Here is a 243,793-nt window from a genome sequence, read left to right on the forward strand (position 1 = left end):
GGCACGGTTCACTTACGAACATAGTCCTCGCAATACTAACTTAATAGACTTTTTCTTATGGCATTAGGAGCCCGGTGGAGTGAAAGACAGTGCTTCATTTGCATTTTTCAGACGGTCGTCTCACACGTTCGACAATAAACATGCATTTCATTTTTTGTTTTAATATTTGCTGCTTGCTCGGTGCCTCCTGTGGAGTCATATTATGATGTTTTGTAAGAATGTAGTAAATGTTTCATTTGTGACCCACTGTTGAGTCCCTGAGAGGGTGTCCAGTGGATAAACCTCGGGATGCACTCACTGCTGTTTTGTACTGTAAGATAAGATGAGAAATGCTTCATATATCGGCGCTTTAGTAGTCTTCATGTGAAAACACACTGCCTGAACTTGCCCATCTGTCCATCAACCAACCAGTCATCCATCGCTTATCTAGCAAATTGCATAACTGTATGAAAAGTTAAGCCAATGCATAAAATCTGATGGCCAGAAAGGGGATGGGGACTTCTAGCTGCACAAAGATGTCAAGTTGCATAGAAGTTAATGAGAAAACTACCATACTGCTCACTTGCTCTGTGACCTTAATAAACACTTTCCTGATCTGCTTATGTTCTCAGTCACTATTTGCATGTCTTATTTAATACAATATGATATTAATTTTGTACATTATAGTCCTGATAGACTCTTGCAAAGTACGGTAAACTTTATCATATAGCTTATACCTTATAAATGTGCAGTGGCTCTTAATTTCCTAGTTCCATCCAACCTTCACTCATCACATCAAGTTTCAAAACAAACATGATGGAGATGTTCAATACGATCAGTTTGATGTTTAAAAGGAGTTTGTCTAAACCTTAGCAGAGGTGTGTTTTCACACTCACAGACTTCATTTTCCTCATCCAAAATCTCCTTTTTTTACAGTCTGGTGAGTGAGGGTTTGAATCCCTGATCTCTACCATGGCAGGGGATCACTACAGCCCCCCATCCCCACTGGGGGATTCCCTCCTGGGAAGTCCACTTTGTGGAGACCTGATGGAGGATCTTCGTGATATCTCCCAGTCTATAGGAGATGACGCACTAGGGTTTGATTTTCCAGAGTACCAGAGCACTGGTTCGGGGTCCAACAGCTCTGTCGCACTGGGTGAGTATGAGGGGTAGCTTCATCACCAGTTGAGATTGGTTTCCAAGAACATATGCTTCAGAGAATTAAAAAGCTATCTAACACCTTCTGTAGGGCTCTGGTCTACCTTGCTGTTTTGGTCAAGATTTGGAGCCTAATATGGCTTTAAATGACAATATTAGAAGCTCATTATTAGATTTGGCTTGACCCAAAGACCCCAATTTTAAAAACATATATTTATTCGCATAAGTGCTACCCCAACTTCAACCCATCGGTGCCACTGGTGTACAGAGAGACAGGTAAGAAACTTGGTGGAAAGAATCAGGGGCGGGATCCTTAATCATGCCAAATGTTAAAACTTGTAACCTCTTGTCTTTTTCATCTTTTCTGCTGTAGAGACCTTGACCCCAGCCTCGAGTCCATCATCAGGAGTGTGCGGAGCAGCGGCTGGCCAAGATGAGAGCGGCAGCACCCTCAACCTCGAGTGCCGGGTGTGCTCTGACAAAGCTTCGGGCTTCCACTACGGGGTGCACGCATGCGAAGGCTGCAAGGTAAGAAACTTGGGACTTAAACGGGGATCGTGTAGCCAGCTGGAGCACATCGACTGCATCACATCGACTGCATCACATCGACTGCATCGTGCAGGCGTACTTTGTCGCGAGAAAGGCGATTAAAGGAGCGCAAAGATGTTAACGTAATGAAAACACAGTTCGACGCATGGTTCTTTTGAATGGCACAGCTAAAAGTTTTAAAAGAAGATCACGTGCATGCCTGAACGCACGCAGCACCAAAACACATACAGAAGCCTCGCAGCGCAGAGGCGCCTGACCTGGAGACCAGTGGAAACTTTCTGAGACACGCAGCCGAGTCATGTGGAGTAGAGGACATGACGGCTAGGCCTGTCACCTCTGTCCTGGTTGGCACAGAGCCAAAGTCGATGACATTAATACACACACGCACATTTATAAACACACAGAGCAGCTACTGACACAGTGGACTGCTCTACTTTGCTAAATATTCCCTTTTGGGATTTGATGATTAGTAAAATGTAGTTTTTGCTGCTTTCATTTTTCCTTTATCTATTTGAACATTCTTCACAATTTAGGGATTAAAAGTTTATTTTAAAACACCGACACTGAGAATATTGGGTAAGTGAGACCGCTGGCCTCAGTAACCAGCGCGCGTGTTAAAAACCATAGAGGACGGTCGCTGCGTTGTTTGTGCAGTCACATGAGATCATTGCACCATCACAGCTGACCGCAGGTTGTTGCTGCTAATCTGAGATTTATTTGCTACTTTTTTGCATGAGTTTTTAAACTCTGACGCTTTCTCCCTGTTGACGTCTCATGCCTTGCTTCTCTTTAATGAAGATCTTTCGCTTTTCCACGACATTGCCGCTGATTGGAAATGCGATAAAGATGTCTCTACGTACTTCTGCATTTGCACATAGGTCGGGGGGTTTTCTGATAAAAAACAATGACGGTTGATCACTGTGCTGGCTCTAATGCTAAAAAAGTGCATCTGGTGGATAATCTATTGCTGTCTAACTCTGTAGCTGCCCACGGGGGCTCTGTTTTACGACACGCGTCTCATTCATCACCACAGTCTTGCTGTCAGAGCGGCTGCCGGCGTTGGCACGACACCTATCACCGTGTCACACAGCAGCTGTTCTGAAGCAGGGACGTGATGACCTTGAACTGTTGGACACTGCATATGTGACGGGGCGTGCTCTGACGGCACTGCTTCCAAACTCTCTGACTGCAGTAATCTTGCTTCTGATATGTCACAGTCACAGTTCGCGGTTACCATGCTGGACGGGCTCTGTGGAGTATTTTCAGCACCTCGCTTCAAAGAGAGGCGCACCGAGCAGTGGGACTGAACGCGCTGTGATGTTGCCCTACCAGGGTTTAAGTCTGTGGTGATAATGGGCCTGAAACATTAGAGCAAAGGAGATATTATTAGAGTCAGGAAAAGCCTTTAGTGATAGAAAATTTTAAAAATGAGAGACTTTTGCTCCTAAGAGTTGCACAATCGTTCTCTTTGTTTATGTTGTCAGCCTTGCTGCTCGCCTCCCGGCTAAGATATCGCATCACAGTACTGGCCTCTGGTTGTGTCTGTTCTCCCAAACACAAACATGCAGGGACATGTATGGCATAAACACACACATCTGTTTTTCCTCCTTCTGCAGCTCTGTAATGTTATGTAATGCATTTCTGATGACTGTAATATGGCCTTCAGTGCTTTCTATTGGCTGATTCCACCCACACAAGAGAGATTCTTTTGCTTAAAATTGACACAAAAGTGGCGTATGACGCTTAATAAAACTAATAAAATTATAAAATAGCTGCTATTCAGCATAAATTCAGCCAGGTGTAAGATGATGTCTTTGGCCTGTTAGAAATTTTACTGATGTAAGTGGAGTATGCATTAGAATATCACGCGCCTTGCCTTATCTGAGGGCTATAACGTCTCCTCCAAAAAGAGATGTTCTTCAAAAAAATCTACTGCACATCTTTAGAGATCCTTTCCTTTAAGAACAGGTGTAATTTCCCTCAAATGCAATCCAAAGATATTAACATTGAACTTGCCAGAGCTTAAAAGGTGCACATTTAATGCAAAAATGCATAAAATATGCAAACTGTTAACTGTTTTGTTCATGGCTCTGAGCAGGGTGCTAATGCAAAGGCGTATTTGCACATGCAATACTATGCAAGTCTTGAGCCATATTTCTTTAAATCTTTCTTGGAAAGTGGGAAACAGGCTGCTTCAGTTTAATGAAACGTGTGCAAGCATACATGGAAATAGAGTATATAAGACAAAAACAGAGTTTGTACAATTTTAACAAGCTTGAAAGTCAATATTTGTTATGACCACCTTTCTTTTTCAACACAGCCTGTACTCTCTTAGACAAGCTTACTTGTCATTTCTTTAAGTGGCGTTCATGGATAGTTCTCAAGGCTTTAACAGCCAGCCAACAGAGGTTCGTATGTTGTGAGGTGGTGCAAAATATGTTTGCAGAGTATAAATGAAATCTGGTAAGAAAATATGGATATATGTTAGTTTTGTGCATTTTTTTGCTTATGCAGTGTGGTTGAACGACGACCACTGAGAAAGCTAAGTGATAACGTCTTTTTGTTTGTCTGTCAAATCAGGGTTTCTTTAGGAGGACCATCAGGCTGAAGCTGGAGTATGATAAGTGTGAGCGGAACTGCAAAATCCAAAAGAAGAACCGAAACAAGTGCCAGTACTGCAGATTCCACAAGTGCCTCTCTGTGGGCATGTCCCACAACGGTAATGGAAAAAGTTGAAAGTTTGCAAAATATCAGCCAGTGTAGTCACAGTTACAGGATTAGAGTAAACAGTAAAACATATAATCTGAGAACAAGCTCAAGCAACCAGTGATAAACTTAAAGGTCAGGCTAAGTTTGCGAGCATTAGCTACCATAAGCTAGCTATTATAAGCTAACCAAAAGGGTAAAATTGTGATTCTACCTGTCCGACGTGTTTTATGTACCAGCCATCCGGTTTGGTCGTATGCCCCAGGCAGAAAAACTGAAACTGAAGGAGGAAAGCAAGATGGTTGAGAAATAGGTGGAAAGTCCCTTAATGTCTGACCACAAGTTTCTGGTCAGGCAGATCCATGATGCCTACATGAAGAACTTCAACATGAACAAGCCAGTGTAGTCACAATTACAGGATTAGAGTAAACAGTAAAACATATAATCAGAGAACAAGCTCAAGCAACCAGTGATAAACTTAAAGGTCAGGCTAAGTTTGCGAGCATTAGCTACCATAAGCTAGCTATTATAAGCTAACCAAAAGGGTAAAATTGTGATTCGACCTGTCCGACATCTGTTGATATGGAAAAACTGGTATCATACATCTTTTCCTCATATGTGGAACTAAGGTTGCATGTATGTAACAATTTAGTCTGATCAAAGCACTGCTGAAACATCGCAGTGAAAGAACTTGAGGGTGATTAGCCTGATGCACTGTGAACTGCCAATAAGAGTGTGAACATCCTCAGTCTCAACATGTGCTCTTTAAAACATCAGCAGGTTGTCGTTCCTCGGTAATTTAGCTCTACTTCAGTCAGTATGCTTTTGCTGTGACATCTGGCCCGTCGTCTGCAGTGAATGCTGGAGGGTCACTGAGTTTGTTGTGATGACCTCCCACTAGCAGCATCAGAAACATGAGAGGAACATGGCATGCCTCAGAAGAATAGAAATAGAACAGGATGTACCAGATCTGTTGTACGTGATTTTCTTTCTTTCTTTTTTTTTTTTTAGGGTACTAGTGCATATTTGAATCCTTGAATATTTTCTGAGGCAGCATAAGCCTTATGGCTCCATATGTCAATTTATTGTGCAATGTGAGGGAGGGGAAAAAAAAGAAAGTCCTGTGGCAATTTCTAATGACCAGTGTTTTATGTACCAGCCATCCGGTTTGGTCGTATGCCCCAGGCAGAAAAACTGAAGCTGAAGGAGGAAAGCAAGATGGTTGAGAAAGAGGTGGAAAGTCCCTTAATGTCTGACCACAAGTTTCTGGTCAGGCAGATCCATGATGCCTACATGAAGAACTTCAACATGAACAAGGCAAAAGCACGGCTCATACTCACTGGAAAAACTAGCAAGCCGGTAAAGTGGAAAATAAAGTTTGAGAATATTCTCTGCTCTATATCTCTGCCCTCTACCTCACCGACAGATTCTGTATGTCCCAGCAGCCTCTCATCATCCACGACATGGAGACGTTCCAGCTGGCGGAGAGAACGTTAGCGGTCCATATGATAAACAACGACTATCCGGAGTCTGACAGCGTCCTCGGACAAGTGAGTCCGGCTGTGTCGTGTGGGGAGCTTCAGCAGAGGGAGGCCGAAACCAGGCTCTTCAACTGCTGCCAGAGCACCTCAGTGGAGACTGTCACAGAGCTAACGGAGTTTGCCAAGGCTATGCCGGGTTTCCAGAGTCTGGATTTGAATGATCAGGTGGGTTTCAGGTTGCCTTCTATGGTGAGAAGTGGAAGGAAGAGCAGATGAGTGTTCTCATGCTGTTGCTTTTCTATTTACCTTTTAGGTGACTCTCTTGAAGTACGGTGTTTACGAAGCCCTCTTCACCCTCTTGGCCTCGTGCATGAACAAGGACGGCCTCCTGGTGGCCCGTGGTGGAGGCTTTATCACCCGTGAGTTCCTCAAGAGTCTCCGCCGACCATTCAGTGACATGATGGAGCCCAAATTCCAGTTCGCCACACGCTTCAACTCTCTGGAGCTGGACGACAGCGACCTAGCTCTTTTTGTGGCTGCTATTATCTGCTGTGGAGGTAAAAGGCCGATAATAGGTGGTAGAATAATAATTTAAAAGAGAAAAAGACATATTTGAATTTTCCTTCTTCATTATCTTGTCCTCCCCCACTGCTCCCAAAGATCGTCCAGGCCTGGTAGACGTACCTGTAGTAGAGCAGTTGCAGGAAAACATTGTTCAGGCGCTGCGGCTCCACCTGCTGGCCAATCACCCAGATGACACCTTCCTTTTCCCCAGGCTGCTGCAGAAGTTGGCTGACCTCCGGGAGCTGGTCACTGAGCATGCTCAGCTGGTGCAAGAAATTAAGACGACGGAGGAAACTTCCCTGCACCCGCTGCTGCAAGAAATATACAGGGACATGTACTGAGTATATGAACTGAGAAATGCATATGAATGTACAGGAAGGAACAGCAATGCAGCTTCTGAGGCTGCTGCACAAACCGGAGCAAAACAAAAATCTTTTTTTAAGGAGGTGGGAGGCAGCTTTTGTTGGGAAAGTGACTGCTTCCAGTTCATTAAGAGGTCGCACAGTGGAAAGGGAGCGTTTTTTTAAACCATAGATGTGCAGAGGAATCATTAAAGGGTTAATTTTGTTGACCAGCAGCACCAGAATGTCTTGGAGCTGAGTGCCTTGGATGCCAGCTTTTACACATGTGAAGAAAAGTGAATCTGAAGCAGGCTGTGCATATTAGCATATTGTGCAAAGATATTTATGTACACATATCAAAAAAATACCTGGGTATGATGCTGACCTCATGCGTGCGTACACTGAGGATAACTATGCCTGTGAACATAACAGATTAGGGCCCTCTGGATGTGGTTTATGTCATTTTCTTGTTCTGTTACTGCGTACTTGTGGCACGTTTGCTTTGACTACCTTGACAACTCGCAGAGAACTGATCAAGTGTCATCGTTACTTGCTGCACGAGTTCAGATTTCTCCTGTTTTGGGCACAGCTTCTGCCTCCAACACATAACAGATAATTAGCCTTACTCCTCCCGCAGGCAATAATCTGCTATTTGATGTGTCATTTTTTATTCATCCTCTGCCCTGCTGTTAAAAGCCAACACAGCGTGATAGCTCACTTTTTTTTCCTTTTAATTCAGATTTTCTGTGTTACAGAGTACATGTTTATGTACAAATCCTGCCATTATGTAAAACTAAATCTCAAGGAGAAAAATGTGCTAACAGCCAGTACTTTATATTTCCAATATAAACAAAATAATCTTTTAATTAGGTTGTGTTGTGTTTTGGAAATATAACAAGACTGCCTTAACCTCGGTGTAAGGGACGTGTGTATTTGCAGGCCTCAAAAAGAGGAGCTGATCACCTTATTTTTCTGTACTTGGACTCTGAACCGCGATGTAGCATTGCGAAGTTGTTGTAGGTCATAATGAAACATTTTATCTTTTATATATGTGTAAACATGCTGTTGATGTTAAATGTGTTGTAGTCTGAAATAAACTAATCTATTTAACATCACTTTCTAAATGAAGCCATCAGCTCTTCAGAACATACACCAAACTCTTTATGGTGGAAGCTTGTTTCTGTGACTTATTTCATTTTTTTCTTCATTGTTGGTAAATCAAATTCTGAGGTATTATCTATAAATTTTGACTTTTAATTCAATTCAATTTTATTTATACAGCGCCAAATCACAACAAGGTGCTTTATATTGTAAGGTAGACCCTACAATAATACATACAGAGAAAAACCCAACAATCATATGAACAAGTACTTTGGCAACAGTGGGAAGGAAAAACTCCCTTTTAACAGGAAGAAACCTCCAGCACCACCATCTCAACGAGGATGACCCAGATCGGCGCACAGAATTTGAAAAATGGGCAAAACAAAAATTGGAACGGGACCCTCAGTTCACGCAGAAGATTTTGTTCAGTGATGAGGCTTCACTTTTATGTGAATGGTGAAGTTAACAAACAAAGCCACCGCTATTGGTCTGACACTAACCCACATTGGATGGATCCCTCCAAGACTGTCGGAACAACAAAAGTGATGGTTTGGTGTGGTATATGGGGTACAACGATAGTGGGTCCATTCTTCATCAATAGAAACCTCAAGGCCACTGGATGTTTGAAATTGCTACATGATGATGTGTTTCCCTCTTTATGCACTGAAGCTGGCACGTTCCCTGAGTTTTTCTAGCAAGATGGTGCACCACCACATTATGGGTGCCAGGTCCGAGCATTCCTAGATGAACAGTTTTCTGGAAAGTGGATTGGTCGTCGTGGGCCAGTTGAATGGCCTTCCAAGGTCTCCCGATCTGACCCCCTTAGACTTTTATCTTTGGGGTCATCTGAAGGCAATTGTCTATGGTGTGAAGATACGAGATGTGCAGCACCTGAAACTACGGATACTGGATGCCTGTGCTGGCATTTCTCCTGCGGTGTTGCTATCAGTGTGTGAAGAGTGGGAGAAGAGGGTTGCATTGACAATCCAACACAATTGGCAGCACATTGAACACATTTTATAAGTGGTCAGAAACTTGTAAATAACTCATGAAAGAATAAAGTTACGTTGAAACCAAGCACACCATTGTTTTTCTTGTGACATTACCAATAAGTTTGATGTGTCACATGGCCCTCTTCCTACTGAAAAAACAAAAGTTGTATCCAAGATGGCCGACTTCTAAATGGCCACCATGGTCACCACCCATCTTGAGGAGTTTGTCCCCTCACATATACTAATGTGCCACAAACAGGACTTTAATATCACCAACCATTCCCATTTTATTACGGTGTATCCATATAAATGGCCCACCCTGTACTTACTCAGAAGTTTAAGTCAACAAGTCAAAAATCTGAGATATTAACTTGATATGTTGACTTAGCTCTTCCTGCCATTTTTCCCCATTCAGTGGTGAAAACAAGTTTTCACATTTCATTTGTCTGAAATAAATTATGATTAAATTATTATTTCATTGGCTAGAAATAAAAATAAAAAAGAAATACATAAATAAAATAAAAACTTTTACCTACTGGACTTACATTTTGACTGTAGGAAAAGTACTTTTTGCTATTCATGCTATCAATTAGTCATTCAAATTTTTATTTTTTTTTTAAATTAAACTGCTTAACAGTACAGTATTCAAAGTCACATATTTTACAGCTCTCTCTATGTCATTTTTAAAATACAAGTGAAGCTGTTATAATCGTTGTAACCACATAATTACAACGCCATCATATTGTAATACATTTGGTTGTCTTACCGCTCCAGTCCAGTCGGTGGCGGTAAAGCTTCACGAAACAGCACTGACGGACTGGGAGAGAAAACCAGGAACTGACTTTCTGCTGAGCGATGGAGGAAAAGGCTGCTAGTGATAACCCTCAAAAAACATTTACGTGCCAGTTGTGCAGTTTAACTAGCCCCTTTACTTACTACGGACAGAAACCGCCTAACACCAGAGCTATCGTGTAAGTGAAAATGAAGCAAAAAAACAAACAAAAAACAACCCGTGCCATTTTTTTAAAGCTCTGGTGTTAGCAAGGCTAACGCTAATGTTGTTAGCCGCTATGTAACTAACTGCATGCTACGTTGGACACGGAGAGAAATAAAGTGCCCAGCAGTGACTAGACTGCACTTGGAGCAGAATAAGGCTTGAACTATGTACATGTGCCCTTCATGAATTAAAGATGGGCCAGAGTTAAGCATGTGTGTTGTTGTCTGTCGTTCGTCAGGCTGCTTGAGGAATGTTTTATCACCAAGGACCCCTTCAGTCCGGACAGGGAGAAGTTTCTAGTTTTGGGGTCCATTTGCAGCCTTTGTGGCACTTGTGTCTGTGTTGGATCGGTAAGATGTCTCATCATATCGTCAGAATATTTTCCTATCATTTAATCTCACCCATATTAAACCGTGTTGCTAAGCTGCAGACAAACTCAACCAGGAGGACTGTCCTCAGCTGTGGGCCGAATGTCCTTTTTGGATTTTAAACCCTGTGCTTTTGTCATAATTTTCCACTTGCAGATGCATGTCTGTGGTTTTGATATTTTGCTCAGATGACTCTCCGATCATGTGACTAAAATGCTGAGTGGGCTTCATGGTTCTAAATCTCTTGCAATCAATATTCAGTCTTATAAGTGGATGGTGAAAATAAGTAAAGTCCAAAGGGTAGTGGGTGCCACTACCCTTTGGACTTTACTTATGCAAACATGGAGAGCCAAATGCTGAACTTTTGTCATTTCTGTTTTCTTCTCTTTGTTAGGACTGCAGCCTTTTCTACACCAAGAGGTTCTGCGTGCCGTGTGTGAACAAGCACTTGGACCAGTTTCCCCATCAAATTCAGGTCGAGCTAGCTAAGAAGAAGCAGAGTGCAAAGGCTGCAGTGTCATGAGATCGGGAAAGGAGTCCACAACACGTGTGTGTAAAGGTGACCACGCTGGACCAACCAGGAAAACAGTGGTTTACACTGTGAATCAGACTGATCGACTTTCCTGCTGGATATTATTTATTTATCTTAAAAGAGATCGATAAGGATGGGCCTTCCCAGCCAGTTGCTTGTGGAGGCCAGTTTGGCAACTATTCCGGGAAAGAATGTGAACTATATGCACTGTGCGATTCCACAAACAAGTATAGCTACCGTGTAACTGTTTTAGTGGCAGAATGTGGCACAGTTGCATCATCCCCTATTAGTTACATTTAGCTGTTGCGTTAAGCATTTACTCCCATTTTATTTTATTTTTTTACTTGAAGCATACACAGCATTGAATCCGCATCTCTGCTTCCATCTGCATAAACTTGAGCAGTGTCTGTGAAGCACCATTAAAATAAAAACATCGCCTTTTGCATCGGCTGTCTGACTTTTTCACTTATTATTCCAGTTTACCTTTCCTGAGTCCAGCGTTCACTTCAAGGATCGTTCCCTACAGCACCACGCACCGTTTACAGCAGCATAAACACATTATGGATTAAACAGCGATAACATCGATATAACGCACACGCTCGCTGTGTTTATCCCTACATGTTCAGAGGCTTCTCGAGGGCTAATTGAAGCAGCATGGCCTTGCAGGCAGGCCCCGGAGGTTTTTTTTCTTTTACTGGCATATGCTTGCAGAGGAATGCAGATGACACTGAGCTTAAGTTTCCCGTTGATTATTACAGGATTCCTACAAAGCCCACAGAATGCCAATAAAGTTGATGATCACTAGTTAAATAATGACTGAACTCTTAGGGGGGTATTTGCTGTGAAACTGAAAGTGATTTTTTTTAAAGCGGTTTCTATTTTCTGTTTAAATTCTGAGCACGCACGCGAGCAATTACAGCCAGTGAAGCACACAAACCAGCCCTGTGGCACCAGTGGCGAAGTCTGACAGCGATAGGCACCGAGCCAACGATGACGAAGCCCTTCGCTGATGTCACTGGAGGGTGAGTGGGTGCCTCGTTTCTTTTTTTCGCCCCCCCTTTTTCTTGCACTGTTCTCGCATTGGAGCCCCCAGGTGTCCTTCAGTGACCTTGGAGCTGTAACTGAACAGAGCTACAGTGATCGCATTAAGCGTGTCCAATCTGCTTACGCGACGCCAAATCAAATCATGCAGCAGTATCTGTCAGCACTCGCACAATCGTTTGGTGACCGATTGCCGCCGCGGTCCCGTACTCGGAGCGCTCTCTCTGCCCGGTAATCCCTGTGTCAGGTGTTAACACGTGAGGTCCCCCGCGAGGTATGATTTTCACCCCGCTGCGCGCTCTCTCTCTTTTATTTTTAGCGATCGTGCTAATGAGAGAGATAAAACAACACCTTAAATTTGTAACTACACCCTTCCTTCCTTCCCTGTCTCCTGACTCCCGTGTGTAACGAAACGCAGTAATTAGGCCATATTCATGTGCACAGTTATTCCAGCTCAGCTCTGTGTAAGAGTTTCTGGGCGGTTCTTGGTTCAGACCAATGAATCGCCTTCTCTGTTTAAATAGTCCTTGATGTCAACTTTTCTTCTACACTCGGAGCTGCCTCTAACGCCATGTTGGCTCTTATGACTTGATGTGTTTTCATCTGCCTTACTACGGAGTTGACAGGAGTGGCTGTGTTAAATCCCCCTCCTCTTCCTCCACACACCCACCCAGCCAGCCTCCCGTGCGCCTTCGGAGACGCTTTTTCCCCCCACCTCTGTATTTTTTTTATTTTTTATTTTTGGATGATACGCGCGGAGCATGCATGCATCATTCCCGTGACTGTCCGTTTGAAAGGAATACTATTTCGGAAGCAGCGATTTGAAGCACGCGTGTGTTGTTTTTCGTCGTCGTATGTGCAACAAAATGTCAGATGTTCGCCTTTCTAACGCGAGCCCGGTGGAGAGGGTGGATGCTCGGCAGCAGGACAACGTCAGACCTTCGGTTCGCAGAAATCTTTTCGGTAGACCGAACCCAGAGGAGATCCGCAGGGATGCGGAGAATTCGGAGCGAGAGGAGGTGCAGCGTTTCAGGGAGACTTACGATTTCGATCTGGTGGAAGGCAGGCCGCTCGCTCCGCGCAGTTACGACTGGGCGCAAGACGACGACGCACCGGAATTTTATAGCAGGCAGCCTCACAGCAGACCGAGAGGCTCTCCCGGAGACAGCAACCGGCTGGATAACGACGGCGGTGACAGGCCGTCGGGTCCCCAACCAGGCAAAAACGGTTCGAGGAAAAGGAGTGCAGAAGATGCAGGTGAGAGCTGTCATCTTTTTAGTTTTGATTGGTTTTATTTGGGCGTCTCGGAGGTGCAGCAGTTGTGTGTGTGTGTGTGGTTCAACCACAGGCTGCCATCGGTCGATGACCGTCTTATTTTGAGTTGTTACTGAAGGTGAAACTGTGCTGGAAGTTTTCTGAGAGCCAAAAACACGCCACATTACTGATGCACACCGTTTCCTTCTCGGGCAGCTGATCGCACAAATGCGTCTGGTGGCTTTTAAAAATGTACTCCACGCGACAACATCCTGATAACTTTTTCTGCGTGTGCTCCCCCCCTCCTCCTCCACTTCACTACAGACTCTTGCTCCACCGAGTGTATGACTAAAAGGTCGCGTAGTAGCGATGGTGGCGACGACGACGACAACGATGACAAGTCGGACGGTGCAGGAAGTCAGACGATAACAGCCGCGGAGGAGAGACCCGAGGGCTGAGCGGCGCTTCAGCGGGCAAACAGCGCCAGGTTAGGAGTCAGTGTCTGCACAAATAACCCAGCATGCTATTTATGCGTCATGTCATGTAAACACAGTGTTTCTGAGTATGACTGGTCAACCCTTTATTGTGTGTGCGCGTGAATAAATGCCTTTTTCCGTTGTACCATTCAACAGCCTCGTTTCCTCTTTATGTCCCACAGAGCAGAGAGGAGAGACCTGTTGCTGATGGAATACTGTAGCTTTTTTCTCATCATCTGACAGAGGGGAGAGATTTTTTTTTTAAATTATTATTTTTATTTTATTTTTTTAAAGCAACCTTTTCCTGCAGAAGAGAGGAGGGAGAGGCTGCACAAGCACTGAACATGTACACTATCAAGTTTTGGCACTCATATTAATTAATTTGCCTCAGAAGCAGCAGACAATGTAGCATTGTGCAAATTGATTTTTGCTCATTTGTTTTGTATCTACTACCTATGTTTCAGATGTAGCACATAAAAAAGCATATTATGCTTTTCATACTTTTTTTGTTAATTGTGTTTTAAGTGTAAGTGTGTGAATTTGACATGGGAAGTTGCAGTGCAATTTCCAACAGAGAAATATTATTTTTGTTATAGTGGTCATTTTAAAAAAAAAAATCATTATTCAGGTAATTGATATAAGTAAAAAAAGAAAAATAAATAAATGCAGATTTTTTTATTTTTTTTTTTAAAAGTCAGGGTTATGTGGAAACAAAATGTCTTCACTTTTTCTATGGCTTTATTCTCCCAGTGTTAAATATCTTTATTTTGAAGGTCCAGATGGCCACACTGTAAGTTGAAGGTCCATCTAACTGGGAATAGCCATGACAGATAAAGTTTACACATAGATCATGTCTCCCTGTTTCCCAGTTTTATGTCATTATTTTATTATAATATTTTTTTTAAGGATGGGGGAGGCCCAAAGTTTGTGCCTTTAAAAAAAAAGAAGAAATTCTCTGGGTGAGGGGTGGGAGGGGCGGATGGCTAAACTGCTGAGCAATATCCAACCAAATTTTTTTAAACAGTATTTGCTAATAATCCTAAGATTTAGCTTTTATTTTGAAATTAGGTAAGTTCATATTCTATTTACTTTTAGGCCACATATCCTTCCCCTTAGTAAGTAATGCATGTTGTCCAGGTCAACATAGATAAACTATGTTTAAAAAAAAAAAATCACTGGGCCTTTTTCTTTTATGCAAATATGTGAATCAAAGATTTGTCTTTGTGGTGTGGAATTCATGTGGAACATGCAATTGCACTATTCATTTCTCATTTTAAGTGAGGGCAGAAAAACAAAGTGACACCACCTCACTCGGTGTAAAACTTTGAAGTGTACCTGTGTGCCTCATTTTGTTTCCTGTCTTTCTTTCTTTCTTTCTTTCTTTTTTTTGAAAAACACTGAAAAATTATACTAACTTATTTATGTTGAGCTTTTTTTTTTTCTTTTTCTATCTTTTTTTTCGTGGATGTATGTATAGCTTCCCAAAGCATAATTTTTTGCATTTTTTGTAAATATATATTTTCATTATTGTTTTTAAGATAAATAAATAAAATAGCAAAACTGAGCCTAATAATTGATTTTATACCCTGTGCTTGTGTTTTTTTCTCCCCTATTTTCTTTAAAATGCAGCTTGATTAATTAAAAGAGCATCGCTTGTATACTAGAAACAAAAGCCGCTCCACCCTTCACAAACGCCCTAAGTTTAGTGATCCGCCCATGTAAACTACAAGACTGATCATAGTAATTATCAAGTCTTAGGCAAAGACCTGGGGTATTACCACATTGGAGAATAATTGTTCCTTTCAGCATGTGGAATGACAAAGCAGCTCCAGCTACACAATAACAAACAGTCAAATCACTCAGTGAAGAAGTATTTGTCACACTTTTTTAAGACACTTTACTATTAAATAATGTGCAAAATGAACTCTGCTTCCTATGAAGCTACTGCTCAGTAATCTTATATATCTTGTATGCTGCAGGACTAAATCCCTAATGCCGCAGCAGAGTGCAGACTGCGACTGTGCTCGAGCTTTTTCAGCTAAGCTCTGCCTCTAAAGTTGAAAACAACAAGGGTATGTCCTGAGGAAAAGAGAGGGAGAGAGAGAGAAAAAAAGTTTTTTCTCTTTTTTTTTTTTTTAGTTATTGCCCTTCCCTGTCTCCAATCACAGCAGAGAGAAGAAAAGCAGACCACTTAGGAGCCAGCCAGTCAGATAGCTGTGGGAGGGAGCTTTGGACAGAACAGGCTATTCCTTTCATAAGACACAAACCACCCAATTAGTTTCATTGGCTGACTCTTTCCCGTTGATACCAGTGTCTAGGAGTCAAACAGAGTGAGCGAGCGAGACAGCTTTCCCTATGATATACTGGCTGTGAGTGTCTGCAGTCATTTTGAGCTAGCTCATGCCCCTTCTGTTAACTTTTACAGAATTATAAAAAAAAAAAATGCACATGCTTTTAACCATAAGTGTCAATTTGCACTACAATAATAAATTGCATCAGCATTAATCTGACATTTATCCACACAGGGGAAGTTTTAGATTGTGTTTCCTCTTGTTCGGTGTACTTTGTGGATATTAACTATTTATTTATAACTGTTTAATAAGCTCTTAACACTTCTGCCATAATCGCTCACTTTAAAGAACAGCCTTTTCCGTTTCCTGAAAGTAGGTTTTGTGCTGCTTACGAACTTATTTTTCACCCGTTTAAACCCAAACTACAGTCATGTTAAAAAAGGGAAGTTTTCACAGGATTGTGTGAAACATTAAATAAGGCCCCTGATTCAGCAGCTTGTAGAACCAACTTTAGCCACAATAACTTTAAGTCATTGCTTTCTGCACGACTTTATCAGTCTTTATCAGCGGAGGATTTCTGTCCCGCTTTGCTTCAGTTCACTGAGGTTTGTGGGTATTCATTTATGCACATCTTTCTTAAGATCCTGCCACAGTATTTGAATCAGGTTTGAGGTCTTGGCTTTGACTGGGACACGTTGATTTTTCTTTCTTTTTCAGCCATTCTGTAGTAGAATTCCTGCTGTGCTTAGAATTATTGTCCTGTTGCATGATGCAGTTTCAGCCAAGATTTAGGTGTTAGACATATGGCCTCACATTTGACTTTAGAATACTCACACTGGTAATACAGTGGAGTTCATGGTCAGTTCAGTGACTGCAAGGTTATCGTGTCCTGTGGCTGCAAAATAAGCCAAAATCCCCACCGTGCTTGACAGTTGGTATGAAGTGTTTGTGCTGACAAGCTGTGTTTGTGTTTTTCACAAAGTGATGCTGTGCATGATGGCCAAACATCTCCACTTTGGTCTCCTCTGTCCAAAGGACATTGTTCCAGAAGACTCGTGGTTTGCTCAGATGCAACTGTGCAAACCTGCCATGTTCTTTTTAGAGAGAAGTAGAGAGAGAAGTCTTTTTTCTAATAGTGCTGTCACGACCTTTAACATTTAACATGCTTACTAAGGTGTGCAGAGTCTGTGATCTCGCTCTTTGCTGTTTAGGAATTTGTCTGAGCATGGTCTGACCCGAGGGTATATTTGCTGGGAAGACTGTGGCATTGTATTAACACACACCTGAATGCTCCAAACCACCACAAAGCTAAAACCTCTGCTTTTTAGAAAGGTGGTGACACTTGCTGATGATATATTAGTATCAATCAAAGTCTGACTGAGTGCTCATGGCTGCTAGTTATCCTCTTAATCACTACGGAAACACTAAGGGTGTACTTAATTTTTCACAGGACTGCAAAGACTACTATAAGACTTTTTTCCCCATATGACTGTAACGTCACTCGTGGAAACATGCAGACCGTGCAAACCAAAGACTAAAACCAAAGCCTTTCCGGTCAGTATTTATACAAAGATTATCACATATAGTGCACAAAAAATGAACAAATCATTACCCTCTTTTATCCAGCTAAGTCTAGCTAAGCTAAATTCTGTTCAATGAGACACTGACCAATGAAGGAGACAGAGGTTCAAAAAACCAAAGACAAGCAAAGGCTAAGCGTGACCTCTACTATAGTTAGCTACCATAGAGGGGTAACGTCACGACCTCTGCTGTGTTTTCATTGGTGTTATTATCACAAACATAATGTGTTTGCAGTAAGTGATATTTCTAAATAGAGCACAGCACCTATTGCGACCATAAAAGACCAGCTTCTCAGATTCACATATGGCTGTCTGAACCCTAATGAGAACCAGAACCTATAAATGGTTAATGTTATATTTGCATGCGGTCAACTTCCTGGCCAGCAGTGGCAGCAAATGTCAAGCATTTAGTCATATCAACAGAGTCAGAGCTCTGTAGATGTTACTGAAGACAGACGTGTGGAAGTCACATTAAGATGTTAAGACTGAAGGACAAACAATTAAATGGAAATGGATCTTTCAACAGGATGATCACCCTAAGAGCACAAGTTGCTATATGGATCCACAAGAAGAAATATTTCAATAAACCTTGTGGTGCCAGGGGATCGACTTACTTTTTCCACATGCTCTTTGTTTTTCACATGACTTTATCTCTAAAATTTACTTTTGCAAGATTAGATCTCTTGAAAATCAGATGTTCCTCACTCGGCTATTACTTTTGTTGCAGTGGAAGATTAAGAGGCGTAGGATCTAACATCAAATCTGCCATCTGCATCTTTACTTGCATCAACCCTGATTGGATAGACAAACCATGTTTCCTTTTTATAAGCTCTTCCAAACACAAAGGAGCTCGTTTCCTTTTCTTGCTTCCAGTCACAACATTTCCCAACATTATTCCAAGTCCCTGAACACAACTTTTGATCTCCTTCTCGTGTAGTGATTTATATCCGTCTACAATGTGCGTTTAGAGGGGTGATGGTGGTACCTTTCATGCCAAAGACCTAAGTTTGAGTCAAACAAGTTGCATGCTCACCCAGCATTTGTACCTTTTATAAATACATTATTAGGTTTAGGCATTGAAAACAACTGGGTTAGCCGTGAGGCTCAGCTTTCAGTTAACGTTTTGAATAGGCTGGGTCTCAGGAGAATAAATTCACAACTAGTCGCCAGCCAGTCATGGAGTGCATATATTTCCCTAGTGGTTTCCAAGGGTCTAGGCCTACATGACTGGGGCTTCAATAATGTTCAATTTTATTTAAATAGTGCCAAATCACAACAACAGTCACCTCAAGATGTGGTAGATAAAGACCCTACAATAACACAGAGAACCCCAACAATCACACAACACTCTTAGCAAGCACTTGGCAACAGGGGAAAGGAAAAACTCCCTTTTAACAGGAGGAAACCTCTGGCAGAACTAGGGTCAGGGAAGGGCAGCCATCTATCGCAACCAGTTAGGGGTGAGTGCAGGGAGATAGGACAAAAAAAATACACTGTGGAAGAGAGCCAGAGATTAATAACAACAAATGATTAGAAGCAAGGTGGCGTATAAACAGTGATGAAAAAAGGTGAGTGAAGAAGAAAACACTCCTCTCTCCCAGAAGCCTAGACCTATTAGAGCATAACTAAGCGAGGGTTAAGGGTCACCTGATCCAGCCCTAACTATATGCATTGCCAAAATGAAGAGTTTTAAACCGAATCTTAAAAGTACAGAGTGTCAGTCTCCCGAATCCACCCTGAGAGCTGGTTCCACAGAAGAAAGGCTTCTTTATATTTGCAGGGTTTTTACCTTACAATATGAAGCTAGTTTTAACAGAGAGCCAGTGAAGAAAAGCCAGTACAGGACAAATGTGCTCTCTTTGTATTCCCTGTCAATAGTCTTGCTGCAATCGATTTCACAGCAACCTCATGCAAATACTTAGCAAACATTCAGGAAATCCACATCCACAGGCAGTCACCGATTGCTCCAAAGCCTTTAAAGTGCAGTATGCTGCTCTATTTAGCACTGTTAGTCCCGCTGTAAGCCTCCTTTAACCCTCTGATTTGTAAATAAACATTTTTTCATGGGTTTCAATTTCAAGCTCACAGTTTAACAAATAAAACATCAACCACTGTGAAGCATTGTACAGAGCTGTACTCGGCATGACCTCAAAACCACACTGGAGGGTAAGCTTGTCTGTGAGTCTCTGTGTTAACCCACACTGACCTTTTATAATCAATACACTCCAGCCGGGGTGGTGAAAAAGATACCCACATGCACACAAAGTCAAAGCCTTGACTTTTAACAGTCTCTTATACCCTTCAAGATGTATGAAGAGTTTAATGAGTCCCAGTACATATCGGGTTCACCGTGAGCAGTCCTGCATTTGCTTCTAAGTCAGGAAAATACTACCATACTCCCAATGTTAAATTTTAGCAGGCCCCTTATTATTGCTGCAGATAACGAGAGGAGAAATGGGTCATAAAAGTCTGACATCTTTGGAGCTGACGCTATTAGGAGATATTCAGCAGAGGCCCTACAAAAGTATGAGCTCATAGCTTGGCAAACTCCACTGGGGAATGGAGGTGTGTGTGTTTTGAACAGTCTTGTCTTGTTTTAATCTAGAAATACAACTTTCCCCATCTGTTTCAAATTATTAATTTGTCAATTTTTTAAAACCTCTGGGTTTTATTTTTTGTTTTTTTTACAAGGGCAGAGCTGAGTCACTTCCCCGTTGTGTTATGGTCCATGCTATTGGCAGCGGTGAGATCTGGAGAGATAAAGTAGAGATAGACGGGAAGAAAGAAGAGAAGGTAGAAAGAAAAAAAAGGGAAAATGAGGGAAAGAATGGGTAGTTAGAGAGGGAAGCAAAAATGGGGTCTTTGGCTGTGTCTTGCTACATCCTGGCCAAATCACGTCCAGTGCAGGATGTAAACAAACTAATCTGCCAATGCGAAGTCTTTACACATTTGGGATTTTTTCTGGGCTCTGTGACTCATGCAGCCTGACTGCCCTGCCTTCTACAGTCCTGGAGTGTTTAGTTTGCCTTGCAGCAGGGGTCACCAAGACTATGCAGGCCTGCTGTGTTCCTTAAATATGCGTACAAATAGTCTTCAATGAAGTGGATAGAAAAAAAGTTATGGATTTCCAAAACTAAAGCTCCTGGTTTCTATGCAAAGACAGGCAAGCTTTTAAATGTATTGTATTGTCCTCGAGATTTCAGTCATGTCCTGTTACCATAGCAAAGACTGTTTGCACTGTAGACAATGTGCAGCAAATACACTAATTTTGATATAAACACAGATACAAACTCACCTTTCTGTAAAATTTGCTGTTTTGAGATCGGATTATGTCACCTATGAGACATTCATTCCATCTGTATTCTGCAAAGACCTTCTCCTCTGCTTCTGACTGGCTCTCGCCATAACATTCACATCACATTCCTTCACTGTCACCATATGGTGGATTTTTGTAAAATTCTTGTGGGGTAAAAATCGGATTCAGAAAATTGGTATTTTAGCTCTATATGTAGGTGATTTAGCTGGGTAGGTCGTTTTATAAGAGGGAAAAGGATAACAGAAAAAAAGTATGAAAGATGGCTGTAGCCACCAGGATGCCACCCTTTGGTTTGTAAAGTCTGGTGTGATGCCTTGATGCTCATCAGGTATAGACGTTTTAATCACAAGTCATTAGCCGATGAGACTACCCTGGAAATTTTTCTAAAATCCAAAAAAGTAAAACTTGATCTTTTTGAAATATGTTGGCTGCAGTCCAGTGACACAGATTTTATTTTAAAAATGAGCCTTCTCCATTTTCAGTTTGCGTTGCAAGTTGTAGTACCACTCAGCTAGTAGTTAGCAAGTATTTGCATTCAAAAGTGAATACTACAGGCAGCTGTGGCGTTCTCCTAGCAACCACAGCTAACGAATGAAATGAAAAAACAGACACATTTTCCAAGCAAACGTGATCATATCACATCCAATATGGACAGCAACTCCAGCAATGTGTGATATCATGTGAGATACCTCAATAGGACTAGGAGTCTTCTTGGAGCCACAACTATTACCATCTGATGGCCTTTAGACAGATTGCAAGAGTAAGGTACGCATTTTGTACCTTGTGTGGGTGGTGAAGCAAGCAAACACATGCCCACACAATGAAAACAGAGAACAGAGGAGAGAAACTAGCAGAGCTAGTGAATATACACTTACTACCAATGTACTTCATACTTGTTCTTTCTGCTTTTGTCACGCTTTTCCTATGTATACACTTTTTTTGTTTTAGCACTTGCCGCTGGATTGACTGTGTATCACTCTAGAAGGTAGCATGGTAAAGTGCAGATGTTAGCTTGAGGAAATTCCATCCTCCAAGATTCATTATAATTATAAACACAAAAACAATGAGCCAAGCATGCACACAGTGAGCAAGATAACATCCCTTCCAAAGAGGGCAAACTGAGTGTGTGTGATTTGACCTTGGATAAAAGGGCCTAAACTTACTAACAAATCACCCAATCCAGCGGGGGAAAAACACAAATACTGACACTGTAACAAAGGACAACTTGAAAAAAAGGAGCCAACATGGAGGTGCCAAAAACTTTCCTCTGAGGTATGTGTTGCACACTTGGAAAAAAGACACTTCCAGGCGTGCATGCGTTCAGAATCATTCTCTTTACTCGCTCATTTAAACTGCAAAACACAAGCACTTCAGTTTAGCGTAGCTGAACTCTGCAGGCCGCCTGTGCAGTAAAACACACAGAATAACTTTTCAACTACTGAACATATGCTAACAAAGTACTCATTTTCCTACCAATGTTCATATTACAATATTCTGCACACCCGCATGCTCATTCAACTAGTAATGTAGCAACTGGAGACTACTCTCTCGATCCTCTTATTAAACATTTGCGACATGATATCCAGTTTCACACAAGTTCAGGTACATCGCGTAAATCACAAACTCCGACATTAGCATTGTGTTACATTAATGACAGTAGCTTACTCTAATACATTTCTTACGTCAACATCATTCTGTTTATACATCATCACATCACTTGTCCTCACCTGCAAATACAAAACACAAGCACTTCAGTTTAGCGTAACTGCATTCTGCAGGCTGTCTGTGCAGTAAAGCACAGAGGACCCCAAAGCTGCCCGATTCAGTGCCTGCATGAGCGTAACCCATGGGAATCATCATTGACCAAAATATTTTAGCTGGATTGCCAGTGAGAACAGTATGTGTCAGAAATACAGTAATAAATAACTGAATGCATAACGTAACAATGATAAGTACACCAAACACATAAAATTATGGAGGGGGGGGGGGGGTTCAGTTATCTATTACAATACATTCATCTGTGTCCACCCATGAAATGAGTCCCACATATGTTCCACTGGGTCAGCCCCCAAAGATGCAAAAGTTGCAATGGGTTTTTCACCTTTATTAGTAAAGTTAAGTGCAGACAGGGAAGCAGGAAAAAAGACACACAGCAAAGGGCCTTGGGTTGACAACAAACTCAGGCTGCTGCATGTGGTCTCCTGCTCAACCCGTGAGCTTAACTGATGCCTCCCACTCCCACAAACTGTATCTAGTTACGCGTTGGGAATGATAAAGCTCTGGTTAAACAAACACTCACTGAATATGCACTGCAAGGTTCTCATATTTCCTTATGTTCTCCCAATGATTGTTGTTGTTTTATTTGTCCGAGTAGTAGATGATTTATTTTTTATTTTAAAGGTAATAGTAGTAGGAAATGCAACTCCTTCATATCATCCTAAATTAAAAGAATAATGATTGGATATAACATTAATCTGCTATTTTATGCATTTTGCCATATTTGAGTGTGGCATTAAAACATTATTGTTATTACATTATTGCATTATTATTTTAATTTAGCATGGCAAAGTAATAAAACTGAAAATATATGGCTTTGGGTTTACATTAATTTAATTTAAAATTAAAACCTTTTAAATGGATAAAAATAATAAAAATCATTAATGATAGTCACGCACACTCACGTTGACACAGACACACCCTATCAAGGCCTCATCAACGCTTCAGCTTTGATCTCTTCCCTCTGACCCTGAGGGTTCAGTGACATGACACATCTCTGAGAGAAAGAACAAGAGAGCAGTGGGTTAGTTGAAATAAGGCAAGCATCATATGCAGAGATAACTCGTGTTCGGACGGATCAGGCGATGGCATGCAAAGCTCATTATGTGTGTGAGTTTCCAAATATACAAGCATAGTAATATCAATCTGCTAAGGATTTGTCCTAAAAGTCATAGCAGTTCAGCAGCAGTCACTTTTGTTCAATCACTGAAGGTTTATGCATGTGTGTTTTCACAATGTTTCGTGCAACTCTATAGATTGATTAATGTGAGTGTCTGTGACACGTGCACTGACTGCCTGCTGCTTAAGTTTTGACTTGTGTAGTGATGCATTACAAGAGCTTTTCTGTGCTGCTGGGGTAAATCTGTGGATGATTCTGTCAGCATTACACCTAAACAACAGAGTGTTTGCAACTAGAAAACAAATGTTAAAAGAAAACTGAACTGATAAGGTTTTTAGCAGTGAGTAATGTTTGACCTTGACGTATCAGCACTTACAGGTCAAACTGAGTTCACATCAAACTCCTCTAATTTGTCTGATTGGTGCTGTGATTGGGTGAGTTTGAGTCATAACCCACTTAGAGGGCAAATATTAAATTCTTTTTTTAGATCTTTCCTATTACATCTGTTGCAGTTGCTGCTGCTGGTGAGTTCAAGGACATTCCATCCTCCAAGATTCATTATAATTATAAACAAGCATTCACACAGTGAGCAAGATAACATCCCTTCCAAAGAGGACAAACTGAGTCTGATTTGACTGGATAAAAGGGCCTAAACTTACTAACAAATCACCCAATCCAGCCGAGTGGGGGGAACACAAATACTGACACTGTAACAAAGGACAACTTGAAAAAAAGGAGCCAACATGGAGTTGGAAAAAAATTCCTATGAGGTATGTTCATGGTGTAGCTTCCAGCTCTAAAAAGTGAAGTGAAGCCAATGTACAGTACCTTAAAACTGCAATCTTTTATAAACCACCAGAGAACAATTCCTAGGTCCCGCAAAATACATGACGACTAACTGTGTGAATAAGACCCTGGTCACACAGGCCTAGAGACTGGTGTGGCAACCACCTTTCATAGGAGAACAATGTGAGTATTTCCTGAGGGGCTGCAATGCTCTACGCTAATAGCAGTTGCTGGTAAAATTGCAGTTGAAGTCCCAGTCAAACACATCTACAGACTGCTCAGTGACCCCCTAGCTACCATGTATAGCAGGGGTAGGCAACTCCAGGCCTCGAGTGCCGATGTCCTGCAGGTTTTAGATGTGCCCTTGATCCAACACAGCTGATTCAAATTGCTAAATGACCTCTTCAACATGTCTTGAAGTTCTCCAGAGGCCTGGTAATGAACTGTCATTTGATTCAGGTGTGTTGACCCAGGATGAGATCCAAAACCTGCAGGGCACTGGCACTCGAGGCCTGGAGTTGCCTACCCCTGATGTATAGGTAGTGAAACATGCATTTACTAGTCAGTTGGGAAACGCCCTTATGATTGCAGACTGACATGAAAAAGTGAATGCAGCCATGGCATCTTATAACTATGAAAGCAATCACTGGGAGGTTTTTGGTGCAGCACCTTCTCTGCAATCAATTTAACCTGGCAACAGCCTGGTCCTCTTTGCTGTGTTTCTGTCGTTAGCTGTTACCTTTAGGTACATTTGTAATAGATTCTTTAACAAATATTAAGGGCGTGTCTGTGAGTTGCACCCATATGCATCTTATTAGCCAAGCTAGTTAGCATTAGTTGATAACTTAGCATCCAGCCTTTCAACAAAATATTGTGACTTAGATGACTTGAAATGTTCTCATAAAAATTAACTTAAACTGAATCTTCCAGCCCCCCCCCCCCCGCCCCGACAACAACAATGAGTGCTAAATAAAGTAAACGTAAAAGAAAAATATGAAAGTAGCTGCTTTTACATCAGTACTTTGGTCATAAACCAAAGTACAAATGGAAATTTTTACCTGATAGTAATGGTATATTAAAATGCCTCCACCTCACTCTAACATCCTCTTCTGTCACAGCAACCCTTAGTATCTCTGGCATCTCCAGCACTGCCTTCTGTCTTTTTGTCAGTGCCATTATCTCCCAAACATACACCATAGCAGGTCTTAACATGTAGTCCAGGGGTGGGCAACTCCAGGCCTCAAGGGTCGGTTTCCTGCAGGTTTTAGATGTATCCTTGATCCAACACAGCTGATTTAAATACCTAAATTACCTCCTCAACATGTCCTGAAGTTCTCCAGAGTTCTCCAGAGGCCATTAGTTCATTATTCAGGTGTGTTGAGTCAAGGTGATCTCTAAAACCTGCAGGAAACTGGCCTTCAAGGCCTGGAGTTCGACACCCCTGTTGTAGTGCTAGAATAGAATAAAATTTAGTGCAACTGTATTTATCAGAATTTTGAGACACGAATTGGCTAAAGTCCCTGACCTTCCCTTTATATAATTAGGACATTTTAATTTGAAAGGCCAGCTGTAAAACACTAGAACAACTTCCTTTTACTGCGTTTTTGTGGCCACAAAAATCTAGTTTTTGAAATATTTTGCTTTAATAAAAGTGGTGAACTGACAGACATTGCGCTAGAGTCCTTCTCCTTTTGTGAAAGTGTCTGCTGTTCACCAAATAAAAATATATTTTCATGAGCACAACATTTCAGGGACACTGATCCCTGACATGTCAAATAAGATTTTTGAAAATCAAAGCCACAGGGCTAACATATTAAGCATCTGAAAAACTCGTACTATTGTAACTTATCTGCGAATATTTGAACGTGATGTTACACAATTTATGACAGCAGAGTGGATTTATCTTTGAACAATGTATGTGGCATTAATTCACTGATCCACACCACCAGGATATACAGGAATGAGATTGGAATGTCGTTCGGGCTGGAGAAGTGTAGTCTGATGATAACAAAGAGAGGAAAGGTTAGTCAGAACTGAGGGGACAGTTACAAGTACCTGGGGATTCTACAGGCAAATGGAAACCATGAAGAGGCCGCTAGGAAAGCTGCAACCACCAAGTATCTACAGAGGGTCAAGTCCTGAGGAGTCAGCTGAAGAGTAAGAACAAGATCCAGGCTATCAGCACCTACACCCTGCCCGTGATCAGGTACCCTGCTGGGATAATAAGCCAAAGGTGAAGATAGAAGCCACTGACATCAAGACCAGGAAGTTCCTGACCATGCATGGAGGGTTTCACCCCAAGTCCAGCACCGTGAGGCTGTATGCTAAGTGGAAGAAGGAGGCCGGGGACTGGTGAGTGTCAGCACCACGGTCTAGGATGACATAACGAACATCCACGAATGCGTCAGGAAGATGGCCTCAATGGGCCACGTGCTCAGTGAATACCTCAGGCAGGAGAAACCCAAGAAAGAGGAGGAACCATCATGGAAGGACAGGCCCCTGCATGGTATGCGCCACCAGCAGATAGAGGAGGTAGCTGACATCCAGAAACCCTACCAGTGGCTGGACAAAGCTGGACTGAAAGACAGCACAGAGGCACTAATGTCTAATGAGGCACTGCACCAAGGGTGGTGGAGAATGACCGAGCTAAGACCCTGTGGGACTTCCAGATACAGACGGACAAAATGGTGGTGGCTAACCAACCGGACATAGTGGTGGTAGACAAACAGAAGAAGACGGCCGTAGTGATAGATGTAGAGGTTCCGAATGACAGCAACATCAGGAAGAAGGAACACGAGAAGCTGCGCAGGACCCGCAAGCTTCCAGGACCCGAGCTTGAATGAAAGACCGCAGGGGCAAGAGGGGATTTTAAATTTTTTTAAATATATAACACATCTGCTGCTGTTGATTTGTGTCAGCATCTTACAGAGAGAAAAAAAAATGAACATTCGTCACTGTGACTGTTTAGTTGAAAGTATGCACTGGGGGCTGTTCTATTGATGTGTTACTAACCACAGCAGAAGGTGAGATCTAGGCTTCAGAAGTGTTTTTTTTTTATTTTTTTAAATGCATTTACTAATATATATATATATATATATATATATATATATATATATATATATATATATATATATATATATAATTTGTTGGGCCTATTTTAGTCTACCTAATCTACCTGTTGACTGTATGCTGCATGACAAGAGATGGACAGGCAGGCAATGCTTTTCTCATGAATGTTGGATTTGGTTTTTGGGGGTGTGAGAGAAAAATCTAGAGAAACAACAAAGGCACACACCTGCAGGCTTTATTTTGTTTCTGAATTTCAATGGTATCAGGGTCACCGATAGCCCACACATTTGCCAGACGCATGCACTTCCCCTCATGCACTCACACATGCACACAGCCCGAAGCTACCGCTGCCCACACACTTTCACTCTTGAAGCAGCTTCTTTTTATCTGGTTTGTAGATAAAGGCTAACATTTGGAACCAAGCAACACATGCAGAGAGACATCAGACGACTTTTGGCATCGATCACATCAAACAAGGGCAAATCCTGCACCCACGCCATGGTGAACCACTTCTATGTGTGAGTGTGAAAGAGAAGAGGAAACAGTGAGCTCTAACAGACAACAACAAGTCTGTCTGTTGCCTAAACCACAAGCCAAATGTCACATCCAGTGCAGAGGCCTCTTTTTTCACAAATAAACAAATACTGCAGATTTCGCAAATTTAAATTAATAAAAAAAGTACATTTTCCCATTAAATGTCAGCTTTTTTTAAAACTATGTCAGCATTACTAGTCAGGAAAACAAATAGACATAGTCAGCACCAGCTACCTATCTCTATCTTAGACATGATAAATGTCCACTCACAAGGAAATCAATAAAAGACACCTGTGAGTACTTGGGCCCAATCCAAAAAACATGCTGCCCTTTTATGACTGACGACGATGATGATACATTTAGCTTGCGATAAGCTGCACTGGTTGATTATTAACTGTAATTAAGGTCAACAATCATCACGAAAGCCAAATGTTCGAGTGCACTGGGACAAAGGGCAGTGTACACGAGTAATTGATAAAGGGATAAAAAAAATCCATCTTTGTGCTGGTTTTGATAAGGTGAAGAGGTCAAAGTTCAGCTGTTTGTCACTACAACGTCTCCTGTGTTTTCAATTTTTAATAATAAGTAACAGAATATTCCACCAAACATTCAAGGAAATTTTTTAAGCAATTGTAGGATCATTTTTAAATAAATTTCCTCAACGTTCTTGAACTATTGATTCAGTTTGCATCACACATTTGTGCAATGTTGACTTATTCTGCAATTTATTACACATCTGCTTATCTTTCTGTTTTCAGCAGCCAAGGTATGCATAGCCTCTGCAGAAGCAAGCTTCTGTATTTACCAGCAGCCACCTTTAATCGAACTAAATGAAATTTTGTGTATATTTAAAACAAAAACTACATCATTCCAAGCACTTTGTTGGTCTGAACTAGCAATAATTTTACTACAATATGAGCGATAAGTGCTGTTTGTAATGAATGCAAAGTTCATTTTTGATATTTCTGCTTTTAAAAAAAGAATCAGGAAATGCCATGTGTTGAGTATGTGTTTTGCTTAAAAAGTCTCAGCCACATTATGTAGATTAGTTTGCATTAATTTGTTGATCAACTGTGATAGCTGATACCCAAGTAGAAGAAAACACCAATAGCTGTGCTTTCCATTACAGTGACTTTGTGTGTGTGTGTGTGTGCGTGCATGTGTGTGTGTGTGTGTGTGTGCATGTGAATGCAAACTTGCATGTTTGCAATGATATCTGAGCAAACATAAAAGTTTACATGTTTACAGATTGTGGTTTTATAGGCCTTTAAATTATATTTGTTCTCCTCACTGTGTCAAAGGCCTGTTCCAAATGCAGATTATACTGAATGTAGCTCAACAGAATAAAATACTGCACTAGCTCTGGGATACTTTCACTTAAAGATCTGATTAGTAAGAATATTCACAGAAGTGTGACTGTTTGTGACACCAACTGAAAGAATAAACATTAAGGTACATGACAGCTAGCAACAAAAGCTGATCAATTTATTTATTTTTTCTTGCATCCAGATCTACTGCATCATTTATACAAATGTTAACCCACCATTCTCTAAACTATCATTTTAAATATTTTAGGTTTATATATCAAATGAAATCTAAGGAGCTTGGAGTTCTTTAAGTTGTCCAGTCACTTTTGTTTCCAAGCTCCTTAGATTACCACGACCCAGATGACTGAGAACCTACATAGATACACCAGATGAAAAAGTAAAAGGAATGTGGGACACAGGGGTAAAGCTAGGTGGCCACAGGTTCCCTTGGCCCTGTACCCGATGGCCATGTCCAGCACCCTTTACACACTTTAATACACACCTTCACACTGTATTGTGAAAAGCATTCACTCACTGCTGAGGTCCATAGTGTGCAGAAGTTACCAAATTTCTGTAGAGTCAAAGTAACTCTTAATGCTTCGGCATACCAAGACATCAGCTTTGTGAGAAAAGTTTGGGGATGGCCCCTTCATGTTTCAACATGACTGCACAGCAGTGCACAAAGCAATGTCCACATGAGCAATTTTGGTGTGGAAAAACTTGACTGGCCTGATCTCAACCAGACAGAATCCTTTTGGGATGAATTAGAGCAAAAACTGTGAGCCAGGTTTTCTTGTCTTAAGACCAACATTTACAGGATACACCAGGTATAACAACTAGCCTGCTGCTAAGTTAAAGTTAGCTTAAAATAAGGAAGCTAGTCACCTACACAGCCAATGCTAACTATGGTTCAGGTGTATTGTAAATACAGACCATGGAGCCATCCAGTTTCTCAACTAATTATCCAATTAAAGGTTGAAAGTGCCCATTCCAGCTGTCACAGGGTGAGTGGGAGGGTACATCTTGAAGAGGTAACCGTTCTACTGCATGTCTAAAGACTTATTTACAGTTGCCACACTGGTTGTATTGTATGTAAACAGTGATGTTACCACAGCCGTGCCAACATTTATTACTGGCATGGTGGGTGTGTCAGATTCCTGAATGAGAAGTGTTGCCGCTCAGATAAAACCTCTGCACCAGCGCTGCTATAGAATTGGAAGAAACTGAAAACATAAACAAAGAAATTGCTTAATTTATTTTTAAAAAAATTCTCAAGAAAGCCTAGTTCATTCAAGCCATTGCAGCATCTTTCTATGTATAATCTGGAAATCTCTGAGCTCCTGTACTGATATTTGATTAAACTGGCAGTAAAAACTTACAGCAATGTTCACAATCTGGCCACGGTGCAAACATGAGGTCATTGAAGTATGCATGAGAAGTCAAATTCATACAAAGTGTGACTCACGCGAGCAGTCATGACCCACGGCGCCATCTACGAGGTTGACGGCAGCAGGTAACACTGACACACCTGTAATACAGTCACTCTAGAATCACCAGTTAACCGACCAAGCTTGTTTTTGGACTGCTGGAAGCTGAATTGCTCACGGAGGCCAGCTGTCAGATTCAGACCTCAGATCTTACGCTAACCACTGCACCAGATAGTAGTTCATTTAGAAACAGAGACATTTAAAGGTGTTTAGCAAAATGTAGCGAAAATTCCCTCTCCGTGAATCGCTACCTTATCGTGGTGGAGGGGTTTGTGTGTCCCAGGGATCCCAGGGGCTATGTTGTCTGGGGGCTTTTGCCCCCTGGTAGGGTCTCCCATGGCAAATTGGTCCTGGGTGAGGGACCAGACAAAGAGCGATTCAGAAGACCCTTATGAGGAAAACATCGAGGGAACAGTTTACCGGGGCGCCTGAGGGCGAGCGTCTGGTGGCCAGGCCTTAGTCCATGGGGCCCAGCCGGGCACAGCCTGATAAGGGGACATGGGCCCATTGTCCCTCAGGCCCACCACCCGCAGGGGCGCCATAAGGGTAGGGTGCATTATGTGCCGGGCGGCGGCCAGAAGCGGAGGCCCTGGCGGACTGATCCCCAGCTTCCAAGACTGCCAATTGGGACATGGAATGTCACCTCTCTGGTGGGGAAGGAGCCTGAGTTAGTGCGTGAGGTTGAGAGGTACCGGCTAGATATAGTCGAGCTCACCTCTACGCATGGCTTGGGCTCTGGAACCAGTCTCCTGGAGAGGGACTGGACTCTGTCTCAGTCTGGAGTTGCCCCTGGTGAGAGGCGGCAGAGTGTAAAAGCGAAGCTCTCAATTTACCGGTCGATCTACGTCCCTACCCTCACGTATGGCCACGAGCTGTGGGTAGTGACCGAAAGAACGAGATCGCGGATACAAGCAGCGGAAAAGAGCTTCCTCCAAAGGGTGGCTGGCCTTTCCCTTAGAGATAGGGTGAGAAGTTCACCCATCTGGGAGCGGCTCAGAGTAGAGCTGCTGTTCCTCCACATCGAAAGGAGCCAGCTGAGGTGGTTTGGGCATCTGACAAGGATGCCTCCTGGGTGCCTCCTGGGTGAGATGTTCTGGGCATGTCCCACTGGGAGGAGGCCCCGGGGCAGACCCAGGACACACTGGAGAGATTATATCTCTCGGCTGGCCTGGGAACGTCTTGGTGTTCCCCTGGATAAGCTGGAGGAGGTGGCTGGGGAGAGGGAGGTCTGGGCTTCTCTGCTTAGGCTGCTGCCCCCGCGACCCGGCCCCAGATAAAGCGGAAGAAGATGGATGGTAGCAAAAATTCTCTCTGTTATTAATGTCAGTGTGCTTAAGTTAGTAATACATTCATCAGATTAATAGGTATTGCTGAATTTAACCTTGACTTAGCCTCTCTCAACCTTTCTGTAAATATTGCAAAATCAAATGTTTGAACCTCTGACATGATCACTGTCACACTGTGGAGGCTCTTCATCATGCAGTAAGGTTAGTGGTCAACATCGAGTTAACAACGTGTTTGAGGGCATTAACATCATCAGTTTTTTCCAGGATATAAGAAACATTTAATCTATACAGGCCACTAAAAGTTGTACCACCTATTCCACTGTTCTACCAGCTAACCACACAGCACTCAATCTGGCCACTCACTGATACAGTAGGAATATGATAAAGAGACTGACAGACAAACTTGCAAGCCACAGCACACATGTAAGCAAAATATGATGAGCAGCTGTTGTTAATTTCCCAACCTGTCTATCACCCAGACCATTTTTGCAACTGAGGGCATTCTGAACTTTTTCTACGGCTCCAAAGAGGCCAATAAAATGAGCCATAATTGTTATGTAGATGAGGAGTGAGGTTATGTCCCCGGGTATATAAAGATATATCTTTATATGGGAGCATGGTAGGTAATGAGCAGTCATTATGATAGGAGCTGTCTTAGATTGCACACTGAGTCACATCCCAAGGGCTCCACGCTGCAATATAAACACAAATATACGCTCATGCACGCACACACAGACAATGCTGGGAGTTTTCTCTCTGGGCTGCAATCAGAAGGAGGGCGAAGAGAACAGCTAGCTGAAACCGAAACTTTTCAAAGGTCTCGAAGAGAAAGAGATTCATAGAGAGAAGGAGTTACATACAGAAAAGACTGAAAGAGAATAATCCCGCCACACAAATGTAGGAATGTCTTGGCTTTTACACACATCTACCATCAGTTTAAAAAAAAATCTGGAAAGTTTGGTGTGTTTAGCAGCAACACCCTCTAAATTAAACACAACCATGAATGTGATTTTATCGGCGTCACTCCTCCTATCTTTTGTTCCACTACAGGAGTTTCTATACGTCGTGCATTTAAATACTATTGTGGAGGCAGATAAAAGCAAAAGGGCAGTATTATCATTTTCACCACAAGAGAACCCACATTCACAGCTTTAGCAGCAGCCGCACTTCTCTTCAATAAACTATCAGCTGCGCTGGCACACTTTGAAGTCTCAACCACATTCATGCAGGAATTAAAACCAAAATTAGCACAAATAGGATGAGGTGTTAATCATGCTGTTTTTGGGCTTAATTAAAACCTCTGTGTCTTTAAGAATTTGACTTTTGCACTTTTAGGATAAAATAAAATTGGTGTCAAGTGAACATTATTGCTTGTTACAATGAAGTAACCAAAAAGTTACAATAGGACTCCTTCTTCAGCCTGGTGGCTCCCTTCACCTCTGGTGACCACCATTTGGTTCGGGGGTTACCACCATCACACATGAGCATTGAAGTCTCCCAGTAGGACAACAGAGTCTCCAGGCAGAGCACCCTCCAGCACCCCACCCAGGGACTCCAAGAAGGCTGGGTACTTTGAGCTGCGCAGATGACAGTCAGGACCCGTTCCCCGACCCAAAGGTGCAGGGAACAGACTCTTTTATTCTCTGGGGAGAACCCCAATTTACCGGCAGCAAGCGAAGGAGATACTAGAATACCCACCCCAGCCTGCTGTCTCTCACCGGGGGCAATTCCAGACTAACAGAGTCCAGCCCCTCTCCAGGAGACTGGTTCCAGAGCCTAAGTCATGCGTTGAGGTGTGGCTGACTATATTTAGCCAGTACCTCTCAACCTCACGCACTAACTCAGGCTCCTTCCCCCCCAGAGAGGTGACATTCCATGTCCCAATTGCCAGTCTTGGAAGCCGGGGATCAGTCCGTCAGGGCCTCCGTTCCTGACCACTGCCCGACACACAATGCACCCGACTCCTGCAGGTGGTGGGCCTGTGGAACGATGGGCCCATGTCCCCTTTTTGGGCTGTGCCCGGCCGGGCCCCATGGACTAATGCCACCAGATGCTCGCCCTCGGGCATCCTCCCCAGGCCTGGTTCCAGGACGGGGCCCCGGTAACCCCATCCCGGGCAGGGTGAACTGTTCCCTTAATGGTTTTCTCATAAGGGTCTTCTGAACCGCTCTTTGTCTGGTCCTGCACCCAGGACTAATTTGCCATGGGAGACCCTACCGGGGAGCAGAACCGCCCTGGTCAACATAGTCCCTCCACCACAATTAGGTAGTGATTCGCAGAGGGGCTCTGCACATATTTTATGCTTTAAAAGCATTTTTCAGACCTGCTTTTTCTTAATGTAGCTGTTCACACCGAATGCGTAATTTTGCTGGACAGATTTGCTTCCTTTATTTTATCGAACCAAGATTGATTTTTCCAATTTCGCGCATGCAAATAAACAGATCTGACCAATGAAATCACTGCATTTGGCAACATTGCGCTTGTAACTCAAAATATGCACCGTTAATGACTATATAATGATCCATAAATAGTATAATAATACTATTTTATCCCAGACACACAGCTAGATGCTGTTTTCCAGGGAACTGATTTGCCGGTGAGTTTTACCCGCTGATCTGTAATTTGGAGCAGCTGAAGAGCAGGTCTGCAGGTCAGGTTACAATGGCAGTGTAGCCTGGTAAGAAGCGAACTGCCTGTGCAATACCGAAATCCCAGGGTTAACCTTAAAGTTACCTGGTTAAGACCAAATCCTGCTTCGTAGTACAGGGATCGGGAATCAGAGTGGGTAGTGACACTTTATATTTTTAGCTTCCTTCATTACACATTTTTTCTGTCTTCCCCTGTCTCTGTTGGATTTCATCTTGCAGTGTCCTCATGTATCTTACAGTTTTGGATTCCTGTTTTTGTTTCACTCTTAGACTTTGTGTATTCTGGATTTCAGCAGCTAAATTACAAGCTCACTTGTTTATTTTTTCAACATGCCTTCTCATCCTGCATATGTAACCTCTGTTCTTTTAGTTTAACATGGCACATGCGTCACATTGTTCAGGGGTGAAAGGCTTTGACCTTTTGATCCACCATGACCCAGACCCTGCCCATACATAGATATTTTCACTCTTTATTACTTTTCATCCCCACTTAAGTGGTTTTCCCAGCTTCAGTGATAATACAACAGAGAGACTAGTCAGCGGCACCATTGGTCTTACAGTGCAACTGCTGCATGTCATGTAGTGAGAAAAAAAACTTCAAATAAAAGTTCATTTTCTGCATCTGATGGATTTATAAGCAGGTAATTATTAACTAAGACATTAGAAATATCTTTAAGGTAATATAGTGTCTTCTTTTTTCATGCAGCTTACTCTGCTCCTGAATAGGGAAAAAGATCAGTTAATATTTGTGTAACGAATTACTGTTAGCATTATAAGGCATATGTTTTGGTAAGCTGGTGTCAAATGTGTTTGTCTCATAAGCCAGTTTGCACAGGTCTTTGGGTACGCAGAAAAAAGGATTATGAGGTCTCAACCAGTGCAACGCAGATGTTCTGCACAGTTTAAATCCCTTTCAATAAACTGTCTTGAACAACAAAGAGATCCACAGCTCAGTACAAACAGAAAGAAGTGCCAACAAAAAGTACAAGATCAAAATGGCGTGGATTAGAAATGCAAACGAAACATGGAGCATTTTAATTGTTTTTAAATGCCATGGACAGATCAACATGTAGACATAATTCGCTGTGATATTCTGACACCTACATAGGCATACGCGCTGGCAACTGTAGAGGGGGTTGAGCACAAAATGTGGTAATGCACACAACGCCATCAAGGAAAGGTGATGTAAGGACATCTAGTCAGGTGCAACCAAGGAAGGCCTGGGTGTCAACTACACAAGTCAGGGTAAATAATTAACTGGCAGTTGTCCACAGACTGGTGATGCCCATTTCACAACACTACCCTGCTTGAAGAACAGAAATGAAAGGCTAAAGGCTAGGATTAAAAGGCAGCTAGCTAATAAACATACACACAGTTGAAGGAAATCTAGTTACTAACTGAAAGGTGAAAGTAAATAGAAATAGGTAGAAATATCAACATGGGGAGTTTGCTGAATAACATGATCAGTCATTTGTAGTGTTTTTTGTAACACTGACTTTTCATCATGTTATTAAACCTAAGGGTCATTTTGTCCTCTAAGAAAATCTCTGAAAGGAAGCAGAGGGCACTTTCTAATATCCACTGTCATTGACTGGATTGCTGGTCAACTTCAAAGCTATTAGAGTAGGACAAGGTCAGTGGTTGTAAAACAGCTTGTTTTCTGGGGGTAGAGTCAATGGACCGAGGAGAAGGTAGAGGAAGAGGTAAGTGGAGATCTTATCTAGGCTGCGCACGCTCTGTTAAAAAGGAAACTCCTTTTCAACTGCCTGTCAAGAAGTTGATTATCTGCATAACAGTGACAAACACTTGAAGCAGATCTGTACGGGCAACTTAATGAAAGGGTGGGGGTAGGGTTAAGTAAAGTCAGTAATATGACTAATGTTTTTACGCGGTCTTGAGCAAAAAAAAAGGTATTTCAAATACCAAATAACAAAGTTCAAGAGCCTTTTTGTACCAGCAAGGTGATTCCAAAGAGCTATTAGCGTTAAAACCTGGACCTGAACCGTAGTTTTATTAATCCAGAAACAACACTGACTTGATGATATCTGATTGAACAGCCCCAAAAGCCTCCTGTTAGTTGCAGTGCATACACACATTAAAAGGGAGTTTTTCCTTCACCACTGTCGCCAAGTGCTTACTAATAGGGGGTTGTTTGATTGTTGGGCTTTTCTCTGTATTATTGTAGGCTCTTTATTTTATATCTAAAGCACCTTGAGTTGACTGTTGCTGTGATTTGGAGCTATATAAATAATCCTGAACTGAACTGAAAGCTGTGCAGACCTTAGGAGAACTGAATGTATTGACCCTGACCCTACTTGTAACCTCTTACAGTTAGTCCATAAATGTAATTTTACGTACTTAGTAGGTCCAGGGTTGTTTTGCAACATCTCTTAGGTGATTCTGCAAAGGTAAGCGGGGTAGGCAAGGTAAACAAGTGGGATGAGATGCAGTTCATCATGAGCTGACAATAATATTTATTCAAGGTCAAACAAGGGGAAAAAAACAATAACAGATGGAACCTCCTGTGTACTACATGAGCAAAGAGTGAATAAACATGGATACACTTTGTTTCCTCTTTTTAGAACTCCAAACTAGAACTCGTTTTTCATCGGTTTGCCATTCTTTATTTTCAAAAACGTCTTTCACACATCTTTCGAAATTATAGTTTGAAGACACAGAAACTACTTTACCACATGCCGATGAGTGGTGGATGAAATGAATACGCTGCTGATTGGAAAGTCAAAAATCTTAGCTGACTGATGGAGTTTCAGATCATGTTTCAACCTCAAATCTGACAGCCTAAAAATTTTTTTGGAAGCGAACATATGCTCCAACCACCGACACAGAAGTTATGCTCTGGTAGGAAATCATGGAGAACACTGAGGCTCAAATTCATTCCTTGTCAAAACAGGACATACTACAGTGGCCATTAAATTAAAAGGAATGTAGTGAGCGCGTCTCATAATTTCTCTCTCTTGGCCTCGGCCTTTTGGAAAAGCAAAATGAAAGACAGGCTCTTGTTTGCATGCTCAGGGCAGATGCATGTGTGTGTGTGTGTGGGTAAATGAAGGATTATTAGATGATGATGAGGGGTATAGGAAGGATAAGGAACACATTTCCCAGATGACCAGATCAAAGAGTGACAGCTTAGTGGATCCCTTTGTCTCACTTTGTTTGTCATCTCTCTCTACCTGGCTCCTCTCTGTTTTTGGACAACCAATAAAAGTCCACTAATCTAATTAAGGTTTGCTTAAAGAGACAAAGTGGAGCCTCATCTGGACTGAGTTCGAGAAAAAAAAGGCTTTTTTGTGAACTGTGGTTTGGAAAATCTCCAGTTTTGAGGGAGGAGCAGGGATTTTGCTTATCATCACTGCTTCACGTCTCATCTCTTTGCTGCTTTCAGGTTTGCTCCTTTAAGGACAAGAGCTTATCTCTGGCAACCAAAAAGTGCTGCATTCAAGTCAATCGCATACGTGTATAAGACAGACGCTCAGGTTGACTCTAGGGACACGGAACAAGTGAAAGATAAGAAGCAAGTCTAGATTAAAGCGGGGATTAAAATGAAATGAATTATTAATGCTGGTAGATTAATTGCTTGGTTTCAATCTAATATTTAAACCCCAGAGTAGATCCATACTGAGCAGCCACATACAGCTGATTAATAATGGAGATGGAGCTGGCAGCCCACATGTAAACAATGTGTTTAACATCCACTCCACTCTGACAAAAACATTACACTGTGATATATCCAAAACATGCCAAGTCATCATGATGTTAGCTATTATATTACCATTGAACTCAAAGTCTGAAATGACAGTAAATATGCATTAAGATGGGAAAGCAGATAATGTCGCACACGTCGTCATGTTGACACTGTAGTTTTGAACCAGCGGTTGGGTTTTGTTTGGCTTGCGGCGTAATGGTGAGTGTGATTTTACTACAACAAGGGTGTGGCTGCTCTCAACTTTACCACACACACACACACACACACACACAAACTGTCTTTCAGCATTAAAGAGCCAGTGTAGTCATAAATCTGAGAATCCTCACTCCTGTTCCTCTTTGTCTATGTGTAGCAGCCGGCAATAAGGGGTGAAATTCACAGTAAGGTGGAGATCATTATTTAAACTTATTTCTCTGTCTAGATTTATTTAAGTATTCTGATCTAAACATTCAGAAATAAGCGTTTGTTGGCATGCAGAAAAGCTTGAATCCATCCTACCTTGTAACAGTGGTTCAGGCTGAAGGTGGTGGTGTAGTAATGTAATAATGTGGGGGACATTTTCTTGGCACACTTAGTAACAACTGAGCATCATTTAAGAACACCGCAGACTACCTGAGCATCGCTTTATGATCACAGTGCTTCCAGCAAGATAATGCTTTCTTGAAGGTTGTTTAAAGAATTGTGTCATGAATGCGCAATGGACAAATTTGTGATGCCATCATGTCAATATGGATCAAAATCTCTGAGGAATGTGTCCAGCAACATGTTGAATCTATGCCATTCTGAAGGAAAGGTGTTAATAGAGTGACCAGTAAGTGTACATTCTATCTTTTAGTGCAGAATTTTCCTGTGTATACTCAGGCATCACAACCTAGTAGAACTGCTTTTACTACTAGCAGTGTTAACCAAACCGGTCAGACAAGCCAGCCTCCTTTAAAACTGTTGGGTGGAGACATGTGCATGGGTAACGGCACGTTGACCTTGCTGCTCTGCAGGCATTTCCAAACAGATAGAGGTAGTTTTCCACCTGTAAAGCACCACAGGAATCAGTGCCAGTATTTTCCCTCATGTTTTTAGTACACAGCATACGGTATAGAGAATGTAAAGGTATGACACAGACGCGGAAATACAATACTAGTTTTAGTTTCGAAGAGTTCGAAGTGGGCTCTCCAGGAATTGTGTGTGCAGTACATGTGTTGGTAAACACGTGCACTTGTCTACCTTTGCACTCAGGTCTGTGCTTATAATTGTTAGAGCACTATGACCTTGTAGGTGCAGCTCAGTATGTACTCTTGTGTGCGTGCAGACCCGGGTAAAACATTTACAGTCACGGCCATAAATCATGTGACGCAGGTGGCGATTAAATTTGCATTACAGGCCATAAAACTCCGGGTGTGTGCTGTATATTATCAGCAGGTACTCGAGTGTTTATATATGTAATAAAATTATTGTTCCACGATAAATCTGCTGTGATAATTCCACCCTGATGCCAGCAGATAACAACTGAGGAATATGCACAGATTACTTCACCTTTGTTTTGTTTTTTTACCTTGGTGTTAATAAGCATGACTTCCCTCTTGATGAGCATTTAAATGTAGATTCACTTCCTTTTATTGTGGCTTACAGTAACTGGTTCCGTATGTTTTATTACAGTTTGTCGCGGCTACGGTGCTCAAGGTATTCACGAACACTGTGCACTACATATGTAACCAACCAAAACGTATAACTCATTCACTCAGTCGTTAATTTCATGTCAACCACCCTGACCCACAAACCACTCTGGATCACTTGCCTCTGGCTCCTCACTTCCCCTCTCAGCTCAACCTATATCTATCCCTCTTCACTACACAGATTAAAGGCAGCATAACATTAGTCTTTATTAATAAACAGTTTGAACGACTGCAGTCCTGTCCTGGTCTGTGTTCTGCATCTGGGTTTAGCAGTAAAGTCCACTGGATTTAAAGTATACAGACTTAAGAGGTTCTTAAGGTTAATGTGTACACAACAAAAAAAAGCCAATCCTGAATTTTAATTACATCAGAAATAATAATAATAATAATAATGGATTGGATTTATATAGCGCTTTTCAAGGCACCCAAAGCGCTTTACAATGCCACTATTCATTCACTCTCACATTCACACACTGGTGGAGGCAGGTATAGTTGTAGCCACAGCTGCCCTGGGGCAGACTGACAGAAGCGAGGCTGCCATATCGCGCCATCTGCCCCTCTGGCTAACACCAGTGGGTGGTAGGTGAAGCGTCTTGCCCAAGGACACAACGACCAGGACAGAGAGCCCGGGGATCGAACCGGCGACCTACAGATACGCTTCCCAAACCCCTGAGCCACGGTCGCCCCAATCATTATTAAATTATTAAATCAATTAATTAGAGTCACATACATAAATGAGCACAACTCTTTAATAACTTCTGATTAATAACTTATGCCTCTTTTCCACCAACTCGGTTCAACTCGACTCTACTCAGTTTTGAGCATTTTCCATTACAGTCGAGTACCACCGCTATGTGCTTGGGGTCCTTACAGCAATGTGGCCGAAGGTCCCGTGACATCATTTGTATGTGACACAACTGTCATGGTCTGCAGTGGGTGGCTAGAATTTCCATAAGGCTCCTGAACCTACCTGGGATCCGCCCCTGGGCAGGGCCAACTCCTCCAGCTCCTGCACACCTGGAGCCTATTGCAGGCAATCAAGCCAGAGGGATTTAAGCCACACGTTGATGTTCATTCACTGCCAGTTTGTCATCAACAGATGTTGGTAACAGGCCTTATACTTCAAGTTCTTGCTGTGCTTTATCTTGTTAACCAGACTCTCTTGTGCTGCAGTTGCTGTATTCACCTTGGCTCACGCTCCACCTCCAGACTCAGGATACCAAGCAATCATTTCGAAAATCTCTCTGTGCCTCACCTGCCTGCCCTCCTGCCATCACACTCCATCTGAAGCCCCAGATCTCAGGTCAGCCTTTCCACGCCACTCAGCCCCCCCTGGATTCTCTCACCCCCCTCTCAACACTCCATGTCCCCTACTGCAAGTAAGAATTGCTACCCTTACAACTTGCCTCTTCAGAGCTGCCTCCACTACCTCCCTAACTCCACTATCTTCTCTCTTCAGTGTGACTGTTCCCTGCTCAGCTCCACTCTGCATCTCAGGCCTCATTCCCTCGCCCTAGCCACGTTTCCCAGGCCACGCCTCGTCAAACTCCACGTCTTATTGTTTTTTGTCTTTGCTACGTTTTTTGCACTTACGGCTAATAAATTGTTACATCATCTGCTGTCTCTGCTCTGGGTTCCTGCACCTGAGTCCTGTTCAGTACAGGCCACTAGGCCCCGTGACAACAATGGAGGAAATGGAGGTGATGGTATACCTGCTGCAAAACCAATGGTAAGCATCTCCACCTCGTCACCGGACCGTGGTGTTGGTTTCTGCGGGGTTCAGTTCTCTTGTTGTCAGGTTTCAAAAATGGCAGCTTTGATTTTTGCGAAGGAGTTGCTCTTATGATTCATCGAGTGACACCACTGACTGACCAATCAGTGGCACGCAGTCTACTGATGTCACATTTTCGACTTGATTCACTTGGAACCACGGTGAAGTAGGTACTAAAAAAGTACCAGTTACTACTAGAGAGTGCGAGAATGAAAGTTTGTGTCACACACCAGAAGTGTGATTTTGCAACCTGCTCACAATCAGAAAGTGTGCACTCTGAGAAACCGTTAATATTGCTTCGTGTCTTCGTCCACACATTTGGTATATTAGGCATGATAGTTTTTTATCATGATAGTTGGAGATATTTTAATGTCCTTTTACATCTTGTTCTGGTTGTTGTAATTTATATATAACACCTACATATAGTCACCTGATAGATGGCAAGGTCAGAGTTCACCCAAAGCTGCTGGAGGTTTGGGCCTGACAGGTGAAATATAGCTGAATGTACTAAGTACTAAATAAATATCTCTTCACTTATTCATTATACAGTAAAGGCTTTAGCTTGACTATTACCTCATCTGTAACTGTCTCAGTGTGCCGTAACTCTCCCTACACGCACACAATCATACACACTGCATGTGAATGAACCACCAAATACTCCAGTACTCCCTGCCTGCCTTGTCTTATCTTGAGCTTTAGCTTGTGCCTGAGCACTTCATTAGTTACACTGTCCTAGTATTAGGTTGGACCAAGAAAAATATCCCCCACGCATTACTCCACCAGCAGCAGCCTGAACTGTTGATACAAAGCAAGATAAATCCATATTTTCATGTTGTTTATGCCAAATGCTGAGACTTTGACACTCATCAAACCAGGCAACATTTGGTGAGTGAATTGTAGCCTCAGTTTCTTGTTGTTAGCAGACAATAGTGGTCTTCTGCCGCTGTTGCCCATCTGTTTCAAGGTTTGGAGATGCTCTTCTGCACACGTTGGCTGTAATGAGAGGTTATTTTGTGAATTGGTGTGATGAGAACTTCCTTTCACTTAATGTGTCTAAAACTAAAGACATGATTATTGATTTTAGGAAGTCCTCTTATAGCTCATCACCTACTATCATTAAAACTGCCGATATTGGGATAGTTGAGAGTTATAAATATCTAGGTGTGGTACTTGACCATAAACTGTGTTTTGAATCTCATGCTGATGCCACTACTAAAAAAAGTTCAAAAAAAGTTCAACAAAGACTGTTCTTTTTAAGGAAAATGAGATCTTTTAATGTCTCATCTGAGATGTTGTCCTTGTTTTATAGAAGTTTTATCGAATCTGTGATGTCTTTTTGTATCGCTGCGTGGTTTGGTAACCTGACGGTGAAGAATAAGAATCGGTTGGGACTTCTGGTAAGAACTGCTAGCAAAATTTCAGGGCGCTGGCAAGATGGACTCTTGGCCATTTACAATAGAAATGTGCTTAGAAAGGCTCATTCTATTATTAATTGTGTGAACCATGCACTTCACAGTGAGTTTGAGTTGTTGCCTTCCGGTCGCCGTTTTAGAGTACCTCTGAGGAGGACTAAAAGACTCCAGGTCTCTTTTATCCCTACTGCGTCTTGTCTCCTTAATGGCAAATAATTGTCCTTGAACTTTCTATCATTATTATTGTTATTATTATTTTATAGTATTGTTCTGTTTATTTTTATCCTGCTGCTAAACTAATTTCCCCTTGTGGGACAATAAAGAAATTGAATTGAATTGAATTGAATTGAATTTGAATTAAAGATGTCTTCCTATCAGCTCAAAGCAGTTTTGGCCATTGTTCTCTGACGTCTGACATCAACAATTTCCTCTTTTTTAGGCCATTCTCTGTAAACCCTAGAGATGTTTGTGTGGAAAACCCCAGCAGGTCAGCAATTTCTAAAATACTCAGAGCAACCCATCTGGCAGCAAGAACCATGCCACGTTCAGTTGCTTAAGTCAAACTCTCCACCATTCTCATGCTCAGTTTGAAGTTTTTTTTTTTGATGATCTCTACATGCCTAAATACACCGATATTTGATAAGCGGATGAACAAATGTACCTAATAAATTAGCCTGAGAGTGTATTTCTTTATCTCTTTCTCTTGGTTCTGCACACCTCTTTTCTCTTTGCTTCAGAGCGTGATTCAAACACCGTAATGCATCATCATGAGCCCACCATCCCTGTGTAAGGCACTGGCTGAAACAGCAAAGAGATCCTGGGTAAAATGATGTCATGTTTAACCTAATTTGATTGTCAAAAGAGATTTAAAGGTGTGCTAAGAACTGTGTCAGCACAATGAAGCATTAAAAGAACATGACATGTTTATCACTGTTTCTAATAGACTCAAAAGAAGAAAGAGTAACTTATGCAACTCTTAACAGATAATCAATGTGTGTATTTATAGTATATTCAAGATCTAAGAGTTTGCAGCAGAATCTACAACAAATGTGTGAAATTAACAAATAAGAGCCTTACTGTGGTTACTGATTTGACCTCCCCTGGTCTTATGAGAGGCTTTTGAGCATCACGAGGAATCACTGTGTTTGAAAACTTCTAAATTAAGACAGAGTAATAAGGGAAGAGTGTTTGTTGACCATCTGTCAGGGTGCCATGGAAACCTTGGGTGTTGCTGCTTGTAGCCACACATGTCTAGAGGAAATTGTTTGGCGAACACACATGACACAGCTTCCCTATCTCGTCTTATCCAACCTCAAACCAGGTGCTCGCACAACTGTTCAACAACAATAATCCCAAACAGGAAATGTTGACAGGAAGATGTCATTGTCTCTTTTGGTCTGTGAAAATGTTTTGGTTTTGTTAGCCAATAAATCAGTGAATGGGAAGGTGAAAAAAATGGAGGCAAAAGTAGGTCTGTAAATGCCAAAACAAATTCCAAATCTGAAATCTGCTTGTCTTCTCATGATCCAGATTTTATGTAAAAAGACAGACCTTTACATTTACTTGCTCTAACTCAGTAAAAGGTCAAAGCAAAGTGCTCCAAATCACTGGAAAAAGCTTTTTATACAAAAATTAATTACAATAAATATATATGCCACATTTAAGGAGAACCACCAACTAAAGGCATACATGGACTTAAATAGCTCATTACATACCACATTTTAGTTCATTTAAGAGGTGTTGTTGCCACAAATCGATCAGGACGATCATGGCTCAAGAGTTGTGATCGGAAGGTTGCTGGTTCGAGCCCCGGCTCGGACAGTCTTGGTCGTTGTGTCCTTGGGCAAGACACTTCACCCACTACTGGTGTTGGCCAGAGGGGCGCGATATGGCAGCCTCGCTTCTGTCAGTCGGCCCCAGGGCAGCTGTGGCTGCAACTGTAGCTTGCCTCCACCAGTGTGTGAATATGAGAGTGAATGAATAGTGGAATTGTAAAGCGGTTGAGGGTCTCGAAAAACGCTATATAAATGCAATCCATTATTAAATCATTTTATGGAACATTCCAATTTTTTCTGATGTTGCTTAGTTACATTTCTGCTGGACAGAGATCTGATGACTGTGGAGGCTGTTTGTACAGGATATCAGATGATTGGATCCTTGTGACCACAGTGTGGTCTTCTGCTGCTGTAGCCCATCTGTTTCAAAGTTCAAGATGTTGTGTTCTCAGAGATGCACTTCTGCATACCTTGGTTGTAATGAATGGTTATTTGAGCTACTGTTGGCTTCGTATCAATTTGAAGCTGTGTGGCCAGTCTCCTCTCCTCTCATCTGTCTAGAAGCCTAAATAAATTGCTACAATTGGATTGGTTGCTTAGAAAGTTATGTTAACGGGTAGTTTAGACTATGGTGGCCAGTGAGTGTAAATTAATGAGATGCATTTTGTGTTGTTTTCTAATCTAAATGGTCTTAAACAGGCAGCTGTGGATTCATCTAGGAAGGTTTTAGGCAAAAATCTTGTTGAAATTCAGTCAACACTGTACATGAAAGAGGGTTGCACACTGCAGGACTCCAAACTGTAATCCTCTAAACATAGGTGACATCATTCTAAGTTATTATCAGCTAGCTAATGCACAATGCAGTGCTTTGTTATGAAGAACAGGTTTGCTTGAAATGTTAGGTAAAAGTTAAATACTCTATAATCTGTATCAATATAAATATATTAAATGAGATAACATAAAAATATACTTAGTGAAAAGCAAACACTGATTCCTCTAAATGTTTTTTATTACAACATGCCCAATCTGGAGAAAAATTAAGGCTCAGGAAATCTTCTTTCTCATCCTTTCTTGCCAGAGTGGCGGAGAATCTCCATGGATACCATTATTGAAATATGGGTCAGTCTTTTCACCTGCTGGACAACTGGCGAACAAATTTAGCCAATATGGGGATGTACCTGAATATTTTTTTTAATGTAAGTCTAAAATTTCCTCAAAAGACACATGCTGTTTATGACCAGAAAGAAAATAGGGTCACAATAGCGTTGGCAAGGGCAGAGCAGCTGTCTGAAATGACATTTACTCCAAACAAACCGAGAAAAAGAGTTTATGACTGTGCATCACAACCAGATGTGATGGTGTCCTCGATGGGGTAATCCCATTAGCTTAAATCAACAGCAGCCTGGACGCTGGGAAAGCAAAGTGAAACATATTGCTTGCACTGGGAGAAGGTCAGATGTAATTTGAAGAGTAGGTTACTTAAGTCAGTCAGCTAAAGCATGCAGTCAGCGCGGTTATTAAAGCACGAGCGCTGAAATTGAAAAAAGATTTTGCTAGTTTACCTTTACACAGTATGATGTGTTCTGCTCTGCAGGAGAAGCTGACTTTATGAGAATAAATCAGCGGGGCACCATCCATTCCTCAGACAGAACTGATGCCTCAGTTTTGCCAAAACATCTAAAAACAAAAAGAAAAAAAAAAGAAGTGGGCAAATTCCAGAATAATTTTAAGTGCTCCTGACTCCACTGCAAGTCAGCCGACAAATTTATCCCTCATTAATGATAATAATACCCTTTTAAGGCTATTTTCAGCCAGCGGTGGTTGCCATCAGATACATTTTTAGCCTGTTTAAATGCTCTGTGCTTTTTCCAACTCAGTTTCAGAGGGAAAATAGATGCTGGTTAGAGAGACCTCAGACCGCAGCATGGAACTACGTCAGGCCCATTAAAACACCAGAAGTTCACTAAGTATAGGGAGCGATCCTCAGGTCGCATGCCGTTCCCCTCTCTCCTTTTCGCTCTTAATGTGTGATTATGAGTGTGTGGTGGTTATGAAGTCCAGGTTCATTTGTCAAGTTAGCAGGAAGCCTAAAATTTAGTGGAGCGATCTAAAATACAGGGCTGTAGTACTCAGGTTGTGCTTAGCTGAACCCCCAGGATATTACATTTCTTAATTATCTTACAGATTAAAATCCAGTGTCAAAGCAAAGGTAAACACCTTCAGCCAGAGCCGAGGAAAAAGTTGGCAGTTTTCCCCACACTAGGGAGCGGGATGTCCTGACACAGCTATGGTGCACTGCACACTTTAAAGCACCAGTCTTACCACCAGTTTTTATTTCAGTGTTACATGTTTAAAATCAGAGCTTAGCCACAAACACCAGCCTATCTGAGCATGAAATCTACACTTTTATTTACTATGAAAGTCACGGTGATATTTACACTGTCAGGGTTACGGGATGTTAAAGGCCAATTTTGGTAACGCTCACTTCACAAGACTTGTTTTCAAAATGTCAACACTGGTATTGAGATCGTAACGGTTAATGATGATGCGTGCTGATCTGGAGCTGGTCTTTTCTGTTCTGCGTAGTGACTGCAGCAGAGCCAAATGAGACATTGTTGTCATTTTTAATAAAGTGGTGTTGAGTAATAGTTCTTCGAGCTTTCTCAAGATCTTTCTTTAAAAACGTCACATTTTCAGTCCAGTCCTTGTATCAGAGTAATGCACTTTGTTTTTTTGAGCAAATTCAAGCATTAAAAAAGGACCGAGATGTGTCAGATCCAAGAAATTATCTACAGGAGCTGTCAAGAAGCCTTTCTTAAAGAAAGAAAACAGGAAGAAAAGGCTCAGTTATGCAAAATTAAACAAAAACGGGACTGAAAACCAGTGAGGGAGAATCTAAATTTGAAACTTTTAGTTCAAATTGTACAGAGGATGACACAGGAGTAAGGTAACAGTAACAGTGAGAGTCTACAACCATCTGTGAAACACGGTGGAGGCTCTGTCATGGTTTGGGAATCTTTTCAAAACTGATGGAATTGTGAACACAGAAATTTCAGCTTCATTTTTCAGCACGACAGTGATCCCAGACACACTGCTAATGCAGTAAAAGCATACCTGGAAAGAAAAACACTCAGTGGAATATCAGTCATGGTACTTGTCTTGGCATTGTTTGGGTCAGATTCTCACAGAGTCCCTCCATGACTCTCTCAACAGTAGTGCGATACATAGTCAATGTCAGCAGCAGCCCTTGGTGGAAGAGCTGATCCAGAAGCAAGGACTGCGATGGTCTGGCCATGTCTGCACCATGAGCAACCATCGCCCGCCATACCGCCTTCTGCTGAAGGAGCGGCCTGCCCACTGGAGAATCAAGTGTGATGCACCCAAGAAGACTTGGATCGAGCTTCGTTGACCGCCAGCTAGGGACAGAAGAAAAGATCAGTTATGAATTAGCCTCCCCGGAGCCTGGACCTCAACATTTTTGAAGGAGTGTGGGATCATCTTGACCGAGAGCAGAACAAAAGGCAGCCAACATCCAAAGAAGAGGTTTGAATGTGCTTCAAGAAACTTTGAGAACTATTCCTGAAGATACTGAAGATACTGAAGATTTCCTAAGAGAGTTCAGGCTGTGTTGAAGAATAAACGTTGTCAAACCAAATATTGACTTTCCAGCTTGTTATTTTAATTTTATGTATTGGACCTTTGCACACTAGTCAAACAGTTACTGGACTGTTTGCACATTAGTCAAACAGTCCAGACATTAGTCAGGCGATCGTGGCTCAAAGAGTTGGCAGTTCGTCTTGCCAGTTCGAGCCCCGGCTCGGACAGTCTCTGTCGTTGTGTTGGGCAAGACACTTCACTACCGCCTACTGGTGGTGGCCAGAGGGGCAGATGGCGTGATATGGCAGCCTCGCTTCTGTCAGTCTGCCCCAGGGCACCTGTGGCTACAACTGTAGCTCGCCTCCACCAGTGTGTGAATGCGAGAGTGAATGAATAGTGGAATTGTAAAGCGATTTGAGGGCACCGAAAAGCGCTGTATAAATGCAATCCATTATCATTATTATTATTATTATTAAACCACTGCAAATATTTCCAATTTTTCTTGTGAAGTACAGAAAGAAAAGAGGGCTGGCTCGAGACACCTCCACCCTTACAGCTCATAGTCTGCTCACTCACTGATCTAGTCATTTACTTCTTAGCAAAACACCTGAATAGTGCCTCTTGCCCTGGCCTGTCTTGTCTTCATTTTTCTTCCTTCAGTTTCACTTGCTCTGCCTCCAGCATAGTCTCAAGCTCATGCTCACCACTGCACCCTGCCCTCTTGACTCAGCCACCAGCCCGGCCACCTGCTATCGCTTCCGTTGCCAGTTGGTAACCACTGGCCCTCTCCCTTCAACTGTTATTCATAGTAAAAAGAGTTTAACCAGTTCCTTTGTCCCTCTGTCTGTGCCTGTACCTGGGCTCACCTGAGAACAGAACACGTGCGTTTGCATTCATGCCCTTTTATTTCACAGAGAAAAATCCTGTATGATTGATGGCAGCGCATCGTGAAATACTTCCGCACACAATAACTGCTAAATGTAGTTTAAAGAAAAAAGCGTATATATAGAGTATGACTGTTACAATAAAGCTGCATCTTCTATCCAATAATCTTCTGTTATTTCTTGTTGCATAGCAGATTTCATCATTTTAAATGACTGGCAGGTTTACTGGGAAATGACTGAAACCAAAGGAAGTGAAAGGAAAACTTACAAGAAACGAATTTCTGACTTATTTTCTGTGCCAATATATTATCACACCCTCTGACGCTCCCCTCGAAAGCAGTTTGAACCAGTATCACTGGACTATCTCACCCTACCAGTTTTTATTTTTCTATAAGGAAATGGATGCAGATCTTTTCAACTGTTCATACTAGCCTTTACTACTACCTGATTGCTGAACAACTCTGACAACGTGAAAAGCTGACCTGGTTACACAATATCGGCAGTATGTACTTGTAAACACACGCATGATGAGACAATGAGGAAAACTCGTCACAACCATCTATAGATAAGAGCTGAGTGAACTTTGCTCACATTTTCCCCTGGCTCCAGCGATTTGCCGGGTTAGTCTGGAACAGGCACACCAAGTCTGATCAAAAAGTTCTTTGAGTTGGCCCCCCCAAAAAAATATAGGGGGGTGGTTTTCCCTTCAAGGTCATATCCCTGAACACATCTAAGAACATGACACTGAACTTCCACTTTGATATTCTGACACATGCATGACTCACAGCCTTGTGAACTGTTGCACTTCTTTTTGAGCATATGATATGTATTTCACAATTCAAATGCTGCTGCCAAGGGACTTTCCTGCTCAAAGGTACAAGGAACATTCTCTTAAATTGTGGCATGGATGCTTTAGTGTGTGAGTGTTCCATCTTTTTGGAAAGATACTTGGTAGTTTTATTATGAAACTGAGTTTAAAAATATATATATAACTGGGTTGGTCTCGATGAGCATTCCTCCACGGCAACAGATGACACATCATTTATTTAGTATTTGTTAAAGATCAACAGTAGAGGAGTAAGCGATATTTTTCAGGGCTGTTCCCGGGGAATTTCCTACATGATTGTGTCATCTCGTACGAAAAAAAAAAAAGAAGAAGAAGAAAGAAAGAAAACGAGACAGACTAGAATCGACTGCATGCCGAGCATAATCTTCCTTTTCTTTTTCTTTTTTTTCTCCATAAGCTTTGTCCCTTGATGAACAACACGTGATGTCACACCCTCTTTGGTCCACACCTCTGGGAGCTGTTAAAGGTTTCATTTATAAAGTATGACTTTGTTGTGTGAGGCAAGAGTGGACAAACTCGATATTTGTGATTTTTCACCATGGAAACTTTCCTTATGATCAACATGATGTCAGCAAGTGCTTTGAAGCTCAATTCATATTCAAAATATACAGTGTTGGGAAGGTTACTTTTAAAATGTATTCCATTACAGATTACAGAATACATGCCCCAAAATGTATTCTGTAACGTATTCCGTTACGTTACTCAATGAGAGTAACGTATTCTGAATACTTTGGATTACTTAATATATTATCATGCTGTTTACAACTACATGAATGTACTATTGCTGTGATTTATTACTGTTACTGAAGGTCCGCGGCTCCGAACCGTAGTAAAGGGACCTCTGGCTAATACGGTGGGTTCTGTGTCGGGCTCGTAGCCGAAAACTAGCTTTACTTTGTTGTCTGGGTCAACTTTGCTAGCGAGAGACAGAGAGAGGCGTTGAAAGGCTGCTCCAACAGAACTTATTGTTTTTGGAGGAAAACACGAACACGGTGTACAGTCGAGTCTTAATAGCTTACTTACAACTGGGCTCGTCAGGCACTCTTCTTGGCTGCAGTGGTTATTATTATATTTACATGCTTCCAGCTCCCGTTTTTGCTCGATGACAGCTCGTACTTTCCCTTTTTCTCCCTCCCTCGCTCACAGACACATAACGGGTATGGCAGTCCATTCTCCCTGCAGCACGGACTACACTGCCTATGATGCTACATTCTTTAGAGCTATACCGGTAGCATTCTGCCTATTAGCTTAGCACAACAACAACAAAAAGGCCTCTCTCACCCAGGAAACACGCAGAGAGAGAGCGTCACCCTGTAACCATGGCAACCGCAACGCTGCCGCCTGGAACACCAGAACATAGCTGTCAAACAAAACCCAAACAGGCCTGACCCGCCACAATATGAAACAGGGAAGTACCGCCGTGTAATCCATTTATTTCAACAAAGTAACTGTATTCTAAATACCATCTTTTTAAACGGTAACTGTAACGGAATACAGTTACTCATATTTTGTATTTTAAATACGTAACGGCGGTACATGTATTCCGTTACTCCCCAACACTGAAAATATATAAATGATACTGTAAATTGGGACTTCATACAAGCATACCAAAGCAACATTACGTTACAGCATGGAGTGCTGCTAAAACGAATATATTAAACTAATACATACCTTCATACCGTGTACATACCCATAATAGACCCATATTTTGTACCCTCATACCTATAACACACCTACTTCTGTAATATTTCTATATATCTATATTATTGCTAATATATATTTTGTAATATATAACTATATAAACTATAATATGGCTAAAGCACTTTCTGGATGGATGCAAACTGCATTTCGTTGCCTTGTACTTGTGACATGTTCAATGACAATAAAGTTGAATTTTATTCTATTCTATTCTATTCTATTAAAGTAAGAGAGGTGAATGCACTTCCAGCTTGGCTAATGTCCAGTTCAGAGTTGATTACTGAACTTTAATCTTCACGAACTCTGGTCAGTTACTACCCAGTCTGGGCAGTGGAAATGGGTTTGAATTGCAACACAAAACTTCTCAGCACACACCAGGTGGGGCAGAAATTTCACTCTGCCTGTATTTAAAATTCTGAATCATTGTTTGAAAGCACAAAACCTCATGTTGTACCCATTGGTAAACCATTTTACGATAGCAATACCACAGTAACAAAAGCACAAGCTGCAACAGTTCCTTTTTTAAAAAGTGTTTACTAAGCAAAATGTTAGTCTCTGATCTATCCTATCACTGACGGGGGGAATGTCTCTTGAATCACAAGCAAATTGCTTCCAAAGTTTTAGTCATTTTACTAAGAAAGGTGTATTAAATATAATTGTGAACCTGTTATTTGAAGTCATGTTCATATCTGTGGAATGGATTAATATTCAGGCTAGTTGGTTCCATTTTCACGCCCGCATACTCTGCAAGGATGCACTGAGTCTTAAATGAACACAAACTTTAAAGTTAGCTGTTGTGATGCTGAAACAATGAGTTGAAAGCTACTTTTTTATTTTCGGTAACTGTTCTCATGAATATAAGAAACAGAGTTTGTGTCTACATTGATCTTAACTGATCTCATCAATTGTTCTTTCTTTCAGTATGACTAGTGATAGAGTGATAGAACTATGTCGAATATATTGGTGGAAAAGAACGTTTCACCTTTTGCCAGGTATTTGCTAGCCAACGTGATAATGTCCTAATATCTGATATAGGTAAGAACCTCAAGCAGCCTAAAATGTACCAGTGTGCCAAGTTTGGTTGCTCAAGTTCTGGTCACATTCATGTCACAATTGGCGTGATATGTATTTCATAATTCAAATGCTGCTGCCAAGGGACTTTCCTGCTCAAAGGTAAAAGGAAAATTCTCTAAATTGTGGCATGGATGCTTTAGTGTGTGAGTGTTCCATCTTTTTGGAAAGATACTGGTAGTTTTATTATGAAACTGAGTTTAAAAAATATACATAACTGGGTTGGTCTTGATGAGCATTCCTCCACGGCAACAGATGACACATCATTTATTTAGTATTTGTACATTAAATTCAAGTTAGTTTGTATTTTTAGAAAAATGCAATTTTCCAGCTTGTCTTTGTTTGATTTTCAGAGTTTGCGTTCTTTTTTCAACAGAACAGACAAAAAAGTAAAACTGCTGTAAACGATACGGGTGTGCTTTTAGATATCTAGTCATCAACTGTGCTTGTGTGGTTTGTGACATTACTCAGAACAGTACAGTTTTACTGTAAAGAGATGCAGGATTATCCGGATGTGCTAGATTGGGCGGTAAGAAGCAATGCAGTTTGAAAAAAACTGGGTGAGGTTCTCGAACTATTTCAATAAGAACTTTTTGCTTATAACTCAGGAGAGATCCTGACCAGATGGCTTTTAACAGTGATAACATTGTGAGACTGAGACGTTGATTAATTTCATCCCATTTGTCTCACTAGGCTTTGCTACCATGGAGATATGAACAATAATGCACTTTATTCTGCTTGTTTATGACAAATGTGACCTCAAACCCAAGTCATGGCACACAGTGAGACATTAACCTTTATTTAGCTACGACGGTCTGCTGATATTGCTTCTGTGATCAGAGGTCACATTTGCTCCTGTACAAAGATTTTCCTTGCGTTTGACTGACAAACTTAATAACAATGGCATATCCTGAGGCAAGAAGCAACTTAGTTGCCACCATCTACACTTATTTTGCCCTCAGCTAAAAATAAAAGAATTGGGGAGCAAAACATCATACATATGCCTTATAAGGTCTGGGCTATTGGGGCCCTTTATGGTTTCCTATAAAAATAAACAAGCGTGCTGTCATCACAGAGGCTGTTATATTCTAAAGCCAGGCAATTAAAAATGTGCTGATAGTAGCAGGGTAGCAGCCGAGAGCTGAGTCCGTGCCAGGGCTCCATATGTGCGAGGGTGGAATGAACTCACAGCTAAGGTCACAGGAAAGAACAGAACATTTGGTGGATGGCATTGTGGAGTTTGTATGCAAAGGATCTGCACGTGTGTGAGTGTATTTACGTTATGTGCTGGTATGTAAATGCTTTAAACTGTTTGCTTACTTTGTGTGCGTGGGCCAGAGTGTTAGCAATGCACCTGCAAAAAAAGAAAACAAAGAATAAAAAGGGTCTACGATTATAATACACATTATAAGTTAAGACCAATGGTTGCACCGTGACAGCTTAATAGGGTGTGAGCAGGACTACATTGTTTGCTGTCTACCAGAATTACTCAGTTAAGATGAATGGCGTCTTACACACGCACTCACTCTTGCATGTGGGGTTGTTTGGGATGTGGCGTGCGAACAGGATTATGCACTCAATCACTCATCAGCGTTTATGACAGGTTGCACACATGCACGCTTGCGCACACACAGACACACACACACACACATTCAACCTCACACAGACTCCAGGAATATCCCCCTGTCTTTCCTTGGAGGAGTGGGATCACGCTTTACACTCTTTCAGGGTGGCCCATACTGCTGCGTGCCAAATTCTGGCATGTAGGGAAACAAAAAGAGGAAATTCTATAAAATCCTATACGGGCTTTACCTTTTTACTGCTCTGCTCCCTTTTGTTTGGAACACTAAAAATAGTTTGGCAAATGCAGCATATGAATTTTCTTACCAACTTATTTGCAACACAGGTCTTTAGAAGAGCTGGCTCGTGTTGCGAGATACGCGTAATTGGTGTAATTTGTGTTTACACTGCAATCAAAGCCGAGCTACGAAAGTTGAGAGAAGTGCAATACATTACATTTCGAACCACAGTGTTGCTTTTATCACATTACCCCAGGGAAGCCTGATGATAAGCACTGATACTTATCCACACATACATTTCAAAACTAATCTTTTGGGGTTTATTTTCATGTAGGCATGCAGTTTAGAGCATGCAGCCGTTTTCTGCACTGTGTATTTTTTTGCTCACCTCTGCCTCTTTGGTAGTGCGGTGAGTCAATAAGCACTAGAGTGTGAGGATAACTGTGTTGGCTTGTTATGGCTTGTTATTAGAAAATATTAGAGGCTTGTGAACAGTATAATTACAGGAATGAGTCTTAAAGGGATTATTTACTTTAAATATGTGCTAGTATTTAATGATGTATTTACTTTTGGACCAGTTAAGTAGGAGATCAAATCTCCTGCTTAATCACCGATCAGCGATTATACACCAATCTAAGCATATAAACTTTTTAAAAAGATTTTTGCTTTTGCTGTGTTCAAAGGCTACAAATTCCACCTATTAGTCCAATTGACACAATAAGTGTAAGTTTTTCCTAGAGCAATTGTGTGCTACTTTAGGCTTCACTTATACAGGCATAGAGAATGGTTGGCAACCAAATGGCAACTACTGGTTGCTAGGAGAATATGAGCATCCCTCCGTCAAACACTCAGTACTTGCTAGCGTGAAACTGTTTGCAAATAGAAATACAATGCTGCACCAAAAACCTCTGTTCAGTTGCTCAAGCTGATTTCACTCAGCTGCATGCCGCTAATCTTCAAGTGGCAACTACTGCGTTAAAAAATAATGCCAACGGTGGAACATCAAAACTACATTTTATGCAAACTGCAACATGAGGCTGGTTGCAAAAATGAATCATTCCCAATAGACTTCCATGTTTGCGCGACGCAGCTTGTGAGTAAACCTTGCTCACCAAGTTAGCTAGGGATAGCAGAACATCTTGTACTCCACCCTCTCAGCCAACTGTGATTGGCTCCAAAAAAAAAATACAAACAAACAAAGCAAAAACAAACCTCATGTTTTTAACACTCTGGTTTAAAATGACATTTCACAGACAACTAGATATTGTTATACTAGCTATCACCATCTTTGATATACAGTCTATGGATTATTGGATTCTTAATACACCTGTTGATAGAACTGTATGATCATAATGTAGCCCAGAGGTGTATAAATCACATTGTCTCACAGAGTCTCTCAAACATCTTGTTGTCTGCAGAATTCAGCTCACAACTGGGAATCTATTATCTAGCATGGATGAAAAAAGAAAGCAAACATATGACCTACTGTGTCTGACTCCTGGAGTCTGAGCAAGCAGGACTCTTGTTTGACAAATGATGTCACCGAAACTTGGAAAGGGCAAAAACTTGGAAGCAAACACCGATGTGCAGAGTCATAGGCGCACACACACACACACACACACACACACACACACACACACACACACATTGTAAACCACAGGCTCTCGGGTCAAAAGAGGGGTTTGTCTGTCACGAAACAAGGATGCAGTGGGTAGTTAGCCCAATCAGTTATAGCCATAAAAGTCAAATATACAATAGAGCCACACAGAAACCTTGTGCAATCAATATGCAATTAAAAATAACTGCACATTTTTGCTTCCAGTAAGTGTGCAGTAGGAAAACTCTGTTGGAAATTTTGAATTAAATCTTTTGGTCATTTCGGTTTCTGTCCACACAAATTCCCTGTTATGTACACTGGTAATACACAAAAAGAGCCTCAGTACCATTTGTTTATTGGATAAAAATGTAAACTGAAATTAAAATGTCACTTCTAATGAATTCAATCTCAAATTCATTACATACACAGATAAATCTAATGATAATCTGTACTCTTGACTAATTTGAAGAGAAACACGTGGCCTACTTTCTGCACAACCACAGCCCACTAAAGCTTATTTCTCTGTGTCATAGAGCTCGATTGTTGCCCAAAACAAATCCGAATACCTCAAGCCACACTGCTGATCATTTTAACATGGTCAGTTTTTTCTTGCAACAAACATGGGGCCTCTAGTTTATTTTGATTCATTTCCACAGCTATTGTTCTGCTGTCATAAATACTAAGGCACCAAATGAGTATTAACTAGCAGCTGAAAAATTGTCCTGGTATTGCTGGAGTCACCATTGTTGAGAATTACTACCAGCTGTTTTTGAAAACTAGTTTGCCCTTTTTAAGGAAAGAATGGACATTTTTTTCAGGAACAACTGGCCTTGGAGTGGTAAAGGAAAGTTTAAGTAGTCTGCACTTTCTAAGGGATGGGTTAATGCATTGTTAGTTTTGGACTTTTGTGGTTTCTGACATTAAGAAAACCTGCCTTTTAAAGTTCTCCAGAGCCCTGGAAATGAGCTAATCATTTGATTCACATGTGCTGATCCAGGGTGATCTCCTGCAGGACAGTGGCCCTTGAGGCCTGGAGTGCCCCCCTGATCTAAAGAGTGGCCAAGATCATAGATCAGGCTGTCCAATAATCATACATTTCTTTTTAATCTTCATGCAACACTCTAATTTTTGCTAGGTGGTGGCATTAGTGCCTTTGGTGGCCATATGTGGTAGATGCAGGATTCTAGTTGACAAATGGTAGTTTGAAGTGGGGGTAGAGATTTAGGGTTTTCCTTTATTTTGCTGAAAAAGTATTTTCAGTTTCCATGGCGAAGTCCAGCTGGCAGCAAAACCTGTGTTGAAATGGGCTGACTTGGCTTATGATGAAAAAGCAAAAACAGAAAAACGTTCTTTCAGTTGTAATCTGAGCGCTAATTTACTGTAAGAAAGATAAAAACAAAAGTGTGAACGAACTGGTTGGGCTCGTCTTGATTATCAGACCAGCTGCGTTAGCCATCTTCTCACCATTTCCTCTTGTCTCTAAATCCACCAAGACTGGGACGTTGTTCGGACATTCTGGGCTGTGAATTCACCTTTTTACTTAATCTAGATAATGCATGGTGCACAAGAGAATTACAATAAAAGAGATGACATTTGTCCTATTACATTTCAGTCTACTCCTATCTAATATCATAAAGATATTATGTAATTATCATATAATAGAATATCATCCATCCATTGATTTTCTGCTTCTTATCCAGGTCTGGGTTTTGGGGGCAGCAGTCTAAGCAAAGGGACTTTCTCTGAAGTCTTCCCAAGCCAGCTGGGAGATCTAATTTCGCTTTTGTAGCTCTGGCCTGTAGTCTCCTCCCGAGATGAGGTGTTTCAGGTATGTAGGGCATACCTGAAACACCTCATTTACGAGGCATCCCAGGGATGTCCTAGTCAGATGCCCGAAGCATGTCATCTGGCTCCATTCAATACAGTCGTGTAGCGGCTCAACTCTGAGCCCCTCCCAAATGTTCCGTCTCTTTTCATTGCTTGTATATGTGAGTTCATTCTTTCAGTAATTACCCAAAACTCGGGGCCATAGATGAGAGCAGGAATGTAGATCAGCTGGTAAACTGAGCCCTTTGCTTTCACACCCAACTTTGTCTTTACCACAACAAACTGGTACAGCATCCGCATCACCACCCGTGTCGCACCAATCCATCTGTCAGTTGTCCATTCCCTCCTTCCCTCACTCATAATCAAGACCCTGAGATAATTAAACTCATCTATATGGGACAGCAAGTCCTCACGAACTCAGAGAGGATACCCCATCCTTTAACGACTGAAGCGTGGCCTCAGACTTGGAGGAACTAAGTCTCATCCCAGAGACTTAAAACTCAACCTGCAACCTTGCCCCAAGCGATCTTAAGCTTGGCCCAGTATAACCTAGAAACCATCAGCCGACAAAGCTATGAGAACCACATCATCCACAGAAAGCAAATCAGAAACTCTGCTGCCTGGCTGCACCTGGAGGTCCAGAAATTTTACAAACAGATAAAGAGACAAAGAATAGCCCGAGTGGAGTCAAACTCCCTACAGGAACAGGTTTGACTCACTGCCAGCAAGCTCCTTAACAACAATCCAGATGTACCTATACTCATGAGCACTCCCCACATGACCTGCATGACATCCTGCAGCACAGTCGAATGCCCTCTCCAAGTCCAAAGACTCATGTTGACTGATTGGGCAAACTCCCACACGCCTTGAATATCCTCAAGAGGATTAAGTCATATATGATGCTTTAATACTAAATATGAATGTGCTTACAAGTCTACATATTTCCACATCAAGATGTGTTATTAACGAATCAATTTCTTGGCTCTTTAAGGACCTACAAGGACAGAGAATAAGGTAAAGTAATGGATATTTGCAGAATGCATTTACCTGATGTCATCTCTTTCCAAATGAGCTGTGTAACTGATCCTGCCAGCCAGCTGGTCTTCACCGTCTGTGGTTTGGGTATAATGAAAGAAGGAAGGGAGGAAACAGAGAGTGAAAAGTATAAATGATATATTGAGGTGGTTACGTTTACTGCAGCAGTAATTTTGAGCTCTTAGATCTGAGTCACTGCCTCATCAGTCCTCATCTGTCGTTTTCTAGCTCTTATTACCTGTTTCTGCTCTAATTACATGTTGCACTAACATTTTTAGGGTTTTTTCTATGATGGTTTTGACGAACAGGAGAAAGGGAAGGACAGGGATATTGGATTTGATTCACATTAACGCTGATACTGTGCTTAAGTGTTTTACCAAGCTCACTTCTCAGCTAAACGTGTGTGAATAAGGTCCAGTCTGGTAAACAATTTTATTCAGCGCGCAGCTTCATCCTTCACGTCACCTTTCATCATCTGTGCTTTCTCTGTACGCCTGCTTTTACCTCAACCCTCTCCCTTAAACACTCAATCCTCCCAAGCGCGCTCTCTCTCGTGCCAAGACACTCTCTGTTTTATGCACCCGAGAAGGGAGGGGGGGTCCCCCTCTCTCTATTTCTTTACCATGTCTGCACCACAGGCAGCACACGCGACTTCCACTTGTCCATTAATGCTGCTGGATCAGGAACAGGTGGTTAATATAGTTCAGTTTGAAGGCTTTTCCAATGCTGGCTGCACGCTCTGTTTTGCCAAGCAGAAAGATTGCGTGAGTAAGTGTCCTTAGTATTTATACAAGGCCATTATGGGATTAAAGCTATAGAAGCTGTTTGCTCCTCTGATTTTTGCAGTTTTAGCAAACGCACGCCTGGTGACAGGAAGACATGGGCGTGTTTGTGCACGCACGGAGGGAATGTCACACTAGCATGACAGCCTGTCCTTGTTAAGCAAGTACAACAGAGTCTTGTTTGACAAGATAACAACTTGCTGTGGGATTACTGTCATCTCTCGTGCAATACATAATTCAGAGCCATGGATGAAGACACAGTGAAGGGCTTATGTGTGCTTTTTGTCATTCAGAGGTCGCGCTCTTCCAGTATTTCATGTGGTACCTGTAGATGGGGCTTGTTTGTTTATGCTTTCGTCATGGTGGCAAGCTGACACTGCAGGCTTAATGCCAGCTCAGGTGTCTGCACAAGCCTTGGTGTTTTGGCACTGCCACTGTTATGATAAATAAGGTAACATAATAGGACTGTTTTATCATAAGTTCAAGGTCGCAGAGTTTATGAGTATCTATATTTCCTCTTTCTTTGAGCACACACAGTATTCAACACAGATATACCAAGGTGTCAAGTAACAGTTTAGCAGCACATTGATGAATGAATTTAAAGTGGGCCGTTTATGCTTGTGTTTGATTCACCAATTTTATAGATTAGCCAGTGGCAGCGCACTTTAATGACATGGCACATGATGTAGCATCTTTGCAATTGTTTTTGACACTGAACATGTTCCAGCACCTCCAAGAGAGACTTATCATTAAAAATCATAATTCTATTCAGTCTATTATTGCAGACTGAATGATGAACTTGTACTCAGTGTAATGTTGCAGTTTCTTCATGACCTTTTTTGAGGGGGTGGAGGGTATTTGACTTTATATTTGTGATCATTTGTGGATCTAAGTGATATTTTTGGAATATATAAGGGATATGGATGGTCCTGTTTTTGGATCAGGTGGTGATGTTGGTGGTGTGTTAAACGTTGTATGAATGCTAGATGACAAAACCACAGAAAGCAACTTAAAAAAAGAACACAATATAAAATTATGCACATGCATTCTTATATTTAAGTAAGTAATGTGCAGAAGAAGTAGAAAGAAATTAGAAAAACAAGAACCCGTAACTTGTCTAGTAGATACTGGTAAGGAGTTCAGTGCTGACAAAAGAAAAGGAAATACTTCCTTTTTGTTGATTTAATTCAAGCTTAAGATTGAGACAAGCTATCTTTTGCATCGGCCGTTTGTCGGGTCCCAGAACATAGGTGGGTGGGAGTAGTTAGCAAAAAAAACTTCAAAACTGCACCTTTAGATATGTTACCTGAGATCCTGGAGCTGCTTAAACAAAGCTGCAAACTTTCTACGTGTGTTCTGGTCCTTTATGTGGTTTAACATAAGATGACAGACTAACTGCACTTTTTCCTGTGATTGCAGTAAAAAGGCAAAAAGTTTCTTTCGTTCAAAAGAAAATAAGAATGAACGAAAACAATGGAAAGATTAGATACGTTAGTGGTAAGTAAGTGTTAAAGACTGAACACTACATTACACTCCAAAAGCACTCAAAATAATGTCACGGCAAGGCTTTAGCTAGAAGATTAAATCAGTGAAAAACAGTGGAAACAACTGTTCCAAGCTCTTGATGTCTGGATTTCTACAGAAGCAATAATGAGCTGTATGTGATCTTTACATTACAGGCTAAACATGGAAAAACCATCAGATCTGGGTCACCTATGGGTGAAGAAAAGCTGTCTTTTTTCCCCTTTCCTGTGCGATTCTATGTTGGCTTATGAAAGCCTACAAAATGAGTGATGTCATACCAATTACAGCACAATAAATCTGGTGCAATAAACCCAAAGAGTTTGACTGCTTTATTAAAAGCAACAGCGACCGCATATTCTCTTTCCCGCTCACATTATTTACATGATTTTCCTTAATTTCTTCCCCCATTTTTGGACTTTAACCTCAGCTTGCCTTTTTGAACAGGACAGAGAGAAATGAGGGTCAGGTCAGATCTGAATGGTGAAGCGATAGTGAAAAATAAAAGGAACCAGCAAGAAGAAGGCCTGTGCTTTTGTTGGAGGCTGGCCAAGACACGGAGCAAAGGAAACAAGCGCAGGGGAGCTGCTGCAAAGACAGTTGGGATATTACCCACTCAGGACATGCACACTCCAGCTGATTTATAACAGCAACGTGCAGTTTATCAAGCTTCATTTCTCAACAAAAATGTGTATTCTACCCCAGACTTGTGCATATGGATTGCGCTAAGCTTTTTCTGGGTGTGAGTCTTTACGCACAGTTCTTTTTTACTTTTCTTTTTTCTTGTGATGTCTCTTTCCATTCTGCAGGAAATGAAAACAATAGATTATGCTCTGCTCTGCTCTTCTGGTGGAGCACAACATATAACATGTGTTATCTGAATTATCTGTATGTGGTAATATCATGCATCATAGAGTACCGTCATGTGCCAGTCCACTCGCCAGATTGAAGATTTTTTACTCATACTATAAAGGTTATATGTTTATGTTTGTTATATGTTTGCTTTGTTCATGCCTTTATCCTAATCTCAACATTTTGACTCTTCGATTAGTCCTACCTGTTCCTAATTGCCTGTAATGGTGTACTAATGGTGTCTCCTTTTTTCTAATTTACTTCTAACTGTAGATAAAGTGGGTTTAAGATCACTGTAGCCTCTTAAACCCACTTTATTTCAACTGGCCACCAGGGGGCGACTACCCCAGTTGTAAAGACAGGTCAGATGTTATGTAAGTCTATAAGATAATGATCCTACTTCCTGCTTGATTTATGGACTCTTAACCACTTCCCTAAGGCTCCAGTTACACAAATCCAGAAACTTGGCAACTGCCTGACAACCAGCAGTTGCTGGGGAAAATTAGCATTAGCACCAGCCCGGGCTGGTTGAGTTGTTGCCGTTAGTACCTACAAAACTGAGTGCTAAAAAGATTGTATTTAAAAAGATTTAAATATATACTTTGTTCTCAATTTACAGCTTATATGACTATTTTTCACATTTGACTGCCTCAAACGTTTGCAGACAAGTCTGTGTCTTCCCCACAAACTACAAGCAACCACAGAATCTGCTTGCAAGTAGGTTTTTGATGCAATAGCCTTTGTGACTGATGTCACCCAGCAACAATCAGTAACTTTGAACAACCACTTACAACCGGTCTGGGAATACACATTTTTCCCTAGCAACCAGACTGGTTGCTGTGGGGTTGCTATGACTGAGGACTATTATATTCATGCACTGAAGCTCTAGTTTAAAGTCTTCTCAACACAAAATGATCTTCATTCTGTAAATTATAGTCTTGTTGGGGTAAAATAAACCCTAAAGAAAGTCGTGCCTACCTCACGGCTTCTCAGTCAAATTCACTCTGCTTGTGACTCCTAGTTTCGAAAGGAAGAGTGAGACGGAAATCCACTAACTAATGAACAATGTCAGGGTGGCTTTTGTTGCATTCTACCTGCCAGGCGTTTGCATTTGAGCCTCTTACCTTGAACTGAGCTTTATGTTACAAACTAAAGAAGAAAATGACGTACACTGGAATCTGTATAGGGGAGGCCGGGGATAGTTGTAACGTGGGTCAGTTGTAACACTTCCAATTTCTCCAATCAGGGCTAAGTTTCAAATGATGTGACTCATCCTGTGCATGCCCAATTCAGTTCTGCTATCACATGTGAAAAATCAGCACATTTTTTCAAACACAGACAATTTAACACGAAAAAAAGTAATTTGTATGCCAAAAAGTAAGTTTTTCTACTTTATTTCAATTTCTAATAGCATTATCTGCTTTGCAGTTAAACTCATCAAACTTAAATTATGTTATTTGTATGTCTATGGGGATATATTCTGTGTAGGTCTTTAGTGCTAATGTTTTAGCCATTGGCTGTAATGTTAGCTAGTTCATGGCTATAGGAGTCTGGGTCAGTTGTAACAGCAACAGTCTGGGTTAGTTGTAACAATAATGCAGATGTTACAACTTACCACACTATTACTTTAACTTATATTAAACAAGTTGGGGCAACGACATGAGCAGAGAGGTTCACTGGTTACCTTTGTATATGTGGTTAATGCCACTGGCAACACAATTCCTCCACTGTTTGTGTTCCCACGCATACATTATGCAGACCACTGTGTCAGAGATGGACCAGTAGGAAGTATTGGTAGTGGAAATAAGTCAGGATGGGTGCAAGAAACAGACTTCCCCATCTTTCTGAAGCACTTTGCAAACCACACCAAGGTAAGCCATGATAAAAAGTAATGGAATTGCGATGCTGGTGAAAAACTACATTTTTTCAGCTTCATTGTTATGTTCAAAATTGGTGCAAGAGTTGTAGGTTATAATGCCCACTGAGCCAACGAGGCCAAACTCAAGGAAGACCAACCAAAATTAATGAAATATTCAGTTGCAGAAAATTCCATAATTTGTCTTTTTTGGGGGGTTGACATATGTTCAAAAGCTAGATTTTTGCATTCTGTCACACACATAGTTACATAAATGGCTCTAAGTGCATTCATGTGTTGAATAAACAAAGATTACATGTTAATGTTTTGTTAGTACCCTTATTTCATTGTGTTACATTTCACCCCAGGATATGTTACAACTAACCCAGACTATGGGGTTAATTGTAACATTTCACTCTTTGTGTTTGAGACCATACCATGCAATGGGTAATTGTGCTGCAGAGAAAATAGCTGCACTATTTAATAGCCGAGACATGTAAATACTTTGCATTACATTTTGAATCCACTACCTTAAAAGAGCTCCAATTTACAGACAGAAATGTCACAAATGTTACAACTATCCCCGGTCTCCCCTACAGGAATCCTAAAATCCCTTTGAATCACTCAAAATAGACACCATCGCATTCATTTCTGCTGGGTGTCACTCTGGATTATATCTCTGTATCCCTCTGCTCCCCCGAAAGGTGCAACAACTGCTTTACTTTGGAAAACTCACTAATGCTTCTGTAGCCCTAGATTTTCCTTAAAAGTGAAGCAGGCCGACCATTATAATCAAATTAAGCCTCTGTCTGTGTAAAGTATGTGTGCAGTTTATGAGCCAAAGCAATGACTATTAGCTGATGAGTGGAAATATCTATAGCATAAATCTAGGGTCCAGTCAGTACTGTGTGCTGCCTCCCTCCTCCTCCCTTTGCTCTCCTCTGCCCTCCTCCTCGCCTGCTTTCCCGCCAACTGAAACACTCTTCCTCTCTCGCTCCCTCTCTCTGTTTGTCTGTTGCTCTCTTTCTCTCTCTCTCATCTTGTTTTCTTTCTCTTTTTTCCACGTTCTTTATCTCTTCTCTGACTACTAAACAGGTCTCACGTGAGCTCTTTTTTTCCATCCGCTCAGAAAGGACACCGCCCTGTCTGGCCTCTGTGGCGGCCTGAGCCACACTGTGATTGGCTGGAGGTCGAGCACTGCAGGCATAGCGTGTCTAAGACAAAAACACAGGGCATCCTGCCAGTTGTTGTCCCTGAGGGGTGAGAACTGTGAGTTGGAGAACACTGAGTGAGTGCCTGCTTGGCTGGAGGACAGTTTCACTGCAACACACTGTACATCTGTTTTGCAACCACTTTATCCCCACATATTGAACACTTCCAAGTGAAGAAGACTATATCCTTTTACAGTGAAGATAAGTGAAGATAAAGTTTGATCCCTCATAAACAACATAAATATCACATAAAATCATTCACTAGGAACTTGTGCAGTTTTTAAATGGATATCAGATTTTGAAATGAGACCCTTCCCTTGTGTACTGGCGGCGTGATGAAATAATACAATGCTTCAGCATATGACAGAAGCTTGAAACACCTCATGGAAAAAAACAACAAATCTTTTTTGTCTGTTTTAAAAGAGTTCTCAAAGCTCTCAAAGCAACATGAGAAAGCAGAGCTCTATTTTCTGCCTGACAACTTAAGCCTGCAAAATAATTTCATGGGGCAGAGTGAAGTTCCTGGAGTGGCTGCTTGAGGCTGTAAGGTGGAAACTGACTCAATTTTGAAGTCATCTCTGACTCGAGAGCAATGGAAAGTGTAAACAGCCTGGTCCTACAAAAGAAAAAAGAACGGTTCGATCAAGGTCACCGCCACCAACATAGCTGCGAACTTACCCTAGACTGTTTATAAATGATGGACATAGCACCTGTTCTCATCTATCTGATGGTATAAAGGGCTTTTGTACCATATGACTCTTTCCTGATGGTTTCAATAAATACACACAATTCACTAGTCCATGAACATGCAGTGTCCCTCAGCGAATCGTACACATTTGGCCCCCAGTCGTAATGTTTGGTTTCAAAATACCAAGATGGCAACAGTAAGATGAGTCATAAAGATAAGTATCTGAAAACCGACTGTGGCTGTTATTCTTCACCAGATTGTTGCTTCCACCATGGTGGTCAATTAGCTCACCAGGTTTAGTTGCTATCCTCATTCTCCTTGACTTTATTCTTTAATCCTCTTTCCTCATTTGTTCCCCATTGGTCTGCCTGGAGTTGACTGTTTGTTTCTCAGGAAACAAGGGCTCCTTCGCCATCCCTAGATTCCAGCCCACCTGCCCACCTTGGGTTGAACTTGGCGGGAAGTCCACTCTTGGGAAAACCCTTAAAACCTTTAACCCTTCACAGACTGACAAGCAGCAACATTTTCAACTCTAACATCTCTGATGTCTTTTCTCCTTGCCATTGTGTTTGCAAATGGCTCAGTATTCCAGATCAGCAACCTGCCAATACTGGCAGCTTGGTGCTTACCCACCACTTACCCTCATAGGTCCTGGTGGAAGCTGTAAAGCAATAAAGATGTACTTAGTTTTTGACACACTGCTACCTGCATTTTGGCTTAGTTTTTGTTAAATACATAGAGACATGGTGTAGCATATCATGTTATGTTATTCATCTGTGGTTGAATTAGAATATTTTGAAAACCTACACAAACCTTTATTGTGTTGTGACACATTTTATTATGTCCTGATGTGTAAAGCCTTAAAATTGAAAGAAGGTATACTTTCTTTTTCCATGACTGTATGCACATTTCAGTGTTGGTAGTTTGGCCAATTATTTTCTATTCTTTTTTTTTATTATCTGCAACAGCCATCATCCTTGACCAGTTACTGTATAGTAGTGAGACTGAAGAGAATTGGCTTTCATGTTTCCACACTGTGACAGCTGTTGGCTTATATTTTATATTTTCTTGTGAAGGTATTATCTCAGAAACACTTTGGCACAAAAGTTCAAGCAGACTCACAAATGTACTAATTTGATTTTGGTAGTCAAAGGTCATGTTGGTCTAATTCTTGTGAATGCTATAGCTCAGTCATGCATGGAGGGATTTTTATCTTGTCTGGGACAAATTTCTGAAAAAATCTCAAGGATTAATTTTTAGAATACACTTAAAAGCCTTTAATTTTCTCAAAATTTGACAGTGCGCCTTACAATCCACTTTATGTATGAATTCTGGTTGTGCTTACTGACCTCAAACCATTTTTTATCTAAAATCTGTCAAAAAATGTTTTAGTACGCTACGAAGTAACTATGAAGCCGCACCGCTTGATGGATTGTCGAAGCATTACGCCTACCATAGTCAGGAGCCTCACGGAGTAATCTGGGTCCAAAACTCCATCTGCTTCAGGTCCCAAAGTCACATGAACATTGCGGCATCACCGATAATTACAAATTGTCTAAATTCTTTCATCTTTAATAAAATGATCAGTGTTGCTGCTTTACCAGGTTTAACAAGTAAGTTTAACATCCAGACATCCATGAAAAGAGAACTTATTAAATTTAACAGAGTTATAAGTTAGCAGGAAGTTAGTTCGCTTTCCACCTAAACATGAGATACCATGTTCTGACAGATTTCTGAAAAAATTCAAACGTACAGCTCTGCTATCAGTTCCAACATAAATGAAGACAGAAAACTAAGCAGCAGTGGCGTTTGCAGGATTACTGAAGTTGGACTAGCTGGTATATAATGATGTGCTACGTTATCGCTAGCGACACAGCTAGGTTAGTATAAAAACAGTGAAGCTGGAGAATGAATGCTAACTTTTTTCCACTCACATAAAAGTTAATGTGAGGGTTCCCGATGGTTAGGGACAAATGCAATCGCATGGAAAGATGCTGTAAATGGACAAAACTTCAGTCAGGAGAACAACTGAGATAATTCATCCACAATATGAGGTTGGTTATTAATATACTGCAACAACGTGGGAATAGAGCAGCTGCAAAAGAATTCAACATTTATGACTTAATGATACGCAAGTGGAGAAAGCAAGAAGAATGAGTTGAGTAAAGTTTGAGTTATCTTATTGTTTTGGTTCCCTTAATGCGCCTTATAATCCGGTGCGCTTTATGTATGAAAACAGACCCGTTCATCGACAGTGTGCCTTATAATCCGGTGTGCCAAAAAATACAGCATAAATTGATGACAATTCAAAAATTTTAAGTACTGTTTAAGAGTCACTGCAGCTTTGCTAATCGTAGAGCTGGCAGTTTGATTCCTGGCCTCCTGAGTCTGCAGGAAGGAGTTCAGTATCTTTACCCAGGGACACACATTTCTCCCAACACTTAAAAAAAATAGTATTTATAAAATTTATTAAAATATTGCGTCATGTTTATGAGGGAAGCTAATCTTTTTTGTTTGTTTGTTTTTGTTTTTAGTAAATGGATCAATTGGGGTGTGATTGCGTGTGACAGAAAGCTTAAAAGACAGAATAATAACAATAACAGAATTGTATGTATAGCTTACAATAAAAAGTGCTCTGAGTGCTCAGGTAGAGCAGTAGAGCTTGATATAATTGCCACCCTATTTACTTTGTACAGAAGAATAAATGGATGTAAACTGCAACTTGATGAGCTTGCGTAGCCATCCAGTCACGAGATGGCAATATCAAAGGTTTTGTTGTTGTTACTGTTTAAAATGACATCTCTGGGGTTTGGCAGCCACACCTAGAAAGTACAGGTGTTGCCGCCAATGCAAACCTTGTATACGAACCAATGCAACCTTGTACACGATGAGTTAGGTTAGTCCACCAAATGAATATCTTAGATGTAGAAAGAGGGGGGATATAAAAGCCAGACAGCTGATGAGCAGAGACAGGATAAAACAAAAGAGGCACTGAAAAGAGAGACAGGATTTCACAGACATCCCTGTGTGTCACTGTCTCACTACCACACCCTAAACCTCTTTCCCCCCCTTTGATAAAAAGCATTTGGCTGTATATGTCTGAACCTGCCATAACTGAGTAGCTCAACTTCTTAGAAAAATGTCCGCATGTGTCATACAAACATAGATTACCTCACAATCTACACCAGACATTTTACTTGGTTACACCGAAGCCAAGACAGTCCTTCAACATGCTCATCCCTAGTTCAAGTCCTAAGTTGGTAATTTCTGGAAATGGACAGTCGCCTTGGAGTAGAACACTTTTGGATAACAGAAAATTAGATGCACATGAGCAATATTTGTTTGTGTATTATAATAATGTTCTGTAATGTCCTTTACTTGGATTTCAGAAGAAACTATCATCAAAGTGCTGACTGAGCTTCTCACAGTCTCGTATTCTAGAGCATTACAGCATTATCAAACCATATCAGTGGTTGAAGTGTGTAAGCCATTGAATTAAGGGGGATTTAGGAATGAGATGATATTTCAACGAGTCAAAGTGTGTGTGGAATGTCATGTTATGTCATACTGTCGCATTGTCTTGTATCACCTAAATGCAAAATCTTGAAACACAATACGGCAATTTTAGTGGAAAATCCTTAAAAGCCTCATTAGTGTCTTAACAACACAACATTTGTGGTTGTTAGAAGCCATAATTTGCTAGTGAAAGTTTGTTCACGTTCTAGAGTTTCAAGCTGACTCATTTTGAAATGTTGTCAGGGTTTGAAATATGCACTAGATAATAGCTTGCATCTCACTAAAACACATGAACATCCCACCGAGAAACAAAAAGACCACTGAAACTGGGTTGACTTGTGACTGTATTACAAATATGATAAGGAAAATATAAGGCAGTGTGCATGTTTCACTTAGTTTTAGAAATATCAGATTGTTTGGCAAATGTAATGCTATCATAACGCATGCATCTGTAACATATTACTGTTTTAAATTCAGTAATGACTGGACTCACTCAAACAATTTTGTCACTAATATTATACAACTTCAATCATCTGCAAAACTGAAGGATAGAAACAAACACTGACAAACATCCCTTTCCATGCACGCTTGTGCCACCATCTACAGTATCTAAGAAATGGATAATTCCACATTACTTTGACCTTATTTGCATGGAAGCATAAGAATGTGAATGTAATGTGAAGTGTGGCCAGGACGGGAACAGCTATCCACTGCTGCAAACACAACATCACATCTCCCCAAGCTCCTCCAAATGAAGCATGTCAAACACAAAGCTAGCTAGAAAGACCAGACTCAGAGTGGTGTTCAAACCATCACATAGAGTAAAGAGAAATGTTGCCATTATCACCATTATTTGGTAGAATCAGTAGCCACATTTTTCTATAAAGTGCTCTTTGGGCTGGCTTCTAGCAGCTGTGTGGGAATACTTCAATACTACAAGAGCAGATCTTGCGTAGGATCTCATTTTAACTACAGGGTCTGTATGGGTGATATGTGGTTATATAAAGTTTAAGTTGATATAACTCAGCTGGCTTGGGTGTCCCCCACAGATGAGCTGGAGGAGGCGGCCCAAGAGAGGGAGGTCTGGGCGCTTCTGCTTAGACTGGTGCACCCGAGACACAAACATGGATAAACAGCAGAAATAGATGGATGGATAATTCACCTCATGTGTACAAAAATGTAGTAGCAATTACCTTTTGTGCATTGAATTACTTTCTACAACAAGTGTGGATATGTTAGTAAACTAAAACCGAAGTGCTATATACTTTACACAAGGAATGTCAAACTCATTTTACATCATGGGCCACATACAGTCCACTTTGATCTTAAGCGGACATGACCAGTCAAAACTCCCCTTTCTGTCAAGTTTAATTACACAGTGAATCCTTGAAATATATTAATGTAAGAAAAATGAGTGAAATTTCAACAATGCATCTTAATTATGCATGATAAAGAAATTTTAATGTGGTAATTAGAAGACATTTGTTAGCAGAAATAAATGTGTAAAAGTTCTGGTAGCTCATTACCTAAACTGTCCTATAATTAGTCACCTAATTAGCCTTAAGAGGTGTCATGAAGAAATGACACACAGGTACGCATTAAGATAGTTGCCCATGCCCTGACTGAGAGACTCACTTCCAGGTAGAAAAGGGGTCATGTCATTGTTTTTTTTTTCTCTTGGTTCTGCATGACATCAGAGAGAGGGCATAGTATTTATATGATCATCTCAGACACACAGCTCGACTGCAAGCACAGAACAGTACAGAACCCCCACCCACAACTGTTTAAAATGTTCTGTTTACAAGAAGTAGCCAATAAGAAAAAGGTTGTCTTTAAAGGCGTGTCCCTCAAAGAGGGAAGAGTTAGAATGGCTTGTTTCAGAAAGATGATCAACTGAGGGGTTGCACCAAGGCTAGGTATTGGAGAAACAAGGTTTATTTGGTTTATTTCAAACTGTAAATCATGCAAAGCAACCATAGTCTATTGGTGAGTTATGGTACTGGAAATCAGCATAAAAGGTCCCCTTTAAAGTCAAGCTAAAGTAGTTTCAGATAAGAGTCCAGAGAAAACATTACAACCTCTGTAAAAAAGAAAAAAAAAGAAAAAAGAAAACACTATCACACTGACCTTTGCCCAGAAGCTTCCTGCTTTTTTTGGACTTCAAAAGAACCCAAAGCATGGCCATCACCCTGAGAGCTGTTTGTCACCAGGATGCGATGCGTGATGGCGACCCATGCGTCCCACTAAACAATAAAAAGCAGGACTTTCCTGCTGCTGGAATGTAACTTCTTAGAAATTCATGTCTCACTCATCGCCTCTTTCGGAAGGCTGGCAGGGTCAAAAGGGTGCTCGGGTCAGTGGGAATGAACATGGCAAACAGCAGTTACAGACAATAGGAGGACCTATAGGAATGAAAGCTTTATCTCCTACGTGTGGCTTCGTGAAGGCGGATGAAAGTGAGAGTTCCTGGTACAGGTCAAGTATCAGCTCAGCAATCGGGGTTCACATTGCACATGTGTTTCGTGCAGCCTTTGTTTTGACTATGTAAAAAGTCAAGGCAGAGAGGCTACCTGAAACTTATGTGATTCATTTGTTAATGTAGGAAAACGTAGCAGGAAAATAATTGTTAAACTTGGCTGTTTATTTATTTGGCACTTCTTGGAAATGCAGTACGCAGAAATGCTTCTGATTTCAACAGTAAAAAGAAGAGAGACAGAATGACACGCTTCCTTAATGGTTTACATGACTCACTGGCAAATACGAGCCTCGCTGGTGTCCTCTCCCCCCGTTGTTCTTCTCTTTGTTCTAATTTTAAAAGCCTGACATTGACAATAAATAACCTCCCCTTGGAGTTTCAAATGAGTCAGCAAAGCTTTTTCACGGCACACCAAAGTGTCAGCGGGTTCAGACGTCTGTAACTCGATATGAGCTCAGAGAGAGCCCAACTTTGCCCTTTGACCCCTGGACCGGTTCTGCATCCTCTCATCTCTCGTGAGACGTGATGCAAAGCTACAGAGCTTAAACACTGCCAGGCCCCCCAGACATCCAGACATATGAGCGCTGTGACTTCTGTCCTCAGCAGGCACGCTATGAGGACAACAGACACAAGTCACAAATGATGTCCCTGATTGATGTTGCTGTTTCTTGCCTCCCCCCCCCACCCCCACCCCCATACATTTCTTCCTGTCATGCTAAAAAGAACAAGTTTCTGATTAAGCATTGACCGCAGACACCTCCTACTGCTTTCATTCCCTTTCACCATAATCCCCCTAAATCTCCACCCTCAGCACTACATTTTTCTCTCTTTATCTTATCACTGTTGCATGTGTTGTCATGCTGCAAGACTACAGTAAGACTGTGCGACTTTTATCAGCACACAGTCCTTGTACTGGTTTATCTTGACATTTCTGTAAAGCTGGGATGTTGCAGCCACAGAACGTGACGTGACTTGAGTGATGCAGTTTCACATCGAGTCCTATAATGCAATTCAGTTGCATGGACTTCTTTTATATCTCGTTCCTAGTAAAAATAGACCCTAGTTGCCAAGGGAGATACATAAAGTCATGTGATGATTACTTTTCCAAACTTCTAAAAATTTCCTTTCTGAGTCACGTTGGTCGTGTTGTTCAGTACCTCTTTTGACAAGTGAATTATTTGTACTTTGCATGATTAACGGTTTAAAATGATCCTTATGAATATTAGATTAGGCCTTAGCGCAGCCCCCTCAAGCTCCTGTCATATTACACTAACTGTCTTCTTACCAACTGACAGAAAGTGGGTGTGGCTTCACAACTGTGTGCCTGAGGTGACCATTTTAGGAATATCCTCTCTCTTTGACATCATGCAGATATGGCAGTAGAAGTAATTGTCTGAAACAACACATTTAGAGCAGGCAAAACTCTGAGCTTCTGGGTCAAATGAAGCTTGTAAATAATAATAATAATAAATCTCATTATTCATTATTGTAACAACAATTATATGATTAAAAAAAAAAACAGAATTTGTGATGCTTGTGACCATGAAAGTAGTGCTAGGGAGCACTTTTGCCTCCATGTGAGTGAGACAACATAAAATACTGGAATAAATGTTAAATAATTCAAAAATAAAAGACAGCTGTGGTAGGACAACTCCAGAAAGAGCCTGTTTGGCAAAACATTTTGGTTTTAGTCGCAGCTTAGTAAGAATCTGAATAAAAGCCTACAGTCAAAAGGTTAGACCTGCCCGCGGGCGAGTGACAAAATAAGTACACCCCCTGATTCCGTAGCTTGTAGAACCGCCTCTAGCTGCAATAACCTGAAGTCATTATATTCTGTATGACTTTATCAGTCTGTCACATCATTGTGGAGGAAATTTGGACCACTTTTCTTTAAAACATTGCTTCAGTTTGTTTAGGTTTGCAGGCAATCATTGCACATCTTTCCTAAGGTCGCACCATGAATCTTTGCTTTTAAATCCACTCTGTTGCAGATTTGCTGCTGTGCTTGGGATTATTATCCTATGCCAAACTTTAGCTGCTTCACATTTGACTCTAGAATACTTTGGTATACAGATGAATTCATGAATTCAATAACTGTAAGATACCCACATCCTGTGGCTGCCAAACAAGCCCAAATCATCACCCCACCACCACCGTGCTTGACAGTTGGTATCAGATGTTTGTGCTGATATGCTCTGTTTGGTATATTTACCAAATGTGCATCTCCACTTTGGTCTCATTTGCCCAAAGGACACTGGTCTGGAAGTTTTGCGTTTGCTGTCATGTTCTTTTTAGAGAGCAGAGGCTTCCTTCTGGCAACTCTTCCAAGCAAGTCATAGTGTTCAGTTGGTTTTTTTCCAGCTGTACTATCATGAACTTTAACATTTAACTTGCTAACTGAGATATAGCTTCAGGGTTTTTGGCAAATACACACTTGGAGACAGCAAAAATGTCTCCAATAAGACCTTGGAGACGTTTTTGCTGGGACATCAACTTTGGAGACTATGCTCCAGACCTGTAAACTGTGAAAAAACGTCTGCTTTTATAGAGGTGCTCACACTTGCTGATGATAAGCTCATGAAGAGCATTGGATTAGCAGCAACATAGCTGCTACTTACCTTCTTAATACTCATAAAAGCAGCGTTAATGGACTATTTATAACAGAACTGCATAGAGTTCTGTGGAAACTTTATTTTTCAAATGACCGTATAATGCATATACATGCAAATACATGAATACACAAACATTTTCTGCACACATGCACACACAGAGTTGCACTCCAAGAAGGAAAGAGACACGGAGCTGTGACAGATTTATGCCTCTTAAAACCACGTCAGTCAAAAGACTAATAACCCGCCAATCTTGGCACTGAATTTTGCTTTTCTTAACCTGCTGTAGAGCGCTGATTAATTTAGTTGGCAGAGCAAATATTTAACACAAAACATCTGTTTGCCCAGGATAACTCCATGTAAAAAATGTTAACATTCGCTGACATGTTAACACTTGTTTGTATTCTCATGAGTGGGTTTGTGTTTGAACAACAGAGGGGGTGGTGTGTGATAGAGCTAGAGATAGTCTGTTGATAACTGCTGTCTGGTGTAGCAAACCGCACAAGGCTGTGAAACCACTGCTGAGGTCTGAATAATGAGGAACTCTAACTGTCAAGCTCAGACCCCCAGCACAGAAACACACACACACACACACACACATTTAACACCTTAAAACCTTTACCAGTATAGAATATGAAGCCTTGCATCGGTTTTAGGTGGAATCCCCTGCAGCAACATGTAAATGTATTAAATTAGCGTGATGTGAAAGCGCTCCACAGCTGCTTTATAAAGTTTAATGACTGACTTAGAGAAATGATCTGAAATGTTGGACAAGTGTGCAGCATGATTGCATCATCCAACTCATCCACCCCTTTCTACATCAACCACAGACACCTGATTAATGCTATAGACACACACACATACACAATTCTTGCACACATACACACTGCGTGCCTGCATGCCAGCACACTGAAGCACATGACTCACATGCTCCAGCCTATTATTAAAACTGAATACGTGATGGACGTGTGGTGAAAGAGCGGGCAAAAGAGCGCCAGGGAAGAGGAGAAGAAGAAGGAGGATGTGGAGGTCATTGGGTTCCTCGGCTGCACTTACTGGTCACACCGCAGAATCACGTCTAGCTTCTCCTCTCTTCTCCTCCTCTCTCCATCTCTTCCCAACAGGCATGTAGCCTTACCACACACTAACGGTCTGAGTCAGAGACGGGCTGCTTATGAAATCCAGGTTTGCCACAGTGCGGTCCCTGACTCGGTTAGATAAAAGACACCATAAGTCAGCTCTGAATTTTTGGTGCTCACAAAACCAGCTCACTAGTGGTGCGAAAGGTAATGCGCAAGATCTGGTGCATCTGTGCTTGTGTGCATGCCTCCATGTTTGCGGCCTTCTTGTTGATACATGGACCATTTCATTTTGATGGTTGAGCATGGTGACAACAAGTCAGTTGAACATGAAAGTGCTCAGCAGATGTTCAAAAGTCGTACAGACTGACGTATATCACAAACAGACATGTGGCAGCACATACCGTATCACCCGACTCACACTTTGAGCCAGGATTTGAGGGCTTTGAGGGGAAAAAAGGGCAGCCTTGTGTTTTAAATATCTTGCGCAGAGACGTGCAAGTAGCAGGGAGATATCAAAGAACATAATCCAAAGCTTGGAGGGAACTTGGTGCTGCTTTTTACAAATAAAATAAACCAACCGCACAATTAGAGTGAAGCTTTCGGGGGTTTACTTTCAGTTAAATAAACACAGAAGAGCAACAGAGCAGTGCAGCGGGAATAATGACACACAATTAGTTTCTTCAGAGTTTACATGTTGGTGCAGTAAAAAGTTTCCCATCGCTTTTGAACATTTTCACATTTTCCACTAGAGAATAAAACTCAAATCCTGAAACTGACAGTTGGCATTGTTTGCAAATGGAACAGAGCACAAAAAATAAAAAATAAGGAAAAAAAAATCTCAGTCATATTTTAAAAATAATACCATAAAAGCTGTAGCGCCCACACACACAGTTTCGTCACTTATGAAGTGCACAGGGCCACATGTTGGATCAAGTTCGTTCAAGTTTAACCAACACGTCTTGTATAGGTAACAGCGTCTACTGAGAAATGACAAACAAACACACCACACTGCATTATACATATAATGTTCCAGTGTTACTAAACTGTACTTTCATGCTCTAGAGCAAAGGTTCTTGCACTTTGTGTGGCCAGAGATGGCTCACATGTGTCTTCGCATGTCAGCATGCCGCCTATTTTGGCTTAGCCCAGGATACCGTTGCAAAACCAGAGTTCCTGTTAGCTCAAACACGTTTTAAGTCAGCAGATTTAGCCTTTGCAGAGAGGGCATCTTCTGGTAGCCAGCAGAAGTCCCTGTTCTATTCAGCACTCTATTTCTTTTTTTGACAAAGATAAAGATACAGATTAAAAGAAAAGACATAAAAAAACGAAACCCTACTCAAGTAATAGCAACGGTTGTAATATTTGTCTTTATATCTTAGCTCAGCGATAACACGGGCTGGGACATTTTGTTTGTGTGAATGATTTCCATGTGTCATTAAGCAGTCTTATATATTAGAGTAAAATTCTAAGATTTAAAGCAAATCATTTTCTGGACCTCTTGTCCCTTGGGGTCCCCCGAGTCCGCTTTGAGAACCCCATCTCTAAGGGATAAGAGCAATATTTGAAGTAGTTGTGAAATTAGACAAAATTTTCTGCATGAATTTACTGTCCTAAGGGGAAGCAACTCTGCAGTCACTTCCAGATTACTGACTGAAATGATTCCACAGAACTCAAGACAGGAAAAGTTACTGATGTGAGGTCGCCTCGGGCTAATGAACAGAAATACAGCTCAGGGTGCTGCAATTAAGCAAGAACTGCAGTATAGTAACAGTAGCAACTCTAAGCGTATAACTGCTAGCATCTCTTAATGAAAGGTCATCAGTCAAAAGCAAAGAAAGAAAAATTATTATTTGACATCATGGAGTACACAGACAGCCGGCCGCAACAAAAAAACAGTCAGAGATTAAAATAAGCAATCGGGGGTATGATAAACCTGCTAAACATGTCGTGTATGTAGGCTGCTGGCAACTGCTGCTTATAGGCATGCAGCACTGTTTATAAAAGGGATTTAGACCCTTAACATTCTGTATTTGCAACATCTCCTTCCCTTGCTGTTTATGTAATGTAGCCATAAAGGCAAATACATGGATAGAAATATGGAAAACCATGATCAAAGCAATATGAAGAAGCACTGTGTTAGCATAGGCTATGACGTTGCACTCAGCTGCTATCCTCACAGATCAGCTGGCCTTTGTATATGGAACACCATCTGCAAGCTGCTTCGCAACCCACCACACATAGATACACAACTACTTTTTAATTGAATTAATTAATAACTTGGCCTTCATCTACTGGCACCAATGCCGTCTCTCTTCTGCCCTGTTTTTACAATTTCTTTTCCACCTCCAGAAGAGAGATGGCATTGGTTTTTTTCACTGCATGCACACAGAAGTGCAGAAAGGTCCCGAACAGAGCCATCCCACCAAATATAAATTACTGCACATCAAAATAACACTTTCACTCTGGCTAGCAGCGGTCCTGACTGAATTGTTATACAATTTTGAGGTCTCAGAGTTCATGAACATATTCCATAATAAAATTAGCAAAGCCTCTCTTTTCACAACAAACCACTTCCTCGTTGGAAAAAAAAAATTACGTTTCCAACATCATTTTGTCGTTGAGATGCAGCCACAATTGGCAGAAACAGCCCGATGTGCTTCTTGTAGCCTGACAGTTTTACCGACCGAAGGATACTTTGGATAACAAGGACTGACTACCACCACCAAGCCACATTTAAACTACATCCAGCCCAACTGAATACACGCACATACATGCTTCTTTTTTTTTCCATATAAGAAAGTAAGAAAACAAGGATTCTCTATTGCTGTCTTGCGGCCAGTAACTTTCCTTCAGGGCGCCCATGGGAGCCATACATTTTCACTTATGGCACGCTGACTCTGGATTTTATGAGATGAATTGTTTTGGGATTCTGTGAGAAGAGAAAGAGTAAAACTTTAACCATCTGCGGCAAGACAGAGCACGGAGTAAGAGAGAGAAAGATGTTTTCACCCACAAAAAAAAGTCCTGGGTCTTTTCTTCTTAATATAAATAAAGATGTAAAACTGCTATTTTAAAAAAAGAAAGAAAGCTCTACACTTTGATGCGAGTTTCCTGCTTTTGCAGCACATTTCCAAAAAGGGGATTGGTGGCCTCTTTAAATGCAGCGTCTGCTCGCAGAGACAAAACAATCTTAATCTTCACAGTTTGATGCAATCTTTGCACAATGATCCCAGCTGAGATAAAGGAAAAATAAAAAATAGGCCAGGATCTTCCTTGAAGTGTGTCAACAAATAGAATTTTACTGTGTCAGTCCTGGGATGCATGGTTAAAAATAAAACAAACTGGCAGAGCTCCTCTTTGCAGTGTGTTTGTTCGCATTTCTGAGAGTTTTTAGAGGAGATGCTGCATCGCCTTGTTTTCCAGCAGTGAGCTGAGGCCTTCTAAGTTGACCTCAGTGACTGTACATCAAGCAGACAATGGATGCACCGCCCCCTGCTGGAAGATGGAGCATGAGAGGATCTGTGTGTGTGCTAATTAAAGAAAAGAAGAACATTTTTCCTGGAAGATTATTTCATCTCTGGAGTAACTGCAAAACAAATAATGAAATCACACGGGCATAAACAAGGAGAGATGGTAAATGATAAATGGCCTGTATTTTTATAGCGCTTTACTTAGTCCCTGATCCTGATCCTCTAGAATTTCTGAATTGCTGTATTTGAAGGTCAAAAAAGGCTTAAAATCTGTGCTCTATGAGAGTCAAACATCTCTCCTCTGGTGGGCTGGCAGAGGCTTTCAAACTCATAAGTTATCTTTAAAATGCATGGTGTCTTTGCTCAGACTGTGTGATGAAGATGAAGACCTGGTGAACGGTGATCTCCCCTGGTGTTCTCCCTGAGGTGGAATAAAAGCATCACTTGTTGTGCAGTGACCAGCTTTGCATGAAATTCATTTCACTTCATCAACTTCCCTGAAAAGTTTAAACATCATATCAGCTTCTTTGGCTGAAATTATCTTTGGCTCTAGAGTAGACTTGGGTCATTTGACCACCTTAGCAGTATATGTGGGATTTGTATGGTGGCCTTGAGAGGCCAAAAAGTGATTTTTTTTTAATTATTTGATTGTGTTGTTTATGCTTTTTTAAGCTTTTGCAGCATTTTTACATTTGCTGTTATTTTCTAAAGTTGCAGTGAATTTGACCTCTCAGGGCCACCATAGCTTTGTATCTCTTTACTCCTGTAAGTGCAAACTAGAGACACACATTTGAAAGGCTTGAAATACAAACAAAGTGTATAGTTCCATTTAAAAACACAAGCTAAAATGCATCGTGAAAGCTACAAATACAGTGCGGTCACTGGTAATGCTCATTAACCCTGTCCACACCTTGCAGGCGATGCTGTGATCATTTGTTCTATGGAGCTGTCCATTTTCAAAGCTCAGGTTGCATTAACTGAGTCATTTTCCTCCATTAAAACCACAGCATCATCTCTGATGGTACCATTCCCCAGTTCGCGCTTGCCTTCCTACTTCCTAAAACATGACTGTATTATTTGTGTGCAGCGCATTTGATTTATTACCCGATCTTCCTGACAAAGGAGTTTTGCTAATCTCAAATGGATGCCGTTAAAAAAAAAAGGTTGAATGAAATAAAGCTCTGCTCCTTCTTTACCTCCCTCCACCCTAAACAACCTGTAAACCTCTGATTTATTGTTATTACAGCTGAGCTGAATGAAAGAGTGGCACAGACAGGAAGGACAGCAAAGAGGGAGGGACCTGACGCAGCCGGAGGCTACAGTCTGCAGACAGTACGTGGACTTTTAAATGGAGGGGGCTGATATGGCATTTAAACATGTCTGTCGCAGCAAACTCCATTTCCTCATGTGGGCAGGTTGTCGTCTGGAAGGAAATCAAACTCATTTATGAAAGGCAAACATGGTATGTACTGTGACAAGGATCACTGCATTGGTTTGCTTATGAAGAAATATATGTGCTAAGGAAGATGGGCTTAAGAAAAAGATAAATAATTTTCTATATTATTCACCAAACGTCTGGCACATTCCCACCCATGTTTTAACAAAAGTCCTTTTTTCTTTTTACCTTTTCTTTTAACAACTACTGCAACACTGCCTTCTCCACTTATATTTCTGTCTAAAATAGAGAGCCCAAATTATTACTAATGGACTTTGTCAGAAAGTCACAACCAGTGAAGGCGAGAACAGGGCACCCTCCACTAATCGCATATTCTTGAGCACTGTATACAACATAATCATGTTTTTCAGTTGTTATTTGAACAGTACCCTCAGACGAGTATCATAAATCAGATGGCACGGAGCGCTCGGTCTCAAAGTCACATGATTGCCGTTCAAAAGCAGAGAGAGCAGTAATTGTCCAGATGTTTCATAGTTCTGACCCTCTTTTAACATGATACAGCTGTAAACAGCTTTGCTGATTGACTGACTAATTCACCCAACAAAAACCTCCTGGCAATATGTTTGCAATCAAAATGTATAATCTTTTCAATATGGCGAGGAACGGTTCTCGGATAAGTGATGTTTTAAGCGATTTCCCATAAGTTTGCGTTTGGCTTAAAGACGAAAAAGATCGGCCGTTAAGTGTTTACTTGATGGTTTATGGCCAGTTTCCTGCAAATGACATTCCACTCAGCCTCAGTGGTAACTCTATGTTAATGTTAATTAGCAAATGCTAAGCCATGCTGATTTGAATTACAGTAATGAAGGGTGGACTGCATCAATTACATTGTCACCACAGATTTTTTTAAGTACATGTGATATGATGTATCATCTGAACAGCCTGTGTTTGAAGCAGGACGCACATCAATATATAGATAAATGTTATATTTCAACTCTGAGAAAATGAGCATGCAACGCATATGCATGTGTTTTTTTACTGCAGCACCATGTGTAACACTTTTACTTTATCCTGTCACCCTGCAGTTTCCTGCTTCCCAATGCCCACAGTTTCACACGCTAAGTTCCCACCATCCAGTCGTGTCTTTCCCACTACTTCTTTTCCTTCCCGCCATCCAAATGCCCTGTATCCACTTACTGCCCCCTCACACACCTAAATCCCTCTACTCCCCTCTCACCTCTTCTTCCATCACTTCTTTTTTCTAATTCTCTGCAGCTCTCCGTGAAAGAGCACACTTCTTTTTTAACCTGTTTTCCCATCTTTGTTCCTCTCCTCCTCTCGCTCTTCTATCCCACTTCTCCTCTCCCTGACACTGTATCTCCCTTCTGCCCTCCTGTTCAACCATGAAATCCGTGTCCAGCTGAGTTCTTCTGGGAGCCAGTGTTACCAGATGGCATCAGGCAGAACCCAAACATCTGTGTTACCCAACTCGGCCCGAACCAGACTCCGAAGGATACGCAGCTGTATAAACAGCGTGTGTGTAAAAATGCAAGCTATGCGGCCAAGCAAAGGGGTCCTCACCAGGTCGCTATGAAAAGAAATATAATTAATAATGATAATAATGACAGAGGAAATACCTAAGTTCGAGACGTGACTTTGTGTTTGTGTGACAGTGGGGCATGGGAAAGATACAACACAAAACCCCGGGGCCAAGATTAGATAGTTTGCGAGGTTTAGTAGATTAAAAACATATTGGACTGTAATTACAGACATCGCCACAAACAATACTTAAAATACATGATATATTCTCATGTCTACAACTTTGTATGTAAGGTTAGTTTAGGTTAGAAAAGCACTAAAACCACAAATTTTCATAGTTAATGTTAAAGTATTGTTTTTCCTAAGCACAGAGGTTTCTTGCATGACATCGTGTGCACATTGCTGAACAGCTGTCTCCCAAATTAGACGTGATGCAAACACTAGTTGCGGGAAAAAGATGTATATTCCCAGTATGGTCGGACAGCGGTTTCTGGTTAGCTGCTGGAAGTTGTTAGATTAAATTAGCAACTTCCGCCAAAACCCTCCTTCTGATGTCCGGTAGATTGCCGTGGTCACATTTCGTTTGCACAGAAGACCCCAACTTGCCTGCAAACACAGACCTTCAAACTAAAATTAAAAATCAAACGCAATTGCAAGAAGGTTTTCACAAACCTTTGGGAAACAAATATTTTTTACTAGTGGATCAACAACCAATTGATTTCACAGCAACTGACACAACCTACAGCAACCATTCATGAAAATATACATTTCTACCATGACAAGATGGTTAGTCTGAAAGGGTGGACAAGTTAACATCACATGGTGGGTGGTCATATCACGGCAAAATCGCAATATAGCTAGTATCTTTTAGACAGTGCCTTGTGAGCTGATTGCAATTGTTTCCAGTCATCATGCTTAGCTAATTTGCTACTCAATCTGGCAACAGTATGCATATTTCTGCGTATTAGCTTAATTTAGGAAAGAAGTGGGGTTAAAGCTACCAGTTATCACTTTTGTATTCAGTATTTGTTTAATTATTACATAAAAAGATAGACTATCTTGTAGACAGAGCCTAGCTTTTTTAAAGTGCATTCTGTTTTTATGCTAAGCTAAGCTAGGCTAGCTGGCTGTTTGCTGAAGCTATCCATTGAGTAAAAAATATGATAACTAGACTTCATATTTTGACATTTTTGACAGTTTTTTTACATTTTTTTTTATCAGTACCATAGAAGTAGTGATAACAAAAAAAAAAAAGTGTTATTATTTAGAGATACAAATCCTGTTTTTCATTTTTTAAGATGGTTCTGTCAGAGATAAAAACCTATCTATTTTAAGTCTGTTATCAACATTCCTACAATGTATTATGGACATTGTGACAAAGTCAAATATTGTGTCAAATGTCTTTTGCTTAAAAAAAAAGAAGAAGAAATGCATGAAAGAACAGAACAATGTCTGGCATAAAAGCTACAAAAACTGTGTAATACACACACACACACACACACATACACAAAGTAACAAAAAAAATTCCCTTCTGGTGAAAGTTGAAGCATTCACAAAGACCAGGATATACTAGAACAATGGGGCAGCACACAGTACATGACTGAGTAAGCTGAGCTTGATGAGTCTGGGCTAAACTAGGATTACCTGCATGTGGGCTGTAACACAAGTAACTTATTCACGGCCTGAAAAAATTCAACAAAAGCCTGATCTGTCTCATGCCGTACAGTTTGCTGATACATTCCAAAGAAACACAGATTTGGGCAGTTCGTGTTTGTGTGTGCATTTTGAGTGGATTATAATAGTTTATCTCACAGGGAGCCTTTGGCCTATTCTTTTTTGCCTCAAACTCCAAAACAACACTCAGGCCCACTTGAGAATACTCTGGGCTTGGATGAGCTTTGCCTCTGGCACAGAGTCATCTGCACAAGAATCTGGCTGCTCTCCAAGCACAATATTTGTCAGAGTAGCTTTGTTTGAAACCTTTACTGTTTTATTACATTCTACAGCCTGGAGATGAGGTTTTAGATTCAACCTTAAGATTCCAATTAAAAGCCCTTTCATGTTTTTTTAATCACTCAAAAATGTGTACAGTGTTTTTAATCAGCCTGCACAGCTGCACAGAGTGGAAAAAAACATGCATTAATTTTTCATCTGCATCATATGGTTTGAATAATCTTCTTTCAGCATTTTTTGAGACGTTGACTTGAAGATCTTCCACTTCGCATGTCAGCCCAGAGGAGAGGAAAGATGTAAGCAATCTGGATTTGGAACCGTTAAAGGCCACGATTGGAAAAAAAAGAAAAAATCATAGTAATAATAACATCTCGCCCAGTTTCAGATTTGTCCTTTGCTGAAAAACATCCCAGCTGGGTGGAAAAAACGCTTCGTTGCCACTACAGATTTAGAAGGCCATCTCTTAAGTTGCAATAAATCTAGAAGCAATAGAGCAGAAATTCCTGTTTTAATCAAAACAATCTGAACATATGTGCTTTTATTGCTATGTTAGAATAAAAGGTGAAAAAGATATAAAATCAATCTCCCAGGGTAACCTGGTTTTCAGTGCCTGGACCACGAGACTGACGTTTGGCATTTGTGTGATGGGAAAAAAACAAAACAAACAAAAAAAAAAACTGGCTCCTGTTTAGTCAAATATTTTATTAAATGCTTAAAACAAAGACAATGCAACAAGACTCTTAAGTCAGCACTTTGGGTCAAGTATCAAAAGGCAGCAACGTGCGATGAATCATGCTATATACCCAGTGCGCAGAGCTGTTAGCTTCCTGCAGATGCAGGCCTGGCATATGGGAGAAGTCTGGACCTCCCATGATAGGTCACTCACAGTATTGCCAAAACAAGAAAAGAAAAATCAGACATTTTAGGTTCTTGCATGGTGCTGCAGCACCAAGCTTTTCAAAGATTACTGGTATAACAGTCTACCTTCATGTTAGTTGCTTTTTTAGTTTTCTTCACTGTTTAGGTCTGCTCCCTGACTTTGCTTCTAATGCATAAAACACACCAGAAAAACCAGATTACACTGTCTTTTCAGCAAGACCTTCAAACTCCTTTGAACATCAAAGCAACATGTGTACTTTTGCATCTGAGCGTGTGCCCTCGCATTTCTAGGTTTAGTGCCAGGTCCTTTCCTGTTAACCGTGGCCGGGACTCTGTGGATGGCAGGCGGCCACGGCTCAGGTTCCTCATCATAAAGCAACGGAAACCCATTCTGTCCATTGTTTGAAAGTGCTCCCGATGGCACACCAACCGCAGCTCTCAGCAGTGCAGATTTGCAAATGTTCTGTGTAACGTTAATAGAAAATGAGCACAGAGGTCTCCATTGAATGACTTTCCAGCACATTAGTGCCAGGAAGCCGTTCGTTTTACTGTCAGTGGTGTATTAGCGCTGCTATATAGGGTTTTGACTGTAACTATCCCGGCATTTACTATAAATATACACTTGGAATTCTTTTTCTCCCTAGCATATCTTTAAGGCATAGTTAAGTAATTACTGGAGATTGTAAAATAAACACATCCGGTGCACAGGCTCGGTTTTGTTAACAGGACAATGGTTACCACCCTTTCATGGTGTAGCTCCAGCACTGTTTAACACTTGACTCGATGCCCAGAGAACATGACACATGAGGTGGAGTGCTGCTCAGGGCTGCGGTCCAGCATCTCAGCTCTGGAGTATCCATCATATTTCACACTGTCTCACTAAAAGAGCTTTTCATTTATAAGGCCCTGGCTTCCTGGTTACTCAAGCCCGCCGGCATTTGTGGTATGCAATGTGCCGTGCGGCGCATTTAAATCTGGCCCGTTTCATACAACTCCCTTTTCCCCTTCTTATCTCATTTTGCAGAAAAAAAACACATTAGGAATATTATGTGATAAACAACAGCAAGCTTTCCAGTTAAATTAAAAAAAATGCTTTGAGTCATGCTGCAGACGCACTGAAGAGACACCTGGAGCTGAACAGACGAGTGGAAAATCAGTGCGGATACTCTATGCAGTAAATACTGAATGTGAGGTCAAAAAGCAACGGGCAAACTGATACTTCAGTAATGTCCCAGTAAAGTGATGCAGCCTTTTTCGACTGTGAACTTGCTACTTATGTTTATAATTTGTCATATTTGTAGAATAGAATAAAGCGTGCCCATTATGTCTTGCCTTATTTTCTTGCATATATCCTTTTACAACAGTGGTTGCAAAAATTATACATGGCCAAAATTTCATATAATGAGTTCAGGATTTGTACGAGTAATCTGAACCAAGAGATCAGTTTCTCTAAGTGCTCTAAATCGGAGGTGTCACATTCATTTTAGTTTACTGGCCACTGACCTCTGGAGTGCTGGAGAAGCAAAACCATTCATATGAAATAAAAAACTCCACTCTTTCAGCGTGACAAACAGCTTTATTTGCCATAGCAACAAAATAAGTGTAATTTCACTTAGGTCTTTCCACTTTCTGTAAAAATACTCTCATTATCAGTATCAATAATAATAATAATAATAATATGTATTTTGTAATTTTAAAAAAACATGTCTTTTCCTGGCTTATAGGCCTTGCTTTCACTGTCCATCTATCCATCTTCTTCCACTTCCACGTCCAATTCAGGGTCAGCATATTTGTGAGCATGGGACATGGGGTGGGAACAGCCTCCAAATGTGACTCCCCACCTACCAAAACTACTTGACTAGTGTACTTTAGTCTTGTAATTTCCAGTACCATTAGATGAGAGCATGGATAAGACCAGAAGCATTGTAACTGAATTTATTTACTCAAGTACTTTACTCAGATTTAATGTACTTGCACTATAAGTATTTCCATGTTATGCCACTTTCTTTCTAAATTATTAAACTTCATACTCCAAACCTATTTTAAACCATAAGTTACTTATTATTTTGCAGTGTAACTATAGTACTATGGATCAAGCTAACAGGAAATATATAAGTAATTAAAATCATCAGAAGTTGCAACAGTAAAGAGATATACACACCAATAAATCAATAATTATGATCCAATAATGTATATCACCAGAAGGGACTTTTTTATATTCCACATAATTATTTCATTTACTTAAGGTACTTTAAATATATTTTGATTATATATATTTTTTTAGATTATGAAGTTATTTAAGTAGGATTAAAACTTAACTAAATAAAGTCTTCTCCAACATAAGATTTTATTTAAACTCTTGTGTGTGTCACCTTGTTTCAAATCAAATCACTTTTATTGTCACATCACATTACTAGTAGACTGGTACAACACATGTGAGTAACCAGTTACTACACTGAGTTTAATTCTGGTTGGTCCTCGCTGTGCCACCCCATTTCAAAAGTCCTGGATACACCCCTGTTCAAAGTCACATGAGGGGTCTTGTTATGAGAGGGCTGTGTGCAGGCAGGAGTGGTGGACCCAACGTGCAGACTCCAGAGACAGACATGAACTCAAAAAAGGTAACAAAACTGAGACTCCAAAAACCAAACTCAGGCAAACAGACAGAACACACAGCATGGTAAAGGGTAGATCGCGACACGGACAAACTGAAACACAGGGCTTAAATACACAGAGGGAGCAATCAGGGAATGGGTAACAGGAGGGAAACACAGCTGGGGCAAATCAGGCCTAACGAGACAAAGGAAGCACAACCAGACGCATTTACATGAGTCAAGGACTTTCAAAGTAAAACAGGAAACATAACACAGACCAAACTTACAGACACAGACTCACAGGCAGGCACTACAACAGAGGGAACAGAGACGTGGGACCAGGGCAGACACAGAGGCATAAACCATAAGATAGAACTCTAACAAAGAAACCAAAGACTAGAAAAGATAAATAATATAATAAACTCAAACCTCTGGGTCAACGACCCATGCATCCTAACAGGTCTAGCCTGTCCCAGCTAGGGATGGGTACCAGTATCTGGTGCCATTATGGCACCGTTTCTGATGTAAACGGTAGTAACCAGACCGAAAAGCAGCGCACATTTCGGTGCTTTATTTTGGTGCTTTTTTTTCCCTGAGCTGTCATACACTTTGGATTCTAGCCAATCATTTTACCTTTCCAAGGATAGTAATCGGGCCCAGGTACGTACGTTCTTTTAGAGCAGAGCTACAGATTAAAAATGCCCAAGGCGAGATGCAAGATGCAAACTCAGCAGCAACAAGTGCTTTAAGGTGATACTGTGCAAAGGCGGTAACACCTTGAATCTGATGAAACACCTGGCGATGCATAGCGTTTTTTAAAAAGCCGAGAAATGCACCGTATTTAATAGCTTGCTATTAAAGGCTGAGCACCGAGCACATCTACTGCGGGTGTGGTGCCTGTTATCGGACCCAGAGTTAGCAACATCCCCCAAGAACCTGAAGAGTAGAGTCCTGGCCCCTAGCCCTGCCAGTGTAGCAGAAATGATGACGGATGATGATGGCAGCAGCAGCCGTTCTTCTCCGCGTGAGTAGCTTAATGTTGTTCGTGTGTAATTTACGTTGAGTAGGCTAACCACGTTATTACATTAATGCATGTAAGGTGAACTAGCAAACAGCGTCGTAGTTTCATGAGGCTGTCTTCTTGTTTGATAGAGTGATACCATATATGCCCTATAGCTGCAGAAAAGGCTAACATCGTTATCTTTTTACAAAACCAGCTGAACATGAGAGGTTTTAGGACAAGCACCGGCTCCAACCAAAGGAGGTATGTTGTATCAACAGAAAAGGCTAACTTGGTTATCATTTTGCAGAAAAAAAGAGACTTCTAAAATTAAAAAATAAAAATAAAAACATAAGAGGTTTTTGGACAAAGTTTGTGTTCTCCATACTTTAAGCACCGGTTCGAGCACTGTTTAAGCACCGGCACTGTTTCAAAAGTATCGGTTTGGCTAAACGATACCCATCCCTAATCCAAGCTGGCACAGGGTAAGAAGCAAGGTATGCCTAAGGTCTTACTTTCTTCTTTGTAAAAATACAGAGACACAATTAATCTTCTCTGCAATCTTTACGCTTTGAAAATCCGTCCAGTGGGCTGGACTGGCGGCCCAATTCTGCCCACATGTCGTATGCATCACACTTCTAGTTCTAGTTCTGTTTCAGACAGTTATTTTTACTCTTGGCACGTTATGAACGAGGCTGTGAGTACAGAAGCTCCCCCCACCTGCTGCTGAAACCTTTTGTTCTTATTGAACAATTTTTTTCCCTTATTGGACAGCCAATCAGAGGCATAATGCAGAGAGGGTGGCCTAAGAGGGGGAAGCTGTTTTTTTCCACACATTGGAAGAAAAGGTCCATATGATAGATATGAATTATTCTGAACTGCCGGTCATGTAAAGCTATTCTAATAGCATTCAAGAATAAGAATAGGGGCCTGGAAATATTAGAATACGACCCATTTAACCATGCTCACCATCTTAGTTTATAAGCCAAGTTGTAAGACTAGTATTAGTACTAATCAGGTGCATGATTATGATGAATGGTAAGGGCAAACAGAAAGGCTATCCCAAATAGGTATTACAACTTCTCAGTCAGGACTAAAGTGATGGTCAGATTGATGGACAAACATAGAGAGTGTCCATAAAGAATAAGGGAGTAAAACACAGCTGGTTAAGATCACATTCTGTAGGGAAATTAGATGGGGTGATCAACTACTCTGAGAACTTGTTGTGGCTTTTCAAGGTTCCATTAGTATCTGCTGAAGCCATTGTTTCCCCGATCTGCATTGTCCGTAAATTCACTGTCTTGGTATTCAGCCTGGCATTCATTACATTCCAGCTATCATCAAGGCCAATCCCCACAGTCTGGCACCAGTCAGTAGTATTACAGTAACATCCTGTCCTCTGTTCACAAAGAATGCTTGCTTTGGCATATATTTGGATGTGTTCTCTATTAGAGGCTTTAGCGCTCTTAGCCGCTGCATTAACTGCACTCATTAATGACTGTCAAAACACAGGAGGGATGTTACACTGCCAAACGTAGAGCAGGATACTTGACACCACTTCTAATCTTTGTCTGCTTGAAATACCAACCAGACGTGAACAGAGGAACAGACAAGGAGGGAGAGAGATTGCGAAAGCAATGCTTGTTCAGGGCAGTGAATGGATTTTAGAGCAAATAGTAAAATTAAACTGTGAGTTACCATGTGTTCGAGTGACTTCTGTATATGCTACCCTTACAATTCAGCTCAGGTCCTCCTAATACAAACTGTCACACTGGAAAAGTGTGCACTGTAGGTTTTTCACTATGGATACAATAGCCAGTGTAACAGAAACTTTGAAGGTATGAGTATGCCATAATTAGTTGTCAGTTAACTGGTTAATTGGTTAGTTAGTTAAGTTAGCTACTTCAACCTAACGTAACCATATTTAGACAAACTGGAAACTTGATTAGTTATCAGCTAATGCTATCAGTGGTTAGTTGGCATGATTAGCAAACTGCCTCCATATTTAACCATGATACTGGATATGCTTTGGATAGCAAAGTTCTTGTAGAGAACCCGTGCAGACACAGGAGAACATGCAAACTCCACACAAAAAGGCCCCAGCAGTCCCGTGGATTCAAACCGTGGACCTTGGTGCTATGAGGTGATGGGGCTAAAACAACACAACACCATGGTCAAAGAAGCTTGCAAAGAAAAGCGTCTGGACTTCTTTAAGTTACTTGAAGACGTTTCACCTCTCATCCGAGAGGCTTCTTCAGTTCTAAGGTCAAATGGTGGAGAGTCCCAGATATAAGCCTGGTGGGAGTGTCCCCCCACAGAGGGACAAAGGACCCCCTGATGATCCTCTAATCGCCTGAGCCAAGGTGTGGAACTGGGTGTGGGTCCCAATCAGCCAGAGTTTCGGGTGAGTTCATTGTGAAACCTGGCCCCACCTTATCATGCGAATTCCTGAGGTCAGATGGCCCAGGGTGTGAGTGGGCCTTAAGGCGTCTGGGAAGGGATCTCAAAACTGGATTATAGATGGCAGAGAGTTGGTGTCGTAAACCACCGCCTCTGTTCAAAGATGGTCGCTCACAGTGGACATAGATGGCTTCTTTCACTCCTCTTTCAAACCATCTGTCCTCTCTGTCCAAAATGTGAACATTGGCATCCTCGAAAGAGTGTCCTTTATCCTTAAGATGCAGATGGACAGCTGAATCTTGTCCTGTGGAGGTGGCTCTTCTGTGTTGTGCCATGCGCTTGTGAAGTGGCTGTTTGGTTTCTCCAATGTAGAGGTCTGGGCATTCCTCACTGCACTGTACAGCATACACCACATTGTTAAGTCTGTGTTTTGGCGTTTTGTCTTTCGGGTGAACCAGTTTTTGTCTGAGCGTGTTGCTGGGTCTGAAGTACACCGGGATGTCATGCTTGGAGAAAACCCTCCTGAGTTTCTCTGATACACCGGCTACATAGGGGATGACAATGTTGTTGCGTCTGTCCTTCTTATCCTCCCTCGCTGGTGTCTGATCTTCTTTTCTGTGCCTCTTTGCTGACTTTAAGAATGCCCATTTAGGATAGCCGCACGTTTTGAGTGCTTCCTTTACATGTGTGTGTTCCTTCTTTTTCCCTTCAGGCTTAGAGGGAACATGTTCTGCCCGGTGGTGTAGGGTCCTAATTACTCCAAGTTTGTGTTCCAGAGGGTGGTGGGAGTCAAACAGGAGGTACTGGTCCGTGTGTGTGGGCTTCCGGTAAACTTCGATGTTGAGGTTGCCATTCTCTTCAATGTGCACAGCGCAGTCCAGGAAAGGCAAACAGTCATCCTTTGTGTCTTCCCTGGTGAACTTGATGTTTTTATCCACTGCGTTAATGTGCGCAGTGAAGGATTCCACTTCTTGTGTCTTGATTTTGACCCAGGTGTCGTCTACATATCTGTACCAGTGGCTGGGTACTCTTCCTTTGAAAGAGCCAAGAGCCTTCCTTTCCACTTCCTCCATGTAAAGGTTGGCTACAATAGGTGACACGGGGGAGCCCATGGCACAGCCATGTTTTTGTCTGTAATAGCCTTCGTTGTATTTGAAATATGTAGTGGTGAGGCAGAGGTCTAACAGTGTGCAAATCTGATCGGGTGTGAAGTTGGTCCTGTCTTCCAAGGAGTTGTCTTCTTGTAGTCGTTTTCTGACAGTCTCCACTGCCTCCGTGGTGGGTATGCACGTGAAGAGAGAGACTACATCAAAGGACACCATGGTTTCATCTGAATCCAGGGTAAGTTTCTGGACCTTGTCAGTGAAGTCGGTGGAGTTCTTGATGTGGTGTGGGGTGTTCCCCACGAGAGGAGCAAGGATGGTAGCAAGGTGTTTTGCAATGTTATAAGTGGCTGAGTTTATGCTACTGACTATGGGTCTGAGTGGGACAGCTTCCTTGTGGATTTTTGGAAGTCCGTAAATGCAGGGTATGGCATCCCCTGGATAAAGGCAGTGATAAGTAAGGCGGTCAATGATTTTGTCCTTTTCCAAGTCTTGAAGGCAAGCTATAACTTTCTTTTTGTAGCTGCTTGTGGGGTCTCGCTTTAAGGCTTCGTAGGTATTGTTGTCACTGAGGAGAGTAGTGATCTTTGTGTGGTAATCTGTAGTGTTTAGGACCACCGTGCATCTTCCCTTATCCGCTGGTAAAACAGTGATGTTGTGGTCTTTGCTCAGGGAAGCGACAGCCTTCTTTTCCTGTATTGTGAGGTTGGATGGAGGGACTTTGGCACTGGAGAGGGTGGCTGAGACTTTCATCCTGATTTGTTCTGCTTCTGTCTGTGATAATTTATTAATCCGTATGGCAGATTCTGTGGCTGTGATGAGGTCCACTATGGGCAACTGTTGTGGAGAAATGGCAAAATTGAGACCTTTGGCTAATACTCTCTTTTCAGGTTCAGTGAGATTCCTGTCTGAAAAGTTCTTAACCCATTTCTCCTGACTGTCTTCAGGTGTGTTTTCTTCTATGGGTTGTGTAGGTTCAGATTCAGAATGAGGAGTGTGAGTTTTTGAAAGCAAGGTGTGAAATTTCCTGCGTTGTCTTTCTTTTCCTTTTGAGTGTTGGGCCCGCTGAGCCTTGTCCACAAACTTGTAAACCTCTTCTAAGATTGGAGAGGGTAGAAGGGTTTCCAGTTCCTGCAGAGTCTGGCTGATCTTGATCTGGAGGACATCTATAGTGAAATGGACCTGTCTTATCCTTTCACTTAAAAGGTGATTTTGCGCTCTCTGTAGAATCAAGTCTGCTCTGTATCCCCTGACAGTGGATCCAAGGCGCAGGCTCTTAGGAACAACTCTGGTTTGTCTGCATCTTAGGTTGAAACGGAGATGGTTCCTATAATCCGCTAGTTTCCTTGATTCCCTTTCATACTCCCGCACCAGTTGAAGGGTGTTCCTCCCAAAATGTACGGCAATATGTCTGTGAACTTCACAGACATATAGACAAACCAGAGTTGTTCCTAAGAGCCTGCGCCTTGGATCTAAAACTACAGGAAAAGAAGGCTGTCGCTTCCCTGAGCAAAGACCACAACATCACTGTTTTACCAGCGGATAAGGGAAGATGCACGGTGGTCCTAAACACTACAGATTACCATACAAAGATCACTACTCTCCTCAGTGACAACAATACCTACGAAGCCTTAAAGCGAGACCCCACAAGCAGCTACAAAAAGAAAGTTATAGCTTGCCTTCAAGACTTGGAAAAGGACAAAATCATTGACCGCCTTACTTATCACCGCCTTTATCCAGGGGATGCCATACCCTGCATTTACGGACTTCCAAAAATCCACAAGGAAGCTGTCCCACTCAGACCCATAGTCAGTAGCATAAACTCAGCCACTTATAACATTGCAAAACACCTTGCTACCATCCTTGCTCCTCTCGTGGGGAACACCCCACACCACATCAAGAACTCCACCGACTTCACTGACAAGGTCCAGAAACTTACCCTGGATTCAGATGAAACCATGGTGTCCTTTGATGTAGTCTCTCTCTTCACGTGCATACCCACCACGGAGGCAGTGGAGACTGTCAGAAAACGACTACAAGAAGACAACTCCTTGGAAGACAGGACCAACTTCACACCCGATCAGATTTGCACACTGTTAGACCTCTGCCTCACCACTACATATTTCAAATACAACGAAGGCTATTACAGACAAAAACATGGCTGTGCCATGGGCTCCCCCGTGTCACCTATTGTAGCCAACCTTTACATGGAGGAAGTGGAAAGGAAGGCTCTTGGCTCTTTCAAAGGAAGAGTACCCAGCCACTGGTACAGATATGTAGACGACACCTGGGTCAAAATCAAGACACAAGAAGTGGAATCCTTCACTGCGCACATCAACGCTGTGGATAAAAACATCAAGTTCACCAGGGAAGACACAAAGGATGACTGTTTGCCTTTCCTGGACTTCGCTGTGCACATTGAAGAGAATGGCAACCTCAACATCGAAGTTTACCGGAAGCCCACACACACGGACCAGTACCTCCTGTTTGACTCCCACCACCCTCTGGAACACAGACTTGGAGTAATTAGGACCCTACACCACCGGGCAGAACATGTTCCCTCTAAGCCTGAAGGGAAAAAGAAGGAACACACACATGTAAAGGAAGCACTCAAAACGTGCGGCTATCCTAAATGGGCATTCTTAAAGTCAGCAAAGAGGCACAGAAAAGAAGATCAGACACCAGCGAGGGAGGATAAGAAGGACAGACGCAACAACATTGTCATCCCCTATGTAGCCGGTGTATCAGAGAAACTCAGGAGGGTTTTCTCCAAGCATGACATCCCGGTGTACTTCAGACCCAGCAACACACTCAGACAAAAACTGGTTCACCCGAAAGACAAAACGCCAAAACACAGACTTAACAATGTGGTGTATGCTGTACAGTGCAGCGAGGAATGCCCAGACCTCTACATTGGAGAAACCAAACAGCCACTTCACAAGCGCATGGCACAACACAGAAGAGCCACCTCCACAGGACAAGATTCAGCTGTCCATCTGCTTCTTAAGGATAAAGGACACTCTTTCGAGGATGCCAATGTTCACATTTTGGACAGAGAGGACAGATGGTTTGAAAGAGGAGTGAAAGAAGCATCTATGTCCACTGTGAGCGACCATCTTTGAACAGAGGCGGTGGTTTACGACACCAACTCTCTGCCATCTATAATCCAGTTTTGAGATCCCTTCCCAGACGCCTTAAGGCCCACTCACACCCTGGGCCATCTGACCTCAGGAATTCGCATGATAAGGTGGGGCCAGGTTTCACAATGAACTCACCCGAAACTCTGGCTGATTGGGACCCACACCCAGTTCCACACCTTGGCTCAGGCGATTAGAGGATCATCAGGGGGTCCTTTGTCCCTCTGTGGGGGGACACTCCCACCAGGCTTATATCTGGGACTCTCCACCATTTGACCTTAGAACTGAAGAAGCCTCTCGGATGAGAGGTGAAACGTCTTCAAGTAACTTAAAGAAGTCCAGACGCTTTTCTTTGCAAGCTTCTTTGACTACGATGACCTGGATGACTGAGAACCTTCACAGACAACACAACACCATGCTTCTGTCGAACAGAACATAAGGCTTTTCAGTTATTAAATATAAAACTGAACGAGGCACAAAGAAACAGCATATGAAGGTGGCTGAAGTGAAGCCTAGCAGAGCATCTCTGTGGAGGAACCACAACATTCGGTGATGTCCATGAGTTCTAGACTCCCTGCAAAAGCATTTTAATCCAAAAATTAAAACCAGTCCTCGTATTTAAAATAATGTTTGTTTGTTAAGTTACCTTTGAACCTCTGAAACTGGGTGCAGTTTTGCATCTTGATAGTTTAATTTCTAATCTAATGTGGTAGTGTAAAGCAAGAAATTAACTGCATTTGCATTCACAGGTGTTAAGGCACCAAACTCCAAATAAATGCTGACTAAAACAGAGTAATACAGATAAGGTTTTCATGAATTGAGCAAGGGATAAATGGCTTAAATAAATATACCTGCACACTTTTACGTCTAATTCTTTACCATGAAATGGACAAACACTATGATTAAATGACAAGCAGAAATAGAATTAGACCTCCTGGGAATTTAATAATAATGGATTGGATTTATATAGCGCTTTTCAAGGCACCCAAAGCGCTTTACAATGCCACTATTCATTCACACACTGGTGTGGTACGGTTGTAGCCACAGCTGCCCAGACAGAAGCGAGGCTGCCATATTGCGCCATCGGCCCCTCTGGCCAACACCAGTAGGCGGTAGGGTAAAGTGTCTTGCCCAAGGACACAACGACCAGGACAGAGAGCCCGGGGATCGAACCGGTGACCTTCCGGTTACAGATACGTGTCCCAACCCCCTGAGCCACGGTCGCCCTTTCTTGCCTTTTAAATCTGTTCTTGCTCAGGTTGAGCTAATTTGCCCAGACTCCCTCTTCTAATGTGCTACCAGGTCCCCTACAACTGCAAAAAGTGAGTTGTGTAGCACGCTACTAGCTGGGAAGGTTGAATGGGCACTGGAGGTCAGCCTACAATTAATACTAATGTTAATGCACTCTATAACATATTTTAGCCCAGGTTCACATTTAAAGTCTTGGCTTTCAGCTTCATGTTCATTTACGTTCTACATAAGGCAATATGTTTCTTCAAACGAGAAGCTTTTGTTTGGAGACAAAACTACCATATTAGAAGCACATTGCATTAAGATTCATCCCACAAGCTCTGTTTTCTGTTGCCTTAATAATGAGCTGGTCCAGAGCCCAAACCCCTGGGAGCAGTATAATCAGTTTAATGAGCTGTATCAGGACCAGTGCCGAGAGCCAGGGGATTTGGAGAATTACTGACCAGGCTACAGGCCCTACCTGTTACCCCAAATGCTCCCATAACAGAACATCTGGATTCAATGGCAATAAAACAGAATTTGTGTGACTGTTATTTACACCGTTATTAGATTTGTCCAAACCGCCTCGTATTTATCAGCAAAATGTCTCCAAAGAAATAAGGGCTACAATCGTCAGCTGTTTGTTTTATGTTTGGCAGTTGGTTCTCAAACTGTGGTACGTGCACAAGTATATACATAAAGCTCCCGCAGGTGGTTCAGCAGTATGTGGAAATTCTATTAATATGGCATCTTAATTACTAAAAAGTGCTAAAAGGGGTTTTTGTCATGGTCAAATAAAAGCAGCACACACAAACACATCTGACAACAGATCCGGCACACCCCTTGAAAAATGAGTCACAATTACAACTGTTCATGGAAGTAAATATCATAAAACAGCAGCAGCAGATGTTTCAGAAATGGACATTTCCATTGCCTGTATAAGGCATCGGTTTAGACTAAAGAGCTAGAGTAATATGGACGTAAAAATGAAAAGAAGCACCAAAGCAGATGCGTATGGTCATATTAATAGAAGAGAATGATTTTAACATGTGTCAAAATGAAGGCATATCACTTTAGGTTCTCAGTAAACTTTGGCCCACCTGGTAGTTGTTAATGTCTGCACAGAAACACGCACCCCATGCACACGTCAGACTAAACAGACAGTTACACCTCCACAGTTCCTGCCGGATAACGCAATGCAACAAAAGGGAAAGTTTGATGTTGCTGGTAGATCATTTCAACAATTTGGTAGACTGAGCAGCCTTGTTGTTAATGAGTGTGCTATGAAACATCTTCTAATTTCAAAGAATATAATCTTTGAGTCCACATACAGCAAAGGTATGGATTCATAAATAGAAAGCAAAACCTTCAGATAGACATAGAACTAGAAGAGGCATGCCTAAAAGTGATGGAGCTAAAGGTAAGTTTCATCTTTGTGTGCAGCCAGTTTCCTGCCACAGTTTCCTGCCACAAAACTGGGCTGCATAATACAGATAAACTGCACGATCAAAGACACTTTACTTGACTTAATGAAACATCCTGCACACCTAATCAGTTTTCATGGCGGATGCCTGTAAAACAGCCTTAGTAACACTTGCAGACATGTTTGCAGGAACAAAATCATAGACTTGTTGTTTGCTTGATAGCAAACAAGTTAAGTCAGAAGTATGCTAGGTGGAACAAAATCAATGAAAATGCATTCTTTTTCCTGAATAAATGTTATAAAGGCTATTAAAAATTTATCTGGACCCCACTGTATTTCAAAAGAATACACTATGTGAGACATGTAATCACTGGCCACTTTGTTAGGGACACCTTGCAAGACCCAAACCAGAACTCCCGTTTTCGAATCTCTGTATATTCCCGTGTGGAAACAGGTTTTCCACCTGAGGAAAAATCATTAGAAAAAATGGGGGCTATATATAATTTCCCACCTCCATAACAACTGTATGGATGCAATTTTCAGTCATTTAAATTGTATATATGTTTCAAGTTATGCTAAGTAAAAAGATATAGTTGGGCACTTTGTGTTAAAGTTCTTTTGCAAGACACTTTTAAGACAATTTTTCCTGAAAGTGTTTTTTGTAGCAAGAATTTGCATTGAATATCATAAAGTTTTGTAAGTGTCAGTGACATTACATTAACTGATTGCTCAGTTCTCATCCAAATATGGTCGCATCTAGTTTAAAAATAACAAACAGACAAACAAAAAGACAACTTGAGAATTAAGCAAGTTCCAGTGGGCGACATCACAGTGGCCAGTCCATTTTTCATATACAGTTTATAAAATGGAGCATTTCTTTAAAATAATCCCATAAACATGAATACAGGTGGATCAGCTGACTAATACTATCTTCAGTTTCATTAAATTTCTCCATTTAATCAGTGAATGAATATCCAGTGCAGTTAAATCTTTTCTTTTCCTGTTGTAATCATCACTATGTGATAAAGGACTAGTCATATTTATTGCCTATAGACCCATACAAAAAGTGACAAAAGTTTCTTGTGTACCAACAGTCTATAATGTCTTGGTCTCCGTTGCCAAGTCAGGATGTATTTTGGTTCTTTCTGAGTGGAAACTGCCTGGAAGGAGACCCTTCCCCGGAGGCAGCTCTCTGAGTCACCAACAGCCAAACTGTATAAAAGGACAGAGTCTGTGTTTGTACAAGTGTTTCACATAAGACCAGTCCCAGACATATTTCTGAATGAGGCGAAGTGACGGATGATTTTCGGAATCCCAACTTTTCCCTCTGTGAAGGGTCCAGCCAGATCTTCAGACACCTGCCTCACTTCTCAGGAATTTATCTGCAGACACCACTGTGCTACGTTCATATCCACGTATCACTATATCTGTGCTTAAGTTCTAATTTTGTTATGTTTGCACGGACAACTCATTAATAACGAACACCAACATGATGCACAGTTATGGCTGCCTGGAAATTATTAATGCAACCCGTGATACTTCAACCATTAGACCACCCTCTCCCGTGTTTATTTGACATTTCAACACCTAATTGATTGTAAAAGCTGCTGAAATGTAAACTGCATTTTTGCATGTCGGGCCAGGTTTTCTGTTTACTACTGTAGCCCTCTCTTCATATCTCTGGGTTTGGAAGTGGAGACAGAAAGCTGTGAGCAATGACCACATTGAGGATCTACTGTATACTAATTGATACCATGTGTATAGGGAGGTAACGTGATACTAAGCTTGTGTACAACCCAAACACAGGCCACCTGCTGTGGTTTTGGAGAGAGACGAGTTCATCTCCCACCACAGTGGAGGCCATTCTGATTTGAGCGGTTCACACAAGGACACGCTGGCCAGAGTCCATAAGTCAATCAATCAGCGTGTTGAGTCCAGAGTTGAAAAGCTTTGGCTGGAGTGGCTGCTTTTTGCAGCAGCAGGAGAAAATGTCTACTTCCAAGATGAAACTTTAGAGGAGGGAGAAGACTGTAATTAATCACTGTTTCTAAAATAAAGAGAGTCCAACATGTAAAAGTTTTATCAATGAAAGTTTCTTTGCTATCTCACTGTGTGCTCTTTGGCAAGACATAGTTTCACCTTTTTCCAATAATGGTTATCACATTTTGGAACAAAATGTCCGAGGGTTGTTGTTGCCAAATTGCCTCATATGTCATTCAGAGGATTTCATTAAATGTCTCATATGTCCTGTAGTCATTAAATGTCTTCAGCCTGCTCTTTAGCCAAATACAAGCTTATGAGTTCTGTACTTTCCGTTACAGCATTTGTTTTCTCACTCCAGACAGCTCTGTACATATCAACTCATAGTGCTTTGGAACATCCTGGAGAGAATTAGCTGAAAAACCCTCTGCACCGTCTCTCAGGCTCATTTTGTTGTACAGAGAAACACGCTGCCAGCTACCACACACACGCACAAGCACACACACACACACACACAACTGTGCTAGTCACTCCCAGGACACGGCTCAGTTAGTGGCTTGGACGGTACACAGATAAGATAATATGCAGCCCAGTCACTTCCCCTTTTCCCACATTTATCAAAACAAGGTCCAGCTCATGCTAACTATACATAAAATACAGTATGCCACATGTAAGAACCACTGAATAATCAACCCACCCAAATAAACCCTGATTTTCCTCTTAGTCAATGACGTATATAAACAACTTTCTACATTTATTAATAGGATTATCACTGATTTGAAAACACTGAACGAAAAGCTTTCAAGCTGGACTGGAAGGGCAGCATAGTTTGTTTTCACTTGTAAGGGTCTGGCAGCCTATAAGGAGCTGGACTGCACAGAAACACATTTTCCACATGGATCCTTTACATGGGAGATGGATAGTCAACATCTTCAGAGCAAAATATTATGTTCCAAAAGTTTTGCAGAAAGAAATGAAATCATATTAACTGTCCACAGAAGCATTTGCCCAGGCTGAGATGAGTTTTGCTCATTTTTTCTTGGAAACACAGTCCAGTAAATCTGACATCCTGTTTAACCTGCCATCCACTGACAAATGACCACAAATTAGAGGCTGACTGTATATTGACTCTTTGTCAATTTGGACTCAAAACAACTCAAAACTATTAAAAAGTCAACGCACACATCTTGTGATCCTGCTTACAAGAACAGTAATGGTCTGCACTGATATTAATGACAAAACAGCAGGCAGCCAAACATTTAAAGCCACCATATGAATACAGTTGTTGGCATGTACAGTTTTAGCTAATGCTAGTAAACATGGTGTAGTCCAGCGGTCCCCAACCTTTTTTGCGCCACGGACCGGTTTATGCCCGACAATATTTTCACGGACCGGCCTTTAAGGTGTCGCGGATAAATACAACAAAATAAAACTAGTACCGGTACCAAAAAAAAGAAGATTTATTCATAACACATGTGAAAAGACCCAGGAAAACCGAGTTAACGATAAAAACGATAACAAAATAACGCTGAAAACCGATAAAAACCCTGAAAACCATACATTTCACGCCTGAGCCTCAACTCTCGCGGCCCGGTACCAAACGACTCACGGACCGGTACCGGTCCGAGGCCCGGGGGTTGGGGACCGCTGGTGTAGTCTGTGTACCAAGCAGCAACCTCCAGGATTCAAGAACAGCTCAGAAGTACCAAAATTTGCAGTTCCAGAAATGGCCACTGGAGGCTTGTTCCAAAACAGAGTAAATTGGTACTTTCGGCTCGTCCCTTATTTTGCTGCAGCAGATGGATCCGCTTCCTGATTCAACCCTGACATTTATCCAGGGTTTGCATTTTGGATTTTGAGCAAATTCCAATAATGTCCCACTTTAAAATACCCAACGTACGGGCTTCAAAAAGCATATTTACAGTATAATCGAACAACAGGTTTGTACAGTGCTCTTGTTTCCTCTTCATTATGACTGCATGATGAAGGGCAGCACCAGTTTTAAGGCACCACTGTTTTTTAGAGTCAGACTCTAGTATTTGTTATTCTGTTGCTTAGCACTAATTTGCAGGCATCTGTACTTAATTACTTTATTGCACTATGTGAAAACTGAAAACTTCACCCGCCCACCCAAATATGGTTACTATTGGCTTGAAGATCCAACACGGTAGCAGCCAAAATGCTAGCGCTGAGGCTCATAAACACTAGTTCACAAGCTAATGGGCATCACCATGGTAGGTACATACATCTTTTGTGTACAGTCTATAATTTGGGTACACAACCTTTTTGTTTTGTTGCTTCTTTTTTTTTCAAACTTCTCTTAAGATTTATCTGTCACAGAATTATAGTTACCAAAGCACAGTACATGTCTCTCTGATGTCTGTTTGACACGAATTACTTTTGCACACTACACTTGTGTAACGAAAATGCTCCTCCCACTTTTTAAAACTTAACAGGTCTTCTAGTGTGTCTACTTCAACTGTGGTTTGCCTCCACCATTGTGTGAATGTGAGAGTGAATGAATAGTGGAATTGTAAAGCGCTTTGAGTGTCTAGAAAAGTGCTATATAAATGCAATCCATTATTATTATTATTCTAAAGTGAATTTCAGTCCTTCATTTTTGCAGTAGTCGATGTTCAGTTTGGGTGATACCCTATCCTATCCTGTTCCCTGCATAAGTGACTCAGTACAATTCACAACCTGCCCCAGTAGGAAAAAGCCCCTTTTCCAGAACTTTCCAGACCAAAGCCAGTTGAAGTCCTACAGGAGAACAAATCACTGTGGGGACTGGCTGAAGTGGAAAATGAAGAGGACCAAAATAAAGCAGAAGCATGTCTTTTTCATAGCAGCATGTTTTCTATTACTGTCATCTTAAGTGGAGACCAGCAGGAGCCAGGGAGTATTACGGTAAAGATACACCATTTGGAGCAAAGGCATATACTGCATTTCATCAGATAGTGCCTTGGCAGGACAAATGACAAATCTGAGGAAAGTTTCAAGGTTGTTTGGACAAAATGTACAGGAGCCCAAAATGCAAGTCAAATATTGTTGAATGGTGGTGTTTGAGTCCATTTAGATCCAAGAAAAACAAGTATATAATAATAATAATAATAATATAGAGAGATTTTTTTTAAAGCTACACCTGAGTGGGGGTGTTGATCATCCTAGATGTACAAACCTGACAGGAGGAAAAAGCGCTTGTGTGACGGATCTAGTGGAAAATAAACATGACCACCACGAGATAAGCATTTCTAATCCCCGAGAATAAATACACAGGCTGATGAATGTCTGAGTGACAGCTTAAAGACAGAGCTTATTTGTATGGGCGTACTTCCTCATAGCAACATTACTCACAGGCGCATACAGTTGTCAGGCAATTTTCCCTCTCTGCAAATAGCACCACTCTCTCAACGCACTCGGTATGCGCTGCATGCCTGCACAGTAGTCCTGATTTTGAAAACGCCCTCATTTACTGCAGTTTGAAGAAATTATAGTCAACAAAACAAAAGTAACAAAAGGTTCAATCATACTTATTGCAGAAATAAGATCTTAATGCACTGTAGTGGCAAGGCAATCCCTAATTTGACACACATAAAACACACACACTAAAATACAGGGCTTGTGCTAATGTGAAAAACATATGTTACTGTATATCTCCCCTATTTACAGCAAGCAGTACTAGTCGCTCAAGCTTTTTTATGTTAAGCTGGCTATTGTAAAACTGTGTGTGTGTGTGTGCCTTGACACTGAGTGCCATCGCAGGTTTTTCATCTGGATCACTTTAACAGATGGTAGGCTTTACAGGAAAAGATATTACGATTGTTGTGCACTCTGATTGGCAGTCACGTTGTTCATTTTGGCAAGCTGTCAGGATGCTGAGAAGGAAGGTGAAGAAGGAGAGTGAAGTAAAAGAAACTTGTACAGACAGGCTTTTAAACCTATGTCGTTTTACTTGGGCCATCACCTTGCTCCAGACCAAAATACCGTGATCTCTGTGGTTGATCCTTCTTTACTTCTCGATTTGCTCTCTTCTTTTTCCATGTGCTTCCTGCTCAATGCCTCTTTCCATTTACTCCCTGCTTTATTTTGTATGTTACTTCCTTCTGTGTTTTTTTTTCCTTCTGTTTTTCCTTCCTTTTTTACTTTTCCCACAATCGTTATCGTCTTAATTGCGTTCACTTGTGCCATATTAACTCTCCCCATTGTACAGGTATGTAGTCTGTGCATATACACAGGTATTTTGTCTTTTTTGTCCACAAGTAAACACCATGTTAGGAAACTGAACAATGAGATTGTTTTTTGCTTGTTTGTTTTTAATGCTTAAAATGTGAAGAACAAACATAGAGAAAACATTTGGTTTCCCTTTGGGTTAAATCACCACTTGTTGACAGTACTTGACATCTTGTTTTTAGTTTTTATGTAGACATCTATTTCAAAACAAAAGCAGAAAATAACATTTAAAAAAATACCTGTGTACCTGTGAACTCCATCTTTGTAAGCTTTAATATGCATCACATCATTAGGTCCAATGGTGAACCCCAATGCTGATCCATTCACCTAGCATCACCAAGGCAACAACCTGTACAACAAAGCCATTGTTTTGGCTATCTCCAAAAGCAACTCAGTCCCTGTAGACTCCCATGTGAAAATGCTCAACTTCAGTGACAAAATTAAATGTTTATAGGCTGGTACAAAAAGGTAATTCTCCTTTTCATGACATCAGATTTTAAAAAACAATAAATTGCCAATTTGGCTTAAAATTAGAGGCACGATTCTGTATCTATTGATGAATATCAGAAATGGTAGCATGCTTGCAAAACGTACGGTTACATTGTAACCTTGGATCTCTCTGGTTTCACTGACTTGAAAGACAGGATCATGGCCAAGCTTGAAACCTGGATCCCCCGTAGCCGGTTACCAAGACTACGTGAAATACCCTCAGAAGGTCTGCTAGATGATGTTAATGCAGCACTACGGACGATACCTATAGCCACCATTACCGAGACTAACAAGCTGATCTACACCACGGCAGTAGAGATCAGAGAGATGCTTGGCTACAAGTTGAACAGCCAAAAGGAGCAGTACCCTCCATGGATAAGGAGGCTACAGGCTAAGATCAAGGTAGCACGGAGGGAGGTTAGCCAACTATTGGAGCTGCAGAAAGGTGTGATGAAGAAGGTGCCTAAGAAGCACAGCAAGGGTCTCAAGTATGAAGAATTGGACAGCACCAGGCCCTGACATGGTTCAGGCCTACTGGATGAAGAAGCTGACTGCATTCCACGAGCGCCTGGCAGTACAAATAAACCAACTGCTAGTTGACGAGAGGCAACCAGAATGGCTAACCAGAATGGCTAACCAAAGGCCGAACAGAAAGGGATGGGCAAGAATACTAGAGGCGCAAAACACCAGCTACTGGTAGACTGAGCAGTCAGCTGAGACTGCAAGACTAGGCTCACCAACCTGTGCACTGCCTGGGTTGATTACAAGAAGGCCTATGACTCAATGCCCCACACCTGGATCCTGGAATGCCTAGAATTGTACAAGATCAACAGGACCCTGAGAGCCTTCATCAGGAACTCAATGGGGATGTGGCGGACAACACTGGAGGCCAACCTCAAGCCCATAGCACAAGTCACCATCAAGTGTGGGATCTACCAAGGAGATGCTCTGTCCCCACTGCTGTTCTGCATAGGCCTTAACCCCCTCAGTGAGATCATTAACAAGACTGGCTACGGATACCGACTACTGAATGGAGCAGTTGTCAGCCACCCCCTGTACATGGATGACATCAAGTTGTATGCCAAGACTGAACGAGACATTGATTCACTGATCCACACCACCAGGATATACAGCAAGGACATCGGGATGTAGTTCGGGCTGGAGAAGTGTAGTCGGATGGTAACAAAGAGAGGGTAGGTAGTCAGAACGGAGGGGATCAAACTACCAGAAGGCAAAATTGCAGACATAGAGGACAGTTACAAGTACCTGGGGATCCCGCAGGCGAATGGGAACCATGAAGAGGCCACTAGGAAAGCTGCAACCACCAAGTACCTGCAGAGGGTCAGGCAAGTCCTGAGGAGTCAGCTGAACGGTAAGAACAAGATCCGGGCTATCAACACCTACGCCCTGCCCATGATCAGGTACCCTGCTGGGGTAATAGGCTGACCAAAGGAGGAGATAGAAGCCACTGACATCAAGACAAGAAAGCTCCTTACCATGCATGGAGGGTTTTACCCCAAGTCCAGCACCCTGAGGCTGTATGCTAAGTGGAAGGAAGGGGGCCGGGGACTGGTGAGTGTCAGCACCACAGTCCAGGATGAGACAAGGAACATCCACGAATACATCACAAAGATGGCCCCAACTGACAGCGTACTCAGTGAATACCTCAGGCAGCAGAAACCCAAGAAAGAGGAGGGAGACGAGGAACCATCATGGAAGGACAGGCCCCTGCACGGTATGTACCACCGGCAGATAGAGGAGGTGGCTGATATCCAGAAATTCTACCAGTGGCTGGACAAAGCTGGACTAAAAGACATCACGGAAGCACTAATCATGGCAGCACAGGAACAAGCACTGAGCACAAGATCCATTGAGGCTGGGGTCTATCACACCAGGCAAGACCCCAGGTGCAGGCTGTGTAAAGATGCCCCAGAGACAATCCAGCACATAACAGCAGGGTGCAAGATGCTAGCAGGCAAGGCATACATGGAACGCCATAACCAAGTGGCCGGCATAGTGTACAGGAACATCTGTGCCGAGTATAACCTGGAAGTCCCAAGGTCAAAATGGGAGATGCCCCCAAGGCTGATGGAGAATGACCGAGCTAAGATCCTGTGGGACTTCCAGATACAGACGGACAAAATGGTGGTGGCTAACTAACCGGACATAGTGGTGGTAGACAAACAGAAGAAGATGGCCGTAGTGATCGATGGATACAGATACAGATGTACATTTAATTGTTAATTTATTATTAATTCATTTAGTACTATCATTATATAAGATTTCTATTTGTTTTCCGCTAAACTTATTGTAAATATCTGCAAAAATAACTTAAAAATTTCAAAATGTTTACACTTAGACTGTGTGAAGATGTATTTTGTAAAGGTTTAGTATACCACATAGGTGATAAGGGGTGATTTTTTTCTGACATGATTTTCACCTTGTTTCATTTCTTGTCTCTACGCCAGTGAATTTTCTCGAGGAAAACCTAAAAAAATAAACGCTTGAATCTTCGTGCTTATTACATTTCCACAAGACTTAATATAACCGCTCAGAGTCCTCAGACACGCACAATGTCCACACATTCAAAACCACATTAAGAGAGACATGAGCCGACATACCGACACTTAAACACCAGACCACCCTGTAACTATCCTGACAAACAATCCCCTGCAACTAGTCTATGTGTGCATGAGTGTGTTTGTCCACGTCCACTCTGCAGGCTCCAGACTGACTCCTCTCCGTGCTCGGCGGAGACACAAAGTCAGACAGCGGTGAGATAGGGAACTTTAAAAGAAATTAGGGGTATGACCCTTTAAAAGATCCTTCGAGCTGAACGACTTATAGAAGGAAAAAAACAACAAAACAGGACGAGCGGAGGATCTTAACCCTTGTCATCGGTTGCCACGACTAATGGTGGTGTAATAGTGGTGTGGATAAACTTGGACACGTATAGGAGACCACATGCAGACAGGCCTGACTGACGCACCCTCAGGCCTGGAAATCTATGTGTGTGGCCTGAGCTTCAATGCCCCCCCCCCCCCCCCCCCCTCCCCCACTACTCTTCTTTCTCCCCCCTTTCGAATTCTATTTCTGAGCCTCACCGTTTCTCCTCCTTTCAAAATCTGAGATTAAAGGGAGAGGGCAAGAAAAAGAGGTCAAACACACAATCCACACTTATTTTCCTCTTCTCACACTACCCTTGTGTTACATGTTCAGCGCCCCATTCTCTCCTTTTCCCCTCCTTACACTTCTTTCGTCCTCTTTGCTAGCTTCTGGTCAAGCATAGCAGCAGGGGAATGGAAACGCTCCCCTCCTAATCCCCTTCTCTCTCCTCTACACCTACCACTTCACCTCTTCTTTTCCTCCTCTTTCCACTGTTTCCACTGTTCTCCTTCCCCACCTCCTCCTGCCTCGCTGTTATGTTCTCCATATGCTTTGATGGCTCCTCCTCAGAAGAGGGGTGGTTGGGGGAGAAATGATTCAAGCCGCTGGCATGTATGGCAGTGCTGCAGCTGGACACTGCACCTGCAGCTCTGAAAAACAAGCTGACGGGTGCAAGTTCAGGAAACTTTCAGTGCATCTGAGTGTGTGTGTAGTGTACATCTGCATGCATTTTTCAGTGTGCATGGTCAATCAGCATTTCTCAGATATCAAATTCTTCCCTACTTTCTTACTTTTCTTCAGCCAGAATCAAGCAAGTTGAACTAGTGTGAGATGTTTTGGACTAAATAAGAAGGTTTCTCCAACTTTCAGCAAGCACAAGCGCACTGTATGGGCATCCCCCCAGGCACCGTATTTGTGTAGTGATAACTTGAAAACCCTAGGCACACATAATTTGTGCATTATTTCATGCAGCACCTGGGGTTTAGAAACACCCTGAGCTTTTTTTAAAAAAAATCCAAATCCGTCTGGAGTCTAACCACAATGCCCTTTTTGATTTAGGGTTGTGGGAGAGAAGGTAGAAAAAGTTGAAAACAAAATGGCAGAAAATGACATAGCACTTTTCATTTTGATTAATGCAAAGTGCTGCTTTTGCTTGCCGCACCTCCACGCCCCCATAAATGACACCATAAATCATGTAATTAGCAGAGGCAGCCTCAAGAGAGTTGCGAACACTGGTTTTCAAGCCTCGAAATGAGGTCGGCGTATCTCTGAAGAGATTTTCCAGTTGAAATAGCTGCTGGTTTTAATGGGCCATGATATTTGTATGATTTTATTTCTGCTGAGAATAATGAGCCTACCTGCAGGTTTACATTGTATTGCCAAGCTGAGCCTTGCAGCAGGTAGCTGTGCTCAAGTCAGGGTACCACTGTGTAGCATCTCATAAAGGTGGAATGCAGTTAGGTATTAGGCACCCGTGAAAGGGACTTAGTGAGAATTATCGAAGTTTCAACAAGCTATTGTTGCCTCTAAGTGGCAGATAAGAGTCCTCTCTCGCTGACTGAAAACACATGACATTTGTGTTTGCAGCAGTGGGAGATATTCCACTGGGAGGTTTGCTGTGGAAATACACCAGTGCAGGATGTAAGGCTTCGGGGGTCAACCCCTGCTGACTGGAATTAATCGGAACCATAATTACCTCCTCGCTAACGAGCTGGTTGTCCTGAACCGCAGCCAGGTGTCAAGCAGGAAACAGTATGTGATGCATTGGATTTGGGGTTCACCCCTCTCTACACACACAAGCGCACACAGACACACACACATATTCATAGCTCCAAGAACCTGAGTGGGTTGAGCAAACATTCCAGCCGCCGTCCGTGCTCTTCTCTCACCACATCCATTCATCTTCCTGAGATGACTCCTGTCCCACAGCACAGCAGCCTTCCCACCTTGGGAGCCAGATAGGAAGTTGTGGTATGATTTTCACATTTGTTACTCTGTGACAGCCCGACTGAACATGTGTATTCAGGGAACACGTGTTTTTATTGCCCCCACAGCCCTGTCAGAAGCGCTTAACTATCCCTTCATCGTCTCTCATCTCCATGTTCAAATTGTGTATTTGTGTTGACTTTGAACTGGATCTTATATAATGTTGTTGATTAAATGTGACTTTGTATTTTTCTAAAATATTTTCATGTCAACTGGAAAGCAGGACTGCAGGGCGCCCTCTGGTGTAGCAAACTTTGCAATAACAAAACTCATAGCTTGCTTTAAGGTGTTTCTTCCGTTTCTTTTTAATCTTTGAAATTTCAAAAGGATAAATCACTGAAATTTTGGCTGGGTTCTAAAATAGGCAATAGAGGACAAAACTGTTTTTGGCCTCTATTGCCCTCTAACAGAATCTCATTAACCTCTTTCCAGCCGAGCTGATGGTGCCAGTTGCTCATTTTAGGACCGACAGTCCATTTAGTAAATTATGGTCATTCTAAGGGTTAGATGGGAGCATTATATAGGATAGGCTACTAATTTGTGTTTGCCAGGTCATCAGCCAATGATTATATGGTTTCGCATTCATGTCTGCTCCTTATCTACACCCAGTTTCAAAACCCTAAGATTATGTCAAAAATGTTTATCTCAAGCCTTCACAATGGGATTTCACCAAACAACAGGTGATGTCACTGTAATTTCTCAGAGTTAACCTATGAGGAATTGCAGTTTTTGGCACTTTTGTACTCTACACTTCAGCCCCAAAGGCTGATTGGCAAGTACTGAAGTAAATGTGAACTGTGTGAACTGTGTGGGTTTTAAAGTCTGGTGTGTCTGTTTAATATAGATTTTGCACTTTGGCCATCTGTGTTTAGAATCAGCAAGTGTGTCAGCGGGCCTGTGTGTGAACTTGCCATTTACAAGGTAACAGGTTAGGGGCTCTCAGGCGTGCCCAACAGGCAAGGACTGAACACACCATCCCTAAGACAATACGCTACTATGCTCTGCTCTGCACCTGTGTTATGTTTTCCTGCTGACAAAGATGTTTCCTCTTTGTGGGCTGAGGATCTGCTTTGTTTCCATGACTCAGAGACTAAAATAGTAAAGCTGCCACCAACCCTGAACCAAGGCTCTTTGTAGTAAAAAAAGAAAAAGAAAAGGAAAGAACCAAATACCTTCAAACATACAAACACATCAGCCAGTAGTTAGGGAACTGGTGGCATGTGGATTACTCGTGTCATAAAACTGGCACACAAATGCTGAGTGAGTGCAATTCCCTCGGCTTTGATTCTCTTGTTCCCAGCGTGTAACAAACGGAAATTGTAAAATTTGCACCGTGTCATTGGATACATCTTGTGTTTACCATAAAGTAAGCTCATCATTTGAAAATGTGCAAACTGGAGGAGGAAGAGAGAGAAAAGACATTTACAAAAATGGCACTGAGAATCTAAACATGTAATGCAACGGTTGTATGACATATTGGCATTTGCTTTGATGGCAACGAAAAAAAATATGACAGCATCAAGACAAGAAATCACCACAGCATAGCCAGAGGATATTTATTCAAAGTGCATGTGATGTTGTCATGTTATGAATAAAAGAAAACTGAAATGCTATTTGGTGTAACTTTGTGGTCAGTCACTGTCAAAATATGTCTGAACAGAAAAAATATACTACTGCCCCCTGGTGGATTTAAAAGATTACTGCGAATGCTTCTTTCACTTTAACTTATATTCAAATCCAGACTACCACTGTTACTACTAATCAGTCTATTTATTTCCCATTAATCCAGGTTAATTCCTCAGCCATATGTAGCTCACAGCAACACGCCAAACACAAAACCAGACATGCATAAACTGATGATGTCTGAAGAATCCTGTTATAAAAAAGGATCAAAAAGGTTTTTCATCTGTGTGACATGCAGCAGCATTTTTCCCTTGGCAGGATTAATTTGTTTGCAAAATCCTTCGTTCAGTGACATAAATCAGGATGAACAAAATTTGGTTGTGTTTTTCTTTGTTACATTAGTAGTTCTTCAAGACTTTCCTGGTTTCAGTGCTTTCTTTGTTGTATTATTTCTTTGAAAGAAATTTCATTTTGTTTCCTGGAACAAAAAAAAGACAAACACACAAAGTGATCAAAAGTGAGAATGAGCCCAAAACAATATTTTCCTCAAAAAAATTAAAGGAACAATTTGAAAGGTAATGTGGTAGGAATAAATGCATGCCATATCTTTGATCAAAATAAAAAGTATCAACCTACAGAGGGCTGCATTCGAAGAGATTTCAAAAATCAAATTGGAAAAAATGATGCAGCAGGTTTGTTCATTTTACTGAAATTTCATTTATCAACTCAAAATAGTAGTCAGTAGCTTGTATGGTGCCTATGTGCTTGTATGCATGCCTAACAAGGTTGGGGCATGCTGGTGTCCTGGAGGATCTCCTCCTAGGTCTGGACCATGGCACCACAGAGCTCCTAGATATGGGAATCAGCCAATGGTATCAACTCCTTCATCTTTCAGGAACTGTCTGCATACTCTGACCACATTAGGCTGGACTCACTGCACCAATGTAATGTCTGACAACGGGTCTAAGGATTTCATCCCAATACCTAATGGCAGTCAGAGTGTCACTGCCTATATGTCAGTCCTGCTGATAGATTAAGAGCCATTCTAGAGTAAAGTCTGTCTACTATAATCTCCTCCATGCTCTTAAGACTGTGCAGGGAGACACAGCAAACCTTCTGGCAATGGCACGTAATGATGTGCCATCCTGGAGTTGTTGGACTATCTGTGCAACCTCTGTAGGGTCCAGGTATCACCTCATTAGTGACACTGACCCTAGCCAAATACAAAACTAGTGAAAAAAAGTTGCCCTGTTGTTAATTTCACCAAAGCAAATGAAACTGTTTAACAACCCCCTCTACTACTTAACTGACCAGATCAATATCCTAAAGGTTTCACTGACTTGATGTTACACTCTCATTAAGAAGAGTTCCTTTAATTTTTTTTGGAGCAGTGTATATAAAGCAGTTGTTTCCTTACCCAAGCCTTTGAGAAACCTGTTAACCCTCCTATGTTCATTATCATGGATAGAATCCAGATACTCTTGCACTCTCACTTCAAACAGTCCTGGTGAGATTAAAAGAAGCAAAACAAAAACAATCATGAAGAGCTAGAAGAACCCATCACCCATACCCATTCAATTTATCCATCCAGTTTCTCAGATTTAGTAACCTGTCTGTAAACGTCACCAGTCACTTATGGCCAATCTAGAGTCACCAGTTATTCTAATTGTGATGTCTTTGGACTGGAAGATGATGTAGTACTTGGAGAGAGCTGGAGAAAGTGCAAACTCCACACAGAAAGGCCCCAGATGAGGAGTTCTAGACCTCAGGCAGTCGTTGGCTGCAAAAGGATTCTGACCCAAGTATAAAAAAATTTTTGATTTAAAAAAGTATATTACTTTGACCAATTACTTTTGAGCCTTTGAAAATGGGGGATAAAACAACTCAAAGTGCTCTCAAGGCTTTACTATGAGGTATTACAGAGAAAACCCCAACAATCAGATGAGCCCCTATGAGCATACACTTGGCAACAGTTGGAAGGAAAAACTCCCTTTCAACAGGAAGAAACCTCTGCTGTGCCTCTGTACCTCTGAGAGCCTGCCTATGAAGCTCCCTCTCCTGGATGAACCAGCCAAACATCTGCGTCTCCATGAAGATCTCCAAGAAGCGGCGCACGGTTTTGGATGGGATGGCTTTGCGAAAACCCTCTCGCTGAAAGAAGGACGAGGCAGGGGAGGAGGATGAAGAGGAGTACCCGTCCTCCCTTTCGCCGGTGATGAAGAGAGGATAGTGGCCTACCAGCTCCACAAAGAATCGAACAAAGGCCTCGGACACAATGGTGCTAAGATGGCCTGAGTCTGGAGACGGGATGTTAGACGTGGTAATATAAAACATAACAAAGTCGACTTGCTGATCAACCATTTACATAATGTTCAAAAAGATGTTTACAGAAATTTTTATCCTCTAGTTAGTCTTTCTATCCCTTTACCCCAGTATGAATTATTTCATGACATTCTAAATTATTAGGGGATCAAGCGTTTGAACTACAGTGACTACTGACTTTTTCTCTGGCACCAACTAAAACCTGGTGGTAAACATGGTAAATATACAGCAGATCCACATTAAAGCACATAAGCGTTGTCACCACAAACATGTTTGTGTTCTAGGTTTAACCATAAAGAAGCCTCAAAGCCACCAAAGAAGCCTCTATGACACTGTAGAGTCATAGAAAAAAGTCCTCAGTTTGACTCACCGCTGCTTGTATCTCCTCCTCGCTCATTAGCAAGCTCTCTTCGCCTCTCCAGAACGTTCTCCAGAGCCGTCTGAAGCTTAGGTGGCAGGATGGAGTCTTCATCGTCCAACTAAATGTGAGATAACAGGAAAGAAAATGTATTCATAAACCATAGCTAGATAGATGTAACCTTAGAAACGTTATTAAAGATAAATATAGCCTCTAGATTAGAGCAGGGCGATATGACCAAAAATATTTATCACGATATACATTTGAAAATTTGCAAAAACGATATAACTGACGATATAATTGACACGAGACAAAATACTTTACAACTCCACAACTTTATTCGTGCAAAAAAAAAAAGTATTTTCACTTAAACAAGCAGCTGTTTTTTATGTGCATTAAAGTTATATAAAAATGTAACAGTGCAAATGCAAATTTCTTGCTGACAGTTTAACCAAAAGGCATTTCCAGTGGAAACTGGCCGACATATCCTCAGCATAACCATGTGTAATATCCACAAAACTTAAAAAGAGGTTACACACACACACACAATATGGTAATATTATGTTGAAGCACAGTACGTATCACTCGGCGAGGCTCCTGCCTACGATAGCCGCAACGCTCCGACAATCCATCAAGCTGTGTGGCTTCGTAGCTTAGCAAAGTCATACTAAAACATTTGACAGATTTTCGAGCGCCATGTACATAAAATCGTTTCGAGGTCAGTAAACACAACCAGAATTCATACATAAGGCACACGGGATTATAAGGGGCACTGTCGACTTTCAGAAAAAGCGAAGGATTGATTTTAAGTGTGCCGTATTTTCCAAAAAACACGGTAATAACGACGGCCCGCTAGCATGCGCTACCAAAAGTAGTGCTTTGTTGTGTATCTGACGGACGAAAGCTAAACCAGTTCCAAACCACTGAAGCTGCAGCATTTTTACAAACCAGTTCTGGTTCATCCGTTTCATTCAACGATCTGCTTTCGCCCTTCTCGTTCTCCGTCGCCGCCATGCCTTTTCCACCGTGTGCGTATGAAAACAAAGGCCCTGCGCACGCGCGTTTTACCCATATTCTATCGCCATATTTCATTTTCTTATCGTTGCCCGACATTACACCGGTATTACCGTGAACGGTATGATATGGCCCAGCCCTACTCTAGATCTCAAAAAAGTGAAGTCAATACAAAAAGTGCTTTAAACTTTCTGTTGCTGCAAAAGCACTTACGTTATGGTATAACCACCTTTGATTTCTTTGCTCTATGACTAGCTAAGAACAGTTATGGAAACTTTCTGCCACTGAAAAAACAAACATTTTTTTTGTCGCCCAGAAGTCAAAGTTTCAGGTTATTATCTTAAAATCTCAACTTACTAACTCAAACTTCTGTGAATATAACTAGAAGTTTTAACTTCTGGGTGACAGAAAACACCTTTTTTTCCAGTGCTGGAAGCAGGCTTCTAAGAAGTCACATACACACTGACCATTTGAAAAACAATACACATTTAAGGCTTTTTTAAATTTTATTTTAAATTTTAAAAAACACCTTTGGCTACAACCCTCTTTTTTTTTTTAGAAAGTCTGGGTGAGGCTGAAACAATTTCATCTACACAGATACAGAGTGTGACAAACCAAAAAATATCTGACCTGTCTGAGAAATCGACTGTTCCCAAGATCCACAACCAGAACCTGTACACAGAAAAAAAGGTTATTTCTCTGCACAGCAATGTACAGCAGCTCATAAGTCATGTATTCCTATATGACTGCAGTGACACTTGTATTACTCCTCTGACCTCCTCCAGGGGCAGCTCAGTGAGTTGGGGCAGGGAGCTGGACAGCAGGCCCACGATGAAAGGGGTTGGTGTGCAGACGATGTCGAGCATAGCTGAGGGCAGCACTGGGATGTAAGTGTGCTGCCATACAAAGGGGTAGAGCAATGCCACGACTGCATGACAGCATTGGGAAAGAGTACTAAAAGAGGGAGCAGAGAACACAACAGTGGAACATTATTAAATTGAGCTTTTAATGAATTTTAATGTTTAAAACAAACAAAACTGACTTTCCCTTTTAGTCTATATGAGACAAAGGAGAGAATTATCAGTTATTCTCACCGCATGAGGGCACCACAGTCTAAATAGAGACTAGCCATTCTCTAAAGTAATACCATTACCCTGAGAGAAAACCAAGGCTACATACTTCTTTCATTTACATCACTGCACTTTGCATTCCTGTCTTCTACTACTGTGGCTGATCTTTCTGACTCCCAGTGGCTTTCAGCAGAGCAAACAAACCAGTCCCAACACGTCAACAACTCAGCTGGCCTTCCTGAAAATAGCTCTCTGGTATGTTCTCTGAATAAAACTGGGACTGCCTTAAATTTATTTAAAATTGTGAGTCTGGACCACCCACATATCCTGTAACTTTATCGTAAAACACCCCTGCTACTTTCAACTAATATTTGCCATTTTCATAACTGCATAAACAGTACAGCTTCATATATAGCTGGAAGATATGGATTTTGGTGTACAGACAGTGTTGGGGAGGTTACTTTTAAAATGTATTCCATTACAGATTACAGAATACATGCCCCAAAATGTATTCTGTAACGTATTCCGTTACGTTACTCAATGAGAGTAACGCATTCTGAATACTTTGGATTACTTAATATATTATCATGCTGTTTACAACTACATGAATGTACTATTGATGTGATTTATTACTGTTACTAAAGGTCCGCGGCTCCGAACCGTAGTAAAGGGACCTCTGGCTAATACGGTGAGTTCTGTGTCGGGCTCGTAGCCGAAAACTAGCTTTAATAGCTTAATAGCTTACTTACAACTGGGCTCGTCAGGCACTCTTCTTGGCTGCAGTGGTTATTATTATATTTACATGCTTCCAGCTCCCGTTTTTGCTCGATGACAGCTCGTACTTTTCCTTTTTCTCCCTCCCTCGCTCACAGACACATAACGGGTATGGCAGTCCATTCTCCCTGCAGCACGGACTACACTGCCTATGATGCTACATTCTTTAGAGCTATACCTGTAGCATTCTGCCTATTAGCTTAGCACAACAACAACAGGCGCGCTCTCACCCAGGAAACACGCAGAGAGAGAGCGTCACCCTGTAACCATGGCAACCGTAACGCTGCCACCTGGAACAACAGAACGTAGCTGTCAAACAAAACCCAAACAGTCCTGACCCGCCACAATATGAAACAGGGAAGTACCGCCGTGTAATCCATTTATTTCAACAAAGTAACTGTATTCTAAATACCACCTTTTTAAACGGTAACTGTAACGGAATACAGTTACTCATATTTTGTATTTTAAATACGTAACGGCGGTACATGTATTCCGTTACTCCCCAACACTGTGTACAGACAATATGGCTTAAATGAAGGGACAAACCTGAGCTTGTCTGCTGTGAAGATGACTCGCCTCTCTAGCAGCAGAGAGCCAAAAACCCTGAGAAGCAGGCGCAGACTCAAGCAGGAGAACAGACATTCAAAATCCACATGCTCCAGGCGTGAGTCAGAGGGTCGACAGAGCTCCATCACCTGAGAAATCAACGGAGATTTGATCCTGTCAGCTTACTCAATGTAACACCAAAGTTGTGTCTGATGGACTGACAAATCCATTCCACCATTCAGTTCTAAATATGTTCATTTCAAGTCATTTTAATCTGGATCTGAACTACTTTCAGCTCTAGTTATGGTTAGCGAACTGTGTAAGCTGTTCATCCACAACTGTGAGGCAAAAATGCAAAAACATTTAGCCAGCAAATATTTTGTCAAATCTTTAGATGTGTAGGAAAAATGTAGTAAAAGTTCCAAATTACTGGGTGTCAATAAAGGTTTCATTTTTTGCAGTGTTTTTTAGATGAAAGAAACAAAACTGGATGAATTTTGTATAGTGAGATTTAAATTTCAAAATCTGGTAAAAAAAAAATGTCAATGTGCTTAGCAGATTATTTGATTTATTATTAGGATGGATCGGAAACCACTGCTCAAATGGACTGCTAAAGACATTTTTAACTATTTTATCTGACTTTTTCTTACAGTTTGTTACTTTTTGGGGGGGTCCCACTGTCGCTCACCTCAGTGCCTGAACCAGGAAGAAAAGTTTTGATGGTGATGGTTTTCCCAGGAGCTGGAAACTGGGCCTCCATGATGGCTCTCATGAAAGGCTGGACCAAGGCAGGAGACAGAGCCCTGCGCCTCTCCACCTCATCCAGCACCTAGAATGCGTGCATATAAAACAAGCTTGATTTCATTTGTGATCTGTACTCCCCAAATTCCACCAACATATTAAGTTTCCTTAATCTAAGCACCACTCTCTGCTCCTCATCCCTGCTTACACCCTGCTCAGGAAACAAACCCCTTGAAGCACCCAGGTCATTAAATGTGGCCAGATGATCCTCCAGCCACAGGACTGTTTTGACAGACTGGTCCATCTTCGAACAGCAGGACATGGAGACCTTTACTCAGTCTGTCCCTGTCTACAGTAAGTGCTGCGTAGAGAATGTGGCAGTGACCAAAACCATCTGGGTTTTTCCTAACCAAAAAACCTTGGATGATGAGTGCTGTACAGGCTCTGATCAAACTGATCAGACATGATTCTGGATAATAAGACTACACACCTTTGGAGCGGGAGTTACAAGTTCGATTCCCACCCGCTATCCAGTAAGGGTCCTGGCTAAAAAAAAACCCCGAAAAAAACCAAGCCCTGGAATGCTGCAGCTCAGACACAAGCATTTCACTACATTGTGTATGTGACAAATAAAGGTTGTTCGTTGGTGTCACTCAGTATCAGATCCCCGCAAGGCTGCGTTCTCAGCCCCCTTGTCATGTTTCAGCTGTGTACAGGCAGGATAAGGACCCAAACGCAAAACTCACGACAACGAAATTAAACTCAAAAAGGTGCTTTATTGCAGAATGGCATGGAAAACTAAACTGGGACATGGACAAACTGACACGCAAGGAAACACAGCCATGAGGGAGACTACGACACTGACAAAGAGAAACACAGGGCTTAAATACACAGAGGGATAACGAGGGAATGAGACACAGAAGAAGAGCACAGCTGGGAGTAATCAGGCTGGACGAGACAAGGGAAGCAAAACTAAAAACACTCACATGAGACGTGGACCTTCAAAGTAAAACAGGAAACACACTGACTGAACTCTAAACATGCAAACTTAACAGCAAATGAGAAGACAGAACATAGGGACCAGAAACATGGTATAAAAAGGTCACAGTAGACACAACATTGAACACAGGGAAGCCATATTACAAAGCCAAAGAACTAAACCTATGATAACCATAACTGAAATCTAGGGAAACAAGAAACAGTACAACAAAGGACTCAAAACATAATCCATAATATAAAAACACAAGATCTCTTCAAAATAAAATAGGAAACATAATGAGACGTAGACATGACAACCAGAACTTGACAACGTAAGACACAGACATGAAACACATGAAGAGCAGGGGAGACGTAACAGGGGTTGGAAGACACAAGGGGAATCTAATAACAAAGAACTAGAAAAACTCATGAGCTTAATCATATAAACATCCAAATAAACTAAACTCAAAACACTGGGTCATAAGACCCAGGATCGTGACACCCCTACTCTACACCAACCCATCTAACCATTGTTATTGTCAAGTATGCTGATGAGTCCACTGTGGTTGGGCTCATCTTTGATGGAGATGAGACAGTGTATAGGGCGTAGGTAGAGAACTTGTCCCCCTGGTGCTCAGAAAATTACCCGAAGCTGGACATCCTTAAAACAAAAGAACTCATGATGGACTTCAGGAGGCACAGGCAGGTCCACCACCCTCTCATCATAAGTGGAGAACGTGTGGAATCTGTCTCCACCTTCATTTTTCCAGGCACCCACATCTCCACCGATCTCACCTGGACCCACAACACCAACGCCCCTTAAAGAAAGCCCCGCAGCGGCTGCACTTCCTCCATGTCCTGAGGAAGAATAACTGGGACCAGAAGCTGTTGCTGGCCTTCTAACGCTCCTCGGTGGAGAGGGTGCTCTCCTACTGCCTGGGTGTTTGGTACACAGGGGTCACTACTGAGAACAGGAAGGCTGCGCAGAGGATAATTAACACCACCCAAAAAAAAAAAATCAATGGCTGCCCTCTGTCACCCCTGGAGGCCATCGCCAGATCCTCCTCTCCCAGCAAAACCAGAGCCATCGTAGGTAATTCCTTGCACCTCGCCCACCACCTATTTGACCTGCTGCAACCTGGTCAGTGCCTCAGGTCAGTCAGGTCGCACACCTCCAGACTCACAAACAGCTTCTTTCCCTGGACCATTCAGACTGATAACAAGCACTATCCCCCCACACCCCACCCCTGCCCACTCACAATACTAATCTGCGCCATGGTCTGAGTAACCCTCATCACTCAGGCCACTCACATACAGACTCTTCCACTATTTCCAAGCACTTTGTCTCCAATGTGTCCCTTTCTCTTTATTTGTATATATCCATCTTGACTGTATATATTTTTCCTGTTTGTTATTTATTCCCAGTGTCTTACTATCTATACATTATTCCTACACAGTTGGTGTGGAGCACCCATAATTCTGTTGTACATGGACATGGACAATGACAATAAAGGGTAATAAAGGGCAGAAATGCTATCACTGGGGAGTGATTTACCTTGGAGAACAAGTTGAAGCAGCCAAGATGGCTGACAATACAATAGACCTCTGGCAGACGTTTGCCTTTTCCACTAGGCTGTGAGAAAAAGATGAAAATATGACACATAATACTCACTAGTGCACTCCTAGACATGAGGACAGACTAGTATATAAATCAACAGTATTGCAATACACACACTCCTCCTAGAGAAATGCATAAGCAGAAACACATGCGCACCCGCACATACACAGTTCCCAGTCTCACACATTTCCGCCCAGAGTCTGAGATGGGCTGTTTTCCCACAGGCGCAGGCACACTATTCTGGTATGCTTATTTACTCAGCCGTCATTGTGGTATTTAGCTACTTCCTGTTCGGTGACGGCACACGATTTCTATTTACCAGTAAACGCCGGCAGTATCCGAACCTTCGGCTCCCATCCACTCCAGTCAAAACAAATGAGAACATCTCACTGCGAGGGATGAGCCATGACAAAAATGTAATTAGTGTATTTTTACTATTCAAAGAGAAAATACACATATACTGTAAAAGTCAACGCTAATAATGAAATTGATAGTGTTTCCCGTGGTATAAAGAGTTGAATTTTCAGTGTTTATTATATTGAGATAAGTGTGGCGCCCTGTTCATTTCACACTCTTCACCTTGGGTATCTCTCCACCGGCTCCCAGTCTTTAGCATCAGGAAAGCAGAACTGAGGAATGATCCTCAGTTGATCCTCCGTCTCCCTCATGAACTTGAAGGTTCGCTCCAGCTGCAGTTAAAATGAGGTGAGAGATTTAAGATCAGTCACCACTTCTTGCATTTCTTCTTTTTTAATGTATTTGGTCTTAAATTAAACTACCACAAAAATGAGCCATGATTCAAGGACCTTAGGAGGGAACTGCTGTGTGACCTCTGGTAGATAGTGCGCTCCAGCCTTTGATTTCTGCAGCGACACAACCAGGAAATATTCAAAAAGTTTGCGCTGATGGAGCTCCTGTTCGAGCGAGTGTCTTCTGGTGTGGACCTGAGCCTGGCTCGGCTGGCTCAGTATAGACTTCACCGACACGAGACGCTGGCGGTGAGCTGGAAGAAAGGATGTAAGCCAGAGCACTATTATCCACCTCAGTGTGAAAAATAAAGAAACAATGACAGATAAATGAATAAATGAAACCCTACCTTTTGCTCTTTCTTCAATTTCACTCTCAGAGTCACTGTTCTCATCTGTTACTGTAAATTAAAACCCAAAAATACAAACTTACTAGACAGTAAAATAAATATTACAATCAATTTTCATCACTTTTAACATTGTCACCTCTGCCCGAGCTTGTCTCAGCATAATGATAGATCCTTCTCAGATGCTTTTTCCTGGACCGAGTTTCAAATATGCTGTTGATCCTGAGTACAACCTGTCCAAAGGAATAAATAAAAATATGTCTCAGTGCCAGTAAATACTACTGCATGATATCTGTGTCCAAAGAGGCTGTATCTGATGTATAGGAAAATATCCAAAAATGGAGGCAGTTAGGATTGGAGTTCAGGATTATGGTTATGGTGTGATGATGTTTCCATGTCACAAACTTATGACATGATTGGTCCTTTGCAGAAGCTGGATCAACATTTATTTTGATTATCCAGGAACAACACCAACACAGTGATACCTAATCTAATGCAACGTTCAATCTGTTTCGGAAATCAGAACTGGGAGCAATGTCACCCCCGACTTCAGTACATTCCAGTAGGAAAGTTGAAAAAGTGAGGAAAGGATTATTTTTGCTCTTTAGCGAAGTACAACTACTAATGCATCACTAGCAAAACAGTGCAGTGCTTGTTTTTTCCAATTAAAAACACCAAATCAGTGCCCAGCTGTTGTCATTCCAGTAAAAAACTAGTACTAACCATGCAAATTAGTCTGAAGCCCGGGCAAAATAGTATGTGCTTAATAATTTGCCAGGCTTAATAAAAGAAACCGACTGTTCAACATGGATGTGATAAGATTCTGCAGCAAAAAAACCATGCACAAACACAGACCGTTGGTATCCTCCGGCAGGTGCGGCTATAGGAATCTCCGGGCAGCCAGGAGGCTTGTTCAGGTCCGGTGGGGGTAGATGGAGGGCTGAGCTGGGGTGGAGATGAAACACCTCTACTGCTTCCAGTGCTATGGATCTGCTGGTTGGTTCTCCGCATGTCCAGCAGCTTAAAGCTTCTGCCTGAATTCTGCCTGAAGAACCCTGGTCTGGAGGCCTATGGACAGAAAATAAATAAATAATAATAACCATAATTATTTCTAACTACTGAAACCAAGTAGTTGCTGCTTCAAGTTCAGGGTATACTTTAACCTTAGCAGTGTCAGCACCAGGAGAGGAAGGTAAAGACTGCTGGGAGCATTGGCTCTCCAACTCTATATCCTCATACGGGTTCTCATTTGACGAGTCTGCAGAAAAACCAGAAGTGACGCATTTGACGCAAGTTTTCAAGCATGTCTGATAATTGTGCACAAAGTTAACATTATTCAATATTTTACAGTGAAGCAGGGCTGCAGTCCTGCCATGACACTTTGGACTTAATTTCTGATGCAGTAAAAGTAGTAAAGTAGTTTACCTGGCAGTTTTGAGGAGGGTTTTTTTTACACGTTTAACAAAAACGTACTCATACTTGATTGTTTTCTGCTGAATACTGTATCTGCATGTTACAATTAGCATGTAGAAGTGGAAATAACTCAGCTCTGGAATCAACTGCATCCCCTCTAACTACACTTCCACTACAATTTGCTCATAAAGGCATTCAATGGATAATGCAGGTTGGTGTCTGACCCAGGATGTCTTCATAGTGATGTTCCTGAGACAGCGAGCGAGAGAAGAGCAGGCCATTTGACCCCGCAAGGTCTTCAAACTCAAAGGATCTCCTGTCATCATGAGATGAAAGCATGAGTTAATACATTACATACAGCTGGCATAACTTCACCAAGCAAATAATCTTTCTAATCCATGGATACCTGTTGAAGCTGTCCCGGACTCTCTCACCTCTGGGTCTTCCGTAGATGCCAGAGGGAGGTTTCAAGGACGTTTTCGAAGCTACTGACGGTAGTGGCGGGAGGTTCCTCTGCCCTCTGCCTTGCCTCCTTCCCAGGGTGGCAGTAGCTGGGTGCTGGAAGGTTCGTTGGGGTTTAGGGACGGGGTTGATGGGGGGTGCACCTGGCTCGGCGTACACATTTTCATGCTGCTCCTTCTTTTCTTTGGTCCCAGATCTTGCAACTGTGCTTCTTTGAGCTAAAGCTTCAGATTCGTTTTTCCTCACCTCCAGCTGCTTGTCCTTGCTCGGTGGGCTGAAGTAGTTTCCAAGCTCTGGGGGCATTTTTCCATGGTTCCCCCCCATAGCCTCCAGCTTTTTAAAAAGACTGAATACAGCTCTCTTCTCATGACTCGTCTGTTCTGCTGCTCTCCTGTCAATGCTTTTTTTCAGGGTTCCCACCTGCTGTTTATCTGTCGATGTAGGCGAACAGGGCCTTGAATCACCAAGTTTTTCTACATTCTCTTTCTCGTGTTCTTGTTTTTCTTTGTGAACTACAACTCTTTTACAGTCTTCCCTCACTTGGTTGCTACCAGGCTTGCTGATATTGAATGCTCCTCTTTGCTGTTTTGTGGGTTCAACCGGTGAACAAGGCCGGGAATCTCCGATTTTTCCTACATTTTCTTTCCTAAGATCCTGCTTTTCCTTATGGGCTACTTTTGTGCAACTTTCTGCACTTTGCTTGTCTTCTATACATTTATTGTTGCTTTTTGGCAGCGAGTCTGTCCTTTTAACACCGCTACTTTGGCCCACGTTATCCGAGGTTAGAGATGAATGAGTGGGTTCCTTGCCCTCCCATAGTGAAATCTTGTCCCTGATGCTGCAGCCATTTGATCTGGGCAGCTTGACTCCTACTAAGAGAGCATTGTCATTGCTCTGAGGGTCAAAGGTCGACCTCCTGTGGGCCATCATGGATGATTCTTCCTTCTGGTTAATGAGGTTTTCCAGTGGGGTAAAGGGGTGTTTTAGTGTTCCCTGTCTTCTGTGCTCACCTCCCTTGTTTTCTACTGAAGCGAAACAGAAAGCACTTTCCCCCACCGGAGAGCCCCTCTTTAGCCTAAAAATAAAAATAGGAAGGATCATTTTAAAAATGCTTGAAATATAAAAGCACATAAGCAAATCGCACATTATCACATGACGCAATGATAACTTCCGGGTAAATCGAACAACCCAAAATGTCTCTTGCACTGGCTGCTGTGCTCTGCAAGTTTTATGTCATTTTTTTCAACCACACGTGGGTGTTTACATACAGTTTATGCATGTCACATATTGTAATGATTGTGTGAAAGCGCTGCGACAGACTGGCGACCTGTCCAGGGTGTACCCTGCCTTGGCTCCAGCGCCCCAGTGGACCCTGAAAAGGATAAGCGGAAGCAAATGTATGGATAGATGGCTTGTGTGAACGTATTTCACGTCGCCACGGCCAGCAGGAATAGAAACCATAGAAAAGAATGGCTTTCAGAGCACAGTTGTGTTTTTGTCCCCTAGTGGGTGGAAAAAAACCCTCAGCTATGATGCAAAATTGAAGCATCTGCAATAAAGTCAAATAAATATACCTCTCCACTTGGAAGAACAAAGAAAATATAAAGCAAACTGGAGGCTTGGGTAAATCTGTAGAACATAGTCTACCATCTCGAGCTCGGGTCTCCTGGAATAACAAGTTAACATTTATTTGGATTTTTTTTTAATGCATACTTTTCCACATTCCCAAATTCAATCAGAAAAATTAAAAATAAATGGAATACCAATTAAAGAATAACCTACTGCTAGCAGAGTTCCCTGAACTTCCCAGTATGGTCACGGTGACTGCCAGCTAGGGGACATTCAGTCTTTTTCTGGACAGTGGGAAAATCCATCCTGAGAGTAAATGCCAGAGGACAAGCCTATGACCGAGCATCTTCTCATCGGCCTCGCTAAATAAACACATGCTTGGATCGGAGCCCATTTCATCAAACTGTTATGTTTTAATAAATAAACGGGAGGAAATGGGAAGCCTTAAGTTGAAAGACCTTTTCTGACTTTCCCTTAATGGATGTAATGATTAAAGGGCAGCCTAACAGGGTTTCTTATTTTCTCAGGGCTCACGGAGAAATTTGTGAAGGCCCGTGTCCTATTTTAATGCCTCACTGGTAAACCTGGTCAGATACAAACCTGTTGATAGATGAGTTGATGTAATCTTGCTTTGTTTTCATTCTCTCAGCGGCCTCCATGATCACTGCACACCTGCGAGAGAGAGAAAGAGAGACATAGAAGCAACTTCTGTCAGCATCTTCTCTGATTTTGCTTGTTCGTTGAGTTGCACATTAGCGGTTGTTGTGGTTTTGCTCCCACTGACAATAGCTATCCGGCTTTACACTCTTATATAGTCTTCACATTGCATTTTTAGTAGATTAAACATTAAGCTGGTAAACTTCAGCATTCGGGCCGCAGGACAGCTGGGCAAAATCAAAGAAACCATGACAGCCAGAGACTCAAGTGCAACTCCCCGAAGTAGTTCATCACACTAACTAACACTTCATTCAGCAGTCATCTAGGGCCTGCCTTCTTCTTTCCTCTCCTTTAGTGTATTGTAGTATACTCATCTTTCCACCACTTCCAAACATTTGACCTCTGCAGTGACAAAGCTGCTGTGCAAATTCTCGTACTTTCACATCTTCGAGGTCAATGTTCTTGCAGTTCAGCGTCCTCTAAAACAGGGCTTGGTGATTTCCCATATGTGAGGCCCCTGCCATCATTTGTTTATTGATATACACTCCAAATGATATGACAGATGTGCATAAGGACTACATACCACCCTTAAGGCTGTAGGGTAGCTGACTGGCTATAAAAAAAGCCATTTAGAGCTACACCATTTGCTAGAAGATACATCCTGGCAACAAGATACAAAATACTAGTTAGAATTAGAAAAAGCACCACTTTAATCTTACTTTCTTAGCAAACATACAATCAGTGGACCCTTTAGGTACATGTTGCTTGTACCAGGCTGGATCCCTTTTTACCGTCATGGCCTTAATTCTTCACCGACAAGGTGCTGGAAACGTCCCTCAGAGATTTTGGCCAGGTACGCTGTGGTGTTTAACCCCGGAGAAACCATGAGGTCAAATTTGACCCCATGGTTTCCCTAGTAAACCAATGGGGTCGGCTCTGACCCCATGGGTTCTCCAGGGTTAAATGATGCTCAGTTTAAAGTGTGGCTAGAAATATCCCCCAAATCACTACACCACCAGAACGAGCCTGAACTGTTGATCCAATGCAGTATGGATCCATGCTCATGTCTTCTGATACTACCAGCTCACTGTCACAGTAGAGGATTTTTCAGTTATCAAAGGAGCTTGCAAGGAAAGCGTCTGGACTTCTTTAAGTCCCCCTGATGGAGGGGAGGATCATCAGGGGGTCCTTTTGTCCTTTTGTCCCTCTGTGGGGGGAAACTCCCACTAGGTTTATATCTGGGACTCTCCACCATTTGACCTTAGAACTGAAGAAGCTTCTCGGATGAGAGGTGAAATGTCTTCAAGTAACTTAAAGAAGTCCAGACGCTTTCCTTGCAAGCTCCTTTGACTACGATGACCTGGATGACTGAGAACCTTCACAGACATTTTTCAGTTATCTTTTATCCACTTTTGGTGAGCCTGTGTGTGAACTGTAACCTCAGTTTCATGTTTTTAGCTAACAGGAGTGGCACCCTGTATGGTCTTCTGCTGCTGTATTCTGTATTCTTCATACCTTGATTGTAACACATGGTTATTTGTGTTAGTGTCGTCTTATTAAATTGAAGCAGTCGAGCCATTCTCCTCTGACCTCTGGCATCAACAAATGGATTTTTGCCCAGAGAACTGCCGCTCACTGCATACTTTCTCTTTGGTGTGTGGGAAAATATGAGTAGAACAGCAGTTTTGGAAGTACTTGACCGGCCCGTCTGGTATCAACAACCCTTTTACATTCAAAGTTACTTAAATCACCTATCTTCCTCCTTCTGATGCTCAGTTTAAACTTCAGTAGGCCATTTTGACCATGCCTAAATGGCCCAAATTGCTCTTATGTGACTGGCTGATGAGATATTTGTGTTAACAAGCAGTTCAGCAGGTGTGTCAAACAAAGCGTAGGAGTGTATATTTAGATACAGTGAAATTATATTCTGCAGTAATCTGTTTCTTCTGGCAAAGACAAACTCATCGGCACAGCGCATATTCTGCTGAAATCAGATCATTTCTAACATTATCTCCTTTCAAATTAAAACATTAAATCAGTTTCTTACCTCCTTTCGCTGCACAGTTTTCATGTGTTCATCAGTGGAATGGGAGCACAGTGCATCCCATGCTGCTATAACAGTATCCATTGGTATAACCTCCAAAACGGCTGTAGTGTACAGTTTATATGCCCAGGTTCAAATAGATTTTCTAAGCCTTGAAACAATTCATCGACTGCTTATCTTAGTGAGCCTTGAAGACACAGTGCTGAACGTGCCCCCCTCTCCCTGCCTTGCCTCTAATCACCCTCTCTCTCCCCTCACCCTGGATATGACTTCCTCCCTCTCTCTCTCTCTCTCTCTCTCTCTCTCTCTCTCTCTCTCTTTCTTTACTGTTGATTCACTTAGAGCTGGCTTCAGAAACGAGCTGTGTACGAATGAATGGATGGATGTCTCTTGATGCTAACTAAAACTATTTCATCCCATACTTTACATCGACAAGCTGTGTGGAAATTTGTGGAATGTGGGACAGACATCATCATATTACGGCTTTTCCCTCCAAATCCGAAATTTACTGGAACTGTTTTTCATTCCAGCTGCTCTTGCAGCTGCACAACCCCCCTCCAATGATTTCCAATGACGTTACGTTCACTGTCATACAGAAATTGATAGGAGAACATGTAAAAAAGGAAAGTTCTACATTTGTTTGTACTTTTGACTGTCATTATGCAAATGTTTGATATAAATATTTATGGGAGTGTTTATTTACATTTGCTACATATAAGCGTGGATTTAAATCCTTCAACTTTTAAACTTCAATTTTACTCAAATCTTTTAGCACCACACTCAACCGCGTACCACGTTGCTCTTGCACGTGAATGGACGTGAAGCTTTGGATCTTTGAAAAGCTAGAAGGCTTTGTAAAAGTATTACATACATATGTATCAACTATACGATATGATAAATCTACATAATTGCCAAATGCTTACCAGAAATGTAGTGCTGTCCAAGTTCAAGTGCTGCAACCCTGCTGTAAACTGACTTTTTTGGCGCTGCAGTTTTTAAACTGTAAATACATTTGCTTGTAGCCAATGAAAGTTGGGTTCTCGCGAACAAGTGGCACGGCAGCAGGTGAAACGTGAGCAGCTGGCTCACTTTTTTTTTCAACAGTCAATCCCAGCTGTTATTTTTGGGGCGGTGGGGGGGAGCTGTAATTCCACTCCTGTCCTACTGGTGGCAGCAGCGCGCCTGGGCGCTCTGCGAAATTTGACGTTTGGAGTGACGGGGCAACCCACAGTAAACACAAAACTGACGCTTCATCAAGAGCAAGCTAGCCAACGGGACTCAGAGCTGAAAGGTCAGCATATGATTTTGTTTTCAAAGAGTTAGTAGCAGTCAGCTGTTTTTTCGGAGATGTTTGTGGTGATTTTAAAGGCGCAACGAACCCGGAACTGACTCGAAAGGCTTTAACCAGTATGCGGCTTGTTACTAAGAAAACCGAGGTGGAGAGAAACTGCTCTTTAGGTGTGGCAGTAGCTTCTTTTCACAAAAGAAACGTTAATTCAGTTGACAGAACAACAGTGGAGGGTTTATAACTTCAGTGGCAAGATGTGTCGTTGATCCACGAAGACGTAAATCGTTATTTAACCACGGAGTCCATAAAATTGTGATTGCTTAGTTCAAAACAAAAGCCCGTTTGTTCCGAGCTATCTCGGTCATATTCCTCCAGTGTGCTGTATTAAGTGCACAGCATAGCCCACACTGCAGACAATTTTTTGTTAGATCCTTTTTGTCTTCTGGGAGCTTGTCAGACACTTTTATCTCCTATATGAAGGTTCTATAACAGCAAAATTAATGAAAAGAGGTGTCCATGATTAAACTTTCCCATGCGCCTCATTTGCCACTGTTACAGAGTTTTGTTTTTGTATTGCATCTAGTTTAAAACTAGAGTTTAAACAAACTATTGTAGATACTGTGTAATACTGCCAAAAACTGATTTCCAATGTTTCTGTGTATTTCTTATGTGTAATATCTTTACGTATGTTGGTAAATAGGCTTCGGGTTTACAAAGGGGTTATATATAGAATTAAAAAATTATCTGTTTTTCAAGTATCTTTATTGTACTTACATTATAACCAATCCGGTCCTTTATCCCCACTTAAAATAATTTTACAGAACTATTGTAATATTTGCTGCCATTTCTGCTGTCCTCTTGGCCAACTTACTCTTACAAAAGACATTTTTAATGTTAATGAGATTTTTGTAACTGCATAAATAAAGGTTATATAAAAGTCACTGCCAAAAACTGATTGCGGCTTCTACCTTGTTACACGAATGTTGTTTGTGGCTCAAGATGACTATGTCATCCATGAGGGATACATTTGACATATGTTTCACATATTATAGCCCAACAAGTTACTTATAGTAGTTTAAATACAAGCAACCAGTTTTTGGCAAATACCGGAAATCAGTTTTTGGCAGACAATCACTTTTTGGCACAACACCGGTGTCAAGTACTCGAAGTGACTTTCATTTTTATTTTTCACACCTGCTTTCGACCACTTTTATCAAATGTGTTGAGAGTTAGAAAACTCAGATCTCAAACTGACTTTGAGAAATTGGTCTAAACATTAAAATAGTCATGCTAAGCAAGCAGGTCATCAGCAGCTCACCAGACTTTTGCCATCAGTTCGGTCTGTGTATTCTGAGCTGGTAGAGCGCTATAAAGATGAAGCAAAGCAGTGTTACAGCTGAACAGGATGGAATGAAGACAGTCAGTGCACACTGGGTCCATTGAGCCCTCTTTTTTTTTAAGGCAACACACAAATCCCAGCTTTCAGACGAGGTGCATTACTTTATATTTATCTTTTAACCTATGGGGACATAGTTCTTTAACGAGAAGTACTGACTGGCTGCCATATTGGAATTATCAGAGACTTGAAACGAATTAATGAGCCACAATAATATTTATCCCACAGTCTCCATTGAACTATAGACTGTATATGATAGCTGGACGTACCCACCATATGGATAGTGAGGTCAGGGTGTATTGGTGTGAAGCTTTGAGCAGAGTGATGTTACCCATCCTGGTTTTAAAACCAGGGCCGAGCACCATACTGGTCAGTCTTGTTAGGCCTTGCCTAAAGAAAACCCTGCTTTATCGTTGTGTTTCACTTTGGTTGGGATAAAATTTTACAACACAAACAGTGTGTTTTATTAGATAAAACTTGTGACTGTCAGCTGAAACCATAAACTCATAAGGAAAGTGTTTACACAGGTGATAGATAAGGGGAGCTGAGGGGTTGTTTTCCCATAGGCTTCTGTAACATCTGCCTTCTTTATGTAATCAGAGGAGTTTCCCCTGTGTGTCTGTGTCTGCAGCCCTGTCCTATAATCAGTGCTGAATGATAAATACGTTATTTAGTTTGACATTGGCTTTCTTTCTTCTCCAGGCACGTCTAGTGATGTGTTTGTCCCATGTGGTATAGTGGAAGACTCTAGCTGAACCCCCTCCCTGTCCTCGAAGACCTTCACCAACACCTTCCTCCTCTTTCTTGTTTTGGCCGCCCCTGTGATGCCTCCATCATGCTGTGCCTCTCTGTCACAGTACACTCATCATCATCTGGTTGTCTTTCTTCTCACCTTCTTTAGGTAATTTGGAGTCACCCCGTGCTATAGAACTTCCTATAAGCCTTGAGTAGGAATGCAAATGTCATCCTGTGCCGGTGTCTAGATAACATTGTGCTACGTGAGATATCCACAGACTAACAGAAAACTGACGAGAGCTGCACAATGTAGCAGAGAACGGTTTCTGTGTTTGGTTATATTTTTAATCGGCCACTTGAAACTGTATCTGGAATGATGAAATTTACACACATTTTTTGCAGCAGTTTTAATCCCAGCAAGTCCAATCTAGCCACATAGTTAATGCAGTGTGAATACATGTGAGCTGTGAGGTCAAGTTAAAGATCTATGAGAGATTAAATCAGCTCAGACTTATCTGTCTTGTTTTATTATCATACACATTAGAGTGTAGGAAAAAACAAATGTATCCATTATCCAGTTTGTTTTTTACATTTATGGATCAAATCATATGCACAGAAATGCACATCCCTATTCACTGTGGAGGTTTATTAGTTGTTCGCTGTAACCCTATTTTTGCTACTAACGTTTAGTTTTAGTTTTATTTTATTGAACAAATCTAGCAAAGACATTCACGTCGTTTTAAATAGACAGTGTGTATCATATAATAGGCTTTGCTTTATTTTGGTTCAAGTAAAAGTAATATAGAGCAATTGCTGTAGCCATGGCATCGGACATTTGTGCTTGAAATCTTTATTACAAGCATAAATTTGTCTTAAGCATTCAGCTGTTTTGGAAGTGGATTTTGTTTGGGGGTTGTTGTTTTTTTCATTTTCATTTTTAAGTATGTAATTTCAGTGTTTCTTGCACAGCTGAAATGACATTACTTTGGAATTTAACCTTTTTATTTACAACTAGAGAGCTGTGGTACCCAAGAGCCCTAAAAAATCCATGTTCAAAACAAAAAGCATGTTCAAAACTCATAAATGTACCCTTTAATTGATCCATTATATTAAATAAGAATGAAATAACTGCGCTGCACTTTCAGTAAATGTTTGTCCTCATATGGTTTGTTATTCCTTTCTGAGTAAAACTGCTTTCTGTCTTTCCAGCTACGTGTTGCTGCACGCGTCCAGGAAGACATTCAGCAATGTGAAAGTGAGCATCTCAGCTCAGTGGACGCCTTCCATTCTTAATGACAGCTCACCTGCCTTCTCGCCTGGCGAGGTAATGAGCATACAGCCCAGAACAATGTGTCTCCCACATATACAACGCTGAAATTAAAATAAGTCAGAAATATTTTGGCTGGCTACAATTCCAAAGTAAAGCCTTTTTGTTTTTTACTTTTTTGTGTGTTATTGTTTCTCAATGTGCACACTCCAGTAAGTTAGCTTCTCTGCAGTTTAACTTAATCCCTGATGCACAAAAGCAAAACTTTTACAGTCACGTCCTTGGTCTAAGAGCCTGTATGAACTCTGCACAATCACGTTTTCTCTGACTGTCCCAGACTTGGCAGGATAATCGTCTGTTTGAGGATGAAAAGCAGGCCACTCTGTTTCTGGGGATTCTGGACTCCATCTTCCTCTTCTCATATGCAGTGGTGAGTACATGATTTTCATTGTTTATTAGGATGCGTCTGCCACACAAATTGGTAAAACTGTGAGCAGAAGATAATATTGTGTATCGACCCCGTGCCAAGTTGGGCCTGCATTTACTCAGGAATGGAAAACATTTGAACCATCTGGTGATCTGTGTGGGTTATGATAAGAGTAAAACAAAGGCCAGCGCATCTCTGTAACACTAAGTATCAGATTTGTTCTTGGAACTCACTGAGAAGTACATCATGCCTGTAATTTGAACAAAATCAGATCAGACTTTTTATTTATTTATTTATTTTCTCCATGTTTTTGTTCGTGTCCACACAGGGTCTGTATCTGAGTGGTGTGATTGGAGACAGAGTGAACCTCCGCTATGTGCTCTGCTTCGGCCTGTGTGGCTCTGCTGCAGTGGTTAGTACATAGTACAGAATTATATGATTGATTATTAGGGCGGTGGTTTTTGCATTAATCATTGCTGGTATCTGTATAAAATCCACACAAAAACTAAGATTTCTGACAATGATAACACCAAACACTCAAGACAGCTGTGCATGTTTCTGCAGGAGTTTGTGTTTGGCACTCTGACTGAATGGCTCCACATCTACAACATCTACCTGTACAGCAGCCTGTGGGTGCTGAACGGCCTGCTGCAGTCGGCCGTCTGGCCCTGCGTGGTGGCCGTCATGGGCAACTGGTTCGGGAAGGCGGGGTGCGTGTCATTTCTGTGAATGTCATTATCTTTGCCTTAACGGCTGCCAGATGAGTTTGGATCACAGACACAGCATCTGTCCAACCCAGAAATACAGTGGGGCAAAAAAGTATTTAGTCAGCCACCGATTGTGCAAGTTCCCCCACTTAAAATGATGACAGAGGTCAGTAATTTGCACCAGAGGTACACTTCAACTGTGAGAGACAGAATGTGAAAAAAAATCCATGAATTCACATGGTAGGATTTGTAAAGAATTTATTCGTAAATCAGGGTGGAAAATAAGTATTTGGTCACCTCAAACAAGGAAAATCCCTGGCTCTCACAGACCTGTAACGTCTTCTGTAAGAAGCTTTTCTGTCCCCCACTCGTTACCTGTATGAATGGCACCTGTTTGACCTCATCATCTGTATAAAAGACACCTGTCCACAGCCTCAACCAGTCAGACTCCAAACTCCGCCATGGCCAAGACCAAAGAGCTTTCGAAGGACACCAGGAAAAGAATTGTAGACCTGCACCAGACTGGGAAGAGTGAATCTACAATAGGCAAGCAGCTTGGTGTGAAAAAATCAACTGTGGGAGCAATCATCAGAAAATGGAAGACATACAAGACCACTGATAATCTCCCTCGATCTGGGGCTCCACGCAAGATCTCATCCCGTGGGGTCAAAATGATCATGAGAACGGTGAGCAAAGATCCCAGAACCACACGGGGGGACCTGGTGAATGACCTGCAGAGAGCTGGGACCAAAGTAACAAAGGTCACCATCAGTAACACACTACAACGGCAGGGAATCAAATCCCGCAGTGCCAGACGTGTTCCGCTGCTGAAGCCAGTGCATGTCCAGGCCCGTCTGAAGTTTGCCAGAGAGCACATGGATGATACAGCAGAGGATTGGGAGAATGTCATGTGGTCAGATGAAACCAAAGTAGAACTTTTTGGTATAAACTCAACTCGTCGTGTTTGGAGGAAGAAGAATACTGAGTTGCATCCCAAGAACACCATACCTACTGTGAAGCATGGGGGTGGAAACATCATGCTATGGGGCTGTTTTTCTGCCAAGGGGACAGGACGACTGATCCGTGTTAAGGACAGAATGAATGGGGCCAAGTATCGTGAGATTTTGAGCCAAAACCTCCTTCCATCAGTGAGAACTTTGAAGATGAAACGAGGCTGGGTCTTCCAACATGACAATGATCCAAAACACACCGCCCGGGCAACAAAGGAGTGGCTCCGTAAGAAGCATTTGAAAGTCCTGGAGTGGCCTAGCCAGTCTCCAGACCTCAACCCCATAGAAAATCTGTGGCGGGAGTTGAAAGTCCGTGTTGCTCGGCGACAGCCCCAAAACATCACTGCTCTTGAGAAGATCTGCATGGAGGAATGGGCCAAAATACCAGCTACTGTGTGTGCAAACCTGGTAAAGACCTATAGTAAACGTTTGACCTCTGTTATTGCCAACAAAGGTTATGTTACAAAGTATTGAGTTGTATTTTTGTTATTGACCAAATACTTATTTTCCACCCTGATTTACGAATAAGTTCTTTACAAATCCTACCATGTGAATTCATGGATTTTTTTTTCACATTCTGTCTCTCACAGTTGAAGTGTACCTCTGGTGCAAATTACTGACCTCTGTCATCATTTTAAGTGGGGGAACTTGCACAATCGGTGGCTGACTAAATACTTTTTTGCCCCACTGTATTAGTCAGGCTCATATTTGCCAAGTCGACCGTCATCATACACGCCCAAATGGAAATACAGATGCTCACACTCGCCATCAATAGCCTCCATTCACTGGTGCCACAGTGAGAACATAGGCCTATTTAGACTCAGTTTTGCTCTGCAGCAGGGCGTATTCTGCTCATATTAAAAACTGCGAGTGGCAGAGTAAAAAATACTTAAAGCTGTTCTATAAATAAACTTAATGCCATTCATCTCTTTTTCAGCCGTGGTTTTGTGTTCGGCCTGTGGAGTGCATGCGCCTCTGTAGGCAACATCCTGGGTGCTTTCCTTGCTTCCAGTGTTCTCAAATATGGATATGAGGTGAAGCACACATAGACAAACATGTTTTATTGTTGCCCCCCACCCCCACCCCACTTAACACTGCCAACAACTAAGCACTGAAATAATGTGCTGACTGTTGCTGTGTGCAGTACGCCTTCCTGGTGACCTCTGTTGTGCAGTTTGCGGGAGGGGTGGTCGTGTTCTTCGGCCTGCTTACCTCCCCAAAGGAAGTTGGTAAGGACTTCAGGAAGCATGTTAGATGTTAAAAATGTAACAAATTTGCAGAGTGTTTGCTTGTATTTTTGTTTTTGTTTTTGCATGCTTTAAATATATTAAGGTGACTCAAAGTAGTTCCCAGAATGCTGCATATGTGTTCATATTCTCCATAATGTTTGATGCATATACTATGTGATCAGGTTTCAGCTTGTTTTGCAATACCATCAACTTTGTATCTTTACTTTTTATAACTTCTTTCCATGAGAGGTGTGAACTCGTTTCTACCTCAAGTAGAAACAGTTTGAATAAGCTAAACTTTTGATTAAACTTATGGTCTCCTTTAATGTGTGTGTGTGTGTGTCAGGTCTGAGCTTGGAGTCAGAAACTGGACTCGGCCCCATTGAGACAGACACGGACAGCCACAAGCCTCTGATGAGCGACGAGGAGGATGAGGTGGAGGTGGAGAAGTACAGCAGGCGAGGCCAGTCTGCCGAGCAGCCTGTAGAGGCTCCAGCCGAGTCTCCGCAGGCCATCGGCTTCTTAAAGGCTTTCTGTCTTCCTGGGGTGTTGCCTGTGAGTGTGAAGAAGACGAACTATATAAAACTATAAAACAATGTTTTTATAGTGTGATGACTTTGTCTCGCTTGCACTGCAGTATTCCCTGGCTTATGCATGTCTGAAGCTGGTCAACTACTCCTTCTTCTTCTGGCTTCCCTTCTACTTGAGCAACAACTACAAGTGGAAGGAAGCCCAGGCCGACCGCCTGTCTGTGTGGTATGATGTCGGAGGAATCATCGGTAAGCAGCTGCTTGAAAAAGAAAAAAAAGTTCTGTTATAAAACTTTCTATTTTGAAAGAAACACTCAGTCATCCCTGTGACTAAACACTCAGGCTTCTCTGAACACTCTTTCCAGAAATGTTTTTCCCGACTTTTGGCTGTTCAACCATAGTCCTGATATGGTCATCTCAGATCCCTCCCGCTCTTTACACTTTGTTTGCGAGGGGCAACCAATCAGGGCAAAGTTTGCTTAAAGGAAGTATGTAAGGAGAGGAACTAAAACAGCTTGTTTCAGAGAACTGATGAGCTGGGGACCAGTGTGAGATTGTTTGGAGCTGAGATCAAAGCAAAGCTGCTCTTATAGAGTCCAAGAATAAAACCATGGAGCCGGTAATGAGCATTAAAGGTCCTGATTAAAATCACTTATCACTCATCATTTTGTATGATGCTTTATAATAGAATGTTATTATCACAACTTATAGTAGTGCAGTGGTTCTCTAACGGTGGGGCATGCAGCCTCTGGAGGTGGGGGCACCATCAGATAAGCATAACTTGATTTGGATCCTTCATCCATCTATTTTCTTCCACTTGTCTAATTCAGTGTAGGGGGCGGGGCTAGAGCCCAGCCCAGCTGTCATAAGGTGAGAGGCAGAGTACGCCCAGGACAGGTCTGCTGCATGGCTGATTTTGATCCTTGCTGTACTTAATGGTGGTTTAAACAAAATTATGTGTGGTGTGAATATTTATTTATTTTTGGCAGGGTCCTAAAGTGGAGCTGTAATGTATGCAGCCCCCCGTGTAATGTATTCATTGGTAAATAACTTTGCAGTTTGTCAGTTCCTAATTTGCCTTGATTATGCTATTTTTTTTGTATCAGGAGGAACATTTCAGGGTCTGATCTCTGACTTTATGGGGAAGAGAGCGCCGGTGCTGGTCGTCAGTCTGACGCTGGCAATCGGAGCCCTGGTGGGATACAGCCGTAAGTACATGCACGTCATCTAACAACAGCTCACGATCTGATATCTTCTTCTTCATAATAATAAAAGAAAAAAAAAACTGCATTTCATGAGTCAAGGCGTCAAACTCACAATAACACTGTAAGGTTTAAAATTCACACGATTAATTTTGTGTTTAAAATCCACTCTCTCAGGATCACCTAATGACCAGGTGATAAACGGTGTGCTGCTAGCTATTACCGGATTCTTCATCGGTGGGCCATCCAACATAATCAGCTCGGCCATATCTGCTGACCTTGGCAGGCAGGATGCTCTGAGGGGCAGTAAGGAGGCCTTGGCTACTGTCACTGGTATAGTGGATGGAACTGGAAGTATAGGAGCTGCTGCAGGACAGGTAAAGATGAAACAAAAAATCTAATTGGAGAATTAAACAGAATGAATTTGGCAGCATGAGAGCATGTTTGCTTCCACTGATGCCTTTTTGTGACACAGCTATGACATTGACTGTATACACACGAGTGATCAGACTGACCTTTAATTTGTCCATTTTCTCCCTCGTCTTCTAGTACTTGGTGTCTCTGATAGAGAGCAAGCTGGGCTGGATGAGCGTGTTCTACTTCTTCATTGTCATGGTAAGATAATTTTTATCCTTAAAAGGACAAAACGTGTTAGATAAGACTTTAACTTTGGATTAATCAGAAAAGTGTTTACCGAGGTCGTAAATCAAGTAAGATGTAAGCTGGATTTCTTATAAACGCCCCCTGCTGACCATCACGAAGCATGACACCTTGTTACACTTTTCAGTCCAAGACATTCCATCCATCTTTTATATACAGTTTGTGCTTGTTGCTTAAGGCTTCTTCTCTTCGTGTTACAGACTGCGGGCAGCATTGTGTTCATCACTCCCTTGCTTGTTAGAGAGCTGCGGGCCATGTGGACAGAGAGGCGAGCGCGGCAACGGCAGCTGTAAAAAATCTTAACCACCATCAGTTTTTACTCTAATCAGTTGTTGAAGTTGTGGTTGTTGAAAGATGATGCTACTTACAGTACATGTAAGATTTGGAGTTTTAGCTGAAGTCCTTGCCTTAAGAAGAAAAAAACCACAACAGGTTGCACTGTTCTGTATATTCAGGGCTTTGTAAAACATCCCAGAATGTACTAATGTGTATATTTTAAGGTTTTAAATGGATGTGAATGTTGATGTATTTGAATCAGTGTTGCCAAATATAGAAACTAGAGCTTCTTACCGTAAAGATGAGACTCTTTGAGAAAGCTTAATGCCTAAGGAATGTGAACAGTGATTGTAAAGTAGAACTCTGTAATCAGTTCTTGTAGATATGTATCATATTTTAGTCATTTTAAATATTGCACTATGTTCTTCTCACAGTAATCAGGCACAAGCCTTAAAACATTTTAATAAATCACTTTTAGAGGTCTGGGAAAGCTCCGGATCACTGCCATTTTATCTCACCTGTGTACAGTTTTTTGTAATTGTGTTTTAATGTTGTACTGTAAAGCCTTTTCATGGCAGGGGGCTGGTTCTCTTCATTCTGTGTACATGTGATTTTCATTGTTCCCTTTTCCATTTACTGTTTGCTCGAATGTTTACATCTTAAGTTTTAGTGTCTTAACTTGCACACATGGGCAGAAATGTTCTTAAACTCTGTGTTAACAGCATAGCATGCCTTATTTCTGTAAAACACACTACCATGGTGGAAAGGTTTGCCTGTGTGCATCAGGAGCCCTGCATATGTTTTAACTGATTTTTAACTGTAAATCCATGTAGGTTATGTCCAGATTTAGGTTTTAACAGCCAGTGTAGGTAAATATGTTTAATTCAGATGCAATGGTATCTGCAAGGTAGGCAATTTGTTCTGGTTAAGTTGGTTAATTTAGCTGCACATTTGCATGTAGCTATATAGGATTGTGTAAAGCACATTTAGGAATAGTTATTGCAATTTTTTTTATCATGCTAAGAAATTTTCTTTGTGTCTTGAAAATAAAAAAAATCATATGAGATTCCATATAATTTTTAACAAATGTAACTGTTTTTTGTTTTAAATAAATGCATTTTTTATTTCATGAATGGTTTGCTGTCTGTGCAGTGTTGTATCAAATCCACCAGGGGGTGCTCTGAATGCAAACTTAAACCTTCACTCCCTTTTCTTTCCTGTTTAAGCAGAAACAAGTGTTGTGCTGGTAATTTCAGCTTATATCCATATAATTCATAAACATTTAACTGACAACCTTCATTCAACTCAGCAATTAATCTCTTTTAATTACACTTCTTACATGTTGCAAAGATACATATACCAGTATTAAATTACAGTTTTAAAAAAATTATTATAAATCGTATGGAAATATTGTCATACATTCATGCATATACAAAGTATACACTACCTTTTAATATAGCTGCGACAGGTGAGTTAGGAAAGCAGAGGTTGCTTGAGCAGAGTGAGACACTAGAGATTCATTATATTTCTGTCCAAATTTTTCTTAGATTTTATTTTATTTTTATTTTTCCTCTTAGTGGATTTGAGGAGCAAAGCTACAAAATGCTGCTTAACTGTTAGAAGCCACGTTCAACAACATGGCAGATCGGCTTGGACACATCTACTCAATGTCTGTTTCTCTTTAAGATTTTTTTTTCCTTATTTTTGAAGATTACCATAAAAAAGTAGTTCCTTTGTCAAAAATGTTTAAAGTAGTGCAATGATATGGTTTCAACGAAAAACAATTAGTTAGTTACAGCAAAACAAAACTAAACCAAAACAACAAGAAAGAACGGGGAATTTAAAATGATGTCCCTCTGAAAACAAATGACAAAGACTGAAAATAAGTTACTACAAACACGCTGAGAAAACAGATGCACATTCAAACTTACACAGAGATAAAGTAAAAGATTTTAAAAAGAAAGAAGAAGCAATTTCTGCTTTTATGAAATGTGTGAAAAACAGTTGTGCAAAATCATGCAAGTCAAACCCAACATGATTATAAACAACTACTTTCATGGTGAGTTTTCACAGGCAGAGGCAGCTGAGTCATGAAAGAGAGACAGACACACTCTGGAGGGGGGGGCACTTACAGACCACTTATCATCTGGATGCAGAAATCCAGATAGGATCTGAGACATTTTTCCTCTTGTTCTGGTTAAATCTGACCCTTGTTGTTTTCCTCATGTGTGTTTTGGGAATGGTGTCAAAGCAAAGTAAAGAGAACAACAACAAAAGCTAACCCCACACCGCCCCTCGGCGAGTTTCCGCTGCACGGCCCTCTGACACACTGACTCTTTCACCTGATGAGAAACCCGACACGAAGCAACAGGTTTTTACCACAACAGAATAACAACTTCCCCTTCGTTGAGTCTGTCTCTCTTTCATGCCCGTAGACACAAACAACCTGAGCTACACTGATTGATTTTTTTTTGTCTTTTTCTGATTTTCTTATATTTGTGTTATTGAATTTTATGATGAGGTAGTTACAAGAGATAAACCCAGGCTATGGCTTTTTACCCTTATACAAATTAGAATCACTGTAGCTAGGGCAAGCCGCATGCTATTTGAGTCACAAAACGTGCAGTAACGGATCACAACAGAAAAACTCTTTTTGTTTTTAAAGTGTTGGAGACTTTCTGTAACCCACAACTGATCACTCAAACAGTGTGCAACTTAATCCTTTGGTCGGACTGCATCAGCTGCCGCAACTTTTAAAACGAGTGAAAAAACAAAATAAAAGGGGAGAAAAAACATTGACACACTCACACACACATATATGTATCTTCTATATACAAGCCGTATACAACTGCACAGCAACAGAAAATGTGACACTTTTTTATATATTAAAAAAATGTTAAACGGTAGAACCAGAAGATTTGGTTCCTCTGAGCTGCACCACAGTGATAAAAACACTACATTCGCATTTACAATATCACACGAAGAGTGGGAACATGCTACATTAATAAAAGCTTAAGCCAACCATTAAGATATGTTTATAGTCTGTTGCCAAAAAGATGCTAATAATATAAAGCAAAAAAAGGGGAAATAGTTTGTATTTTTTTTTGCTATGTTTTGATGGTTTCAGATAGTTTTAAGTGGCAACGGTGGAGTGTTTTACGAGCCATAAGGGCTTGTAGTTTAAGTTGTAATTTAATTACCTCGCTTTTACACATTCCTTTATTTTTTTTATCAATCTGAATAATAAATAGTGATATATGAAACATTATTATAATTTAAAACCCTGACGTACAGCCACATTCCCTAAGAAACCTCCACCGCTGACCTTTTGCCCCAAAGGTTGATCCCAGTCACGTCACCACATTTTGACTACGGGCGAGGTTTTGACCCCACGCGCTGTGGGGTTAGACTAAAGGCTAAACTTGTCAAATGAAAATCACTTATGACTTGCAGCAAGAGGGAGGGTGGGGAGAAAAAAAAAGGTCAAGGGCTGAGGTCAAATACTACTTAAGGCACGTTCAGAAGAACATTAACCTCTTCAAACTAGAGCCTGTTTTCTGTTGGATCCTGCAAGAGTGCATTCAGAATGATTTCACAGTATAGTTAACAAAAAAAGCTAACAGTATGAAGAGTATACAGTATTATTATTATTATTTCTAGCTATCCACAAAAACCGATTTCTAGAGTCTAATTTACTTGGGCAATGGTAGCTTCCTTGTGCTGAGTTATAAAGGTATGTGGTGTCAGAAGTTTTTAAGCCCATGCATGTATGAGCTTGTGGACAGTCACTTGCATATTGCTACATATCTACATGTGATGCATATGAGGTGATGTGAGGAGGGATGTCGACCAATTGGTGATCCTCCGCTCACTGTGCTTTTTCTACTGCCGAGAGGAAGCCTTGTTATGCAGGAGCCTCCTCTTCTTTACCTTGAAGAAATCTGCAGAGTGAGAGAACAGAGTGGAAATCAGTTATGAGTGTGACCACAGAGGTTTAACTTTCCTTGTCTTAATCAAGCTAATCCGGCGAACTCACCTGTGATCGCAGCCTGTCTGCGTTTCCCCGTTCGCTGGATCCGGTAGCACCTCCTAGTGGTTACTTCTAGGTACTCGTCCCCAGACCCAGACGAGGCGCTCGACCCAGGCGAACCCTCGCCCGACGAAGACGACGTCCGCCGTCTCTCCTTTGTCTTCTCAGCTCCAGACCTCGCCAGCGGTCGAACCGTGCAGCTGCGGTAAAACGCCGGCACGTCCTGACACCTTAGCGCCTCCCATTGGATGTTGGAGCCCTCTAACGGCACGTCGCTCTGGAAGTCAAAGTTCCAGCGCTTGTTGGCCACCTCCACACTCATGCACAACAGTCGCTGGAAGTCCTGCTGCAGCTGCTGGTGATCCACGGGCCCGAAGAGGTTCTTCCGCACCGGCCCCGCCTTCAACTTCCATGCCTCGATGCCTCCCAGGCGCGAAAGCTCTGGGTCGGATTCCATAGCTGATTCCGCTATTGATTTAGAGGCCATCGCCATGTCCCTATCAGAGAGCAAACACACATGGATACATTAGTCCAGTGGAGTTCCAAATGAGGTGTGATCTGGGGTTTTACTGGCACAGATTACACACGCACACACTCAAGCTTTTGAACACCTAAACCCCCGCCCTTACCCATATCGGCCTCTTGGGCGCCCACATGTTTTATGTGATCACACACACACATGTGCCCTCACCTGCTGAGTAACTGTTGCAGCAACAGGTACATGAGCTAACGCCAAATAAATCCCCAGCAACCCTCACTGGCCCGCCGCTTCAAAGTGAACCTAGAGCGACACCTGCTCTGGTGTTCACAGGCCAAAGGTCAACAGTAATGGTCAGAAGGTTGACAAAAAAATGTTTCCCCTGCATTTGTGACATTTCATTAGAGGCAGACTGATGAATTCTGAGCGCAGCCTCCGCTGGTTTCCAACTCCCAGCCAAACCCAGTTAACATTTTACAGACAACTCCAACTAACTGCCCAGGGCTTAAAAAGAACAAACATGGTATTTGGACTAGGCAGTTATTGCCACGCACTTAATGCAGCGTAAAAACTTGTCTTTCCTCTCTTAAGGCAGACCTAAAGCTAAAATAAATACATAAACACTAAATGATTTTGCCAATGCAAATGTAGGTCAAAACTCTCAGGAAGAGGCCCCAGCGCTGGAAATTGGTTTGTGGTCATGAATTCCCTTTTTTTTCCCCCTGCCTGCATAACTGATTTAGAAACGATCCGTTAAGACACTTTGCTCTGTTTTTCTAGAGGTGAAAACGCACTTTACAAATTCGCCTATTCTGCTCTTGAACATACCAGCACTCTATCGGGCGAAGATAAGCCTGACAGCAATTAGACCCTGGGTTGGGGGGTGAGGAGTTGCGCAACTGTCTGACACCTAATACTTTATAATGCTTATACTTTCACACGTACACTTAAATTCATTTACGGCACCTGCACACTCACAGGAACCGTTACAATGTCCCAAACCACAACAATTCAAACACTTTCCTAAGTGAGTGCGTATTACATATTTATAACTTCAATGACCTATTTTAACTCACATTGCCGTACAAAAACATTTAAAAAACGGGCACATAAAAGTTTTGTTTTCAGTAAGAGGACTGCGCTCAGTGAGAGAAAGTTGTTTGCGTCGAAAACGAAGTGGGCGCGGTGTGCTGGTGGTCAGGTTTCTACTATGCTCGGTGTCCCCAAGGGAAAAAAAACCCTCCACTCCTCAAACTAAACATAAATAAATAAATATCCCTCCACTTTAAAATGCATTTATTTCCTTTGCAGCACTATAACACTGGCATTAAACTGCGGATAAACGCACAGCGGAGGGTGTTATTTTTTAAGGTTTAGCGGGTTAATAAGGGAGCAGCCAGAGTTCGTGACGCAGTTACATTAAACGAGGATGTGGGTCAATGAGATGCGACACACAAACGGCCTCATGTCTTTTCTAGTCTCTTCGCCCTTGCTACACAAAACAACACACACGCACTATTTTTTCTTACGAAAGCATACAGAACGCTTACATTTAAGCAGTGAGGCGAGCAAACTCTGTTAGCTTCAAAGTAAAATTAAAACAAAGCTAGCGTCTTATTAAGAAAAAGGAAAAATAAAAACGAGCCTATATGTCTGTAATGACCACCAGCAATATTAATACTAGTATTAACATTATTATTTTTTATCTTACCATAGGCGTCAGTATCTCAGAGTAGTCCGGTAAAAGTGTCGCTTTGACGGCTCCAGCTATTTTGTCGCACCGGCTTGAAGAATTAACGGTGTTGCTGTGTGACAGCCCTCGCGGACATAAACACTGTCACGCTGCAAAGTTTCACTCAGACACTACCCACGGGTGGGTCGGTCCTGTCCCCTTAACTGCGACTTGTTTGTTATGGACTGCGAAGAGACAGGGGACGTCCTTACGCGAGAAGTCGGTCACGTGGTCGCCACCAAAACAAGGTTGCTGGAGCGCAGCCAAGAGGTTAGTAACGATATAATAGTTTATTAGAATATATTAAAATATGAAGCACGTTGCACTTCTTTTGGGAACAAAAAAAAATGCACACACAAAAAACACCTACACCTATAAACGTGCTACAGGAAATACATTAATAAAAAATTATTACATTTTAATAAAGAAAACTTCTTACCTCTGAAATGTTTGCGAAAATGTGAAATTCCTCGCAGCTCTCTTCCCAAACCTGTTCCCTCTTCGCTTTCCCCGCGCTGTGTTTCGCTTTTCCCTCCCGGCGCTCAGAAGTAGGTCAAATATTTTGGCAGTGGCCGCCATTTCCCCTTTTTCGTCTCTCAAATGTGACACACAGTTCTCGTGTTTGCTTGCATCACGTTTTATTTTGGCGACGTGCCCGTATCCTCGAGTCACGTTGAGCTGCAACGTGACAGGGCTGGACAGACAGACTCATTTGGACTTGCCCTACATTTTTCCAGTTGAATACAAATTTCCAACCAAGTAGGGAATAAAATAAAAATAAATCACCTGAACTTACTTCACAGGATTCAATAAAAGAGGAACTTGGTTTTTTTTTTAACTCAATTGCTACTTCTCCCCTTGACCTCTTGACCAACTTATTATCATAAATACTGAAAAGAACATAATGTACTTAATGCTTTCTGACCCTGAAGAAAATGAATTAGATTTAATCTTGTGCAATGGTCCAGTGCAGCTCTGAAAAAAACGAGGTGACATTGTACTGCATGCCATCACACATGATGTTTTCATTGACAATTTGTCTGCTGACCAAATTAATAAGGTGTTTAAGACACTAAATCATATATCTGTTTATGTAAAACGTGCATAACTCTCTATCTTTTGGGACTTGGTAAAGTTAAGTCAGGGTGCGTGGCGCTTGGATAAACTTTGTCCTTGTGAGTAAAGACCTTTGGCTCAATGAGTAAACCATTAACGAGGAGGACAGTAGACCCATTGTTGGGTTGTTTGGTGTTATAATATATCATAGGAGTAAACTATGTTGCTGTTGTTGTTGGTACCATTCAATGAATTGTTTCCAGACAACTGAGCATGAGTGCAAAAACAAAGAGAAATTCTGTTGTTTCAATAACACCTTCATACAAAACACATTAATTGCACTCAAAATCAAATTTTACGGTTGAAGAAATCACTGGATGGATCAAAACCATTCATTAGTTTTGGGGAAATAAGAGCATTTTTACTAATCCACTGGTTGTGGTTTTGATGGGAGATTTAAATAATGGTAAACAGAATCCAGTATATGACAAAAAGTAACACCTACATTTGTATCTACATGAAGCAAAAAGTTGGAGTAAATTGAAATATACAAAGTTAGCCTTTCAGCATAAACATGTTTCTGAGTGTAATAGTTATATTTCTATCCATCCAGCTCTTGTAAAGCATCGGGTTTCTCTTGCCAGATATGTATCTATTGATCCCAATGATTTCTTTTAGGTGGTGAAGTTCAGATTGTAAAATAATGTCCAAAGATTTAGAGACCGGTGTTATCTTTAGAGATGATTTGCCAACACCACAGTCACGTTTCAAGATAAAGCGTGTACCAGCCCTGCTAAAAAAATAGTCTGAGACTATGTGCCATATCACAGTTTTATTACATGGTTTCTGCCAGTTTTAAAATCTATTACCTTTAACTCCCTTCAGGTTCCTTCCAGAGAACGTGCATGTTAGGGTGTTTTTACACCACCTAACAGTCATGTTTTTTTAAATAGTTCTTTACTTTAGTTCGATTTATGCTTTTTTTCCAGTGGTTTGATTTCTTTTCACACAGAAAAAAAGCCAAGGGAATTCCAAGTGAACCAAAATGCGCAATTTCAAACCTTGTGAAGATGTTGAGCCTGTTTTGGCCACACGTGTCTGGTGAAGCAACAAAAGTAAATATAGTAATGACGGTGCTGTGTTCTGGAGTACTGGAGAACATGGAAAATTTACATTCATTTCACAGCCAGTTACTAGACCATAATGACCTTTGCACAGCTATGGTACCCTGCCGCATCCCAGAATGCAAAGCAAACAAGGCTATGGAAAGGTGGTAGTTGAGTTGCTTCACATTCACACTACAAATAAACCACAGAGCAGTTCATTTGGAGCCCCCAACCCTTTCTTGCCATACAAGTGTTTTCTTTTTACTTTATACTTGAATACCTCCCACTTGTCTATGCATGATGTAATTTTAGTGATGTTCAGGGACCCCTTCAGTGTGGCTATTATTCGAGAAATTAGTTACATCCATCAATAGACTTGTAACACGCAGACAATTTTTTTTCATCTGCAGTCTAAATTCATTTAAATCATCACTGTCGTCACTATTTCCTGCCTGCCTTCCTTTTATTTCTATTTTCGTTTTTATTGTGTCAGTGAGCACTGGTGGTATTTTTGCATCCCTTTTGCTTCTTTTATCTTTCTGACATCTATTCTGACACATCATTTGTTCCCTGAACTTAAAAAATGTTATTGTTCTTTCCTGTTGTACTCTCCCGTTTCCTGTTACTGCAGTGCCTCTTCACATGGGCAAAAAAATGTACAGTTTTATTGCTTATCAGTGACATAATATAGAAGTCATCCAAGGGGCCTGTTAGCCAGCCAACGGCCCTCACTCCCAAAGGTTATTCAAGGATTTGCAAACACATACACGGACTATTTTTAAACTGTTTAGCACAATGAGTTATTCAAGTCTGACACAAGTAATGCTTTCCCTCCTTCAGTCAGAGATGCAGACAGAGGTTTATGAGCTCTTCTGGTCAATAATGCGGTAACGAGTGAATCATTTCCAGTGTGAATGCAACTTTAACCTCCTAGGACCTGGCGTCCACATATGTGGACATCACATTTTGGGTTATTTAGACCAAAATACTCAATTTTGCTCTACAAGGGCCTGAGATCCACTTACGAGGACATTATACTGCTACTGTTCTACCGAAATTTTAAATGAATATCCTCATATGTGGCTCTCATTTTTCTTAGAAACAAAAATCAGGTAAAAAAAAAATCAGGTAATTCTTTGTTTTTACATTCGTTGGGCCCTAATATGCCCAAATATCAAAGAGAAATCAAAAATTCATGCCGTGGGAGAGTTCGGGTCTTAGGAGGTTAAAGGGTCCATTAGACTGCTATCATCCTCACGAAGAGTGGCACACACCAAAAGAGAAAAGAAACGACCCATTTGTGTGCCTTTTTTTGTTCTATTGCGTAGACATTCAATGACATATCAGTACAGAAGCTCAGCGATTGCCAGATTATGTACAGGAAGATGCTGTAACAGCTTGAAAAGATGACACTTTCCATGGAAAACAGAAACAAACCTCCATGTTTTCTTCCGGGGTCTACTTTCTCCCCTCGTGTACTGATACACAAGTTTTGTTTCTGTGGTGAGACCTGTCATTCAGCAGAATACTGCATCCCATCTGATGCGCTCACAGTGAAGATATGAATCGAGCTGTGGTGATGTCACAGATAGCTCGCGACACAACCAATGTGGCGACCACAAAACCTCCTTAAGGCCTCGATTATACTCTGTGGCGGACAGAGAGAGCTGGAGACCCGACAGGCAAGCAGTCATTCCTGTTATACTCCTTTGAAGTCTGAAGCCTGGGGTGCATGTGCAATTGGTGCAATTTACTTCATTCAGACCCTACTCCAACCCAGAAAGTATCATCCAAGAAGTGAAGGTCTTTAAATGGCGACTTGACCCTGCCTTGAAAAGCATTCACAGCAATCACATTAACTCCTATGCTAAACTGCCTGACTTTAAGGCAAAAATATTGTACCATTGAAGAAAAGGCCCTCCATTCCCTGTTAATTATACCCTGAGTGTCTGGTTTACACATATGTAATTCTTCCATTTGTACAAGAAATAACTGTTATCCAGTGTGCAAAGTTAGGTGGAGAGGTAGATCTACAAATTAAAACAATACATTTCATAGTAACTGCCTTTCTTTCATGCTCCATAGAGCATCCAGAAAGTGTCAGGTTACGGTTACGTTTCACGTTTCTGGAGAAGGTTGGCACTGAAAAATATCTGTCGCATGAATACTTACATGAGGGGACCGAGTATCCCCTCAGCCAAGCATCTTTGTCACATTAATGGAAAGATACAGTGTTTCTTTTTTTAATGATTCATTGTTTTAGGTCTCATTTATTTTAACACTAGTCAGTCAGGGTTGTGGCCCACTTCCCTAATGCCCTACTAATCTGTGTGTGAGGTGGCCTTTTTATACACTGTAATATTTGAGGACTCAGCAGCAGACAATGAGTCCTCAGCAGCATGATCCCTCACTGTTTTGTCAGCTCTGTGACCTGTATTTACAGTCAGCTTATTGTTCCACATTTAATTCCTAATCCTCTTCTTGTTGTCTACAGTTCTGTGTGTGTGTGTTTTGGTGCGCCCGCCCCCTTTTCCCATTCTTAATCCTGTACTTTATTTTGCAGTTGCATATGCAGTCATTAAGCCCATTGTAACGGCTCCACGGTCAGTGCCCATTGAATATATTAGCACTCTTAGTAAAACAACAGTCATCATAGTACAATGTGACTTGGTCAGAAGACTGGAAACTGCCATGGTGAGCCTTGTGATTGCAAAAAAGAGAAGAATACAGCCTTTTTTTATTATAATGTTACTGATTCAGTGCACAAACAAAGGAAACAACAGAGAGTCCACTAGGAACCCTATAATACACCTCCTTCACATTTATCTGATAATATTGACAATAATAGTGACTTTCACTAAGCCACAGAATCACATTAAATTACCAATTAAATACTGTTAGTCACGTTATTCCCCGTGCTGACATATAGCATATGTAGGAAGGTGTCACAATACACACTGAGGTTAGGCTCATGTTCCTTTGTGCCTTCATTATTTGAAGTACTGCTTTAACTACCAAATATTGTGCCATGCAGAACTTAAAATGCAGTTTGGTTTCATTCCGGATGAGATTGAGGTTTCAGAAAGGTGCGTGTCTAGAGATAATTTTCCAGCGTTGAAGCTTTGGTGCTGAAGATGCTCTGAGGAAAACACCAAAAGAACATACGGCACGTATCGTACGCCAGTCTCGTTTGAGCAGGAAGCGTCTGTATTGAAGGGGGATGCTCTCATAGAGATAAGGAGGACAGAAAAACTGGTGAGAGGAAGTTGTTGGTTCACAGGTGCAGTGCGGGGGTTTCCACATCCTTCTACCCTTCAGCTCCGGAAAGCAAGCGCTGAGAAGAGGCTTACCACAGACAGGAGATTGTTTACATCAGTCATTATTTCCTGGCATACCACAACAAAATGCAGGCAAGGAGCAAAAGAGACACTTAATTGCACAAGAAGTAGAGGAATGGCAGCGAATTACGGGAAGTTGGTCTGCGTGTTACGTCACTGACATAAGGCTTCACAGCTGCCTGCTTACAGCCTTGCATTTGTTTGCATTTATGTCCACAAGCTAGAAGCTAACCTCCAGACAGCTCGTTTGTAGAGTATATGAGGAAACTACCCCCTGTGCAATACCAGATGGTAGTCAAGCATTTATATTAATATTTTTGTTTTTTAGAAACAAAATTTGACTATAATGATTGTATTATAGACATGTATATATATATCTGTATGTACCCTGTATGTCTGCTCCTACATCATCATGCATATAACAATTAAAAGTCTATGTAACATTAGCATCATCTGTGTCAAAATGGATCTAAATCTAAATTGTCTAAATTTAATTGTACAGTTCAACAGTACGATGGCACAGTCTACAATCATTTGACTTTTAAGCAGTTTTCCTACAGGGCATATACGTTTTTTTGTGTGCTGACAAGTGCATGTGCAAACGTGTACACACAAACGTTCATGCAACAGATAAGGATCTACACCAACATACAAGCCGTACAAGCAGTAAAGATACCTGTAGGCCTCAACCGTGCATATGTTACATAAAGTTAAAAAATAATAATAACAAGGCAGCTCCAGTAAGGACGGGCTGGCGAATTACAGATAATATGGTGGTGGTGAAAAGTTAGTGTGTTTAGAGAACAGCTACATATTTTGGAAGATCATTGTGGTTACTTTTTAGTGCACATCAAAATTAAACACCCACATACAGTGACTGTGAAGCTGTTCAGTGATAAGCTAAAAGTTTTGAGAATGCTTCTTTACTATCTTGGTGTGAGGTTCATAAGAAGCTCATTTATCCGTACCCAGTGTTAGGAAGTAACGGAATACATGTACCGCCGTTACGTATTTAAAATACAAAATATGAGTAACTGTATTCCGTTACAGTTACCGTTTAAAAAGGTGGTATTTAGAATACAGTTACTTTGTTGAAATAAATGGATTACACGGCGGTACTTCCCTGTTTCATATGGTGGGGGTCAGAACTGTTTGGGTTTTGTTTGACAGCTACGTTCTGTTGTTCCAGGTGGCAGCGTTACGGTTGCCATGGTTACAGGGCGACGCTCTCTCTCTGCGTGTTTCCTGGGTGAGAGAGGCCTTTTTGTTGTTGTTGTGCTAAGCTAATAGGCAGAATGCTACAGGCATAGCTCTAAAGAATGTAGCATCATGGGCAGTGTAGTCCGTGCTGCAGGGAGAATGGACTGCCATACCCGTTATGTGTCTGTGAGCGAGGGAGGGAGAAAAAGGAAAAGTAGGAGCTGTCATCGAGCAGAAACGGGAGCTGGAAGCATGTAAATATAATAATAACCACTGCAGCCAAGAAGAGTGCCTGACGAGCCCAGTTGTAAGTAAGCTATTAAGACTCGACTGTACACCGTGTTCGTGTTTTCCTCCAAAAACAATAAGTTCCGTTGGAGCAGCCTTTCAACGCCTCTCTCTGTCTCTCGCTAGCAAAGTTGACCCAGACAACAAAGTAAAGCTAGTTTTCGGCTACGAGCCCGACACGAACCCCTGTCGTATTAGCCAGAGGTCCCTTTACTACGGTTCGGAGCCGCGGACCTTCAGTAACAGTAATAAATCACAGCAATAGTACATTCATGTAGTTGTAAACAGCATGATAATATATTAAGTAATCCAAAGTATTCAGAATACGTTACTCTCATTGAGTAACGTAACGGAATACGTTACAGAATACATTTTGGGGCATGTATTCTGTATTCTGTAATGGAATACATTTTAAAAGTAACCTTCCCAACACTGTCTGTACCAACTGACTACTAACTGAAGTTACTTCCTTGTTAGCTTAGCTTAGCATAAAGACTTCAAAAATAAATATAACAAACTTTGTTTGTTAATTAACATAATGATATTTTTAGGTTAGCTAACTCATTAGAATCTGTTAATTAAAGCACAACCTAAATGATTTCACTAAATGATTTGATTTTGAAACCAGCTTGCTTATTTGCTAAGGACTAGCCTATGACCATAGCACAGATAATTGTCCGTTTTGAAATATAGTGTGACCAATTGTTACAAAATAGACTTAATGTTTTATTCGCTGTAAACCAAAATGAGCTACTTAGCCCATACATTTAGCAGGAAAGTGGTCGAGACTGAAAACCATTTTAGACTAATAGTCTACTGGAAGTTTATGCAAAAACTTCTTCTACGACACAGGAAGTTAAAAAAAAAAATCCTTTTAAAATGTCCAATAGCACAGAGAGTAAAAGGGTCCAGTTTACTGGCAAGTGGATGAGGCTGAGCCTACTCGGTGAAATCCACCTGTCGGACCTGCCACGCCTCTAATGCAATTATTCCAGGTGAATGTGAAAAAAAAATCACCTCATTCAGAGTGCTTATGGAGGGGGGGGGGGGGGGCTATCCACAGAAACCCAAACTGAAGTGACTGAAGTTTTAAACACTTGTTTTAATGCTGTAAAGTTTAGCAGTTAATCATTGGAACCTACAAAGGCTTAACTGCAGTTTTTACAACTTTGTTTATGACTGTAATCCCCTTAGTATTCAGCCCTGCTATATTTAGCATCTAAAACTCTTCATTTGCTTGGTTTTCACCTTAGCTTGCATGTTTTTGTTCTGCAAACCATAAAATCTGTTCTTAGCAGGACATTAATATTGAATAGTGACACACCTTCAAAGTCAATGGTGGAGTTAAAATCAAATCAGGACATTAGTGCTGTAAAAAAAAAAGAAAAGAAAAAAGAAAAGAAAAGAAAAGAAAAGAAAAAGCTTTGTGAGTGTAAAATATGTGAGGAGTTTCCATGGGAGTGTACACCCACTTGTGGAGGTCACAGGTGGGGTTGTCACAGAGGGTGGGGGAGTCAGTCATATATTATTTTCATATATGTGCTATGTTGAAAGAGCGAGTGCGAGAGAGTTTGCTTTGGGTCTGGAGAGACCGAGGGTCCGGGGTGGCAGCTAGTTAGAGCTGCTCACTGGAGGGATACTTGGTCGTCACAGTGAATGACTCTAAGATGAAATTTGCCCAAAGAGACCCTGACTTTGTTTGTTTTGGGGGCTCCTCGAGGGGCTAGCGTTGGGGGGGAAAGATGCAGACAGGAGAGTCTAAGATTTATTTTTTCAGACTTGCGGTGTCTCATGCACCATTTCCTGAGTGTGCACTCAGCGTGTTCCCACTTTGCATTTGATCTGTACACTTAAAGTACTACTTGTTCTTTCAAGAACAGCCTGTTCTCTGAGGCGGTGCTTTCTGAAATATTGTTTCTGCAGAGTGTATTTGTGGGCGTGGGGAGAGGGAGGAGGAAGGCTGAAGGGCGGAGCGAGGCTGCTGTAAATCGATCCTTTGTTTTCATCTCTGCCTCTGTGTGTGTGTGTGTGTGTGTGTGTGTGTGTGTGTGTGTGTGTGTGTGTGTATGTGTGTGAGGAACTTGTTTTGGTGTTACTGAGGTTAATTCAATGTCAAAACTAGAGCAAAAGTCACTGCAAGGCAATATGAAACATTAAGTAAAACCAAAGCAAAATTTGAATTATTGCAAATGCATATAGGCTTAATGTGACTGCATAGTGAATAACTGCATGGAATATACTAAGAAACTTAAGGGAAGCTATATTATATGTGCCATTCATAAGTCCAGGAGAGCTGTCTGCTTCTCCTCCCTGCAGCTGAGCTAAAAAAGGTGCTTCAGCTGTTGTGCTTTTGCCCTTATCTACATCTGGTGAACATCTGGTTTCCATCTGACTGTGCTCGTGTGGAACTGGGTTGGGTTGTGAGCGTGACAATAGTGCAAAAGAGAGAGAGAGAAAGGGAAGAGGAGAGGGTATGGAATATGTTCGTGAGCTTCGATAAAGTGTGCGTGACAGGCTGGCTGAGAGGACGAATGAGTTGGTGGGGTAGGGGGTGAGCTAATGACTTGCTGAAAAGAGAGTGTGTGTGCGTGTGTGTGTGCATTTTAACCTTGCCTGCAACCAATAATCTCAATGCTGCCGTGACAAATTAGGCACAAATCTTTGCTGATGTGATTAAGCTCATTGTTTCACAGAAAGTTTTTTTTTTATTTTTTAGACCAGAGAACCTCAACAGGTTTCAATGGAAACCTGTTGAGGTTCTGTTTTTTATGGCTCAGTTTAAAGCAAAGATTTATACCATGACTGGGGGAAAACAGGAGGGGCAAAAAAGTTGTAAAATTAAGTACGAAAAGCACCATCAAACCTATGTGTGATGATATGATGATTAATGTTCAAGATGTCCATCTCTGGGGGGAAAAAAGAAAAGGCCTTTGGTTTTTAAGGGGGCAGCAGGAGTCTGTATTAAAAATCCTCGATTTGGGGCCACAGGGTATTCATGGTAAGCAGGCCAGCTGGGTTGCTTAGGAACAACCTCTAAAGCCTGTATGAACCTTTCTGCATATATATTGTATTAGATAGAGTAAATGATGTGTTCCACCTTTTGTTGATCAATATCTCTGAATATGAGATTTTAAAAAGTGGTTCTAGGCTTGGAAATGTGATTTTTAAAATGATTTTCATCCTTTGTGTCTCTTTATATTGTAATACACTGTTTATCTTGGTGTTTTGTAGTCCAAAGCTGCATCTATACTGCAAGCACTTTGCTCATCGTTCATGACTTTGAAGCTGACGGATGGCTTCTTGCAGAAGTTGTGTTGGGTACCCTCAAATGTGTTTACTACCAGGTCGTATGTCAATCACTGAAATCCTTCGCCTCACTGGTTGTCACACAAATGTTTGACTTGAAATAATATTTTAATGCTAAAATAATAAAAACAAATATAAAAAAGCACATTTTTATTTTTTAATAAGAATCCAAATCTGTTACTTTCCTGAACAGACAAATGTGGTTTAGGTTTAACATTATGCCTGATTAATTTCAGTTGTTCAGTTTGTAGTTTTAAACAAGTTTTTAAAGAGCTTTCTGAAGTACTTGTGTTTTCTTGTTTTTATGGTATAATAAATCTCTTAATCACCACTAGTCCTGGGTTGGAACCTCCTTTTGTTTTCAGAACCTTAATTCTTTGTAGCAAAGGTTCTTTGCTACAGTGCAGGACAGATCCATGCTTTCACGTTTAGGTTGACGTCTCCATTTGTGCTGCAACAGATGCTGGGTTTACCATCTTCTGTTGTCCAACTGGTGAGGTTAAGAAAGTTGTAGTCTCAGTTTCTCTTGTCTTCTGCTGCTGTAGCTTGCTTTGAGTTTTTCCTGACAACACACATGTTCGAGTTAATCTCTCTATCCTTGTCCCTTGAACCAGTCTAACTATTATCTGCTGACCACTGGCACTAACAAGGCATTTTAACACACAAAACAGGCACTTATTGAATAGTTTCATATTTTGTGTTGCTTTTTTGATCTCTTATAAACCCGAGAAATAGTTGTATGGAAAAATCCTAGCAGATCAGCTGTTTCTGAAATAATCAGACCAGATTGTCTGGCACCAACAAGCATTTTAAATTCAAAGTCACTTTAAAAACTCTTTCTTGAGCTTCAGCTGGCCGTCTTAACCATTAAATGCATTAAGTTCCTGCTTTGAAATTTGGTCGACGACATACACTGTGAGCATTTTCACAGGTTTACCCAACAGAGTTGCCAGTAAGTCTACATGTAAATACATACTTTATCTTAGAGTAATATTGTAAAGGGGAATGGTGCTATTTTTTACCTTTCTGGCAAAGTATTATACAAACCCATTAATAACTTCACCATTTGCTGCTCTGCTACATTATACTGTACAAACTGCAGATAATATTGCAAACAAACTGAACAAACAGTGTGATGATCTAAATATCCATAAAGCATCTTTTTCTACATTAAGTTCTGACACAGAAAAGTCCGTAAGGCCTCAAACACCCTCCTTAAAATAAACAGCCCTCAATGTGTGTTTATGATAAAGAAAGTACTGTATGTGCACAATTCAGGCACCAACTACAGTGTGTGTATGTGTGTATGTGTGTGTGTGTGTGTGTGTGTGTGTGTGTGTGAATCGGGGGGAATGTGGCTTATGGTGTAAAGTACATCGATTGTGCAACAACATTTGAGATGTGCTGTTAAAAAAAGTGTAGTTTGACACATTTGGTATCTTTGACAGCTTTCATTTTTGACTTTCATTTAAGTTTCGTGGGCCTGAGCAATGTTGGATGAACTCACCAAGTTCCAAGAGTAAAGTTAATGACACTATCTAGTCTCTGATATAAAAAAAAAGAAGCTCAATGTCTGAGAAAAAGTGCTGGCCATAGGTGCGCTATCCCTAAACTACATCCACGAGGCCTTAATAGGTCAGATTCCAGCCAATATATTGTACATGTATAAGCACACTTCCTGCAACTCATCACGCAATATTATTTTTGGCATGAACACATCATAATCAGGATTGAGTTTCCTCTCAAACCACTTGTTTGTTCCATTCCTATCCATTGCTTATATTTGGTTCTTAGGACAAGGAGGAGCCCGTCTGTAACGAGCTCCCTTGAGAGACTGCAAAGACATGTCGTTTTTTTATCACTGGTTTTAAGTGTGCGTGTGTGTTGAGGGGGGTTGGGGGGGAAATATGCTTAAGATTCCACAAAACTATGATCTGGAACAGTGAGCCCAGAGTGGCCCGCACTGGATATTGGACTGCAGAGGCGAAGGGAGCGTCCAAGCTTCTTTGGCGAGGAATAATGTGTCCATTCCACTTGACAGTGACTCTTCATGACTGTTTCACATCGCTATAAAGAGGGGCCGTGGCCCGTGTTAGCTGCTGCTTCTTCTTCTTCTTCTTCTTCTTTTTTTGTTGCAAACAGTTCTATAAGTATTCATGAAACACAGGAGTGACAGCGAGGGAGCAAATATGTGTGCGAGAAAGTGTGTATGTGAGAGAGCAAGACAGGAAGCAACCAGGGGCCCACTCTCAGCCACAAAGTAGTAGTAGTGACTAAAAAGATTCACTTTAAGAGGAAGTGAGTTACTGTTGTGTTTGTGTGTTTGGGTATATAATTGTCTGTGTGTGTGCTTGAAACTTCAGACTAAATATGAATAACCTACAAACATGCATGCACGTGTTGCGAAGTATTATACCATGACTGGGGTCAAACAGGAGCGGCAGAAAAGTTGCAGCTTGTGTGAATAAATTTGCACTGTTTTATGTAATAAATGTGGTGAATTCACTCCTCAGGGGAGCCCACAGTAGAAACCTTTGTGATCATATGTTGTCTTACTTGTGACCATATATGCTGTGTACAAAAAAACAGGCCATCTGTTGCTCAGGATATCATGAGCTCATGAAGCTTTAGGCTTCATTTTGGCAAGACTCACAGGTCTTATGATGGAACACACAACCCTCCCTCTGTAATGTAACTTTTCTATATAAAGGAATATAAATAAATGTAATATTTATATAGAAATATTTTGAAATTGCTTTTCTGGGTCCTTATCTGGTCCTCTTTTCTGTCTAAATTTGCATCGTTTAGGAGAAGAAAAGTGGTTCCGTCGGTTTTTCATAGCTGTAGTTTGAACATGTTGTTCCTCATGAAAGAAAACATCCCCATTAAAAAAATGGGGGTGAGGAAAGGTTGAAAATAGCTGACATACTTTTGAGGAAGTCTCTCAGTTGGCACTTAATTGTGTTGCTCCATCTGGTGTTTTGTTGAAGTTACTGCGGCACAGACTTATGAGAATATAATACAAAATGTCAGCTTTTAACAGTTTGTATGCTTCAGCAGGCAGTTTGGACTTATAGCTCCCTCTACTGTTCATAACCTATATCACACTTCAAGTAGGCTGTGGGGAAAAAGGGAAACTGAATGGAGAATATTAGATAGCATTTTTCTAATTTTCTGTTGTCCAATTTTGTCCCAGTTTTCTGTTTTTACCCTGACAGGAGTATGCTCTTCTATTGCCACAGCCTACAGAAAACTACACACAGATGCAGAGATGCTCTTCTGCATAACCTGTTGTAAGGAATGGTTATTTGAGTTACTTTTTTCCTGTCAGTTTGAAGCAGTCTGGCAATTTTCCTGTGACCTCTGACACCAAAAACGTATTTTCAATTTTCTGAAATACTCACTTAAGTGACCTTTCATCCCCATTCTGTTTGTTCAAGTCATGTAATAAATTGAGTTGCTGTCATGTGATTGCACTAATGAGCAATTGAAGGGGTATGAAGTCTCAGGTGAGTATATATATTGTAGATGACAAGATGAACAAGTCCTGCTATTCTACTGTATTGCAAAAATTAAATACCAGTGCATTTCTTTGCATTTGACCCAAACTCCTAATTTAAGTGCAAATTAAGCTGGCATGGCTCAGATCAATGTGTTAGCTGTTATGACCCAGGTCATGATACTCTGTGATACTCTTTACTGTACAGCGCTGTGATAATGTAGTGGGTGGGACCAATGGGTGGGCACTGTACTGACAGGGAGGTTGATGGACCTCCCTGTCAGTACAGTGCCAAAAGAGGCTTAACCGCACCCACTGAATAATCAAAACACAGTATGTACTGAATGTGATAGCCAGTCTCCCAGCAGCCTACAGTAACAGCTTAAAAGAGGTTTTATGGTTTGTTGTGTTTTGTTTTTTTCTGAGCTTCTTTTTTATGAATATTGGTCCTCGTTTATCAGAGACTGTGAGACCTTACAGTCCTAATAATAATTTGATATTGTTTGATTAGCATCAGAACTCCGGCTAAAATATTACTATGGTATCACTCTCAGGGGTTATCTCTGTTACACCTCACCCACAGCAAGTTTGTTTAGGTTATACAGCAGCGTAATGGCAAACAGTCTTTTTACCAAAGTATTTCAAAGGGAAAGAAACATACAAAGACATACACTTGTGGTCAGAAATGCAAATGCAGTCATCACGCACATGAATGTCATGATAGTGTGGGGGGGGGGGTTTCAGGGTGTGTAGCATACATCTTTAATGACTTTAATGACTTAAATTGTGTTGCTTGTTTGTTTTTACCCCTCAAATGTTAAAGGCTGACAGGGTATTGTCATCACCATGGTGGGCGGTCGGGCGATCGGTATTGACAGCTAAGTTTCTCGACTAACGCGACAACACGGTGACGTAGGAGCTTCAAATTAATATCATAAGTATATCTACTAAAAATTTTGGTCAAGTTCAAATCTCAGTGATCTCAACGTCAGAGGTCAAGTTTTCTGAAAATCCTGTGAATGCAATAACTTCAAAATGAGGCAACATAGGATTTTTAAACTGATACCACAGGTGTGTCTACTCGGAGGCTGAGAAGTAGAACTAGCACACGCCAGTATTTTATAATTTTTGTACTGTGCAGGTCTTCTTCCAGCCACCTTATACAGAGTCCAGAGTCCTCTTCAGAAGTAAATGCAAATTTTCTTACACCTCTCTGTGTTGTGATCTATTCTTTTATATTACATTTTATACTTGTTTATATTCAACAATATTTCTGCCCCGTGTGTATTTGTGTGTGTTATAGTTGCAGACTACAATGATACAAATTTATTGGAAGCTGCACTGCTGGGTGGGGACAGCTTCATTGAAGACACACCAGCTCCTGCATCCCAGCCTTGTTGGCAGCTTCATAAGAAAGATGGTGATGGCAGACCCTGAACCCGTAACTACCACAAAGGTTGTTTCTTTTCCTCTTGTTTTCAGTGCATTCTTGTATTACCAGCGGCTATGTGTTGTGCTTATTCAGGTGTGCCTTCAGTGAGGAGGTGGAATAAGTGGATAGTATTCTTACCATCATAACTACCGTAATTGCACACCACCTGGAGTCATGACCGAACGGTCTAAGGTGTTGCGTTTAGGTCTTGCAGGAAACAGTTCATCGGGAATGCATGTGTGTGCATGTTTGAGTTGCTATTTGTTTCTAAAGCTATTTTACCTCAAGTTTAAACACATTATTCAGATTCCATTCAGTTTAGGGTTATGCATTCGAGATCATTCAATTGTATATTATGATATATTGACAGATAAAAGTGTGCTCCGGCATCTTTGTAGTCAGTGTTCAGTAGCTGAGCAAAAGCTCTGTGTTCTGGTTGCCTTCTCCCTTGGAGGTGTGGGTTCAAATCCTGCTCCTGTGACGAAGCATTTCAAATGATGGTATTGGTATTATCCGGCATCTTAGTGAAGATATATATCATTCAGTATTTAAGAAATTTGCAAACATCTAAACATTTATTTCTCACACACAAGTTGTAAGAAAGCTGATGGGAAACTCAGATCTTAAATGGATAGCACTGGGAATAATTGTGGGTTTTTAATGCTTCATGCACTGAGAACACAAAACATTGTGTGAATCAGTAGTGTATAAAGACTCGCTTCTGCTGCATTGCTCAGGCTGATCTTCAGCATCTATTCATGAGCTTGGTCCTACTTTCACCTGCTCTGTCTGGCCTCCTTAGATGACCTGGTGGTACTAGGGCCCACAGATGCACCATATCCATGCTGAGCGAGGATACCTGATATACTGCTGCAGCTCAGAGGTCCTAAGCTCAAACTATCCTCTAGCCTCAGTCTCCTGGTAGCTTGTATTACAGGCACACACCACCGCACCTGGCAAGAAGCAGCCTCACTCACAGAGCTTTTAACGTCATCACATTAGAGTAGTGTCCATCAATAATGGAAGTAATGGCAAAGCAAATAACGACTGATATGAGATTTTCTTAATTGGCAGAAGGACGTGTGTGTGTGTGTGTGTGATCATTTTGTTTATGCACTGTCAGATAAGCAATAAAACATTCAAGGATTTGTAATAATCACATAAACAATGACAAACTCAGGACACTGATGGAAATCAAACTGCAGGAATTCTGTTTGGCTACACAAGCAAGTTTACATTCATGAGGCAGACCACAAAGACTGAAGGAAACTGTAAACCGGAGGCTAACTTCTGAGGTTTTTCTCAGTTTTTTACAAATGTCTGTCTGAATTGTGTGACTTTGTGAAAGGTGTGACTTTGTCAGGTCTTCCAGAGTAAGATGAACTTGTCCTCCCATTAACCAGCACAGGTATTATCGATTCTGTAACCTCGGTAGCAACAGCATAATATGACATAGGCAGCCGTCTGGAATTTATCATTTTGCCAAACCTCATGGGCTGTTGTGACAGGATGGCAGAGCGGTCTAAGGTACTGCGTTCAGGTCGCAGTCTCCTATGGAGGCGTGGGTTCAATTCCCACTTCTGACAGCAAGTTTCTTGCATGTAGCAGATGAAGATGCTGTTCATCATTACCAAAACCAGTCACTATGCAGGGTTGAACAGTGCCCAACTAAGAGACCTGTGTTACGAGAAATTTAGATCTCAAATGCATTTTGTCAGAGTAACACTAAGAATAGTTGTACCCTGTTCATCTGAACAAGTCTGTTTCCTGCATTGAAAACACCTGAATGCAGTAGTGGCGGTCGAATCTACGCCTTAACCCGCTCAACCATCTATATCTTCCACAGCGCCTTTTGGTAATATAGAGCTTCCTGTTTCATCTTAAGCCCTCAATGCATGCTGCTGTTACAGAGGTTACAGATATGATATTATGGTTGGTGCTTAGAACTTTGGTCTCATAAAAGCAGATCTCAATGTGTTTTGAAGTGAATTCAAAGTCCAAAGCATTAACCATTACACCATGGGAGTGCCAAAATAATGCCATTAGAAGTTGCTCCAGTGATTTCAAATTTGCAGATTTGTGTAAAAGAAAGTGATTCTACCAGTATGTGATAGTGCCTTTAATAAATAGTTAGCACAGTGCACATGACAGTTACTATATGACTTCAGTAAATATATTAGTGACATGAAATTAATGACTTGCTTTGTTGTACATGTCAGCTGCAGCATAGTGGCAATTATTACAAAACCCACCAACGCAGAATTAGACCTGACACAACACCAGCATCTTTACTTGAACAGTGTCAGACAAGGTACTTGCTGTCAGAGGTGGGATTTGAACCCACGCCTCCAGGTGAGACTGCGACCTGAACGCAGCGCCTTAGACCGCTCGGCCACCCTGACACATCTGTAGTCATGGTTTCGTGAAGTTAAAAATTTAGGACGGCTGCCTATGCCATCTAAAATGTTCAGATCATGCTGTTGTTACAGAGGTTTGGATCTTTAGCCATCAGAATTGTTGTCTGCCACCCTCCTGAGAAGAGCTGGAGAGCCCCAAACGAGAGGTCACCCAGCAGCCACGGAGCCAGAGGGGGTTACGGTGACGTGCCCACAGGCTCTGCCGGCAGCCAGCTGTGCCAGAGAGGACCGGGTCTCAGGCCCAGAGGCCAGAGGCCTGAGGGCACCCCACCCCCTGGAAGGGGCCCGGCCGGGCCACAGGCGCCAGGCCCCGCCAATCGGCCACCAGGAGTGAGCCGGTACATACATGAGCGCCCAGCCCCAGACACCAAGAAACACCAACACACCGACCTCTCAGGGCATCAGCCACTGGCAGGGAGTGTGGAGAGGGGAGATAGGCCTCCATACCTCGAAGAGCCTAAGATGTACCCAGAGAGGTGGAGTCTAAGACCCAAGCTGACATATAGACACAGACGAACAGGCGCACGCAGACACAAACGTGCATTCCCACCCCCATATACACAAACAAATACTCAGCACTCACCCGACGTGTAGACAGACATAAATAGACACTGTACACACATTCACACCCCCCAAACATACTCTATATCCCAGGTCCGGGTACCCCTGCCCCCAGAGGGGCAAACCGTACCCAGACCCAGGAGATGTAACCCTTCTCTCTGGGGTGGAGGAAAGCAGATCGCCTCCTTATCTGCAGTAGCAGGGAGGCCCCGCATCCCAGACCCCAATCCGACGGCCAGCACCTCCCAGCCCCCCAGCCCTGATGGTTAACAGAACGGGGGTGAGTGAAGAAGTGCATTTAAAACACAAGAGGGCATGGTGCTTCCTGCCAGAGAGCAGCACGGCTCCTCCCGAAAACCCTCAGTGTCTATATGCATTTAAAATTGAGGGTAGGGCACCAGCGCCAGAGGTGGGTTTGAATACACAGACTATCCCTTGGATGCTGTATAACGTGCCCACCCCCAAGGCCCTATATGTGTGTGTTATGAGAGTGTGGTTAATGCGGATGTCTAGGTTGCGGAATAAAATTGAGGCACAGGCGGCCAGAAGGGGACAGAGGGGGAGTGCCTCCCCTGCACCCTGGTGACAGACATGCACCCCAAGCCCTGCGTGTGTGTGGGTGTGTTTTCAAGACAAGGATGAGGTGTCGAGTGAACTCTCTGAATGTGTTTGGAATATTAAACACCTGCTCCGCAATAACCTGGTTTACAATGTTTTTTCCATGTCTTTACTGTTATATTAACCGTGTTTAAGCACTTATTTATTTTGCTCACAAGGTAGTGTTCAGCAGCTGGAAGAGACACGAGTGCTTTGAGCTGCTGCGTATGAAAGTCCGATAAGTCCGAAAGTCCGAGCGGGAAGAGGAAGGCAGCTGAGGATGGGGAGGGGAGAAAGGGAGGGGCAAGTGGCCCCTCCCTGGGTTAGGACACATTCATCTTACAGCAGAGAGAAAAATTACACTTGACTCAGGCTGCAACACAACATCTATCCAAAGCTCAACCCCACTACTGAGCGAGAAGGATTTGAACTGCTCTGTCTCCAACCTGGAGAATCTCCAATCTCTCCCCCAAGAGCCATATCAATATCGAACTTAGTGCGGACACCCGACCAGCATAGTTCAATGTAGCTCAGAGGCTCTGAGCTCAAACGATCTTCCAGCCTTCTGCTACCCTGAATTACACGCACACACCACCGCAGCTGGAAGAAACATCTTCACTTACAGAGCTTTTAACTTTCACTGTCATGTCACATCATCACATCTGACTAGTGCCCATCATCAGCCAAGATGCAATGCAGTAAAAATCTGGTCATTTCAAAAGAAAGGAAGTCAGCACTGATTTGATGGACTAATGCACAGTTTTTTTACGTTCCTGTTAATGCTAGAGGAGATGTGGAGCTCTGAGTCAGCCTATACTCTGCACTCAGCTCTCCTCCACACAGTCTCATTTATAAGGTGCTTCACAATCCCAAACATTACAGCTAACAGCTGAATTTTGCCATTTAACAAAATCCAATGAATTTCACTAACATAAAACTCATTGCCCTGGCCAGGGGGCAGCACAAAGGTGAAACAGATTTGTAGGTTTAGTCTCCTTATAAGGAGAGTTATTGGTTTTGTTTCTACTTAGCCAAAATAAACTAATGTAAGTCTATCAGCAGCAACCAACCACGTTCTGTAATGAATGAAGATGGTGCTAAATAAGTTCTTAAAATTCCCACTTTTAGCTCTTATTTCTTAAATCCAGCTTCACAGACAGTGTTACATCTGTGTCAGTTTTTGAGAGCAGGGATCCATGATGTAAATTAGCCTTTATGCATGTAGTGTTTCGTGTCCACTTTAAAAGGGAGCACTTTTGTCCATAGCGTAGCTGCACAAGCTAATGAATGACCTCTCTTTTGAACACAAAACACCCTCACACAAAAAAGGAGGGGTACCTCCAGAGTTGGGTTTTGTCCGTTTATTGATGGTAGTTCTGTGCTTGATGCAAAACGCTAGTATAACATATATTTAACACATTGTTGTAGAGGTTAATCGTAGAACCAATCTGAGGGGGCACAGTAGCGGATTTTATTTTCTATATATATATTTTTCCCTCACAAGTTGCACTAAAATCTCTCCAACAGGGCTGCTGTTGGATCCATAACAGCCACTTTAGCCTGAGGCCCTAATGAATAACATGTGTTGCTGATTTTCTGTGTTGCCATCGACTAACTGAACAGCTGAGCGCTGATAGTAATGATGTTAGTGTCGATAAACTGAGCCTACTGAAGTCTCTATCTCCTGTACTTGCTCCCAAACTCCAAACTATACTCGCCATAGTCAAGTTTGTTTAGCAGCTCCATTCAGTGCTCCACACCTCTGTGCTTGATCTCTCGTCCTCAGGTTATGTCACATTCCAGGCAACATGTTGGGACAGAAAGCTCACCTGAAACTAACAAGAAAGTGAGTTCGTGCCCTTCCTTTGCACCTAGCTGCAGATTAGCATGATTTTCCTTGAGCTGAGGGACAACTTCTTCGTATCTTCTTGGAAAATTCAGAGTGTTTGTGAAACACAGCCTTGTTTTCCTCCTCTGGCCTTCTGCTGTAAATTTGGGATAAACAAGCCCCCCCCCCCCCCCCCCCCCCCCTCCCCCCTGCTGTTATGACACTGATGGAAACACATCAGGAGCTGATAAGTGTGTAACCACACCTGTATCCTCCCCTCAAATCTTCCATCCGCAGCTTCATTTTCATATTTCCTGCTGGGTGCTTTTTCACCTTTTGTTGTCTTTTCTCTCATATTTGATCACGCAGTGCCAGTCTCACCCCCTCTCCAACCCCGCTTCTCCCTCTCTTTGTCACTGGTTGTCGATCAACCAGTCAGTGACATGTGGAATTTTTCATCACCTCGCCCCGGGGGCACCATGCTGCCTGCGCCTGTGTATCGTGCTGCTTTTTTTTCCAGTCCTGCCTTCTCTCTCTCTCTCTCTCTCACACACACTCATGCACACTCATTCTCTCCCCGCGGTATTATTCTGAGTCAGCCAGTGGCAAGCTATGGTTTGTTGTTTGTGGTCAACCCAGCTGTATGGGGTAGCAGTAGCTGTCAGTGACTGATCAGCTCTCCATGGCCTATCATCCCTCCAGCTCTGGCTCCTACACTGTGGTTATCATCCCGCTTAAGACCAGTCTGTGCAGCGTGGACGCACTTCGCTTCTACCTATGGGTGAGGATAGAGGTGGTATTTGTCTGTGTGTCTGTACTTACATCATCTGTTTTGTCTTCCTGTTTTTTTCAGCAGTTGTATGAATGATCAAACTGTTGTATACTAAACATGTTTTTGATGGCCTCTTCGGTCTCCGTGGAAGTGTCACTAGTTTGGCACATTTGGCCAACCTGCAATAACCTGACTTTTCCCACTTCTCTGGAATGTAACATCCATCATTTCTGTGTTTATTTTGACTCATTTGCTCATTATTTTATAGTATTCTTATAAAGAGACAAGTTTATCTAGGCTAAATGGCAGCATATTTCACTAGTAAGTTCAACCGGTACAAGCTACAAGGAACGAGTGCCAAGAAACACAAACAACTAAAGTGCAGGGACATAAATGTCAGAAATCTTATCTATTGATTAGAACTGAGATTGTTAAACAATTCTTTTCATTAATCTTTGAACAGACAGCAAACAATGCAAAAACAAGTGTAGTCTCACAGACGAAAAAGTTTTTTTTTTAACTTTTTAGGCAAATTTAAAGAGGTAAAAACTTCCAATTTTAAGTCTTCATGTCTGCATAAAGCTAATTCAGTGTCACACGAGTCATCCTCAGTTCATTCTTTGATTGCACTGTAGGACAAAGGCACTTTTAATAATATGCCTAACATGATATCTGCACATTTTTTGCTGCCGTCTGAGGTTTTATTACATTTATTCTGTTTTGTGTTAAACTCAACTGGTGAATACCATGCCTCTATAGCCCTGCACAACACCCTGACACAATCAAACAAACTACTTCTGCCACTGATTCAGATTCAGCAGTTAAAATTCAGCATTTTTAAAGCTGGATAAGTTTTGCAAAAGAGGATTTTGTGGTTTCCAAGTGCCTCCTTAGATTGCTTGGTGGAGTATTACTCAAGTTACTTGACAGGCTCAGGGCTCTCTACTCTCACTGTCAGTCAGGTTTTTCATGTGTTATGCTGTAATAACATCTAACTTTTGGCAGCTGTGCAAAAAGCTTTTTTTTGTATGATTTGCCTCAGGTAAACACTGCTTGCACAGTACTGAAACGGTGAATTAACAGTTCATCCGTATCTTTTTGTCTAGGAGTAATAAGTTCTGACTGTTATTGAATTCCAGCACACAGCTAGACTTGCCTCACACAGCACAGAAGTGTGCCTCTACACACCATTGGGGAACACATTTTGGATTCATATAATGATGATGCACCACCCTCTGTTCAGTTGCAGTGCTACTCTGCTGCACGTGCTGCAAACAGTGCTGAGATAAATGTTGGAGCTGCTCTGCTGAATAAAATGTGTGATGACAGCATTTCTAAACTATCCTATTATTGCATTATTAACATTTAAGAAAAAAAGGTTTATGCTTATGAACCAAATAATAAGTAACAACCTCCTGCAACCCATGTCACATGACCTAATTAACAAAACAATTGATTGACTATTAAAATAGTTTGTAGTTAGCTATTACAGCTATAGTCTTGATGATGTACCGTGCAACACACCACAACCATCAGAAAATCACACCAGGCATCAAAGATAAGATCAGCCTGATATCTGTGCAGTGATATCAGTCACCATTCAGTCGATAATTAAAAAGAAAGTGAAGAACAAAAACTATATTTTAAACAGTGCTTCCATTATATTTTATCCATGGGAGAGAAGTTTAATAGGTGCTACCAAGGGGCAAACTCGAGAGCTGAAAAAGTGGCAAAAACTGCAGTTCCTGTAGCTGCCACTTGAGGCTGGCACCAAAATGAAGTTAATCTCCACAGACTCATATATTCAAAGGTTGAGGTTTAGAGATTAAAAAGCATATTTACTGCCTGGTACAAAATAGGGTTTGGGCCTGTGTGGGTAGTTTTCTCTTTTTAATAACTCACCTGCCTTGGGCTTGTTAGTCTCAGCATTAATTGGCTCAATTAACTTATTCCTGCACCCAAACAGTTTGTGAATGCAGCTTTCTGACCAAGCTAGCTAGAGTTAGCTTGATAAATTAGGGCTCCACCATTTCTTCCATATATGGCAGCTGAGTCCAAAACCATTGGGGGACGTCACGGACGGTGACTACTTTCATCTTTGATACTGCCTGTGGAATTGCCATGATATTTTGCAGTTGTTCTCTTGTGGTAGGGAAACTATATTCTGCTAATGTCAGTATGTTTAGCATAAAATATCACGCTCATCACGTTTTTTAACTTCTCATGAATTTTACATTTTCTAACTGGAAAAATATGGATTTTTTAGGAGTTAAGGTCACGGCAGAAATAGTCGCAAGTCTAATGGTTTCTTTTAAACATTAACACGTTTGAGACAAGAAAACAGAGAAAACTATAGAGCAAATGTGCATGTTTTCTCACTAACAGCTAACCAGCCCAGTGGTGTATATGCTTTCTCCTTTCTTTTCTTTTTAAATGTAGTGTTTATTTGTGATAACAGTTAGCCGACTCAATGTGACAAACTTGTAGATAATATTGACTATGTGCACGTTAGCATATGCTACTTCCGGTGCGGAAACTCCTGTGGGGAGCTTGTTTCCGGTGTCCTATTCGCGCCTTGTTTACGGTCCAAAACAAGTTAAGCATATGAATAAATCAAGCGGCGATTTACATTTCTATAGATGTCTTGGGCATTTGCAGTTCTGCTTGTGTTGAGTGATGTAAACAACTGATCGATCTAAACTAGCATGATTTTGGAGTATATCTTCGCAGTAGCGATCGACCGCAAAGTAAAGCTACCGGAAATGTACAACCCCACATCCGGTCTCAAACCAGGAAGTTAGCATTTTCTCGTGCACAGGGTCAATTGAACCTGATCTCTTTTTCTCAAGGCTCTCAGAGAGTTGAATGTTTTCACAATGTACATTTTTGGTTAACTATCACAACTGAATCATATGTGGCAAACTGATAACATAAGGTTGACAGCCATGGATTAAGAGGTCATGTTAGCAATATTCAGATTAAGAGCATGTCTCATTAATACTAACAGCTTAAATTTGTTTTCCATTTGAACAGCACACTCACTCACTGTGTGTTTTTCAGACAAGTTGAATTTTCACGTACCATATCGTTGTATGTGTAAAGTGCGTGTGTTGAGTCAGGTTGCGTTCAGTCATTTCTATCTTTGCTTTATTCGGGGTAGCGTGACTCTACAGTCATCCCAGTGACACATTCCCACATGTCAAGCTCGATCTTCACAGCTTCCTGTTGAAGGATCAGTGTAACCAGTTTTCCGTTAGCAGTAAATCTACTAATGATCAGCAGCCGAGCCAGAATAAATTTAGACTATTAACTCTAAAATAGAGAATAGAGTCAGTTCATCTACTTAAACCACATGAGTTTCTAATGTTATTTTTTTCGGCCTCATTGTCGTTGAGATTACAGTGACTCTAATGTTCTGAAGTCATGAATCCCCACCACCACATGTCATGTTTCTCACTGTGTCTTTGTTTCAGCCTATTTAAAGAGCCTGTAACCCCGCTGGGCATAGACAAAAGAGCTAAAGGCCACCTACTGCTCAGTGTTGCCTGGTACACAGTGCCTCAGGGCCTCTGGTTTACATGCTTCTATACATGAACCTGAAGGTCAAACACGTTAGCCTAGTACACAGGGACATACCAAAACTGGTTCTATCATATAACTCAGCACAAATCCAAAGTTCTCCATTTCATTTTGCTTCTTTGTGTTTCAGATTAAACGGTTGAAGGATCTGGAGAAGGAGAAGGACGCTCTGTGGTCTGGTCTGGAGATTCTGGAGAAGGCTCGGCTCTGGTATCTCCAGCGGCTGGAGGAGAACGGGGCTTGGCAGGATAGCATCGAAAGCAGAAGTGTGTTTGTCTCCAGAAATGAAGATGGAGCAGAGGTACAGAGAAGGGCCTCTTTGATTTTACTGAAATCAGGCTGTCATGTTTAATAACGATGAATGATTACAGTCTTAACTTCCTTCTGACTTCGAAAAGGCTTGTAATTGTAACACTTCGTATGCTGGTATAAAAGCAACATGAATCACAACTGGCTGCCTTGTTGTCGAGGCTGAAGGATGGAAGTTGCATCGGGCCTTACCATAAATTTTAGCATGCACAGCGTCCAAGTTTAGTGGTCAGTATCTGAAAAATTGTGCAAGACTTCAGCCTCATTCCTAAACGACAAACATTTCCTGTAATTACATCATTTTAAGCATCTATTTCATTTTCATCTCTTCAATCATGAAGATGAGACTTATGCTTGGCATCCATTCGGGTGTTTCTAAGCCCACTAATAGAATAATCCTTTAATCCTTTAATAACAGTTCTGTGTGCCTGTCCTCAGGCTCGCTCCTGCCTCCTCAGGTCTCGTATCCAGCGCGTGAACGGTTCACTGGGCTCTGTGATGAGTGATCCCAACGCCATGACCAGCAGCAACCCCTCTCTGCTTGAAGCAGTGGCAGACAGTGACCTCCGGTGGCACAACTCAGTACTGACTCAGGTAAAGAAACAACCCTCAAGGAGGTAGAAGAAATACATTTTAATTAAATTAAATTATTGAAACATCTTCTTTAAGAGCTTTTAATAAAGTTACGTGAATAAGTTTTGCATCCGCGTTCTTATGATTTGTCCCTTTGTGTAACATTGTCATTTTTCATGTTTAACAGGCGGTGAAGAACAAGAACTGTCAAATATCCTTGTTAGAACAGGAAAAACACGCTCTCCTCAATCAACTCCATGCACTGAAGAACTGCTGACTATAAGCTTACACGTGTATTACACCCCAAACTTACATTTAACTGGATATCATACAGTTATTTGCATGTAAATATGTATTTAAATTAATAAATGATAGTAAATGATACATTATTTTTTTTCTTTGCTTTGTGTGCAGTGAACCAGCCTGACTGGAAGGTTTTTGAATAACTCGACTGACGTGTTGAATGTGCTGCATTTGTTAATTCCTCATTACTATCATTTAACGTTGACCTCTTTATGCTCTCTGCTGCTGATGACACATTTAGGGTTATGTCAACATCCAAGCATTTCCACAAATTCGTTCCTGCACTATTTGTCTAATTAAAATGTAAAAGTATATTAACTAACAACTGCAAGTCCAGAAAAAGATGCACGAGGCTTCATTTGAACCGTAACACCTTCTAGTTTCTGTAAATGTGCTTGCTGGGCACGTGAATAAATCATATTCTAACTGTAAGAGACCCTGTGAATATATTCAGTTGTATGTAGACGTACAGTTGAATAATAGATACACCTGGATCACTGCATTGATTCTTTATGAAATGAAATGTTTCCATGTTTGGAGATACTATCTGGACACAACACGACTAAACTGATACCACATGAGCAAATGAATTTTTTTTCTTTACTGAATGCACTGAGTAAGTGAGCCTCTGTGTTTAGGACTTCTCCAAGACACTTGAAGCAAAGTAATCTCATTTATAATAAAGGCTTACAAATTTGAGAGACTAGCCCATGTCTCAGTTTTAATTACGTTTATTTCAATGTAATTTATATAACACTAAGTCACAAAACTAGTTGTCTCAAGGTGTTTTATATTTATATTATTAGCAAGACAACCCCAACAATCACACGAACCCCCAACGAGTAAGCAGTTGGCAACAGTGGGAAGACAAATTTACTTTTAACAGGATGAAACCTTAAACTATACCAGGCTCAGGGAGGGGCGGCCATCTGTTACAACCAGTAGTTGATCACTTAATAAGAAGTACAGAGATTCACATTGGTGGAAAAGTGAACAAAAGAATGATCATCAATTCACATGAAGAAAAACTGCTGATAGCTAAATGACTGTTGCTGCTACTGTCTTTAGAGGGTGTTCTGTAAAAATTACAAGAAGAGCTCAAGAAACAATCCTGGAAGAGTTGTTCAAAACAAAACAAAATAAAAAACCGGAGAAACAAAAATATACAGCACTGTTTCGAGGGGACACGGTACAGGACATCAGCTGCAAAGCCTCAGCCCCACTGTAGAGCAGGGTGGAGGGAGCATCATGGTTTTGGGCTGCTTTGCCACCTCAGGGCCTGGACTCTGAGAAGTCACTGAAGGGACAATGGTTTAAGGTGGTATTTTGAAGTGGTTACTTCAAAGATGGGAACCAGGTCACAGTGAGTTCTCTTCAGAGCAGTAAGTCTGGTTTCAATCAGCTTGCATTCAATGAAATCAAACATTCTTTTTATGGAAATATTGTGATTAGCTGTAATTTAAAAAAAAAAGAATCTATTACTGTCTGCATTTACTGGAATTTACAATAAGTAGGGATGGCTGTAGCTCAGGAAGTACATCTACAAATTAGAAGGTTGATGGTTCAATCCCTGGCTGCTCCAGTCTGCATGCCAAATTTCCTTGGGCAAGATACTAACCCCAAGTTTCTCTCCAATTGGAGTATGAATGTTGAAATTCCTCCACTAATAGTGACATTGTTGCAGAACTTCAGAATGAAATAGGCACTCAGTTGGGCTCATTCGCTGTAGCTGGCTCAGAGTGATCGCAGTGTGTGCGAAATCAGTTTGCAGTTATAAATTATCTGGCGAGTGATTGCAGTCAGTTTGGAGACATGTTGCGTCCCACCAGGCAACCTGTACAATTGCCTTACAATCTAAAGTGGTCGGTTACAGAATTAAAAGTGCAATCACTAAGCATCACTACGATTTTCCTAGTCACAAGACTTACTTTTACCCCTCCGCTGTAGAAGGCTGATGAGGTATTGTTGGCAGGCGGGCAGACGGGACAGCCAACTTCATGAACAAGGTAACTTGAGAACAATGCAATTAGGGATTTTCAAATCTATACCATAGGTGCATCACCTAAAAAAAATCTCAGAGGTGTTAAAATCTTGTTGACCTGGACCTTAAGGTAACGTTTTCCTGAAAATCTTGCAAATCTGATAACTCAAGGGGGAAATCCTCAAGAAGACTTTCAAATGTATTTATCATTTCCTGGTGCATTTACCAGGAGGCTGAGGGGCAGCACTGATGGTTGTCATTATTTTTATTCCTAGTATCACTCAGGTGTAATTAAGCCATTACTTCCTGGCTGGCATGCTCGACTTCATACGTCACAAAAACGTGCTCTACAATTTGTTAACAGTACTAAAAAATGCTGACATCAGCAGTGCTACCCTTTACTCTCTCGGTAAAGCGTGAATGGTATTAATTTGAAAGTCTAGATGATGTCCTTGAGGTAACAGATTTGCAGGATTTTGAAAAAAAGTTGCCAAATTTTCTTTGCAACTTAATGAGATGACACATAAAAAAATATCAGTCTGCTCTATAACACAGTTGTTCATTTATTAAAATATGCATTACACAGTATAAAGCTGCAACATTACTTCAACACTCAGTGTGGGATAATGCACCATATTACTGTGTAGCAAAAAAAGGCTTATCAGCCACATTACTGAGTGAGCTGAAGAATTAAGATTAAGGGAAAAATGATGAATAAATGATAGCTTATATGAAACCCGAAAACCAGTAATTACACAGGCCTGAGTCATGAGAGGAAAGAAAATACAGTCAGATCTCAGATTATTTTAGCAGCTCTTGTGAGAAACTAGACAAAAATGTGGCAGTTCAATTGTACTGATGGCCAAATATTTTATTATATATTCAGAAAGTTATATTTGGCAAAAACGAGAGGTAAACACTGATAGTTTTGTGAACTTAAATAAATAAAACATCTCAACAGGCACAGTGTTGTCAGTGAGGGGGTGACAGGGACTTTTCAGAGTTATATCCACCGACATCTAAACCGCAGTCTTCGCTATTGGCCGAGTCAACCAGTCTCTCTCTTCCTCTTCTGCTGTCATCCTCCTCCTCCTCCTCCTCCTCTTCCTCCTCGTCTTCGTCATCAGCGTCCTGCTCCTTGCGGGACCCCCTTTCTGTCTTGGGCCCTTTGCAGATCTTGAGGTGGCGCGTGAGGTGGTATTTGGTGAGGAAGGCTTTGTTGCACTTCTCGCACACAAAGTCTCGGCGGCCCTCGTGAGAGTTCATGTGCTTCTTCAGGTGGTTGGTCTTGAGGAAGTGTTTGTTGCACTTTGGGCACTGAATCCGCCGCTCGCTGTCATTGAGAAATGAAGGAGATTTAAAAACAACTATTAGACACTTTGGATTCTGAGAGTACAATCCATCTGTTGACCTTTAAAGCAATGAAGTGACGCACTGTGTGTGAGAGAACATGTGCTGCTTCAGGTCGTGTTTCCTGATGAACGCTCGATCGCAGAGGTCACACTTGAGCTTCTCCGCCCCGGTGTGGATGAGCATGTGTGACGCCACGTGGGACTTCTGGGTGAACGACTTCTCGCAGACTGTGCATCTGTAGTTCTTCTGACCTGTCAGTGCGAAAACATGTGTGCATGTGTTAATCAGTCTGTGTGCCGAGCATCTGAAGTTACACAATTTACGCTGCGCCTACCTGTGTGAATCTTCAGGTGCATCCTGAGGTTGCTGGGGTCGCTGAAGGCTTTGCTACAGTACTCGCACTTGTGAGGTTTCATCCCCACATGGCCCATGAAGTGCACCTTGAGTTTAGTGGATGTAATGAACGCCCGAGTACACATGCTGCATTTGAATTTCTTCTCCCGCACGTGGCCCTGACCTTTTGCCCTGGAGGTAATGTTATCAGAGTTTCTATCACTGCCGCCCCCGCTGCTGGCGCCGGTGTCAGTGTTTGTCTGCCCTGCAGCAGGGTTGTGACAGGGCCACGGGGAAGAGGAGGAGCTAGAGGTTTCATTTGTCAGCTTCTCTTCCTGGTGAGAGTGTTGCTGGGGCTGCTGCTCCTGTTGCTGCTGAGTTGGTGGTTGCTGTTGTTGATTGTGGTCCTGCTGTGATGGGCTGTGGCTGTGTGGAGGTTGGGTATGGCTGTGGTTACTGTTATGGCTGCCAAGATGAGACTTAAGGTCAGAGAAGGAGGAGCACTCTTTGCCACACTGGCAGATCTGACCCTCGGGTACCTGTGTAACACCTGAGAACCAAAGAAAAGGAGGTTAGAGAGTTGAGAGCATGGGCCAGTCAATGGCACCTATTCCTTCATCCTCCAGGAACTGCCTGCATGCTCTCACCATATGATTATTGTGTACCAGGAGGTACCTAGGACCCACTGCACCAGTGTAGGGTCAGACAATGGGTCCAGCTGTTTACTCACACTCGTACTAAATGAGGGTTCCTTAACTTTATACAGAGGGTTAGACATATTTAGTCATGTCCGCTCACCCATCAGCCTGCAGTAGTCTCTGCTGTAATAGAAGAGCAGCTCCTGGTCCGGGTGGATCTCAGTGGTTGTGCAGAAGAAGAGTTTACCGTTAGCAGGGTACGCCACCAGATTTTGCTCTTCATGTGTCCTGGACACACAAACAAAAACGTGTTAATTTTAATTTGCACTGTGGGTAATGTAGGCAACAATGGCATATAAAAACACGAGCATTCACCGAGCTTTGCGGACGAACATCATCCAATTGCATTCGTTCTCATCTGTTGTCACGATGCAGAACTCTAGCACGTTGTTGTGGTACATCTGTGACAGAAAAACTTGTTTATCATGCGTTCCCATGCTTTCATCGTGGTTTTGTATTGAATGTGGCAACTGCACTCCTAACAAAGGGCCACAAGATTAACCTTCCATATTTGAGGTGTGTCCTTTTCCGGCCAATCAGAGAGGTCCACGTTGCTACAATGCTGGCCAACCATTGGTCCAAAACAGGTCCTTGGTGGAATGACGTCCCGTGCAAAAACTCCTATGAGTGCAACCACATGCACATTTAAACATGAGCTTAGCGTAACATCTGAGGTCTGTCCTCATTGATAATCAAGTTTCTTTTCTTACCGAGCGGTTCGTCGGCAACAGAGATACGCAGGCACAGCGGACGCGGGAGAGAGAGGCGAGCCCGGCTTTGGATGGGAGCATCTGGGATGAAAGTGACTGGGCCGTGCTCGGGACAGTCTGAGGTATATGAGCACTCACACAGTGTGCACCCTAAAACAAAAATGCACATTAGCTTTAAAGATTTCTCCATAAGCTATATTTTACTTGCATCCATCTTTTCATGGATAGGAGACTTGAAGTTAAAAACTCACAGATGCTGTAAGCATTGACCATGTTCTCCTTGTTGGAAGAGGAATCCTCGAGCTGCAGCGTCGAGTTCACCAGCACCAGGTTGTTTTCCGGCCCCAGAGAAACCTCAGCAGTGATGGGGGACACGTTAACGGCCTCCAGCCCCATCCCAGAGTGTCCATGCAGAGACACAGGCTCCAGTTGGTTCTGGTTGGCCATGGAGCCGGTGAGTACCACACTTACTACGCCTGAGTTCAGCTCCCCATTCGTGTGGAGTTGCTCCCCAAGTCCTCCTGCTCCCCCTCCCCCCGAGTTGCCCACTCGCCCCCCCATGTGATCCTGTTCCATTACCACTGGCAATTCGAGCACAGGGGGTCCATGCAGGGGCATCACCCCACCAGAAGAGTCCACCCCTGTCAGGCCCTCGTGAGGCTGGGGCTGCCTTCCCCCTCCGAGCTGCTGCTGGGTGTCAGGCACCGGCACTACTCCGACTCCATCCATTGAGGCCAATTCCTCCCCCATCCGCTCAGGAGACATGGGACTGCTGACACGTGACTCCATGGCAAGCCCTGTAGAGTCCAGCTCATGAGCACCTGTCTGGTGAAGGTCTGCCTGACCACTAACTTGTCTGGAGTCCATGGGCACCAGGCCCTGCTCCAGTGGGCCTCCGGGGCCACTATAGGGATCCAGACCTGAGGAATTGTTGCTGGGCACAGACAGGGTCCCATCCATGTTAAGGCTGCTGGGATGAATATACTGAGGTGGAGGACGGTCTGCCAGGTAGGACAGGATACCTGTAGACCAAAGACAGAGACCGTGTGGGATATACAACTTAAATTAAACATTGCCCTCGCCTCTAGATGAGTGTTCTGAGAAACCTTAACCCACCTGGCAGTATGTGTCGGAAGTAGCTGCTTTCCAGGTGAGGGTATGGTGGAGGGGGCAAGGAGTAATTCCTTTCAGGCAGGCCGCACATCACCCCTCTATCACTCAGTGGACCCATGGGGAGCATCAGAGACAAGGCTGAAGGGAGAGAACCAAGGGAAGGACCCAGACTGGGGATGGCCACTGGCATACCTAAACTCCCAAACCAAAGAACAGGTAAACACACACTGACGCTTGAGACAAGAAAGAATAATATGCAAATGAAAAATATGATCTATCTGCAAACAAACACATTTTATACACCAGCTATAAAGTGAAAAATAACTGTCAATAGCTGTTTAATTAGTACGTGAAACCGGGTTAACACTGACAACAGAAATCTGGACACAGTCATGTATGCCCCAAGAGTCTGAGCAGGCCTCTACACAACCCATATTGTAAATATGTGTAAATATGTGAGGATTGTCAGGATGCTTTCAAGCTTGATACCTTCATTAACAAAAATCTAAGTGCAAGTGTAACTTCTGATGACGAGTCAGTATTTTACAAGTATCAGTTAGAAAACAAACTAAATTTCTTATAATTATAACTTTGTTTAACAATAAGAAATAATTATTACAATATGCTTTGTGACTTTTCCCCCTTATTGGGTCTTCCAGAAATCAGAATTAAAAGCAGAATAGCTGGAGTGAGTATGTTTTGTTTATAAAGGACAAAATGTGCGGACCATCACAGATCACCGGGGTCGGTCTAATGTGTTCCCCGCTACAGCATTAAGAGCAGGAGGCAGCGTGTTCCATACCTGGAGTGGGAATGGGATTGTGCGTGGGGGAGGTGGGCAGACCCAGGTGGCTGGCACTCACAGAGGACACGCTGAGCTGGTCCATGCCCACAGGACTGAGGTTCATGTCATTCATCCTGGAGAGTCAACATCAGAGGCAGCCTGAGCGTTTAGCCAGAAAGCTAGCTAACATACACAAGTAAGCAGATTTTGGGAGGGTGAGGGGGTGAAAAGGTTATTGTACCAACCTCGCGACCGTCTTTTTTTCTGAAGGGAAGCATTTAGTAATAAACAGAAAGCACACAATGTGCACACAGATGAAGTACAAAGGGCACAAACTTACCTGAATTTAACAACTGAGGTCCTGCAGTAGCCGTGTACATCTGAGTGGTGCTCCTACATGTCTGTCCCTGCGAATTAAAGGCAGCAGGCTTGAAATAAACTTAAAGCGCATGACACTGACAAAGAAGCTAAAACTAAAGTCAACGTTATCAATTTTTTTTTTAAAGAAAATAAAAAAGCTTTGCAACTAGCTAGCTAGTTAGCCCAACATCTCCGGACTGGCCGCACTGTTAGCTTTGTTCGAGCGGTTTCTGCTGGGCAGTATTACACGTGTAACTCGATACGTCCGTAAGTGTTTCTTTGTTGCTGAAACGTTGATGATTTTAAAAGGAAAAGCCGTGAAAACAACAACATACCAACACAATACCTCCATGACCTGGGCCATGACAGTACTGCCTCCCGGCGCATGCGCCGTAGCATAGAAGGATGGAGGCGCGTCGGCTGATCACAGGTCAGTAAGAGGGATAACCTCCTCCTAATTTACCTTTAGTTGTTAATAATATGATGCTGTTTAATGTTTTCATAAATCTGTGCGGTGTTTCTTAGTGAAAAATGTAACTAGGAAACGCTTGTTTGCTTTATTTTGTTTCCTTTGGTGCTTGTTTAGCTGTCCAGGGAATGATGTTGGTGAGTAACACGTCAAAGAGGGTGTAGTTCGGATGAGTCAAACATAGGACCCGGGGGCCAGAATCGGCCCGGCAAAGACTCCAGTCTGGTTCGCTGGATGGAAGATATGGTGGAGGGTATAAAGTTTTGTTCTTTTAATTGCATTTTTATACGATTTCCAGCTGTTCCTGCTAATAAAGACCCCCCCCCCCCCCTCCACACACACACACACACACACACGCACACGCACACATACAGCCACTCATACACTAAAGTAGGTAAATAGTAGACAATGAAATGACAGAAAAGTTCTTGTATTTTTACTGTTTAGTAAAAGCTTATTTAGACTCGTCACTATTCTAAGAGACATATTCTTCTTCTTCTTTTAAATAAAAAATACTATAAAAGGTAATATTTTAATTATCTAATTCTATGGGGTTTGTTTAGGTTGTGATTTTTCTTCTTCTGCTCCAGTCTAGTTCTTGATTTACTGATTTATCAGATAAACTTGAAGTTAATCTTACACTCCTCTGCCGTGACATTGAGGAGTGTGTGTGCTTTTACTACGAGTTGGTGATAAGTTTCAATTTTTTGGCACTGAAAGATTGAATGCTATCATATGGAACAAATAACATCATGTTATGATGTTTCATGATGGTTTTACCTACAAATGCTACCTTCAACTCGTATTTTGTTGTTGGATTAGGATTTCAAGGACATATGGTCACTTGCAAAAGTCGGCTATTATCATTGTTGAAAAAGAAAGAAGAAAACAAAGATAGATGACTTTGGGATATTTTATCCTAAAATACACCAAATAAATCCTAATCAACATCCATCAGGCTAATTGTTGAATAACTTACAATGAAAATTACTTATAAACCAATAAAATTTTCCAATCTTATTTTGTCCTGCTGAGAACTGCTTCACACTGTTAGCGGAAGGAAGAAAACGTTGTGTAAACAATTTTATCTTGATGAGAAAAGCTACATGGATTCATCTCCGCCCAGGATCACACCCACCCATGTCAGCAGCCTCAAAACCCCCAACAAACAAGCTGTCACTGACTACATCGAGGGCAGCCGACTTTGTTGTTGTTTTCTTTTCTTTTTCTTTTCTTTCTTTTTTTTAAGATAACACGTTTCATCTGCAAAATTCAGAAGGAAACTCGCACACACACCAGTGATGGTTGTTGTAAGGAGGCTCTGACGAGGTGAGTTGAAACGATTCATTTGGTGCTGGATGGTTTGAATCAATGTAATACCCTCTGACTTTATGATAAAAAAATGTATTTTTTCTTGTTATTTCAGCAGAATGGCTTACCACAGTCAGGGGATGATGGAGCACATTTCACTCGTCCGTCCGCTAGCTCTCCACGGCATCTCCATGGACAACAGCGGAGCGCACCGTCAAGACGCGCTTCGCCTCGGACTGCCCTGCCACCTGGACGCCTACTTTGACCCCGTGCACGGACAGAGATTACCCTGCAGACGCTTCTCCTACATCCCCTTTCACGGACCCCTCGGTGTGTGCGATTACTCTTTCGAGCCCGCGTTTATCCGGAAAAGGAACGAACGGGAACGGCACCGAGTACGCTGCGTAAACGAGGGTTACGCGCGCCTCCGGGAGCACCTGCCTCACGAGTTCGACGACAAACGGCTCAGCAAAGTGGAGACGCTGCGAGCGGCCATTGACTATATCAAACACCTGCAGAGCCTGCTGGATGTAAACGTCTCCGGGGTGGAGGTATCACTGGGAGGGGCGCGCAAACTCGAGCGGCTACAGCAGAGCTCGGAGTGCACTAGCGATGGAGAAACCCAAACCAGCCTAAGCGAAAGCGGGGATGTTGTTTAAATAGCCCTGCCTGTCACTCAGACCTGCTGTGTGTGATCAAAGTGTAAAAAGGAAAAAGGGACAGTAAAGATGAGCTGTAATTATTATTGAGTCATATTATTTTATATCATGCAGTCAATGAAATAATAATGTCTTTCTTCACTTTCGGAAAAGGTACATGTTACAAAAAAATCCCAGCTCATTTATGTCATCATTATTAAATCGAGTTTAAAAAAAATAATTTACGTCCAATTATTATTATTTTTGCCACATGTTACAAGCTCTTTGTGGTTGAAAAGTATCAACAAGATTCCTGAGCTTGCTTTTGACTAAAACATAACCCTGTGCGAAATGTTTACAAGTCACTTCTTTAGAGAGACTTTAGAGCAAGGGTGTCATACATGAGGCCAGGGGACAGAACTGGCCTGGCAAAGACTCAAATCTAGCCCAATGAGCGCTTTGGAAATTATAAGCAACTGTATTTTCATAACGTTTACAGCTTTTTCTTTGGATAAAGACCTCCCCTTTTTCCATTCATACTACACCCAAATGATATGTAACCGATAAAATGACAAAAGTTCCTGTTTATCCACAATAGAAATTTAAGTTTGCTTGTGTTTTATTTTTCATAGCTACCGTAATCGCATACAGTACAGTAATAGTCTTCCTGGTCTACCAGGAAGAAACCTGCTGCGAGAGCCAAGAAGGCAACAAAGAAGGTAACAAAGAAGGTAACAACGAAGGCAACAACGAAGGCTACATACAGTTTTAGCCTTCGTTGTTGCCTTCGTTGTTACCTTCTTTGTTGCCTTCGTTGTTACCTTCTTTGTTACCTTCTTTGTTGCCTTCTTGGCCTTCAGAGCTTTTTCTGTAATTTAACATATTCAATACCTTTTTTCTTATACTAAGACATCTCAGGGATTAAATGTTTAGCTAAATGTCTTTCCACTGATGGAAAGGGGGAATTTCAACTGGTCCAGCCCAAATAACATGTGTGTATGTGGCCTATGATATAACACTGGTTCAACATTGCTGTGTCAGAGTCCCATTTTTATCCATCCTTCTGCCATCTTAACTTATTTAATTCAGTGTCACGGCGGAGCTGGAGCTTATTTCACCTTTTACTGTGGAACCTCGGGATGCACATCACATGTTGACAGTCTCTTTGCTCTCCGGTTACTTTGAAATGTTTTCCTCAGTTTTAAAGCGCTGGATTTAGATACAAATAAACGGTTTCCATTATGTAAGTTAAAAAATAATGGCTTTCCCGTCTAAGGTGGCATGTACAATCATGCACTGAATGATTAAGCAACTCAAAAAATCTGCTGTTTGAACTTTTCTGAGCCTCGCGCATGGGCATTTTGGTTGTGCAATCAGAAAATCCGTTCTAATCAATGGAATAATGTGATGCTATCATTCTGCTTTGACACACAAGATTTCGATTGAGTGGAATTTATTCTCCTTGGTTTGTTATTTAACAACAACACCCTCAGTCTCGTCTTGTTTCAAGAAAGAGCGGCTATTGATATAGTCATAAAAAATGAGAGAAATGAAATCTCAAATCTGCTACTAAACTAGTTAAGTAAATAAATTTATTTTTAAAGCACTTTTCACAGATAAAAATCACAACAAAACCAGAAATAAAAAATAAGTAATAATATAAAACAATAAGTTGAAAACATAAAACAACTAACCACTTTAGTTGTCATTAAAGTGGTTACTTAACTTCATTTGAACTTGCTGCACATTAATATGAGCTCAAGAATTCAGTTAGTCTCCTGATATATTTGTAACTATGAAAACGCTTTTGGCCACGACAGAAAATTGAGGATTTTTACTTCTGCTGCTGCTTCTCTGTTGTAACCGTAGCCCTTCTGATAAGCCCTTTTCTCCCACCCCGACTGCTGAGAATCTTGTGCTAAAGGCCATTTGCTGCTCAGTGTTCACTCTGGACAAAAACTTTCTTAAGCCAAGCCTGAAGATGAACAGCACTCAATGATGACATCTACCTTCTCATTTGTAAGCTGTGCATTCTGAGTGTTTTATCTTACTGCTTTATGTATCAGCGGCATTTAACTTTTATTTTTTGTAATAAATAATCAGCATTGTCGAGCAGTTTGTGCAGCTGTAGATTAGCACACTTGATTTCTCGCCAGTGTTAAATGGTTGTTTGCAAAACCATGCTTTTAAAGCAGTTTCCCAAGCACTCCTTAAGCAAGAAGCATCCCTTCACAAGAAAGTATCTCTCTCTTTCTTCCTTTTTTTGCACCTAAATGTTCTTCAAAGACCACCTACCTACTTAATATCTCATGGTACTCAGGAAGTTTTTGCCTTCTAATATCTTGAGGAATGCATTTATCAGGGAACCCTCAGCTTCATAAGAGGAAACTCTAGAAACATTCGTCTCTACTTCTACTGTTTGCATGTTTATGCTTCCAACCTCCGCTGGCCTGCATGAAAACAGCCCCTTTCTCATTTTCTGTAAAACCAAAACCACAAATTTACCCCCCAAAAGTAAACATTAGCGATATTGTATACAGTTAAAGGGGATTTGGAAAGCCCTGCAGAATGCACGCCAACTGAACCGTGCAGATAGGGGAGAATGGCATTGATTTCCACTAAAGCATGACAAACCCTCAAGAAAAGGCGTTTGGTAGTGCAGTGTGTGAATTAGACCCAATAATTAGCCAAGTGCTGGTACTCTGCGCTTGATGGTTCAGCGGCACTCTAAAGATGGAAAACATGAAGCTACTACTGAAGCTACTAAAGCTTTTGCCATAATGGATGTTTTCTTTTCTGAAGTACACAGGCAGATTCTAATCGGATTCCTGCACAGATTCCTTGGATCCACCTCTCTATTTCAGCGTGAAATTTGTTGCCTATGTGTGCGTGAGATTTAACCCATAATAAAGAGGAAAGGGTTGTGAGGAATCATGTGGATTGTGTTTTATTTTTGGAAAGTGTGTTCCACATCCTTACCTACTATACAATCAGTTTTTTGAATCTGAGGGACTAAAAAAACAAACCAAAAACAACTGCTCAAACATTGTTGTCCTCTGAACATATTGTCACACAGGGCCACCATGGGCCCTTAGTAAACACACACTTGAGAACAATTGGGTATATCCCTTATAATATGGTGAAAAGCATGCTAAGCAAGATTTCAATTATGTAGTCACAAAAACAGAAAGATGAAAACAATAAAGAATATAACACCTGGAAGAAAAATGAGGAATGAAATTAGAATACAATCAGACAAGCAAGTTTAAGCTCTATATTAAGCCTGCTGATCTATTCCTGTTTGCGCAAGGCTACACATTCGTGCAGCGCATGGCGAGAGAATTCCTGCAAACGTTCGCGATGACTAGGCGTGATAAAGTTTATCAGCTGCAGTGAGATCAGTAGGGGACCACCAGGAAAGATTGCTGCCGCATGTTCAGACACAGAGCCCTCATCCGGGGACGGAAACGGAAGAAATGGGACTAACTGGGCACGCAATGATGCTGAGGTGTCCTCCTCAAACTGCAGAAAAACACAACTTAAAAAACATGTTTTGAAAGAGCAAGTGTTTGTGGCAAAGCAAGTTTATCAGCGTTAGTTCATCATTACTATTACAGCAGTGGGGGAAGCAGCTGCTTTACTTTATTGAAAGCAGTAATGCCACACCATAAAAAATCTTTAGTAAAACTCCTGCATTTAAATAGCTCGACAGTTGAAAAGCCTGCATCTGTGATGGTGTGAGATTGCCTCATTAATGCAGAATAATCTATACAGGTTTTGGAGCAACATATGCCGCCATGCTGATTGCATCTTTTTTTTCCAGGGAAGCTTTGTTTATTTCAAGACACAATGCCAAAACCACACTTTGCGTGCATTCTCACAACATGGCTCAAATGTAAAAGTTCAAGTCCTGTCAAATTCTCAAAACATTCACCAAATTCTGAGATGAAAAACAAAGAACACACTGAACTGTTGTAATCCTACGTCAAGAAGCATACGTGGCTTACAAATGCGCTGATGTCCTCGCTGTCTGAAAGCTGACATAGTGTTGATAAAAGAAGCAGTGATGTAACACAGAGCTATATGTAGCCCAGTTTATTAAAACATGTTGCTGGCATCATCTCAGTAAATCAGCATTTTCTGAAATACTCAGTCTGGCAACAACAATCGTGCAATGTTCACTTCAAAGTCACTTAAATCATCTTTTTTTCTACATTCTGCTGCTCAGGCTGATCTTCAGCAAATCATCTTGACTGAGACTACATTCCTGAAAGCACTGAGCTGTTACCATGTGACTGGCTGATGAGATATTTGAACAGTTGAACATGCGTTCTAAATAAAGTGGCTGGTCAGTGTGTAGCGGGGGAAATAAATGCAATGCTTAATTTGCAATCTCAAACTGCATTTTGAGAGAAAAAGGGTTTATTTATAGTCACACGTATCCAGGTTATTAAAGTGATTGATATGTGAGAATGTAATGGATATTAATACAATTTTACACTGTAAGTAAAGGTAAAATATTGTATTTATTGTTCCATCACATTTACAGATGGACAAAAGTTAAAGCACAATCACCACATATGGCCTTTAGACATCACAGGAAAATCCAGGTCCTGTAGTTCACTACATTTTATACATGTAGTAGGATATGTGCACTGTAGGTTCTGCTGGTCACATAATGTAATGTAAGCAGTGGTATACATACATGAACTTACATGTGACTTTTTGTCTTTTATTTTCTTGTATGTATACAGTTTGTGATATAAAACTGTAGAATTCTAGATTAACAGATTAATTTCTAATCTGAAGTCCAAGAGAAAATCATTTCTCAGATGAAACTCAGCAAAAAAGCAGGAAAACAACAGAAAACGCACCAAAACTACAACAATACTCTGACTAGTACTTTTACACTGTCTGTGTTTAGTCAACATGGAGATAAGCATCAACTCAACAGGCGAGGTAAGATTTTCTGAATATCAGAGACTGTTTTCTTAAAGTGTTTAGGACAGTCCAGTATTCTTTGATTGGTTCATCTTATCTCTGTACAAATACAATTGTGTGATTGGATCAAAAAATAAAGTTACCAGGGAGGGCCAGGATGAAAGAAAGGTGGGATGAGTTTTAATGGCCCATACTGGTAGCCTCATGCTCAGCCTGATGGCCATTAGATCTACCTACACTCTAACAAAGGGGTGGGGAACTCCAGGCCTGAAGGACCGGTATCCTGCAGGTTTTATTTGTCCTTGATCCAACACACCTGATTTAAATGGCTAAATTACCTCGTCAACACATCTTGAAGTTCTCCAGAGGCCTGGTAATAAACTAATCCTTTGATTCAGGTGTGCTGACCTTCGATGAGATCCAAAACCAGCAGGACACTGGCCCTTGAGGCCTGGAGTTCTCTAACTGCTGATCTAACAGTTTGCATGAGTTTGTGAATAGTATACAGTTCTTGTTGAGAATAATTCACCTTAATGTTAAGTGACTGTCTTTAGTGAATCAAAACATGTGTATTTTGCATGTGTTGCATGTGTATTTCTTTGTCTTTTAGTCACTTGAACAAATGCAGCCTGATTTTGCATCCCAGCATGATGGACATGCTCCCAGCAGCATGCTGCAAACCCTGCACCAAGCCCTTCTGGATAGTCAGGAGCTGGCTGCAGAAAATGCTGCTCTGAGGCATCAGCTCACCCAGTGTAAGGAAGAAAGACAGATGCTGGTTGACAACCAGAAAGAAATCCAATTTTATGAAGATAAGAGGAAGAGAACAAAGAAAGAAAGAAGCAAGCACTGCACCACCAGAAAACCATCTTGATTTTTTGTATTTTACCACTGATGAACATTTTCATACAGCAAATGTTTTGTACATCATCATAGTTAAACAACAAGCCCCGAAGTAGTTCGACTTATGAACGTGTATGACCTTTTTGATTTGATACAGATTTTTACTGCCAGATATTGTCTGGAATAAATAAACTTGTGGTGGTAATATAAAGTCTTCGCTAATTTTCATATTTGGTGTGATCTTCAAACCAAATCTGATAATGATATATTGAAAACCTTAAATGCCAGACCACCTCCTCTACACACACACACACACACACACACACACACACACACACACACACACACACACACACACACACACACACACACACACACACACACACACACACCGTTTTCTCCAGATTCAGATGCAGCTCACAGGCTGCTGCCTTGATTATTTCCTGTTACATTTTAGGATTAAAGCTTAAAGACATCTTTTCCCCTTTACTGCTTTCAAGGTGATTTCCAGGTGACCAAGAAATAAGGTACCAAACCATGATGATTTTGTATTTATCTATTTTCCATGTTGTCTGTTTGTGCTCTTGAATTTTGAAAATTTGTACAGTTTGTGTTTGATCTTGAGGCAAATAAGGCATGATTCACAAATATCAGTCTTTCTTAAACAGCAGACTATTAGTAAAGTGATGCTAAAAACATCTGATTCTAGGTGGATTTTTTGAGAAGTCTGCATCGTGAACAATTAATCTGCCGCTCCCTTTAGGATCATCACAGTGAATCATCTATCTCCATCTCACCATGGTTTTTGTATCCCTTCAGTTACACCAACCTCTCTGCATGTCCTGTTTCACTACATCCAGGAATCTTCTCTGTATTTTTTCTTTTTTCCTTCTATTTGACAGCTCCATATTTAACATCCATTGTACAGTATCTACTGTCCCTCCTTCGCACAAACATTTTCTGCCCTGCGTCTCTCACTCTATCTCTTAACCGCTCATCCCTAGCTGTCCCTCTGATGTAGGGTAGACAGGGTTGGTTGTCACACTTTTTATTCCTATATGAATTGTTGATCATTGAAACATTTTAACATGACAGTATATGGTATGGGACTGATTGTCCCTATAGTTATTAATGGGGTTTCAAGCCTTTTGTAAACCTTCCCTTTCCTTTGCTTTGGATGAGGTTTTTAAACTCATCCACCTTCACCACCTCTGCTCCTTGCAGTTTCACGCTTACACCTGTCTCCCTCTCGTTCAAGATATTAAATACAAATAGAATAACTTTATAACTAATAGCTTCTGTTATTAGTTAATTCGGGTTGTGTTTGTCTTTTTGTGATTATGTGTCTGTCAAAATTAGACCTTAGTTTAAGCCATTAATGCTTTATTTCAACTCTACGTGAATGAAAATGGTAAAACAAGATGGGCAGCGCCCCCAATTGGCCATATTAATATCACATGTTTCAATATTTATCACCTGAAACAAACTGTGACCTTCTAAGATTAAAGCGCAATCTACTACTTTAGTCTTAATTAACAAATAATTAATTGTGTCTGCATTAATATATATAAGAGTATAATAATATTTTATTTTTACTATTGAAATTTGAGCAGCTTTGTTGCGTATATAGAAGGTACCGGAAGTGCACCCTACAACTTCCGGTGAAATACAAATCATGCAGCGCCGCATTTGTCATTCACTTTAGCGTGGTATGAATTTCTGAAATTCCTTGTGCTTTGTATTTGCCTTGTGGTTGTATTAATGTTTGGGTCAAATGTTGTTACTTTTAACAATGAGAAGGGGCGCATAAAGTGTAACCAAACCTCTAACTCAGCACTGTTTTTACTTGTAAGCTAGCTAACTTTAGCTAGCCCTTCCTGTTAGTATGCCGGGCTAACTAAACTATGCTATGGTACCCGTAGTCGCGAGCCAAGTACAGCTATTAATGTCACACGGTTTTATTCCTTGCCGAGCCAGAGAACAGTTGTTTCTTTATGCTTTCCCTCAGCCTGATCAGTGGGATAAAACCATGTTCACTCCGCCGAAGGAGGGGATGCCCAGCATGATAGACAGGGCGCTGAGGATGAGGAGGGAGGAGCAGGCTCGTCAGGTGGTCCTTGCCTGGGCTGTTCTAAACGTATCTCTTGCTGGCATGATTTACACTGAAATGTAAGTTACATACCTCAATGTTAAATAATGCTGCGTGCTTGGCGGTGTGGTTATGTACTCGTCTGGTTTTATTTTTTACTTTTCTGTCAGGTCAGGCAAGCTGCTGAGCCGATACTACAACATTACCTACTGGCCTATCTGGTACATCGGTGAGGCCCCACTACACTACTGCACAAACAGCAACGCAGACCTAATATACCGTATTAGGCTACGTATCAGAATTGTGTTTTGCTTCTCTGTTCAGAATAAGTCCTATTTATTCTCAGCTGTGCTTAAAGTAACATTTACAGTGTAGAAAAGTCTTGAGTCATGCTTCACTTCTTCATGTTTTGCTTCCAAGCAAACAGACTTTCTTGTAGGGTTATAATGTGTTCTTGTTATAGTTGTCCTGACTTTCTGAAGTTTTTTCAGAGTTTTTCTTTTGACATTGGCTGCTTTTACAACAACTTTAAATTGTATCTTGAGAGACTTGTTTTTCTTGCTGTATTTCCATTCGTTTGCACATGAGAGAAATTTTGCACAATACCATATATAATGCTAAAAAGAATCATGCCAGGAATACAGGGAAATGGCTTTTAATTTGCCACCTGCATGTTCATGCTCTGCTACAGTCTTTTATTTAGTTTTTTTCTTCTTTTACAGAACTGGTGCTTGCCTCCCTTTTTAGCCTCAATGCTCTTTTTGACTTCTGGAAGTATTTCAAATACACAATGGCTCCGTCCACCATTGCTGTAAGCCCTGAGCAGCATCACCTTCTGGGTCTGAGAAACACAAGTGAGGCGCAAATTTATGGTTTATATTTTTCCACACCTTTTGTCCAGTTCTTGCTATGTTCAAGATGTGGCAAGTAAAGTAGCAGAAAGGAAGCCCCCCCAATCTTTAGATGAACATATGAGCCAGAGTTGGGTTTTTTTTGTTTTGCAGGTATTCAGGCATCTCCGCCCCAAAAGCCAGAAAAGAAGGAAGCTCCGGCTCCAGCCCAGTCATCTCCTTTGCAGGGCCAGAGCGTGCTCAGCTTTAGTCCCTCTCGTACAGCTTCCAGCAGCCCCAAGTTCTCCCCCAGCTGTGTTCCTGGATATAGCCCCACACTAAGCAACCCATCCCCTACAAACAGTGCAGGAGGCCCCTTTTCTCCTTCTGTGTCCTTTGGAAAGGTACTTTTTACCAGGAGTGACATGAGTACACGAGAAAAAAAGAAAACTGAACCCCATTTCCTTTCCATTAACGATTCTCCTTGTTTCAGGTGCTGAACTACAGTCCACCCTCTGGCTCCTCTCCTTATCCCACTACTATTGGGTCAGCAGACGGCTCCAGCTTGAGGGCTCGTTACCGCACACCTCCCTCCGTGTTTAACTCCCCTGGAAGCAAGGAGGACTACATGGAGGATCTGAAAAGTCTGGAGAGGTTCCTGCGAACAGAGGAGGAAAGGAGTCATCGGAGCCAGCTTGGTAGGTAGCTAAAGTAGAGTAGATCACAGAGGAAATTGTAGGTTTCATTCACGATTTTTAAAGCATGAATGAATGAATACAATTAGGCAGTTGGGTTTATGCTCACAAGCAAGGTTTGAACTACAACCTTGAAGGATAGCGCCTCTCTTGGACATTGTACAGATCCAAGAGTGGAAAATCCTTATTATTTGAAACTTTGGCGATGGTTAGCATGAGTATTCCCCATTCTAATATAGTAGGTCACTTCTGATGTCATGATGGCGTCATTCCCTGTGTAGGAAGTCCAGAGTCTGTTTCTCCAAGCCACAGTCCTACGTTTTGGAACTACAACCGTTCGGTGGGAGATTATGCGCAGAGCCTGAGGAAGTTCCTTTACCAGCCTGCATGCCGCTCTCAGGCGCCTTCTGCCCACAAGGATGAGACGGACCTGGGCTCCAAACAGGCTGCAGAGGAGGTCTGTGTGTCAGTATTTGTTTTTTGGGCGGGGTTTATCAGTTGAAAGATTAGCCTTTTTTTTGTCTCTTCTTTAAACTATAGTTGTCTCTTTTGGAAATGTTTTTTATCTCCTTTCTGATACGTAGGTGTGGGCGAGAATCACAACCAGTCGCCCGGTTTTGGATCGCATTGATGGCTGGACAGCCAAGCTTAGAAATGTGAGTAGGGCTTCACTTGATTATCTATATATTTAATGAATTCCAGGTGTCCAGAAATATTTGATCTGGATTTTAAAAAATAATTTTATGTGTGTCTGCAGTGGATCAGTGATACTATTTTGGTCCCCTTGGTCAAAGAAATAGACTCAGTTAATAGCCTGCTCAGAAGAATGGGCTGCCCAGAGCTCCAGATAGGAGGTAAACTTCTAAAATCTGCTATTGACTGATGAGTAGTAAGGAGTTGCCTCAAAATATTTCCAAATCAATTGAAATTGACACTCTGTAGGCACTGTTATGCCAGCTACTTTACTGTTTCCACTTTTTTTCTCCACCAGAGGCCAGCATAAGCAGTCTGAAACAGGCAGCAGTGACCAAAGCCTCCTCCATCCCTACTTTGAACTCTATTGTCCAATACTTGGATATCACACCCAACCAGGAGTATCTAGTGGACCGGATAAAGGGTGCGTTTAATATTAAAGCATATAGGCATTAATTTATATATATAAAAAAGTCCTGTATACCTGCATCAAACTAAATAAAATGTGTTATGTTCAGCCATGAAAAATGAACACTGTGGACCTGTGATTGGACTTCACTGCATATGTGCTGTGTGTTTTATTTCTTCTTTGTGTCAGAGCTGGCTCACAGCGGTTGTATGAGCTCCTTTCGCTGGAACGGTGGTGGTGACCTGAAGAACAGGAAATGGGATACAGACCTTCCTACTGACTGTGCTGTGAGTGTACATGACCACACCCAGCGATATCCACACAGACATAACGAGCAGCAATTATTTATTTATTATGTGCATTTAATAAATGTCACATGTGAGTATACTCAAAATGTGTTTAAATTGCTCCAGTGTTCAGTTCTCATCATATAAATGATTTTTTTTAATGCTTCTAAAGGACAAGGACGGGGTGTGAATGAGCTAAAAAGTAAATGTCAGTAGCAAAGGTTGGAATAATTACCATAATTGTTCTACTCGTCAGATCAAAGCGACCTTGCTCTTTTACTGCACACGCTGTGGCTCAGTTGTGTCACAATAACCACGTGTCTGTCTTCTCAGATCCTCATGCATGTGTTTTGCACATACCTGGACTCCAGGCTGCCTCCGCACCCAAAGTACCCAGATGGGAAGACTTTCACCTCTCAACATTTTAGCCACACCCCGGACAAACCTGGTGAGCACAACATTAGATAGGATTTGAAGAATAGTACTTAAAGACTTAAGATGCCCACTGTTTGATCCTCCTTGAAATCCAGCATTGCTTTTTCTTCTTTTGTGTCACCTTTTTGTATTAACTCATAGATGTTACCAAGGAGAACCTCTTCTGCATTCATCAAAGCAGCACCACTCCTCCTCACTACCAGCTCATCTACCAAGGACATGTCTACAGTCTTCCCAAGGTTCTCACTCCTTTTTGTTTTCTTCTCTTTTTTAGGAATGCACCAGTTGTAAAATTGTTGGCCATTTGTAGGCAGTGTTTAAATTAACATTGTAGCCAATAATTTTGCAGTTGTTACATATTCCTCTGTTTTCCCAAGGAAACATTAAAATCTCCTTCATGGAGGATAACTTAAAATACTAATGCCATTATCACATATGTTGGGATCTTGAATAAAATGATTTGCAAATCAAAAACCCATGTTTTATTCATTAAAGAATAACTCTTGTTACTTACATTAAATCCATGGGCCTTCCTCGTCCTAGAGAAAGAGCCAGCATGTAACAGGCGTATCGTTCAGTAACATTTGAGGTTTTCTTGCTTGTTTGTAACACTTTATTGCGCTGATGTGAACCTATGTTGATTTCGGTTACAGGGCAGGAACAACCTGTTCCACACAATCCTCATGTTCCTCTATGTTATTAAGACCAAGGAGTCAGGGATGCTGGGGTGAGTGTTTCTCTTTATTCAAAGCTAGTCGGATTTTAATCTCCAACGTGAACAGAGCCATTAGAAAGAATCATGAAATGATGATTCATTTTCCCGATAGAAGTGATGCACTAAAGTGCAGATTTAAGATTGACTTTTATTTTAAAGTGACTACTTTGACCTTGTCTTGTGTACTGTGGTTAAATTGTTCTCATATTCTCCTCAGGAGAGTGAATCTGGGCCTCTCAGGTGTGAACATCCTGTGGATATTTGAGGACTGAGGCGTCATCCTCAAATATTAAGTTATAAGGAACTCCAAGTGGATTTGAGGACACGTGTGTCCCCTTTCTGGTGCACATGAGCAAAAAAAACCAACAACAAACAAACAGCACACAAGACTTCAGTTAGAGTAGATGCATGTTCTCTGAACATTTTGATGATTGACAGCCTGCTTCATTTGCATTTTTAGAGACATATTTCTTTTTCACCACAGAGTGCTTATGATACAACAAAGAGCTGTATTTTTTAACAGTGTTTGGAGTTTCTGATTTTGTACTTTAAGAATGTACCCGCATGGCAGCCTTGTAAATAATATACCTCAGATTTATCTGGTGGACAGCAAGGGCTCAGACCCATCAGCTTGAATGTAAATAGCAACCTTTTGTCGCTTTCCCCCCCTGTCCTGTTGTAGTTTAGAATGCAATAATCGGATTATTCCTGGCATGCGCTTGAATTACTGGGGAGGGGAAAAAAAGACCAGTGGATATTGCAGCTATGCTGAAAGCAGTTGTACGTATATGTACAGCTGCGGAAATGCTGCACATACATGTACAACAGTTGAACTATACGTGATGGAGAGATGAAAAGCCTTCAAGTCACCAACGTCTGTTTCTGTGAATATTTCTTTTCCTTAGATTTTATACCACCCTCTACATGTTTGTTTTCGATAAAGCTGTTTCACGAGTGTCAAATGAGACTTGGAAATTAAATTGAAATATTAATAATAGAAAACACTTGTTTCTTCATTTCCTTGAACTGTACGCTGTGTGCTTGAGATCTGTTTTTTTTTTTTTTTTTAAATATCTTAGGCATCCACTTGGTGGCAGTGCAGCTCCTTATTTGTGATTTGACCTTCCTCTTGTACCCGTCTTATGTACCACCGCATTATGTGATGCAGTATATTGACAGAGTGTTGATAAACACTCCGCTACACACAGAATGTAATAGCACAGCCTGCTCTTGCTTACTTTGACAAAACAAGTAAAGTGGTAAATGGCCTGTATTTGTATAGCGCTTTACTAGTCCCTAAGGACCCCAAAGCGCTTTACACATCCATTCACACACACATTCACACACTGGTGATGGCAAGCTACATTGTAGCCACAGCCACCCTGGGGCGCACTGACAGAGGAGAGACTGCCGAACACTGGCGCCACCGGGCCCTCTGACCACCACAAATAGTGGATTTTGTACGTTGTAAATATTTTATTTTAGAAAGAAATTTGATTATTTTTCACAAAAAAGATCTAAGTGTGCATTTTATGAGATTTCTCTTGAAACCGCATTATCTGCAAAGCTCACGTTTGTTATGTAGTTTATTGTCGTCCTCTTTTTATTAAAAACTGCATTTCCCAGAGTGTATTTAACAACCCGGCTATCTCTATTGGGAAATGTAGTCTCAATGTCTATTAGGACTCTCTTTTTAGCTAATTTAAATGTATTATAATAATAGGTAACGATATTGTTCTTTTGCTGCATGTATTGACGTCCAATAAAATGTTGCTCATGTACGAATAACTGGTGTGAGAGGTGTCCTGTGGGCCATTGAGCTACTTAGTGGAACTACAAGAGCCACAGTGCATTTGGCCGTCGTGGCTCCTCCGCTCACATCCGCTTGACTCGCTATCGTGCTGGAAAAAGGACTTTGAGAAACTGCAGCGATGTCAGTCCAGGTTGTGGCAGCGAAAATGGCAGAGGTCGAACTCAAAGACGTCCCCACCGGCAAAGACCTGCCGGCTGAATCCCCGGTGACACCCACGTCGGAGGGCAAGAACCTCCCCAGAAACGACCCGCACGAGGCCGGTTCCGCGGCTGCCGTGTCCCCTACCGCGGAGCCTTCCGCGAAAGCCGGGGAAGGAGGCACGGGCTTGCTCACCCCAAACCCGGTGAAGATGCCTCAAGCGTCGTCTATGAAACGCTCGGACCCGCAGCAGAACGGCGGGGAGGCGTTTGTCAACCGGGACGGAACCGTTGCCGAGGCTCCTCGCATGAAAAAGGTACGCCAGGCGGCATTTTTCTCCCCTCCACATAAGTGCTTTTGTATATCCTCGCTGTTGCTGGACCACCACTGAGGACCTCGCCGCAGCGCGAGCTTGCTGGGAAAGCTGGCATTGTGTGACGATGCTAACAGGCTAGCTGGCACCAAAACTGAATCGGCGGCGGCCGTTGACGGTTTAAATTATGCTTTTCACTGCTTATAGTACAAGGGAAGGAATGTTATTCTTTTTCTCATACCCTTTTCACTAAGGCTGACATTTAAGTGAAATATTTAGGACTCAGGAGGTGGGCGACAGTATCCAACTGTTCTCACAAGTTGTGCTGATACTGGGTATTTAAAAGCTCTCTCATAGCGTGAGGTCCCACATGCTTTTGTAGGTTTGTGTATATTTGTGTCACATTATCTTGAGCATCAACGTGACAAAACCAAAACACACACCGCTAACATTTTTCGGATATGGTCTTTTCAGTCATAGTTTAATTGTGGCACACACCTTTCTTATTTTTGACGAAGCTCTGATTATTGACACTTGGGTGTCCTTCTGTGGAACTTCATGACCCTTGCTTGACCTCAGATTATTATGTTAAAGCTATTCACAGTTCACTGCCTGTAAAACAGACATGCCGTTTTAGTTTAGTCAAATTTATGCAGTTGTGCAGTTAATGCAGGTGTGTGGTCTAACTTGGCTGTAACAGTAGTCAGCGATGTGTAACCCCTGTGACCTGGTTTATAAAAATAAACCTCTTTCAGTCTGTAACACCTATAATTGATACCTTAGGTGGATTTAGGCACTGTTTAGCTGTGGTTGTCTTATCGCTCTGCTCCTTACAAGGTCTTTTTTAGGACAGAAGAAGGGCAACGTTCAAGGAAAGGACATTTTTTTATTTGATAAGAAAATGATTGCAGGAGCTTTATTAACAGTTGCATATCCTGTTATCTCTGTAGTGGACTTTATCAGTAGTGGTCAAATGTTGCACTAATACACATGCCACTTTAGTGTTTTTTGGCTTCAGAAAGCCTCGAAATTGGGTGAAACCCAGTGAAAGGACAAGTCGAGTGGGATGCACTCCCCACCCACACCCTGTACTACGTCAGTGATCCTATCCTATTAAACCAAACCCCGAAGGAAACCCAGCTTAAAGACCCTTTAGCCAAATGTTTGGTAGTAAAGTGAGAGGATGGAGTGCGCAGCACAGAGCAGATGGCTTCAAGTACCTCAGACTGTCAAAGCGAGCCGGCATCTAGAAGAGAATGAGCAGTCGGAAACACCGGGCTTGCAGGGGGAAGCGCAGCCAGAGCTATGGGAAAGCAACAGCCACATCTGTGCTACTGAGGAGGCCAAGTTTGAATGCAGGTGCAAGGTACAGACTGTTGATTAAGGGAAAAAGTAGTTGTGAAAATTTACTTAAAATAGTGCTTTTTTTAAATTTGAAAGTAAACATTTTGGTCACGCTTGTTAACTCTTTACCAATATTTCCTTCAAATATCAGTGCAGACACTCTATTAAATATCTGATCTTTATATGTTGATCGTCATATACTGTTGTTATGGCTTAGCTTGTGTGATTAAAATGTATGTCTGTCTTTGAATTTTCATTGCAAGTGTGTTGTCTTGTTTCAAGTTCATGGGATGCAGAGAGTCCAGAAAGCTTGAGTTGAGGATGAACGCCATCCTGAACACTTTTAGGGCTGAAGTCTGCCTGTTATGTAAATTTATGCAGTGTGTTGGAACTGTATTGGTCTGATCAACTGTTTTTCAGTGTTTGTGTTTATTCACAGAAGGTTGCCTGCAGCCTGTTTATTGATGATGAAGTATAGCAGGAGTAATGGTACTGCAATATAGATTTATATGACCACAGCCTGGCCTCGAACATCTGCTGAACTGTGCTTCCCCATTTGCAGAAAAGGCTAAGTGAAGCACTGGGGACGATGATGCAAGTACGCAGCCAGGCAGGGCAGTAGTGTTGACTGACTGGCTGGATGGCTGGCTGGCTTTTAATCCTTGCCTCTGTCATGTCACCACATGAGGGGATTAAAAGGCCAGCTTGCTGTTGTAGGTGAGCCCAGATGTAAGCTTTGAGTCAGTGATGAGTGTGATTGTAACCCGTCCAGCTCAGCTCGAATATCTCCAGCCTCTGGGAAGTTCTGGGTGAAGGCTCCAGCTGCGGAGTACTTCAAGAAGCGGGCCTAGCTGCTATCACATTTGCTTTGCAAGACTCGTGTGGTAGGCAGACATTTTTGTAGCTGCATACTTGGTCAGTAGTGTCACCTGCCTGATTTGGCAGGGATTGCACTTCCTAACAGGTTTATGGGAAGCATGCATAGTGATGTTATTAAATGATTTCACAGAACAGCAGGATCTACCAGGATCATTCCTCTCTGTTGTAATGTTATGTCACCTACTAAGCTGATGTTCCTGGTAGTGCTCACTGGTTAACAGGCTTAGTGACATGTGGCTGCTCTGCTCAAGATGAAAACAATTTTGAAGGTGGGGTTGTGTTTCACGAAGTCAAAAATCAGCCCAAGTTGTTGTTGTCGATGGTGCTATAGGTTTCCACTCTAATGCCATCATTAACTGTAACTATATTTACACCAGCTTGCTCTGTAAAAGGCACTATTGTTGTGATCAGTTTCATGCAGGTGTCAATATGGTGAGATGAAGCAGGGAGCTAGTACGATGTGCTGAAGCCAGCTGAGCTAAAGATTACGCAGCCTGTTTGCTCATCAGTTCCTTCCATGCTCTCGTGATTGTTCCAAGTCATCTGGTGAGGGATATGAGGTGGCTGCTCTGTGGTTTCTCAGCGTGGCCATCTTCATGCAAGCACATTGATCTTCATCTCCCCGTGACTGTTCTCAGCTACAAAGGCGAATGTGTCACTGTCCTTCCCCTGCGCCCTCTGATTGGTGAGTCACCTCAGCAACTGAGCTGGTCTGTGTGTGGGGGAGTGCCTGCATTGTGGTGATCACATGCACTTCCTAAGGGATTAAAGTTGAATTATTATGTCCTACCCCTACTTTTGTATTCATCAAATAGATTATAGGAATAAATATATTTATTCAAGTCCCCTCTTCAGATAAACTTGTAGACCCTGACAGATATAAATTTTTTGAGATAATTAGTTATTTAAATATCTAATATCGGACAATTTTTATTACATTTTTTGAAACACACAAAAACACAAACAGATTTCCCTAACATTTTGTTGTGCGTGTTATTTATGAGTCCCTATTAAGATAACATAACAATGCAGTTTTATTGTCAAAAGTCAAGGGTTACAATATGCTCTGCTCAACTCTGCTGGTTGTATTTGTGGCGCACTACACACACACACACATGTGTACATCTTTCTCACATCTATTTTATTACTTAATTTTTATATTTTGACTGTTATAAATATCAGTACCAATATATCGGTAAGGAGCTAATATCGGCCAATACATGGGCCCCACTGATATAGTGGCTAGACTCTTGGCTAGACCTTATTGAGCTCATTGCCAACTCTATTCATTTTGGCCTCTAGTAGAATGAGTCGAAGTTCAAAATAATCCTTATTTATCTTATACTGGGCCATGGTGCAGCACATCAATTTGTCAACCTTCTTCTGATTGGCTGTCCCTCCAAAACAGAAGGTTTGAAGGTAGGGCTGATGTGCTCACAGCTATCTCTCTGACTTCACACCAAGCCAAATGTTGAAACAGAATGTGACCCTTAATGTTTAGAGCAGTCTGAAGCCTGTGGTTACTTGAACACACCTTGACCTCATTATCTGAAACTTTGGGCATGTTTAATATGAGCATCTTGAAAGGCGCTGTATAAATACAGTTTTACATTTTCCTGGCTACTCCTTAAAAGAAAACTGTTATGGTTCCACTTTGACATGAATTATTGAGTCTTGAATTTAATACAAATTAACTGCTATAATTATCTTTTTGTTGGCTAGCACGTCTCTACTACAGATACAGCACAAAGAACCGTATTTCTACTGTTATTTTTTATATCTGTCTAACAACGTGACAGCTTCCCAGCTTCACAAGTGCCCTTAAATGCTGATTTGGAAACTCGATGACAGGAGTAAAAAGCTCACAGGAGTTGTGAGGTCCCAGCAAGCTTTAACGCATTGTCAGAGGTCACCGGAGAAGCATTAAGAATGATCGACAGCCCATGGCCAGACCTTGAACCTCATGGTAGTTTGAAGGCCTGCCTTAGTGGGAAAGTTCCTGGCCCTGAGCAGAGTGGACTGTCTTAAAAAGAACAAACCCAGTTGTAAGGAGTGGTGGAAAGGCCCAGGCAGGCCTGCATGGGATCCACTAGTTAATCAGACCTGGGTAGAGCTTTAATGGCTGTAGTAAGTGGTTGGGGTTTTAATGTGTGTATTTGAGTGCATAGCTTGAATGATTGATTAATCAGTTAGTCACTGGTAAGCCTGATTGGTTATATGTGTATGTAATACTAACTTAAAAGATCAAAGAGCTATATCTGTGGATTACTGTGAAATACTTCCAGGCAAGAGACCAAGTAATATATCTCAAAATAAATGCTTATAGGAGCTGAATGGTACTGTTGTGTGATTTGGCAAGTCTGAACTCCCCCTTCCACTCATGGTAGAGGGTGTATATTTGGCCAGCTTTGCCCTCAGTGCACTTAGCTGAGGTTTATCGCTCTTTTTAATGGCCTATGAGTGAAACCCCCGGATTTATCTGATCTTTCTCTGGTGCTCTCACTCTCCTCTTGCTCAAATTACCATGTCACACCACTTTTTATTTTTGCTCCATCTCCCCTCTGGTTCTGCTCAGGCTGTGTGCCTCATGTCAGCCTGCTCAACAATACTTTCCAAACAGTGGATCAGCAGACTTCTTAAAATAACCCCCAAAACAGTCTGAATTACAAACTACCCACACCGCAGGATACCGCTTCCTCTGTCGTTTTTTATTATTTGGCTTTCACGCCGTGTCTCACTTTCTCACAGTCTTGGTGTTCCCGTACAGCACAAGACCTTTTCCCAGCGCGAATCCCAGCACCACTATTTGTGAGATCATGTCTGCCTAACCATCTTTATCCATGGCACTCGGGCCAAATCAGGAAATGGACTGTTAGTACTTTACACCAGTTACAGTTTCTCTCGCTCCAAGTTGCCAAATAGTTAGCCCTTCATCGCTGTCCAGATTGGTCGTTGTAGCGGCTGCTCTGCTGTAGGGCTGCATGCATGGATGGATAAATTAAGAATCAGAATTTTCACACTGAAAAGGTGGTCACATGGTCAACATATTTGTTACAATATTCTCAAAACTAAGTAAAACTAACCAGCAGCCTGGTCATTAAATCCCAGTTGTGCAGTTGATAAATAATGGCTGCTTTCATTATGTAATGCATTAAAGTAAAATGCCACAACCAGCTTTATTTATATAATGTTTTATTCACGTATGAATACACACAACTCTTGCTGTACTTCCATTAACTGTGGACTGGCTGAGAGGTGAAGTCAAGCAAACATTAGACAAACAGTGGGCATAATGTAAAAATCTTTATAAACAGTTAATCCTGAGGTCTTCTCCATACCCACACTCACATACTTGCTTTTGGGAAAAATGATTTCAGAATCAACTAATTTGGATTATTGTTTTTCACGAATGTGGCAAAGCTGTCCAGGCTGAGGAACATAAATGAAGCAACCAGTTGAAAGATGCCTTGCAGCCTCTGAATTTGGGGCAGGGACCAGAAGAAAAAATAATATGCTCAAGGTGCACTCTTCCCCAGTAAAGTAACAAATTGAACCCCTAACATCTACTAGTTTTTGGCCCTCTAGCAATGCTGAATGGTATTATGTAGTACTGTCACGAAGTAGGTAGTATTACTTTTCTTTGTAATCTAGCAACAGCCATCAACATAGAAGAAATAACTAGGTTCACTACCTAGAGGCATTGTTAAAGATTCAGTGTATCTACAGCCACATAGAAAGACAATCTGTGAATGTGTTCTTTGTTTCTATTGGCAGTCCCTCAATGGATACCTGTTCTGCGGGCAGTGGCTACACTGCTTGATAGAACTATGCGGTTGTACAGCCAACATTTGGTAGGGACACAGGCTGCTTATGGTCTTATGGGTAAAAGATGGTTTTGTGGTGGTCGTGTGGACAGCTTTGCAGACCATCGTTTACGCATTGTAGGTGTTTATGATCAGCGGTGGCAGTATCACAAACTTTGCGATACTTTTGCTTGTGCCGTTGGTCCTTCAGCCAGCTGCGGGGAAGGGCAACCTAATAACATATAAAGAGCTGAAGCGAAATCAAGCATAAGCTTCTGGGTTTATTTGTGCAATTTGCTAACATACTTCCTCTTTGTTGTAAAGTAAATCTGGTTTGGCACAGGAAAATTCCAGCCAACAACCCAAATGCTGTTGGTGTCTCTGGTTATTATAAAGAATAAACACAATAGATAAACACATTGGATGCCTAATGTTTCTTTAATGGAAAAGGGAACTAATTGGCAAGTGAAAACTAAACAAATTGCAGCACTTAAAGTTCCTGAATGGGACAGCACTCTCTGCCAAGTTTGAAACTTCCCACCATCTTACAGGCATAAAAGTTTGCCCACCTGTATAAGAGAGCCATTCAGCTGTGCCTGTATGTGATCAGTGCCTTCTGGTGAAATGGCAGTATTTTGCACCTTGGGATGAGAACACATTGTCACGGTAGACTGTCTGTGACATTTTAGCACGGTGATTATACAGGGTTACCTTGGCATTAAGGATGTGCAGCTGTCAGACTGGGGAGGAAAAAATCACCGATCACTTGCATTTAACCTCCCAGTCTCCTGCTGTTCTTACAGCACGCATTCATTTCTAAATTAGGTTTCACCTACATGTATCACCTTCCACTGGCAGATGATGCTGACTTTACTGGCCTTGACATCTAGTGCTCAGTATAGATGGGGATCTGAACACCTGTCCTTGGACAATTCATGAAGGTTTCCCCCCTTTTCTTGCCTGTGGGTCTGGTTTGAGACTGGCGCTTTAAGAGTCTTTGCATCCCTCCTAATGAGTGTACCACCCACACATCTGCAACTCCCCAGTTGAAACTCATTTCCTGCCTTGTCATCCCAGCTCGGTATCACTGAGCATGTACAGCTGATTGAGTTACACATCTTTCCATCAATAGGCTTTTTACAAGCCTCAGATCCTTGGCACAGAGGAGTGAACACAATGAAGGGAAAAGAAGAGCAGTCACTTTTCCTGGAACCCATGTTCATAAACAACCAGCATAGTGTGAAATTTTAAACCCCTTACTTTAGTTACTGTTGAACCAGCGAGGGAGCCCAGGCTTTTTGTTTGTGTGTGTGTGTGTGTGTGTGCGACCTCCAGCCTACAATGCTGAGTACACATAAGAATCTGTGGACATTAACAGACAAGTCGCCAAGCATGCTTGTTTCAATTTCCCCATACGCTATAAATTATGCAAGGTTCTTGTGGCTCTTTAATGGAAAACAGAAATCTGTAATATTGTCGACTATGTAAACTTTCTTACTTATGGTTCTAACTTTAACACTGCAGTCAGTCACATACAAGTAAAACTGTAACAGAACAAACACCATGGCAGACACTTTGTAACACCTATAATTGTATGTTTTCAAAATTACACCACAGGGGCATGCTGGGTAATGTTGGCTAGACAAAAACAACCTGTTAGGAGCTGAGAGAGGCTTCATCACTAAATTTGGGAGCTTTCTATGCTGTATGATTTACTTAGTTTTAAAGAGAAGGGGGAAAAAAAAGCAAACTAACAATATAAATATTGAATCCAAGAGTCTGTTTTTGTTATTTAGTGTTTTTATTTTGTTATTTTTATTTTAATTCTGTTGTAAGAAGCAGTAGTATAAGGAACTGTACAGTGGTTTAAAAAAAGTTGTCCGAGTCACCTGTTATTTCTTGATATATTGCAAGAAAGCCAGACTTTCTTGTCACCTTTAAAGAGATATTGAGCAATTGTTCTTTGTTTGCACATTAGCTACTTTTTCGCTGAGTTTCAGATGACAATTCTCATTGGGATTTTTTTTGTCTGTCTTTAAGCCACTTAACACTGACCCATGAATCATTCAAGCATAAAAAAGGAACCTAACTCAAGGGATGAACCATTGTTGTCTACACATAACTGACAAAACACTTCACTTGTTCCAGTTCTTTAACTGAAAATACCAAAGATGAAAATGTTTGACAGGCATAAAGTAGTATTTTGCACCAACAAGGTGATTCCCAAAAAGCTGTTGTTCAAAAACTTGGCGTATCTCGCCATGGAGGGCAGAACTATTTTAGATCTGGTCATTTAGTAGATCAAGCTGCTCTTTATTGAATGCTCGTCAGAAATGGTCTTAGCTGAAGGGTGTCTGTGAACAAGCCATTCTTAATGAAGGGAAACTGATAAAAGACACAAAGGTATATCAAATTACCCTGGAACTGGACTGAAAATCAGTGGCAGCAGTTCTTGTGGAGTGATGAATCCAGATTTTTGAACGTTTTGGTTCAAATCATCATTAATATGTACAGAAGAGATCAGGAAAGTGCTATAGCAGCAAATGTCTATAGATGCTTGATTTTTCACCATGACAGTGATTCCACACAAACTGCCTATGCTGGGTAGAAAAATGTACCATCAGTGATGGATTGGCCTCAGCAAAGCCCAGACCTCACCATTATTGAAGCAGCGTGGGATCTTAGAAGAAAGCTTTCTAAGAGAGTTCAGGCTGTGTCGAAGAACCCAGGCATGCTTAAAGACATGAAACCACTACTTCCCTTTAATTTTCTGTTGATTCTGTGAAAATATTGTTATTTTGCTGATCATACAGTAATATCAAAATGAAAATCTCCTTTTGTTACAGCACTAATTTAAACTAACAAAAACAAAATAAGTAGTGTACATTTCTGGTTGCACCTCCCAGCAATACAGCGAACGCTCTGTGCTTGAGCATTGCAAGGGAACAAAGGAACAACATTGTGCTCAAAAAGTGCTGCCTCACAAAAGGCCTTCACAAAGCCTGAAATGAGCCCCTACACACCCATCTGTCTATCCAGCTTCCTATTAGTTAGACAAAACCACCAACTCTTGGCAGAGAGAGACAATGGCTGCTAAAGCTTGAATCACCTTGGAGCTGGATAATGGATGTATAAATCCACTTCTAGATGTACACTTTATTACATTTGAGCTAAGGAAATTTCATTGATATGAGCAGAAGTAATGTTCTTTACTTAGTTAAGTCAGGCACATCATGTAAAGATGGTATTGCTAACAAACTGCTGTTTGAATAGTACTGTTTGAACAGATAGCCCTCTTCAGTTGTGTTTTAGTATTTGATTTGTGGTCTTTTAGCAATCATTGACTAAAATGGCAAAACTCCAGGGTGTAAAACCCAAACAATAAGCTGAATGATGCTAAAATGTTACCTATAGCTCGGGGAAACTACAGAGTCATATGATAATTATTTGCATAGGCGATATATGGGGAAAAAACCTCCTTCTTGGAATAGCTTTAAACACCAGCTTTCCTCATATTTCATGTTGTTTGCTGCTGTGCAGGTTTTGTTGTTAGTGGGATTAATTTATAAAGACAAATCCAGCCTAATAACCAATGAAGAAATTGCTCCACAATCCTAATTAAACATAGATCATCGACCCCCATAATGGGTTTATTCAAAAATAGAGCAGCACCACCCCCTACTGTGTGCTTTTGATGTAATTATACCTTCCCCACAGGGAGCTGCTGCTATTTTTAGCATTTCAAAAAGAGGGAAGACAAAACACAAACACACATTTCCAGAGACGAATCACTTAATTTTTGAGATTTGTTGCGGCGTATTCTAAAAGTGTGTGGTGTTGCTTTCAAGCTCGTGGGAAAAATTATTATATATAATTACTTAATTGATTATTGGTTAATGTTAAATTATGTTTCTTTCTAATGGTGGCATTTATCGACCCTGCAGTGGCTTAAAAAAAGTAGACTGGAGATGGATCTGTATAAAGGCAGCAGATACAGTTTGCTCTTTAATTTGCTAAAAAGGCCACAGACACAGTTTTGATGCATCACTTAGTCATCATTTGTCGATTGTCGCGGTTTGTTTTCTCTCAGATGTGAGAGCCACATAGTCAGAGTAGAAACAATTGATTATTAAATGAGCTGATCAATAGTAATATTGATGGCTTGGTCTTCTCTGTGAATGGAGGTTATTTGACCACAGCCATTGAATGGGAGTGTGAAGCCTTTGGGCACCAAACCGTGCCCTAGTTTGATTGACGTAGTGAAAAAGTGACGTAGGAAAAAAAGACCCTGTTACACAACTGAATTTTGGGACTGTGCGTGTGAGATAGATAAAGACTATAATTAGACTCAGTGAGATTTTTTAATAATAGAAAATCTTTTCTATTTAATGCCACAATGCCTCAATACAGTATTTCTTCTCTTAATTAGATATGATTTGAATTTGCCTGTTTTTAATTAACAAAGTCTAACAGTTTTTTTGTTTTTTTTTTGTTTTTGTTTTTTTAAATCAGAATATTTTGCTTTGTCAGTTTGGGCTGAAGACTCAAAAGTTTATCAGTAATGTTTCTGGTGGTCACTGCAAGTAAAATATGGCATTTAAAATCAGCGACACAGCAAAACGTTTCTTTAAAGGACATGTGAAAGCCACCACCACCACCACCATCACAAGAGTCATGTGAAAGAAGAAAAAAGTTCCAGAAAGGCCTGCATGTGTCCTCTCTCCCCCGTCTCTGTTAAGTAAGCAGGTAGGGTTTAATCTGTCACTAAGCCCCATCATTCATTGCCTGTTCTCCTCCAGTATCAGTGTCCCTGGGTTTTTACTGTGACTATCAGACCATATCAGAAGGACAGCGATTGTTTTAGTGGGGAGTGCTCGGTGTAGATGGCCCTGCATACTTTCCATAGTTTTATAGCAGCACTGGGATCATTTCAGGCAGTAGCAGTAAGAGAGAAGCATTCAAAAGGAAGTAGGCTCATTCAGTAATCCTCCCATTATTATTATTATTATTATTATTATTATTATTATTATTATTTGTTTTTTATGTTATTTTATTTTTAAAGATTTGAATTCTGATTCTCATGCACAGTTTGTAGGCAATAGAAAAAACTTTTTTTTTTATGTCATGTTGCACTTGGACAGCAAACCAGAGCTTTCCACTGCCTGACAGCAATTTCTGCAAAGCTTGTTTAGCCAAAATGTAAATTTCAGTCTATGCAGACAGCAAAAGGTGTGTGATTTTTATTTTTTTTATTTTTTTTTTAATTTAATTTAATTTTTTTTATTTTTTAAATGATATACCGGTCAATTGCTGTATTATCACAAACGGATTGCTTGCAAAATTGCCAACTTAATCCCATTCAATTGCAGAGTGATAGCAGACAGACTCCATCTTATGGCAGCATTTATGACATTTAGTGACAGTGTTGGTGTGTTATAAATATAATGTTATATCATTAGATAAAATATACCACCTTAGCGTTTTATTTCTGTTTATTGCTAGTGTTGAAGTAGTATTTTTGTCTTTGCAGTGTAATCTTTTGTCTTATTTGTGTGTTTTAGCCCTTGCTGTTGTGTTGTCTGTTGTTTTTTGGGTTTTGTTTGTCTCTTTTTTTCCTTATATCAAAAAATCTCAATAAACATACTTAAAAAAAAAAAAGATAAAACATAGATGAAATGTATTGATAACACTTAACTTTGAGGACATAATAATTATTCCTTTTTTTAAACTAAGAAACTTGGATTGCTTTAATACAGAACATCCCCTGTCAGTGATATGAGTACTGTCTAACTGCTGCTGCAGATCCACAGCAAACAAAACGTTCTCCCAAACAGTAGTGTAATCATATAATTCTTGTGGTAATCCTGGGGTGTCAGTTGACATGTGGGAATATTTGGAGAGTTGCAGAATAGGTTTTCCGTTGTTATACAGCTACAAGTTGGTTCTCACAGGTGATGTATGTAACGTTTGCCCCTCATTTCTCCAAAGTGATTGGACAGCTAGGTCAGTGTCTGTCCAGTCAAAGGACATTTCTCCCCTCTTTAGGACCTGGGGTGTTGGGGGTTGGGGGAGTAAAAGCTTGCAACAGAAAAGACACACAGTGCTTCATTGCACTGTTGGTGCATGTAGCTTATCTACCAATGAGGCACTGTCATTAGAAACAATTGAATAAGCACTACATGTCCCTCTTAAAGATGCACCCAGATCAAAAATACCCACAGCTCCCTCTACTCTTGTACAGTTTCATCCTGGTGAAAAGTTTGAATTACAGTTCAGGTCCATTCAGTTTTGTTTCTGCAGAACCAATTCACAGTATGAGTTGTCTCTGGGTGTTTTTTATTTTAATATTTCCATTTTTGAAAAAAAGAAAAAGAAAAAGAGAGCGAGAAGTGAGTTGGTCCCCTGATGGAGTCTAGACTCAAACATCTCCTTTTGCAATGGATTAAACTAACATTTCTACAGACATTTGTGTTCATGTCAATTTTAATACTGATTAACAAATAAAAAAAGAACAACAATTTGCTAAAGTACCAGGTACGTAGCTGCTAGCTGTTCATCTACATAATGCATCTTTACTTTTTTGGGACACAGTATGTGCTGATGCTGCAAATAGGCTTGAGTGACGAGCTTAAGATGGCTTTCTCTGCTGCTGACGTGGCTGCACAAAGCCTCTACCAACATATACATACTGTGTGTGTGGGCACGTGCTAGCCCATTGGTAATTGCATGTTGTCTCAGTAGCTGCCAAGTGTATGCACGGTAATGGTGGGCGCATGAGTGTGCGTATGTGTGCCTTTTTATTTACAGTCTGAGCACTTGTCTGTGTGTATAAATCAGAGGGGGCATTCTTACATCATAGGCAACCTCAGGGCAGCACACTGTGCTCTGATTCTGAAACATATCCTTATACACACCACCTCACGCTAGCTTGCTTCCTTCCTTCATATTTTTTCCTCCTGATTGCTCAGAGCAGGAATCTACAATTGGGTGAAAGGAAAGTAATAAAACCACCACCTGAATGGGTACAATTTTTTTTTTTTTATACAAGGCAGGATGGATCCATGTTTTCATGTTATTGATGACAAATTCTGTCTTTACCATCTGAATGTTGCAGCAGACATTAGGACAGGGCAGCACTTTTAGTTTTCTTTTTTTCTCCAATTTTGGTGAGCTGCAGCCACTGTTTCATGATCTTAGCCCACAGAATCAGTACCTGGTGTGGTCTTCTGCTGCTTCAACATTTTACATGTTTTGCATTCAGAGATGCTCTTCTGCGTGCCCTGATTGCAACGATGGGTTATTTGACTTACTGTTGCCTATCTGTCAGCAGTCTGGTCATTCTCCTCAAACCTCTTACGCCGAGGCATTTTCTCACAGTGAACTGCTGCTCACTGGACAGACCATTCTCTGTAAACCCTAGAGATGTTTGTGTTGGAAAATCCCAGTAAATCAGTAGTTTCTGAAATACTCAGACCAGTCCATCTGTCACCAGCAATCATGCTATGTTCAAAGTTACTTGAGTAACCTTTCTTCTCCTTTCTGACGCTCAGTTTGAACTTCAGCAGCTCGTCCTGACTGTGTCCACATGCCTAAATACACTACTTTCTGCCATGTGATTGACTGATTAGATGTGGACAGGTGCACCTGACTTTGCTTGGTATGCTGTGCTGTTATTAGCTAATACTAGCAAGCTCGTCTAGCTAGGTGGACCCTAGGTGTGTCAATACACTGTATGGCAGCATAACACAACGAGAAGCTGTTTGACTTCTGGCCACCTGCTAGTTGATTAAAGTGACCACACCCCCAATAATGTGTATCTTTTAAGCTTTAATACAGATCCTTTTGGTGAAGGAAATGTAGTGTTTAAAAAAACAAGTCAGTCCCAGACAATTTTCATGAATGTTGTAACTGTTTTTTTTTTTTCATTCAGGCGGTAACATGGGCATTAATCCTATAAAGTAATAACATGGGATCTTATGAGGATTCACTCCTTAAGTGACATTTTAACTATATTGGCTTCATTGTTTTTAGCCTCAGACGATGCTGCTTGGACATAAGAGCTGGTTCATGAATATCCTTGATCTCTTTCTGTGATGTGAGCATCACAGAGAGTTTGTGTCCACTTCTGTTTTTTCCTTCTTCTTCTTCTGTATTTTTTTTCTCCCCTTGCAGTCAGTCTCAATGGTTTCTTTGCCTTTTACTTGCTTGTCTGGTTTGTGTGTCTGCTTCTGCTTTGCCAGAGCTTGCTGACTACAGAGCCATTTCAGTAAAAGCCAGGCGTCTCTGCCAGAGTTCTGCCCCGGTTTTTGTGTCTGGCCTTTCCTGTGGCGTGAGTTCAGACACGATCTTAGCCACAGGCTTGTTTTTCAGATGGTTATTGTTTTGCTCCATGGTGCAGGTTGTTCTCTCCAACTATTGTTTTCTCTTTTTTTCATTTTTTGTAGAAAAATCTATGCATGGGTAAGAAACCCTACTCCGTTGCCTCTAATTTTACTCTGACAAAGGCAGTTTCTCATTACAAAAGCAAAATGGACTCCTCCTTTCATGCCTGTTAAACATGTTGGTCAGTAACTTAACTTTTGTCTATGGAAGTGCCAGTGACATGCAACATTGCACAGTATTTGAACATCAGGCAAAGATGAGACTGATGGCACCCTTTTACGCAGATGTTACCTCCCTGAAGGCCGAGCAAAGATCGACAGACGGTCTGCTGCTTGCGTGCGATCCAGCGGTAGCGCAGCCTGGGTGTATGACAGACCGAGCTGTCTTCAACAGCCTCAGTTGTCAGCCGAAATGTCAGTCTGCAGCGTTGTGCGTGCTTGAAGATCCAGCCACCTGTTAGCTCTGTCTGGTTGATAACATTGTTCACAAGGTGGATAAACTGTGATGGTTCAGTGTAGATGTTGTGAAAATAATAGAAAAAGAATGGAAAAATTATGTTTAATTTTTTAATTTTCTTTTTTTAAAGACTTGTCCGTCAGTGCAGTTTGACTTGAATCTGAGGCTGCTGTAATCCAGCCAAGCTGTGGGCTGTGTTTGATCTCACTTCAATTACAGAGGCAGGGAAGTTGTGAAAAGAGAGGGAGAGCGACATAAGAAGGAAAATATATTTTTAAAATATTGTCGACACCTCTCTGTCTGCTGCAGTCTATTATAGGTTTTCTTCTACACAAACACAATAGTAATCCAAGAATAGCAAGTAAAACCACTGAGAAGCATGTCCACAGCTCTTACATGTGGCATCCAAGAGCATCTTAAAAACAAGCACATAATAAACTGTGGTCAGCTTCACTCTGAATCAAGATTGTTTACGGAGGAAGAGTTGTAACAAGAACGGAGTAAAAAGAGAGAATCATTTATGGTCTCTTTTTAGTTGCTTCCTTTAGGACTGCATGTCCTCTACGGAGTGCTGCAAAGCAAGACATCCGTTGCTTTGTCTAGTAGACTTCATGAAAGCCCGAAGGACTTCCTCTGCTTTAAGAACCAAGGCCAAAACACACTGTTAACAAGATGTTGTAACAATACGTGTTTCCTCCAAGGTGTCTTGACAGCTCTTTGGCTTCTTTATAGTGACACACTGCTCGTGTGTATCTGCGAATAATTTAGGAGCTCAATGGAGAGACGTTGTTATGAATGCCAGCATGCTTCTGTGTGTCAGTGAATGTGAATGAATGGAGGTGGATTCCAACATATGTATTAAATTACTGGAGTTGCTTAGCAAAGTTATGAAAAAATGTGAACTTGATAATATCATCATGGTTATCTTGGCTTGGAGAAGAAGCATTTTTTCTTTTCTTTTTTAAAGACAATCTGCAGTACAGACCTGGTGTTGGTTTTACACATAGCTGTTTTTTATGAAATGGGATGTACAAAAAAACCCAATTCTTCTCCCAATACTAAAATTACTGTCTCATTAGATACTCTTAGGCAACAGTACTGACAACATTGCTGTCTTTGCCTCCTCCTGTTGACACAACTTCAGAGTGCTTCAGCACACAGGCAGACACACAGCTGCTCCCATCACTGAAGTAGCTGACATCCACGACATTATACAAGGAATATCAAGAGGTCATAAAAGTATTGAACAGTTATCAAAAACGTTAACCTTGCTGGTACACATATTAATGTTAGCCACCTAACTCCTAGCAATTACCATTAATTGTGAGTCACAAGCTAGTGTACTCCTGGTGCCAGGTGTTGTGCCAAAAAGTGATTTCCAGTGCTTGTGAAAAACGGTTGTAAATTACTTGTTGGTCTGTAATCTGTCAAATACATGTCAAACAGATCTCTCATTAATGATTAGATGCCATTATGAGCCAGAACATAGATACCTTTCACAATATTCAAGCTGTAATCAGTTCTTAGCAAAGTGACATTAATCACGTAAACATTATCATTGACATTAAAAATGTCTTTTTCAGAGGCGTTCTGGCCAAGAAGAGAGCAGCAATTTGAATGAATATAACAAAACGGTTCTATAAAGATATTTTAAGTGGCCATAAAGGACCCAATTGATTATAATGTAGATCACAATGGTAGGGACAACAAGTCGGAGCCATAGAGATACTTGAAGATCATTTCTTCATTTTATGTATACTGCCTTAATAAGTCATGCTAAGTAGAGCCTATTTTGAAATGTGAGCAAATATATTAGATAATAAAAAAAAAAACCCAGAAACATTGGGAATCACTTTGTGGCAGATTATTATTTTTTGGCACATCACCAGTCCCAAGCATGGATAATTGGCAGGTTTGCATCAGGAAGCGCATCTGGCATAAGATCTGTGCCAAATGAAACATATGGATCCACCCACTGTTGCAACCTCTGTGGAAATAAGGGAGCAGTCAGAAGTACCTTCATCTAATATCCACATTAGCTTTTTGCCATTAACTTGTTGTCTAATAAGTTAACATTCATGTACTGATGTATGCATTTTCCTGGGTATCAGTACTGTGTTTGATATTCTAGTGTCCAGCCCTGTTGGATTATTACCTGTGTTAAGTGACTAAGAGATGGATGCCCAAGCTTGTGGCATTCAAAAACTACATTTCCCCAAAGGACCATTTACACACATAATAATTACCTATAAATGTTTTTGACCACATTGCATGAGTTGTTGCAGATGCAGATCAGTTTTACAAGATATTTCTTTTTGTAATATATAGGGAGCATTTGGGTTAATTTTAATATTAGATTATATTGTATGCATGAGCATTTTGCTTTTACAACGTTTGGCACATGGGTAGGGTTCCTACTGTTTTTAACTCTGAGTTAAAGTCTCTACTTTTAACTAAATGACTCCCAGATTGGGGACAGTCTGACAGAAGCACTTTTAGGATTTGGTTTTGAGGACATTACCAGATATTTGTGTGGTGCATTAAGCTGTTAACAGGACATGTTCCTTTTTTGCTTTCCTTTTTTTTTTAAATGTCACCACTCAGTTTTCCAGACCTTATGGCAGACATTTAAACAAAGCTATTAAAAGCTCTCTAGCACTTTGATTTAAGAGAAGTCATCCTTGCTCTTAGTTTGATCTGATCCGCTTGTTTTCTCCTTTGAACTTTGTTCAGTCATCATCACCTATAATTATGTTATTATGACATAAAAACCTGATAGCCAGTCCAGCACTATGGAACAACGATCACAAAGCTTTGGTACCTGGTAAGGTGTTGAAATGAGCATGCGATCTTTCAAGGATTTGTGTAGATTGCATCATTAAAAGACACCATAAGCAAGAATTTAATTCCTAAAGTCACTGCTGTAATGCTTCATGCTCATGTTTCCCTTCCTCCGTCCTGCCCAGGCTGCTGTTTTATTATAATGTTTTGCTTAAAACTTGTGTTTGGCTAAGACAAGTCCGCTATTCATATACCTCTCAAAAACTATAATTAGCAAACTGTTCATTTTCTTCTGTTTTATGGTGGTAAAATATAACTTGCTATAATATCAGGATATGACTTCTGTAAAAATCTCAGCACACATATACATTTGAAGCAATTGAGATTTCCCCCAGAGAAGAGCAACAGCAAAGGAGGTATAAACAGCAAGTTTCCTACTGGCCTTATGGAGAATACTTCCTTCCCTCTTCTCCTCTTGGGTTTCCTCTCAAAGGACTATGCATCAGGCTTCTACAGGCCTAGCTTAGGTTACCTCAAGTGTTTACCTTCTTTCTTTTACATAGACACTAGGGGTAGGAAATATGTCAGTCACTGTCACTTCAATCATCAGTGATTGCTAATATATCAGTGGAGGAGCTAAGTGTGTCCTGGCTTATGGTTGCTTGTGCTGGCAAGCTGTGGGTACTAAAAGAAGGATGAAGGGTGCCTTAGAGCCTCTAAATAAACAAACAGGTGGCGATAGCATATGCTGGTAAATGTTCATAGGAGAACCCGTCAACCAGACTAAAACAGTCTAGCAATTATACTGTTTTACTGTTGCTATAATTGTAATATATACACACGTCCCTTCAGTCTGAGGCTCAATCTGTGTGTGACTTTTTATGGTGTAATAAAAGTACTTAAAAGTGTGTCCATACTTGAAACCCTTAAATTCACATCTTGAATATTTATCAAATGTGGATCCCCATAATTATAACGGCACCCTAACATATTAACTCTACAAGTCTCCTCATGATCCTGCTGGAAGTTTCTAAATAAATGTCTGTTTTCTTCCCCTCATCCGAAGTTGGCTTGCTTTGGTAGCAGGCTGAGGAGGGTATTCCATGCACCCTTTTTCCTAGCAGTACATCAGGTTCATCCTAGGGGATTGTGGGCCACTCCCAGACCAAATGAGCAATATAGTCCTGCGTCTATCCTGCTGTCTCTTCTCAGCCGGGCGAGTGCAGACCTCAGGGAGAATTTTGACCTCCAGATCAGCTCTCTGTTCACCACAGCAATCTGGTACAGTGCCCGCATTACTGCTGATATTGCAGCAATACACACTTCCACCTGTCGCTCCACCTTCCTATCACTCATTAACAAGATCCCAGGATACTTAAAACTTGCTTGGGTTATCCACCCTTCCAAAAAGCTTGCAATGTGCACACTGGGTGTTTTTACTTGTTTACCAGTATAGCTGTATTTGAAAACCTGCATACAATTATAACTGTTATACTGTTAAATACTCATCGGAGCTGTTGGGTGAGTTTTATCCATTTTGGGGATGCCCACAATCCAACAGTGTCATTCAGATGACCACACATGGGGTCTCAGTATCTCTGACACAAACATTCACTGTTTGCTCCCTGAGAACAATGGCTCTTTGGTTTTAGGTGGAGGAGCATTAAATGATATGGCCCATGATCATCTACAAGGTTTTAAGCTGGTTTGTGATTATTTGGTCAGCATCATGTATTTTTAGAGTGGTAATTATAGATGGTTGGCAGTTTGAACAGCTGCAATGAGGCGATAAAAATTGACAGGTTATGTGGGAGTGAGTGAATAAGACTTCAATTATGAGAGACGGGGCTCAAGTCTTCTTTTGCCTCAATCCTTTATATACCCACTCCTCTTCCTCACTCAGCCCCTGCCTCTCTTTCTGTTCCTGATGTGGCTAAAACTTTTATAGATGATGACACGTGCAGTTTGAAGGCAAGATTTGACACCAGATTGGAGAACGGACTGACAAGTGTCCACACAGATGCAAAGCAAAAAATAAATAAGTGTAAAAAAAACAGACCAGTTCATTGCAATTGGTGATTGCAAATTGTGCCACTGTAAGAAAAAAAAAGGCACAATAAAAAGAACTTTTGCAGCACCGATCCTGGCAAATGGAGCCAACGTGAGCTGGCCAATTTTCCCTGTGATCATCATTAAATTTCAATTTTCTTTCTAGTACATTACCTTCACATTAGTGTTTGTTAGCATACTCCTCTCTGTCTGTGTCCTTCTGTCTCTCACTTAGGATTACTCATTTTGGAACACATGCCAATCTGTGTAGAAGCCTCACACCGTGAGACAAGAGGCTCCGTATCTGTTTATTATTCACGTCAGTTAGCACCTGAAGCAGGTCGGATGGGAAATGAACATCCACCACCGTATGCTGATGAGATCTGGATAGGCTGACAATTTTATCTCATGTGTGCCAATGAGGCAATCTTGTGGGCCGTGTAATAGAGGTGCCATAAGGTTTGAATCCTTCCCAAGCAAGTTAGCAATTGAACGTGAGATGGTTACTTTCTAATAAAAGTCCACAGTACAACTCGGTAAGTTCAGTGCGGTCGTTGCTGCAGGGGTCACCGCTCCAACCGCTCCAGCCCATTACCCCGCCGTGTGACAGAGATCAATGGTTCGGAAAAAACAGAAGATTTGATCTCTTCTGGTCTGAAGCCACCTTGGAAAAAACAAAAAAACTAAAACAAAACTCAAGCTGCCAAACCATACACACGGCTCATCGAAAGAGCTGCTTGCTTTGTTCTCGTTTCTAGCCAAACATCTGATTTACGGGAACTCGAATGTTTTTAGAAGAAATTTGCATGCAGAGCCTTCAGTAACACAGCTGTGAAGACATCACTGTATGTTTTGCATTGTGTAGCATAGCATGCCAGCTTGTGTCCCTACAGTCACAGCTGCGTACACACACAGCCTTTATTTGTGAAATATTTTTCCTTGTTGGAAAAACTAGTGTCCATTTCACCTGAGTGCACACAACAGTCTCTGTCTAAAGTCTCAGTTGAATTTGATTAATTGCCACTAGAATTTTAGCCTTCATGCAGGATTTTTCAGACAAAGAATACATTTTATTGATTTATTTTTTATGACCCTACAAAGTTTTCATCCTGAGACAGAAAAATCAGCAGCATCGAAGTACTTAATTTTTATCCTTCAGCTATAAAAAAGGCTGATAGGGTATTGTCGACACTATACCGGGTGGGCAGTTATCGTGTTCAGCTCAGAACAAGATAAGATTTCCATATTGATAATAAAGTTTGAATCTCAGTGACATCATTGTCATGTTTTCTGAAAATCATGTGAATGTGATAACTTGAGAAAGATATGACCTACGATTTTCTAATGCAGCGGTCTCCAACCTTTTTTGCGCCACGGACCGGTTTATGCCCGACAATATTTTCACGGGCCGGCCTTTAAGGTGTCGCGGATAAATACAACAAAATAAAACTAGTACCGAAAAAAAGAAGATTTATTCATAACACATGTGAAAAGACCCAGGAAAACCAAGTTAACGATAAAAACGATAACAAAATAACGCTGAAAACCGATAAAAACCCTGGAAACCATACATTTCACACCTGAGCCTCAACTCTCGCGGCCCGGTACCAAACGACTCACGGACCGGTACCGGTCCGAGGCCCGGGGGTTGGGGACCGCTGTTTTAATGTGTAACATAGGTGCTTCTCCTAAAAGGCTGAGGGATAGCGCTGAGGGCCATCAGTATTTTGAAACCAATTTTGTTAATCTGGGTTTCATTTATGAAGCATAAAGATATTTTGGTTTATGAAATGGTCAACACAGACTTACTGCCTTTTAAAATGTTGAACCATCACATCTGATTCTTGTGTTGCCCTGAAAAGGCATTTCTAAGCTGGGAAAATTCCTGATGAACCTGAAGTACCTCAGGTTCTTTCAGCCAAAGGGAACATTTTGTACTCCCACACACGCACACAAAAAGGCATATTGGGCAGGACTCTGTGGCTCCCCACAGTTATCAGGTGTTGGGGGGATGCCGAATAAGCCCTCCCTCCCTTCCTGTTGGCTTATCAATCAGTGGCAAAGGCTGCACAGTCATTGTCCCGTTACCTCACTGCTGATTTAAAGTCCTTGTTCAAGGCATACGTGTTATGTGTGACTAAACATCAAATTAATCTTTAAAGCTTTCGTCTAGAATTCCTTGAAATACTCAGAAATGGCTAAACATTAATTTTATAAGAAGTTTTCCTTGGTGGAGTGATGCCAAAGACAGAGTGCAGAGCTTGGCATTTTGCACTTGCTCCGTGCTTTGTTCTAAGCAGAAATGTATTACAAAAATATTAAGTGACAAGCCACTTAGCAGTTAGAGCCAAGCTTTTAGCTTTGGTTTGTGCTTGGTCTCTTTATTGGCTTATTTATGTGTTTTTATTCAAAATTGCAGGGTGCCGTTTTTTTAAGGTAGTTAGCTGGTGTCTCTCATCTTTTGCAGCTTTCATACCAAAAAACAACCAAACTGGTTAAAAGAGGCATTTTTTTTCCTCCTGCTGCTGGAGCTGAAAAGCCTGCTGTACTCAAGACTTCAGTGAGCATGGGTGTATTTTCTTTCCCTCAAACAAAAAAACACCAGCTGTTCTGACCTTCTGTGCCAGTCAGAAGAAAGCTTGCTTAAAAGTGAGTGTGGTGTTTGAGAGAGAGGAAGAGAGTAGGATAGGGCATAAATGTTTTTTGGGTTTTTTGGGGGGGTTTTTGAGAGCGGGTGAACTAAAAAAAATCCTCCAAGGCCCCAAAAGATAAATGATGATAATTTTTAACTGTGAATCATGCCAAGTTACTCTACTAGAATCAGAGAATAACAATATGGTGTGTGAAGTGAATATTATAGGTTCTTTTAAAGATAAAACCTTGTCCAAATGAATCATAATAAGGAGTAACTTCTTCCTGTTTCTCCCTTTTTATAAAGGCATGATTTTTTTTTTTTACCTGAGGTGCTTCAGTAACATTTCATCCAACTCTTTGAGAAAAATATTAAATATAGCAACATCTCAGGTTAACAGGTGATCTCAGGCAGGAGTTTCCATTGACTGTTATGTTTGCAGACTATACTGTTATCTGTAGAGGAGGGAACAGGTGGAGATATGCTCTGGACTGACGGTGGATGACTTCGGCTGGTCAACCATCCAAAGCTACAGATGAGCACGAGAGGTGAAGAAGAGAGTGCAGGCAGGTGGAGGGGTTGGAGAAGAGCGTTGGCGTTATTCGTAACAAACGGTACCGAGGTTAAAGGGCATGTTTAAGAGATGGCAGTGAGACTTGCTATGATGGTGGTTTATGATGTATGGATATGATGGATGTGGCAGGGTATCCTCCCAAGGTTTTGTTCGGAACGGCTAGGATGGAAAGGATTAGAAATGAGTACATCAGAGGGAAAGCTCAGGTTGAGCGGTTTAGATGCAAATAGAGGCAAAGCTGAGTTTGGAAATGTGCAGAGCAGATAGCAGACATCTGGATGGAAAAGATGAAGCTATGAGGTAGGATGGAAGGTGAAGGGGGTTGGCGTGACAAGAGGATGCTAGGGATAGGTTGAAATGGAGGCAGATGATTTCCTGTAGTGACCCCTAAAGAAGGTAAAGATTAATACTAACAACATAAATGTCAGAGTATAGCTGTACCTTAAAGAGCTGTAAATCCTCTTATTGACATTCACAAGCCAAAGCAGGTATAAGGCAAGGGCACTGTTGTATTGATATGTTGTATATCTTCAAAGTGTATTTGTATACAAAAACATGACAAATGTGGTTTTTTTTTTTTTTTACAGTGTATTCATAAGTGCTAAATATTACTATCTTCACCTCTGTGATTAATAACAGAGCATGTTTGTCAAGTCACTTGTCACTTCAAATGTCTGATAGTCTAGCAGGATGAGATGAATCCACGGTGTTTGTGGGGAAATCAAACAGTACCATATCTCGTCAGATCTGATGCTGCATCTGTGTCTGTTTTCATTTTCTCTCTCCCAGTGGGGTCTCTGTTTTTTCACGAGGCCAGCCTAGATGTTCTTTGCGCTGCACCACAGTTCCCTTGGCTAGCTTGTTGACTGTGTTCAACGGGAGATTCCCCCCCCAGCCAGTTCTAAAACATGTCGTCTTACCACAAATCTAAAACAAATCTGTCATTTCCAGAGGGCTGCAGAGCCCAGCTGAATATGCCAGGAGCCAGGATTTAGATGTTGTGATATTTATGGTTTCATTGTGGGTATCGCTATATGAATTACATAAACAGATGGGGCATAAAGCCTGCGTGTTTGATCTCTGATGTTAGATGTCAGATGTATTCCAGCACGGACGCTTCGCAGCACTTTAGGGCTTCCATTTAGAGTTAAGGGGTTATAGATTATTAGGAGTTAAGCTTATGCCTCCACCCCAACCCCACTCTGCTAAACGACTGGAAAGATTATATTTGTCCTCCAGCGAGCACAAACATATAAAACGATGCTGCATCTGTGTCTGTCCAATTCAGCACAAGAGCTCACTAGCATCTTATACTGAATTGGAATAGCCCATTCAAAGACACTTGCAACAAAGGAGCACAGGGCTTTAAATAGAGCTCTTTTCATCTCTTTTCCTCATTGTGCACATGCGTCTATATAAGCGACTGCTAGAAAACAAGTGCATACCAAGTGCTCCTCCTCCCCTTTCTTCTGTGGTTGTATTGGTGGCTCATGGTCACTGCCGGATACATGATTGTGTCCCATGTGGGCAAGTGCTGAATATTGAACAGGATTTATTCATAAATCATTAGCTAGCTAGGGTGTGAAAGCTGGATAGAAAGTGGAAGATTAGGAATGTCATGGAGGGGAAAGCCAAGAGATGAACATTGTTGCTTAAGGAAGATTAGTCTGAAATATTTTGATTACCTGCGTACAACCCACATCACAACACGAACTCCACGTTTATGGCTCTTCCAGTGTCGCAACCTGCAAACATGCTGAAGCTCTGCAGCAGTGCCGGTGCTGTCTGAAAGAAAACCTAATATAAAAAAGTGATTGATTCTTATAGAGCCAGGTGATAAAACGATACAAATAATTATCGTGCAAAAAACTTTCCAAGATGACATTATAAAACAAGGTCAATATAAACTGCATGGAGCTCATCCAAATCCATGTTTTTTTACTGACAACACTGAAGGCCAATGACAGTGAGAATAGTCAGCACATGTGCTAACGTTTGGGCTGCTACACACTACAGTATATTAGGAATTCGAGTGAGATAAAAGAGAAAATGAGAACAAAGACTGTTATTGAAAACTCGAACGACTTTGTTACCAAATATGACACTGCAGTGGATACAACCTGATACTCAAAGGATTAGGACACTATTGAGGAATTAATGTGGCGATATTTCGGCTATTTAAAGTCTGACAAAGAAGCAGAGCAGTATACACTGTAAACTGTGTTGAAAACATGTTTCCACAATGGCGGCTTACACACATTACAAGACACGATGTCGGTAAACATGGTCGAAAATGTCGTATTTTAAGCAGCTGAGTGCAAAGCGTACACCTGGCCCATTTATGAGCCTCACTACCCAGTACTGCACTTCATGTGGCCAACAATTTGAAACAGTTTGTCTATATACTACAACAGTATTTATTTAAAATACGGTTACAGTGTTGCAGTACATTTATCATGTTCAGCTTATGACAAAAAACTCATGAAGTTCATTTTGGTTTAAATCTATATATCGTGATTATATATCAATGTTGACTGATGTGAGGTGGGAAAACGACCAAGATTTTTTTTCTTCCATTTTTACCCAGTCTTGGATCATTATGTGAGAGACTATTACAGCCATATATATTGTAAATAATCAGAGGATGCTGAATTATACAGTGGCCTTTCTTCTCCAGGTATTTGACAAATTGAATGACATTGACACACAAAAGCTGTTTGCCTCTGAAAATAGCTTTTTATATGTTAGGACTTGTACAGCCATTCCTGAGTGGCTAATATATGAGCACAGGAGGAACATGTTGCTGACTCCATTTGCTGTTTTCACTGTCTTCAGCTACAAGTGTCCTTTGGGTTCTTTGATCTCAAATCACTGTGGGCCTTCACCTCAACCATCCCCAATTTTGCCTAAAAATATTATGGTCCCATTTTTGGACTTCTATATAATGATTGCTGTGAAATGTGGGCATCTTATTTCAAATACTTTTCGAAATACTTTTGTCAAACCACTTGCAGCAATTTTTTTGTTTGAACATGAATATCTCAAAAACTAAAGATACAAACCTGAAATTTTCAGTGCCCTTTCTTACCATCAAAATGAATCAATAGCTGTGAAATTGGGACAGACGGATCAAAAAACATCTCAGTATTGAGGACTAAAAACAAAAAACCTCAAGCAGTCTTATAAAGCCCCGTATTTGACCGCAAACTCATTAGAATTAAACATTAAAAAGATGTCAAAACACAATTGGTGACAATTTCTGAATAGTATATAGCTGAATTTCACAATAATGCAAAACAAAACATACTGAATACATTTTTACATGAAATTCTTAGTCAAAAAAAGAAGAAAATGCAATTTTCTTCATTACACTTGTTTAAGCTGTGGACCATAAAATGTTTATGCAAATCAGAGATGGTCAAACTGAAAATAGTTTCTTATTTGAGATTGAAGGACCATCTTAGAAACTGTCATGTCAGGTTACTGTAAAGTCAACTCTAATCTAACCAGTATGTGATCACTCACAACAACAGCCCTTCATTCAGAATTGCCACTCGTGGTGAGCAGTAAGCTGCAGGAACACCTGACCAGAATTTGGCTGACGGGTTATTGTACGCGGATGAGCACCAGCTCATTCATTACTTTGAGTTTATTTGCAGACTTTTATTGCCACAAGCTGAAATACAGATTTAAACCTTTTCTCACAGATGAGGTGTTTAGCACTGCAAGCAGAATTGGTCTATAAATGGTGCTGTGTCATTCACATATAAGCCACTTTGAATTTTATGATTCTGCCCCTCGCACCCAGTCTCTGAGTGAGAGATCTGATTTCTGATTGAGACTCGAGCTCAGAGACATATGTTATAGCTTGACTATGTCCACTTGTAATTTGTGCATGGCTGTCTGTTAATGCATGCACTGGATTAATAGACTTGAGCTATGGTAGAAGTGATGCATAAATATTACTGGATTCACCCTTATAAGATTGCAGGTGTGCCAGCGATGGAAAAGTGACAGTTTTCACTGATTCACATTCATATAGTATGCGTTTAATGGAAAGGAGTTTTAATAGCTTTTAGACAATGCTTACCCCATACCTTAGTAATAAAAATCCTGTTAATTCTGTGCTTTTCAAAGATTAGCTAGGGAATAGAAATCAGAACTGAATGGGTTACGTTTGGGTTGTTCTTCTCATGCTGTTTGCTTGTTCTCATTTTACACAGGAATAAGTGAACCACTGTGCCATTCTCTCTGGCAGTAGCCCCTGTTTCCTTTGTGCCCTGTGGTAATCTTGTCCCAAAAAACATCCAATAAGCCCTCTATCCCCAGCTCCTAAAATGACCTGCAATCCTTCAGTGCAACTCTGAGCTCTTAAAGCCCCTCATTTAATCTCCCATCCAATAAACTTTCGAGACCAGCATACCCATTACAGGTTGCATGAGGTCAGCGATGTTTGCACCAATGGCTGCCCTTGTAAATAATATAAAGCAGCAGTTCTGACTTGTTCTGCTTGTGTTGTTTTGGAATCTTCTATGTTCCAAAGAACAGCAGTTTAATCCTCATATTTTTATTTATTTATCTCCTTGTACGATGGCCATTTTTAATCACAGTGCTGATAAGAGTGGACCTCAAAGGATCAATCGAAATTACTTCCTTTCAAGATTAACTGTAATCACTGTAGTTTTTAACCTAACCTCTTCTTCTGTATGCTAACGAGCATTTCCATTCATTAAGAGAGTTTATAAGGATGTATAGATGGATCATTCCAGTCCTTTTCTATCACTGCTTCCTTTCTTAATGCTCTTAGTTTGTGGGCTCACGTCTTGGGTCAGCAAGGGCAAAGCTTAGTTTTGATGGCAGCGGTTCAGCCTGCGCTTGAACAATTGACAATTAAACAAGAATACTGAGGTAGGAGAGAGGGAAGGGGAAAAAATGAAAGGAAGGGAAAACAATTCATTGCATTGTGTTGTTGGCACATGGGCGGAGCGGTTTGGGCTGGTTTACAGGAAAGGAAAGGCTAAAAAGAGGCAGAGGGCAAGAGGTGCAGCCACTGACATGATCATTGAAAGATGATGTCCCGTCAATGCACAAGGCCCTGAATCAAACCGCACTGTACTTGGCAGTTCGTCCCACCCACACACACACACGTGGCAATGTTGAAGAAGGAAAAGAGTGGGGAGAGCAGTGAGCGCTGTGTGAAAAAGGTAAGAAGAATGGATGAGAAGTGGATTAGTCTGACTTATGACATGTTATTTATCGAGATTAAAATGATATTGAGAGTATCGGTGCTTGGGTGGAATTGAAATGGAAGGAGAAATGCTCAGCTAATCAGCTAGCATCCTGACCAGATAATTTGTGATGAGTTTTAACTATTTTATCGAGAGCTTTAATGCTGCATTGCTTTCCTTTCCATGCCTGTTTAGTAAGGTGCACATTCTCCAGGCTGAATCACCAGGGTTTGGGCTCTACTTAAGAAATGTCTCAGAGATCACGAAGCAAAAAATGGGGGAAATGTGTATATTGCTGATGATTTCAGATCGTAGAGGTGACTTTTGAGTGAACAGCAGCTCTCGCTCATGAAATTTACCGAATGTCTCCACACATTATGAGAATAAATAAGTCAATACATACAAAGCCTCCTGGTATTTTGACTCGTACATGCACACACATACATACATACAAGAACCTGAAAATTTTCAAGGATATCTTTTTGCAAGGATGAAAATTATTTAAAAATGAGTACATGCTCAAAGAAGTGATGCTCTTTCAGCTGCTTTTATTTATTTTTTTTAGCCTTGTGCCACATCCATTAGACATCCATGTGGCAATGTAAAAAAAGCCTTTCTTTCTATGAATTTATGGACACCATTATTGCTCATTTAATAAAAGCAACCTGACTAATAAAAAGGTTTTAATGCATGTACACACACACTGGCAGTTTTTGTTCTTGTCGTGTGGCTTTATTGTAGGAATAAGTCAGCCATTCATGTGCTGTAATATTATCACTGGATGAATTATGATGCACCAAGTCATTGGCTTTAATGCAACACTGAAAGAGAGGCTCATGGTCAGTTAAGTGTCCTGAAAGCGGCAAATAGCCAAACACATCCCGCTCATTTTCACAGAACCAGAATGAACTAGTGCACCTCGCGTGGCCTTGTCACTGCTTGATAATAGCCTCATTGTCTCTTTTATCTTTCAGAGTCAGTGAACTCAAAGGCAGTCTCCCTCCTCAGAGACTATAGTGAACTTGTTCTCTCTCTCAGTTTATTGCTGTCTTATTTATCTATTTTATGGATCTTCTCTTATCTGTAAAACATTTTTCACTCAGGATAGCATTCTCTTAATCAGGAGCTTAACGTGAACCTATAGTAACCTGAGCTAAAAAGCGATCAGTTTATTAAAGATGCAAAGTTTTCTTTTCCTGGCTTTCAAATTGCTTTGTGAGTCCTGTTTGTGAATAGTTTTATTTAAATACATTTTTCAAAGCTCAATTCCGATTGCCTGAATGTTTCTGCGTCCTTCTCCACCAACAGATCCAGTTTGCAGACCAGAAACAGGAGTTCAACAAGCGTCCCTCCAAGATCGGACGGCGCTCTCTGTCCCGCTCCATCTCCCAGTCCTCCACAGACAGCTACAGCTCAGGTAAACAGATTTTATGTTTGGGTGACTCATCCTGATTATGATAGCTATTATTCTTGGTGTCAGTGTGCTCACAGTAATGTCTTGTCATCGACTCAAGTAACGTTATCCTTACCTGCTCAGCTCCACTCTTCTCAGTTTGTCCTCATGAAACAAAGAGCACAGGAGTGAGACTTGAAAGTTGGTAGCATAGTAGAGGCTCTCGCACTGAGCCAAATAAAGTCGGCCTTGTTGGGAAGTTGCGAGCAGTGGTGGAAGAAACGCTGAACAAAATATAGTAGGGCCGTGCAAGCCTTGTTGGCACAGACAGACATCTACAGACTAAAGCAGTATCTTAAATAGACTAAAATGACCTGTTTGTTTAAGTATATAGCGCAGACTTCATCACAGTGTCTCTCTTTCGCCATACCTGCATTCCTGTCTTAAACTATAGCCTGTTACTCAATCACTTTACCTTGCTGCTTATCTGATATTCCAGGGGGATGTTAAATTTTCCATCGAATTCCACCTGGATGAATGGTTGACTGGACTTATCTACCACTTCTGTCCTTCACTTCTGTGTTTCTAGCTCTCTTTCTCACACTGTGACCCTGGGTTTATGTGAAACTGTGGGCCCTGTGTTAGAGGATTAGCAGGTGCCGAAGCATTGGGTGTGGCTGAAACCAAATAGGATGGCCCTATTGGTGATTAACTGGAAAGCTGGTAAAGATAAATATGCCAAAAGAGTTTAAGCTGGCAGCTTGTATCAGCAACTGTAAGGTGTCGTTTTATGTCTTACAGTGCAAGTTTCATTGTATGTATAGATAAGGGGTTTCTTTGTTTTGTAAATTTGGTTTAAGTATGCATTGTCATGATGTTATGATTTTCATTGGGAGTAACCAGGAGAGACAGGTGATTTGGAGACAATACACTCTGTGTATGATTAGTTTGAGTTCAAGCTGCAACGATTTATCAAGTAACTCGAACAACTTGGTTATTTAAAAAATGTTTTTTTAATCTTTTGCTTTCTTTCATCCAGAATTGTTGAACTCAGTTTAATTGGTTTCAGATTTTTGCAACTTGATTATGTTTAATTACACATATTACTTAATATATGAAGCAGAAGTGCTAACAGTAAGTCTTAGTTTTTTCTACACGATAAAGAAATGCTGCTGTCATAAATGAAGTCTCTTAAATTGTGAGAAATAAACGTATAACATTGTTTCACGATACAGCATTTCGGTGTAAGAGACTTTCGTAATTGAACTTGAAACTTGATAGCTAGATGGTGGTCCTAATGTATTTTTATTTTTTGAGAAATAAACATAAAAGTGTGTCCATGTGTACAGTGAATAGTGTGCAATGGTACACAGTGTATCTTGTGTGTCCATTGTAGTTAAAAAAAAAAAAACAACAACAAAAAACAACAGCTACAGAAGTTAAAATAAAAGCATATGCACTTATTACAACTCTGTCTGTAATGATGTTTAAATTAGGCTGAAGGCTGGCAACAGCTGCCCCGCTTTCTATCACAGTGATGCCTGAAACAACCAGGGGCGAGTCTAAAAGGGGGGAAAGGAGTGTAGACCATATATATTTCAAGCTGAAATGTCATGTCCAGTAACATACATGAACACCAAAGCTACCTCATCTATGAGGTACAACACAGACCTTTCAGAACTATTTCCCTCACCTACTATGGAATCATAAGACGAAGACACTGTGAATGCTATGTTATTATATGCTGTGTTTAATTATTAGTTAGTTTAAACGAATAAAAGCACATAAGGTGGTTAAGGTTAGGAGTAAACGGGTCACACTGATGGTGTAGAGCTCTCAAATACTCATCACTAATGTAACTGATAGCTGTAGCCATAGTTTGAGTAGATTGATGCAACACTCCTGTATATTTGGAAATGGTTAACATGGCTCTGCTCAAATACCACAAAAACAAGAAGGGACAAGGGAGCAAAGGTTCTTTATAAATCGGTCACTATAATCCTGGCTTTCCTTTCCTTCTCAGTTATCAGTCGCTTTTAAATGCGATATTGCATAAGCCACTTGGACTCGGGCTCTTTTGATGTCCTGCTGTGTGTCAGAGTCACAGGCCACGTAACTTTAAACGACACCATTTAACATGATGAATTAATCTGCATGATGGCGCTAGGACAGACAGATGGATGGCAAACGGACACATGGACTGTCAGTCAGTATTAGTGCATGTGCATAATGGATCCCTCAGGTCAGGGGTGCTAAAAAGGAAGAAAAGCCCCTGCATCAGTACTTTTATTCAGAGAAGATGAGGCGTTTCGGCTCTGTAACTTCCCACTGGCACATGTGCAGACAGCTCTGTGTTTTCATAGGCGCTTGTTGGGGTCAGCTGAGAAAGCGACATTGTGTTTTTTCCCTTTCTTTATTCCTGTTTGAGACATTAAGTTGTCTTAAAAAAAATCAGCTCTGAATTTCATTTTTAGCTCCAAACTGCACACTTGTGCACTTTTCTCTGCTGTGTGATTTGGATCTATCCCAGTCTCCTACCACTAAATCATAACTTCTTTTTTCTTTCTTTTCACTTTGTTTTTTTTCTTCTTCTCTAGCGCAGCGCTTTATCTCCCCTCCCAACCAGCTCAAGAGTCCCCAGGAACCTCTCGCTCCTGCCTCGGGCTTTCACATCACCACTTAAAAAAAATTATCTGCATTTTCTTCAAGATATTGAGATGATGAGGAGTGCACTTAGTCTGCTTTTATTTCATTCAGCAGACGTCTCTGTCACACATCTTTGGATCCCTGTGTTAACACCTTAATCACTGTGAACTCCTTGACATGTTTCAGACTCCAGTGCAGAACCTTGTGCTGCTTTTTTTTTTTTTTTCCTCCTCGGCTGATTCCCTGTCTTTCCTCATAATTCCCTCACTGGAGTGATTCTGATTTGTCTGATGGCTCCCACAGTACAGAGACTACAGCAAGCACCAGTCACGCAGCTTCCCCCAAAGCACTTTAGTTTAGGATCCTTTAATTAGGGTTCTTTTTAAAGCTGGTGGTCCTAGTCTGTAAAGCAGAACCAACACATTTACAGTACATTGTAAATAATGACATGACAGTACAGGTTCCAGGTAGAGTTAGCATGTAGCTGAAGTTTATTGTCACTGTGAAGCAGACCGGGGCAAAGGCTTCTGAGCCTGACTGATGATAGTTTGGATGTTTTTAAGCTTTTTTTAGATTTTGTGTTTCTTGAGAAGAATTTCATCATGCAAAACCTTTTTCCCTCACCTGGTTTTGTCCCAACGTGTTTTGGAAGTAGGACAACAGGGTATTTTTTTTCCATTGGTAGATGATTTGTTTTTCAGTTTTGGGGATTTAGATTTTTTTTTTATATTTCAAATCAACTCACTAATTATGTTTTACTTCATCAGCTTTTACCTGATTTAGGCACTCTGCATAGAATTTCATAGATTTTCCCAAAGAAGGACAAGTAAAAAAAAAAATCTTTGGAACTTTTTCTAAGGATATCATTTACATGTACAGCCAAAAACACAGCACAGACATTGTCTTGACTTCATGGGTGTTACCCCCGGACATGAGGTGACGCTATTGTTAATCAATATCGATTGTTTGTAATGAACTAAAACTTGGAGAATTGGATTCGGGATATCCTCTTACACCCTGAAACCTTTGTTTTCCTGTCTGCACTTAAAGGCGTGTGTGATGTTGGCATCATGCACTGTTTGTACTCATGGAGGAGTACACCCTGTGCACCTCCATGTATAGAAATGTACAGTACATTTGAAACCACACAATAATGCAAAGTGCAGACTGTGCATATGACTGTTTATATCACAGGTCCAGTGATACTACTCAAACATGTTTTCTTTTTATATCCAAGTGTAAATACTTAAGTCCAATAACATCCTGTGTTTACTTTCTGCTTCAGTCGGAGGTGATAAAGCTGCTAGTTTTGCTCTTAGTGGGAAAAGTTTGGCTGGCGGCTCTATGATAAATTAAAGCGTGTGGTGCCTGAAATCTGTAGACTAACAAATTCAAGTTGCACATTTGAGTTTAATGCATTCTGATGAAACCAGAGGCTGAGGGAATCCATGTTTAGGTACAGAATACATTTGGTGTATTCTGTACTTAAACATGGATTCACTGTTTACAACTTTTTTTTGTTTTGTTTTGTTTACAGCGGCAATATTTTGCCTCCTATGTGACGTGTTGACATGCTGACAATGCCTGTGTGTGTGTGTTTGTTTGCAGCGGCATCATACACAGACAGCTCTGATGACGAGACATCTCCTCGTGACAAACAGCAGAAAAACTCCAAGGGCAACGGCGACTTCTGCATCAAAAACATCAAACAGGCCGACTTCGGCCGCAGAGAGATCGAGATAGCTGAGCAAGGTGAACCAGCGGGCAGTAGCTTTAAAAACTGGGAACTGAGCTAAATACCAAACTGCTGTTGTGACCACAATTTAAAATCAAACTCAATGTATTTCATTGACATTACTCTCTAATTACCTAGCAGAGAGCCTCGCTCATCGAGCTACTCCACCGCACGAGGCGATGGATTAGTTTTGAAGTATTAGGAGGATTAAATGATGGGAATTCCTTAATCATCCAGATCAATCCTGTATATCCACTTATGTGCATTTGTGTGTATGTGTGTGTTTCCTTTTCTTTCAGAGATGCCAGCACTGATGGCTCTGAGGAAGCGAGCCCAGGGGGAAAAACCCCTCGCTGGTGCCAAGATTGTGGGCTGCACCCACATCACTGCCCAGACTGCTGTAAGTAGTAGCAGTGCAAAACACTCACACACTTGTTTGTTTATTTTTCTCTTCTGCCACGACGAAAACTCAAACTTGACCCTCGTCTTCTCCCAAGGTGCTGATGGAGACTCTGTCAGCTCTGGGCGCTCAGTGCAGATGGGCAGCATGCAACATCTACTCCACCCAGAATGAGGTGGCAGCTGCCCTGGCAGAGGGAGGTGAGGCTCAGCGTTCCCATGTGGTGGCACCTGACCTTTTCTTCTCTCCTTTTTGCCGCCTAAAATATTAATGCGCTCGCTTTTCCCATCATGCTCACATCCATTGTTATTCATACACTCGTATGCAATATGTATTCAACGCTTCCTCTCTTTGTAGGTTTCAGTGTATTTGCGTGGAAGGGAGAATCAGAGGACGACTTCTGGTGGTGCATCGACCGCTGTGTCAATGTGGAAGGCTGGCAGCCCAACATGGTAGCTCACCTACATATCTAAATAAAACTTATCACAGAAAAGTTGCCTCTGTGGTTTTTACATCAAACAGTCCTCATTGGTAGGCCATTCATCTGTTGTGTAGTAGGTTTTTAAATGTATTTTTACGTGATGATTGTCTACCACTGTGGCTAGAAGTGAAGAAAGGGGCATTCATTATATCAGATCATTTATTCTGCATATTCAAACATAGAAAACTTATCTTTCTGATTTCTCGTCAGATCTTGGATGACGGTGGTGACCTGACTCACTGGATTTATAAAAAATATCCCAGCATGTTCAAGAAGATCAAGGGCATAGTAGAGGAGAGCGTTACTGGTGTGCACAGGTAGGACGTGGTGTCTTTTTAGTTTAGTTTTTTTTTTTTTTTTTTGTGTGTGTGTGTGTCATAAACGTCGATTCATCCATTCTGATTCAACACACTTGTTAAGTTCAGCAGAGATCCCTTTATGGTCCACTGGTTGTCCGTTCTGTATGTGTACTGAAGTCAAATCAGGAGTTTGTACATGTTGTGGGGAGATGTGATTCTGACCAATTCACACAACGTTTAAGCCGACTTGGAGCAAGGAGTGTTCAGTCACACACAGGAGAACCATAGTCTGAGAGTGTCTGCACGTTTTCCTGAGTGGATCTAGAGGAAAACCGTCCAGCTTGTAGAGCAGGTGTGAGAGCCTGCACCTCTCTCTGTTACTAAGGAAATATAGAAATGAATATGATTCTATTGATGTCTTCATCAGTTCCCCTTATTAATTCTGGGTCAGTCCCCTCTGAGTTTGGGAAAGGAGGCCTGCACAGGTTTTCAGAGTCGACGGTTGACATTAGACAAAAAGGCCTGCATTTGTTTTGCACTGTTTAGCCAAAATAGGGTTGATCCAAAAAAAACTGGATTCAGAGGAATTGATGAGGTTTTTGAGCTCGTTTCCACGGGAGAATGTTGTGCAAGAAGCCTTCCTTGCATCTTTGTTCACGGACGCATACAAAGACTCCCCATCTGTCGGTGGGCTCCTCTGTGCCAGCAGCCGCAGTAGCAGGTTGCCCTGGGTTCTGGCTCCAGCTTCACCGCGGAAAGGACGGTGCCTGCAGGCAGCTCTATAGACGTCCTGCAGAGAGGAAAAAAACGTCCGAACAACCTGCTCTCACTAGTTTGGCATGCTGGGGTTTTGTGCTTACATGTGGTCTGTGTGATAATATTTAATGCTGATCTTGTTTGTTTGGTGTTTTTGTTTTTTAAATCACAGCTGTGAGAAATATGCATTCATGCTGTGTAAGCATGAATGCGCTAACCAGCTAGCCCATTATTAGTGCAGTCGTCTTGGAGATGCATGTCAATGAATTTTAGGGCTGAGTTTGTGATTGAGCCCCAGTGGGAGGGGGTATTTGTTTAGATGAGGAGTACAGGATCTACCTCCAGATGAATGAGACATTCCACCTTTAGGTAGATAAAACCAGGTACTGTAAATGTGTCTGTTAATGTGCTGGTTTGTGTATTTATTTCTCACTGAAGAAGTGTTTACATAATCTGTGGTGTGCCAACATCACCATCTAGTGGTGAATATGTTCTCCACTGTATATTTGTGGCCTGGTAGCAAAATTTCAACTTGATTTGCGCAAATAGAAACACGTCAGTTAAATCTAAATGATAAAACAAATCCTTTCAAAGATTTAAGCAGCAGCTGCTCCTGGCAGGATTAATTTGCCACCTTTCTTCCAGTCATTGAATTAAGAGACATATTTGATTGTATTCTGATGTAAAGTTTAAATGTTTTTTGGTGTGTGTTTGTGTGTGCAGGTTATATCAGCTGTCCAAGGCCGGGAAACTCTGCGTTCCAGCCATGAATGTCAACGATTCAGTCACCAAGCAGAAATTTGACAACCTGTACTGCTGCAGAGAGTCCATCTTAGACGGGTAGGAAATGATCTCCTGTTGAACCTTGTTAGAATTATAAAACAGGCCAGGTTTTTTGTTTTTAATAACATGCATTGCTGCAAGGTGTATACACCCGCATCCACTCTGCTCCAAACAGTGTGAATACATATTAGGTCGCCTGTGTGTTATAACAGTGTTTCTGTCCTCAGCCTGAAGAGGACTACTGACGTCATGTTTGGAGGCAAACAGGTGGTGGTGTGTGGATATGGAGAGGTAAGACCACCGTCCTCGTCGCGCACCTTTCTTGTTCACACAGTGATGCAAACACTGAAGCCTTGTCCTGTCTCCTGTGAGTTCGCTTATGCACATGAACAGATTTCAATGTAGCACGACAAGTTAGATAATTGTTTTCGTCCTTTTTGAGGCATCTGAGTAAGGATGGGGATTTGCTAAGGCCGTGGCAATTAAATTTGTAAAAGTCCTGCTTGAACTTGATTAATACAGAACAAGCCACCAGAGAGTTTTGTCCTAATAGAACATCCAAGTGATGGTAGCAGAGGCCAGCTGCTTTGGATTTTTTAAAAAGTGTATAAATTTCTTTAAACCTTTTCTTTCTTTCTTTTTTTTTTCTTTTTCTTTGCTTCGGGTTTAAATTAAAACCTAACGGGGCTAATGTGTCAGTGTACAGTAGGAGGTCTTTTCTTTGAACCCAAGTGCTCAACTTACTGACACGATTGAATGAATTCTAAGTGTGCCTTGTGGTCAACGCTGTGTACCGTAGTTGCTATTAAACTGGAACACGCTTCAAAACATAGCCCTTAGTTTTGACCTTTTTGTGTGTAACAGAGGACTTTGAGTGAAATTAAAATGTATGAGGTTTTAAAATGGTAAAAAGATTACTTCAAATTACTCCTATGTTAGTGCTTTGTCGTGGCGTAAGTAATCTGTCCTCTTCAGAGGATTTGGGGTCAAATTGTGGCCTGCATACTGACAAATGCAACCCAGTCAAGTAGGACGTACTGGTATTTATTTGATATAATATATTACTACTGAGTCATACTAAATGGACAGTAGTGCTACAAAATAGGTGTTTTGATCCTTGTTGCTTCCACGTGGCTCCTATTGTGTGACTGGTTGATTAAGAAACACGTTGTTTTCAGTCCTTTTTCTAAATAGTGAAATAGTGTGCACACTTACACTCTACATCCACTCAAACAGAAGCATCATGGACAGTTTCTGCATGTGATATGGGTTTATGTCCTTTGTGTTAACTCCATTTTTTTTTCTCTCCTCAGGTTGGAAAAGGCTGCTGCGCTGCCCTCAAAGCAATGGGCTCCATCGTCTACGTCACAGAGATCGACCCCATCTGTGCCTTGCAGGCCTGGTGAGACTTCTTCAGCTCTTGTTCTTCCTTTGTTGCCGTTGATGCTGCATTCATCTTACACACTTTCTTTAACCAACCGTAGCATGGACGGCTTCAGGCTGGTGAAACTCACCGAAGTCATCAGACAAGTGGATATCGTCATTACCTGCACAGGTTGGTTCAGCCTCTGTCCTTACCTGACAAGAAGAATCACAATGCAAAGAGAAATCCAGCTTAGATGTTGCATTTTAGGAGGAGTCCCTGGTATCATTCATTCAGGGTGCCTAAACGGATAATAGGTCCTTGTAATCAGTCTGCAGCAGCTACTAATAAAGTTCTTAACTCGGCAGCCAGCAAGTTGTGCGCTTGAAGCAGAGAATTACTCGCCCTCTCAGCTTCATTAGTCGGTGCTGCTGGCAGGCGAGCTGCAGAGGTCTGTCCTTAGGTGGAAATGGCAAAGATAACAGCAAAGATAATAAAAGGATTTGTGGCCTCAATAAAGTTCAAGAGTGTTGTGAAATAAAAGAAACAAATATATTAAAACACGCTGTCATAACTCCTCTTATCTCACACATACACACAGCAGTCTCTTTGTTTGGTTTTTATTTACCTCTATCACGTCTTTTTTTTATTGCTTAGCAAAATACTTTAGCTTGTTTTGATCTAAATAGATAAATACAAAACCATTTAAAATGCTCTATGTAGACTAAATTACATTCCCTAATTAACTTTGTTCAAGTCGTGAAATAAGTAATTAAACCATGAGCGATAAGGGCAATCCTCCTTCTTTCCCCCCCCAGTACATAGATTTCAGAAAACCTGTTCAGTCCCTTTACAGCGTCATATTTGATTAAAACCTCACGTACAGCCGAGCCTCTTTCCTTCCTCTGGAGATTTTTGCTTCCTCAACGTTTCTCTCTGTTCTTTGTGTCCTCTCCCCTCATCAGGCAATAAGAACGTTGTGGTGAGAGAGAACCTCGACCGCATGAAGAACGGCTGCATCGTCTGCAACATGGGACATTCCAACACTGAGATCGATGTGGTCAGTTGCCAGTTTGCACGAGGTCTAAACTGTAGTCATCTCATCAGATTTAGGCATGTTAAAACACTGCCACTAGTTACGAGTTTGGAAGACTGAACTAATCGATCGAGACTGTAAAAGATTTCTGCCCCCCTGTTAAATGTCCTCACGTCTGTAAAGCTTGACCTGGGGCAGTGATTGCTCATTGTTGTCATGGTAGCAGTCGACGTAGACTTGAGTAAGTGTGGCGTCAGTAAAAGGTCTGATCTATAACCTGCTGTTACACTCAGAAATAAATATATATATATATATATTTATTTCTATCCATCTATTTATATATATATAAATAGATGGATAGTTAGTTTCCTAGAAAAGCAAGAAAAATGTGGAGCTGCCACTAGCCTTTCTTTGGTTACGTAATGCTAAAACTAGCAGACCTTTACAAGCTTTCAAACCATAAAGATGGTTAAGCTTTTATCCAGGGCAGCCATGAATCTTTGTCTTTGAAATACACATTTACCAATAAAAAAACCCCATAAAAATAAATCATTAAGTATCACCAGTCACATGCAAGAACTTGCACCACACAGTGTAACTGTCTTTGACCCATGTACACAATGAAATCAACCTGTGCAGCTGCATGTTTAAGATATTTGCTTTAGTACAAAAGGCTGTACCAGCAGGACACTTCAGAATGACGCTTAATCATCTTCATATACAGAGATGAGCGGTTTAGGCTAATGTTAACAACAAATAGTGGATAAATGTCACATGTGCAGCTTTCTTTTTTACTTCCTTAATGTTCCAATGATGCTTTAAGCCTGTTTCAAGTGTGTAGCAGCAAAACGAGATTAATTACTTACCTCAACCTTAAGTTATTATAGGTTTCCCTGTTGCTTAGGGAATCTTTTCAGGTCATTCATTTAGAGTTTACAGTACACTTGTGGAAATTGTGAAGATAAAAATCAAGAGGCTAGCCAGTCTGTGCGATAAGTCTGCTGGAATGGAAACATAAGTTTAATGAGAGATGGCTAGACGTGGCGTTAACAAGATTACTGCTGGTGTTTAAAGCTTGGTGCTTGCAAAGCAAACTGCACTGCTTGTTGAAACTTTGATTTCCTTTTTTCATTTTGACTTATTGTTCATTTCAACCAGTTAGTTGTTTCAAAATCAGTAATAACAATGGGCGATGGACAAAGGAAACCGTTCATATGAAAGGAAGCTCTGAGTCACTCCAGTCCTGGAAATGAAGCGTGCTCAGTCAACATATGACTCGTGATGAGACGTCATAGAGCAAACAGCCAAATACAAATAACCGATGATGTCGTTTCTTCCTTATAGGCAAGTCTGCGGACTCCTGAACTCACCTGGGAGAGAGTGCGCTCTCAGGTGGACCACGTAATCTGGCCGGATGGAAAGAGGATAGTCCTGCTGGCAGAGGTAAACACACCCAGCCATGCGTCTTCCTTCTAATCCTGGTGTCTAATTGGCATCAGTTCAGTCTGGGGTACAACAACAGGCAACTAGACACTTTTGGTGTGATGATGTCGATAATATGTCCATATTTAAATAAATGGTTGCCATAAAGTGATTCATGGTGCTGCGATACAAAAACAATGTAAAATCCTAGAAGAAAACTTTTACTTTATTTAGAGAGCTGGATATTCCACTTTTCATTCTTTCATTCTCTTAAGCACCTCTTTGTGTAACTGGAAGTCAGGAGTTCTTTTGTAAGACAGAGAGCCCCCTAGCTAGTGCTGTTCTGCATTACTTTGTATGTAGACTGTAACTGGCAGGCAAACAGCCACTCAAACAGAGCAGTACATAATGCATTAATGTTAGCAGGCAAAATAATCGAATAACGTGTCCAAATTTATGCCTAAAACACAAAGTCGTCTGTGTTCAGACAGCAGAACCTTGTGAATGCTTTCTTCTGCTTTGATACCACAAATATTCCCGTAAGGTTTGTCTTCAGAGTCACAAACTGTATTGGGTTTATGGCCTTTTAAAGAGCACTTTGTAAAATGGGCCCACTGCCATGACGATGTTTAAGAAAATAATTTTAAAGGATTAAATACAGTAGACGTTTACACAGACGATGTTTAACCACATCCGTTAAATTATCTTAAAGTTCGACTGCTTTTAGGCGAGTTTATTCATCCCATTTTCTCCTCTGATTTAATCACTTTGGAAACCTCTTTGGCAGAGTTATCCTCTCATATTTAATAATTGGTTGATTAATCATCATTTAAAATATTCTTTTGTAATGTAGTGCAAGTTGTTATGGAATAAACACATAAACAGGACACTTACCCTTCAGCAAACTTTTTTGCAAGTTTACTTGCAGTAATATGTACACACTCACCCCCTGATCATGAATATTTTAGAATAAGATGAGGTGTGTGTGCGTATGTGACAGAATGAGAGCAGTCCAACAGGGCCAGACAGGCAAACTGCCAGCCTGTCAATGCCTGCCTCTCTGAGGCTGTTTGATCTGCAGACGTGTTAACCACATCAGTAGATTTGCGCCTCCATCCTCACCTCACCTGCCTCCAGATCGCTCTCTGTTCTGATCCTTAAAATAGAGCAGTGCTCCAAAAATGCCATTCAGTTTAAATATACAAAACAACATCTGATCCTTTAGTACAGCTAACATTTGGACGTTTAAAGTTGATTTAAATGGTGGCTCTGTACAAAAAAAGGAAGTTATTTTTTGTTCCCTTTTTGTGTCCCAGTGTAGTAATGCACACTCGGGCATTTATGTCATATTTATGAGCATTATTAAGCTGTAAGATGGTTCACAGACAGCTGCTTTATCATGTGAAAATGCACACAGCACTAGCGAGCAGCGTGTGTGTGAACTTCAGTGTGTACAGCAAATTAAACCCCTGTGTGGAGTTTCTGTTCTGCTTTCATCATCAGCAGTTCAACAACAGTTGAACGGCAGTCTGTTCCCCTCTCTTCGTGTAGCTTTTCAGTTTCAGAGGGATGGTCACTTGGTGCATAGTTAGCAACATCTGTCTTCATCAGTAAGCTAATGCACAGCAGTCATGTGAAAACTCAAAAAAAAGCAAAAAGGGCTTAAAAGTAATCTTATAGCTGCATTCATTAACAGGACTGACTGCAGCGTTGCACAGCTGATACACAGTCGATTTGTTGAGGGACACCGAAATCTGAGTTTATTGATTCCTTTTCATGAATCATTTCCTTTTTACACAAAGGCGCGAGCCTGCATGTGTATTTTTGACTTGTACTCTAACCTTGTGTTGTTGTTTTTGTTTTGTTTTTTCCCTCCTGTCCAGGGTCGTCTGCTGAACCTCAGCTGTTCCACTGTGCCCACTTTCGTTCTCTCAATCACTGCCACCACTCAGGTAGAGCTGTGGATCAATTTGTCTCATTTATATTGTCGCATATGTTTGGCTTGTTACGCTTTGTGCATTCCTGCGTTTGTGTGTGTGGATCTGTCCAGGCACTGGCACTGATAGAGCTCTACAATGCCCCCGAAGGACGGTACAAACAGGATGTTTACCTGCTGCCCAAGAAGATGGGTAAGAGTACCATCACTTCTGGATGTGTTAAAGTAGTGGATGTTTGTATTAAACATTTCAAATAACGACTTCGGCGTTCAAGTAATTTCAATTTTCAGTCTAACCCCAGTGTGAGATAAATACGAATTATTTTGGATTTTATCGGAGTAGTTTTGCATGATTTAGAGTCCACTTTGATATCAAAACACATAAAAACCTCTTGTGTAACAAATACCATCTACGTGGATGTACAGGATGTGATTACAGCACGTTAGAAGGCCTACAGACAGACTACATTTATCTCTGCAGACAGACTCATCTGTTCAGTCCAGAGTCGTCTCCCCGGATAGCAAATCACTCACAGCAGAGTGAATCCTGTGTATCTGTAGACACACGTGTGCATGTCTGCCGCTTGTCACATCTCTGAGCCGTCTCTCAGAGGCTGAGAGCAGAGCGCGCATATCGTAAAGAGAAAAACAAGGAGAAGAATGTAGGTCGGTCTGTAAGCGACCGCCACTGTTATCACAACACACACTGACACAGAGGTGGGAGAGGGCTGGGTTCAGATAAGGAAGAGAAGAATGAGGTCAGAGAAAGGGAAAAAGGAAGACAGTTATCACTGCAGAAGAAAACAGCTGGGAAATCCTGCTACTTCCTGTTCTCATTTAAATGATTAATCAAACATGGACGCCTGGTGAATGTAAACGCGTTCTCTCTCTCTCGCCCTTCAGATGAGTATGTGGCCAGCCTGCATCTCCCAACATTTGATGCGCATCTTACAGAGCTGAGCGACGAGCAGGCCAAGTACCTGGGCTTAAACAAGAACGGGCCCTTTAAGCCAAATTACTATAGGTAAGCAAACACCTCAGCGCACTTGCACTGTTTTGAGTGGTTGACATATAATCCCGTAATTCAAATAATGATCCCGTGTGTATGTACTTGTTATTAAATTGACATAGTGTACCACACCCTCTTATTAAAGCTAAATCCTATCAAAGACCCTGTTGAGTACTGGTGGGTTTAGCATCTAATCAGCCTTTTCACCAAGCGACTTTAGGTCTGAATATTAATGAGCTACAGCAGCCACCAGGTATCGCACCACTATAGCCATGCTTTGTTTTGAGCAAGAGGTTGGTTATCCTGAGATTAATACATGCAGGTGTTTTGTCTACCAGCTCCATATAGACTCAGAACCTAAACTTCCGTGTCGTGCTTACTGTTCAGGTCATTGTCCACTTCAACGTAAACACAAATTTGCAAGTAAAGAGCGGCGTCGCTGGACTGATGCTGTGCAGTAGTGATGTGTGATACGGTATCCGCCCAATGCGACGAAAATGCAGAGCCAGTATTCCTGATACAAAGTAAAGATACTGGTATTTTTGACTTATAACGGGATCTTATGTTGAGGATAGGTGTGTGACATTAATAAGAGATGAATCATCATCATGACTGAAACATTACGTTCACCCCTGCCTCAGCTGGTTGTTCTTTGCGTCTCTTCAGGTGCTGTGACCGTTACCTCTGTCTCTGTGCTTTAGTCTGGATCTGTCTGAAGGCATTTCTTCCTCCTCATTGTTTCTTTTGCTGCTCATTCCAGGAAGAAGCTGTTTCTGTTTTGTGATCTTTCATGTATTCAAATAAGTTGGTGGTGTTGCCAAAGTAGAGAATTTCCCTTCAACACGCATCACTGCTTGCAGTGTTTTCATTTACCGCCTACTAAATACAGCAGAGGAGGGGGCGGAGCCAAGTGTGTCCGTATGGAGCGCATTGGGCTTATAGGAGACAAACAAAAGCATCACTCCTATCCTGGTAGTATTAGCCACTGCTAATACCAGCATTGCTGTGGACACTATCACAATTTCAGTCGATCCACCCAAACCCTACCAAGTGAAGTGGCTAAACTTAAAGAGGAAAATTTAAAGTTGATCTGGATCCGTAATTGAATCCTGGATTATCTAGAAGGAATCTTTACCGTGGAAGGATAAAGTGGCATTTTGCATTTCCTCCCGAGATCAAGCCGAAGAGCTTTTGTTTGTTAGGCAAATGTGCAAATTTCAACACTCACATCCCGTCACATCTTCACAAATGTATATCAAATTAAAAGAAGACAAAAAATAGTTTTGCGGATAATAATCCAGATCCAGGGGTTCGATAAATGTAGTTTTGGTGCATGGATGCAGTCTCAGGCTGCTGTGGATGGACATTTGTTAAACCATTAGGTGAGGCCATGGTTACAGCGATGCCTGTCTGTCAGCCTGAAGGAGCTGCTTCACTCGACTCTCCTCGTCTGTGCAGAACTGTAATGAAAAGCATCAGATTAACAACAAAGTTTGGTAATTAGATATATTTGGGTATATATTATCATTTAAATGTACATTTGGTTTATCCAAAATATTACCCTTTTGATTTCTTCCTTTGACACCTCTCCCATCAGTTTAACCTGCTTGTTTCCGCCACAGTCAGTTCAGTTGCTCCGACAGCTGCTAACATGTATGTTCTTTGTTTTTAAGGTATTAGCCAAGTGTTGTGGGAAGAAGAACTCCGTGAATCATACAGACTCGTAGCGGAGGACAGGAGGGAGGACACAACAGCCAATACACCTGCTTTATATGTAAGGGAGAAGGGGGCGGAGCTCTGACCGAGCCTGCAGGGTGGGGGAGGGGCGTGGCTTTCCCTGCTTATGGCAGTCGTTTTATTTATCCCCCACCTGATAACAGTAATAATAACAATAATAACATTAACTACACCTCGGAGCTGCTCCTGCCATTCACCTCGAGCTAGCTCCCAAACCCCGTCTCCCTCTCACTCGTCATTTCATCATTTCCACCCGGTCCTCTTCAGACGCTCATTTGTATGTCGAGTCGTATGTAAACCTCCATCCTCCCTTCCACGTTGCCAGATCTTTTATCGTTTATCTGTTGAATATGAAATTACTGAAGCTAAAGATATATACTATATTAAAAAAAAAACCCTTGATTTAAAAAACAAAACAAAAAAACTGTGTGAATGAAGACCACCTTTGAAGATTTATCTTGTGTCGGACAATTTTTCCTGTCCCTTATTTTTGTCGTCTTTTCTTTTCTACTTGTGATTTTTTTTTTCTTCTCTTTTTTGTGTATTATTGGGGTGGGACGGGTGGGGCTAGACTGAGGGTTTAGGCGGGGGTCTCAGGGTCCAATCATATCGTTTTATTTGATTGCGAATTGTCTGTTTTTAAGCTTTTTTTCTTATTACGCTCTTATGTCGCTACGGGCCACCCTGTAGTTTTTCTTTCTTTCTTTGTTTTTTAAAACATGAATGGAGGGTGACCCCCGCCAGCCCCTCACCCAAACACCTGCCACTCAAACCCACAGTGAAACCATCTCATTCGCTGCTCTTCTTTCTCACCCGCTCTAGCAACGCCAGTGTTGAAGTAATGAAAAGTATTTTTATTTGGTCCTTCACTTAAACAAGAATACTGTAGTAGAAGCATGGCAGGCTTTTGGATCATCACGAGGGTATACTGTGTATTTAGATGTTTATACAGAAAAGATTTTTCTATCTTTCGTTTATTTCCTCTCCTCTAATATCATTGCAGTATAACGTTCTAATGATGCGTGTAATAAATATACTCGAACTCTCGTTTTAAATACTGTGAGAAAATATTTACAGAAATACCAAACAGCAGCCACCCCGGTACGTAAAGGAGCAGCTCACCTCAAAAATCAAATGTAGTTTGTTTGTTTGTTTTCTTTCAAATGTAGGTTGTAGCTTTGTTTGGATCTGCCTTCTCTTGAACGTCATGGAACTAAAAAGCATTACATTCTCTTCTGGTTCTTGGAGCATTAAAAAAATCGATCTGAAACTAGGTAGCAGTGTCACTTTTGCAAAATTATTCTCCGGCTATTCAAGATAAAGGAACAAAACTCCACCCTAATATTGTGAGCAGCTTCATGTAGGAACTGTTTCCTTCCTGCTGAATTACAACAACCCTCTCACTCATAACGCTTATGTTTGTGACAGGGTGTGAACACTAATGGGTGTCCTCCGTCTCCTGAGCTGTTTGTTTGGCTGATGTAGACAGAAGAAAGAAAATAGTTCCTACATGAAACCTCCAATAACAAGATGAGATTTTTACCCACACCCTGCTGGGCAGGCGGCATAGACACCCAGGTTTATTACTGTGATAACTCGAGAATGAAACAATGTATGATTTTTAACTTGATACCATAGTTGCATCTACTAGAAGGCTAACAGTATTTTTGAGTTACCGCTTTAAGCAAAACCCCACTTCCATTATATTTAAGAGAAGGCAGACGCCTCTACAGCATACATCTATCTGTGCAGTGTACATTGTGGATAAAATAACACTAAATGCCAGGAAAATCTATTTAATCAATGACTGTGAGGTGAGCTGTCCCATTAAGCAGATTTCTTCTGTCAGGTCCTCAGTAAAACACACGGTGCTGTTAAGAATTACTGTATTTGCCATAATCAGATGACACAACTCTTTGGTACTCACAGATGAGTTGAGCTTACAAATGAAAGACGGCACGCACACGACATCTCTGACGTGCACTAGCCTTTCAGGTCCATTTCCGCCTTTTCTCCCACCCGGATGGCGCTTCCTTTCTTTGTCTGTCTTTCTTAAGGCTGTAATGAGCTGCACAGTCGCCATCCACTGCAGCTCGTCCCCAGCTGAGCTGACATTTGAAATTAGAAAAGCCCTGACAGTGATTTCACCTGAAGTGTACCCCGCCGCCACACCGGCTCTGCACCCGAACCGATCACAATCTCTTCTGGCGTGCTGCGAGACGCCGCCAGCTCTGCTTTCACACACTAGGATCAAACGCACACAGAGTGGCTCATTACCCAAGTCTGAAAGTTTACTGTATCGTACTAGATATGAAAGGTAACATTAAAAGTTTTATTTTTTGAAAAGGTGGGAGTGGCACAAAAAAAACTTTGTTTACCAGTTGAATAAGTATGCTTTTGCAGGTCAGTTTAATCGAGTAGTTATGCGTTTTATTTTGAAGGGTTCCTGAGAGGGCTTGTACTACCTATTTGACGAGGTTTCATGCATCTGTTGAAATTTTGGTCAAATAAATAAATAAAACTATGTTCCTTTTTTGTTTTAGGCAAAAATAAGAACAATATGGGAACCCTTTAGTCAAACTATACTGAGTCCCTTTCATCCGTCTCTTCATGTTGTTGACTGCTTGTCTGTAGTACTTAAACCTTTTGTCTTAAGTCTTTTTTCTTCCTTTTGTGCGCGCGTGTGTGAACGAGCGTGACAACGACGACGGTGCACATCTAAATGTCTCTCTGTATTTGTAAGCATCCTTTCTGTTTTGTAGGCCATAGTTGCTTTGTTACCAGCTGCCTCAGGATCCTAGCCTGTGTGTTAGGGGTGGAGAAACCGTTTTGTTTTTCCGTCAGCGCTCTGCTGACCGGGTAGGCGGGGGAAGACACCAGCATCATAGATGTATATACATACTATATGCAGATATGACAACCTTTAAAAGTATAGGAAGGTAAAAGAAGAATCGACACCTGTATTTATTGTTGTAAATCCTCATACTGTTCAAACTGACAAAAATTCAACATGTTTTAAGTTGTCTAATAAAGAAAAAATAAACCCTATGTTTAAATATTGCAAGTGATAATGTTAGATGATGAGCAATAATGACAAAATTCTGTAATCTGAATGAATAAAAAAAAAAAAATGGGGAAAAAAAGTTATTCCTTTGTGTGCTGCTTTATTTCTGCTACATTTAATACACAGTCACCCAGTGTGTTCACATACAGAGGGTTTTTTTTTTTTATGTCGCAGCCTGTGTTGTGTCATCGTGGATTGGTTTCTAGTTGTATTTATGTGCCGTGGAAGAAGAAGACACGTGCAGCTGCTGAGGTCTGTCACAGCCACAGTGAGCTCATCTGAGCCAGCAGCAGTCAGACGGGGACATCTCTGACATCAGCTGAGCCGAGCTGGCTCTGAGCCTCTATTTATTCTAGAAACATTAGTCAAGTTTATGTGAGCAGATTACTTTAAATAGAATCGTATTGTATGTGTGTTACACTATAATCTATTTACGTTCTATTTCAGCTTGTTTCTTTTGAAGCATTTAAAATGAGGTTTGGTTTGGGTGCTACAGCAGTAATGTGCA

The 243,793-nt window shown here is 41.4% G+C and overlaps 11 protein-coding genes, 2 non-coding genes and 1 pseudogene across 21 annotated transcripts in view; 9 read left to right on the top strand and 5 right to left on the bottom strand.

Annotated features, from left to right (window-relative positions):
* Positions 1–7,888, top strand: part of LOC102799911 (peroxisome proliferator-activated receptor alpha-like) — a 10,866-nt gene extending 2,978 nt beyond the window's left edge. The window contains exons 2-8 of the mRNA XM_006780583.3: positions 916–1,135; positions 1,511–1,665; positions 4,267–4,405; positions 5,552–5,751; positions 5,838–6,098; positions 6,187–6,430; positions 6,534–7,888. Coding sequence (XP_006780646.1) covers positions 952–1,135; positions 1,511–1,665; positions 4,267–4,405; positions 5,552–5,751; positions 5,838–6,098; positions 6,187–6,430; positions 6,534–6,778 — 1,428 coding nt within the window. The 5' untranslated portion in view covers positions 916–951 and the 3' untranslated portion in view covers positions 6,779–7,888. The remainder of the gene's footprint in view (positions 1–915; positions 1,136–1,510; positions 1,666–4,266; positions 4,406–5,551; positions 5,752–5,837; positions 6,099–6,186; positions 6,431–6,533) is intronic.
* Positions 7,889–9,694: 1,806 nt separating this feature from the next.
* cdpf1 (cysteine rich DPF motif domain containing 1) lies at positions 9,695–11,229 on the top strand. Its single transcript, XM_006780584.3, has 3 exons — positions 9,695–9,842; positions 10,107–10,218; positions 10,631–11,229. Exons 1-3 carry the CDS (start codon positions 9,727–9,729, stop codon positions 10,757–10,759), a joined length of 357 nt encoding a protein of 118 aa, XP_006780647.1. The 5' UTR covers positions 9,695–9,726; the 3' UTR covers positions 10,760–11,229.
* An 874-nt stretch (positions 11,230–12,103) lies between these two features.
* Positions 12,104–14,925, top strand: cdkn1ba (cyclin dependent kinase inhibitor 1Ba). Its single transcript, XM_006810422.2, has 3 exons — positions 12,104–13,066; positions 13,388–13,550; positions 13,722–14,925. Exons 1-2 carry the CDS (start codon positions 12,664–12,666, stop codon positions 13,519–13,521), a joined length of 537 nt encoding a protein of 178 aa, XP_006810485.1. The 5' UTR covers positions 12,104–12,663; the 3' UTR covers positions 13,522–13,550; positions 13,722–14,925.
* A 96,359-nt stretch (positions 14,926–111,284) lies between these two features.
* LOC102796908 (DENN domain-containing protein 2A-like) lies at positions 111,285–128,220 on the bottom strand. The gene is made up of 20 exons (XM_087830348.1): positions 128,019–128,220; positions 125,915–125,986; positions 123,690–124,820; positions 123,508–123,599; positions 123,034–123,128; positions 122,726–122,938; positions 122,010–122,103; positions 121,874–121,924; positions 121,584–121,780; positions 121,357–121,466; positions 121,097–121,166; positions 120,715–120,792; positions 118,129–118,269; positions 117,441–117,589; positions 115,827–116,004; positions 115,681–115,722; positions 114,049–114,157; positions 113,384–113,653; positions 112,774–112,860; positions 111,285–111,834 (listed from the first exon to the last, which is right to left on the bottom strand). The coding sequence occupies exons 2-20, from the start codon at positions 125,971–125,973 to the stop codon at positions 111,803–111,805; spliced, it is 3,198 nt and encodes a 1,065-aa protein (XP_087686474.1). The 5' UTR covers positions 125,974–125,986; positions 128,019–128,220; the 3' UTR covers positions 111,285–111,802.
* Positions 128,221–129,192: 972 nt separating this feature from the next.
* On the top strand, positions 129,193–139,869 carry slc37a3 (solute carrier family 37 member 3). Its single transcript, XM_006780586.3, has 14 exons — positions 129,193–129,306; positions 131,402–131,600; positions 132,644–132,758; positions 133,039–133,131; positions 133,457–133,540; positions 133,693–133,838; positions 135,783–135,879; positions 135,990–136,074; positions 136,421–136,629; positions 136,712–136,853; positions 137,711–137,812; positions 137,984–138,183; positions 138,356–138,421; positions 138,667–139,869. The coding sequence occupies exons 2-14, from the start codon at positions 131,524–131,526 to the stop codon at positions 138,757–138,759; spliced, it is 1,509 nt and encodes a 502-aa protein (XP_006780649.1). The 5' UTR covers positions 129,193–129,306; positions 131,402–131,523; the 3' UTR covers positions 138,760–139,869.
* A 1,037-nt stretch (positions 139,870–140,906) lies between these two features.
* On the bottom strand, positions 140,907–145,566 carry cdkn1d (cyclin-dependent kinase inhibitor 1D). 2 transcript variants are annotated; one of them, XM_006780587.3, is made up of 3 exons: positions 145,422–145,566; positions 142,779–143,269; positions 140,907–142,683 (listed from the first exon to the last, which is right to left on the bottom strand). In XM_006780587.3, exons 1-3 carry the CDS (start codon positions 145,559–145,561, stop codon positions 142,625–142,627), a joined length of 690 nt encoding a protein of 229 aa, XP_006780650.1. In that variant the 5' UTR covers positions 145,562–145,566; the 3' UTR covers positions 140,907–142,624. The 2 variants fall into 2 exon arrangements, with proteins under 2 accessions (XP_006780650.1, XP_006780651.1); XM_006780588.3 differs by lacking the exon at positions 145,422–145,566 and adding an exon at positions 144,962–145,176.
* A 14,602-nt stretch (positions 145,567–160,168) lies between these two features.
* sapcd1 (suppressor APC domain containing 1) lies at positions 160,169–171,740 on the top strand. 5 transcript variants are annotated; one of them, XM_087830649.1, is made up of 6 exons: positions 164,514–164,638; positions 165,569–165,628; positions 166,313–166,391; positions 170,092–170,262; positions 170,709–170,864; positions 171,031–171,740. In XM_087830649.1, the coding sequence occupies exons 1-6, from the start codon at positions 164,535–164,537 to the stop codon at positions 171,118–171,120; spliced, it is 660 nt and encodes a 219-aa protein (XP_087686775.1). In that variant the 5' UTR covers positions 164,514–164,534; the 3' UTR covers positions 171,121–171,740. The 5 variants fall into 5 exon arrangements, with proteins under 5 accessions (XP_087686777.1, XP_087686775.1, XP_087686776.1 ...); XM_087830650.1 differs by lacking the exon at positions 164,514–164,638 and having other exon boundaries at positions 165,444–165,628; positions 171,031–171,739; XM_087830651.1 differs by lacking the exons at positions 164,514–164,638; positions 165,569–165,628; positions 166,313–166,391 and adding an exon at positions 160,169–160,231.
* Positions 160,916–161,165, bottom strand: LOC148097863 (signal recognition particle RNA; annotated as a pseudogene).
* Positions 161,711–161,793, top strand: trnal-cag (transfer RNA leucine (anticodon CAG)). The gene has a single exon. It is a non-coding gene; the product is annotated as a tRNA-Leu (tRNA).
* Positions 162,527–162,609, bottom strand: trnal-cag (transfer RNA leucine (anticodon CAG)). Its single transcript has one exon. It is a non-coding gene; the product is annotated as a tRNA-Leu (tRNA).
* Positions 171,741–173,674: 1,934 nt separating the features above from the next.
* Positions 173,675–178,867, bottom strand: prdm4 (PR domain containing 4). 2 transcript variants are annotated; one of them, XM_006780592.3, is made up of 12 exons: positions 178,814–178,867; positions 178,459–178,525; positions 178,137–178,252; positions 177,338–177,526; positions 176,473–177,243; positions 176,222–176,371; positions 176,014–176,132; positions 175,827–175,912; positions 175,612–175,739; positions 174,815–175,363; positions 174,563–174,731; positions 173,675–174,460 (listed from the first exon to the last, which is right to left on the bottom strand). In XM_006780592.3, the coding sequence occupies exons 3-12, from the start codon at positions 178,249–178,251 to the stop codon at positions 174,100–174,102; spliced, it is 2,637 nt and encodes an 878-aa protein (XP_006780655.1). In that variant the 5' UTR covers position 178,252; positions 178,459–178,525; positions 178,814–178,867; the 3' UTR covers positions 173,675–174,099. The 2 variants fall into 2 exon arrangements, with proteins under 2 accessions (XP_006780655.1, XP_035762446.1); XM_035906553.2 differs by having other exon boundaries at positions 178,137–178,301; positions 178,814–178,863.
* Positions 178,868–180,078: 1,211 nt separating this feature from the next.
* Positions 180,079–180,917, top strand: LOC102777773 (achaete-scute homolog 4). The gene is made up of 2 exons (XM_087830968.1): positions 180,079–180,276; positions 180,374–180,917. Exon 2 carries the CDS (start codon positions 180,378–180,380, stop codon positions 180,915–180,917), a length of 540 nt encoding a protein of 179 aa, XP_087687094.1. The 5' UTR covers positions 180,079–180,276; positions 180,374–180,377.
* A 7,406-nt stretch (positions 180,918–188,323) lies between these two features.
* On the top strand, positions 188,324–193,852 carry tmem209 (transmembrane protein 209). The gene is made up of 15 exons (XM_006780594.2): positions 188,324–188,389; positions 188,689–188,849; positions 188,940–188,998; positions 189,492–189,623; positions 189,774–190,003; positions 190,093–190,297; positions 190,576–190,751; positions 190,879–190,950; positions 191,052–191,148; positions 191,286–191,411; positions 191,586–191,683; positions 192,017–192,131; positions 192,260–192,357; positions 192,772–192,845; positions 193,051–193,852. The coding sequence occupies exons 2-15, from the start codon at positions 188,710–188,712 to the stop codon at positions 193,103–193,105; spliced, it is 1,677 nt and encodes a 558-aa protein (XP_006780657.1). The 5' UTR covers positions 188,324–188,389; positions 188,689–188,709; the 3' UTR covers positions 193,106–193,852.
* An 844-nt stretch (positions 193,853–194,696) lies between these two features.
* Positions 194,697–243,364, top strand: ahcyl2b (adenosylhomocysteinase like 2b). 3 transcript variants are annotated; one of them, XM_006780595.3, is made up of 17 exons: positions 194,698–195,100; positions 224,534–224,642; positions 228,873–229,016; positions 229,299–229,399; positions 229,497–229,599; positions 229,757–229,851; positions 230,091–230,197; positions 231,659–231,775; positions 231,946–232,009; positions 233,032–233,120; positions 233,203–233,273; positions 234,047–234,141; positions 235,462–235,560; positions 237,423–237,491; positions 237,590–237,668; positions 238,379–238,499; positions 240,158–243,364. In XM_006780595.3, the coding sequence occupies exons 1-17, from the start codon at positions 194,765–194,767 to the stop codon at positions 240,162–240,164; spliced, it is 1,806 nt and encodes a 601-aa protein (XP_006780658.1). In that variant the 5' UTR covers positions 194,698–194,764; the 3' UTR covers positions 240,165–243,364. The 3 variants fall into 3 exon arrangements, with proteins under 3 accessions (XP_006780659.1, XP_006780658.1, XP_006780660.1); XM_006780597.3 differs by lacking the exon at positions 194,698–195,100 and adding an exon at positions 195,349–196,463; XM_006780596.3 differs by lacking the exon at positions 240,158–243,364 and having other exon boundaries at positions 194,697–195,100; positions 238,379–238,503.
* Positions 243,365–243,793: the final 429 nt, after the last annotated feature.

The sequence above is a fragment of the Neolamprologus brichardi genome, chromosome 17, assembly GCF_056152115.1.
Source record: "Neolamprologus brichardi isolate AB-2024 chromosome 17, ASM5615211v1, whole genome shotgun sequence".
NCBI classification, from domain to species: domain Eukaryota; kingdom Metazoa; phylum Chordata; class Actinopteri; order Cichliformes; family Cichlidae; genus Neolamprologus; species Neolamprologus brichardi.

Excerpts from the sequence above, each read along its gene's own strand:
- cdpf1 (XM_006780584.3), top strand. The coding sequence starts at position 9,727 with ATGGAGGAAAAGGCTGCTAGTGATAACCCTCAAAAAACATTTACGTGC. Across the intron at positions 9,843-10,106 it reads CCTAACACCAGAGCTATCGT|GCTGCTTGAGGAATGTTTTA; the intron begins GTAAGTGAAAAT and ends GTCGTTCGTCAG. Across the intron at positions 10,219-10,630 it reads CTTGTGTCTGTGTTGGATCG|GACTGCAGCCTTTTCTACAC; the intron begins GTAAGATGTCTC and ends TCTCTTTGTTAG.
- cdkn1ba (XM_006810422.2), top strand. The coding sequence starts at position 12,664 with ATGTGCAACAAAATGTCAGATGTTCGCCTTTCTAACGCGAGCCCGGTG. Across the intron at positions 13,067-13,387 it reads AAGGAGTGCAGAAGATGCAG|ACTCTTGCTCCACCGAGTGT; the intron begins GTGAGAGCTGTC and ends ACTTCACTACAG.
- LOC102796908 (XM_087830348.1), bottom strand. The coding sequence starts at position 125,973 with ATGGAGGCCGCTGAGAGAATGAAAACAAAGCAAGATTACATCAACTCA. Across the intron at positions 123,600-123,689 it reads GTCCGGGACAGCTTCAACAG|GAGATCCTTTGAGTTTGAAG; the intron begins GTATCCATGGAT and ends TCATGATGACAG. Across the intron at positions 118,270-120,714 it reads GCTTCAACTTGTTCTCCAAG|GTGCTGGATGAGGTGGAGAG; the intron begins GTAAATCACTCC and ends CACGCATTCTAG.
- slc37a3 (XM_006780586.3), top strand. The coding sequence starts at position 131,524 with ATGCCTCCATCATGCTGTGCCTCTCTGTCACAGTACACTCATCATCAT. Across the intron at positions 133,132-133,456 it reads TCCTCTTCTCATATGCAGTG|GGTCTGTATCTGAGTGGTGT; the intron begins GTGAGTACATGA and ends GTGTCCACACAG. Across the intron at positions 136,630-136,711 it reads GTCTTCCTGGGGTGTTGCCT|TATTCCCTGGCTTATGCATG; the intron begins GTGAGTGTGAAG and ends CTTGCACTGCAG.
- cdkn1d (XM_006780587.3), bottom strand. The coding sequence starts at position 145,561 with ATGGCGGCCACTGCCAAAATATTTGACCTACTTCTGAGCGCCGGGAGG. Across the intron at positions 143,270-145,421 it reads TTTTCGCAAACATTTCAGAG|GGACATGGCGATGGCCTCTA; the intron begins GTAAGAAGTTTT and ends GCTCTCTGATAG. Across the intron at positions 142,684-142,778 it reads CAGACAGGCTGCGATCACAG|ATTTCTTCAAGGTAAAGAAG; the intron begins GTGAGTTCGCCG and ends CTCACTCTGCAG.
- sapcd1 (XM_087830649.1), top strand. The coding sequence starts at position 164,535 with ATGCACAGTTTTTTTACGTTCCTGTTAATGCTAGAGGAGATGTGGAGC. Across the intron at positions 166,392-170,091 it reads CACTTCGCTTCTACCTATGG|ATTAAACGGTTGAAGGATCT; the intron begins GTGAGGATAGAG and ends TTTGTGTTTCAG. Across the intron at positions 170,263-170,708 it reads GAAATGAAGATGGAGCAGAG|GCTCGCTCCTGCCTCCTCAG; the intron begins GTACAGAGAAGG and ends GCCTGTCCTCAG.
- prdm4 (XM_006780592.3), bottom strand. The coding sequence starts at position 178,251 with ATGAATGACATGAACCTCAGTCCTGTGGGCATGGACCAGCTCAGCGTG. Across the intron at positions 177,527-178,136 it reads CAATCCCATTCCCACTCCAG|GTATGCCAGTGGCCATCCCC; the intron begins GTATGGAACACG and ends TTGGGAGTTTAG. Across the intron at positions 176,133-176,221 it reads TGTTGCCGACGAACCGCTCG|GAGTTTTTGCACGGGACGTC; the intron begins GTAAGAAAAGAA and ends TTGCACTCATAG.
- LOC102777773 (XM_087830968.1), top strand. The coding sequence starts at position 180,378 with ATGGCTTACCACAGTCAGGGGATGATGGAGCACATTTCACTCGTCCGT.
- tmem209 (XM_006780594.2), top strand. The coding sequence starts at position 188,710 with ATGTTCACTCCGCCGAAGGAGGGGATGCCCAGCATGATAGACAGGGCG. Across the intron at positions 189,624-189,773 it reads TCTGGGTCTGAGAAACACAA|GTATTCAGGCATCTCCGCCC; the intron begins GTGAGGCGCAAA and ends TTTGTTTTGCAG. Across the intron at positions 190,752-190,878 it reads CCAAACAGGCTGCAGAGGAG|GTGTGGGCGAGAATCACAAC; the intron begins GTCTGTGTGTCA and ends TCTGATACGTAG.
- ahcyl2b (XM_006780595.3), top strand. The coding sequence starts at position 194,765 with ATGTCAGTCCAGGTTGTGGCAGCGAAAATGGCAGAGGTCGAACTCAAA. Across the intron at positions 229,400-229,496 it reads ACATCACTGCCCAGACTGCT|GTGCTGATGGAGACTCTGTC; the intron begins GTAAGTAGTAGC and ends TCTTCTCCCAAG. Across the intron at positions 234,142-235,461 it reads CCAACACTGAGATCGATGTG|GCAAGTCTGCGGACTCCTGA; the intron begins GTCAGTTGCCAG and ends TCTTCCTTATAG.